The following is a 288,358-nucleotide window of genomic DNA, read 5'->3' as shown; positions in this document are numbered from 1 at the left end:
TTCTTACAGAATCCTTGGCCTGGCTAAACAAGATGACTGGAGGGAACTCCAAAGAGCCATTCCCAAACCGCGTCTTTTAGAGCTCTATATACCAAGCCATCACATGCATATATTAAATATTTTATATATGCTGCAATAGCTTAGGTATACCAAGCTTAAATCCATAAACAACAACTTGTTTGCATGCACATGATTTCCATATTAAAAAGGTAATTAGTGTTCTAAAAATTATATCCATATCCAAATGTTTTAGGATCAAACAGCGTGCAAGTCTCACAAGTATCATATCAGAATGTGACTAACCAGCTTAAACATGCTTCAGCCACAAAGACTAACACATAAAAATGCTTTAGTGGCTCGTTAACCTTTTTGTTTTTGAAAAATCATTCTGTGGCAGAGACGCATCATTCCCATTACCGCTACCCTTATGTCAACTAACAAAGGTTCCTAATGAGCCAAGTCTCTGGGAGGCTCAACTACTAACATGATTAACATTACCAAAGACCTGTGCATGACTAACAGCTGTGTCCTAAGGAAACTGAACTCATACCTTCCATTTCCAAATAAACTGCCCTGAAGTTAAAAGAGTATCCCAGGAAGAAAAGAAGGGAGGAGACTATGGGTAGAGAGGAAAGAAGGAAGATGTTGTCATTGCTGATTCTGGCACATCCTGTATGGAACAAATATATAATCAGGTCTGACAGAGGAAGCCAGGAAGGGTGAGCAGGACCATAATCCAGCAGTTATAAAGACATACTAATTAGATTAAGGGCTTGAACGTAGTTCTCATTAAAAAGTGAATGCCATATCCATGAGTATTTGTAATCATTTTATCCATCCCTCTAGCCTGACGTACACTCCATTAAAAAATAATGGAACTGCTTCAAGAGAGAAGATTTAAAATGCCTCTGTCCAGAATAACCTAGAACTTGGTAGGCACAGAAATGGGCTACAGCATTCCAGCTCCTGCTACAGGGAGGGGAAGTGAGCATGTCTGCCCCACATCCTCTGCAAGTATTGCCATGACCAGGCAATGCTTCAAAGGGAAACTGTCTCTCTCCTGTCATTTTATGGGCACCTGTGGATATGTTCCTAAAATACACTCTGGGGCACGTCATGCTGCAGGGCTTTAGACATCAGAAGCATATTACTGAGCAGCATTAAGACAAAAGCTTTAGTTGTGTTTGAATTATCCGTACAGTTAGCCTCTCTGAACTGCTACAGTCTGACTACTATCTGCTAAACACAAAGGAAATTCTTAAAATGGTACTGGTGTCACTTATATTCCTTGACAGCTAGTAACTAAAAACCCCAGCATGCCCCAAACCAGCAAAAGCTGAATCTCCCTCCCCCAAATGGTGTGTAATGATGGCAGCTAATTCACACAGAAAAGATCTTTTGGGGCGGATACTTCTCCCATAGTGATTTTGTCATTCAACTTCCACTAACAACTGTTGAGTTTACACCATGATGCCAAAGAGGTGTATTAGATCCTTCAACTTCAAGCTATCCAGAGCTTACTTGGCCCATTTGGCACCTCTGTGTTGCTGACACATGCAGAACTTTAACAGATGGTCTTACAATACTGGCAGTTGTTTTGTACCTAGCTAGCAGTGAGGGGAAATACCCTACACAAATTGTCTGCAATTCTGGAAAATAAATGAACTACAAATCCATATCAACCTCAAAAGCCAAACTATAAAAAGTCAGATTAGTCATTTAATTATGTATGTGCTCTGGGTTAAATGTTCAGTTGTTGCAAAATGGCAATATTTCCCTGCAGTCAGGAGAACTATGCTTTGCTTTTGTTTCTTCCAGAAATATCCAGAAAAACTGTACCATTAGAAAGGTATCAAGATGCATTAGGAACAAGTCTGGAGACTCTTTCTCATCTGATCAACCTTGACTATCAGCAAAGTACCTCCATAAACTGGGTGTTTTCACACACATAGTGAAGTAGCAGGGTACAACTCAAGTTAACCAAATATCTCTTTTTTCCTGTGCCAAACAGAATTCAAGAAATAAGACATCAGCTAGTGTGCAAATGTTGAAATAACAGAGGTGACCAAGTAAACAGCAATTTTACATTTTTCCTCACCCATTTAAAAAGAGCTGTATGTACCACAAGCTGAATTGTACACTCACTAATTTCACTGGCTGCAATGGAACCTGCGCTGTATATAAAGACCAGAATAGCTCTTCCTTCTTTCTGTGCAGCTAATTTTTTCTCTTTTATTGTTGCAAATTATCAGATATATCAACAGGGCTGAACTAGTAAACCTTGTATACAGAATAGTGCTTTTCAAAAGTAAATGCAATAATTTCCTTCATCAGTATATAAGCTCCATGACATGTATGTTCACACATACGTATTACGATCTACTAGTGCAAACATTAGAACGGGCTTTTAGAAAAAATCACAGACGTTTTGGTCCAGTGCTCACCTCTTCTACTTGCTTTAAATGAAACGTAGTTCGAAAGGTATCTCAAACTGAGATTTCAGAAGCTCGGTCATTCGGTTCCCATCCATTTCAATATATTTTGTTAGATAATACATCAGTCCCCTTGTATGTTATTTTCACAATTAGTTACATTGAAGTACAGTTCCCTTAGGTGGCTTCAAAGGCCTAGAAGGAAGTAGAACCCTGGAAGCCTTATCATAAATGTCCTTCAACTGCAAGAGGTACATTCCAGGCTTCTGCTGGGACCCAATCAAAGCTGTATCCATTTAAAAGAAAATAATATTTTATCCACTAAGTTTGCTTAAAAAACATAGTTGTTGGAACTCACTGATGTTATACATTTGTGACTTTGATACAAGTGAAAGGATCTCTATCAGTTTTATGTCTAATTTTACACTGAAAGATCAAACAACTCCTAAGTATGAAGCTGTTAACAAAAAAAATATTAAACCAACTGAATTTCAGATAGGTTTCATGTTTTCGTTTCCTCCCTCAGGACTTTTGCCAGACTAAAATGACACAACATACTTCCAGAAAGTACTTATACAAATGCAACATAATCCGTCTCTGAAGGCATAAATTATTTGTTCTCATGAGAAAAAGAAAAATCAAAAGAAATGTTAAACAGACACAGTCAAAATGTCAGAACATCAATCCCTCTGCTTCTCTTTCCAAGATTAAATATTTTGTCAAATATTTGAAGCTATGATCCTCAATGTAGCACTTTGCTGTGAAATTCCCAGGAGAGAAGGAGCTGGTGTACATATTTTAGTACCAATAATGCAAGCATGTCCTATTCTGGGAAGAGGTCCTCCCTTACAGATGCAGAATATTAAATAACATGATGGGAAAACTTTGTGATCATTATTCCACTTACTGAGAGAAGACCCTTCCCAGCTTGTACAACAACTGGTCATGGCTACCCCCTTTCCTGAGCCCATCCTCTGCAGAGCTCACCACAGGTCCACGGTGAACATTTCCTGCTGTTGGGACATCTAGAAACCTTTCTGGCAAGAGGGGTGGGAAATGAAAGGAGTCTCTTGGGGAAACAAAAGGCAAAGGGAAGGGGATAGGAGCACAGGATTTATCTTATCCATTCTAACAATAACCAGCATCCTGCCAGATGCCTTCTAGGGAAGGTTCAAATAGTCTTCAATTAAACAATACTGGAACAATCTCACTACAGATGCAAGAGAAGGTCTTTCTTAATGATTTGGAATGTTACATTTGGTAAAACAGTAGAGATTCAGAGGATTTATAAACCTAAAAGGGAAAAAAAAAAAGGCAACATTTCCACAAAGAGAATACATCTGTCAGTGAATACAGATCTTTGTGCTGCAGTTCATGTCCCAACCTGGGCATTACTCAATTTGGATATGACAAAATCCCACGGAATCAAAATGCAGTTTGTCTTTGTGATTTATCTCCTTGCCCTTTGTATGTAATATTTTCTGAAATAATACCCAAAATCTTCTTAAATACCTTTATAGTTTCAGTAGGCACTCCAGGCTCTGGAACTTTATCCAAGTAAGTAGTCAAGTCTTGATCCACGTGTTCAAACACTAACGTTAACTTGGTCTCTCTGTCTGTTCGTGACACGGTGCACACATCAAACAATCTGAGAGGAGGAAAAGAGGAGGTAAGTATACAGGAACCACTACAGACATATGTACCTTGCAGCTCCTACACGTCTATTTAAATTTCTTACAGTATATAGAACGGAAAAAAGAGCTTTCCAAGGGTAGAGCAATCTTTGAGCTCCTGATTCATCAGATAACTACTGATACATCGATAATATCATATCTCTCTGTCATGTGTGCATTCTGAAATAGGATGAAGTATTAAGAATCCATCAGCTGTTCAAAGTAAAATAATTACATGGAAAGAAAATATTTTTTGGTCAGAACAACTAGACTTAATACAGAAAATGACATGTATCCACATTCTATGCTGCATCTACTGTAACCACTAAAAAAAAAAAGAGTAACATTTTTGAGATAAAAAATACCAGGTGTTCGCATGCACATGCAGTGTGTACCTACATAACTCCCATGTTCACCATCACATGGCTTTAGAATTAAATCTCCCTCAGCGGAAGCAGAACTTTTGTGCTGATTACTCTTGCAAGTTCCTGAACACAAGGAATCCCGTCATTGTCAGGACACAGTCTGGAAAAAACTTCGCGCGCAAGATGCCGCAATTAAGAAAACCCACTTCTCTCATCCATTTCTGTCATTCTTTTACTTAAATTTCTTTATTGTTTCACCTTGTTGCACAACATCATATTCACACTAATTTGCAAAGCTCTTCTTACTGTCACATTCCTATCTGACTACTCTATTTCTTTATATTTTTAATTAGGATTTTCACAAACATCTACCCATGCTTCTATGCTTCACATCTCTGCTCATACCAGTGACTTTCACTATTTTTTCTCCAGTCCCACTTCTACAAAATCACAATAGGAAACAGTCTTACAGATGGAAGGATGCTTGTTCCCTGCTCACATACTTTACTTGTGTGTTCATTCATTTAGTTTTAAATTTTACATGTTGGATTGCCTTTCTCTCTGAAGCAAGACAGCATCACTACTTTTATTAGTTGATAGTAGATTTTAAAAAATGTATGAATACAATTATTGAGAAAAATTCTATAAAGTGAAGAACCTACCATCGATAAACCAAAAGTAGCGTTGATGCTACTGCTTATTTGGTCAACATCACAGCAGTTATATGGTTTTACTACATGTGCCTTTTATCTTCTTCAAATAACTGCTTCCTTACTTCGCAAAGTGCAGGATTTCTGATAACATTATCAAATAGTATTTTTCTTCTTTGTCCTGGGACTAAAGGCTTTATATGCTGGATCTGTAGACAACAGGTCACGCACAAAGCCTTGGGGGTCACTGCTTTTCAAAGAAGCCACTTGACAAACAGAATTGGAAAACACTTTGTACTGAGTTTTTACTTTTTACCTTAAAACTCAGAATACTTCACAAGAGAAAGGAAGAATTGGCACAACTATCTGTGAAGACTGTAATCCAGGTTTAAGACAGCAGTATGCTTCACTTGAAATGATATAGACTTAACATGTTAAGGGGCTGGTCCCACTTTAACAGCATTCCTAAATAATCCTTGGCCAGACACCTAAAAATTGCTTATTAGCCACCATGTTTTGGAAATGGATACATGCACATTTCTTTTAGCTTAAAGAAGCTCTGCAGTGAGTAATAATTCGGGAACCAAAGTTACAGAATATGGACAGACAGTCACCCTATGTCTTCTAAAAGGATGCAATCTGTACTCAATCTGTAATTGTGATATGAACAAATCTTAATTAAATGACTGTAGCAGCAAATGTCTCAGCACGTTTCTCATAAAGACGAATACCGCTGTCTTTACGATTCCATTAATGGGGTGCACATGGAAGATAGATACCCTCTACGCAGTAAATCAGTTTTATGAAAAGTTGCAAACCTCCTGGAAAAGTGAAATTTGCTGGTATTTGGCTGGAGGTTAATAATCTGCAATATATTTATATAAATCAATGTGGAATGTAGCTGGACTGCCTATAACCCCAACACATGCAAATAGAGAGGAGCCAGACAGGTCTGAACATCTGAACATAAACACTGGAAAATATTTCCAACTGTATGATTCCTTTGTGTTGACCTACATTTACCTAAAAATGTTCTAAAACACCTTTTTTTGCCAGGTATTTAATACACTGGCAAAATTATCTTTTCAATTATAGCAGAGTTATAATTCAAGGGAAAAAAAAAAAAAGGAAAAAATATTTCAGTGTATAGAATACAGAAGCAACACATAATTTCCAGCTCACTGTGGAGGGAAATGTGGATTCTATGTTTAAGTCTTCTGCATGTGGCTTGTTTTGATTTGGGCATTTTCTGGCACAGCAAAATAAGGAATTCAGAGCAATGCAGTTCTAGTCACCTATTACCACGTAATAATATTATCACCGAGTAATAATATTATCTTTCCCTTTTATACACCCCTTATGTAAAACAGTAAATGCTTTACTGTTAATAATAAAAACTCCAGATCCTGAACCAGGCTGGGTGGGAGCACATTGTGTTTACTCACAGAAAATACAGCTGCTGCCTTAGAAAGATAATAAATTAAAGCACAGCTTATATGAATCCACAATATTATGAAAAAACAACATCTGGCATTGCCTGTTCTAACCATTTTGGAAATAGATTGAGAAAGACACAGCTTCGTTACTTGACAGTTTCGATAGAGATAAAACTACTTTTTCTAAATTACATTATTTTGCATCCACTGTGAAAAAATAATCCATTGAGTTGTCTGCCTTAGCAAGGAACATCTCTGCTGTCTGCACTGCACGTTTCTCATGATCTGTACGTGACGGGTTAGTTCTGCATGTGATTGCCTCTCTGCAATAGGGAACAGTAAAAGGCCTTTTATTTAAAGAGCTACTCTGTGGACACTGTCTTAAATGAAGTAAAGTATCTCAATCAATACAGGATTTCCATACTGAATACTTTGTAAACACAAGCCCTGCCCTTCTATTGTACTTAAAAAAGAAACGTTTGAATTATTTGATTGAAGTAAGATCCGCTATGGGAAATCCTGCAAGTATTTAACAAGATGTTTGGCTTGGAGTCACACAGCACCTGACGTGTTGATCTGAACTGGAACAGTGTTGAACAGACACTTACGGAGGACCTGTGTTATAGTGCAGACATTTTTTCGAGTTAATTGCACTTAAAATAGAAAAAAAAAAGAGCTTATAAGCTACAAATCTATGTCTCTGTTTTATTTTATGAGTCTACTGCCCAGTGGATCTTACTAAAACCTAGCAGAATACCTGCCTTCCTGCAAAAATACCTAAGGTTTGTTGAATGCAGAAAACTAGATGATGCTTCTTGAAGTGTCCATAGTTTCTTACAACATGTAGTCTGACAAGTGCACATCAGTTCATCTTCATTTTACTATATACAGTCTGAATGCTTAATGCTTTTATGAGAAAAGACACAGTTATGCCAAGTAATTTGAAAACTATTGCATCTACTGACTGGCCATTACCCATTTTCAAGTGGAATAAGCGTTTTTTTCCTGAGCAAACTGAGACAACAGCAATGCAGATCAAAGCCACCAGCTCAAGCCACCTGCAAGAAATACCAAAAATCAGATCTGACCATAAGACCTGAAAAACTGTAGGACATCCATTCTCTTGGCTATTGTCAAACAGATGAGTAAGTACACTGGAAAATGACGCAAAGCATAGTCAAAGGGAAGATCAAAGAATTAGATACTTGTTGCCAGAGCATCCAAAGACTTATTGTTGTTTGAACTGCAGTAGGACTAATGCAAGACGAACACAGATTCATTTACTTTGCTGGTCACTCACATCACTAACCAAAAAAACACAAGTTTTTCAAGAACATGAACTTACTTTAACTTTTTGGGAAGTGTCGTCCTAGGAAGAGTTACTTCCTAGCTTATGCATGACAGAGAAAGAGAACTGGAGCCGTTAATTTATGAGTTGGAGAAATGTTAAAGAAGACTTTGGTGTGGTAGCCAGTGGCACAGTAATGTGGCTACAGTTTTAAGGTTTCATAAGTCTGGACAAAGACTCAGATGGAAAGAGTTTGGCAGTCTCTACTATAGCTCTGGAAGGCATTTATCCACATGACAGAAAACCAGCACAGAATTTATGTATGATTGACAGTGTTTATGCAAACACCACAAGATTAGGATACCAAGACTGTTACAGGTCATGATTGAGCTTTATTGACAAATACGTGACAGGGAGCTTGAATAGCTTCTGCTTTCACTGCCTTTGGCTCCAGTTAATCCTATGAGTCCATAATTTTTAAGCACACATAAAATTGGGCTTCTCATAGCTAAAAGCATTGAAGAATAGTAGTCAGGCATCATTTGAGTCCAAATTTCAGCAGCGGTCCTAGACTTTTCTGTTCTCTGGAAGCAACTCAGCAGCAAGCCCTTCGTTTACCCCAACTTCTTAAACTACGCACTCCTTGGAAAAAACAGTTTTCCACATACTTTAAATATTAGATACGTTCTCCTTTCTTGCTTTTGAAGAGAAAAAAGTCTCTGCTAACAAAAAGCAATCTCTACTTGGCATCACATATACCCAATGTACTGTAACGAACGGGTCATATTTCAGAAGAAGACGACAATAGCTGGGCACGTGTAGTGGAACATGTATGTTAGGAGAATCATGTCCCATGTAGCAAAACAGGAAATGGAGCTTCACACTCTGAAATGTATGACAGAACTCCTCCCCTTTGTTCAGGACATGCTGCTTTGTCTCATCTTGATCAGTAATCACCTACTCCTCCATGCCTCTGAAAGCTGGTATTTCAGATGTAGATTCTTCTCAGTGGAAGGAGCTTCAGTGAAGTACTTTTAGATTAAAAAAGAACATGTGCAGATAAACAGACCTGTAAATTCAAATTATCTCATATTTTAGGTGCATTTTTTTTCTGGGATAACATCTGTAAAAGCACGTAGCAATGCAAGACCTAAGTTCCATTTTCAAAAGCATATGGGACTTCAGGAGCTTCCCAATGTGCTTCTCACACCTGCTGCAGCTGCACTGATGTGCATCGATACTTCAGACATGCCTCCACGGCAGACTGCAACACAACGCAAAGACACGTAGACCACACTCAACTGACCCACCTCGGTACTGAATCCCCACAGCACAGCTCTGCCCGCAGCACCCCAAACTAGCCCACCGGGAGCTTCATCCACTGGCAGTCAGATGCTGAGTCAAACTCAATTAATTAAAACAAGCCTGCATATCTCTATGCTGCTGATGAGAACTTTACGTTTCAAATCCTTATCGTCTAAGTTTCTACAGGGTTCTTGGAGTCTCTGAATATTTTCCTTGCCCTGCTACCCTCCCAGGAAAGAGTAACAGGATCTCTTCTTGCCTTCAGAAGAAACCTCTTTCAGGCAAATAGCAGAACAGGGCAGAACATAAAATCGGATAAAATAAATCAATTTATCTAGGACAGGCAGATGTTCTGCAGATAGATGTTTTCAACTCTGAAGCCACTCATTCATTATCTGTTGTGCACAGTGCAGAAAGAGCTACCGCGAAGAAGTAATTGCATGGTGAAAGCAAGGCAGCAGAAAGTCCTGTCCTGGAGACCTGCTCCAGCAGAGCCCAGCCAATATTCTCACTTAGAGCCCACTCACCAGTGAGGATTAAGGGAAGGAAGGGGGATATTAGGATGACAAGGCAATCGTTCATCTGCAAGCTGAGCTTTGTGCTGTAATTTTTTCCAGTCTCTCTCCCTTTCTGATTTGGAAAAATTATTTAAAATGCTTAGCTCTATAAAAGATGTTTTTGTTCTTGAAGTGTGTGTGAGGAAGAGAGACACAGAAAGTGACAGAGAGAAATAGATGCTCTTGAAAGTGAAGTAAATAGCACTGGCTAAAGTCCGATAGTGTGGGCTGACTGGGCAAGCTTTCAACGCTCAGCACTGCCTGCAGCCCTGACCTGCAACACCCCGGCTCTCCTGCGCTGGGCCCCACTTGAGCAACGCCGGGCCCTGGTGCCAGACTGAATGGTTTTGTGATGCAGACAAATGTCTGCTCTGATGAAACCACCAAAAGTAATTTTTGTTTTCAACAGAAGCCAAGATTCATGCCTAAAAGATGAAAAGACCAAGTACATTTACTCCCTGTGCCACCCAAGTCACTAAAAGATGCAGTTGTTAAAGAGTTTTGCTTCAAGGAAAAATACACTTGACAAGACATTTTCTGCACCTCTCTTTGTTTATAGCAGCATGCTGTCTTTTTTAGCTCTCACGCTACCATTTCTTGTTCACCTTCTTTGTGAAAGGAGATTATTTTTAATAGGCAAGGACCAGAAATGGATCTGGTAAGGCTCAGTAATTCAAACAACATCCTTCCTTGCAGAACTTCACTTTCGGGACTCGTCCTAAAGTTCACCAGTTTTTGAAATACTTAACTCCTCACCAGTCTATTAACAGCTTGTTGCAATTGATTTTAAATCCAAACTGGCCACACACTGAGCAGTTGCCATTATTGAGGGAAAATACCAGCCTGCTGGCACCTACATTTACTCCTGTGTGCTGCTGTATCAAACAGACTGTCAGATTCTCCTTGCAAGGGACAGGCCAAGTCACCCCCAAACCAGAAAAATAACATGGCCTGTTACGAAGACAGTCGCTGACAGATTGTTTAGGATCAGCAATAGCTGTCTGACCTATTCATAGTGCTCTCATGTGATCCTCGAGCAAGCAAATGTACACTGCCTTTCAAAGTCACGTACACTGCTGTTGTACAGTACTGAGAGCTCCCAGTAAGCTCCCACAAGATTCCAGTTCAGAGTACAATTTCAAGATGCTCTGATTCTTTGGTAGGGGATGTGCATCCTTCATTAAGTGTTTCAGATTTTCTGTAGAACACCTACCTCAGGAAAAGCTGCATTTCTTTTAACATTCCCTAACTTGCTCAACATGCAACTAAAGCTTATGTCTGATTATTGATTTTGTTTAATGCAAATGAAAGGAGCACAGAAGTTATTCTGGACTCCCAGCTGTACTTGGTGCAAGATGGGATAAACAAAATACAATCTTTATTCACGTGTAGCTCACAGTCAAACTGATTGGTACAGACTCCACATTTCAGTTCCGGTTTGAATTCTTGATTGTGCCAAACCTACAGGATCTAAATGTAACTTGATGATCATTTTCCTAGATTTAAATAAAATCAGCAACTCATCTTCAGAAGATTTTACAACACTATAAATTGTTCTTCATTCTTTAGCAGCTTAGTAATCTAATCTATCTACACTTGAGACTTAACGATGCAAAAACATCAGAAATAACAAAGGAAATAACAAGCCTCCACTCCATATAAAAAGTATTCACAGCAAAATATCAAATGGCCTGTTTGATACTCTGTATCATCTCATATAGTTTTTAAAATCCTTACAATATGACAGCAGTTCCCGAGGTGTTTAATTCAGCATTTTTAAGTGGTATTTCCAATGCAAATTTGATTCCAAGCTCTTGCTTTTTAGAGACACATGAGGAAACCTAAAAAAACAAGAAGCAGGTACTACAGAAGATGACAGAAGAGGTCTACTGTTTTGATGCTTACCATCAACTGAGTCACAATAATACCAGGGGATGGCGGCTGTACGCAAAACACGGGTTCTGTTGGAATCTGAACAAACCTTCCAGCATACACTAAGCCCCCACGAATACAAGTATCTACAGCCTGACTGATAGCACTTCTGAGGAGCAAATCTAGTGGTCAGAGACGCTGATCAAGCAAGGTAAGGGGGCTTGCTAAATGGTGCAAAACCACCCCAGCCCTGAGGATGCTGCAGCCACTTTGTAGGAAGAAGGGCCAGTGCTGGCAGCAGCTGAATGAAACTCAAAGCTACTACAGTGATGAGGGGAGTAAAGAGAGCACCAGGTGCAAAATGTCTTGCTGTGGTACTTTTACTGGCATTAACAACAGCTTTGATTAAGACCCTCAGAAAAAGTATTGTAGTGATTTGTGAGACACTGACACATTAAAGCCTTGAAAGAAAATACATTTCTGCAACGCTTCATAGGAAGAGAAGGGACCAAATGGTCTGTATTTCTCAAAGAAGGATCGAGAGCTGACTTTTGAAAAGGGAAAACTTCCATGTTTCAACAATACTGTGAACTCCACAGCAAAAGCAAAATAGGAAAACAGAAGAAAAAACAATCTAAAGAAAAATAAGAGGCTAAATTCACTAAAGTTGACAATACTTATACGCACGAAATAAATAAATTGCACATATATTAGTAAAGACAGCTGTTAATTTGAAAACCAAATTAGTTCTTTTTAGTCCTTTGAATTGTGTTGTTCTAATGTATTCAAGGAATTATTAAGGAAATCTGTAGGCTTTTTAACACAACATGCTTCATATCCATGCATTAAACAGAAAGCAATCAGTATACATAGGAGTAAAACACAGTAAAACATTGCATGGTTCACCGGCATGCCTATTTTTTTCTATTTGGGTTTATTATTATGTATACTTTCTTAAATACAATGTTCTTGGCTCTCTGTGTGACAATATAGAAAAGAAAATCCTTGGTAAGAGAATGAAACAAGCACCGCTCTGGGAAATCAGGTGCAAACTTCTTACAGAGTCTGTTTGTTTATTGCTATGACAGCACGGTCAGTTGACATAACACAAGCTTTCAGCAATTTTGGAGTTAGGGCAGTAGAGTGCAGAGAAAAGGAAGAGTACCTGTCATAGATCTCCATCTTGCATGAGCCATTAGCCCTGCACTACCAAAGAACTTACGGCTGAGCTTAACTTCCAGCATGCAAGTAACCTAAGTGACTTCTAAGGAAGGAGACATAATCTAAAGCTTTGTTACATGTCTGCTATCTTTGAGAAATAAAAGCAGAGAAGAAAAAAAAAATAATTCATTGTCTGTGCACATGGGATGAAAAACAAAAGGCCAAAAAAGGTAATTTTGGTTATCCTTATAGTCAGCCAGTCATTACCTGGGCAGAGAAATGTAACTCCCTATATGCCGTGTAAACCTGTATCTACTATGACAGATGATGTTTGTGGTTCCTGGTCTGGCTTCTCTTACCTACCCAGTGACAACTCTGCAACTTGGGGCCCTGTGTGTGAGCTCCCCTTTTATACCTCAGTGTCCTCACCTGTACCACAGTCTCTCCTTCCTAACTTTTTAATTAATTTCAGACTCAAGTTAATTCTTGAACATGGTCATACAGCTCTGAAATCCATGTTCATGATTTATTCCAAAGAGCAGTTCATCGCAATATTTTTTCTCCTTAAATTCTGAAATAAACAAAACTGTGAACTGTTGCTTTCCTGGTCATTTCCTGAGAGTCTAGAAAATAGCAATGGAGCAGTTCTTGTTATCTTACAAATGGAAACAGCAGCTTAACACTGGATATTTAAACCACATGAAAACAACTTTCAAAAGTGTCTCAGTCTGTTGAAAGAATCTGTTTATTGATTCACTGGAACAAATTTCCTGAAAATGGACCAGACATGTCCACCCACTTCCAATGCAAGCACAGTGGTTGGGTGGTAAACACAGTTGCCACATTCAGCAACAGATCAAGTGAAAATCCAAAAAGTCTATCACATTTTGTGTGATTTTCACATATGCTTGTCCTGCATGAGGTTAAAAGACATAAAAATAGAGACACAGTTCACAGTGCTTTTTGGCTACACTTGATTTGGGGAATGACCGTGATCAGGCTTGGATGTCAGATGTAGTCCCAAGAAGCACAGGTGCTGTCATGCCAAGGGCACCATTAACTCAAGAGAAAAGGAATTCCTCCATTCACTTCAGCAAAACCTGGAAGGGAGCATAGTGAACTCAACCAACCACCCAGCAGCGCTGTGCCATGTCCTATCACCATCACTCAAAGTGCTACGAGTCACATCTCACCTGCCCAAAAGTAAATAGCACCCTGTGATTTCCAAAAATCAAAAGGCAAAGGCAATTGTTCACATGGGTAAGAAAAACACACAGGATTTGGCCAGGTTCTGGGAAGTGGTCAGATTTATGCATCTCAACATTGCATTCCTCTTCAGAAATTGCATTCCAAAAGAAAAACGGAGTGGCAGAGAGTAATATATAACTTATAAATTAAAGAAAACACAGTGAGGGGATATTTGTTCTAAAACCAAAGCATAAAACCCAAGGGAATACAAAGTTAAGGTAACACTTAATTTCAGCACATACAGAAGGCAGATTTAAGGCTTGCATGAAAAATGCCAACTCCATTGAACATCGTTGCATCATCAGACAGATGAAATGCCATCCATCTACACAACAGCCTGGCAGAGCTTGTGGAGCGCAAAGTTCTCCTCAGCTGCCGTGGAAGAGATATCACTCGTGTAACGGAGCTGCTTTGGGGTTTGGTGGCTGGTCTGAACGCGCAAGGTAGGTCTCCATACATTCAAGGGAAAGAAGTAGGTTAGTTGATTCACTCTGGGGGCAGGGGTTGTCTCTCCCTGCGTGCTATGGAAGATGCTTGAATTTAACTGAATTTATGAAGGATGACTCTTTCCCAGGAAGACTAAAATCGAGTAATTTTACTTGGTGAGATTCCAGATTATGTTCAATTGATTCTTGAAGATATTTAAAAATATTTCTTCTCATGAGGAACTTCAAACAAAATGAGAAGTTGAAAGAAAAAAAAAAGACACCAAAACCACCTCTGCCCTATTGACTTAACCCCCACAGACCAGGATCAATCCTAAAAAGCTCTGCACACAGAAGCCTTTACCTAAGCCTCACAAAGTCAGTACATGTATTTAACGGGCTTTGGCTCAGATCCAGAATTTCCTTTAATTTGAAAGGGAGTTTCACCTGTGACAAACTTGCAGGATTGAGTTTAATATTAATGTTGTACAGAACAGAAACAAATGGGACTAATAAATCTTCAACAGAAATTTACAAGATTTTTCTGGCTTAATAAATTTAGCCAGGGGGCAATTGCCCTTAAGCACTCGATACATAAAAAGGGATCCTCGTTTCCATTAGTATGCAAATTCCTTACACATTTCATCAGAATTTGAAGCATTACATCTTACAAGTTTTTAAAAATGTGGACTTCATGGCTGCTCTGTTTCCAGTTCACAGTCATTCACATGGGGCCACACAAGCTCCTTGGCTGTCATGTCATTTCTTCTACTAATTTCTTCTACTATTTTTTTTTTACATTAATTCATGGCACATGTAAAGAAAACAAAAACCGTCTATTTATGCAAGATTCTCAGGTGCTTTCATCCTCCAGTTCTTCAGGTAGATGTCTAATACACGTTACCTCCTTTTCCAGCCCATTTACATGGCACTGCGAGCCAGCCATTTAAAGATTAATGCACACAGAGTGAAGTATTCTACAGGCTGTACAGCTCCTTAAGTATTTCCTTTAAGCTCTTGCACACATATGTAAAAGAAAACAAATTAAAGATTATTTGCAGAGTTTGGCAATGAAAATGAGGTGTTAGTAGCATTTTGTGCTGGCAATAAATTTTATTCGACTGTTTTATTGCTTCAGAGCAAAGGCAACTATTTCTTTTGGGGCATCTTTTAGCAGCGTGAGATTAGGGTTTGCATTTTAATGCATGGATAGTTTTGAAATAAATTCAGTATTTTGTAAATGATAGTGTATGCCAGATGTAAATACATGACCAAACGGTATTTTGTTTGTTTTGTGACAATGTCTTTCACACTTCTGAAAGAAAGGAGCAAACTACAACAAATCTTGCAAAACAAGGCCTGGTTCCTGGAACGCTAAAACTTGTTTACGTCCAGGCAAATGAAACCAAAGTACATCTACCCAAGCTCTGGAAGCACAGACGAGCACGCTCTGCGCCGTCCATGCAGACGGTGTCGGCTCAGGCTGAGCACGGGAAGATCTATGGCCAGCGGAGGGGATGGCGGAGCCTCGGCAGAGCTGACACCACCAGCGGGCTCCGAGCACCAGCCCAGCGAGGGGGCATATGCCTGGGGATGCGGCTGCGCTGGCGCACGTCTGCCTGGAAATGCTGCATGGACTTTCAAGGCAGCTGATAAAGATTAATTAAGATCATACAGTAAGTCAACATCAAAACTGTCCAGGGTCTTAATTTGCCAGGAATTATCACTTCAAGTCTGTCCTGCTCTTACACCACTCCCTAAGCTATCTGCTCTTGTTTTGCTTCAGAAAAACCCTGGGTGAGATGGAAAACATTCTAACCCTTTCTAAGCCATATATGAATTGCTTTATTAATGTAATTATTTTTATTTCAAGAATAAGTCAAGAGACATTGAGGGCCGAAGGAGCTGCTCCTCATTATTTTCTCTAATCCATCCCCAACCCCTGCAATCAGGCTATTTACTTCTGTTCAGAGAAATAGCACATAAACTTATACCACAGCTGATGATCTCAAGCATTTGTACAGTTGTCTAAACAGGCAACACTACACACCACGCAGGGCCCACAGAATCAGCACAGTCTAACAAAACCTTTTCTAGCAGTGGTCAGCTTGCCTGTTCCACTGGCACACTACTAAATTTTTGTTTGTTTGTTTTGTTTCCACCTTTTTTCCATCTAACAGCAACAATTACCCCTTTTAGTTCTTCTTTAGAGCTTCCATTTGTCTTTTATTTAAATACATACTCAGGGAAAAGCCAAATTTCCACACTGTGAAATGTATCTAATGATACTGGACATCTTTATTTATGTACCATTTCATATGAATTTTCATGCTTATTGCACCACAGGTTTTAATTAAGCTGTCACTGGACTACCAATTACATAAATTGCTACGTTGTGTAACTTTAGCATGCATGTGCGAACACTTACCAGTGGCACTGGCCTACAAATACATTTTTTTTTTTTAACACATGGTCAATACATAATGGAATAACAGGAGTAGTTAGAAATAAAAATAAGATTCCAAACTCAAGGAGCCAAGAGTAATTAAATTGAATAAATACAGGGAACACATTAAGGAAATGTATGACCTTAAATAGTAAAGATATGGCTGCATTAATTGCAAGGGGAAAAAAAGACATCATAAAACTGTCAAGATAAGCGATTACAAAATAACCTAGGTATTTAGGGTCATCAGTACATTTGAGAATCGCTTGCTGTCCAAAGTGTCACTTCGCCGTGATTTCCAAATCATAAGAATATAGGATTGGAAGAAAAAAATGAGGCCAGTTGCCTGCATTAATAAGCACCCACGCAACAGACATTTAGGAGGATGTGCATGCAGATACCTCAGGCCACAAGATGCTTCCTACCATCCCACACCAAATGCAGAGCTACAACGAGAGCTACAGGCCTGGAACTTTCCCTTATGGCCCGTTGTAGTTCCAGAGCCTCTCCATCACCCCAGGTCCCTGCAGCAGTAGGATATTCGTGAAATAAAACTCCCAAGTTATTCCAGGAAGCTGACCTCTACCATTTTACACAGGATATTAAATAGACCCCAGCTGTCTCCACTTAGAAGTGACTTAGTTCATATGTTTTATAAAGGTCCATTCAGCTGCTTTCTGAGTTATCACTGAATTGAAGTGACTTACGGTGACGAAAAAGTCAAACTTTCTGGTGATTTCCCTTACCTACTTTTCATGCAGGCATGTTTTGGTTTTCAACATCACAACTGGTATCTATATGTTCTGAAATAAGAGTCTATGTCTGGATTAAGAAAATATTTGACTGAGAAATAACTGTCTCAAATCCGTTTGGAAGAAACAGGCACAGTAGAGGCTTTTTTTTGGCTAAATCTAGGAAGATATAGTCGTCTTCATTTCCATGAAAGCCTCTGTATGCAAGTCCCCTACAGTATAGGACTATTGATCTAAGTGCGGTACAGTCCACGTGATTTCACTCAAGAAGCAGAGAAGTGACATGGATTTAGATTTTCCAAAGCACAAGAATACTTTTTCAGGCTTGTGAAAATGATAGCAATCAATATATTAGAAACGCCATGATAGCCATGTCCATTCAGAAAATTTTAGGTAAATTATTTGAAGAATTCAACAGTCTTTTTAAGACTCCATTTAAAAGCTGAAAAGAGGATATGGAGATATTTTTGTATAAAGGAAGTGCTCTGGGATGAATGAGTTCTGGAACTGAGGGAATAATGCACTTTAAAGATGGTAATTTCATGTTTGAAATAAAAGAATTGAAAGTGACCTTAAATTTACAAGATTTTAAAAGATTTTTAAAAAGGGTCAATATTAAAAAAGGGCTGATATTAAAAGGCGACACATAATCCCATCATCTAAATATTCCCTAAAGCCTTTAAAAATATGTATTTCTACTCCACACAGGAGGAAAAAAAGCCACGTGTTTCAAAAATCAGTTTTGGTACTTTTAAACATTGACATCTCCTGTCCAATTGCCTGCTCCAGTGGACTGTGCCCCAGTTAGGTTAAGCCATTAGAAGTTTACTCTTCTGGATATTGCCTGGGCTCTTTGCCACTCACATCAGACTTTATAATTTTAATTTACTCTTTCCAGAATACATTTAATAAAATTTACTATTTTACTATACTTAGGAGTGAGACAGTATTTCAATTCCAACTTCCAATTTTCAATGTCATGTAACTTTTTAAAAACAATTGGCTTTTTTTTTTTTCCCCCTGGCTTGTCCTCATTCCCTTTCAATTTTTACTTTTAACTTTAAAAAAGAAATCTGTTCAAAGATTTTAAAGGCACAGACTTTAAACTAATTACAGTCCTACGTGTCTAACAATCTTCATCCATGTTATAAAATACTAGTTCTGAACTTCCTGGTATAAAAGCAGTCAAATTTTGAAATTTCCATGCTTTTCCACATATACACGCATGAGTAATATGCATATCCAAACAGCTCAATAGAGCAGATCATTTGTTCTACTACAATTATATTGTCTTAGTTGTTGCATAATAAAAAACCTGTTTTCGAGCTTGTAAATCAAGCTATACAAAAACTAACTCAAACATACATCAACATAAGAAATGATGGAGCAGAATCTGTTAGCATTAGTGACTGATCTGAATTTTGCAGGCCATTACTGAGCAATGTGGGCTGACATGTTTTGAGATTACGGAAAAATAAAACTTGAAATTTGAAAAAAAAAATATCCAAGAGATAAAGGTACAGTACCACTGTTTTCCAAGCACTCAGATAATTAGAGTAGAATACAAGTCAGACATCAGAATTTTCCAACTATTTGCCACTGTGCAATCAAGTAATTTGCTCAAAAGGAATTTGAGGCAATGAAACTAAGTGTAACATCAGAATTTTATCAATAATAAGAATCCAACTTAGTGATAAATCCTGTATGAGACCAGGATGGCAGAATGGAAGGAAATGAGAAAAATACACAAGAGACATTACATCTGAGAAAGCTTTGGAAGGTGCCTCAAACTACTGGTAGGCTGCAAGACTGGCCATCTCCAACACACGTCTTCAGCTACTCTTCCTCTTGTAAAAGATCAACAAGTTTTGATCAAATGCCTTCTTAAAATTGGGTAGAGGGTAACCAGGCAGTGCCCACCAGTCCAGCTACATCCTGTTCCCTTAGGATTTCAATGCCAAGTGCAAACTAGGAGAGGATTGTCTGAAGTCAGTAGCTTTCACAGAAAACCACACTTTATTGGGAAAAATACATCATTTTTGGTAGCTGATGAAAAAAAAAGTGCCTCGTATAAGCCCTTACCAACAACCCCTATACTACAGACTTTGTAAAAAAAATAAGTTCCCCTACAATACTGATTTGTTATTTGATTACCTCCTCTAATTTCTCATACTTCAAGTGCCTCCTTATTTCAAGACTAGCTTTTTGTTTCCCTGCCCTCAAAACAGTTTCCTATTTGCTTTTGTAATTTCTCTTATTTGCTGTCCGATCTCCTTACTAATGTTTCCACTTTCTGCCTTGAAGCTTGAAGCAGAGCGACGGGCATTCACCCCCCGCAGCTGCAGGAGGCTCCAGTTGGGTGTCCACTCTGCACCAACCACCTGGGCTCTCTCTGCAGGAGCTTCCAGAGGACAATTCCTTCTGCTCCTTGGTGGGTATGGAGGATGTGTGGGTTGAATTATTCTCACAAAGCGCATCCTCTCTCTGCACTCACTATGGGGAGACTCTAAATGACTAGGATGGAGTATACTTTTAACATGCAGTTGGTTACAGTTAGTTGTCTGCTCACAACTAGCTTACATTCCTGCTTTATGTTTTTATCCACGGCTATGTGTACCTTCTGTGCGTCCATCATGATACACTGGAGCAGAGCCATAACAGGGGTAGAGAAAGTTTGTTGTCTCTCTTTGACATTCCTCACCCCTCCGGAGAGTTCGGGGAACCAACACGTAAATTGTCCTGCTATAAACAGCACCCAGGAAGAGGCTACAGATCCAAAGCACAGCCAGGACTTCCAGTGACCAGAAAAAGCATCACTCCAGGGAAAGGTGTATGGCCCAAGAGACAAAATGTGCTGCTGCAAATCTCTATTTAAGTACTTGCCATGTTAAACCTAAGCATTTTCCCATCCTTCCTTTTGACTGTTGATTTTTTATTACCTCCTGTTTCTTAATCTTTCTTTTCTAAAGCCTATTGTTACTGCATTGAGTTTGGGAACCACTCCTTTCCCAAATATATCAAATTTAATTATTGTGGCCACTATGACTGTGTGTCTTGACTGTAAGAATTTCTTAAACTATGGCAATTTACTTCAGGCTATGCAGAGGGTGATATCTTTTCCTTGTGCTGCAGGAACAGCTGCTTCATTGACGGTGTCTTTAACTTTTGTCTTTAAACTTTTCTCATTTGTCCACTTCATTATGGACAGTGGCTTAAATTGTCCTTTATTACCATTTTAGTAAACTTTCCTACTTCTTCCAGAATTATGGGCTCAACATCCTTTCTCTGATCTAGAGGATGGCAGAAGATTTAAATCTGCTTTTTACGACTTCCACTTTGTTTCTGCAGAACGGATTTGTCCACTCTCAGCTTTGGGTTACTGGAAAACAAGCAGTCTTTGAAATATATTTTCTTACAGACATGACAATATCCTATTGATTTGGGACATTCCAATATACTTCAAATGTCTTCTAAAAAGACTTCCTCATCAGTGTTATTCACCTATCTGGGTTTTATCTATAGCCACAAATACCTTTCATTTTTAGTCAGATGGGTTACTTGACTCTTCTGTGCAACTCCTAACTATTCTTGCTGTAGTACTGCCGTGGTCTTCAGTTCCAGTCTCATTTCTGTTTGTATTTTTTCACTACTGCATAAAGATTTGCTTTTGAAATAAATGACATCTCCAAATGATGGTTTTTAATCTAACCAAATAAAATTAAAAAGTAATAAAACCTTATTGATCTCTTAAGAAGAGAGACAAGATGAATAATAAGCAGCATAGGATTAAGTAATGCCAGGTAACTCTCCTTTTTTCTTTTTCTTTTACATGATGTTACAAATGTAAAGGCAATGTGATAAACAGGATCCCGTGCAATGAAAAGATACAGGCTGCCAAATCTTTTAAGTTTAATGAGACATTTAATTTCGATTTTCAGAATCTAGTCTTTGATTCAAGCCTGTCTAGATATGGGTATTATTGCTTTGATCAAAACTTGTTGCTCAGCATTTCTTAAAAAGCAGAGGTGAACATTAAGGCAGCAAATTGATTAGAGATGTCTGCAGCGAAACCACAAAAATCAGTGGGTAGGCCTATCTCCATTAACAATCTAGAAGGTCATCTAAGGATAAACAGCACACTAATTAAAAGTGCAGATGCTGCTCAATCTCTGTGTCATAAAGATCACCAATACAAACAAAGTATGCTGTTAGATAAAATTAGCAAAACTAGATTCACCTTATAACCTACTTCCTAGCAGAGAAAAATAATGCAGGTCATGAGCTTTCACTGTTCAGGAGAAACCTGGAAATCAATAACACAGGTTCTAGTGCTGTGCTAGTGAATAACAAGTTAGACATAAACTTTCAGTACTGTACAGCAATCAGAAAGTCTCTACTTGTAGCCACAGAAGCATTTTCTCTTGAAGTAGGGAGCTGTACATAGGACCGAAATGACTGTGCCTGTGACCCAACCTGGAGTTTGGGGGTTGCACAGCACTGTATAAATTGACCAGGTGACAACACAGAGGTAGACAGTAAATAGTTCAGATGGTATATACTAAGGTAGAGAAGAATTATTTGTGGTGCTAAAAGGGAATGTAATTGGGAGGAGTGAAACAGGTCAACAGAAGCTCTGAGTTCATTATCAGTGAAAAACCTCCAAATGAAAGAGTTATATTTATACCCAGTTTGGTAAACTCAATAGCTGCGGCATCTAAAATCTGAATGGAAAAGTCTCAAATGTGCAGGCTTGATGAGACACCTCTTGCACAGACTGCCTGACCTAATGCATTTTTGTTCATCTTAGCATTAGTAATTTATGAGTTGAACAACCAGAGCTGTTTGATCAGTGTAGCTCTACAGACTTCAACTACACCAGCAGAAACTAAAGCCTTAAATTTACAATTGCATTCCTGGATTAGCTGGCAGACATGGATGCAATTCCCAAATTAGTTGCAAATGTTAGGCTGCTCACATAGATGAACAAATAACTGTGCATATTGTTTTCCAGAGCTTAATACAAGAATAACCAGAAGATCTTCCTTCAACTGTAATCTTCTGGTTAAAATACTGTATATGTGATGATCCACTAGTGCAAAGTCAGAGCACTTAAAGATCAGAACCATCTTTTCTGGAGCCATCCAGCTATAATTTATTGAAGGGCTGTCATCTATTAAGAGACACATTGATATTCTAGACAGCCACAAGACTTTTTCTAGGAAAATTATTTGATCACCAGTGAAGGCAACTGAAAAGCAAAAATCACATATAATACATAGTACGGTAAATCTGAAGAATCTAATTTCATCTTTAATATGCAACATAAAAAACCATCACAAGATATTTATATAATGAGGAAAGGGGTAGAAAGTCAAAGCTGGGAGAATGACAATCTCACTGAGACTTACTAAAAGGGATACAATTTAAACATTGATAGAATATATCCATGAGAAACTCACCATATGTCTATTTATATGCTGGATTTTATTATAACTTTATTCAAAATGGCTGTTGCTAGGGATGTTTAGTTTGTTGTAAATAAAAGACTGTCATTTCCTATGTCTGTTTTTAATATCATGAGGGTTTTTAAAAACCTATGATTATGTATTTCTATGCATTAGAAGTTTCCAATTTTTTTGTAGAAACACTCCCAAGGAGGCCAATTCCTTGTTGTAATGAGCAAAAGTTAAATGTGACATTCAATGGCTTCGCAGCCATCCCTCTTTATGGGGAAGGAGAAGAGTGAGCTAAGTCCTCTAAGGTTGTTCCACTTTGGCGGTAGCTCTGTGTCCCAACGAGTCCTCCCCCAAACATCTAAGCACAGTCAGGACATTCCCGACTCCGACTGCCAAGTTAAAATGAAAACGGTCTTAGTTCAGAAATGACTGAGGTGGTTTGCTCTAATCAAATTAAACCAGCCAAATGTTCTTTTCAAAGGTAACTGTCTACTCTGCAGCTGTATGCAAAATACCACATCAAATGTGAAAAAAGAAACAAAAATACTGACAGAATTCTATCCTTACAGTAGAGCCCCAGCTCCACAGATGAAGAGAAACAAAAGCACCAATGCAACAGGAATTACGTTCACAGAAAGCTCCTACAAATATGCTAACTTAAGGAACAGTGAACAAAGTACTGGAATTTCAAGTTTATAATTAATTTATTTAATGGAGCAGGGAATTCTCTGACATCGTTAAACAGAAACAGACACCTTAAGTTATTTATTATAGTGACTGTATTTCGAATAGATATTAAGAGACCAGCCAGAGCTTCACATAAAAGAGACAAAAAAAATCACACAGGCTTTTCCATTCTATTTCTCACTTCCTTTCTCTGTTGCTATCAAAACACCTAACATTTTGCACTGGCTAATGCTACAAAAGTCCAAACTCAACAGGTTTCATCTGAACTCTGTATGATTCATCTGCACCAGAACTGACTTTTCAGTCATTAAATATGGGAAATTCCTGCAAAGATGAATTCACATGCGAGTTGTTTTTTTTTAATTTTCTTTTACTAAGGAAAGATCAGAGACCTGTTAATGATAATCCAGAGTGATAACCAGCCAGTGTTTTTATGAATGCTTTAAAACAGTATGCAACTTTTTGCTAAGTTTGGAAATTGTTGGCTGGGTATGTCATGGGAAATCTACCCCAGGGCAACTCTACCAATATCTGCAAATTGGCACAGGACACTACACTCCCTGTTTAGGTATCTGAAATCAACACGTGGTCCTAAAATCATGTGCGATGCTTCTTAGGCTAGAGACCAACCTTCTTCTAAAACCCCAGAAAGACACCTAAAGCATCATATTGAGGAGTTTCTTATTACCCATATAAAAAATTATTTGTTCTGCCTAAAGAAAACACAATTGTGTTATTAGAATTTCAAGGCCTGATTTTAAATTTATTATTTAGCAGAAAATTTCCTTGTGAACATTTTCTAAGGATGGGGCGCATTTTCAAAGGCTAAGTGTAAATAAATAAATAGGAAAATCAATGCAATAATTTGGACGTAATGAGGTATTTTAAAAGAGTTTGGAAATCGTCACGTTTCCACTCTTTGATGATCATCTCATCAAAAGCTTCCCAAATGGAGGTTTCCCAAATGGAAAATGTCAAAGTAGATGATGGAAAAAGACACTCCCTGGAAAATTCTAAAGTAGTTTGTTTATTAAATGCAAACACTTTATAGTTTAAAGGTACAGCTGTTAAATAATCATGCATGCGTAATTTAAAATATTTTGGGGCATATAGGAAAACTATATGAAGACCTGATATAGGAGGAGAAATTTCCTCTCTTTTGAATGAAAAAACACAGCTTAGTTATGTATGTCTATAGGCATAGTTATCTTTCGATAATTCTTTAGATAATCAAGAATCAATCTGTTCAGCAAAACTAGAAAACAACTAGATTTCATACAGAGTAAAAACCAAATGCTCTATATACAGCTACAAAGTTTTAGAATGAATGGCAACTTCTATTTTATTGAGTGTTATGAAACTTTACAAAATAATTTTAAAACTTCAGAACTAAATTAAGTCAACTAAGAATTACTACAAAGACAAATAACCACTCTTGATGCTAAATTCACATTACTGTTATATCAGGATAGTGATATTATTTATTCTGCATGATTTATTTTAACTTTTAATAGAAAAAGTCTCTAGAAATAAGGCTTCAGTTAATGCAATACATGAATAAGAATCAATATCTGTGATTCATATTCTTAGGTATATTGTCCCTGAACTCTATTCAGAAAAGCATTTTAAAATTCAGTGCGCACTTAATATAATAACTATTTATATTTGATAATGCACTTATATCTGTGCTAAACCTCAAACAACGACTTAAATCCAACTGAGTGTACCTGAGGGACTCACTTGGGGTTTTGCTAAGTCACAGCCTCCAACCTGCTCTCTTCCAAACACCTGTGAAGTCACAACTTTCCTTCTCCTGCTTTGCTCCACACTTGGATGGCAGTGGGTACCATGAAGCAAACTGGAAAGTCCCAAAGAATCTGCCCTGGTCCCTGTTTGCTGGGAGGGAGCATCCACTCTCCTTTTCAAGGCTCAGTTCTGAATCCTGGACCCTAGTCCCTTAACCCAGGAGCTGCTGACGCTTTGCCTGGCAGTCATAGGCTGTCACCAGAAATGGTTGTGGCAAAATGAGTTGGTTTTCCATTGTGGGCAGGACCCAGCAACACTAGATCTCTCCAAGAACAGCACAGAGACAACCACCCACACACATAAAGAAGGAAGGGAGCACTGGACAGAATCTAAAATTACTAACATCTATGCACACACTTTTTTTTTTTTTGTAAAAAGCTTAGATTCATAATAAGATAAAATACTTTCTGAAGAAAGCTTGTACTCACTCCAGAAACTGAATTTCCTAAAGCTCAGAAGGCTATTCCATATTCAGCCCTTCCTTCCTGACATGCTCTTATCTTGTCCTGTTTTTGGCAAACCATGTATTCAAACTAAATCATCGCATCCATTACTAATAAACATTCATAAGGACAAGAAGGATATCACTTATTTTCCCTGTATGTGCTTATTCTGTGTGCTGTAGGATTGCAGGTGGATGACAACAGGCCAGAAATTCATGTGCAGTCACTTCACAACATCCTCTGCAAACCTAACAAACTTCTCCAAATCCCACCTACTGCCAAACCCTGTTCAGCCACATCATTCTCCTTTGTCCTCTTGCCATCAGAGAAGTCATAATCCAGGTAGACAGCCTCTCTCTCCGTTCCCCAAGACCTTTGCACTGTTCCTCCTCACAGTAGCTGGTCAGAGCAGGGACCATCTCCCTCCCACTCCAACCACCACTGCTCCCCAGCCTGGAAATGCCTCTCCTGCCAAGGCACTTCCTGTCTTCACATCTGCCTTGAAGACCATCCTGTTTGTGTTAGACTCAAACCAACTCTGAAGTTCATTCAGTTTTTCCTTCCCGTTACTCATCCACCTCTTCTGCCTCAGCTGAGACCCATCTGCCACAGTAATCCCTTTAACCTTGGCAAGTTTCAAGTTCAGTTTCTTCTGAGTCACTCCACCTCTGCATCTGGTTTTACTCTTTCCACGTACAAGACAGTCCCCGTACCTGGCAAAGCAGAGGTAACCATTTCTTTTTCTCCAGGGACCTGAAAGATGTGAGTGGGGCTAAACAAAAATAAATTGTCTCGCACAATACAGCACACTGCTGATCTGTAAGGATAACGTCACACTAGAAGTTTAACATGAGCTTGGCAGAAAAGGGAAGTGAGAAAGGAAGCAGAATTCACTGGAGAAAAACACCCCCTAAAATAGAAATATTTCACTTGACGGGATGGAACATCTTAGTGCTTTAGAGAAGATTATCCTTTAAACTTATTAACAGTGCAGCAATAAAGCCACCAGCGTCACCACAAACTGTAAAGAGAAGCAAAATTAGCTACTGCATTTTGAAATTATTTTCCCTCTGTATGTTCCCCTATCATTTCAGTTTATCAAACAGAACAAAGCAAAACAACCTCAAGTTCAAATTGACTTGCAAAAGGTTAGCTGTGTATTGACAAACTGCTACAGATACGTTCTGAGTGCTCTCTACCAGGTTAAAGGGGGAATTTTAAGGCCCTTATAAAAAGACATCTTGTATCTTAGTATAACGCAATTTTAAGCACCAAGCCATTATACACTTCTGGGACGTTTGAGCAGAGTCAAGCACTGGTCATTATGTCGGAGCATGATGGGATGGGAGAGTCACTTCCCCCACACGCAGGTGGCCGTGCCAAGGGAACCAGTTGATGGGCTCCATCAAGTTCTCAAGTGCAAACCACGAGACAAGAGCATGGCCCACTGGACTGCAAAAGCAGGGAAAAAGCAACATGACAGTACTGCTCTACCACAGAGGACAGTTTACAGCATAATTTATATTTCATTGGATATAAAATAAAATAAAACCTTGAACGTGGCATAACGGTGCAAATACTCATAATTACTGGGTTTCCCCTGCACTGATCCATATACCAAAAAGACTGAGGCACACAGCGACACTTCCAGCTACGTGGATTGTTCTGTTGAACCTCAGTCAATCAGCTGGGGCACCTATTCTGCACGTGAACAGGAAGGGGAGAACTAAGACTTTGAATTTCTTATGGTAATGATGACCTTGAATGGCAAGATTTCTGACACGTATCTTTGGAAAAATAACCCAGACGAGGTTATGTTGTAATAGATTATATTCAATATAATTTTGGTTAAAGTTGAAGACTTACTAACCCATGAAAATACCAAAAAAGCTGTATTTATCGAAAAAGTACAGGTCAGGAAGCAAAAACAACCAGCTTTGCAGGTTTTCTCTTTTTGCTTAAGGTTTAACACTATTAAAACTGTTAAATATATATGTTAGAAAGCAAGCACAGCAAGAACTACAGTACTCTATCTTGTACCTCACCTTCCCCAAGTGCAAATTCACAGTTTGATGGATGATTAACATTAGGGGAAAATTATTCATCTGATTACCAGCAGGAGAGAGATAAAATTAACACAATATATTACTGAATTTAGCATTATAATCATAAGAAGAATTTTTACAGATATATCGCAGCAGGGAATACTCTCAGTTTTACACACAGGAATTTCCTGAATCTAATATTTCATTTATTCCTGGCAAAGTCTGTCTTTTGTCTACATATATTTTATTTTTCCCAAATAGAACAGCACTAAGTCACATAAGTGCCGGACCAACTTTGCCGAATTTAACTACTGTATATAATAAAGCTCTAGTAAATCACTACATCTTAGTGTCTGAAAAGTGAGCTAGAGGAGCACCTTGATCACACTAGCTAAAAAAGACATTCCAAAGCCTACAACGTAGCTAATTTTCGAGCAATTAATAGTAAGACTTACTCCTGAAGATTCTACTTTTCGCTTTGTTTTGTGAAGATAAGTAGAATAGAGTAAGGTGTCCTGATGGAGAGAAACACTATATAAGAGCAAATGTGAACAGGATAATATTTTAAGGACATAGCAATCATGGTTTAAACTGTATTTTTTCCATGCCTTTCTGTATACTACTTTTGACAGCCTTACAAAATTTTACATCAGTCCTACAGGCCTTATTTCCATTGTAATCAATAGTTCAGAGACTTCCACTTTTCTGATGAAGATTAGACTTCCTTTTACTTCTTATCTTGCACCTCAGTTTGCTTTATCCTGCAGTGAAGTCTTGTTTAACTTCATTATCTATCATTGTAGAAGCAACTGTGCTGTGAAAAATGAATCCCTTCATTGTACGAATATGGAACCCATAGACTTGGACAGAGGAAATGCGAAACAAAGCTCTCACAACTAGGAGGCAGTAGCATGAAAAAATATGATAAATATTTTGTTTAACATTACTCTATGCTATTTAGACATTTCCATTTTATGGAGAAAATCATCTTCCATCTCCAATGCCAAGCACTGGCAACCAGTTTTGGCTTTAAGTGTCTCTCAGGATTGGAGAGGAAGGGAATCTACAACCGCTCTGACACCCCTGGGCTGCAGTAGCAATGCTGGTCCTGCACCATGGCTCCGTGGCCAACAAAGCCATGGAGCTCTACCTACCTAGCAAGTACTGGGTCTTTTCCTTACGCAACTGTATGTTCCTACTCTGGCAGGGGGATTGGACTAAATGATCTTTCAGGGTTCCTTCCAATCCCTAACATTCTGTGATTCTATGATTCCTGTGTTCAGCATCACTTCTAGGAGACAGAGAAGCCCTGGCCTGCTGAGCTCCTTACTGAACCCTCTGGAGAGGCCCAGATCCACCATTTGAGTCCAGCACGATGAGGTGTGGCCTGTGACTTCTGCTCCTGCCGCCAGCTGCCGTGAGAGTGCCACAGCCCAGCGCAGGGCGTGCGCTGCTCCTCTCTCTGAAGTCTGTCTAAGTTTTGACTCACAGACTGACTGTCGGTTTGCATTGAGCAACTCATGGATCACACACACCATTACTCAGAGGTAACAGATTCAGCATTATGTCTGCAGTTCTCATTATTTCTCTCAAGGTAGTTGCCTGTTTTATTCACAGAAAAAGCTAGATGTCCCCTCAAAATAAAAACACATTGATTTCAAATATTTGTGTTGTTATCCCAGTGCTCTCAAAATGATGTACATTTCAATCCGATATGCAGACAATGCATTTGTCATTAACTTTATTCACTGGCCTGGCCATATAATACCAGTTTCCAGAATGCATGTCCAAACAATGAACATATAAGTGAGCATCATACGTTCAATAATGAAGAACAGCTAGATCAGTTGCTTAAAATTGCAGATCTTCTGTTACGGTATTTCCTTTTCTGTGTATATTTACATAACACAAAAATAGACCTTCAATTTCAATAAATTACAAACTCTTCTACGGTATTTTGTAACGGAACTGGGGCATTTAAATATTTTCAAGTAATCTTTCATTATAAGGGTATGATTTCAGTCACTCCAAAGTGCTACTTATAGCTTTATCTGCTCAACAGATTAAAAACATGCAAAACAGAGCTGAGCTTTTAAATACCATTCCTCACATTTCAGAAAATATAGTGTTTGAAATTGGTCTTATATTCCCCTGCCTGCTTATGGAGAAAGATGTGCAGCTGCAGTCCCGAGCATCCTGAGAGATCACAGTCCAATCCCTCACATCTGAAATGCTGCCTATGGCAAAAGGTACAGGCTTCACAACACCACTATGAGGACCTGGAACACACTTTCAAATATTTTTATGTTGAAACTACATTCTCATGTTGCTGATTGACACACTTACTGCTTGCAGACAATGAATTTTCATTCAAACTTTAAAAAAATATTTTAAGCTTCAATATATTTATGCAACACTATGTCAAGATTGTACTGCACTTAAAACCAAGCAAAACAAGCCTGCAGGTACATAGTCAGATCATAAAATAGCTCTTCGGAAGACAAGAATTTTGTTTTTCATGATTTTGCTGAATTCAGGATTAGAAAGCTCTTAAACAAATCTTTTACCTCACTGGGAAAGATCTAAATGGCAGAAAAAAAAATAATAAGTACCGTTATGCTGAATTATTCCCAAACAAGGATCACAATTCTCAAATACATAAATATCTAAACCCGGACACCTAAATTCTTATTTACTGTCATAAATTATTGGGCTGGATTTCAGAGATTTTGAAAACTCTCAGTTATCTCTACTGCCAAAGAAGAATCTTGTGTGTGCTCCTCTGTAAACCAAGGCACTTAATTCAGTGATCAAACGAAGATGTTGTCCACACTAAGATGCCCCACTTCTTAAATTTATAGACTAAACCTCTGGCACTACTAGGTGCCAGTCAAAATAATGGTTATTAACCAAACTGTGGATTTGCTTGATCTGCAATGGAAAAGTGTGAGCTTCAGCCTGCACCCCATTGCTGACTGCGGAGAGACTGATGACATTCTACCAACATGGACTCCATTATCAGTATTACAGAATACACATGCTTCACCTGTTCAGTTGAAGCAGAAATGACACTGTTGTATTACACTGCCTTGAGATGAAGAAAAACTAATTTCTCTCTAGCTATTCACTTTTGTATTTTAAATATTATTCCCTGTCTCAGCTTTCCTCTTGCACCTGCTATACACCACTCATCTCAGACCCTAAAGCAGAAGGATCACAGCTACAAGCCATTCTGAAGGTCACCTCTGCCTTCAGAGTGTCTATTTCTCAAAGACTGAATGGGGCTTGGTGTTAGCAAAGTATTAAATATTTTCTTTCTGCTATGCAATATGTGTGTACAAGAACAGAAATAACAGGAAATATTCTTATTATTACAGCACCATCAGCAAGATGCTGACCCATTTCAAATTGTTGCCTACCTGGGTGTCTGCAAAGTGAGGCTGACTTCTTCAAGTTCATGGTATTAATAAAAGACACTCACAGACTGCTGGAGGTTTCCAGCTTCAGAAAAATGTAAGAGGTCGCAGTAGGGCCAGCCTTACCATTGAGAGAATGTTCAAGAACACAGGTCATTTATCTAGGGTTTACGCTGCTGACACGACAGAAAGGACATCCTGCGGCCATTGCCAGCATTTTGCAAGCAAGGCCTGATGTCTGTACTGCTGCACTCTTGGCAGCACAACTATCAGCAAGCAGAGAAGTTAGTACCAGTCAAACAGTATTCAACCATGAGGCCGCCTGCAAAACTTAAAGCCGTAAGCTGTTACTTCTCTTTAACACAATAATCTATAACTATGTAGAAAAGCATGTAAAAAGGTAGATCGCACATTCTACTACTGCTTTCATAATCTTTGCCATTCTAATAATGAATAGAGCTGCTAAAAATCAGCTGCAGCTGGTAAAACTAATACCAGAGACAAAACCAGGGAGTTGTTAGTTTTTTTTCATTCTCTCTCATGCCTGAGGAAAGTGTATATATGGCTCCCTGCCCATCCACTCAAACACTTAAATCACACACCTATGCCTCTGGAGATGGGTGTTTGTGTGTGTGGGAGGCAATGCACAGGGATGAGGTGAGGTGAGGTCTGGCAGGCAGCACTATGGCCTGCTGAAACCTCAAACCACACTTCATGTACACAGTTTAGTGCTCACTTCATCCACAAACCCAGACTGGTGTCCAGTCCATTTCAGTTCCCAAACTCTTGCTAGCCCAATTCATGTACTAAAATCGGGACCCCAGTGATTGGAATGCCTGCCCCACTTCCTCACCTGACCACGTTGGGGTGCTCGAACGTCTCCAGGTGCCTCAAAACTGCCACCTCTCGGATGGTGGACAGCGGCATCCCCTCCTCGCTGGTCTGCACCCGCACCCGCTTCAGTGCAACAAAGCGACCTCCGTTCTTCAAGTCTCGGGCTTTGAACACCTTCCCATAGGCTCCTTCCCCAATCTCAGCCACACATTCATACTGCTGGTCAGCCAGGTTTGTGCTGTCCTTATCCATGCTGGCACCACTCCTCGTACTCCAAGTGCCTCGGGGCAGCTCTCAGTCTTGCTCGCTTTCTGAAAACTAGTAGTTTGCCTGCGTTGCAGATACACGGCAAAGTTGGCACCTCTGCCAGAGGGCCAGTAGGAAGCTCTCGCCCTCCTGTTCCCGTTCTTCTTCTGTATGGGCCCCAATGTGCCTCCTCTCTCGGCCACCAGGAATTATCATACAGTCTTTGGGAGCATTGTCTGTATAAAGCCAATTAGATCTGGAGGACAAACCAAGCAAGAAAAGTAAGTTTAGTTTACTGTGTTACTTTGCATCATTTGAAAACTGAGAAAATTAGGCTAATATAGTAGAGAACTACATGCAAGGCAAAAACCTGGTGCAAAGAAAGACATGAACGACCAGGGTGACAGATGTATCAACGACCCTGCGTGGCTGATACAACACTATGTAGTTATCATGGTCTGCACAGAAGGCTACAATACACAGCTATAGGGCAACTGCGTGCTGTGGGATTTTACCAAGCAATGGGCTGAACACGACAGCCCTGTGAGATGTTGGGGGTGGTAGAGCTAACTATGCATGTGTGAGAGGAAGTTATGTCCAGGAGCTTGTGTCAGAATTACAGGACTCAAAGGTTGTCTTGGAAATATGTCCCATGCTTTACTAGTGTTACTTATTTGCAAATGACAGCATTTGGAGGTTTCAGCCTTGGTCTGCTCTCCTCTGTACTAAGCCCTGCATGAATGCATTGCGAGAGACAAGATCCTGCCTCAAAGCACCTGTGGGGAGGAGAAATATATGTCTTTAAATGACAATAATAGTGTTACCGAGCATTGCGTGCTAGAGGTAGATTCAGAAATGCAGACTTTAGCAAACTTATGAACATGCACGGGTTTTTGGCTGCAGGCACTGCTACCACTGGATGTGTGACTGGCAGTTCCTTGCAGAGCTGCATGAGGAAAGATCGTCTTCAAGGAACAACATGCTCTGCTGTGTAGTGCATGAGGCCAGAGAGCAAAAGTGCTATGTTCTGCATCCAGTTTCATCCACACTTTCTGCAGGACTGTGGATACCCTTCCCCTCCCTCACAAAACTCCACATGAATCCTCTCCTTTCCCCTTGCCCCTTTTTACTGCAATGATATTGTGACCTCCAGGGCTGTAACCCTCTTCCACACCATATTTTTACCATGCTAGGATTAAATTCCCCCAGACAGCTCAGTCGGGGGCCCCCAACTCCAACCCACGCATAAAGCCAGAGGTAGTTCTTTACATTTATGCTGATCTTACATTACGGCTGCAGATGAAAAGCAGCCTGAAGGAAAGCTGTACCCGCTGCTCATCACTTTTCCCCGGCTTCAGCCGGAGGCACCACCCTGCCCCACCGCTTTCAGCTGCCACCTCCAGAGCTGCCACCGCCCCGCCCCATCCAGCGGGGGACCCCGCGCCCCCCGCCGCGCCCGCAGCATCACCGGGCGGCCGCGCCTCGCCCGCCGCCGCGGGGGCACCTGCCCCGGAGCCCCGGCCGCCCCGCTCCGCCCCGGCCCGGCCCGCACCGCCCCACGCCGCTGCGGAGGGCGCCCCCCGGCGGCGGGCAGCGGCGAGGCGGCTGTGCGTGGCCGCGGGGGTGGCGGGCCTGGCTCGGCGCGGCAGCTGCGCCGGGCGGAAAGTTACCGCTCGCCCTCCCCAGGCACGGCAGGATAGCGGAGGCAGACCCCGGCCCCCACCCCCCGCCTCGGCACCGACATCCCCTCCGCGGGCGCCTCGCACGCGGCGTGGGGTGGCGGCGGGGGACACGCGGGGAACCGCGTTCCCCCGCTTCCCCTTCAGGGTACGGGGTGGGGGGGACCCGGCTCGGCTGCTCCGGTAGGGCGCTGAGGGGATCCCCGCGGCGGCTCCCCGGGAGGGCAGCCCCCTCCCTGCGGCCACCGGCACGGGGGGCGCCCCCACGCCGACACCGAGGGGGGTGCGGCGGCACCGCGGGGCGATCTGCCCCGGCCCCGGCCTCCGGAGGGACGCGTCCGCGGTGCCGTCCTCCGGGGGGTGCGCGGCGTGGGCTCCCCGGGCCGGGCGGGGAGCGGCGTATGGGCCACGCCGCTGGGCCGGGTGCGCGGAGCACATGGGCGCCCCGCGTTACCTGGTGTGCGCCACGGCCGCCTCCACCGCCACCAGATCCCCAAATAATCCTCAGCCCCGGGGGGGTGGGGGGGGTTGGGAAAGGAGGGGGTGAGTCCTCCCTAAAACAAACCTCCCATTGAGCAAGGCGGGGTGGAGAGCCGGCCCGGGGTCTGCCCCTTCACATGGCGATGTCTCCGGCAGGTCCCGGCAGCGGCCGCCCGGGCCACACAGGTAGCTGCTCCGCGGCTCGGCCGCTCTCGGCTCGCATCCTCCTGCCGCCGCCGGGCTGCACCTTGGCGCAGAAGGCAGCTCGCTCTCGTCTCCCAGCCCGTTCCTCCCGCCCCCACCCTGTCCGGGGAAAATGAAAACGCGAAATAAAAATCGCGGCCGGCGGCCCCTGGGGAGCAGCAGCGCCGCGACCGCAGCCCCGCCGGCTGCAGCCTGCCGGTGCGGGGCTCGGGCACCGGCCCTCGGCGCTGCCGCTGCTCCGCCGCCGCCCCCGGCGCTGCGCTGCCTCTCCTCGCTCTCTCCCTCGGCCTCTGTTCAGCCTGGGAGCAGCAGCAGCTTGCTGCCTTTTTTTTTTTTTTCCCTCTCCTCAACTTTTTTTTTCCCCTTGCTTTCCCACGCTGGCTGAATGTGACTTGACCCCGTTTCAAAAAAGTTTGACATAGTGCTTCAACATTTCCGCATTCCTCCCCGACTACAAAGGCTGCAGCCGCCTCCTTCTGCTTTCTGTCTCTGCTCTCTGTCTTCACACTCAATGAAATCCTTCATGTGCCTCTGCCAAAGGCAGCCGCATACCGCAAGGGTCGCCGCGAGCGCCGCGGCCAGGCACGGCCCGGGGCGAGGCGCCCCGGGGGGTCCCGGCAGGGCCCGGCCCCGGCCCCGGCCCCGCCGCCCTGCTCGGCGCTGCACGGCCGCGGGCTCAGCCGGCTGCGGCAGCACTGAGAAGCCTGACTCATTCCTAGGGCTTAGTGTGCACGGCGCTGGGAAATAACCCCCTCTTTTCTTTTTATTTTGGGGGGGGGGGGGGAGCTGGTGTGATTTTTTTTTTTTTTTTCCCTTCCAGGGAAATAATGATTTTTTTTTTTTTCCTCCAAGAAAACGCGGATTCTTCTGTGCCTTTTTTTTTTTTTTTTTTTTTTTTCAACTTTCCATTCACAGGGCGCAGAGCTCCGGCAGGAAGTAAGCGCCCATGAATGCTTTCGGGAAGCCTCAAGAAACTTCGTTGCTGAAGAACCCCCCTCCCCCCCCCGGGAAGTCTTTGCCCCGACAGGCTTGCAGCTGGAGGTGCCTGGGGCACGGGGGCCAGGAGGGCAGGGTGTGCGGGGAAGCTGGGCACGTCGTCTGCCCGTTCTGTGGCGTGGACAACATTTTGTATGGACCCGATTCCTACAAAAATGAAATTCACCGCAGAAAAGACAAAAAATAAATCACAAGACAGTTGCCAATCTGCTCATGGGGGAAAACACACCTGGAGTGCCTAATTCCCAGTTCTCCTAGCTGGGACCCTCCAGCATGTGCTTTCCAGGACCTCAAGGGTGATTACAGTCAAGCTCCAGAAAGAGCTCTTATGGTGGTTTAACTGTCAGAGAGTGGACCCAGATCCCCTCTTACAATGGAAAGTGTAGTATAACTATGGATTTATAACTCAAAAAGTGTGTGTCAAGAACTTGGTATCATATGCTGGTTTGGAATAACTAAAAAAAAGGCTATAATACTGTACAAATTAAAAGAATTAATATCAGAAAGCAGGATATAATGTAAATGCTTTATCTGGACTCGCAGTGCTAGCAAGCATAGATGAAATCCTATAGCTTAAATAAAATTTCTTTTCCTTCCTTCAAAATCGACCCCAGCAATTCCGCATGTCCTTCACCTTGTGGGCTGGTGATGGGACAGTGGCTGAGAGCAGAGAGAGACATCTCATTTCTCTTGGAGAGAGATGGTACCATTCACTCCTTCAAGGAAATGGCCACTGGCATGCGAGTGTTTGCAGGAGACCATGCATACTTTGTAAGAACTTAATGTATGCTCATAATACATTTTAGTTTAAATCGCAGAAATTCCTCAACAACCCCTGAAGCCCACGATTTATCAGAAAAAAGATGCTGAAGTGAATGGCAAACCCCATAAACCTCTCAATATGAAAGTATCAAAGATTCCAATATACAGATTTAAATAAATAAATAAATAAATAAAAGGATGTGAAAAAATCACATCATGTTATTAGTTTCACATGTACATACACTACCTCCTTCTGTTTGTGTAACATTTCTTATTTTCTTAAATGTGTCCGTTTTCTTTCTTTCTTTCTTTCTTTCTTTCTTTCTTTCTTTCTTTCTTTCTTTCTTTCTTTCTTTCTTTCTTTCTTTCTTTCTTTCTTTCTTTCTTTCTTTCTTTTTCTTTCTTTCTTTCTCCTTCCTTCCTTCCTTCCTTCCTTCCTTCCTTCCTTCCTTCCTTCCTTCCTTCCTTCCTTCCTTCCTTCCTTCCTTCCTTCCTTCCTTCCTTCCTTCCTTCCTTCCTTCCTTCCTTCCTTCCTTCCTTCCTTCCTTCCTTCCTCCCTTTCCTGCTTTCCTTCCCTTTCCTGCTTTCCTTCCTGCTTTTCCACTTTCCTTCTTGCTTTCCTTGCTTTCTTTTCTAACCTAAAATTTAGGCAGCTGTATCAAGCTTGATACAGAAAACCCTCCTCAGGTTCCAGGATCATTAGGTGTCTCACTTGACATGCAAAAGTCTTCAATTTTGCTGTCTCCCCCTGAAGATTTCTGGACCTTTAAATTCCAGTTGGGCTCTGTTTGCAAGAAAGGACAGAGGGGCACCATGTCCTTTGGCCGGGTAAATGTGCAGCTTCACATTCAGGATGAACATGGAAGGAAGATTCCTGCAGTCCCCTGGCATCTAGCTCTGTGCTCAAATGTGCTGATTTTTCATTCTACTAATAAACAGTCTTCAACACAATCTCACCCTTTCATCCCATATTTTCCTAATATTTGGAAGGGAATAGATGTAGTGGTTCTGTCCTTCAGAAGTGTTTAATCTGCCTTTCTGTGTGGTGATGTCAGTAGGGATTGCCATGGGAGATGATAATGCTCATGTTATCAAACAATGAATTTAAACCATAGAAGTACCACACAGTTAATATGGCTTTATATGATCCTCAATTTTTTTTTCGGAGACTTTTTCCAAAAAATCATGTGACTATTTTTTTCTTTCTCTCCACCTCAAGATCAGGTAATCAACCTAGTTTGTCTCCCAGAGTACAAAGTTCAAAGAAGATGTACAAACCTCTAAAATGACCTAAACCAATTTTCTCAATTTATTTAAAAGTTAAGTGATTTCAGGAAGAAATTTCCACACATGATTAAATATAAACATCAGCTAAAGTGGATGATATTATAAATAATTTGTTGTAGAGGCTGAAATTAGTTACCTGAATTGTCAGAGTTATTTGGAAATACGATCTACTACATTTGTTTTAAAGTTCAGAAGATGTTTCAGATAATATACACTTAAAGATAGTTATAAATCATCAAAAATACATTTTAAAGAAAGGTTTTTTTGTAACAACCTTAAAAACATGTAATCTTTTGTTTTCATGAAAGCAATATGGTACTTTTAACCTTTCTGATTTAGGGTAGGAAAGTATGCATTTATTTTTTGTCAATGGAGGTTTCTCCACAGAGAAGGTAGTAAATCCCTTATTTATTTTAAAATCGAAAATATCTTAATTTTTAGAAATTCAAAGCTATTTTGAGAAATTAGTATTTTAAGAAGCTTATTAAATATTGTTATGAAATTAATTCTGAATACTATTTGTTGCTAATTTTAAACCTATTTAATTCTAAAGTATTTTTTGTTTTGGTAAAACAAACATTTGAGAATATGTATCGAAATATGAAGAAAAGAAACTTCTCTCTACATTGCTTTTTCCTGGTTTTCCATCAGCTTTTCTTCATGAAAATATGTTTTTCAATATTTCTTCACTCCAGTATTTTTAATACTAGTATTTTTTTTTAACCACAGTGAAAAAGTGGAACAACTTATGCTGAAATGCATTTAAAAGGAAAAATTCTAATGTATTATTTGAATTTGAATTAAATTGCAATCAAACTCATTTGACACTGAAAAGAAATTATGTTATATGCTGTATAGAAATCATTTTCATAAAATGAGGTCTGTAACATATTGCTGGAAATAATGAATAAGCCAGTGGCATGGAAATAGATAACAAGCAGTTACCAGAATGAGTATAAAGCAGTTGATTAAAATAAGCTGGTAGTGGTGGGCAGTACCAAGAAGTGTGATGAATAGACCGGTACTTTCAGAAAGGATGAGACACAGGGTATTGTTTTGCTTTGTGTATTTTATCTGTGTTTTGGGAACAGCTGAGTTTCTGCTGGGGATTCACAGTTTGATCTTACAAGAAGCGTTCTGCTAAACAGCATGAAACTTCCTTTTCAAAGTACAGATTTTCATAAAGCTTTTGGAAAATAGTTTGCTTTGATTAGGGTGTCATTGCCAGGCTTTCGTTGTGAACTTGCATCTTCAGCCTCAGTTAATATGGTTTTTAACCAATTTTTCTGGGGACTTATCCTCAAGAAAACACCTGAACTGCTCAGAGACCAACTATTGTTGTAGTAGAGACATTAGTCAACTCTTGTGAATATGAATATTTAGAACTTGCAGCAGCCAGAATTCGTTTTAAAATGGTAGCATAAATCATGGCTTTTTAGAAGTTCCTTTTAGCAAGCCAAGAGAGGTTTTATAAACAAAACAATTAATATTTACACTGCCTAGGAAATTATTCCTGAAAACATATTTCAGATACTACATCTCATACCGAACTTGAGAAAGAATTATTTTCACCTGTCATTAGCTGTGTTGTATGTGTGTGAAAATGGACGATAAATATATACCAAATATTTTAAAGCTACTTTTAATGAAGCATGGGTATTATGAGAAATGTCATGTAGCTGAACATTAAGAATTAATTCCAATGTGACATATCAAAATATTTTCCACATGTACCTTCTTGGATAGTGGAACGAGAACACAAAAGAAATCTAAATCATGTTTAGAGAAAAATAATTCATTAACATTCACATAATGATTTAACTAATTCAAGTGAGAGAAAATACTGTCTAATTCATGTAAAATATATGCAGCCACTGTGTAATTGGCAGTGTTTAAGGCATCTAAGCCAATTATAGTATGATTGTTTAGCTTATTTTTCTTTCAATCAGAGCCTTTGTTTATATCAGATAATTTTGTTTTACAAGTTGCACCTTTCTGTTATTACAGTAATAAACTATACTGTGGGGCTGTTGTTCCTTAGTACAAAGAACCATAACATAACGTTAGGCATTTAAGCATACACATTTTTCCCCGTATTTGTTTGTGTATGCTTTAGTAATTACCAGTCACAGGAGTGGCCAAGAACCGTGCCATGTGAGAAGCGTGCCTGCACCCAAGGCAAGCCTGTCTGCTTCAGCCGTCTCTGGGCACTCCAAGGAACACACTTCAGTGAATCCACCAGCCCTATTTTCTTACCCAGCTCTTAGGGCAAGAGCCAGCAAACTGCAGTGGCTTTCTTCAGAAAGTTGACTTTTGGGGATTATTATGCAATGGAAGATCAAGGGCAAAATGTGTACCTGCTGTCAAGAAAACAGCTCGCTGTTTGTATTTGCATCGTTCCTTCAAAGCTTTAGTAAGGAACCAGGTCCACTCTTGCACTCCATGCCATGCAGCATCTCACTGAATAGCAGTTTGCACCAAATTGCTTGCAGCCAGAGCCAGGGAAATGGAAAGACAGAGAAGGGGAAAGATTTGCTGAAAATCACACCGTGGATCAGTAGGGGAAAACTAGAACAAGAAGATGGAAATTTCTGGAGCTCTGATCCTGCTATCTAGCGGAGGGGTAGATGAACTGTGGCACACCTGCTGCAGGCAGGCACTGCCAGCTCCTCCCAGGACCCCACGGCATGCAGCACGAGCGGGGCTCCCGAGGAGCTGGTGCCATCTCCCATCTGCGGTCTCTTGCTGGCACTCTCCCGCTCAGCTCAGTGCTGAGCCCAGGGGTGTCTGTCTTGGTCTCAAGATTAAGTTTTTTTTTGAATGGGGCTCATAGGGGCAGAAATATCTGCCACCCTGAAGTTGGCAATAGCCAGTGATTGAGGAACACAGTAAAGAGCAGTCTGTTTTGTTTTCTTCCAAGTGTTTTCCTTAATTTGTAGTAATTGCTCATTGGTGTTATATTCTACACTTTTTAAGCAATATTTAGCATGGGTAACATTCTTCCCTCTTCCTTTCTGCTCTCTTTACTTGTTTCTGTGGCTTTTACATCTGCTTCAGATAAGTGTATTTACATCTGTGCATATATATTCAGTGCATGGCTGTATCTTTTTTTTTCTTCACATCTTTTGTAGAACGCTTATTCTTAATCTCTGTTTTCCATTCAGTGTAGGAGAGAAGCAGAGACAGATCTTTAGCTGTGAAAACGGGTGTTGTTTGTGGAAGCTTTCAAAGAAAACGCTGTTTACGTCGTACACCATAATCCTAAACTTTTTGTGTCAGTCAGGTCTTAAAAAATGACTCACAATATGACTTATTTTAGAGTGTAGCTGTGATCAGGAAAGTTTGCCACAGAAAACAGGACTTTACTTAGCTGATCTGAACCCAAGAAAATATAGACATATCTGTTGGTAACAGTGACTAATACAAAATTTTATAATTTTTTCTTCTGTTAGTTAGTGGTTCACAGAAAGGGCTCAGACTTTGAATGCAGGTAATGCATGGACCAAGTTCCAGTTGTGGGTTTCCTTCTGTAATGCAGAAAGAACCTACCTTATCCCAGAGCCCACCGAGCATTTATCTGGTGGGTGGCCAGTAAGCCTTTTTTTATGCTGCACTTGAGAACTAAGTAAATTTGATCAGGAAATTGCCAGTTCACCCAGAACCCCAGCGTGCCATAGGTATAGTCACATTTTGGAGAGAAATTGCATATTTGTTCCTGCTCAATGACAAAGGCAGTAACGTTTGTCATTGCATGCTAGAAAAACTGGTGTATGAGATAGGAACATACCCAAAGTATGATATCACTGTAAGTTAATGAACATTTAGCCAGTAAATTACATAGAAATAGGACCACATACAGTCTCTGGTGTGGCTGAGTAAAAATAAATGTAATGAAAATTAAATTGAAATTATGCAGAATTTGATTGCAGAAAAAAATATGAATAGTGTAAAACTGCTGGGAGCTGGTAAGAAACTGCTGCTGCAAAGCACCAAAGTGGCATTGAACCGTATCAGTCAAGTGATGGAGGGGATTAGAAATGGCTGACATTCAGCAGCTGTAATAGGGAGCTATGCTCTGTTATGCAGAAATAACTCAGCGTTACATTGTATCATCAATGAACTTATATGGGTCTATCAGATCTAGGCTGTTTGTTGACCTATAGCAAGAAACAATTGGCTTAATTTACAGCACAGATCTATTTTAGGCATTAAGAACATTTTCTGAAGACAAGCATATAGTTAAGTACAAGTATTCAAGCACAGGGTCAGGCACCCACAAGAGACAAACATCTTTTGGGAATGATCTAATTCTGGTCCAGAGAACTAGGATGGACTGGGTCATTCTGAGATCATCTCTCATCCAGCCATATGCATTTCTGATTATGTACCATTCCTGAGGACAAAGACAGTAATGGTGTATAAGGATCAACAACAGCTGTCACAGAATGAATAACATTTTGGATAAGAAAGTCCTTTCATATATTATGGAAAAGCACTGGAAATATGGAAACTCTGTAGCTAACTGCTCTCTGGAATTTAATATCAAGTGTTTGATACTGATCACTCTTTCTACAGTGTCTGATCAGTGCACCCATCCGTTTCTTCCCAGTTAGCTGGTAAATACATAGCAATGATTTGGAAAGGGAAAAACTTGGTCTGCTTTATCCAATTCCATGGATTAGAAAGCTGGGATAAGAAGGAAGGCAAACTTTAAGAGCAAATCAAATTAGTAGTAATGACAACAAACTACCAGCCAGTATAATTTACCTGTATTTGGCATTCAGTGATGCCACTTACGTGTAAACTGTTATAAATGACAAGCACAATGCTGCAAATCTTGGTAAATGATGTCAATAAACTTACCTATCACATCATCTAAAATACTAATGCAATTTAAGTTAGAAATTCTATTAAAGAGATACATTTTATGTTATATATATTGCACTGCCTACAAAATTGGCTATGTTATTCTTATCTCTATGAAGTTACATCCATGTAATCTTGAAGGAATAGTAGCCTTTTCGAGTGATGTGGACGCTGTTGTGGATCTTTCATTTCACCATAGTGCCATAGGGTAGGGACTGATGGCTTCTGGTAAACAATTCTTTAACATTGCCCATGACATAGGCTTAGAAACACAGTGCTATTGAATCCAAATTGTCACTGTTATTGATTTTATTATGCTACACATTTGTGTAGACCTCAATATTTCTACAGCAGGCACAAAATGCATTGTATGCTGGAGTCACGTAGATAACACCAACTATAAAATGTTGCTGTCCACCATTTTAAAAGAAAATGAGACCTTGCAAATAGTGAGCAGGTATGTTTTCAGGTTAAAGCATTTCTGCCAGTATTCTGTAGAAGATAATGTGATCTCATTGCACACAGATTTACATGCATAACTTCTATTAAAATTAATCAATGTTACTTGCATAAATGCCCTTGCTTGTCCACAGGAATAATGTATCCCTTAAGGCTGCAATCTAGCTTAATCTGTTTGTAAATGTAATGTAATACTAGAGTATGAGGAAGGCTTGGGAAACTGATGTAGAGCATGTACTAACTCATTTTAGGCACATTCCAGATTCATAAGTACATGACCTGGTTACTATCCACACATACCAGAAAGCTTCTCTGAAATATAATTATGTAGTAGGTTATGTACAAGGGATGCCTGCCAATATTCCCCACTTGTACAACCACTATTATAGGATGGTCAGTTCTGAGTATGCAGTCTGGCCTTCATCAAGAGATACTCTCCTTAAGCTGCTTTAGAAAATTAATTTATTGTTTTCATGCCTGGTGCAAGCAATGTGTAGTAGTTATTAAAAGCCAATATTTAGGTCAGGATGTCACACGTATAATTTCTACACCAAGCAGAGGAGGTAAACATTGGATTTCAGGTTCCAGATAATAGCAACCACCAATTGAAATATATATATATATATGAACAGCTACAGTGGGTCAGAACAAAGATGTCTGTAGGGCAGTCTCTGACAGAGCTTAATAATGTGTGCCTAGGAGAAGAGTTGAAGTGTAGTACTGTTGGTTCCCTGCTCTACTATTACTTTTTCAAGATAAAGGAAATTGTCTGATACCTAGAACTAGGGATTAAACCCCTAAAGTTCAGGTTCCTAGCTTTGCCTCTGCTATTAGTACATAAAGCTGAGCAAATAAGAAATAGTGTGTGCACCAGCCCAGCCATTGCTAACGTGATTCCCTTATCCCTGTTTCACAGGGTGAAGACTGTGAAGGTTCCTACACAAGGGAGCATTGTCATTATTTACAACAGTGAAGTAAAACCTTTATTTATCTCTTCCTAGCTAAGAATATCCCAAACTTTAATGGGAAATTGCATCACCTTTAAGCGTGGGTGTACATAGGCACACATGCATGTACACACACAGCTCAAATATTCTGCACTGAACAAGATCTAACGTTGCTACAAAACCCTCACCAGGTATTAAAAAGAGATGACATGAAATAGCAAAATAATTACCTGAGAGTTAAACTGTATAATTGCATATTTTGTGATAATGTAAATATGTTGAAATCAGATTTAATAAATAATAAAATTACAAACAAAATTTTCTTGAATACTTGAGTTCTTTCTAAGCTGTGAGACCTGGGAGTGCTGCAGTACTCCATGTCAGGGCAAGACCAGGGTGTGTACAACTCCCTCTTCCTCCTCCTTTCCCCATTGTCTATGCCCCACTTTCCACAGAAAGTAAACCCAGATTTCTGGGCTGGACGGGACCTGCGGCACCTTCCCACCAGGACGGAGAAACAGAACCAGGGACTTAGCGCAGTTCCTCACTGCAGATCAGCTTAGATGTACTTCTGAGATTTCGAACAGCTGACTAACATAGCTATTTTATTACTTTTTTATTTCTTAAAATCTTTGCCATGTTCAAAATTTACTACGCATATTTTCTAAGTACTCGTGTAAAAACAACACCAAAAAAACCCAACAAACAACCCCCCCAATCAAACAAAAAAATAAAACCAACCCCCCAAAAAACCCAACCAACAAAACAAAAAACAACAACAACAAAACAAACCAGAAGGAAGAACAGAAACCAATAAAGGAGATAGGTGTATACAGTCGGCTTCATCCAGCCTGTCCATTATTGGTGTAAGAGAAGCTCTTACTGGACTCTTTCTCTCTGCTTCACTGGTTAAACTTCCCTGATCTGTTTTTATGTCACAACTGAAAACATCGACCAGATCTCTCCTTTGGCACAGTTCAGAAGTGAACCTCTCCATACTAATTCTATGTCTGAATGTTTCAGTTTATTCCTATATACAGCTCGATTCCAGGAAAGACTAGTGCATTAAAATGTAACTTGCGAGGAATTTGGATGTGCAGATTTATAATCACAGTCCCCAAAACTCCCACTCTCCTACTGCCTAAACTGAAGTCCACCCAATTCAGTAACTCATGTTTCTGCATTTGAGGATACAGCTATTTCCAGAATGTCCAAGAGTAATGTAGTACAAAAGCCAGTAAGACTGTAATTTTAAAAAACTGCGAAGAACAATAGGCTTCTCATAAGTCTATCTGAAGTCAGAAGTTCGACTGGTTTCTTTCCAAGTATACGTTTACATATTGTTTCCACAGTCCTTGAAAGCTCTTAACGGTTATGAGTAACAGCTTTGCTGTAACACCTGCCATTCAGAGAAAACCAGATTGTTGCAGTTAAAAACTAAAGGTGTTCTCACATTTATTGTTTAGTTAGAGTACTTTTTAATACTTAAACCACTGTTTTTTAGAGACTAATTATCCAAAGGATTTTATTGCAAGATAAGAATCTTATTGCAGTTTTCACTTTTTTATTGCATGGCTAAAATACAAACACACTACATAGGTCTGCCTTTTCTCTTGAAACCATGCCTAAAGGAAAAATAGTAATGTGGCATCACAGAAAATACTGCTTCTGTCAAGGTTCCTTCTATCAGCTTCGGTCTCCTTAGGAAAATGTGATTTTTTTTCTCTTTGTTGTTCTAAAAACAGTATGAAAAGTTTGGATTGCATGACAGGTGTTTTTCTTACTGTGCTTTGCATCACCAAAGAATGCATCCCCTGGCCTCTTCTTTTGGCCATACTTCACTGGAGAAAACGGTAGGAGATAAATGTTCCCCTGCAGTGTTAATAAAAAAATTGAGATAGACCCCTGAATTAGAGAAAACTAAGAAACACCTGAAAACTATTAATTTGGGGTTTTAGGTAGACATGCAGTGAGTTTTGAGGGCCAGGCAATGATCATTCATACCTAACCTCAATGTACTCCTGTAAAGACACTGTGAAGCCCTGCAAAACTCAGTAAAGATAATGCATGAAATTAATGGATAGGAAAATGGAGTAAAGAAAGACTAGTGCAAGGCAGAGACAGCGGAGGAAAAACTGAATTTTGCCACCTTAGTCTGTGAGCGGGCTGTGAGCAGCAGGGCTGAGGGACGAGCTGGGACAGGAGCCTGCAGAGCTGAGCTGGATCCAGCTGCTGCTGTGGGATGGGAGAGAAAGACTTGCAGGACTTGCGGACCAGCTTGCCCAGCACGGCTACCAGCCATCGCACCCCTTCCTGCCAGTGGTTGTCCCCATCTTCTGGCACAGGCAAAGCAAGCAGCGGGAGCACAGACATTTTCCTGCACCCTTCTTCCCCTTGTGCCCCCCTTTTTCCCATTTTGCTGTACACTCAGCTCCTTGAATCGAAGTATTTATTGAAACAGCCATGCCTTCCTTCCTTATTGTCTTAGTGATCCCTTGCTACTGTTTTAGCATTTCTCTAGCATATATACATGCTTTCCAAGACATGAGGCATATTCCCATCCCCCAAACCACAAATTATTCCTAAGTATCAGAAACTACAGTATAGTGACAAGCAGAGCTGCTTTCTGAGTGATGGAGAGAAAGGGAAAGAGTACTTGTGTGTGTCAAAGCCTCTTTCACCTTACACAGCAACCAGCATTGATGCACTAGAGGAAAAGGAATCATTCTTGAAGAGTTTGGGTTCAGGCTGCCACAAAATTGTGCTCAGGGGACTGCAAGGAGGAGCTGAACTCCCATTCACTGAAAGCAAAGCAAAGAAAGTTTAAGGCTCTTGCGCCTCCAAAAGAAGCTCAGTGCACAGTTAATTAATGGGGCAATTTGCATTTATAGTTATGATTTTTTAAATGTTTCTCTTTTTTTTTTCCTTTTTTTTTTTTTTAAATAGGAACCGCCGTAACAAGGGAAGAAGGCACAGAAGGCACAGGGCTAGCTGGAAATCTACAGACACTGGGATGCATCAAAAGCGACAGCTTTTTGTATCGGATGTGACAGCTCCTCTAAAAAAACTATTTAAAGTTTGAGGGAGAAAAGCATGCAAATGGGATGCCTGGTTTTCAAAAGTCCATCCAGCAGCTTGCAAGAGCTTCCAGGGGAGCTGCTGGGAACTCAGAGGCTTTCAAGGACTCTAAAGATTTAAAAAACCAGGTCTATTATTTAGATGTCTAACTTGAGGCTCCTGCTTCCAAAGTCATGTTTTATATCTCCATAATGGGTTGGGGACTTATTCATGCAGCAAAAGAAAGAGGTCTTAGGATAAAGATTATGGACTAATTTCACTTATCCATCAATGAAACTTTTGGTGCTCATCATCCAAAAGAACAAATTTAAGACTGCGGCAACAGACTCGTTGTTCAGCGGTGTTATATCAACTCTTAATGATTCAGCACAGAAAAACATAGGAATGAAACCAGTAACTGTGGTTATCGCTTATCAGCTACACAAGAAATTTGACTCAGCAAAGTAAGCTGTCTGTGTCACACACATCAGATTAATCATATAACTGCCTTTTATTGCAGGGTAATAACCAATGTACAAACTTAAAATGAAACTGCAAAGTTTCGTTATTGATGTGAAGTGCCTCTGTCTTCCCGTGCACTGGACTTTGGCTATTTGGAAACTGATTTTTATTTAGTTGTTCAATCTTTTAGCAGAAAGGGAAATATACATTATTCTGGAAAAAGATGGAGTTCATGTGAGTTGTTGCTAAGTTTACACATTGCAATATGTCTGTAAAATTATACTTTTAAAGTAAATGAACAAAGTTACCGTGAATTCAACATTTGGCTTGGCAGCTGAAGAAGCCTAAAAAAGACACCTGCAGTATATCCATACCAGTTCAGACACTCAGAATATAGAAGCTAATTACTATCTATCTTCCAATTGGAAACATCATCACTGGAGATCTGTATCGTACTGTTTAAAAGCCTGTAACTGCCAGAGCTGAATCCATGGGTAAACATATGAGAAAAAAATGGATCTGGATAGTCAAGGTCCCACGAGGTAAACAGGTCTGTTGGAGTCTGCTGAAGTGAAAGGCTAGACCTTTCTTGTTGCCTCAGAAATATATGGCAGTCCTAATTAATCAAAATAGGTATGGGGAGTGCATAAAAATAACTGAAATTGAGGAAAAAGTGTGAACTTATTTTCATTAAACCTCAGTTTCCCCATTTGTGTTTTAAGATCCCTGGATTGAAAACACTATATAAGTAAATATTATTATTAAATAAATAAGCATTTTGGCATATAAAGGGTAAAAACAGATCTCCAAGATGTATTCTAGCACAGCAGATACACAAGTTAACAAGGAATTTGCCATGGTTCTGCAAAGGTACCAGCTCCCTGCCACACTACCAAAGACTGTTTTCATCAGAAAGAAGCACCTTCGAAGTGTCATTCCTGTAGCTGCAGACCTTTTTCTGATAGGAGTTGTCTGCTTATGTAGCTATTCTGAAAAGCATGCAATAGTCAGATATGACAATGAGGTCCATTTTCCCAAAATCTAGCTATCTGAAATTCAGGCAGCTACTCTAAACAAATTAGCTTGTTTCCCTCCGTAGTTACCAGAGGCTGGGCACTTCCAGAGAATTATTCATACTACTGCTGTTCACTATCTATTTTAAGGCAAGATGACTCATGCTAGGAGTATCTATCTCTTTCTAAACTGAACACCTATCTTTGAGATCACCACATGTAGGTGAGATGAATGCCCCCTTTGTTGTAGGGGAATGTGCCTTTCCTTAAAGGAACTGCACCAACCCCAAAAATACGACATATGCTCTGTCCCCTCCAAGTCAGGGGGGTGAAAACTGACTGGTCATTTTTTTTGGGCGTCGGTAAACTGTAGCATTTAAGAGGGGGAAACTAACCTGAGCAGTTCAGCTTTAGAAACTTACCCTCAAATGCTGGACTCTAAAGCTCTAATACCTGAGGTATTGGTAATAAGACTGTGCTTAGGAGTTTTAAGGGAAAATTGAACCTCTGGGAATTTTTAAAGATCAAAAAATTAAAAGAGACTTATCCTTATTCCAGTGCAAACAGAAAGTTACTAATGGCTTCAGTCTGAAAATCTTTCAGTTGCTTGAAATAATGGTTCCTGATCATAACTCCAAAAACCAAATAGATTTTTTGAAATGCCTAAAATTAAGTTATTCAGAGTAGCCTCTAGGAACCTGTGCCCACAGCTTTCCATAGTGTTCTGTTCCCTTGCCCTTTCAGGCATCTCTCAATTCTGGGCTGTTTCTGATTTTAATTAAAGGGAAATAATTATACAAGATATCTTCTTTCATGAACCCCAGAAGGGAGAATGAGAACTATAAAATGTAAAGGAGTACTTCAGACTCAAGGAAGTAGGGATTACAAATTCTGGGAAATATTAATCATTATTTTAAATCAGCATGGTTTGTTTCTTATCAAAGGCTTGCTTTTAGCTCCTAGTTCCGCTAACTACCTTTTGCAATGGATGCCAGGACTCTTTGATCTTCTTGAATTTGTTTGGTTTGTCCAAGGATGAGAGATTAATGTTAGAAAATGGGAAAAAATACTTTGCCTCAAAGTGTTCCAAAAAAGGTAGCTGAATACTAGCACTCTATGGGCAAACATCTGTACTGACTACATTTTAGGTAGACCCACTGGCTGCAATAAGAGGTGGAAGGAGTACAACTCAAAAGTTGACTCCATTTAATATTAGAAGGGAACCTCTTGTGATTTATACCTATTTCCATGAAAACTGTGAATTACAATAACCTATGTCAATTAGGTTTAGCATAATTTAGCCTTTAAACAACAGGACCCTACAGTTCAAGCCTTTTGTCAGCTGTATAGAAACCAGATTTTCATAAATGTGATTCCTTCAATCAGGTTTGTTCTTTTTTCTTTTTGGTGAACTTACAGGGTTATGGTGGGTCATGAGAGACAGCCTTACAAAATTTGATGATATTTCAAAGCACTGTAGTAATTTAAAACACACAGCTTAGGAAATGTAAAAAAAAAAAAATTGTATTAAACCATGTGGACAGTTTCTTCAGGCATCTGAATTACTGTTGAAGTTGGTATCACATTCTGTGATCAGCTTGGGAAAGAAGCGATTTTCCAGGTGAGTCTTGCTTTATAGTTGGGCCAGACTCCTTCTCAGCCCCTTTGATCTAGAAATCCCCCTGCAATGTGGAAAAAAAAGAGATTTCTAGATGTTTTACATTTTCAGTTGGGTCAGAAATACCATCAGAGAATTGTTCCTGTGGCATTTCGAGATCTCATATCTAAGGCAACTAAGAAGCAGAGAAGCTAAAACTAAAGAAAAGGAGAAGGTTGAACACATTTTTCAAGATAGTGAAAACCATAAACCAACCTAAGTTGAGAATAACAAGAATTGCCTTTCAATTTCAAGTAAATTTAAATTTTATGTACAAACTGAAGTTGATTCTTATTATATCCACAGAATCACAGAATGGTTGAGGTTGGAAGGTACCTTTGGAGGTCACCTGTTCCAACCCCCCTGCTCAAGCATGGTCATGTAGAGCTAGCTGCCCAGGATCATGTCCAGATGACTTGTGAATATCTCCACGGATGGAAACTCCACGACCTCTTCAGGCAACCTGTAGCATTTGCTAATGAAAAGAAATGAACAAAAAGAAACACACTGTTCTTGGTTTCTGCCAAGACTTACAACAGTACACCTCACTTTTGTGAATCAAGGATTCAGGATGGATTTAATCAGCTGCTTCTTTCCCTCTGCTGCTTTTTCACGCTTGATTGATATTGATGACCTGATGGTCCCAAAACACAGGGAAAACTGGTTTTAGTGAACTTCACATCCAGTCTAAAGATATTTGTTTCTTAAGAGGGAGCATTGTCTTCCATCACACAAAATAATACTGAGTCTGTGGCTCTGGAGCTGCAATTACGGCTTCAGGCCATTGTGTGTGGCTCTGATGGAATCTAGAGGAGCTGGGGGAATTAATCTCTGTGGTTGGGGACTGCAGGAGAACTATGCTTGTTACAAGCGTGAGTCCTGTGACCCATATAAAACAGGACAGGGACAGCTGAGCAAATGTGGCACCAGGGAGGACCCTTCCTCATTTATTTAAGTGGCCAAAATAAGGAAAAGGACAATGAAGGAGAAAAAAAACCCCAACAAACACACTCCAATAAGAATTTGAAGGTGAGACTGGGGAAAATGAAGATTATGGATAGAAATTCTTTTTATTCCCTGCCAACATCTGCAAAAGAAGGTGGGAGTATGGTGAGTGGAGCAGTTGAGATCCAAAATAGAAGGCTGAGCTTCACGCTGTGGTATCTGTGTTTCTTCTCCAAATCTGATGATCAAAAGTCAATGCATTCTAGTGTTGGATGGTATTTTGCATAACAGTGAAACTTGAGGAGGACAATTCTTATTATTCCCATTTATATGCCACCATGGAGATCTACCGGGGAACAATTATTAGAAAACAACAACAACAAAAACCCCTCAACCTTGAAGTTGGTGGCAAACAAATCATAACAATGTTTTGCTCTCTAGGCTCCCTCTTCTGGCTCTGGACTAGAGTTTTCAAATTAGTACTGCTCCTGGAACCATATTCATTTCTGTTAACTGAATGATGGCTTCAGTGCACAAAGAAATAAAGGGGAAATATTGGGGAAATAGGAGAGGCTCCACTCTTGTCCAAGGGAAGAACTGAATCAGTACGCCCTGAAAAGTTTAGCATTTTTAAGGTGCGGTTACAAAGGGAACTTAAAAAGCACAAAAGTACTCTACTAGTTATTAGTAAATGTACAATACGCTGTATGTTAGATATGATGAATATTTTAGTTGTAATGCATTAGATCCAGTAAATGAACAAACCAATATCCCTCTACAGCTTCTGTGACTCATTTGTCAATAACAGTTGTACTGGGACTGAAATATTTCTGTAGCTTAAACACAGCTTTTTCCAGAGTGTCTTCAGTAGACCATAACAAACTGTCTTGAAGCCTAGAGGATGTAAGTCTGCTCTTTTAGTTCAGGAATAAATGTATTTTCCTTGACAAATATAATCCCAACTAAAGACCTAGTTATATCAATGAGGTAATGGCACAGAGCTGCAGCAAATCACAGGTGCATGTCTAGCTCAGGCCATACCAATACATTTTCATGAAAAACAGAGAACGGGCAGTTGCTTGAGGAAAAATTAAGTTTTGAATCTGGTGTTTCCACCCCACAAAAAAAAAGTACTTGATATGTGTACAGAAAGAGCTAGAGACTTCAGGAATAGTATACTGGTTTGGTTTTCTGTTCAATTTTTCCAGTTAACACAGCAATTAAATGAACAAGCATGCAGCTCCCCCCCTCCCCAAAAGTCCTTTCCAGATTTGATACATCTTAAAGAATTCAAAAAAGTGCCTTAGAAGGCATTTTAGAAGTCATCTTATACTGTGGGAAAATTTACAGCTAATCACTGGCCAGGTTTTTAGGAGGGCTGAATGATTAGCGCTCCTGCAAAAGTCGGCAGGAGGCGTGGGTACCTCTGAAATTAGGTCAGAATTCTCTTGAGACAGAACTGCCAGACATCAGGTACCAGATTCAAGAAATCGGTTATACCAAGGGCTTAATTTGGCCAAAGTTTTGCAGTTTGTTTTGGCCCTATAGTTGTTGCATCCATCTTCTAACCTGCTGGAGGACTTTTGTCCTGATTGGAATTGTCAAGCAGTTACAAAGATATCCCACTACTTGGCTTCCAGGCTGCTGGTCTCCCACTGGGATGAACTGAAACCCATCCTGTCGTTGCAGTGGGGGGGGACAGGGAGCACAATGACTGCTGTAAAAGACATTGATTTAAAAATGAAAGAAAAGAGGGTACCCCTCCTTAAAGGGAACCATGAAATATAGACTGAAAGGGATCCTTTTCATTGCAAATTCCCTCTGCATTGCCTGATTTGCTTGCTATTAGCTATCTGAGAGCAAAGTGTTCTTGACTTAAATGAGTTTCATCCCTGGGCTTTAAACAGTACAAGTATCCATCTTTTTACCTGTCCCTTCAACCTGTACTTTCTACTGCTCCACACAGCTATACATGAACAAGTCTATCATAACATGTAACAGGGATGTAATAATAAATTTTTTATTTCTGGATTACAGCAGCTCTGAAAAAAAAAGTTATACAATGCCTATGAAGAGGAAGGCTAACTTTGCTCTCTAAGGATCTCTGCTGTGTTGTTTTATAAATGGTTCAACTATATCACAGGGACAGTGTGAGTTTCTCTTATCTGTAGGATGCCTGATGCTTTCAGCTACATTAAAATATCATTACTTTTGTTTGAAAAGTTTCCATATCTCCATGGTTTTCAAATAGGTTTTGAATTTGGCAGTGGTAAAGTCTTGAGTCAAGAAAATGCTGTTTGTGGGAACTATGCAGATCTGTTCAAAACTAGGCAAATTGTAAGATGTCAAAAATCCTGACCTTTTCTGTCTTTCAGATGGCACAGCTTAGTTTTGGCTCTGCACCAGAGTTCCCTGAGATCTGCTAATGCTGAATGTGCACTTGGCCAACCTCTTAGCACCCAGAACAAATATTCAAGATGGGACATGCTAAACAAATCCTTCTCCTTCTCTTCTCCTTCTCTTCTCCTTCTCTTCTCCTTCTCTTCTCCTCTTTTCCTCGTCAAAGTGACCCGAGGCACCATTAATTCTGGATCTTTTTTCACTTTACTGAATGAATTTTCACTGCATTTTCATGCTGATGGCTTGTTAACCTAGGACTGGAGAACCTGCAGAAGTATTCTCATTCCCTTGGGTTGCCAACACCGTCTTGACGCTTGCTGTAGTGTCTCAACAAATCTGAGAAATGTGTACTGGCATACCTGGTCAAAGGGGCTGCTCCTAGAGATAAAGCCTGCTGTGGTTTGTTTAAGGGACAGAGCTCCTGTCAGCCAACAGTCGCCTTGCTAAAACATGCCAGCGCTATATTTAACTGCACTTTGTTTAAATTGAGTATATTGTGATGATTTTCTTCTCTCTCTCTCAAAGTCGTGGTGCAGCCCACAGCACGGTGCTGTTGCTGGAAACACCTCCGGGATGATCCAGTACAACTGTATTCAACAGCAGAGTTTATTCTGTAAGGTTGTATATGAACTACTCACCTAAATTCCACAATGTGTCCCAGAGAAATGCATAGAAATTTCTGGGAATATAACATTATAGTAAATTAGTTCAACAAATACATCCACTAAGCAGGAGCAAGAAAAGATATTTTGGCTTTGTTCTGCAATTGTTTGTTGTATCTCCACTTACATGCAGGCAGAACATGCATGTAATGTAGTATTTTCACATTTTTTGATGCAACTGTGATATTATGCACTTCCAGACTTGTGGAATCCCACAGAACACAAACTATTAACAATATTAGCTTTGTTTACATACAACTTTGCCACGAAATCTTTTCCTCAAACTTACAGTTTCATGCAAGCTTTAGGACATTTAAAGAGCACAGATCCTAGAGACAACTTTTACCTGGGCATGAGCTACTCTGCTCTGCCAGTTTTGTCCCTACTACCTCTCTGTTCATGTACATCTCCAGATGCTATTGGGGACATAATCATTTATGGAATGCCATAAGTTAACACAAATCCTGCTATGAAAGGCTTAAAATGTACAGGACACACAGAGGTAAACTATTATACAGAACAATTGCAAAGCAGTTCGGTTCTTACAGAAGGCTCTAAACTGATATCAATATTTTGTGACTAATCAGAGATTTGAATGTGGCTGGGGCTGCCCAGTGTGATCAAGTTTCACTTGATTCTTCTCAGCTGCTTTTCTGAGCCACAAACTATTTTTTTTTCTGGATGGGGGTGTTTGCTTTATTAGTATGGGCATCTCTAAAGTGAGGGGTTAACATATGGATGCTTTGCCCTGTGCTCAGCACTCCATGTTGTTCACAGGAAATAAAAAATCCAAAACCAGTTTATGTCTTCTGTGCATTTTAACATGATTTAAATGTTGGAAATTAGGAGGAGCTAGAAGAATATAACAGGTGAATACTGATCTCGAGCAACACTCCTTGAATTATTCCCAATAGGCACAGTATCAAAATAAATGCAATTAAGTTCATGGTAGGAAGTGTAAACCTATAGATGTAGAACTGATTGAAAGGCAAAAAGATGCCTGGACAACTTCTTGTCTAGGCAATAAACCAAGTGTCACATCTTTTTCTGAGCTATTAGAAGATGATGGAGTGTAAGAAGTACTCTAGAAAACTAGGTCTTTGGTATAATTTCCCACACCAGGTATACACATTTTCATGCCCAGGAATGAGGCAAGCTGAACAGAGAAAGTGGGAAAAGTCCTTTGATGGTGATGTTTAAGATTATGAAGAAAATAGCCTGAAGAGAGCTTGTGTGGGGAATGAAGAGGATGTGAACAGGAAACAAAGCACAGGAAATAGGGAGGTGATAACTGATGAACAGTTAGTACCTGGAGGAACAGCTCAGATTGGACAACTGAAAGAGAGAGAAGAGGTAAAAGTATATTATGGTGATTTTAGGAGCCTTTGTATGTTGAAGCAGCTGATAGCAACCCTAGCAGACATCACACTGTTTATTAGATCTTCCTCTCCCACCTCCACTGAATATCCATTTACAGAGACATTCCCTTCTCTTTGGTATTGCTCTGAGAACTGAACTTTAAGCTGTGTTGGTGTCTCAGGTCAGACTCACAGTGAGTCCAGCTCTGGGAACCCTGAAAACTGCTGCTGCAACTATTCACACAGGTGGTCTGCCCTCAAGAGCAGGTTCAAAGGTTGTATAGCATCAGATTTGAAAGCTGCCACTAAATTTAGTAGCTTAAGAATCTTTCCAACGAGGCATTGCTTGCTTTTGTATGCAGGAAGGTTTAGTCTTGATTTCCTATGCCCTCAGGTGGGAAGTTTGCACACTCTTATCACAGGGTTGGCTTGTGTAGCTGCAAACTTTAACTAACTAACAACTAATGCACAATCCTGCCATAAAAATCCAACTGCAGCAGTCTTGCTGCAGTGTTGAATTCCAGTCTGACTGAATGCCTCTGAAAAAAGATTTCCTTTTCTTTGCCACTCCCCGTAATACGCATTTTTATCTTGTTCTAATGAAAAAATGTCTTAGAAAACCAGCTTATTTTCTTTCGTTTTTCAGGTTTTATAAAATCCTTTTCAAAGCCAACAGGCTTTCAAAATAGCCAACTATATCTCCCATTCCTCCAGCTGTTGTTTAACTTTGATTGCAATACCTTTTTAAAATGAAAATTTACTTCCCCTTTCATGGTATGAGTTCTAAGCGTATCAAATAACACCATCACCCACAGAAGCAACTGGCATACCTCGCTCTTATTTTTTAGCACTCTGAAGAGCACTGGTTCATTACTGCTTTGATTTTATCATTTAACAAATTTTTAATCCAGACAAGCTGTTTGTCCAACGATCCATGATTATTTGACTTCCTTATTAATTTCTTATCAAAACTTTTTGAAATTCATGTAAATTACATCTCCCAGGTTGTTTTTGTCTACAGATTTATAACCTAACCGAATTCTGTCAGGTTATATCATGTTTACTTGCACTTTGCAGTTTCCATAGGACTGTGCAGAGGCTGAGTAGCCCTGTTGTTCCAAAATCCTTCTTAGATATTTTTTTTAACATGCATACTGATACAATAACATTAAAACAGCAGCTTTTCAGATTCTAGATATGACTTCTACTCTGAAGAGTATAATTTATAATGTTAAAATCTCAGCTTTTTCACAACTTAATTTCTTAAGATTGCCAATGCTTGCCTGCCCTATTGAGTAATATCACCTAAATTTAGGTTGCTTCAGAATATCTTCCAGAATGAAATGCACTCAGATTATTAGTCTATGTGTTTTTGCAATAGTAATAATCTAGAAGTTTCTGCTCTGATATTCATACAAAATATTTTAACTGACTTACCAGTTTGGTTAATTTATACCTGTTGACATCTTCTAGGTCTAGAGTTAAGCTAGGATAACACTGGGATGTGAGACGGCAAGCGACGGTGCTAAAGGACAGATATTTCAGTGGGAGGTTTCTCTACTCTCTTGGTTTATGCTTGGGATAATACTAAGGGAAACATGCTGCATCTTTTGAATAAGAGGTAAGTAGACATCTTGCCCATTAATCTTATGACATCTTGTAAAAGTCAGGTTACAACAACCTCATTTTTTTAGCCAAGCTCTGACTGGGACCACTGTCCTATATTCTGACTGTTCTCTATTTCCAGACAAATTTTAAGGACTGGAGGAGGCAGAGAGATTTTGTTTGACCTCTGATATAGCACAAGTCATATATTTTTATTCTCTCTACCTTCATCACAGTCTGTGTCACTCAGCCTGTGCCAAACTTAATACCTTGGTTTTGACTGTATGGTAATTTTCATTAAAACTTCTAATCTTTATTTTGATACCTCAATTATTTCTTTTGCACAAGGTTAACCCATGATCTCACAGACAGTGCCATGAAGTAGTTAAGCGAACAGGCTGTCCTAAAGCTTTCTACCTGCATTCATGAACTGAAGTTTTTGCTCATCTATGTTGCGCATCACTTCTTGGCTTGCTTTTTTTTTTCTCTTTTCTCTATTGCCTTTCAAGACTGTCTGACTAAGATCAACCAGCTGGATAAATCCCAACACTGCACAACAAATTATGATCCACTTTCAAAAAAAATCAGTAAAATGTCACTTAGAGAAAAAACAACAAATGACAATTCTGACGTAGGGAGGGAAAGGGAGGGAAAGGGAGGGAAAGGGAGGGAAAGGGAGGGAAAGGGAGGGAAAGGGAGGGAAAGGGAGGGAAAGGGAGGGAAAGGGAGGGAAAGGGAGGGAAAGGGAGGGAAAGGGAGGGAAAGGGAGGGAAAGGGAGGGAAAGGGAGGGAAAGGGAGGGAAAGGGAAGTAACCGCCTAATTTCTAGATTTAGGCATCTACCATTGAGTCAGATAGATACCCGGATGACATCAGCTGCATCTGTGATTTATTGCAGATAGATGTGGGAACAAACGAGAAGCCTTCTTCCAAGAACTTTGAACATAAAGATAACATTATGTTTGCTGAATAAACAGTAAGGAAATAATATTAAACTGGTCTGTAAAAGAACTTCAGCAAGGTCATTTTATGGCACTCAATAATAACTTAATCCTTTGTGAACGGAATGTCAATTGAAATAGATAAAGGATGAACTGGACTCATTAAATAAAATTGTTGAAAAAGTGAGGTTTATCATATCAGCTACCTTAACAATTGCATGCCATAGTACTTTTCTTTTTCTCTTTTTTTTTTTTCCTTCCTTTATTTTTCTCTTTCTCTCTCCCCCTCCCCCCCCCAATATTAATATTAAGCTAGAGGCCTGAAAACTGTAAAATCTCATTCACTGTAAGAAATAAACAGAAAAAAAAGAAGAAAAAATAATAGAGGGTGTACAAACAGAGGTGGGATCCACAGAAGATTTTATGAATACTCTAGGGAAATTTTCTTTTTTTTTTTTTTTGTAGATTAAAAATTTACTTGGAAGTTCTCCATTGGATGATTTAGCTAACTGTATGAGTCTTAAAATTCGGCTTCTAAAATTTGTCTGGAAAAGTTGATGCAATGTGTGGTATGGTTACAGTAAAGCAAGGCTAACATCTGAATTCCACAGTTACTCTCCCAGCTTTTTGATGGGGAAGTTAATTAACAAATATCCTGGCCTATTTGACTTACTTTCAAACATCTGAGCATTTAAAGCACTTCCTGCTATTCACCCAAAGATCCTTCTGATAGGATACTTTTTTTTTTTTTTTTTTAAACAAAAAGAAAAAACATAACCATTATGTACTCAGAAAGTCAACATATGTTTCTAAAAGCAATCTTATCCATACATTTTATAGATCCCTATGAAAGTGTGCATTGTGACCAGAAGCATTAGAAATGTCAGGCTTTATAGACTTAAAACAAACTTAATGGAAAACTGCCTGTAAGAGAGACCTATGTTCCAAAATGTAGGTTTAAATATGGATATAATTATTTGTGACCAATCACAGAGACTTTCTGAGAGTGAATGCAATAGTTAAAATATTGTTTTAGGTTATTAAACAAGTACATGGGTGTAGATTTCAAACACAGTATATTATATTCCATCATACCTTTGAAGGGGATACCACACACTAATTCGAAATAATACAGGAGCTTGGTAAAGTTGTAAGTGACCTTCCGACTTAATGATTGCAGTCCAGATGTCTGCAGAGCGTTGCTCCTACCAAGGTCTCAGAAGAAAAAGAGCTTTCATAGGATTTCCCTGTTGAACATTTGGGCTGAAGTAGAAAGAATACTGCCTGTCATGCCAACAGCTTGGGAGATTAGCTCACTTATTAGCAATCAACAATCCTATTTTTTGGCTTTCTTCAAATAAGTGACTAAACCGTATAATCCAAATGATGAGTCTCCTCTTTAATCATGATGTTCTTTTGAGAAATAAATAATAATAAATGACCTAACTGGGGATTAAATGAAGGTCTTTTGGCTGCTGTTATTCTGCTACTCTGTCAACCAAACCATTAAAGCATCTGTCTGATCTAATGTTTGTTTTTTTGATATCATTCACCATTCTATAACTTCAGATGTGGTCTGTAAGAGACAGCCTGGTGACTCAGCATAGCCTGCTTGGGTAAGTTAGAAAACACCAACAACATAAATAAAGCACTTTAAGAGAGTTTAGGCCTCTCCTCCTAACTCTTTTTTTTAAAGTGCAATTATTCAATAGAATAAGAATATTAGTCAAATGTTCTCAAGGTTGTCCACAGTTGAACATTACTTTGGATTAAAGTAGGATGTGAATTAAGGACAAAGTCATTTTCCCTCATATTCTTGCCATTTGAACAGAAGTTTAACCAGAACAACTCTTTGTACGCCCATAATTAAACTTATGATTGAACACAATAAAGTTAAGAAAATACAGTAAGTCATATTTTACTCTCTATACAGGATAGGCAAAGAATATTCATGTGGATTGTGTAGCAGTTTAGCTGATCAGTAATACCTTTATATCCATGATATCTTAGTTACATGATTGTACTACACAAGGGTCGTCATACAGTGATTTCGGCACAGCAGAGCTCTGTGTAAAAAAAAAACAACTGATCAAACTAAGAGCAGCCTTCTTCAAAAACCGCTTTTGAATGGGCCCTATCTGAAGATCTGGGCTAGAAAAACAAAGGAACTAAAACTGCCAGTCAGCTGCTGACTTCCATCTCCTTAAATAATGGCCACCATGAGACATGCCATTCATGTGCCTGTAAGACTGGGATTTCCACTATGCACTGTGAGGCTGGAGTTGGTTTTACCATTATAGTATGCCTTGATACAAGCAGGTTCAGCCATGGCAATTTCATGCGACACTGGAGGTACAGTTACCTGCTGACCAGTCACATGCAGTAGAAAAGAAAGGAGCTCAGACTTCCTTAGCTCTCTCTGAGACAGCTGTGTCTGACATGACCACTCACAACCCAAGCAATTTGAGAGGCAAACATCAGCATCTCATTGATGCTGCACTCCTTTATACTCTACTGGTATCAGAAGATCTCAAATACAAATGGGAATCAGCCTCGCTATTTCTTTTGCACCCCGCAGCACAACTAGCCCTGGTTCCTATTTAGATCTTATTTGTCCTACTCCTTTTCTGCTACTTTTTTCCTTCTGTCTCACAGGAGTCTTGGTTAGTCAGCCAGGACAAATCTAATCTTGCGACACTTTGCTGTGATTAGTTTGGCAAGCTACAAACCATTCCTGAGCAGTGCAATCTTGGTTAATAAAACCCTCTCTGTTTTCCACAGACTAGCCAAAGGAAAGTAAGAGCCAGCCAGCCTGGAGAGCCAGCAGAGGAAAGTTGGTGTCCAAGAATGTCGAAGGGCTTTGTGTGCCATGTGCTATACCTGCAGCCTTCCAGCAACTGAAATGCGTGATCACGGTTCGAAATTATTTTTATTTACCTGCAGCTCTTCTGTTTGCTTGACCTGCATATATACCTTCTAGTTAAAAACAGAGATGGAAGAATCCCACCTATACTTTCTGATAACACACCAATATATTTTATTGGGGTAGAAAAAAATCCCCCTAATTTTACTACTAGGATAGGTTCAACTGATTTTGTCCCTCACAGAAGTATTTATGGGAGGAGGAAGAGGACAGCAACACATGGAATAAATCACAGTTAAGTCAAAACCCTGTTTTTTTCAAAACATTTCTGTATGCATGAGAATATTTATCAGGCTATATAAAGCAACCCTTTTCCTCTGTTCTCTTCCCCTTAAGGGTTAAGTCATTTCCTCAAGAATTGACAGGAAGATGCTTCCTTCCCTTTACAGCTGAACACGCTATCAAGGGTAGCCTTGTTCTGGGAGAGTGTTGCTACAAGTTTACCCAGTCAGCATCTTACACCCCTTCCTGACCTACCTAGACTTGGTTCTCTTTCACTGACCTCATGAAAACAGTCCTATAAGAAAACAATGTCCTGTTACAGAAGGGTCAGCACTGGGCATCTGCACAGCAGTAAAATCAGTCTGAGATACAGTGTTCAATACAATATTCAACAATTTTCTGCTAAACAGGAACAGACGAGAAAGCTCAAGGCACACATTGACTAGACAACCTTAATAGCAAGAACCATTGACTAAACGAACAAATTCACTCTAACCACCAGATACTTGCAAGATCTTCTGAATTTCAGAGACCCCAGACCCAACCATCAGGAACCCACTTCCTTCCGCTTCAAAACTGAACTAAGTTCACAAGAAGAATTTCCTTTCCTTCTAGTGTGACTCCTTATCCTCTAAGGCAAAGCTTTTTTTATAGCAGCAGCTGCAATTGCACACAGCTGGTCGGCTTCCTGCCCCTCCTCAGGCTGCAGTTAACTCCTGCTCTGCCTTGGGCTGCCTGGACTCTGCTCATCTCCTCCTGCTCCTCAGCCCTACCTGCTTGTGATGGCTACCTGAGCCTGCACGGCCTCCCACTGCACCACCACTTCACCATTTCGTAGCTAAAGACTACAAGTGTATGTCCCCATAATTTAACTCGCTCGGTTAAACAAGCACCTTTTCTGATTGAATGTACTCCTTGCTTTTTAAAGACTGAACTGGGGAAAAAAGGCATTGATGACAGAGGCTTTGACTATGTAATGATGCTTTCCAGAAAGGCGCTGGCACCTGGTTGCAATGTGTTGATACCTCCCAGAATGTTTCTGGGAGGCCGTGACTCCAGAGGTACCCAACAGGGTCAGCTCAGTTCAGTCAAATCACTGACATGCATATGCATGCTCATGTATACATCTGGGACATTATTCTTCAATATATCATTCAAGGAACAGAATATCTTCAAATGTGTTATTAGGGGTCATTAAAAACCAAGCTGTGGAAAGACTGACATTTTCAGAGGAAACTGTTTATAAATTTGCTAGACTATATATCTGAGAAATGTCTCCTCTTGTAAAAAGAAGTGCCCCACCCCTATTTTATCATGCTCTGATTCTGCTTAAATGTTCAAAGCCACCAATTCACTTTTGGGCGGAAAATGCTGGGCATTTCAATCTGGTGATCAATTTAGTTTTAAAGGCATAACTAACTGAATAAAGAGTAGGAAATGTTCTGGTTTTTTGTTTTTGTTTTTTTGGGTTTTTTTTGTGATAAAGCTATCAGTAAGAAAACATCCAATGACTGTCATAACCTCACACTCATCCATCTGATCCCAAAACGGCAAACAGTCTCACATCTGATAACTCCCATGAATGTCAATAGTGCAAACTCCCCCACACAGTGCCCTTGGTGCATAGGCAATTCCGGGAAGCCTGAGCTAATCTCTCACCCTAAAATCTCCAAAAATCTGGCCCTGAGTGTCAGCAAAATGGGTGAGAATATTGAAATATATAACTTATAAAAAATTATTGTTCGAAGACACAAACTCTTAGAAGGACCTATTAAATTTTCACAAGTACATAATAAAGCCAAATATAAATTTGTTATTAGACGTTGAAATCTATACTTTATTGCACCTAAAAGGAAAACAAAAAGGCTAAAAATAACACTTAATTATCTGCTGGTTATTTCCAGACACACAAAGTGCTGAGGTTTTGTCCTTGTTAAGAAGATTATCTTCGCTTTTTCCTCTGGAATGCATGTAAAACAGCTCTTGCTTTGCTGCAAGCTTTAGGAAAAAGTTCACTGCTAAATTACCTGTTGTCTGGGGACTTACATTTTGCAATAAGCTGCTGAAATTGCATTTTAATAAGGAGTCTTGACCTGTGCTGTGTATTTCCCTTCAAGGGTCTACAAGCCATTTTTCTTATGGAGGTCCTGACCTGAGACGCTCAACCTGGATAACCACAGCCAGAGGGGGATAAAATGCAACACCTAGGAGATTTCAGTAAACAGTAAAACCATTCCAACTTAATCTGTGCTAAAATGCTTGGAATGTTAGAGCCACCGATGATGCCCCTTGTCTGTGTGTCTGACTGAATCCTTTCTTTTCTTGCAGGAAAGCAGACCCTGGGAACTAGGCCAAATGTCTGCCACTTACCTTAAATTGATCAGCCACTTTAAGATTAAAAACACTGAAAACTGCAACACCACGAAAACAAGGCTTCCTTCACGTTAAACGCGAAATGCAACATTGGGCTTGCTGTGATCTTTTTTCCGTTTTACTCAGTGTACACTTTTTTTCCATTTCTGCTTAAAGGTACAAGCCAATAGTTACAGCATCTTGTCCAAGTATTCATTAAGGTTTATAAAAAAGAAATTTATGGTTATTTAGGAGTTGGCACAAAAGCACGTTGTTGCTGGAGAAGAAATATAGTTTTGAAACAGCCTGAAACATTGGATGTCTTATTTCAAGTAAAAGCTATATTCTATCTTAGCCTCTTGTATTTAGAGACTATTGAAGTATGTGCGTTGGGTAATCAGTAGGTAAATTTCTCAGTGGTTTTATGTACCGTAAGTGCATTGTCATTTAATAATTTACTTTGTTCTCCAATAATTTTTTCTTTGTTGCAATAAAGATAAGTGTAGAGATAAAATAATGGAACAAAGTCATCATTCATTTAAGTAGGTGCATCTATATGAAACAAGCTTTTTTTCTGTGTCTGTTTTTTCTGGAAGAACTGATTAAAAGTACAATACCAAAGGCCTATTCGACAGATCCACACTGAAATGTGGACATACCTAGACCATGATACTGGCAAAATCTTCTAGTAAAAATGGTACTTTGACTTGCAGATTTAATATCACTTCCTCGACTTAAACAAATCAATCAAAGACAACACATTTAAGTCAGAAGTACTGTGGCTATATTTGGAGATTTCTTCATATGGAGGTAGCTGGAAATGCTTTCTCTCGAACACATGCTGGCAGAAGTGCCAATAGGAAACCTGGTGTCCTGTAATTTCAGCTGTTCTCAGTGCTGCATGGCTTAATTAAATTATTTGAACTATTTCTCTTGACAGTCATAAAAATCATGATCACGTAACATAGCAGCTATTCATGTAGCATCATGAGGCTGTTGCTGTGCGTCTGCAGTCAGTCCTGTGAGATGGACTGTGGTGTCCATGCAAGCTCCCCAGGGACCACCCTGAGTGTTCACTCGGGGGCCCAGGACGAGGGGGAGAGCGCTCCTGCTCTGCTGCTGCTCCGTGCCTGCCAGCAGCTGGATTTTCTCCCTTCTCTCTTAGGAGAGTCATTTGCTTGTTTTTAATCCTTTTCTTCTCATTTTAAGGTCATATCAAGCAGAAAAGACACATGACTTTCTGGCCGTGCATGTCTTAGGAGCTGTAAGATGCTGGCCCTCCAATGGGTTGGCTTAATTAGGGGGAGGTCAGCCAGCGAAAGAAGGCCAAAAGTAAAACAGAGTAATATACTCCCTTGGAGGCAGATTAGATTGGTTAAAAGAAGAAAAGCTCATGTCAGATTTACAAAACCTAATGCTCAACAGTGTTTGATTTTAGATTTGTTGCTACGTATTTCTGAATCTGTGGCAACATCTGGAGTCACTGAGCAGTATGGCCACGGCACAGGAAGACAGACAGTTCTGATCTAAGGCCTGGACATCTGTACTTGTAACTGCAGAGCTATTTGGGAGCTGGAGGATCAGAGACATCTCCCTCTGAACTTTGAGATATTACGTTGATGCCTTCGCCTTTCTCAAAATTAGGTCCCCTACATGAAGGAAATAGAAAGCAGCAGAAAGTGACCTTTGCTCCAAAGATCTTACGTGACCAACTTATAATGGAAGCATTTATTTCATTTGGAAAATGCAGCCAGCAGCTTCAGAGACTTTTTCTTGTCTTCCACCAAGATAACATGTAAACCCACTTGTGGATTTATAGGCTGCATAAAGAGTCACTAGTGAGAAAGTGTCACCTGAAAGACATAAGGCAATGAAGAATATTCCACCTTGGCTCTGGTGTGTGGAGATCCCCCAGAAAAATCATAAGGACACTGGGTTAATCAATGGTCTCACTAAACCCGTGGCCAAAGGTAAATGACTGTGGAAAATAGTAGAACAAGAGGTGAATATGGGAAGATACCGTTCCTTGGAGTGTTGCATTTGGAAATCTGTGCTTTGGGAAATTGCTGAACTACATGGTGCCTTTTCATCAGACTGTCTGTAAATGCTTTTTGAAGGCATTTATACTTTTGGTACTTAAATTGTCCTTGGACAATGAGCTGTGTGATGAAATGGTGTGCTTTGTATTCCTCTTGTTTGTTTTAAATCTGCTGTGTGAGAACTTTATCTGGTCATTACTTATTCTTGAGATAGGTGTAAATGAGCAAATTACTCCTTCTAGTAATTCTCTTCTTTCACCACCCTTTGAATGTCTATTCTGTCTTCCTTAAATTGTTCTTCTCTAGTTCTAAAAGTCCTAACCTGTGCCATTTCTCTGTTCATTGAAGTATTTCTCTACCACTGATTATCAATATTGTATCCCTGTGCCTCTTCTAGTTCTTTCATAAATGTTTAGAAAAGGCTTCCCAGAACAGTAAACAATGCTCAGTTTTCTTGGCAGAAGATGATAATAAAGTCGCATAAAGTTGTTTTCCACTCTATTCTTGCTTTCTTTCCCAATATGTATTTTCTCTTTTTGAGCAGTCTTAGGCATGGAACCAATGTCTTCAGGGAAGTAACCAAAATGAGCCCAAGATTTCTCTTTTCAGTGCCATTTTTAGTGCATATGTACTTTATCAAGTGGTATCATGAAAGCCTTCTCTTTTCCTCTTTGCAGTACAAATCCCTAGAGTCTCTGCAGTTTGTGAAGACCAACTATTTACTCATACCTTTGTCCCTCATCGCTAACTACATTTTTGATTCATGGAATTATCTTCCTCCAATGGCATTTATATAATTTCTGTTGAGGAGCATTGTGAAAGTCTTTTTGGAAATCCATTGAAACAGTATAAACCATCAGTGCTTTTCTAAAATGTAGTCCTGCAAAAATCTTCAATGGCCTGAAGGTTTTTTCTACAATTTTTTTTTCTATAAAAGGTGTGTTGAAGTCTCTTGTAGTGTCTTCTAATATCTTTTAATTCAACATTTTTATATTTTTATAGCATTTTTCCAGTACAGAAAGAACAGTTCTTCAAATCTTTTATTGAAATCCCTTTAAAACTTGAAGTATATTGAGCAGCTTTAGTTCCTTTAATTTAGTTTGATATTGGTTGAACTTAAATGATGACATTGCTAAATAGCACATCTGAGAGTTCAGCAACTTTAAATCTGAGTTCCTTGAGAACATCTGGTTCTAGTGATTTCTTCCTGTTTATTGGATAGATTTGTTTGAAACCTCTTCTGCTGACATGTCAATTTGATACAGTGTCTCAAACTCTTCACTTCTGAAGAAAGCCTGTGTGGATTCTCCCTCAGGCTCTTTGTGATGAATACCAATACAATAACACATTTACTAACTTTGTTATGGCTATATCTTTCTCAAGAGCTTCTTTTAAATTGTGATCACCTATTTAGAAGAGTCTGACAACCTTCCTGCTTCTGAGACGTCTGAAAAAGTTTTTATTAGTAGTGATTATCCTATCTGCTAGTTATTCCTCAGAATATTATCAGGCCTGTTTTATTATGGCTTTACAGCTAACTTGCTGAATCTTATGTACTCCAAGATTTTCCCTACCTAAATGCAACTTCTACTTTATGAAGGACCAACTACTCTCTTTAAATTTCTAATAGTCTCCTGTACTGTTTAAATACATTGAATTTTTGGGTCAATTAGGATTTTTTGTGTTACTGTTTAAATATCTCTTTGGATTGGTATTGTTCATTCATCCTGAGATTATAATGTGATGCCAGTAAACAATGTCCATCCCACATGCAGACCTTTTACCCTTTTAGATTAAGTTTTAGTTTTATTTTTAAAATTGCTCTCAGTTTAATGATATGAAATGTTACTGAAGAGCGTAGCATACTTTGACTCTTGCTGTTGCAAGGATACTGAACTAAAAACGTTGTTGTCTCTCCTACCCTGTGGCTTCTTCATCACTCCCCCCTTGCTCTGCTTGGGACTACATCTAGAGTTGCCTTTTCTCTTACGATTTACTAACTAGCTGGTCTAGGAGGGCAGTAAAAATTTGTTCTCTGCACTGTAACCTTCCAAGATATTTATTCAGTTTACACGGGGATAAACAAACCCTCCAGTTACTGCTGTATTTTTTGCCCAGTTGGCTCTCTTGTCTCCCTTGGCCTGTCACAGCCATTGTCACTCTCCGAGCTGGGTGGCTGGTGGGATAGCCCTGATGTTACAACCTCAGTATTTCACTGGCTCATCACTTTTGCAATGTCTGCCTACTAACTGCCATTTTAATATCTTAATTTATTATCTAGTATTCCAGTTCATCCAGCTATTCTTAGACTAGTATCATATATGTTGAAATACATATAAGTTTCTTGTCAGCCTGCTTGTCTGTTTTTTGTCAGATTAAACAAGTGTCCTGGCTTTGTTAAAAACAAGCTTCTCTTTTAGTGAATTTGCCTGTCAGCTAAAGCTTTCATATTAGCTGCATTTTCCTGGAAAACCAGATACATGTTTTGGTAAACATAGCAATGGAATGCGAGGTCGCTGAACTGATAAGTCTGGATGTACATCTCGCAAGAGGGGCAACGAGAAACAGGTGACCAAAAACTGACCAACTGAAATATTCCATCCCATTCACATGATACTTCAAATAAAAGCGGGAGATCATGAGGATCTCATCCCTTTTCCTTATGGCCGACATTAGGAGAGCACCTTGCTAGTCGTCCCTGAGAACTGAGGCCTAGTGAGAGACTGAATCCAGTTCCGATTGGCTGTAGAGTCCAGTCCAGGACTTTGGGTGCCAGCCCCGCAGTTGCTAGGAATTTCAAGATTGGTTTCGTATATTTTGTATTATTTTCTCTATTTAATTGGTAGCATTAGTAAAACATTTTTAATTTTTCCAACTCTCTTCTCTCTGTCCTCCTTTCCCTCCCAATCACCTGTCCTGAGTGGGAAGGGGGGAGAGGAAGGGGCTGAAGGGGGAGAGCAGGGGGAGAGGGGGCTAACAATACATCTGCCATGGCTGTATTGTCACCCTGCAATCAAGCCTCGACAACAAGACTTTACTTGAACCTATTCTTCACTGTTTCCTTCTTCAGTTGTATAAACTCATGATGTATCTTTTATTCAAGGATACAGGATTTTATAACTTCATATCTAGAGGATGCAGCATCCCAAAATCTTCCTCACCTGCCAGATTTCCTTCAAACTTAAAAAAATTCCATATGACCTTTTCTATTTTTAGTGTCAGCAGCTTGATTCAATTTTGGTTTACACGAAATTCATCCTTCCTGCTCTGTTTATTCAAAAATTTTCCCTCATAAATCAATCCCTTCTTTCCTTTATTACATTCACTGTCATGCACTGAAACTTAGCTTTCTTTTTTTGTTTTTCTCCCTCCTCCGCAATTGCATTGATGGTGACATAGATCTGCTGCCACAATGTCCAGCACCTCAGCAGGAAGCATGAGTTACTTTCCAGATACTGAAACGTTTGAAATTAGTTAAGACCTGTATTTGAAATCTGTGGATTTCTTTTTGTCTACGCTGTTCAACTGCTAGGGTTCAATATCTACTAAAACCTAACAGACTAGAGTTCAAACTATAATTTTTTCTTTCACAAAGTTAAATTGTACAAACTTAGCATATGTCAAAATCTGACCCAACTTGGAGCCTGCAAACTTTCCCTGAAAATAAAGGTTAGAACGTAAATGTTTCTGAAGAGTGGCTAAGATGCAGAATTAAAATTTATTTTTGCAGGTTTTAAAATTTGTTAAACTCAAAAATCGATTTTAGTCTAAGCAATTTCCTAAGTCAGAGATTAAAATTTTGGAAGCAGAAGTCACCAAAAGGTTTAGCTGCAAAATTCTAGATTCTGAGTAGCTAAACTATCAGTACAAGTTTACCCAGAGTCCCTCAGGAAGTTGAAACTGAAAATACTTGCGACCATGAACAGAGAACACTGTGTAGGTGAATATACAAACATAATGTTCCAGCAGGCTTTTACCTTTGCCCCTTGCACTATTAAAGATGGGACTAATATAGTATTTTTGAAGGCACATATGTTAGTTATGTACCTGTTGACCACTGAAAACTAATGAGAATTATTTACCACGTTTCGTGAGCCTGACATCCTTGCTTTTAGGCTCCAAAGTGAATGACATGCTTTTGAAAATGTTGCCCAGAGGTTATTTTTTGCTTAAATAAGGTTATCTTTGAAAAAGTAACAATCTGTTCTCAGGTTTATAATCCTGAGATGTAAGCAGGAATAAAAGGATCCAAGGGCTCAGGAAAAGCAAAGGATCTGGAGATCCCAGGAAAATGAAGAAACAGCTCTTTCATCTTCTGACCACATCAGTTTTCTATCAGTAACTTCAATTTTTAGTGACTGACAAGGACCCCATGAATGGTTTTTGCAATTGGGTCTATCTCCAGGAAGTTACCTTCAAAGAAGCAATCATAAAAATGATTGGAAAAATGTTCTTTGCTCAAATAAGGAACACACACCTGCTAAAACAAAACTCCAAAAGAAATAAAGCATGGCTTTAGTTTACATACCAGAAAGATAAGCAGGAATTGTTCAGGATTCATTGTGGTGTTTCATATCCTAAGTGCCCTGAGTATGTTAACTGCTGCACAGCACAGTTTGTCTGCCCTTTGTGGTATACACAGGACAAATTACTGTCAAATGTTTTAAACTTTTTACTTAACAAAGCAAGCACTATGAGTGAAAAAAGGTCACATTTTAAAACGAAGTTTGAAAGGAGAGAAACAAAAGGAGAGAAAAAGAAGAACAAACTTTGTGTCTATAGCTCTTGGTATATAGTACAACAGCAAATGATCTGTAATTTCTGCATTATTTTCCATGGGTAAAAGTGAATCTCTGTGGGTTCTGACTGGACTTTCCAGACCTAACCTTAGAATTAAGCTAAGGGAAGAGACAAAACTCCTTTTCCCAGAAAGACTTAGAAATTTCTAGAGGGCAATTTAGATGTTAGATGAACAGAATTGCCTCCAGAGGTGAGAACCAAGATTAAACAAGAATAATTAAGCTTGTAATTCAGTTGTTTCAGTTATGTGTCAAAAGTTGGATAGTTTGAATGCAGGCTAAATATCTTACATAAATGTTGGTCCACCTGGCCTGTGTTAAGAAAAGAGAGCCCTTTGTCAGGGTCCTGGCCCCTCACAGTGCACAGCCCTTCCTCTGCCAGCTGGATGCCCTTCAGAAGTGGCAAAGCCCCATATGTCCTCACTTGTGAGTGCTGTTGCATCCCCTGGGTAGGAAATAAAGGGCCTGGACCAGACTCTTTCTCTCTCTTCTGCTGAAGTTCTTGCTGCTTCTAGAAGTCAGAGAACTTTTCTTTCACAATTGTTGAAGTATCCTGGGCACGCTTAATGCACTGCATCGTTAGACCATGGGATAGTTTTATCTTGAAAGTTGTGGTTGATAGCCTAGCCTGAGGTCAACGAGTATTCTTCTTGGTTTTTTGGTTTTTTGTTTTTTGTTGTTTTTTTTTTTTTTATGATAGCATTTCCATTTTCCGTTTTCTCTCCCATTTCTCTCTTCCTCTGCACCCCTATGCATTACTGCACACATTTTATAAAGAGACAACGGCAAGATGTAATAGATATATTTGTTTCAGCCAAGGCCGTGTGAGAAGCTGGTCATGAGAAGTACGGAAAGACTTTTGTTGCCATAATACTAAATAGAAATTTTAGTCTTTGGGAAGACTAAAGAACAGAAGGGTAATGACATCTCAGCTTTGAGGTTCATGCCTTTCAAAATATCATGGCAAGAAGCTTTAGCTGAGATTCTGAAAGGATTTCATACGCTAAATTCTCATTTTAATTTTATAGCTAATGGATACTTTTAAGACTTCTAATGTTTTTTTTTGTATGTCCAGGATAGTTCTTTATTTTAAGTGTGATTCAACCAATGGAGATATGGAACAAAAAAATCTACCCATTTTTCTCTTTTATTCTGAAGATAAAATTGTCTGAAGCTTCATTGTTTTATTTCATTAAGAACTTTAAGAACTAGTTAGGTAGTCTCCCTTTTATGTTACTTCAAATAACCTCACACAGGACTTTTTTTTTTTTTTTCTCCCTCATATATTCATAGGTTTCTCCCTTGTCTCTTTTGTTTTTGTAAATGCTTACCATTACTGTTAACATACCAACTTTTTTTCCTCTTTAAAAAATAGAAAAATACATCTAAGGGGGTAGGAGAAAGATTCAGAGTAACTCCTGATGACTTGATATTCTTCTCATGAGTAAAGTCTGCACTTTACTCATCTTTTCTCTCAGAAACAAATGCTCAGCCCTTGTGTTTAGTTGTGCTGGATGTCTACCATAGACAGAGGCCAACAGGACACAGTTCATAATAAAAACATGTGTCCAAAAATAAATATTTTCCCTTGCACTGTAAAAAAAAAAAAAAAAGAAGCCACCATTATCTTTTGAATCCTGAATTTTGGAACAAAGTGGTCATTTTCTAGCTTGGAAATGAAAGAAATGGTACTTTCTTACAAATATTTAATTACAAAATTCCAGTAGCTGTCACTTTTGACATCTTCCCTGGGTGAGCTGTGCACAAGAAGGAAAGGTGAATGTGGAAAAAGAGTCTATCAGGCTGCTGAGATCTCTTTGCTTTTATCCTTGTCCAATGTTTGCTTTAAGAAAAGGAGTACCCCGTACCTCCCTTAAGAAGAAGGTAAAGACAGCTAAAAGCGAATTTGCTGTATGCAAGAAACCACTATTTTTCATTAAAGTCATCACTATGGAGAGAATCTAATTTTCTTCCTATTTTGGGGAAAGAGGACCAGGAAACTAGTCAAGGTAGGAAAGCTCCCTCAGGCCCCTTCAAAAACAAAGTCACCAAAACAGGCTAACGCTGGGGCTGTCCTGTGTTTTTCACAAATGTTGTTTTGCTGACATATGTCTAGCCTGGTGTGATTATGCCATGTTTCACTAAATTAATCAGTTAGAATGGCCTGAATCATAATAAGAATTGACAGCCTACTCTGTTGTCTTTGTACAGGCTTCAAAATTCAGCAATGAGCACCACTGAGAAGCGGTGGGTTGAAATCACACGCAGATTTTGGACAGTCATGAACAAGCGCAATCGAACACACAGAATGAACTTTCAGAATGAATCTGAACACTGAACCAATTCTTCCCATTTTCCCAACACTGAACAGAGTTCTAGACACTCATGACGTGAATGCCATTCTCTAGGTAGTGGAAAAACAAAGCAATACCAAAAAAGGGTCAGAAAAATATTCTGCCTGCTTTCTGCTATGCCTCTCCCAAAGCAGTATGAAGGTAGGTCAGAGCAGATTCAGAGGTGGATACGACCAGCGGTTTGGACACAGTACAAATTTTTGCTTAAGGGTGGGCAGCCTCTTGGATTGCCTGCGTTTGTGAATCTCCAAAATGATCTTATTTATATATGAACTCTTAAAATTAAACCTGGACAGCTCTAGGGTAAGAAATATATTTACATTAAATACAACAAAAACTTTCATTGACTTCTTCCATTACAAAGACAGGACTGAGATGGATCCAGGCTAAAACCAGTCCCACATCCAGACCACTTTGTCATTGTGAAGTATTTAGCAAAGAATCATAAAAAGAATCATTCCTCAAAGCAGTATCAGATAGACTTGTCTCGTCACTACCAGATGTTTTCTAACCTGTTATTTCCTTCCACAACAGTGATTTCACACTTCCCAGGATGATCTACATTGGCGCTTCCGTAAGTTCAGATTTTTTAACTTCCCTTAAGTTAGATTTTTTTAATTCCCTTAAATCAGATTTTTTTTCCAGATTTCTGTCTGAAAACTATTATTTAATCCTTCTCTTTAATTTTTGTCTTTAGACATCCTTCTATAAAGCCACGTTCTCCATGCTTGAACCTTTCTCAAAACATAGCCTTAGCAGAGGTCTTCTCCATGCCAGCCTGCGTGTTCTCCAGACAGACTTGTTAACAACCAGTGAGACAAAACAGTTAACTGTAACAAAGTAAAGTTAAAGACCGCAGAATTAATGAGCTGTGCCATTTAATTCTCCCTCTTTTGGTGATTCAACGTTCATGTAATTTGCTTGCCTGTAATCTCCAGCATATACAAACACCTACTCCAGACTGCTGACTACTCTGGACAAGGACCTGATTTTCTTCTCTGTAAATCCCTCAGTTATTGTTGGCACTTTCCAGTGACAGGATTAATGAAAAATACATATTTCATTTATATTGTGATGGGCTCCTTCTCCCTTCTCTGAAGTGCTGGGGAATGTGACTTGAAACTGCAGAGAAGAAGCCTAGATAGCTGTGCTGGAGGGGAAGCTGCATGACCTGTGCTTTGGGGGTTTCTGACTGCTCTCAGGCTGGTTGGACTTTTCTTTCAGATATTCCAACAGTTCCAAATTTTAGAGAAAAAACCCCACACTTTTATTGTTGTCATGCTTACAATAGAAACTCTGCAATATAACAGTCAAATCACAGGGGCAAGCAAAAACAGAATGTCCACTGCTGCCTGGAACCTTCTGCAAAAGCCCATGATGACCTACCTGTAATATGATACGGTGGCTCTGAGAGACCTACACTGGAAAAGGCTGTCAACAAGAAACACATAAAAGCAAGGAAGATGTCTCTGTCGAGTAGATTTACTATGTCTAATAAAGCAAATAGGCAATTCATGCTTTTAAATTTGTTGATCCATGCAAGTAAGATTTACTTGTATGGCTTATTGCTAATCTGAGATAGAAAAGAACCATCAATAAGGAAGAACTGCATAGCAACAAAATGTTTTGTTAATAATATATCACTAGCAATACAATTACATGCATTGTTTCAGTACTTGATTGAATAAGTGCACAATTATAACCATTTTGATCTGGCAAATTTTCTTGGTCACCAGCATCCCTTCAAAGGAACTCTGGCTGATAAAATGGCAATAAAGTGCTGCTGTTCAGGCATATCAGATTGCACTTGATTATTTAAAAAAAAATATTTGCAGTTGAGGTTTGACATACAGTAAAATGAAGTTACAAAGGAGACCGGTTTTCTGTTCGTTAGCAGCTGCTCCAAGAAGAGCAAAGCTCAGAGAGCAATTCAGAACAGCTCATTCTTCTCCACCCAACTGTCTGAACCAACTAATTTAAAACTTTTGAGGTTTTTCCACGGATAGAGAGGGCAAGGAATGAGGTGAAATGCAAAACAGATCTGGGACCATCAAGGTTCAGAAAAACAAACCATTCTAAGAAAGTCTCAAATTAATAACAATGTCATGGTTTTTGGGCCTTGGTCATCTTCCTTTTCTCTTTTGGAAAACAATAGTTTCTCCACCAACCCAAACTGAACTACAGTGTATTTTGTAAGTGACAAAGCACATTTATTCCGGTTAATCTGGAGATGGAGATTAAAGCTGTCAGAGTCTCATTTTTATGTGGTTTGCATCTTCCATCCATTTGTGACAAAAATACAGATGGCTGGCTAGGCAAAGATTAGTAATTTGATTTGATGCCAAAGCAGTAGTAGTGCAATTAAGTGAAAACACACAATCTTGCAAATAAACACATGCAGTTTTTTAGTTTCTTTTTCTTAAGATCCATTCTGTGCCCAGATCAACCCTTTTAATGACAAGTGATCACGGACAGGAAGATGGCAACACTCTGGCAGTCAGTGAAGACTGTAAAGACTTCCTGGTCCAGGTCACAGATTTGTGTGTAGAACAGTGTAATACCAATGGAAAGTTATTGCTATCTAAGGAGCATACAGCATCAAAGTGAAATACGTGTGTCAGTCCAAGTGTCCACATCACAAAAACCACAACCACCACACATTTGCTGGCAATCCTCTCTGTGTCAAAAACCAAGAAACAGGCATGGAAATTTAGCTGGTTTTACTCAGAGATAGCCCAACCTTTCAGGCTTGAGGGATGTGAACAACATAATATGGAAAAGTTTACTGGTTCATGAAGTCAGTTTATATATACATAGACATCAGTGGAGCCAAGTAAATACTGCAAGGAGTATTTGTGCAGAGCCCTTTACATTCTGAATACCTCTTTATTTGTACTGCTATGCAGGAACTTTTGAGGGTTTTGTCTGTTTGTTTCTCTTCTGGGTAGGAGGAGTAGGGTCAAAATGGCTAATTGTCATAAAATAAAATTGCAAAACATGAGGTGAGCCTCCTCCCACTGAGCAGCAGTCATGAATTTGAGCTCTCATGCAGAGATTGATGCAGAGATTGATTCAGCCATTACAGAGTTGTACCTGACTGTAGCCAGGCATCTAGAGTCCTTCCACAGTTAATGCAAGTACATGGCTAACTCCAGAATGTGGTTCATCCTACCTACCTTACACAACTATCTTAGAATCATAGAATCATGTCAGTTGGAAAAGACCCTCAGGATCATTGAGTCCAACCATAACCTAACTCTAGCAATAAACCATGTCCCTAAGAACCTCATCTAAACACCTTTTAAACACCTCCAGGGATGGTGACTCCTCACTTCCCTGGGCAGCCTGTTCCAATGTCTGACAACCCTTTCTATGAAGAATTTTTTCCTAATACCCAATCTAAACCTCTGTGATGCAACTTGAGGCCATTTCCTCTTGTTTTATCACTTTCTACTTGGGAGAATAGACCAACACCCTCCATGCTACACCCTCCTTTCAGGCAGTTGTAGACAGTGATAAGGTCTCCCCTCAGCCTCGTTTTCTCCAGGCTAAACTGCCCCAGTTTCCTCAACTGCTCCTCATCAGACTTGTGCTCCAGGGGTCTTAGGGTTCTTCTTTTCCTCCACTCACTGTAGAGAAAGTGTTGAGGATGAACTTAGACTAGACAATTAACTTTTAGGTGGCTAAATTTAGATGTGATGAATCCTAACCACACAGACAAATGTAATCAAACAAGATCATTCCACTTACTATCATTCTGATTAAAAAAGTTTGATGCAAACCAAACCTAAACCAGTTTTCTGGGGTTAAGGTGATCATTTGGTAGTTCCACAAAGAGTCAATAAGGACAATTCATAAATACGGCTACTATTATCCCCTGTTTTGTGGGGAGTGACAGCAAGTTTGTCGTTTGGTGATTCATGACCACATGCACACACAAAAGGATACCTTCTTTATCTAAATCAATATCCCAAACAATCCCAGTGTCTGAGAGTTTTAATACATAGGATCATCAGGATATGATCCATTGTCTTATTCAAACAAATGTTCTTAGAGCTTGGACTTTACTTGTCTCTATCATTTTTTGTAATGTTACTGTGTAATCCTCACATCCTACAAGAGGGAGGGATACTGGGAGGATGAAGAGGTACTCCAGGAACCAAAAGGTCCTGCTACAGAGGTGCTGTTACTCATACACAGTATTTTCACCAACCTTTCCTTCTCTATTTTGCATCAATATCAGGGACAGATTTTGTAGCTTCATCATGAAAAAACTGAATTGTTATTCAGTTGTGGAGGGTATAGGGTCCCTCCTGCATGAGGCTAAAAGATTTTCAATCCACAGACTGGATTTTCAGTGATTAGCTCTAAAAAGTTTCTTTTTAACATATCAGTGGGGTAAATGTAGAAGTCACTTGGAACAATCATTTGCACCTCCCTGTTCAAATTGCTGAATAGAAGCTCCAAATAAAGAATGGAATAATCTCTTCTATTTCTCTCCCTAGAATAAATGAGTAGAAGGACAGGAATCTTTTCAATTGTACACAACATAAACTTGTATCCCATATCTCCTAGGAAGGAATGTAGAGTTGTAGAGTTCCAAGAGTGAATGAACACTCTATAACCTTTAAAGATAATTGTTTTTTTAGCATACTACCACACTTTAAAGCTCTGACCTGTACTTCCTCCAGATTTTAATTCTAAACAAAATACAATTCTAGTTTTCATTTGGCTTCTTATGCTTCAGTGCTAGATTCTCTTCTAGCACAAACAAGTGGTAGGGGGCCCTAATGGGAAGCATGAAAGGAGAAATCCAAGCTGAAGATAATCCTTGAAGAAGACAGAAAAAAGTTTGTAGCCATTTCATGCATGGGCTAATGGAGGTCATTAAAAAAGAGGGCTGAAGCTAATGAAGAATGTGGATCTAGACCAGAGAAAAGAAGGATGTTTTTTATGTTTCTTGGAGAGTGCAACCAATCCAAGTGGCAGGCACAGAACTGGGATTTCTCAGCATGAATCCAATACAAACCATTAGGAAACAGAGTTTATTTCAGTTTCTTTTAACGAGCCAGGAGATGTTGGACAAGCCAGCAGGAGTCTTAGGGGAGACCTGAAGCTGAGTCCTGAGCTCACTTCCTTGCTACTGGGCAAGAGAATGAGAAAACATGGTAGATGCTGCAAACTCAGCTCTTCTCTGTGGCCCTGGGAGCTCTGTTAATGTACTGGAGAGACATGCAGCCTGCTCTGACTGAGCAAGGTGGGGATTACCGGGTGGAAAAGGAAAAGGCTCGGGAAGGTCCTGTCTCCAAACAGCGTATATTTTAAGTAACAATAAATCAGTGTGTCTTGGATTTTATTTTATTACTTTCCATGCTTTCCCTTAATACTGATCATATAAGGTATAACCCCCTGTCAGCACTGGAATGGTATATATTATGTGAATTACTAACAACTGTACACATCCTAGATCACCTTCGTGTTGCACTAATTCAGTACCTTCACATTTCTGTCTAGTTGAATCTGAGAGCTCATAAAGCAATAGTAACAGAATCCTACAGAAGTGTTTAAAATCTGACATTCCGTGTACAGGCAATTGCTTTCATAGCAGTTTATTTGTAAGCAGAAGGCGAGTCCAATTTGGTCCACGAAAATCTCAACTTACTAATAAATGCTGTCTTGGCATCTTCAAAAGACTCTTTTTTCCCTAGAATAAATACAGATTCTCCATTTGTATGATGTCAGTGTAATCACTCTCCACCTCCCCCCCAGAAAATTGCAGAACTAATCAAGGTACATAAATACCTACATGAGGAGGGGAAAAGGGGAGAAGGAGGAAGCAGAGGAAAGATCTGATTTTTCAGGAAAAAATCTGAATTCTTTGAAGTCCGCATTTGGGTTGAGGGGGCCATTGACAGACACAAGTAATTACAGACAGAAAACTGATAGATGTGTGATTATAGACAGATGGTTAGCTCAGCAGGAGTTTCTGACAGCTGGGCTGCAGCACTTCTTGTAAGTCTTTATGACCTGATCTTTCTTCAGCACATAAATATTCATGTACTTACATTTTATGTATGATTTAGGTGTAAAACAAGTAACGGTTCTGCAAAGTGCTGAACAGCCTTGCCTTTAAAATTAACTATGAAAACTTATGTCAGATGATTAAATTTAAGCAGTCCTGCTGACTTTATTAGTTTTCATGAATCTTTCTTTTGGATTCACTGGTTTGTGTCTCAACTGTCATGGGTAGGTTTTATTTAACCTGATTTTGGCTATCTGAAGTGAGGTGTCTATTTTCAGAGAACCTTCAAAGCACCCTTTGACTCCCTGGAGAGGAGTGACAGCCTACAGAAGGAAATTCCTTCCACCTCAGTAGGATGTCTCAAGCATGTGGCAACAATCATGCATGATAACTAGTTTGGATGAATTTTTACTTTGGTTAATATTAAATAAAATGAACATTTGCCTAAATTGCACGCTCAGGGACATTATTTAAAAGAAATAGAAAAAATGAAAATTTTCTTGTTTCCAACAAACTTTTCCACTTCTCCAAACCAAAAATACTATGATGGCTATGTCCAGCAGAGTCTCTTAGAGCACTTCTGTGTTGTTCAGTTTGGGTGTCTGATGTAATTGTGCACAAAATCTGTATTAGGACAAGGTGTAGACAGGCACCAGTCTGTCCTTTCTAGGCGAAGGAAACTAATATGTGGGTAGGAGGGAAGGGTCAGTTTGCTCTGATCAGGTTCCTAAACCACATAATCTATGGTGATAGATTCAGGGGCAAGCAAAAAAAATCCTGTGAGACTGCAGTCAGCTCTTCCCTTTCCATCGGACTTTATTTTTTTCCACCCCTCTTTTCGTTCTTTCACTCTTCACAACAATTTTCTCAGCACAGGCAAGGAGATGGACTTCTTGGATTCATTCTATAAGAACTGCAAAAGCTGAAGTACCCTAGACAGAGATATACCAGATAGAGGATTCTGTCATTGTTATTTCAACTTTCTGCAAGAAGAGCAAACACTATTACACTTTTCATCTCAGCAGTCTGAGTCCCTTGACAGGTGTAAATGAGCTAGTCTGTCCATGTAGCTATGAGGTCTTTGGGTGTTGTTACTACGTCAGTTGTCCAGCGTTTTAGCTTAAAAAACCCTGCTTCTGAATTTCCCTCTGTCTTACCATTTCCAGGTTACTCTTCCTGAAAAATGTTTTGTCATAAGGGAACTACATATTTGTTAGAGAAACATACAATAAAGGCATCAAACATTTCAAGTCAAATGTCTGTAGCTGGTCACCTACTTTCGGACCTTGTCTCACAAGCTTTTAGCAATTAGCCCATTGAGTTCAGCTACCAGTCGAGTCATGCAGCGTTACATCACGCTGCAGTTTCTACATGGAGCTCAATAGCAAATTTACCAGTGTGAATTTTGAAGTGGTAGCCACTTCTGCAGAGCTGTCAAAACCACACAGCCAACAAATATTTCCATACCTTCTATTAAAACGCGTATCACTCTTTTCTGCACTCATTAAATGCTATATCTCCTTCATCACTTGTCTTGCAAGCTCTGCTGAATGTAGTTATTGTGGTTTTGGGACAAGAGACATTTTCCATGCAGAACTAAGCTGGGGTATCTCACACCACTGGATCTCTGCAGTTTGACCATGGGCTCACTTTTGAAATGAAGAGGTGGCTAGCCAGACATGACAGTTATTATTTGCTCTCTTGTAATTATGACAAGCTACCTTTGTTGCCATTGGTTCTGAAGATCTGACATTAAGCTAAATATATCATACGATAAGGCCCAGAAAGAGTAATACAACTTCTATCTTCCTAGTTGATATATATATAGTTGCGATATCTTGCTAGTTGTATACAAACATTTTTAGTTCTAGCTCACAGGTCTAGAGCAAAATCCATGTAATTTATAAATGTAACTACTCCTACTACTCCTACATTTATACAGTCCTAAAATTATATTCAGCCATTTAAAGGCAACCGCAAGGCTGATGTTGCCCTCTGTGAAAATGAGTTTGATGCCCCTGTTTTAGATGTAGAAAACTGTTACTCTAGTGGAGACAGTGAAGTTCTTTCTTGCAAGAATCTGTAGTTGTATTTCACACTGTATTCTGAAAGCATCCAAAAAGACTCTTCGATAGTTGTATACTACTTTCTCCATTTAGGCTCACTGATGATGACCCTCTGAAACTGTACTGTATGTTACCTGCCACAGCAGGCTCCAAATGCAGTCTGTGGAAATCTTTACTCACCAGCCAGGTAAATATGTGTCTGTTGGACTGAAGCAAGGGTGAGGAATCTGTGGCCTAGTCACCAGAGTTTTATATGGCTCCCAATCATGTGATCCTTTTTATTCCTTATTCCTAGGTAACATTACACTGTATAGTATAGATATGCAGTTTGCTAAGTGTGTCTAAAGGCATCAGAGAAGAAAGAGTTCTTCATCCATGCATGAATCAAAAGCAGCTACCACCCTATCATGCCTGATGTGTTTCATCATGGATTAAGATGAAACACTGTGCAAAAGAACAGTGGTATTTAAAATTAGCAAAGTCTATGACGAAAAAAATAAGATTGTATGTAAAGTGTTTATGTGAGAAGGCCAGTTGAAAAGAAAAGGCTCCTTGTGTGCAATTCCTATCTTCATATATGAAACTGTGTTGATACTTCTTAACCACACTCATTGTGGCATGCTAGGAAAGCAAATCATGACTGAACCTGGCTGGTAGTTTTTCTGATGCAACGTAGTTCTAGATTTCAGGAGTGCTGCTTTCTCCGAAGAATGTAATGATCTTAAACCTCTGTTATACTGATTGTGTTTGCTGAAAAAAAAGTCCACTTCTGTCAGTTATTGAGCATTTCTTCTGAAATCACAACAGAAAGCTACCAGAAAATAACCTCACCACATCATAAATCTCGCCAAAGAGTAGACTTTTTACATCGAAGCTGCAAGTACAAGTACTATATTCATTTGCAGCTGCTTAATTCTAAGGCTGGTTTTGCTCTGGTCCTGGTGTTCCTCAAAGACGAGTCCTCCCTGAGCCTGGCTGCCAATTCAAGAATGGCTGCGAATTTGTAGTGCAGGACATCCAACCGACATCTGGCTCACTTTTTTCCAAATCATGAGAAATTTTAGTAGAAAAAAAGAAGTCTGTTCATCCAAGGATAATTTAAGGACTCCTGAGTCGCCAGAAGACTTTCTGGAAGTATTGCTAGTTTCTGTGAAGTTATTTCCTAGGAACCCTTCAAGTAAACATATGAAAGGTGCTGATTGTCCACCTTCATTTCCTAACCATTTGCAAGCACAGTACTACCGTAAAATTAGTGTGCGATCCTTTTATAATCACCCTACGTATGGAGGACCTGCCACATTCAATGCTTCTGGTTAATTTTTCTCCAGAGGAACCTTCCCCATATAATGCTGCAGAACTTGTAAAGAGGTGTGAAAGGAGGTTGGATTTCAGCTTATTCAGGATAATATAAATTAGCCAGGCATGGATTTCGTGAAAAATGGGACTCAGTCCAACAAAACATAAAGAGAATTCACCTCTACAGGAAGTATTTGCCTCATGATATCTTTGCCTTAACAGATACTATTATTTTTATTGCAATCCCCTAAAAATAACTTAGTTTATAAAATATTTATCATTTTTGATAAAGCAGATACCTTAAACTACTTCACGCTGAGCTGAAATCCATATCTTTTAAGTACTGGAGACTGCTAAAATGTCTAATACAGCGCAATTAATTTGTAACCAGTGAGTGCTGTGGGAAACATTTGTTCTACTTTCTTAAGTGTCATTAGTCTGTGTTCACCCTTTATATTAACATTTATTTTTTTATATCAAAGCCATAAGTGTATTGCTAATTTCCTGTAGTCAATAATTTTATGCATGTGTAAAAGATGGCTATATAAAATAAGATAATGAGGAAGTGATATTTTTGGCATGTTCGTCCATATGGACTGAAGGGTTCAGTGTTATTCCCTTTGCAGATACACATGAATATGCTTGTTATAGAGAAGTCCAGTCCTATGAAAGAAGCTCTTGTGAGAAACTAGTCACCATAAGATGCTGGATCCACTGTAAAATATAGAAGACAAAGTTTAAGCTGACTAATTCAAATGCCTCTTCGGGATCAAGAGACATCAGTTGTGGGTTATGCCTTCCTTTTTTTTTTTTTTTTTACATCTGTTTCACAGTACTACGGAACAATCTACTATTATTTAATTCTGCTTGGTTGAGATGAACAAAGTTCCTGGGGACCATTTCAAAACTGTGAGATTATCTGTCAGTAGGTTGGAGTCTGCATTTATTAATGGCATTGGATATTTTCTTAAGCAAATATCTCTCATATATCTCCAGTATTCAGTATTTAGAATTATTTTAAGAAGTTATTTCTTATTTAACTCATAAAGATACATCATCCAAGACTGATTTGCTTATTTGTCTAACAACAGCCATTAGCACCAGTTTGTAAGCCTGATAATTTTTTTTCTGAGATCTCATATAGTTTGAAGTTTTCTTGGATTTAATTCCATCCCTTATTTTTTCTGCTATGCTCTAGTTCGCAATGTATTTTTTATCTCTTTTTAGACATAAACATTCTACTAAATTAAAATAAATAAACTGTAGTTTTCTGCACTTTAGCAATATTCTTCTGTAGATTCCACAGATAATGTCTTAAATATTTTTAAAATTAAATATTGTTTTCTTATATGTGATCAACTCAGTCTTATTAGGGGTGCATCTATATTCCAGTAACTCACATAATATTTCTTTTTGACAAAATCTAAAAAGAGTCCAATTCTGCTAACACAATTACAATATTTGGGCTTTGATTGTACGGTTTGTACGGACTCAGATGTATTTTATTGAAAGTTTATGTTTTCCCATTAATATTTATTTTCCTTCCACTAATTTACACTATCAATAGAAAAATAAATTACTCTGAATTTAAATTGGCTTTCTCTTATCCAGTATAAATAACATATTAGAATGCCCCCTTGAGGAACACTGCAATTACTATTTCAGCCATCATCTTTTCAGGGAGGGATCTGAAAAATCTCAAATTTTAGTTTATTTCACAACTGACTGCAGTATTAGTTGGTTAGAACACAACAGCCTGTTCAGAAGAGGGAAAACACAAGGAGGTAGGATTCAGATACATAGGTCCCTGTTTTAAAAGAAGACCATACTGGTTTTCTTTTTGAGGCAGATACGAAAAAATACCCTGCATGTATCTACAAGCAGAGATCAAATGTGTTCATGGCTTGTGCAAATTCCCAGCTTTACACCCCAGACTTCAGACTCTCAGTTCTCACAGATGTTATTAAGATCAGTATTTCATTGTTAGTGTGCAATTTAGATAAGAAGCTCTCTCCTCTCCACACATATTTTTTGTTGGCTATATGGATGGTGCTGGACTCCACATGTTTCTCACTGTAATGGAATGGGAGAATTGAAGCAAATATGGTAGGGGTTGGCACTTACATAGAGTAAAATGGGAATCAGGAAGGTCTGGGCAGATGGAGAGAAGATGGCCACAAGTTTTACATGTTATTCCTACTAATGGGACAGTTTCAGGAAAATGTACAGCCCAGTTGGAGTCACCGGAAGATGAGAAAAAAAATGAAAATAAGGCTAAAAACTAACGAGACAATTCACTATTTTTTTAAAGCAAGGCTGTAGAAGATAACAACCAAAAACCAGCCTCACCTCAACCCAGTATCTCTTAATTGACCAGGACACTTTTTCCTCTCCAGGTGCAGCAGAATTTAATCCTATGCATTGCTCAGCAAGGACAGGATTTTCTTTGGAGGAGCAACTATGGATCATAGAAATTTTTTATGAAGGCATCTTCACATTTCATAAACAGAGAATAAAGAGAGGGTAGAAGAGTGCTGAAACTGGAGGTTTTGCCTTTCCTTTATTGCATCTGTAGGCATTAAAGTGTCTTATTCCCTGTGAGGCAGGAGAACGGCATCTCAGACTGAAGCCTACATTCTAGGCAGTTACCACCTGCTAGCAGAGATAACAACTCCCTGTCTGTGTTCTTCTTCTGATATTTGGCATGATTGATAATGATAAGAAGGGAGAAGGTACTACAGCAGTAGATGACTTGGCCCAGTGCTCCTTACCTAGGGAGACACCATGAGATACTTGCCTCCTTGTTGAAAACAAAATAATTTAATTCCCTGAATATTCTACTAACATGTCATTCAGGATGACATAGCTGGATGAGATAACCAAATTCCTAAAATGGATCAGCCTAACCCAGCTGTCTCGTTTAAGGATGATTTAAAGCTAATGAAAAATGAAAATGGCTTTAAAAAAAACCCCTTAAACAACAACAAAAAACAAACAAGAAATTCTGAAGATTTGAATTGACTTAATAAATATGCACAAGACTTTTTAGGAAACCAGTTGAATTTGCTGATCTGAAACCATCTGAATGAACACTTAGTTCAGAGTTCATCACCTCTAACATAACTCGAGCTCTTAATTCTCTGGAATTACAGTGGCCTAAATACAGCTAAGAGTGGTTAGACAAACAAAGGCCACACATTTAATGAACTCATAAGTCAAACTGGAGGAAATACACCTCGTATCTCCCACTAAAAAGCTGAATAGGTAAAAAATGATTAAATAACACTGTACTCTCTTCTAAACAAGTCAGACAGAAATTTACCCTGGCCACCATGGATTTTATACTTGCTTGAGCACTGTAGCTTTTCATTTTATCTGTTTGCAGAAGAGAAAATAGCAGAAGATTGAATTCTTCATATATTTCTCAACATATGGGACTTTTACTGTTTAAATTCTAAAGAGAGTGAGAAAGAGATGGTCAATGTAACCCTGAAACACGCATTTGAAAAAACAAAACAAAACAAAACCCACCTCAAAAACAAAGCACCTGTGTTTTCTGGCTGGATAACAGTGTATCAGCCAAAATAGCTGTTTTAACAATTCTGGCTGTGGTGCACTAGCGCCCCATAATTCATTTCATAATTGGGAAAAAATGTAGTATTTTCTGACATCATCTCAGTGCAGTTTTGGACACATTGTACTGCAGAGAATCCAACAATAACCACTTATTTTTCCTCTCCATGATTTAGGAAGAATCCAGTGACCAGGATGGTAGCAATACATGTTCACTTGGGCTTTTTGGTTCAAAATCTAGATACAAATAATAAATGTGTATTCAATTATAAATTAAATTGTATTTATGAACTTGTATGCTTTCTCTTTGCCTGCTATTAAATCAAATCAAAGAATCAGACCCAGAAGTTTTGGAAGCCAGAATCTGAAAACTAGATGTTGAGCTCTATGGAAGAGAAGAAAGGTGTCAGCTCTCCATTTTGTGATTTGTCGTTATATTACAGTGTTGTCACTCAGTGTTTTTTTTCTCTCCAGTCCCTATCTCAGTGGTAACTGATTCGTGTCCTATTATTTGCTTATTACTAATTTTAAAGCACAGGACCAATCACACAACTGCGCTCAGAATTCCTCTGTGTCACATATGAGTAAAATCTGTGAACTTTGGCTGGCAGATCTCCCCCCACAGCTGGGTGGGTTGCTGCAGAAGAAACTGGTTTTGGAGAAGAAGCCATCTTCCCGCCGGAAACTGCCTGCCATTCTAGGACTAGAATTACTATGAAGATGGCAGCAAAAACCTCATTCTGACATTGGCCATCCTGATGCAAATCCTGAATATGACTCCCTTGAGTTACTCTGAATGTATAGATTGGGTAATATAATTTGACTTTTTCTTCGGCAGGGAAATAGGAACCTATTCTGAGAATAGCCTGGTGTTTTTCACCATGTGAGAGCTTTCTGCTGATAAACTAGCATGTGGCGGTCAGCCTGCCATTTCTGGTTATTCTGCTTTACCTGACCTGATTGATTTAAGACAGATCAGAGAAAGTGATGCAGATGGACACAGGCCTATGAAGGGGACACAAGAGGATACATCAAATGGAAAGGGGACAAGGATGGTAATTTTGTAGAAGACCAGTGTGTTTTTGTGTATGAGAGAAGTGGTACAAGGTTATGCAGAGCTGAGTGATGTTTGTTTTTTTAAAATAATTTGGGTTTACATCCAATTGCACAGCAAAAAAACTAAAGACACAAAGCAGTGCCAGGTAGTGACTATTGTCAATGATGACTGTGAACGTGAATGACCCTGAAGATCATCCACAGAAGTAGGATGGACATGCTTAATGTCTCAGTGGTTGATCTGTGAATAGTTGTTTAAAATACCCGTCTGTGTGATAAGGTTTTGATCATGTGCTTCTTTATCATGTATAATCATGCTGACATTTGAAGCCAAAAACGTGACAAAAGGTTGTATCACAGCTTCTGTGGTTCAGCTCACTGTTTGACAATGTGCTTCAAGTTCAGTTTACCATAATATGGACCAGCGCTACCTAAAAATGGCCTGAAAAAGGTGCAAACACCTGTGCAGCATGTGCAGACTGAGAAACCTGTATCAGTGTACTAAGCTCAAAGTGCTGCTAAACTGAATGGTCCCTAAACATGATGCTGTATCTGTGCTGAGTTTCTACTGCTAAATTCTTTGCTAGGAGATTCCTGTGTTAACAGACATGTTGGCTGAATGTTTGTTCAAAAACAAATTAAAAAGCTACATTTTAAAGAAACTGGCTAGCACAGAAGAAACTGATGTAGTTCATTGTGTCTTTGAAACCATACTACCCTACCTGGAAAAGTCAGGGTTATCTGCTTCTGAACTGCACATTGAAGAATGAAGTTCTTGTGAATGAATGCAAATAACTAAAAAATAATCCCAACACAATTCTAATGTGTACAATTTCACAGCAACCACAAAAGACACATATTCACTTTCAGATCAATATTGACGTGAGAATAAAATAGAGAATATTTTCATTTATTTGTCTATGACTAGAACAATGTCCACAGAACTTTAGAGAAATGGGTTTCACTAGAGTCGGTTAACGGATGGTTCCTTAAATTCAGCTGCTAACTATCATGGCATCAGATTTTTAAGGACAGTTTTCTCAACTGCATTTGCATTGTCAAATAAAAGATCAATTAACACTGTTGGAGAGAGCTGGCTACAGCCATATTTCTCAGCTTCTTTCCTAAATTGCAATGTAAGATACTTTTTTTTTTCTTTTTTAATTTAAACTGTAGTTGATTTTTGTGTTAAAAAATCAAGTATGAAAAACTAGCATTACATCTCAGACAAATTATTGGTTCTATGACAGCAAATGAAAGCTCTTTAGGGGGTATGGAGAAAGACAGAAAATGTGCACATTTTCAAATGCAATTATATGCAAAAATATTCAAATTTACTGCTAATAATGTCAACAATTGGCAACAAATAACATATGGAGTAAGTCACCTGGTAATATAGGTATCTCAAAGAAATTTTGGTACGATGGAGTGTTTATTATAACTTCGCAGTAATAGTTACTGTGATGATTTTTAAAATCATGTCATTTATAGAATTCAACAGAATTAACAAGCATAAAATCCACAAAATCCTTACACTGTGCCTATATTTGGAAGGAATAAATGTTAACAGTGATTTCAGTTATTTGTTATTTCAGACAAATAACTGCCTCTTGATGCTTTTGAACATGTCTAGGACAAGTCCAAGACCTTTAAACAGAAATTGTTATGGTGTCTAACTTTTGTTCCAGGCAGGCTAGGACTACAGACACAGAGCCAACTCTGTATCTGGCCTAACTCCACTCACAAAATTGGCCAGAGATAAATTTGTCACATTGATTTCAAGTAAAATTCAGACCCAGTGTGGTGCTCAGGGCTCTTCCAGAACAAATTGTAATACAGGAAGTCTGTAAAACCACATTTGGAATTGAATGCTTTGAATTACTATTCTTTCTATGACTTCCATAGAAATGACTGAGCTTGCATTTTTCTAGGGTTATTACAGTTGAGTATTTCTCCATTTTTCATAGCTATTTACTAAAACAAGTCATCATTTGTTTTCATGGATACTATACAAACACTGGAGAATTTGTCCTATTGTAAAGACTGCCTGGGTAGACTGAAGGAGAAAAAAACAAAGTACAAGTAAAGTTGCCATATAGTAACCAAATATAGTGTAAATTTTGAGAATATTTTTCTAAAATGAAAAGTGACTTCAAAACTGTCTCTCAGGTTTGCTGTTTTCAATCGTTTAGTTTATTGCAGATATAGAATATTTTTCTGAAAACAGGTCTTGAGAAGGTACAGTGCAAAAAATAAAAGTCCTGTGACCCAGCTGAGGACAAAGCTTATGAAGATTACGCATAGGAAACACCAGGGAGGAAAGCATGCAAAACAGATTTGAGCAAGCAGATAAATGGAAAACAAAGGCTGGCATCTTTGATGCACCATATGGAGTGATGAGGTGACATAAAAAGAGGCAAAATAGTCCGAAGACTGTGGACTTGACAAGCAAGACCAACAAGTTTGTTCGCAGCAGTTATTCCAGAGATTCGGATTGGAAGGACGATAAATATTTATGAGGAAGTTTTAAAATTGCCATGGTGAAAGAACATGGTCAGTCTGTTAAAGGAATCACTGTTTGGTGTCAGTATTGAACATAAGATACCTTGATTAGCGTGTATTTTTTGCCAGATGGTACAAACTGTTCTCTAATTGGAGTAAGGAAGCAGTGACCTCTGTACAGTTACAAGTTCTCAGTTTTTTATTAAATTTTCTAAGAATCTGATATTTCCTCACACCTAACGAAGATCTAAGTAAGGTGCACAACTATGCAAAAGCCCATGCAAAAGCCTTTTATTTCTTGTTGCTTAAATGCTTCTGCAAATCCAAAATAAAAAACTTTCAACCCAGTGCACAGAAGGTACCAGCTGTGGTAAACCACCCCTGCAGAACTTCAATTTAAGTTTTTGCATTTTACTTTTACAGCTCTAATAACATCATGTATGAGAATCTGAATGCTTAACTGGTTTCTGTAGGAGTAAACTGGAAGGCACAGGTGGAGACTTTTGTTGTTTGGGACTGACCAAAAGGAATGCAAGCATAGATTTTGGCAAACTCTGCAGCTCTGGGTGATTTTTGAACACCCCATCTGAGACAGTGGCTCATGAGTTACCCAAGCTGCATGAGTACAACTTAGGTATCAGTTTCTCTTTACAGGCACAAGTAAGACAAAAAAGTGTGAGAATTCATGCAGCATACCTCAGTACAGAGCAGAAGGGAGGTAGTTTTCATAGTTTGTTCAAGAGTCATGGTGCCAGGCTGCAGCTGGGAGAAGTACTTTTCAGTGCACACTCTTAGCTCTAGACAGTCCATCTTCTTGCACCAGGTCAATGCTGTAATCATGGGATCCTCACTCTTTTAATGCATGATTTGTTTCTCTGCTCCCCAAATACTGCACTTTGAACCCCAAATCTCTCTTCAGCAGAAGGTTGTAGGCAGAATGACTATCAGTAGACTAAAAATACAATTAACTTACCTGTTCACCAACTTGGGATCACTGCTGATCACACGTGATCACATCTAGCAGAAAAATATCAAAAATGCAAAAAAAAAAGGTAAGGAAAAAGAGTCTCCAGTGGCCAGCAGAGTGCAAGCTTCTTTTATTAAAGCGAGGGTGATGTCTGAGTGCAGTGTGTTATCTTGCCCTGTTGTCCATTCAGAATACTGATGACAAATATACATGGGAAAATATCCAATACTCACATCCAATGAGGACCAGGAAATATGTCTTTCTCCTCAACAGCAGAGACATATTTGGTATTCTTTTATTGTGTGCAAGTTATTCAAGGCCTGTCAGATTGAGGATATATTTTGTTTTACCAGCTGGGTTACAAAACTTTAGTCATTGCTATGGGCACATGGGTATGCATTTGTTTAGACATTTTACTTTCCAGTGAACACAGGCAAACTGGTCTTTGGATCTGACAAAAACATTGGTTACCTCTTTTTGCTGAAGTGTCATCTGGTGCTTTAAACTCAAAACTGTTTCAGTGAAAAAAATCTAAATTCACCTTACTAGCAAGTATTTTAAATGAATATTTCCCCTTCTTCATAGCTTCTTTTACCCTACTGCCACATAAAGGCTTGGAGTGGACTGATTTTTCCACAGTAATCCGTTTGTGCCAGGACTATATGGCAGAGTGTCCTGGCCACGGTGTGAGGCTCCAGTCCTACTTGTGATTGCTCTTGGTACCTTTTCTTCAGACCTGCTTCTTCCTCATCTTCTGCCTGATTGGTTCTTATTTAAGCATATAGTTTGTTATTCTAGCTCATGCCTTGTTCATTCAATATCGACACTGGTTTGGGCTCTGTCAAGTGCTTTTTTGCACATTTGCTGTCACTGCACCCATTCAGTGCAGGAGGCTGTGCCTTCAGGGTTCTGTGAAATTGTTAAGCATCTGCCTGAGACAATAAAATGTACTTTCCACCTGCTGCCATACCATATCTTTTCAGATTGTTTCCAAGATTTTCTCACATGCTCATATGTAGTTAAGTCCCTTGATCTACAGTGTCCTGGTTTATCTTTTCAAGCTTTGGAAGCATGTATTGATAAAAATAATGTAGTTTCCAGGAACTTGTCCTGATTCCAGTGATTTTTCACATTTTTCATTTTAGACTTTCATGTCTTTCCATGCCAGTTCCCCTTCAGTAATTTTCCTGCCATAGTCAAAAGTACAAGTCTTCCCTGATAATTTCATTTAAAATATTTAGATAGACATTATTTGTCCTTAATGTTTTTTCTTTCTTTAGGGCCTATAATCTTCTGGTTTGCACATTCCACCACTTTCCAGACTCACGCCCACTATATCTAAAACTGCCTCTTCTCAACAGATATCGATCTGCTTCCTAAAAATACTGAGTTCAGTCATTGTATTTTTACCATCATAAATAATTTCCACTTATGAGTGTTTTTCTTTTTTGTTTTACTGACTTTACACTGATTTAGATGTATCTTTCTGATCTTCCAGTTTTTCCTCTAACCTGGTGATTTGTATTCTATTATCATCTCTTTAGTGTTTTCTTTTGTGTCTTCACTTTCTTCCTTCAGTATTTTTCTGAAACTAGAAAAGTAATTTTCAAAATGTATTCTTCCCAAGTTCTCTAATAATTTAAAAGTACCCTACTATTTTTCCTCATTTGCTCTGATGTGGCGTGGTGGTTTCCATTGTATATGACTGGATTCAGAGTTCGTATAATCCCCACCTGTGCTGATTCAGTTACCAACCATGGAATTCCTGTGCATTACTGAAATCCAACAAATTTCCTTTACCTTCTCAATACCATTCCAGAATCTGTTTACAAATATCGATGTCTTTTACGATATACAATCTATATAAATCTCAATCAAGTTCTTCAAGCCTAAGTGCTTTCCTCTTAGGTCAGATTCTGGTTTAACACATGTAGGCTTTGCATTTGTCATTTCAATGATATTAGTGGATTCTCCTCTGACTCACAGGGGTGTAAAGCGAGGTGAGGCTCCTCTGGCTCACAGTAGGCAACAAAGACTGCTGCACAGAATGTAACAAACTGCCCAGTTTGTTGTGCTTGCCTCATTTCCAACTATTAGGTATAGCATTGTTTCACCTCTAGTTGGCTCTTGCGTAGTACATTTAAATTTGTCTTCAGATTGTTGGACTTCCCCCAACTAACAAACACATTGTATTCAAAAACTAAAGCTAATATCAAAAGTGAAAAGAACAGTTAAAGACATTTCTTTGGCCTGACTCAGATGAGTAATGAGTATACAGATTTCCCCCCAGACAGATTTGTTAGCTTAATGTTACCCTTGTGAATTGTACTTCAGAAATAAATACATGAACTACTTATATCAGCTGAACAAAACAGTGAGACAATTTAAGCAAGAAGGACCATGTTTTTTTAAGCTGTGCATCCCTAAATTAGTATCAATTTTGCTTAACTTTGTTCCCAACAAGTTTCTCAGTTTACCACTCTTCCTCCTTGCCCTCAGTGCTCGAACCCTTCTCAGGGTATTCTCAAGTGTCCAGTCTTAGAAACTGTAAAAATATGAATAGTGTTGAGCACTGGTGTTCACGCTACATTGGTTCACTTTCGTCATCAGCTAATGCTCCAATCTTCCACTTTTACAAATGGCCTGCTCAATATTTCATCCTGTTATTAGAGAAGCTAAAAAAAAAAAAGACATGCAGAGACTGACAGATAAAAGGTAAGACAGGCCTGAAGTATTATCTGTATGTTAAGTAAGAAAAAGAAGAAATACTTGAGCTCACTACCAATCAGCATATTTTATACTTTTACTGTTTTTCTCCTAAGGATCTTGATACTGTGTCAACCTGACAAGCTGGTTTATGTCACCACAACCTAGTGGCTTTAATGCTCTATTTCAAACGTGACGGTAATAAGCAATATAGGTATTTCTAATGACTGAAAAAAAGATGATTTATAGGCCAGTCAGCTTCCCCTCTGATACCAGAAAGACTATGAAACAAATCCTCCTGAATGCCATTTCTGGGCACATGAAAGACAAGAGGGTGACTGGAAGCAGCCAGCATAGGCAAAATAAGTCTGATCAATCTGATTGCTTTCTATGATGAGATTACTGACTTTGTGGACAGAGGGACAGTAGTGGATGATGTTCACCTTGACTTCAGCAAGGCTTTCAGTGTGGCCTCCTAAAATCAAATCAGTGAGATATTGTTTGGTTAGGTGGACAAAAGATATTTGTAACACTGATTAGATTGCTAGGCTCAAAGCATTGTGATCAAAGTTCAACCAGTGGCTGGTTACTAGTGATAATCTTCAGAGAACAATCTGATTATGAAGGCAATATTATTTAGTGTCTAATAAAGACTTGCAAGTTGGCATGCAATGCACCTCTAGGTGCTTCATCGGGCACAGACTGAAGCACAGAAGATTCCATCTGAATATGAGGAGAAACTTCTTTACTTTGAGGGTGCCAGAGCACTGGAACAGGCTGCCCAGAGAGGTTGTGGACTCTCCTCCTCTGGAGACATTCAAGACCCTCCTGGACACATTCCTGTGCTATCTGCTCCAGGTGTACCTGCTTTAGCAGGTGGGTTGGACTAGATGATCTCCAGAGGTCCATTCCAACCCCAGCCATTCTGTGATTCTGTGATCCATAGATTGAGGGAAGTGAGGTGAGATACACTGAAAGGCAGGTGTGCTATTTAGAGCATCTGGAGAAATGCACTGACAGGAATCTCATGCTTAAGGGCAGAGTCCTGCACCTTCAATGGAGGCAGTCACACAGCAGGACAGGATGAGTGACAACAGGCTGGAAAGCAGCTCTGCAGAAAGCTTTGGTGCCCTAGGAACCCTAGTACACAAGCTGAGTGTCAACACTTGGGTTGATCTTCTGGTGAGGAAAGTCACCTGCCCATTGCCTGTGCAGGAGCGCAGCTGGCAAGTTGAGGGAAGTTGTTCTCTTCTGTTCAGCACTTGTGAGACCACATTTGTAGAACTGTGATCAGTTTGAGGGCTCCCCAGTACAAGAAAGTCAGTGATGTACTAACATGGATCTGGTGGTGGGTCGTGAAGCTGTTCGGAGGCTGAAACACACCATTTCAAGAGAAAGCTGAGAGAACTGTTTTGTTTTCACATTAAGAATAGAAATCTAAGGGGGATTTTATTGTCATCTTCACCTACCTAATGGAAGGGTTTAGAGAAAATGCAGGAGTAGAGATACTACTAGGAGACAACAGAAATCGGCTGGAGCATGGAAACTCTGACAAGATAGAAGGGGAGAAAAAAAAATCTTATGACAGTGGTTAAATACTGGAATAGGGGTGATGTGGAATCTCCAGCATTCAAGATATTCAAAACTCAACTAGACAAGATCTAAGCAACCTGACCTAAGTGCCTGAGCACTGGAGGACATCTAAATCTACAAGGTGTGATTCAGTTGTCCCTTCCAATCTGAATTCTTCTGTGGCTCTGTGATCCTTTCCTCCCAAATCCAGGCACTGGTTTAGAGCTTTAGAAACGGACAGGCAAAAAGACTATTCTGACACTTTTAAAAACCAACCAAACAAACCCCCAGAAAAACTCTAGCCAAAAAGTTAACAGAGTTAAAAAAAAAAAAATACTATTGCAAGAGCCGGGTTACCAGTATTTGTCCTATAAAAAACAATTTTAAAAGACTTTTCTGTCTTTAATGAAGGCCAAATGTTGGAAGCAGTAATTATAATGTTTACAGTGAAGTACAGTTTTAGATCTGTAGCATATCCATGCCTGACTGGTTTTAATTAATAATGGCAAGCCACAGAATTGTCTGTTCTTTCAGTAACATACTGTAATACCCAAGATATCCACCAGGCATAGTGTGGCTGCTTCTCCATCTCCCCTCCTGACTTTATGGGCTGGTGAGTATCTTGCAGTGAAGAACCAATTCAAAGCGACCACTGTTGTCCTGAGCAGTCTCTGCTTGAGCAAGGTGAATATGAAAATGCAATCAGGTTGCATAGGGTTTTTTAAGATAAGTTTTGCATATCTCCAAGGTTGAAGATTTTGCAGCCTCTCCGGACAACCCGCTCCAGTGCTTCATAGCCCTCAACAGTTTTGTCTTCAGAAATAGTGCTGGTTGGTTCTGTCTACATACAGTCTGCTATTGGTACTTTTAGCTCTGCCTATAGTAATCTAAGCAGAGGCAGGATCCCTAATTTTCCATACTGTAACATCGGTTTTGGTTTGTGCTAGTCAGCAACTCCCCAGCCAGTGCCTGGGAAAGGCATTTGATATGCACTGTGATTCACTGTAATAGTGACTGTCTGTAGCAGACAGTTCAGATGTGCCCACACTGTGCTGGACAAAGGAGAAATAAGGTGCATGAACAAATAGCTAACTCTGTTTGCTTAAATGATGCACATTTAACCTTGTGGCTTAAATATGCATCAGAACAAGATAATAATCCCAATCCTGTTCTCTTCAGTAGTAGAGCCGTGACTCCCCCTCACAAATCCCCAGTGCTTCTTCCCTCTTATGAAGCACTAACTTAGACATCTGTTACTGAATTGTGAGAGGTGAAGTTATTAAATAGAAACAGTACATTTCTTCCGACACAGAAGAAAAAAAACATTCTGATCTCATGATGAGGTCTGAGTTGGTGAGCAGGGTACAAGGGTAGCTGTCCTAGTGGGATATGTGGGAGTCACCAAGACGTATCTGCCAGCTCAGTTCTACATTCCAGTTTAACAAACATTTTTTTCTCTTTATCCCTGCGTTACAGTCCGCCACACATATACCTGTCTCCTTTTACTGCACCCATCCTACTGATTCCTTGTTTTAATCTTGTTTCATATACACTGCTCATGTACAAATAAAATGGTGTATTGCTACTCTTGTAGAAGTGCTGGTATTACACCTGTAATGGAAAGGCACAGCAAAATATAATACAACCTCTGTGTATGTTTTCTAATCCTTATAGGTGTAGTGAATCATATACAGATGTAAGACATCATAAAACTAGAATTTTTCTACTGATGTGCTGCAGTTTTATAGGAAAACTTTTGCCTTGACTTTGACTGTCCAGATGGAACTGCTTGAAGATGCATGGAAAGAGAAGAAGGCACAAAGATTTCAAAAAAATTAAGGAATTGGAAATGCTGAAGTGTATAGTATTTGATGGTGAATTGCAGCCCTTAGAAGTCCCGTGTGTTGTGCTCTTCCAATAATATCAAAAGAAGGAAGTTTTAAGGGACTGACAAAGTTTCAGTCAGAATAAGGTTGTGTCCTGATTTTGTTAAAAACAGGTTTCTCTTTTAGTGAATTTGCCTGTCAGCTAAAGCCTTCATATTAGCTGCATTTTCCTGGAAAACCAGATACAAGTTTTGGTAAACATAGCAACGGAATGTGAGGTTATGATAAGGATTGATGTACATCTCGCAAGAGGGGCAACGAGAAACAGGTGACCAAGAAACTGACCAACAGAGTATAACATCCCGTTCACATGAATACTTAATATAAAAGTGGGAGATCATGAGGATCTCATCCCTTTTCCTTATGGCCGACATTAGGAGAGGACCTTGCTAGTCGTCCCTGCGAACTGAGGCCTAGTGAGAGACTGAATCGAGCTCCGATTGGCTGCAGAGTCCAATCCAGGACTTCGGGTGCTGGCTCTGCAGTTGCTGGGACTTTCAAGATTGGTTTTGTATATTTTGTATTATTTTCTCTATTCTCATTAGTAGTATTGGTAAAACATTTTTTTAATTTTTCCAACTCTATTCTCTCTGTCCTTCTTACCCTCCCAATCACCTGTCCTTAGTGGGAAGGGGGGAGAGGGAGAAGCTGAAGGCGGAAGTGGGGGAGAGGAGGTTAACAATACATCTGCCAGAGTTTTATTGTCACCCAACAATCTAAACCTCAACATGTTGAAAACTCCTGAATTAAACTATTAATAATGCTGAAGTCCCCATGCCACACTGGACCAGAAAGACAGCTTTCTCTTTCATTGCCTAGATACACAACATCTTCCAAACTTTGAAATCTCAGTTAGTATATAAATAGGATAATGTAATTTTGCCTTTTGATTTCACTGTGGTGCAGGATTATCTTGTTCGGTGCTCCTTTTCAGGCCCGTAGTAATGCACAGTAGTGTACTGTAGCAAATTACAGTTTATACAACTGAATAGAATGAAAGTCATCACAACACCTACAGTCTAAGAGTGAAAGACACATCTGTGTTATGAGTCCATCCACATGCCATGCAACATATATTTCATGAAAAGTCAGAATAATAGTGATAATTAGGTTTGTGTAGAAGTTATGAGGCAGAGGCAGAACAAGGTAGTATGTTGCTGCAACCACATGAGAGCTGAAATAAGTTTATGGTTTTCACTTTGAGCAAGTCTTAGGACTGCTGCAGAGAAACGATTCCAGTAACACAAGCGTCTACTGGCAGAAGAAGTGGGAAGTTTAGCTTGTTAACAGAGCATCTGGCTTGCTACTTCTGTTCTTCCAGCATGCACTAGTGGAAGGACTTTGGCAGCACTGTGTGTCAGCGTAGAACAGCACAGTAGCTAATGCTACACATTTACACCAACATTTTCCAGGTGCTCCTTCCTTACCACTCCTGGTCACACCACTTTGGGCCTCAGATATATGTATGGAGAGAAACACAGTAACTTTGTCACTGAATACGCTCTGCCAAAGGAAAAAAAATGTGCCAGAAGTAGAGAGTGAGCGCAAGCTGGTAGTGGCCAAGTCTCTACACAACCTGTAACAGCTGAAAATCAGACCTTTGCATGGTACTGCTGCTGCTGCTCTTATCTGGGCAAAGGTAAGTTTTTTCTGGCAAAATGTTTTGATCCTTCGATCGACATAAAACTAGTAGCAGAGAAAGGGAAATAAACAGTGACAAGAAAGAGAGAAAAGAAAGAAAATAACTAAGAGAAGAATAAAAGGAAATAAGATACAACAATAAACGGAGAAAGATAACAGCTTCAGAAAAAAATTAGTCAGAAAACAGGGAAGGGGATACTGAGAAAAGGGAAGAGAGAAGAAAGGAACAGAACAGAATCTAATATAACATTTGTGAAATTTAAAATTGCATTTAAATCCAAGATTTATTTCAAGCTTAGTTGTGCTATTGCTGTGTACACCCGCAGTCCTTGGATCCCAAATGCAAATCCAGTGCCATAAACTAATGTTATCCCATTCCAGTTCTACAGGAGCAGAAAGAGCATCATGAAGGCAGTTCAGCTAGTGAGAGAAAGGCAGACATAGCATTTTCTTCCGCTGAAAGCATTAAGTTCATTAGAAGAAAAACCGCAACATCTGTAACATGCACAAAGTACATATCACTTAAAAAGTGTGACTAAAAGTGAACTGATATAAATTAGCTGCTTGTCCTTCTTCTTTGAACATAAACCCACTCTATCACTTTATGTTCCCCAGGCTAATAAAATCATCTATGCAAAGCTCTTAAACAAAGCAGCTTACTGATCAAATAATTGCCAGATCTAGAAACACTGTGGAGAGAAGTGCATCTTTATAAAAACAATCTGCACTCTGAAAATTTTTCTGAACAATGTGAAGTAGAATTTATGAACAAAGAGTACAGAGGTAACAGACCTTTCAAAAGCATCTTTTTCCCTGATTGCAGTTGTCAAAGAAGCACCCAGCACTTTATATGAAAAGATCTATTTCTTGTTCTCTTAATCTTTTAATACTGCATTTTTTAAAAACTGCAATTGGGGAAATAAAGAAGCTTGATGGAAACAATTCAGAAATTACTAATACTGGGAAATGGACAAATTCAATTAAGCTAAAATCAAAGTACCAGTATGACTGGAGAGTTTCAAGTATTTTAAATATCAATATTATGTCTTAGTATTATCATTTCAGATAAGTCCTGTTTTTGACCTTCGCTTGTTCATATGTGCCAAAAGCTAGCCAAGATGTTTCTTGTACATCTGAAAGGCATCTGCAACAGTGAGGGGAGCCTAAGAAACAGAATAAAACAGAATTCACTTCAGAGTCAATATCTTCTTTTGTTCTGACAAACATAGTCCTCAAGTGAGAGGAAAAAAAAGAATGGGCCTTTTATGGCTGATCGGTGAAGATACTCTCCTAAGGGGCCTGCTCTGAATTACTCTGTAAGTTGCTGTTGACTATAAAGACAGTTTAACCTGCCAACTTATTAAAATAGGCAAATCACCCAAACAGAAATCTCTGTGCAACATACTGACCACAAAGGTCATCAGGATGCCTCCTGGAATTGCCTGTGCTCAGCGCCAGATATTGCAAGGTGCTTAGGTCAGCTTTTCCTAAAGTCAGCACTAGTTGTGGATGCACAACACCTCAGAAAGTTAGATCTTAAAAGATCATATAGGCTACTTGAGCAAATATCACTGAAAACATCTGCTACACTCTTAGGAAAGTGGATGGTGGAGGTACTTTTACATTTAGAATATAACTTACATGGATCTGTTTCCATATACCAAGGTAACACCTAAGAGCCAATGGTGGACAAGTATATGCTTTTATACAGACACAGTACAAAATGATGGACCCTGGCTGAGGAAACCTAACATCTGAGAATGGTGTTTGTGTGAGTTATGTGTGAACTTTTTTTATCTACTAGTTCCATGGTGCAGTGAATTCATTAGCTATTCAGCTAGCAACAGATAACTGGGTAGTTGCTCTAGGTCAACCAAACACAAAGTAGCTCTGATCCTGTAAAAATTACTGTGATGCTGAGATCCTGTTAAATGAGGTCTGATTCAAAGGCCTCTGGATCAGAACTGCCTTTTCCTGAGGCAGTTCAGAGCAAAGGGGAAATGACCATGCAGTTGGCTGTATTCCTCTAGGTAGATATGTTCTGCAGACGCTTGTTTAAAGTTTCAAATGCTTTTTTAAAAATTTCCTTTGGAGAACAGGTTAAGGTAACCTAGAAATCCCTAGAGCTTGGAAAAATATTGAGTGGGTGGGAACCTTGCTAAGTGTGATAAAATGGTATGTTTCTTCAGTTGACTAAAAATGTATTCACAGAATCACAGAATGTTAGGGATTGGAAGGGACCTTGAAAGATCATCCAGTCCAATCCCCCTGCCGGAGCAGGAACACCTAGATGAGGTTACACAGGAATGTGTCCAGGCAGGTTTTGAATGTCTCCAGGGAAGGAGACTACACAGCCTTCCTGGGCAGCCTGTTCCAGTGTTCTGTCACCCTCACTGAGAAGTTGTTTCTTCTCATATTTAAGTGGAACCTTCTGTGTTCCACTTTGTATCCATTGCCCCTTGTCCTATCATGGGTTGTCACCAAGAAGAGCCTGGCTCCATCCTTGTGACACTCACCCTTTACATATTTATAAACGTTAATGAGGTCACCCCTCAGTCTCCTCCAAGCTGAAGAGACCCAGCTCCCTCAGTCTTTCCTCCTATGGGAGATGCTCCACTCCCTTAATCATCTTTGTTGCCCTGCGCTGGACCCTCTCCAGCAGTTCTCTGTCCTTCTTGAACTGAAGGGCCCAGAACTGAACACAATATTCCAGGTGTGGTCTCACCAGGGCAGAGTAGAGGGGGAGGAGAACCTCTCTCGACCTACTGATCACCCCCCTTCTAATACACCCCAGGATGCCATTGGCCTTCTTGGCCACAAGGGCACAGTGCTGGCTCATGGTCATCCTGCTGTCCACCAGAACCCCCAGGTCCCTTTCACCTACGCTGCGCTCTCTCTTAAGTCAATGTAAAAAGATCTGTAAAGAAAATGTAACCTTGACACTGATTTCATGCTATCTAGCACCTACTATTTGCAAATGGGTGTAAAGCTCATGGTGCAGAATTGGCACTGATCATTACTATGTACAGTAGATGACATGATGCATTGCAGGGTAGTACCTCTACAGTGAGTCTGCAAGGTAAGGGCTTGATCCTGTGCCTTGCACTATCGAGGTTAAGGTTTTCAATGCCTTCAGTCTTTTAGGATCCAGATGCTAGAATGACATCTAGACAAAGCCAGTCTGATTATATGAATCTAGGATCCCAAAGTGATTATTTACCAGTTCCTTAGAAATCCCATTCCCTAAACACTACACTATAGCACCTTTTATCTCAACACTGTTTGGATGCATGCTTCACATCATTCAGAAACACACAGCCTTTTAATACATACTGTTTTCAGGGCAATCACACTGGCACAGAAGGAAAAGGAACCACTCAAAACATGGTTTTGACATTGAGCTAATCAGCACTGTCTGAGATTTATTATTCTTCATACAAAAACAAACTGAAAGGCAAAAGTATTGTGAACATGACTTGACAAGCATTTTGCAGGTAGAATTCCCTTTGACAAACACCCTTTTGGTGGACAAAGGGCTCATCTTGCCCCTTCGCACATTCACTGGTGAAACATGCCAAAGACTGTGACACTCAATTAGAAATGAGTTACAAGACCACCTTAAAATTAAACTAATTTAAAGTTGCCTTCATGTGAAAAGAGTGGCCTTGCTTTCTACAAACATCAACTGTAAAATTGTATCAAACGATCCGATATTTCCTACAGCCAGAAATTAAGTGGACGTTGTGTGCAAGCTGTGTAAGTGAACCTGTAAGATTTCAGCGAGAAAGAAAAGAACTCCCTGTGTTTGTGGAGGATCTCATGTAACAACAGTCAAAATCTGCCTTTCTCTCAAAAGGAGGACATCCAAAAGTTAAACCATCTGCTGGGGCCTATATTCAAGATTAAGCCCTCAGCCAAGAGGCATGATTGATACTTAGTTTTAGGACACAAAAATGTTAATGTGGTATATATATTTTCTTATGCTCTTTGTGAACATTTCCTTTTTTAACCTGAGCCCTCTTAGGACTAATGAGATCAGCATGGTTTGTTATACTGAAGTTCTTGTTCTACCTGCAGACATCTGAGACTATTTTCCCTCTATATAAACTTTTTTTAGAAAGGAAAAATGGTGGGAAAAAATGTTTGCACAGAAGATGGAACTGTCAAAGAACATGCAAATCTGTATTAGCTTCTTTTCAGGTGCAAACAGGTCCTTCTAGTGCAGCCTGACTAACATTTACACATCTGGGCTACTACATACCTCTCAAAGATTGCCACAGTAAACTGTTCAATTTTAGGACTACTAAAAAAAAAATCTGCTTCTTAATTGGGCATAATTTTAACCTTGTTTGTTTGGAAAAAAAATGTATCTCACCCTTTTGTTGAACAGTCAACACCCCGTTCTAGGAACAAGTGATTCTGAAATAACAAAGGCTTTCTGGCTCTCCAGAGGTTCTTAGGTCCTTGTTATTGCTTTTGGATGATGGTTACCTTCTCTTTAGATTTGATGAATGCATTTATCCTGGCTGACAGGCCTTCTGATACCTGTAGAGTTGACTGCAGAGTTATGTGTGTGTGTGCAAGTGTGCATGGATTCTAACAAAACACATTGTTTACATGGTCTGTACCTAATCAGGGATGTGCTATTTTCTTTCATTTAAATAATCACCAAAATAACCTGTTAGACTAAACAACCTTATACTGCTGAAAACAAACCTCCCGAAGGAGTACTGGCCACAAATACCGACTCTGATTTTTGTCATTTTCTCTTTCTGGAGCTTTCCAGAGGACAGTCCATTCCCAGCTACACAAGTATCAGATCTGCCCTGATGTGACAGTGTGGAGCTGTGACTGCTTCACCTGCAGGACAATGACAACCTTGTCAAAGCCCGTGCTCAGGCTTCTCACCACAGATCTGTGTTTTTCTTGTCATAAGCAAGAACTAGATGAGAGGAGAGGATTTAGAAGCTGATCACAACAGGACACTGACTGAAATATATGCTTTGACTTCTCTGAGGGAGCCAGTGTCTCTTCACAATTGACCAGGGTGTCCTGGGAGACCAGCCAGGTACCCAAATGACTAACACTGGACAATTTAAAATCCAACCTCCCCATCATGTGTGAGGTGAAGTACTGGGGCCTCCATGCTGTCAGCTGACTTCTGTGGGTGAACTCCTGAAAAATTACTATTTGTTACAGTGTGTGGTGATCTTGTGTGATTAAGTTTTATATTAAAATCATTTTAAGGGTGTTTTGTGCAGTTAGAGCTATCACTGCTTACACATTACTAAAACAGCACTATAGTGATGTAGCTCTTCCTATAGGCATAGAAACTGAAGAAACTGCTCCAGGCTGACTGCCATGAGGAAGCAGTGATGGAGCATTTTGCGTGGGAGGATAAGGCAGCGTGTGTGTTTGTGCACGTGTGTTTTGTTTTTTTCCCAAGGGAAGATATAAAATTAGATATCTAACATGTATATACGAAGGCTTGTTTCACATTTATGACTCTAAACACAGTATTTGATATAGGATATTTACAAATATGGTGCAAATTTACTTTCACCATTTGCTTACACATGAACCCAAAACCAGACATAAGGATAGCTTCTAAGATATTTGATGTGAATACCACTATAGATAGCTACTAAAAGAATGCATGGCCTCTGTAGCTGTCATTTTAGAGAGTTCAGTTACACCACATATACACATTTATAAATATATATAAAGAAATGCTATGTTAAAAAAGTGGCGATAAGGAGCTATTGAAAATTCAGAACTCTTTGAGCAGTTCAATTCTATGATTCAGTTCTAAAAGACGAGCAAAATTATTAATGCACATAGGGCAAAGTGCAGAAATACTCAACAAAAATTTCTGTCCTGTATCTGGAAAGAAGCAAGATTACACATTTCACGTGCATTGATGACTGAGTAGTTTGCAGCCCATTAGTAACTATGGAGAATGCTAAATCAGCAAGCTAGATAACTAGCACACAAAATTCCCTTAAAGAGTTGGTTGAGGAATCGCCCAGTATGCCAATGTTGTCTTTAATAAATCCTAGAATAATGATAAAGGTCTAGAAGAATGGAAATGAGCTGACATTGGTCTAATATTAAAAAGGACACAAAGGAAGACCTAAGTGATTATGCTGCTGTGACATCAGGCCCAAACAGAATAATAGGAAGCAGGGCATGCAATTCAGTGAATAGAGTGAATAGAATTCATACTTTTCAGTAAAGCTCTATGTTCTTTAAATTAAGGATTTTAAACTGTTGCCATTTTAAAACAAAATTCCAAATTTGCTTCGTAAAGGTAACTGGGCAGTTTGAACAGTGTAATTCATAGGATGTTTTAGTCTTACCTGGCACTCTGCTGGGGACTGCTGCTGTTCAGTGCATCATGTGTTAAAACAGTTTATAGACAAGTTTAACAAGAGTTTTAAAAAGTAACTGACAAATCAGAACTATTTTTCCCTGGAGTTTCATTTTGTCATTATTATGCCTCATGCTGTTCAGCAGTTTTGTAAGTGATCTGGAGGTAAATATGAAACCACTTGTGCTAAAGATAGCAGACAAAGAAATGGTTGCTGAAATAATGCAGAGGAACCAGATTAAGTGATAAGATGACCCCATCCCAGCAAAATGCATTTTAATACAGCTAAATAGAGGACCTACATAGAAGAAGAAGGAATGACACCACCACCTTCTGACTGAGGAACAGCAAAGAAAATTTGTCATGGAAAAAGGTTAGTTCAGCTGTCCTAATAAAAAGACAATACTTGTCCTTGTTTCTTATCTTGCTCATATCCTTAACTAAATCAGGATTGCAAAGCTACAATGTCTATTCAAGCAGAAGCTTTCAGAAGTTACAGGTCTTGCTGGAGATAATGTCTCACATGAACACCTAGTGTGATATATACATGCTTGGATACATTTATTTGGAGTATTAAGCAGGACAAGAGTGATGATGGCACCTCTGTGAATCGTGTTGATGTGGCCAACATTATGATACTACAGAGAGTTCTGCGGTGGAATTTGTCTCTCTTAATCACAGGTGTTCACAACATCAACTTCTGCATGTGTTAATCTCTAGATGGCTTTCATAGTTAATGGAAATGAAACTGGAAAGCATACAAAGTTATTCCAGTTTGCCTCAGAATCACATAGAAGAAGAGGATTCCACAATTGTTTATGTTATCAGAAGAATGAAATATGACTTGCTTAGAATAAAGAGGAAACAGAGTAACAAAAATATTAATTGGTGGTAGCTGAACAGGGAGCAAACTACCACAGGGAAATGGAGAAACCTCTTGTCTGAAGAACAACAGTATATCTTCTTAGAACACATGATTTAGCTGAAGACAAGGTAGAATACAGCAGTGAATCAGTGAGAAGAGATGGCCCCGATGTACTGATTAGACTGGATGGTCTAATGATCTCTTGTGATCTTAACCTTGACGAGACAATGAGTTGCTCAGTTTTACTGCAGGAAAGATAAGGGTCTGATGTAGAAATGCTCTCAGTATAAGAATGGACACATATTTATTGGCAAATGGTCAAGACAAGCTGCAAATTTGTGACTTTTAAAATGTGATTGCAAGTTTATTACACATTAGTTAACACCATTTGGCTTTTTCCATAGAGTCAAATTTCACAGTTTTTTTGTGGGTCTGCAAGGTGCTAAAGCTATGGCACAAACAGGGTTTTATGATAGGGACCAAACAGAACAAAAAAATATTATATGAGTATTTTAGAATGCAGGTGGAAGACAAGTAATAATGAAAGGCTGATAACTCCCATGTTGGTCTGTCAAATAGTTATAACTAGTAATTCCTTGCATATATTATGGAAATGTTTGGCTAAAGATAAGCAGTCTTCTGTGTTGTTTATGCACCAAATAATACATTACCAAGGCACACCTCTGTCAAGTGTGCCTAGATTGCTGCAGCTGTACCTCTTGAGGCTCGCCTTATGGTTCAGGACAGTATGTGCATGTCCCTTCAGAGCTCCATATTGGGCTGAAGTTTGTTCCTGTTATTTCACCAACTGTAAAATGGGGCAATTCAATTCAGTTGGTTGCTTTACTGGTAGATGAACCTCCTAAGGAACAGCTCTTTCTAAGAGACTGCAGCAAGTGGTGTTCATATCCATAACACTCAATAAGATAGTAAGAAATATTATGGTAGATAGGAAAAAAAAGAGCAGAATGGTTTTGCAGTAGTATGTTTGCCTTTGTTAACTTCATTACATTACACATGGTCCTGTAAAATAGACAACAGATTAGGATCTGCACACAAAGTAGCATCGACATAGAGTTCGTCACTTGCCACTGCCACTTGCTAGAAAGATAAAGAGAACTCTGGCAATAGGGAACAAGCATTTCAGCAGTGAGTACAAAGAGCAGAAGAGAACATATCTGAATGTGATGTATACACTGATTTACCCTTAATTCACTGCTGTTCCTGATACATATCTAGTCCAGAATTCACAGCACAATTCACATTTTTTTTTTAAATTTCTATATTCATCAATCCCACTCTAAAATATAAAGTTGAATGAAAATAAAAGACATAGTCAGAAAATAAAAGTTTCCAAAAGCAAGTTGCACTGTCTTCAGATTCCACAATTTTTTCCCAGCCCTCAGTCTTGTATTCTTTATTTTCTTATATGGAATAAGTGTCAATCACTGTTTTACTAGCTTAAGTAACCCACCCTTTTTGCTTCATTCTGTTCCCCTTCAGGCCATGCTAATCCTTCTCTGCAGTCATGCAGCTTAGAGTTTTTCTTGTGTGTGAACGACTATGGCTCTACTCCGCATTCCTGATGTTAAGTAGTTGCCAAATGGAGACCTGATAATGGATGTAAAAGAGCTCACTAGCCAGGGTGGATGTTATATGCTGCATAGATACACTAAGGAAGAGAAGTTCTTCTTCAAAGAGATGGCAATAGACAATATAGCTGAAATGGACTAAAGGTGGGATGTGAGTTGGAAGGTCTTGCTTCACTAGGGTGAGGGAAGAAGCTGAGTGCTGATATTCAAAATACTTCAGAGTCTCAAGTAGATTTGTAGTAAGAGTTTAAAAAATGCTGTAGCTGACTAGGCACTTCTATCTTGGTGATTACACTAGAATCTGAGTTCCTCATCTGCCAGTTTCAGATCCACAGCTTCAGGTTAGCAGAAACCCAAGAAGTCTCTGAGGTAGCAGAATGAGAAGGTGTATTCTTCACAGTTTCTACAATTTTCACCAGTTGCCTTGTCCCACTAGTTTGGGAATGACAGAGCGTTAACAGCCATATGCATTATTAACCAGAAATAAGTATAATGCCAAATGAATTAATTCCTCAAAACATGAGCTCCTCCCTGTCAGGGAAACCTTCTCCTGAAAGCCACCATGCTGTGATGGTGTAAATAGGTGGCAAAGAGCCAGGTTCTAGGCTAGGCACAAACACAACACATTTTTTTAGAGAGAGATACTAATAACCCCTTCTATAGAACAGAATCATGAAATCATTTAGGTTGAAAAAGTCCTTTAAGATCAAGTCCCACCATTAACCCAATACTGCCAAGTCCACCACTAAACCATGTCCCTAAGCGATACATCTACATGCCTTCTAAACACCTCCAGGCATGGTGACTCAACTGCTCCCCTGGGCAGGCTGTTCCAATGCCTGACAACCCTTTCCAGGAAGAAATTTTTCCTAATATCCAATCTAAACCTTCCCCAGCACAACTTGAGGACAGTTCCTCTCACCCTATCACATGTTACTTGGCAGAAGAGACCAACACACACCTCACTACAGCTTCCTTTCAGGTAGTTGTAGACAGCGATAAGGTCTCCCCTCAGCCTCCTTTTCTCCAGGATAAACAGCCCCAGTTCCCTCAGCTGCTCCTCATCAGACTGTGCTCCAGACCCATCACCAGCTTCGTTGCCCTTCTCTGAACTCTTTCCAGCACCTCAATGTCTTTCCTTCAGTGAGGGACGCAAAACTGAACATAGGATTCAAGGTGGGGCCTCACCAGTGCTGAGCACAGGGGGACGATCACTTCCCTAGTCCTTCTGGACACTCTTGATTCACACCAGGATGCTCTCCAGGATCTGGCATTTCCAACTCATATTCAGTTGAACATACATGTAAAGTAGCTACAGTAGTTTGAAAGGGAGGAGGGGAAGGAAACTCCATCTTATTAATATTGGGCTAACAATGTTAAAAAAAGTGAGCATGGCAACTGTTAATGCAGCATTTATGAAAGCCTTTGCAGGTTTTATCCAAGCTGTATCCCTGTCCAGCTAGTGAAAATGCTGTAACCTCCCATCCAAACATGCCCCTCTAACCCTTACTAATTTCTACATTTTTCTCATTCCTTGCTATAATGTCAGTTTGCTTACTAAAGTGTGGGTACCTAACTTGAGGTCCAGCTGCTACTGTTTGTGAGCCAATCCATAGGACTGTGCATAGTTTTGAAACACTGAGGCTGCTGTTTCCCTCTAGAAAGTTCTGCCCTGACAATACACAACCAGTTGGCTAAACAGTTTTTGCATATGTACAGTCAAGGTCTATTGTCCTTCATTTCACAGAGTTCCGAAAGATTCACCACTGATTTGTGTCCTAAAAGAGAACTTACCATCTCACTCAGAATTCCCAGGCACATTTAAATTCTTCATGCTCATCAGACCTTAAAAGAAAACAAGAGTAAAAGAGGTATTACTGTCTCACCTAATGGGATTTATTAAAGATACTTTATGCGGGATTTAAATAGATGTTTATAATGTAAGATAAACTTTGAAAACAGTAAATTGGTATGTCACTACAGGTAACTATGGATAAATACATAAGGAAAAAGAAAAGTGATGAACTATGTTATAAAATAATCTAGCTTTTGTTTAAGCTGAGTTTTAATGTCTTAAAAAGACATTTATGTTGTGGTATGTTTCCTGGACTGAATATCTATGTTATATAAAGGCCACTGAAGTTCTCCCTTCCCCCTTCCACTTATAGGCTTTCAAGTTTAGGTCAATCATCATCCATCTGAACATGAAAAGCCACTTCTGATATTTCTCCTTCAGTGTTTTCTCTATCTGCAGCAATCAATAAATAAAATAAAATACAAAAAGAAGAAATCAATGAAATTTTATCAAGCATGAAATGGTGTTTTAACAAAACAGGGGGATTTGCTGAAGTAATGTTTCAGTAAGGAAGGAAATACCATTGACTTTATTACAGCTGCCTAATGTTTTCCACGAACTGCAGAAAATAATTCATTGTATCTTAGTGACCTACAATAACAGCTGACTGTTTGCACTTGATGGAAATGTGATTTGTGCCTACTAAAAATTAACTATTTAATTTCTCTGTATTCTCTCTGGTAACACATTAGTTTCTTTTGCATTTTGTTTTGAACTGCTTCCTGAAATGTGAACTCTAGCAAACACAAACCAATTGCTATGCAATATTCTCTCACAAAAGAAGAAAAATACAGGCAGACTGCATGTTTCTGTGAGCTGTAAAACCCATGGTGGCCTCTGAAAGACTGCGTGTAGATGAGACCCCTTCTTTTTAACATTCATTTTATCTCAAAGGTTCAATAACATAAAAAATATAAAAGACCATTTCCGATGGCTGTACATGTGCAGACCTATGTGTACACATGCACACTCAGCAGAAAGTTCCAGGGTTTAGAATGTTAGAGAAGATGGAAAACCAGTAAAGGTTCAGGGCTGGACTGGATGAAGTGACAATGTAAAGGGAAAAGTATTATAATAATTTGTAAAAGTAGTGTGAAGAAAAACCTGTTGCGATGAGGCAGGAAGAATGGGAACAGAATCTTTGTCTACTGAGACTTGTTAGAAGATTTTCTCACACCGTTGTTGCTGCCTCTGAGAAACAGGAGATGGATGCAAGCTGTCCTGCTGCAACTGGCTTTGCTGGAAGTCTGACAGATTTCATATTCACCATGCAATACCATCCCTTCATTACACAACTTACAAAATATGGTTTGTCCTTACTAATAGCACCAAGATATTGTACACACTTCTATGAAGATAATACTGTATGTACACACAGTATCTATCCACATAGTGTAAAATTGTATGCGTAGGTACATTGCATATACAATATCCATGAACATACGCATCTACATTGCACGTATATACAACTGCTAAGGGATAGCTGTGGTGTTTAATAGGGAAGGAGAATTTAGTCAGGGATTTTGAGCAAATTTTACTTTAATAGAAGGTGACCTGGGATCCTTCATGTCCATTCGGAATAAACAGAATGAACTTTCCACCTTCAAAGGTGACCGGTGGCGTATGTTCCCATAATTCATATGAAAAATAGATATGAAAAAGAGATTTACCTACTTTGAATTTTACTGTATGTGGCACATAAAGAGGACTGTTTCTTCACACTTGAAAAGCAGCTGTATATCTTTGAAGTATGCTGCCTGTTTTTTCTGATCTTACTAGTTCACATTAGGATATCCACGACTGCTTCCACCGAAGTAATGCAAACACACAGAGGTAAAACTAATGCAAGAAAAAATCCAATCCATTTATAGCCATTTATAGCACTCATTGAAAAGCAAGCAAGAAATTAAGTCATTCTTAGAACAACTGCACAAGCAGTTTGATTTCCTTGATTTATCTACACTGAATTCTATATGTCAACATGTTTCCACATTTTGTTATCTACTCTTGAAGATTTTTCACTAACCTCTTGCCATTTTGTTACACTTTTTCCCTCTTCTATCAAACTTCTATCAACACTTGTACGGATCTGTAAGGCTTTTCTCTTTTTCTTTTTCTTTTTCTTTCTCTTTTTCTTTTTCTTTTTCTTTTTCTTTTTCTTTTTCTTTTTCTTTTTCTTTTTCTTTTTCTTTTTCTTTTTCTTTTTCTTTTTCTTTTTCTTTTTCTTTTTCTTTTTCTTTTTCTTTTTCTTTTTTTTCCCCCTCCAGGTTAAACATCAGGAGAGGAACTCTCACCAAAAAAAAGTGCACTGAGAAATCTCCACAAAGATTACTTAGAATGCTGGTAGATAATGGTGTTCCCACTGGTATCAATGCCAGCACTGAAGTAAATATTGTTACTAGACATAGCTGGATCAGTGCTAAGGCAGAAAATAATAAGTTCCATAATCTTTGGTTATACTTTTCCATACTATTATTCAAAGAATATAACATAAATTGTTACTTTTTTTCCTAAAAGACACCTTCCAGATGAGCATGTAGTAATACATCGTACACTTTTTCATTCCCATGTGTGTATATGTTGTCCAAAAGTGTATGTGCTGGATGTGTTGTCTTCTATTGTGAACATAATTGTTCTTAAATACAGTCCAGAAGCTGAGATGGTTATCTAACTGTGCACTTTCTCAGGTTACAGCCATTCTTACAACCTGGGAAGTTGAGAGATTACCCTGCGATGGATTTACCCTTCTGCACACCTAAGCAAATAAAAGTAAAGGGTGTAAAATTAATACCTGCACTGTTGTGGACATTGAGAAGAATTTCAGGCAATGGCTGCAATTCAGTCTCAGCTTGGTGAGTGTTTCAGTATCTGATGGATCAACATTTTCTTACTGTAGCTTCTTAACAGAAGCTGGGTATGGTTCTCTAGCGGAGTTAGATGCATGTAACTGCAGCTATGTCAATTACTGTACTGTGGGCATGTAGCAAAACACACCTCCAGTGTTATGCTTGGCATCTCTTCAGTGAGCTGCCAGCTTTCCATGCAAATGTAAAAGTCTGGAGGGTACTGTAGCAGAGAAACCACAGTGGAATGCTACAATGAAAGGGTTAAAATCGGAAGCACTGCAAAATATAAAACATTAATAATTGTACTACAAACAGCTACCCAGTAAATAACATATGGTTATAAGCTGTATTTTTGCATGCTACACTAACTGGTCTTCTCTGGGAATATACTCTTCTCTCATACTTTTTAAATATATCCAGACAATGAGACAGCTTCCTTGCCAGGTGTCATTTTTTTTTTTTTTCATTTTCTTTCTTATTTTCTTTTTTTTTTTTTTTTTTTATCTTGTAGAATAGTAAAGATAAATCCATGCCTACATCACCACTCTAATTACTGAAGAGACTGGTACAAGCCCATATATGCAAAATATCTGGTGCTGAGCCAATATTGTTCTTTTCAGGGGCCTTAGCTGAAAGGAATTTGAAATAGACACTTGACAGAGCAACTGGAGTCTCTTGCAGGTTCTTCTCTCTTGGGACTTCTGTGGACAGTGGTTTCCATGTCTGACACCTAGAAGTACCTTTCAGTGGCAACTGTCAGGTTTCTCAGGGTGTTCTGCCATTTCAGACTCGTGTCAGTCCTCACACTCAGTCCTCCACAATGAATCCAGGCAAGCGGGAGATCACTTTTTCACATACTAAAAAGACTCAGTGTATGTATCTTGCTAGGAGCTGGTGCAGGCAAGCAGTTCCTGGAACGGTGAGACAGCTCATCTGTAAATTGCTTTTGCTTCAGTTCCACAGCTGCAAGAACAGCAACCGCTGGAGCCAGAGGAGTCCAGAGAAGAGACTTTGCTAAAGGCTGGCCAGGAAGCCAAGCCACAGGCAGAGACACTGGTACATGAAATGCATTCCAGTGGTTGGCATCTGGGCCCTGCAGCTGCCAAGCACACCCAGTGTGTGGCCATGGGTGTTGGCTTCAATACTAGAACATTTTGAGGGGGAGGCCAACAACCAGTAACCAGAGAAGACAGCGCCAAGTTACTACAGAAATTACATTCATGTGCCAATTAGCTTGCTGTTTCAAAAGACAAAATTTTATCTCATAAGTATTGTTTTGAACATACCCACATGACAGTTAACAGAAATATGCTGATATTTGTTGGTGGAGGGAGGGGTAAAATGCTTATATAAGTGAAACGATGCTCTTTGGGGCACTGGTTAACAAAACAAAACCATACCAATTATACTACTCCTTAATTAATGCACGAGTTTCCTTAGAGACCACAGCTCTGTTGGGGGACACAAGTCTGGTGTATATCTTTCCAAGAGACAGTGTGGGGAGAGTTATATAAAACAAAGATAGTGGTAAAATGAAAGACATGCAACAAGGCTGAGCAAGACTCAGCTCCAAAGACAGGCTTTGTGTACTACTAATGAGTTAGCAGGTCAGAGCATCACGTAAAAACAGAAAGATTTTATTGAACCTTTAGAATATAATAGAATTGAAAACCTGGCTTAGAGTATGGTATATATAACGGGATGCATTCTACACAGTTGCAGACTGCATCAGGCTGTATATCCAGCTCTCTTCGCTGAAGATTATGTCACAACAGATTATTACATTTAATAATGTGTGAAGAATATATGAGGTCAATGTATAAACAGAATCTTTGGCTCCCACTTGGGAGGGTTACCTTTAAAAAATAAAAGCCCTTAGGTACTGAAAATACTTGAGCTGTGCTAGCAAAATCTTCATACAGTGTAATTTACCAATCAGATCCCATGTTAATTAGCCAAAGGGATTTTTGTTTTAAACACAGCATTTGCTTTTCTTTGAATGAAGCTTGAGCATGTTGCTCCTGCATGATTCTGCATTCCCTGTCTCCCTAAGCCCAAAAGCAATGCTGGGGTGCAGTGCTTCTCTGAAGGAGAGCTCTCTAAAAATGTGATGGAAAGATCACATCTCAATGCCTCTTGCAGACCTCCCACCAAATCTTCTTCCTTTGCAGCATCTGCAGATTCAGTTAAGAATCTGAATGTCAATCAATGGTTTTCTCTGGCTCAGTAATCATTCACAATAATAATTTTGTTATTGAAACTTCAGCACCAGTTCTGCTGAAGATTTACAGACCAGTTCTCTGGCCGTTAATTATCCTAGCTCTATAGTGCTACAAAACCTCAGAAAAAAAAAATCAAAAGCCACTGAATTAGGCGGATATAACTTTATAAGCTCTTGGGACATATTAATTGAGAAAGACACATGGCCAACTGAAATAAAAAATCCCAAGTTTCTATCATATAGGGACTTGAGTAAATAAAAACAAAACAAGAAACCTCAAGTTGTACCAGAAACCTGTCAACAATCTGCTCTCATAGTTTTCTTCTGAGAGCTTGGCTTTTAAATGCCTATCACAGACTATAAATTAGTGGTGAACTATTCAGCAGTTAAAATGGCAAGATGTAATAGTCATCCTAGTTAACAGGAATGTTTTCTTAACTCAGTTAAAGAGTGCAAAGTGAGTAACTTTACATCCTAGTTTAACTCAATAATATATTTGCCTCTGAATATAGCTGTTGCATCTGAAGTGTTTGATTTTAATCCCTTTGTTATAACCAGGAATTTACTCACCAAATTACCATGTTCATGTCAATATAAAAAATACTGTATGTGTATCACAGGAGAGCTTGTGAATTCAAATGGTAATGAGATCTTTTCTGCTTCTATGTTACTGGGCTAGATTGTGCTGTACTGGGGCTTCTTAACAGTTTGATGTCTGTGGAACAGATGGCTGAACAGAATGAGTTACTGATGCAGATGCAAAGTTGACACAGGACCATCTCCTGGCAGTGATAATAGAGATGGATGGCTCTGGGAGGGTAAGTTCACACATCGATGTGTCTTATCAGGACACTGTAGACCCTAAATCCTTCTCAAGAATGAGAATCCTTGTCATTCTCAAGAAATATGATTTCTCTTTGCTATTATGCTGATTTTTTTTTCTTTTGCTACTTACCTTGTCGTGACAACTTCAGGCTGAAGAAGTTTAACCATAAAGATGAGTTGAATTATCTTGTTCTTTTGTAGAAACCCTACTTGCAGGATTGTTACAAACATCTTAATCAGGCAGGACCTTAAAAAGCCATTTTGTTTCTCCTTTTAACAAGACTCTTATTCCTGCTCCATATTTGCCTTCTATTTGGCCTTTTGGGAAACCACATCCATACACCACATGTAACTCCCAAGTTATTCCTGTGGTCACACTGATCATTGTTATACATCTATGATTCTATGATCTTGAAATCTCCCATGTGCTGATGCCAATGGGAGTTTTACAAAAGATCTGAATTGTTACATTTCTCTGCTGTGCAGTCCACTGATCAGTCTGTCATGAGGTAGTAACTCATGCAACATCGTATTCATAGTAATTGAGCATGTCTGAGGCATTTTGTGTGACTCTTCGTATGTTTAGTTTCATTGGAGCACACACATCCCATCATATGCATAAGCTGGATCCATCTTGACTGCTTGAACTAAAAAAGTCAGTTTGTGCTCTTTCACCATTTCCCTGAGCTACAAGACTTAACATACAGGATTTATCATTGAAGTAGGCAGGAAAGTAGCATGAGGACAGGCCTTTTTCTTCTTTTTCACTCCTTCTCATTACTTTCATTAGTAATTAATAACTGTTATTGTATTCTCTGCTATTGCAACTTTCTCCTTCAGTCCCACATCTGCTGTGAAGTCTCCCAATGCAGCCATCACTGCACTGAAGCTGGTGCTACAGTTTGTCTCAGTCTCTGTTTAGACACAGCACCTAAAGCACTGGCTCAGCAAGGAGTGATGGACGTGTAAGCTCCTCTCAGGGAACATAGATGCTGAGTAGTAAAGAGCATATTTTTCACTCTGAGCTTTTAAGCAACATCCAGGAACAAGCAAGTGCCTACAAAGAGGAAGTCAGAAGTTGTCTTGTGATGGGTTACATAAACTGAAGGTTTGTGGTTCCAATAGGCAAAAGGAAACTAGAAGAAACTTTCAGCAGCAAAATGTCCTCAAAGCAATACTGATTTGTCCCACCCAACACTGCCCTCACTGGAAGGTGGGTTGTGCTTCAAGCTGGGATCAACCCAAAGTAAGAAACTTCATGTGGTTCTGGCTCTCCTTGCTCCCCTTGAGCAAGGTTAAGTCCGTCCAGCTGAGCCCAGCCACCCTCCTCTCATCTTTTTCACTCAGGACGCACTTGTTCCTGCCACACAGCCACCTGGGTTGGACCCTGTGTGTAGCTCAGGTGTTTTGCGGTCAGACATAGTTCAGGTGGCTCATTGCAGCCCCTTCTGTCTCTGGTCCTTCTGCTCAGCATCTGCCAAAACCGCGGCACCGATGGAGGGGGACTGGCACTGCCCTGGCCCTGGGGACACCCTGGGACAGGCCCACACTCGGTTCCCTCACCACAGCGCCCAGGGTTCCCCTCGTGGGGGTTGTGAGGCAGGAGCGAGGTGTTGGGGAAAGGGAAGGCACTGCCTCACGTCAGGTGGGTTTTCCTTGTGATTGCGCTTGTGCAGCTCCTAAAGAAATTCCCCCACAGAGCTGTGGGACTTCCTCTGAGGTGCCCCCCCCCCCGCAACAAGTGGGCAATATATTCCTTATCCCTCTCACGCAGGACGAGCGGTTTCTTGCCGCGGAGACCCAACCTCTTCTGTTCCCTCGCTCCTCCCCCGTGGCCGCTGGCGGCTCGCGGGTACGCGCGTGCCCGTGGCGCGCGGCCCACGCGGACCTCGCGCGGGGAGGGCGGCCGCGCCGCGCGCGGAGCAACAGCGCCGCCTGCTGTCCGCGGCGGGGAGCCCGAGGCGCGCGCGGGCCGCAGCTCCCGCCGCTCCTGCCATTTTGTGTCCGGAGCCCGCACGGGCCGGTGTCTGACCCTGTTTCACTTCTGCGGCCGACAACTGAATATCCACGGCTTGCTCTGTTTGTTTGTGTTCAGCGGAAACACGGGTCTCTGCGCGTCCCAAAAGCCCCCATGTGCAGCTCTCGTCCAGCACCCGCAGGATAAAGCGTGGGGCGGCTGCTGGGGGAACAGCCGCTCCCCGGGCCGGGGCTGCGCCCGCCTGCCCAGCGCCAACCTCGTGGCCGCGTCTTTGTGTGAATCACCTTGGCTGGCTCCTGCCACGCAAGGCCGCATCATCACCTGCAGCATCGGCCGTGCAGAAATGCCTAGCGCTCGTTTGTGATAAATTCCTGCTGCCTTAATTTGCCATTCCACAGATACTTTAGTTTATTTCAGCCCTGAGTCTTTTAAGCCTCACGCATATTTGTGTGAGGAAAAAAAATCCCAACAACACGGAAATAAACAGAAGTGTATTTGTTCTGTAGAAAGCCCCGGGCCACACAGTTTCAGTTTGAAATAAAAGTGTGAAGCGTGAGTGATGGAAACACTGCTCCTTCCGTCCAACAGAGGCAGGAGGAGGACTGGACAGCGAGAGTTTGTTAAATTTTAACACACAAATATTAAGTTGTTCTTACACTGTTACTCTGAGTACATATTAATATGTTCTATTTTACAAATAGAACTACTGGCAAAAATGTGCTTACCTTATGTCACATGGAAAATAAACAACAGACTTGAGATTTCAGTTCAGACATTGCCAGATAACACACGTGGTGCATGTGTCTGCCCACCTCAAATTTATGAAAAAAGAGTTTTTTCCTATGGAGTAGATATTAATTATAAATAAATATAAACAAAAAGAGTGTGAATCATATTTTTTTACGTGTATCATATACTCTTACAGAGATATGCTCAAATCTCAAAGTGGATGGCTGGAGTTAAAGAGGTGCTGATGACAAGACTGGCATGGTCTGTCATCACAACGATCTCTAAAGAAGAAAGATATGCTCTTGCCACATACTTTGACACTGAATTACTTATAGACTGTGTACAGTGAAAAGAGGAAAATCTTTCATTTTGATAGACACATTCTTTGCATAGGCAAAGGAGAGGAGTGTGGCAATAGAGCTACTTAACCTTTGTCTTTGAATATTTAGGGATAGGACTATGACATCAGCAGGAGATGGCAGAACTGCAGAGAAGACAGGACCACCAAAGTAATCTTCATCTCTGTCTCTGAGAAGTGGCTGGAATCTCCTCTGATGTTGAGTATCTAGGAGATGTCCTCTGTGGTTGCTTTTCCCAGGAACACATTTGGGATGGCATGATGCTAAAGTTGTCTTAGCCCTGTGTCAAGGATCCAGGAAGCTCTATGACCAGCTGAGCATGGTCATTACTGTCAGGGGACCTCCAGGGATGCAACATGGCACAAATGATTTGGCACACTTGGTTTGCCAGCTCTCAGTCTCCTCTATACTGCATCTACTGTGAGTGGCATCCAGGCAGGAGATTTGCACAGATCCCAGATTTTGGAGGAATGAGTGGGAAGAAAGCATCTGGTTATTTCACAGTCAGAGATGCAACAGAAGAAAGCCAAGAAGAGAAGAGTAAGAGACAGAAGGTGAAGGCAGTCCTTGCTGAGCAGCTTTGGTACAGTCTGTGTGGTTTCCAGACCAAACTACCTCCTCCATGCCATAATCCCTCAAATGAGCATGATTCCTTTGTACTTGTCTATAGTGCAGGAGCAATGTCACATCTCGTGTGTCTGTGTAGGGTACAGTCACTTCACTTTTTGTTGCGTCTTTGGTTATGGATATGGTCATGTGGGGCTGGTCCCAAGTTCGAAAATTCCTTTGGAAAATATTTGCTTGCGGCGTTATATAAATACAGCTAAACTGTTCCCTATGGCTCAGATTCTTTTTTCACTTGAATCCTTCCTATGGTATGTTTTCACCCTCACTTCATGCCCACCTCAAGCTTAGAGAACATTTTACTACCTTCCTTTTTATCAGCTTCTTTGCAGCAGCCTTTTATCTATTAGAAGACAGCATGTCCACCTCCATATTAACTTTTCCAGACAATCTCTTTGGTCTGTCCAACAGTCCCTGAGCTGGTGGCACATTCTGAGAGTCTTCAGCCCAGGAAGTTTTCCTGTAGGAAGTATAGTCCCCTTCAGACACAGAGCTGAGGGACTTTGTACATTGTTACCGTGGCTCAATCAGCTATCATGATTGCTAGTCTGCATGCCAGTAGCTGACCTTGTTTTTCTCTGTCCTGCTCCACTCTGACTCCTTGCGTGTTTTTTTTATTCCATTGAGCTTCTTTCTCTTGAGCATCATGGCCCTCCATATCTGCCTCTTGTCTCATCACCTTCTGATATCTGTTTCTCAGTTCTTGTTCCCTTTTGCCTAGTCTAGACTCTGCCACTGTTCCTACCCCAAACCTTAGCAGCCATGCTCCACTCTGTTTCTCCTAAGGTCTTCTTAGCGGAAATTTTCCTGTCTGTTACCAGTTGTGAAGCCTCCTCCATGTTCTGTACTTGTCTATGATTCTGATTTTAGGCAGAGAAGGATGTGCAGTACTTCTAACTTCCACCCCCTAAGTAGGTTTTTACAAACCTTGCATTCCTCCAGTAGAGGGTTCCTCAGCTCCTGTTCCTACACGGGAGTTCACAGTCCACAACCGCTGCATGGGCACAGCAGGGACCCTGGTTGCTCCATCAGCTGCTGAGATAACATTGCAATGGTTCGTGAAAGTCAAACAGCCTCCTGGGCCTCCTCACCTCTCCTCCTTCTGCAGACCCAGCTTTGGGTCCTGTACAATCAAGTTGTATCAGGTTTCTAGGCTTGGCAGGGACAGTGCAGGGCTGAGCTCTTAGCTTTGACTTCGCCCATTGCAGCCCAGACCTGCAACATCTGGGGCTGTCTGTGTATAGACTCTGCTGTTATAACATGTTTGCATATGCCCATATATAAATGGCAGTCTTTTCAGGCCTTGAGACTTGATAAAATTAGGCTTGTGCAGACAAATGTGTCCTCACATCTACCTTTTTCCTCCTACCAGAGTAAGCCTTTTGTTAAACACCGCTCCAAAGAATTCCTGAGCATGCTGGAGAAAAGCTGGTAGAGTTGTTTAACATAGGCTATAAGACATCTTTTCTTTCTTGACATCACACTTGGAAGCTATTGAGCCCTTTGGCTTTAAATGGCACAAAATAGAGCTGAGGTAGATATTTGGCGTGGTAGAGCTTAATTTTCAAAAGACAAAGATTAACAAAGTTTGGAGCCATGAAAAAATGGTTTTAAAAAGTAAGATAAAATAGGAAATACTTGTAAGAAACAAGTATGTCAGCCTTTGTATGTGATATAGAACATCAAATACAGTTCCACACTGCACAATTATGGATGTTATCAACAATCTGAGTTACTGCTGATAAAAAAAAAACAACAAAAAAACAGCTTTACAACAAACAGCACGATATACACAAAAAATAAAATCTGTATTTCTATAAATTCACATAGGTATGTTGTGCAGTGTCTAGTGTATAATACACTGTGCCACATCCCAAGGGTTATTAGTACATGTAAACTTGTTACGCACAAAACAGTCTCAACTTGGGGAGTTTTAATTAATTTATTGCCAATGAACACTGATGTTTAGTTACTGATTGGGACATTAGGAAACTCAGAAGACAAACAACTAAACAAACACTTAAGGAGATGCCTTTCTTCTCCTTTTCCCATGTTCGGCTTCAGTCCAACTCCTTGCCTTATTTTCACCAATTCTCAGTCCTTGCCAATCCCCCTGCCAAGGTGACAGGACTGCAGCAGAGCAGGTTGATCTCAGTGTGTACTGGTATATTTTTGTTGCTCCTTGCTTCTGATTCTATTGAAGTACTAGAGAGAGTGCAGAGGAGGATGAAGAAGCTGGTGGGGACCTGGAGCACAAGTCTGATGAGGAGCAGCTGAGGGAGCTGGGACTGTTTAGCCTGGAGAAAAGGAGGCTGAGGGGAGACCTTATCACTGTCTACAACTACCTGAAAGGAGGTTGTAGAATGGAGGGTGTTGGTCTCTTCTCCCAAGTAGCAAGTGATAGGACAAGAGGAAATGGCCTCAAGTTGCACCAGGGGAGGTTTAGATTGGATAATAGGAGAAAAATTCTTCCTGGGAAGGTTTGTCAGGCATTGGAACAGGCTGCTCAGGGAAGTGGTGGAGTCACCATCCCTGGAGGTGTTTAAAAGGCATTTAGATGAGGCTCTTAGGGACACGGTTTAGTGCCAGAGTTAGGCTATGGTCGGACTCAATGATCCTGAGGCTCTCTTCCATCCAAAATGATTCTATGATTCTACTTCTCTGTTGCTCATTCCTTCTTCTTTCCTCTGCCTTGCTATGGGTTGCCCATGGCTGTCCCTGCCCTGGTGTAGGTTTCCCCTTGCCAGAAGTGTGTCTTCAGCCAAGCCTTAACAATGTCCCCTTCCACGTGTCTCCAACCACATCCTCTACCATTTCTCCTGCCCCTCACAGCTGCTGCTCTTTGTTAAATTTACCTGATTGCCATGGGCTCCCCTGAATGGTGGCGGTTTGGCAGGTGATGGGGTGCTGGAATTGGCTGCGACCAGCTCAGGGCGGCTCCTGGCTTCCTGCCATGGGGCACACCGCAGCCCCCGCCACCATACCCTGCCCCTCTGCCCAATGTGCCACCCCATACAGCTCTGCTGAGTTTGGGCACATTAAAATACTTGCCATTCTTAGATGTGACAAAGATGAAGACTGAAGGCTTCAGTTGCCATGAAGACATGGCAAGTTATTTGTTGTAAACAATTTTTTGGAAGGGTAGGTGCTTTAGTCATTGATAAATTGTATGGTGATATCCTGAGGACTAATCAGAACAAATAATGAATGATCATGAAAACTGATCCTACAGCACCCTATCTGAAATAAAAGTATAATGTTAGAAACAAATGGATACAGGTTAAAATGAAGTGTGCATTCTTTCCAAGAGAAATATATTTTGGCTAGAGTTAAAAAGCAGCCCAGATTATATAATAAAACTCCTTGTCTGTATTTACAACTAAAAGAAGAGCTGCACTAGAGCAGAATGGTCTGCTGCTTTGTTCTTTTCCTTTTTGCCAATTTTTTAAACTAATCTGTTGAGATGTCAGCTATTTTTGCCTGCCTCCTTGCCTGACGCAGAGAGCAAAGGGGACTTGTGGGGTGATGAGCCATCCTGCAGACAGTTAATTGCATTGAACTCCTCTGGCTTTCATGAATCGTATGCACATAGTGCAAAGTGCAACACTTCGCACCCTTTGGACAGTAGTTTCTGGTGCTTTGCACCAATGTATTTTCCCTTTTTGGAATATTACTTGTGTCTGAACATAGCAGTTTTATACACATGAGGAAGCTAATGGAATGAATGACCACTTTAAGAATTTAAATTGCCTATTTTTGCGAGGAAAAAAGTTGACAAGAAATCTAATAGAATTTATAAGGAAAGGAATGACAAAACTGGATCAATTTTATGTAAAGCACAAGCAGACACACCAGAAAAGAATAAAATCTATTTAATATGGACATAAAATATCAACTGGTGTGTGCTTTTACAGTACAGCAGAAAATAGTGGTATCTTTAATAATCACATATTTAGAAATGCCCTGGGAATCTGAAAGACCAGTGCTTCTGTCCTCCCAAAGAGTGTACAGCTTGGCTATTAATACAGGCCCATATACAAATGCATTACATTATTCAAGCATGTACAATAATAACAGAGGAAAAATGCTGCTTTGTAACTGAATGGCCTTTCATGTTACCCGTGTGCCAAGATGACACCAGATACAATGGAGTATCAGGAAACATTACATGATACATGTTTTCTAACATACAATCCTTGTTCATGCATTACTTATATAAGAGTAGGAAAATTGTGGTGAGACATCCATCATTATAAGCAATGGCAAAAGAGCAAGCAAGACAGTAGGGTTCTTAAAAGTGATGGCATTTAAAGATACATTTTCAAAATATTCTTTTTATAGTCATATATATTTTTTCTTTTTTTTTTTTCTTTTTTTTTTTTTTTTTTTTTTTAATTTCTCTTGTTGTTATCGACTGAAGAACTCTGAGTAGTAGTGACCAGTGTACAGGACTAACTGCACCAACATTTCAGTTTGCCTCACTGTCCAAACAATAGTTATGACAGTAGAGAGACAATTCTGTTTGGGAATGAAAGACTAACATAGTGAGGAAGGAAATAATATGAATGGCCTCAGGTTGTCATTTGCAATTGTTGACCAAAAAATCCCCAACACCAAACCAATAAAAGCCTCATAGCTGAGAAACTGCAATACCTATTGTTTTAATGACAGACTTTGTATGTTGTATGCCAGGAGACCAGCAATGGAAAATGCAAGGTAAAAAGACACTCTTTCTATGTTTGGGCCATTTTTCAATAGGCATAAGGAGTCAGGCTGCACTGGTATCCTAAAGGTTTCATTGCTGCCATAGTCTATGTAGATAACCTTACCCTCAGCTCTTCCATGCAAAGGAAGCAAAAGATTTTGAACAGCCTGTTCCTTCCAGATCTTACCATTCTGCCAGAGAGAATTAAATTTCTGTTCTGAAGGTGAACTAACAAGCTGATCTATTTTTCCTTTGTGAACAAATCTGTCCAGGCCATTACCTCTAGCCAGATAGAAAAGAGGCAGAGGCTGCCTGGAACGATGGAGGGTTCCATAGAGCTCTTTGAAAGACTCATTTAAGCGTCTAATAAAGGTTTCCATTTTCCTGGAATCTTCATTTAGTTGTTTTGTATTTTGGGGCCAGAACAACAGAGAGGCTAGGAAGAAAGGCTCTACACACTGTGAAGTTGGTTTCAGTTCTTCTAAAACACTTAGAAGCAGACTTCTCAGCTTCTTAGAACGATGTAAATGACTGGATTTGGGTTTAATGCAGTTCAGAACAATATTTGCCAAAATCAAATTCTGTTTGTCTTTCAGAGTTGCTTGTGCATTCTCCTCACACAAAAAAGTATACGCCTCTACTATGTCTTCTATTTCTCTGACAGCATTTCCATGATTTCTGTGAAGGTATTCCAAAATGCCAGAAAATGAGCCTGCTTTGGAAGCCTCCAAAGTGTCCCTGTATGCTTCTATATGCTGAGACATTGGCCAGTTTGAGACCTGTTTACTTTTCAGCTGCTCAAAACTGAAATCACAAAATATTTCTGTATATTTGGTAAAACGTTCTTGAAGCTTCTCATACAATTTTGCTTCTACAACTTCTTTTTCACTCATCTGTGTTTTGAAAAACACAAAATAGTCTTCAAAAAAGTCAAATGCCCTTTTCAACCGTAATCGTAAACTACATAAAAACTTGGAATAACATTTAACGGCCTCGAACATTTCACTCTCTGTGTTAAGGTTATCTACATTCAAAACACTATTTCCTGATAGATACTTTGTCATAATTTTTCTACAGCATAAGTCCTTTTTGCTGAAAAATGGAACACGCCAAAGGATATCAATAACATGAAGACCAGTTTCTATCTCTCCCCAATAACCAGCAGTATTGTATGTTTGAAACTTTCTTTTAAACTTCTGATGCTGCAAATATCGCTCATTGTCTGCATTTTCAGCTTGCTGCTGAGATTCTCTGAAAGCCTGTGCAGCATTCTCAGCAAGCTCTAGCAAAAATTTCAGTTGCTCAGCCGTCAGGTCTGCAGTCTTTCCTTTGTGCTCTATGTGGTATCTTAGCTCACTTTTGAAGACCTGACCAAGTGTATCTGATATGAATGAATTGTGTTGTGCTTTTTGTTTGGCTGCTTTGGCCCAGTATAATGCAGAGTCAAAATTCCTTTCTTTAATGTACAAGTATCTTGCTAAGGCTTGGCAAATGTAGCCATCTTGGTCAAATCTGGCAGATGCTTCTTTTAATACACATTCCACTTTACCACGTTTCTCTTCCTTATGAATGGCTTCAATTAAGGGGGAAAACAATGTGTCTGACTCATCGCCATGTTCCCTGTGCTGTCTAGTAATCAGCAGAGTTCGTATATCATGAATAAGCTTGTCTTGCTTTAATGAAGTCTTATAAAATAAATCTTCTTTCAGTAACTGCAATGTAAGTTCACTTTTAGGCAAGCCATAGGTTAGTTTCAGTTCTGTTAGGCAGTGAGATGCTATCAATCGGTGAATGATACGAAGACCTTTGTAACTCCTGTATTCATGGACCTGGTCATATATTAGAATATTGGAACAAATTCCCATATTTTCTATCAATTTATCTTTACCGTAGCCAATCGCTTGAGAATTAATTCCTAAGAATTCTTCACATAATGATATTGAAACTGTAGATGTTCCCACATATGAGTTCAACAGTGTTAGAAAGCAAAAAAGTTGTGCTGGTTTAGAGGTGGTATTCAAGTTATGCAAGGTATTTTTTACCACATTTTCTATGTACTGTGGATCAAAGTTTCTCTTCATAATCATAAATGAATAAAAATTGTCAGGATTTGAATGCTGCTCTTCAATTTGTTTTAGTTTCTGATCAAAGGCCCTTTGCTCTTTTATAGAAAGCATCTGTTTTAAGGAAATACTATTCAAGGGACTGATTGTTGAACTTTCATCAGGATTTTGAGATCTCATACAGTTTAGAATGATCACTAAAGGAGTAACATAGTGGATGCATTTTTCTGTTATAGCTGCCTGAATTTCTTTCTGCAGAAAATAGACATTTTCTTGCTCTTCAAAATCATCCACAAGAAGTAACACTGGTAAATATCCTGTGTTGTTGTCTGCTCCACAGGTGAGTAAGGTTGTCAGCTGTGTTCCAAAATCACCTGACTTGTTTTTCAGAACAGCACATCTGAATTTCTTCCGGAGATCCCAAAGGATATGCATAGCTAATGTTGTCCCACCACAGCCTGGGTGGTGGTAAAGGTTGATAATTTTTACCGGTGATTGATGAGGACTGTTAGATGAAGACACAATAAGGTTCTCAAGCTTTTCATAACTGTCCCTTCTGATAAAATCTGAAGTATAATTTTCAGAAGAAAAATAGAAATTCCACCATGATACTTTACCACCTCGATAAAAATCTTCTTCCCGCCTTTTCAGGAAATTTCTAAATTTATCTTCATCCTTCTCTATTCCTGTGTCTTTGCATTCATTTTCACAAAGTATTTCCAATGCTGCCATCGAGTCTTCTTGCTTCTTTAGAAGAACAGTAGAATGACCAATAGAGGGCAGAAGTCTTTTAGAAGACTGTGTCACTGATTTTAACTTTGTAATGGTACCGTTTACCATTTGCAGGGTTAAATTAGAAACACATTTGTTTGAAATTTCTTCCTCACTAATGCTTCTAGCATGCAGAAGATCTTTCCATCGCTGGTATGTACCTGCACCAATGCAAATGCTGACTATGTATTCTAGTCCCTTTAATTCTTGGTAAAATGTCACAAAAGTCTCAGCAAGGGGATCCCCTGGATTTTCCACTGTGGAAAGCAAAAGAAACACTATTAAAAACTTTCCATTCTGCTTGACATCTTTGTGTAAAAGAAATGAAATCATTTTTCTGACACCAGCAGCTCTGTCTCGTTGCCATGAAGTGGGATCTAATGGCGGTTCATTATTGCCTTTGAAGTCTGATCCACCATTGCAGAAAATCCAGTTGGTTTCTTGATGAAGTTTCAGCTTCTCAGCGTGTTCAGAAACTGAACCCACCTTGTTATCATAATGATCTGGGAAGTAAAGTTTGGCATTTCGATTTTCTTTGTAAGTCTTGAACACACCATTCGTTTCTGATTCAAAATCGAAGTCAAGCACAGCAAACCATTTTATTTCCTGTAAAAAGTCTAAGTGTGAAGTTTGACTTGGGTGGCACTTGTTTGTTACCAAAATGTAGTAGTCATAATAAGAGCTATCCAGTGAGTCCTTGTTACCTGTGAGCAGACTAACTAGCTTTAGACCTTCATTCATTGACCTCTTTCGCTTCAGTTTATATTCTTCCTCTGCTCTTTTACGAGAATCTGCTAAAGATGTCAAGTTACCTTTAAAAGTTTCAAAATCTTTTGTATTTAGAATATTTCTGGAACTAGCTCCATCCCGGATGAAGACAGCTTTTTTCTCACTCTTACTCATATATCCATATGTGTTTGTACAGAAATATTTTGTATCACAAAGGCAGTGTTTGGGAACCACATCTATTTCAATGACAAACCTATGTGATGGACTTCCATTTTGTAATAATACTTCCACAAATCTAGGTTCTCTAATGCAAGCTTTTGCGATGCTGGTGTATGGCTTAGGAAAGTACTTTTCGATGGAATTTTTAAAATGGTTGATGTATGCTTCTTTCTTGGTAACTTCTACCCCTTCAATTTCCCCATGTGGATTGTCACGTACTCCAAAATGAATAGTGCCATTTGTGCGGGAGTTCATGCAGGCTGCAGCAAATTTAAAGACTTCATTGCTAAATTTCATCATTATATCCTCTTCTTGCGCCTTGTCTGTGTTGGTAAATAATTTGAATTCATGTGCTGGATCAATGAGATTAAGTGGCCCTGTTTCAGGGACATTAAGAATATCGTGCTGTGTGTATCGACTACCATCACTGAAATTATCAAAAGGATATGGCATACACATTTTTCCAGTTGGGTGCTGGCTGCTCAGCAGTGGTGTGTCTGATCCATTCTCTTTGTCAGCTGACTCCATTGCTTTTTTGTCTTCTGTGGGCTCTGTTTTAGAATCCTGCAGTATACTGGAATTAAATGAGCCATGTTGCTTCTTGCACTCTGTCTTTGCAATGTCTCCATCTTCTCCTTCTCCATCCAGACTCTGCTCAGTGCCTTCTTGTTCCACAGCCTGGTTTGAACCTTTAGCTACAATGTCATGCTTTTCTCGGAAATGCATTATTTGAAGAGCAGGCCCATGAGGTATGTCCATATCCACAAAATCTGCTTTAGTCATCAGTTTCAAAGTGAAACCAGTCACTTCTTGGTTAAACAGGATTTCTGCATATTTCTGGTCAATCTTAACAACTTCAGTTGCCCAGTGTTTGACTTCCTCTTTTGTCCACTCTTCAATAGGCTGATATGAATGTGATTTCTCATTTTTTTCAGCGTTCGTATTTTCCATTCTTTAAGAAAAAACAAAACAATTACTAAACAAGTGATTTATAATAGCCTATTAATACATATTTCCTTGCTAAGCATTTATTTATTCAGTAGTGTGATCTGTCACATGAAATACAACAGTTCAATTAGAGGACATCATGGGAATGTGAAGTAAGATCATATTTAAGGCAGTAGCTACTTACAGGAGACAGTTTTATTACAGAATGATTTTATTTGGTTTAAAACCACTTCTGTAGTGGACACTACATGAAAATTGTGACTGATACCTATTTGTGGTCTTTTGGACACCTATTCGTGTTTGTATGGGCCATCCAATGATTAAAAAAATAGTCATAGAATCACAGAAGATCTTGAGTTGCAGGAGACACATGAGGATCATCAGGTCCAACTCCGGACTCCACATAGGACAACCTAAAAGTTAAACCATCTATCTAAGAGCGTTGTCCAAACACTTCTTGGACACTGTCAGGCTTGGAGCCATGACCGCTTCCCTGGGGAGCTGGTTCCGGTACTTGACCAACCTCTCAGTGAAGAACTTTTTCCTAATATTCAGTGTGAACTTCTCCAGATACAGCTTTAAGCCATTCCCTTGTGTCCTATTGCTGGACACTAGACAGAAGAGATCAGTACCTTCCTCTCTGCTCCCTCTCATGAGGAGTTTCCAGTCAGCAACAAGGTCACCTCTCAGTCTCCCCTTTTCTAAGCTCAAGAAACCTAGTATCCTCAGATGCTCCTCTTAAGTCAAGCCCTCTAGTCCTTTCACCATCTTTTTCCCCCTCCTTTGGATGCATTTTAATATTTTGTATTTTTATATTGTGGAGCCCAAAACTGCACGTGGTACTTGAGGTGAGGCCACATCACTGCTGACTACAGTGGGACAATCACTTCTTTTTGCCAGTTTGCTATACTGTGCCTGACACACTTGAGGATATGATTGGCCTTTTTGGCACAGTGTTGGCTCTTATTGCATTTATCATCAACCAAAACGCCCAGATCCCATTCTGCAGAGCTGCACTCCAGCCTCTTATCCTCCAATCTATATGTACATCCAGGATTACACTATCCCAGGTGCAGAATCTGACATTTGTCCTCATTAAATTTCATATAGTTGGTGACTGCACAGCACTCTAATCTATCAAGATCTCTCTGTAAAGCCGCTCAATCAATGGCTCCTCCTAATTTAGTATTATTGGAAGACTAGCTTAGTGTGTACTCAGTTCCTGTGTCCGGGTCTTTGATGAAAACACTGAAAAGAACGAACCCTAAAACTAAGCCCTGGAGTACACCACTAGTGACTGACCACCAGCCAGATATTACTCTGTGGAAAGCTGCCGGCAGAAAGGGACCTGAGGGTGTTGATTGACAGCTGGCTGAACATGAGCCAGCAGTGTGCCCAGGTGGCCAAAAAGGCCAACAGCATCTTGGCTTGTACCAGGAATAGTGTGGCCAGCAGGACTGGGGAAATGATCAAGCCCCTATACTCAGCAGTGGTGAGGCTACACCTTGAATCCTATGTTCAGTTTTGGGCCCCTCACTACAAGAACAACATTGAGGTGCTGGAGAGAGTTCCAAGAAGGACAACAAAGCTGGTGAGTGGTCTGGTGAACAAGTCTGATGAGGAGTGGCTGAAGGAACTGGGGCTGTTTATGCTGGAGAAAAGGAGGCTGAGGGGAGACCTTATCACTGTCTACAACTACCTGAAAGGAGGTTGTAGAATGGAGGGTGTTGGTCTCTTCTCCCAAGTAGCAAGTGATAGGACAAGAGGAAATGGCCTCAAGATGCACCAGAGGAGGTTTAGATTGGATATTAGGAAAAATTTCTTCCTGGAAAGGGCTGTCAGGCATTGGAACAGGCTGCCCAGGGAAGTGGTGGAGTCACCATCCCTAGAGAAGTTTAAAAGGTGTTTAGACAAGGTTCTTAGGGACATGGTTTAGAGGTGAACTTGGCAGTGTTAGGTTAACAGTTGGACTCAATGATATTATAGGTCTTTTCCAAGCAAAACAATTCTGTGATTCTACAATTTACAATAATGCTTTAAGTCCAATCCTTCAGCCAATTGTTCAGCCATTCTGTTGTGTACATGTCACAAATGGTTCTCATTAAGTTTCCAGTTTGAAGAAGCAAACCCAACTGCACACAGAAATCCAGTCTTTTTTTTTATCCCAGATGTGGTTAGGTACAGAATTTGCTTGAGTAACACTGCAAAGGGATGTTGGGGTGGAAAGATACTGCTGTGATTACTTCGGTGTTGCTATTGCAAAAGAAAGGAATTTTTTTTCCATATTACTTTTTCAGTACCTTCTGTCTTCACTAAGGTTTCTCAAATTAAAGTTCAGCAGCATTTGTGGAGATAAGTGACAAGAAGAAGAGCATCTTACAATCCACTTGGTCTTAGTAAATGTGGACTTTTTGCAAAAGCTTTAAAGAAAGAAACACAATAATATACTTCCCCTTAATAGTGTTTAATTTACTTTATCTTCTCATTCCCTTTGAGAGAATTACATTAATTCATCTGAAATTTTTACTTTATGGAATTGCACTCAGCTACAGTTGTTGCATTAGTGGGAACAGTCTCCTCCATGCACCTTTTCTTATTCAGAGCAGGTGTTCCTGAGACAAAATAAGTTCTTAGATTTTTCTTCAGTGAAATTTTGCTTTGTGAAGAAACACTTGGTTATCTAAGCTTTCATCAATCTGTTGTTTTATTTTCTAAACTGTAAACTGTAATGAGAAGCAACAGTAAAAATCTCTTATAGCTAATGCAGGAAAACCTTTGACCAAGCTGCCTCCGGACTTAACCAAGGAACAATGAGAGCAGAGAAAAAAGTGGAGCTGCAGTTGCATTTTCTCTTCACAGACCCTCCCTTCTAGTTTTTTAAAATGCCACTGTGGTAAGCACATATTGTGAAAAAATGGGAGTGCAGGGTGAAATAAGCTCAATATTCTTCTCTGTGATAGAAGTAGCTATGGTATTCACCAGTAATTCCGCCCAGATTATCTAAAAGCTGGGAAAAGAAACTGAAACTAAAGCACTTTGCTCGGAGACAATGTTCAACCCAGCAATGCAAAAGTACAGTTTTAATCACCACCAAACTTATACTTTTTAATAGATGCACAATTTACTCCTAATACAAAGGCAAACATGTTTAGGTCCTTAAAACATTTAGTCCATGTTTTAGTGTTTAGAACGCCCCTAATGAGATAAAGCTTCAGAATGGGATACTTTCATTTCCTAGGTTTGACATAGTGTTTCTCTGTTTCATCTTCCTGGCGAGTTAATGATTCTGGCTGACTGAAATATTCAAAGATGTCCTTTTCCAACATTAAACAACCCCATTGTATTATTTCTGCAGAATAATTTGAGGGCATATTCTTTCAGATTATTTCACTGCAAACTCATAACAACCACTTTTCATGTATGGACATTTAACAGATTTGAATTAATGTCTCAAAGGAAAAAAAAAAAGGTATGAGACTAAGCCATCATGTCTTCATAAAATATTCCATCCTAGAAGTAAATATGCAGGTACTTACTGTAATTGTTCTGTAGGTTTTTTCCCGTAGTTGCTCAAGACATGTATTTTGTTCAAGCAGGAAACCCAACAGCTAAAATTCAGCTGAATTGTTCTTCTAAAGTATGGGGAGGGAAAACCAACAAAACTAAAATGAGTTTATAAAGTTCTAACTGAAGTCTGGAGTCAGAAATAGTAGGAAGGAAAGAGCATCCATAGACATATGGTTAGTTTTTCCCTGTGGTGAATACACACCACTAGAGGAAATAAATGACAGTGCCTGTTAGAGAATATTGTTCCTTACCTCTTTCTTGCATGCTTCTAACTGATCGTTCCAAAACTGTGTCTAAATGCTGTGGACTGGGCAATTCAAAACCTGGGTGTTGCAGAGAAATAGGAGGAAATACTTGCAGGGTGTTTGGGAGGTTCTATCGCTCTCCTCCCCTTTCGCTGGCTCTTTAACCAATCAAAGTTGCTTCTGGTTTGCCTCTTCATGACGTTCTGCCTGGGAAACCATTTTTCTTTTAGGAAAATAATGAAAGAATTCTGTTCTAGGATACCTTTATTAAAATACTTTCACAGCACTGTGTTGAGCTGCTCTACAGAAGCTTGAGCAATTAGGAAGCACTACCTGAGCAATACTTGGCTAATAAAATGCAATTAATTAGACATGTGGTCTTAAACCAGCAGAACTTTTCTGGAATGAGGGGAGGAAAAGGAAAATAGTACAGAACATGCTTTTGAGAAGTGTGAGTATTCTTCAACATATGCACTTTTGAGTAGTCAGGCTTACTGACTTGCTCCTCATGCTTGCTTGATTTCCCACACTGCAAGTACGTTAGTTTATTCTCGGTCTCCATCCTTGCAGCAACCAGCTAGTTTGATTTGCAGTGTAGCTTAGGTATAGCTCTGTGGATAGTTTACTCCAGAAATGTTTTCCCTCAGGCAGTGTGCTCATCTTGCACTCTACCATCCTCCAGCATGCAGGGAACAAGCTTTATGTTGTAATACTCCGCTGTTGACTGCTGCTACTTCCAATGTTTCACAGTACCGACACTGATCTTACCATACCCTACTCCACTGACCATTGCCATTACCCTGTTCTTTCATCCTTTGTGCTTGACTGTCTTGACCACGATAAGCAGTAGGCATCTGAGGAAGATAATGATGACCATAAAAATACTTTTGTTTAGAAGGGTAGCAGCAAGAGTGCTCACACTAACAGTTGTGTGTCCAGTCCCACAGATGAAGAGATCGAAAATCCTTGTATTGGGTCTAAGGACCCACACTGGAGCAGTTCATGAAGGACTGCAGCCTGTGGGAAGGACTCAAGCTGGATCAGGGGAAAAGTGTGAGAGGGAAAGAGAGGCAGAGAGGAACAGCTATGGATTGACCCAACTTATGAACCAATGACAATCCCCCATTCCTCAGCCCCCTGCACCACTTTGGGTGTTGGAGCGAGGAAGTTGAAGAGTTGGGAAAGAAGGAGTGAAGTTGAGCCTGGGAAAATGGAGTAGGGTGGGGGGAAGTTGCAGTTTTTTTCTTTGTTTCTTACCATCCAACTCTATTCTAATTGGCAATTAATTAAATCATTTTTTTCCAAATCAAGTCTGTTTTGCCCATAATGGTAACTGCTAAGCTGTCTTTTTCTTGATGCAGGAGCTTTAGCATCTTATTTTCTTCCCTATCCTGATGAGGAGGGGGAGTGAGAGGGTGGCTGGGTGGGCATCTGGCAGCTGGCAAAGGTCAACTGACTACAATCCTTCAGAATGATATCTCTTCTGAGAACAGCTGGGTGATGTCACCAGGATACTGCAAGTTTTAGAGAGCAAACAGCATCTCCAGATGCCACAAAGTCAGCTGTGGAAAAGCCAGCATCTCGTCCAGTTGTTGATGCTGATCCTACAGGGCTTTCTATCATTATATGCTTTCCTGTGTACTTTAGCTCTGTGTATTTCTTATGTCCTGGCATACAACCGTCTGCTATTGCAAAAATACATTACTACCTGTTTAATCCCTAATTGCTGCACTTTTCAGTAGTGCATCCACAGCAGATAGAATAGTATGGCTGTATATGAAACACTCCTGTGTATTCTCATGTCAGGGCAAAGGGATAAGAGCTAATGCTTGATGCGATGCAATAAAAACATCTTTCCAGGCTATGGTGCAAGTCTGACATAATTTTAAGCATTCTGGTATGAAACATTATAAGAAATAATAATACTGTTTTTGACTCAGCACGTGGGACTTGGAGTAGGCCAAGTGCCGTGAAGTGCAGCATCTTCTTTAGATGCCACTGACTGTGAACATTGTGGATGTGAACCTCTGTGGCACCCTTCTGCCTGGGGTTTATAGAGGCATCGCCTGCTTCCCTGGAGAACACTGCAGTTTTCTCCCTGTAGCTGTGTGTGCTGGCTGAGACAGCTGGTTACTCCTCATCTGTAGGAATCCAAGCAATGCCAAAATTGAGCTGTTGCCTCAGAGGGGCTGTTGAGTTTTCCTGGCTTCATCCCAGTTTATAGGGTCACAGCTCTGCTGCCAGTTAGGGGGACTTGCCTGGTGTTGTAGGTTACCCACCCTATGTTTGAGGCTGCTGCCTTGGAGGCTGAGCAGGCAATATATCTTTCTATTAACCAGACCATTGTTGGTACACCTGGCTAGCTGTGTTTTCTCATCTGTCATTATCACTGGTCAGCTTCAGTCCTACCAGCCTTGTAAGGCAGGTTTCTCCTTAGATGCTCTACTCTCTGTGCTTTAACTAAGTTGTTCATCCATTGCTTTCACAAGGTTTTAGCTCTTTTTTTTTTTTTTTTTTTTTTTTTTTTTTTTTTTTTTTTTTTGTGTGTGTGTTAGCTATTTCCATTAACTGTTTTGGTATGGTATGCCTTACCTATTTGTCCATCAGCAGCATAGCTTTCTCACATGTTCTTTCCCTTCAGATGCAGACATTTAAGCATGAAGTATGTTGATGTGGTTCTCCAGTATAATATCAACTCTTCTAGGATGACTTCATTATTTATTAAAATAAAAGATTTTATTATACATCAGGTCTTTCCCTGTAGTCTCATTATTCAGCAAAACTGAGTCAAAAAGACTACCTTGTTTTTCAGTGACTGGTGTGGAAACTCACTACTGAAATCCTGAATCCCGTTCCCTGCTGTAACTCATAGGATTTGTTCTCTAATGTATATTAGAAATTCCCATAATGATACCATTACTTCTGCCTTTTTCTTGTCTATTGAACTTAAAAATCACTGTTCATATCTAGAGTGATCTGTAGATCAGACTGCCAGCCGTTCTCAAGTTTCAGCTATGCGAGTTTCTAGAATTATCTTGATTCCTACTATTTCCTTGAATTTCTTTATATTTGTCAAATCATTATGCATACAATATTATTCCGCCATTTCAACCTTTATCTTTTGACACCTATATTCCATGATTATTATCTCACTGCATTTCTTTTACTTTCATAATTCCTTCTGTCATATCGTGTACCAACACCTGAAAGAATCCAGTCAGCTCCTTGAGCTCTTCTTATTAGTGAAAAAAACATTTTCATGATCTTTTACAAAACTCACACCAGCCTTGCTTGATTGTGTGATCTGACGAGCTCACAGCCTGAAGGAACCTCCACAGGCATAAGCCTGTAACTACATAATCTTAATGCAGAGCAGCTGTAGTCCTTTGATTATTGCAGGCCAGTTATCTGTTGAGCCACGCTGTGGGTAGTGGTTTCATTTCCTTAAACTGCTGACTGTTTGCTAATTGTATGGTGTGGTACTGTGTTTCCCTGAGCTGTGTTGTATGGGTTGATGTGACAACTATTCTTTCCCTGCACCAATGTTCAATAGGTGGCTTTTAACCTGATACTCCCCAGCAGCTTGGGATCTCAGTGGGGTTTGAAGCAGCACCATCCTTCTCCAAGGTCTGGCCTCTTCTCTTGCACCGTGTGATTGTGTGGTGAGCCGGTCCAAGGATCTGAAGCACTGTGTTATATGTCAGCTTAGTTTGTGGACCGATCAGATCTGGTCAGCTTTCTGTGAGGTTGCTTGAGCTCCTTACTAGCATGGGCCAAACCATACCAGTAGGCAGAGGGGAATGTGCTGTAAAACCACATACTTATATGGATATGTGCATTTGCAGGTTACCAAAATCTACACAAACAGCTGAAACTGGTATGTGTGTTCTTTTGTGTTCTGCAATGTCAGTCAAAGTGCGGGAAGTCTCTAACAAGTAGTTGCGAAATGGCTCCAATTGCTCCTGACTTGCCTTGTTCTTTGCTGTTATCTTTTGTAAGGTAACTGCCTGCTTAAAAGTCCTGGGGCTTGTTATCTGAAACACTGCCGTTACCTGGTTAGCTGCCGCTCTAGGAAATACACAGCTTCCTTCCAACCCTCACAATTTCCCTCTTTGTTTATGTTTTTTGTTAGAAAATGATACCTCACAGCCTTTATTCATATTCCTTGTGGTGGAACTACTAAGTAGGGGATATCCGTGGCTGACGAAATTAGAACAAAACCATTTCCTGAGTACTCTCTTTTATTCTAGTTTCCTAAATAGGCATGGTTGACGACCAGCACTCCGTGTGCTCTGGCTGTGCTGGCAGGCAGATGGAGATGGGTGCTCAAGCTCAGCAGTATTTTTGTGGATATACATGCTGCCAGGACTGCAAGTTGTGCAAAGCTAGCTGAATTAACCAGCTTGAGTGCTGGCAGCAGTGCAGACAGGCAGCAAACACTCTTAAGGGGCTGGACCCCAATCTGTGCATTGTGATTTAACCTCACCCGGCAACTAAACACCACACAGCTGCTTGCTTATTCCTCCTTACCCATCAGTGAAAAAAAGTAAAACTCATGGTTGAGATAAAGACAGTTTAATAGGACAGCAAAGGAAGAGAGAATAATTAATAATAGTAATAAAAAAAAACACCAAAAAAACCCAAACAACAAAATGAGTGATGCACAGTGCAATTGCTCACTAACCATTGACCAATGAGTAGCCCATCCCTGAGAAGCAATCCCAGCCCACTGGCCAACTCACCTCAGTATATATACTGAGCATGACATCATATGGTATGGAATATCCCTTTGGCCAGCTTGGGTCACCTGTTCTGGCTTTGCTCCCTCCAAGCTTCTTCTGCACTTCCCTTCTGGCAGAGCACAGGAGGCTGAAAACTCCTTGATTTAGAGTAAGTACTACTTAGCAACAACTAAAATATCAGTGTGTTATCAACATTAACATCATATTAAATCCAAAACACAGCACTATACTGGCTACCAGGAAGAAAATTAACCCTATCCCAGCCAAAACCAGGACAGTATCCAGCCCTTATTCTATACGATCTACATCATGCCCAGGTCTTTCACTTTCCAATACTTTCCAATTAATCACCACCACTTTTCCAGTCTTTTGATATACACACACAGATATCATTCGCTTTTTCTATGGCTCATCCCTCTAAAATGTCTGTTGACTTCATTTAGTCTGTGACTTTGGGATCTGTCATGATGGTCTTTCAGGGCAGGAGATGGTGTGTGATGGTGGATAGTTTCATACTGCACCCGGAGCTTTTAGCTGGTGTATCTGGTGCAGCCCATTCCCCTGGCCTGTGGATTGAAGATGTCAAAAGGAAGTCGCTGGGTGCCAATTGCTGAAGCCAGCTCTGATCTCATCACCACTGCACTTTTCTTGGTTTCATCAAAGTTCATTCTTTATTAATCTGGGTGATTGTTATTGTAATACCATTGATATGGCATATAGCAACTATAGTAGTGATGATATACAGTGGCAGGGTTATACAGCAATCAACATCATACAATTTAATTAACTGGCTATTCTCACCCAAAGTCAAATCCTCTTGAGGTACACATTTGACTTCCCCATTCTTCTGCATTACCTACCAAGTACACCCAGGTCCTGGAAGAACCCCCTTTTGTAATTTATTTCCTTGCAGCTGGCATACCTGTTCATCTATGGTTGAAGTATGTTTTCCATGGCACTTCCTCATGTACTCTGCATGGTCACAAAGGTAACACCACAGAGTGCCCATGGTGTGTACTCACTATATCCTCTTTCTTGAGCCAGGGAACACTCACTCCTAATAGCTGAGATACTGGTCCATACAAGCAGGGAGCTCAACATATCCTCTTTGAGTTGCTGGACCTGCTGAGACAGTTTCTCCACAGCTGAGACACAGGCCTGTAGGGAGGGAGACTTCCTTGTGTTGCCAGAGTTGGCCAGCCAACCATCAGGCCATCCACCATTTTTTCCTGTCTTTCCAAATTGTCACTGCCGATGAGTTTCCATATGACGATCATGCGCACCATACGAACTTCTGCCACATGGACCAAGTGCACATGACTTCATCTGGATCTTTGGATAATCAGTCATTGTTCAGGTCATCATAAATTACCTCCAGCATGGCTAATTCCCTCAGGCACTGGATACCTCTCTCCATGGTGGTCCACTTGCCTGGGTGACATATAACTTCTTCCTTGTTGGCGTACCTTTCCTTCACACCTGACAGGAGTTGCTTCCAGAGGCTGAGGACTTGTGCCCCTTTTCCAATTGCTATGTCAGTGTCCCTTTCCCTGGAAAGGGATCCCAGCTGCTTGGCTTCCCTACCCCCTGATTCCAGGCTACTGGCCCTCTCACCCCAGCATCAGAGCAGCCAGACGTTCACTTGGACGATAGCTGAAATCCTTTCACATATCTTGTAGCTCACTCAGGGATAGAGATCAGATACTTATTACCTTGTTTATAAGTTCTTCCTCTCCCTCTGAGGAAGAGGAGGAGCCCTGCTGCCATTCTGAGGAAGAGGAGGAACCCTCCTCCTGAGTTTTTCTCCCCCTTCTTCTTCCTTCTCCTGTTCTTTTCCTACTTCAGAGTAGTCTGCCTTCTTGCTGGTGGTTTGATATGCTTCTTCCTCCTGTGCCCTCTTAGGAGAAACTTCTTTATCCTTTAATAGATGATCTTATTTTCATTTCCAAGATCTCTTCTATTGTATAGGGGTGACTGATACTGACATTGGTTGGTTCTCTGGTTCAGCTGTAGTGCCTGTCACAGGGGTCTGAGTAGCCACAGTGTCTGTCACAGGGGTTTGAGTAGTCGCAGTGCCTGTTGTGAGGCTTGGGGTAACTGCAGTGCCTGTCACCAGGACTGGAGAGATGCAGTACCTGTCATGTTGTTATCAGATCCAGAGACCCTCTCTTCCCTTTGAGGGTATTGAATAGTGTTGAAGAGGGGTTGGTAGGCATGGGCCAGGCCCCAGCACATTGCAGTGATTTGTGTCTCCCTGGAACTGCCAGGGTGACAGCATGCTTCCTCCAAATATTCTTCTAGTTAATCAGGATTTTGCACTTGTTTAGGAGTGAAATTCCAAAATACTGGAGGTGGGCACCATCCTAGACATTTGCCCGTGCTATTGCACACACCCTGTCACTCATACTATCCAGCCTCAGGGCAGATCTCTGGATTATATTCTTAAATTGCTTGCTAAGTATAGACAAAACCGAAACAATATTCCCAAGAAATACCAATAGAAGTATTTTAACTACCAAAAGATGTTTATGATACTAAAAAGTTATTGTAATGACATAGGAAACATTGCAGAAGAAGGTAGTGAAGGTACCCTTCTGTATTTCCTCCATAAAAAAATACCTCAGAGGAAGAAGTATAATTGCTAATTGTCTCCATGAGGTGGTACCCGAAGTACAGTAATGGCTTTGGTACAAAGCTCAAATACCAGATTAAGCTCAAGGTCAGTGTTATAATAAAAGATGTCCCAGGTAAAACATAATTAATCATTGCAGAGCACGCTAAACTGCAAAAGCCAACACCAATCTTTAACATGTACAACAAAAGCAAGAGCATGGTGCAGATCGGGTAAACTAATATCAAGAACAGATGAGTAAATATTGTGACCCACAACTGTTGACAGATATAAATCCCATTATATGCTCTAGTTTATCTGTTACAATCTCAAACGCTTCAAGCCCCACATAGGGTGCCAAAAAGAACTGTCATGGTTTAACCCCAGCTGGTGATCAAGCACCAAACTGCTGCTTTCTCACTCCCTCTTGCGCCAGTGGGATGGGGAGGAGAATAAAAAAAAAGTAAAATTAGTGGATTAAGATAGGGATAGTTTAATAAGGCATAAAATGAGAGATTATCATAATCATAGAATAGAACATACAAAACAAGTATTGCAGAGTGCCCATTGACTGATGCTCAGCCCTTTCCCAAGCAGTGATCCCAGTCCCCTAGCCAACTCCCCTCAGTTTATATACCAAGCAAGACATCATGTGGTATGGAATATCCCTTGGGCCAGCTTGGGTCAACTGTCCTGGCTTTGCTCCCAACAAGCTTCTTGTGCACCCCCCCACTGGCATAGCATGGGAGGCTGGAAAGTCCTTGATTTAGAATAAGCACTACTTAGCAACAACTAAAATATCAGTGTGTTACCAACATTAACGTCATATTAAATCCAAAACACAGCACTATACCAGCTACCAGGAAGAAAATTAACCCCATCCTAGCCAAAAGCAGGACAGTGTGTTACTCAGACTACTCCTGAAATGTGTGGCCAGCACTGAACACCTATGTTTGAGGCACTTGGGGAGTCAGAGAATTGGAGGAAGCCAGGCTACCAGGTGTCTCAAGGAAACAAACCTCTCAGAGGCAGGACCCAAGCTATTAGAATAGAATAGAATAGAATAGAATAGAATAGAATAGAATAGAATAGAATAGAATAGAATAGAATAGAATAATTTCAGCTGGAAGGGACCTACAACAATCACCTAGTTCAACTGCCTGACCAATTCAAGGCTGACCAAAAGCTAAAGCATGTTATTAAGGGCGTTGTCCAAAATGCCTCTTAAACACTGACAGGCTTGGGGCATTGACCACCTCTCTGGGAAGCCTGTTCCAGTGTTTGATCACCTTTTTGGTAAAGAAATGCTTTGTAATGTCCAGTCTAAACCTCTCCTGGTACAGCTTTGAACCATTGCCACGTGTCCGGTCACTGGATACCAGAAGAGCTCAGCACCTCCCTTCCCACATCCCATCCTCAGGAAGCTGCAGAGAACAATTAAGTCACCCCTCAGCCTCCTTTTCTCCAAACTAGACAAGCTCAAAGTCCTCAGCTGCTTCTTATGGGACTTTCCTTCCAGCCCTTTCACCAGCTTTGTTGCCCTCCTATGTATATTAAGTAGGTCTTTCATTTTCCTTGTCCTCTTAGAAATGGAGGAAAAGTGATCACGGTCTCTTCTTCTACATACAAGATGACTTGTTTCATCTTTCTTGGTATCATTTCCCACCAACATAAAACACTTTTTTAGGCCTTTTCTAAGCCCTTTTTTTTTCTCATTTATGTTGCTTCTCAAACGCTTCCACCTTTTGGCTGTATCTTTCAGACACATCTGAAAGGAATTTCAGATGGAACAGAGTTTTCTAACTGTCCTATCCTCCTGTTTAGAATAGTGATCTGGAATGTTGGAATGTATTTGGAATTTTCTGTTTTGAATTGAATATGTTTTGATAAATATAAAAAATCAGCAAGTTGCACTTAAAGAGGAAAGTGTAGCTCTAAGGAAAATGCATGAATGGTGTCGAACACAATTTTGGTTTTCTCCCAGGTAAGCTTTTATTTTGACTTAGCAAAACAACCTTTTTCATTTACTATTAAAATGGAAAAAAAATAGTTATATAGAAGCTAGCTTTTAGAACTACAGGAAATACGAAAGATGTACCTTGATGAAAACCTCAGTGATGACATTAGTTCTTTTCTAAATAAGAACATGTATTAATTTGTGGTCAGAATATGCTACTCTATAGAGAGGTTCTCGTTTGGAAAACCTGCCCTGATATTTCTACACTAAATTCTATCTGGGTTATGAGATCCACTGTGACCAGCAGCTTTGTACTTTGCCCTGGAATGCAGCACATAGCCTGAAGAGACACATACATGTTATCTTTTTAGGTGGAGCAGGATTTCCAACACACTGGTATTTGCATTGCACGTTTGACTGAACTGTGATGCAAATTTATACTTGAACAGACTCCTTAGATGCCTAACCTTTTATTTGTCTTCTATGCTCTTTGTCTATTGTTTATTTACCACAGATTCTAATGAAGAAATGATCCTTTGCTTTTTTCCTCATTATCTTGATGACACAGCACAACTGTCACTTTCCCTCTCAAGGATGCATCAGTTTCATTGCTTATAATGTCTTACTTTTTTATCTGCCTCTGAAGTGTTTGGAAACTTCTGCTGCAATTCTCTTGCTCTCTAGAAAAGCCTTATGGCTTCCATAGAAATGCAGTAAGGGAGCAGGGCTTCTGCTCCATAGGAGCTGGGCTCATTTCTTATGCTTAGGAGTCTTCATGAAGAACTACTTGTTGAGCAAACATTTCTGTATAGACTGACATGGACTGTTAAATTCTCAGCCGGTGATGAAGATTGGATCCTGCACTTTGATACGTGTAAGATATGGATATGAACAGCATTCTGCAGTTTTTCGTGTGTGAAGAGATAATACATTCAAAATACAGCATGACTTACTGTTCAACGGCATTCTAATACAATGGCATTAAAAAAAAAGTCTATAGTTGCTGCAAAAATGTTGTCAATGCAGCCACTTAGCGCCCTAGAAAGCAGCTGTTATACATGAGGAAGCCTCTTATAGGAGGCAGGATTGAGGAACCAGTCCCCTTTCAAATGTACAAGTCATTTGGGACATACTCAATACACAAGACAGTCAGAAAAAGTTACTGTTTTTTAGCATATAGCTCTTTTCCCTTTCTCCTTCTCCCTGTCCCAAGCACAGTGCCCCAGAACATCCTACCATCTCCTGTGAGAAGCCATTGCCCTCTAGCTCCCAGAAAGACGTATGATACAGATGCATTGATAGCCATGTGGTGACTGATTTCCAAAGGAGTTATGCTAGTACCGAAGAAAGCCCAGAGAAAATATGTGATCGTATTTTATCTAAGGCAAAAAGAAATTAAAAAATAATTAAGCTACTTAAAACAAAGAGGTTTTTTAACCTGAGATTATTAAACAATGAGCTCTTTCCTTTTCAAGAATCAGCTTTCTACAGGTAAAGCATGAAGGTACATTCACAGACCTGTGACTGATTTTGTCTTTGTATCTAGCTTAGTTGGCCATACATGTGGTTAATGGGGGTGGTTAATGGAAGCATACATTATCTTTACATTACCATGAACTCATTGTATTATAACGGCTAGTGTCATTTTTGCTGAGAACTACCTACTAATCATGTCCCTTCCCCTGTTTACAGAATCACAGCATGGCTGAGGCTGGAAAGCGTCTCTGGACATCATTTAGTCCAAATCCTGCTGAAAGCAGGGTGTTAGAAAAATCTCTTTCCCTAACTATTATACCAGTTAATCTTTATACTATAAAATTGCATTAACTTTCTTTAAAAAATATATGTATTTTACATTGTATACTGAATAGCCAAGCCTAAGCAAGCAAACTAGAAGACCCCAGCTTATCATAAAGGGAAGAACAGCCTAGCCCCCAAGATAAGGACTTTGCTTCTCAGAATATTAAAAGCTGTCCATGAAGGATAAAAGATAGGCCTGGACAACCAAGATAAGGCCAGCGTCCCAGCCCCTGTGAGACATCTTTGAAACCCTCCCAACACGGTCTGTCATCATAGATGAGTAATTATAGCAAGACTGACTCCAGGGCCATCTGATCAATAGAGAAGCAGGTGGATGATAACACCATAGAAATACAGTTGCTTTGCAAAGTTTTACTGTGATTTGTAAATGGTAGCGCGTGTTTGTTAAGTAGCCGTTAACCAAATCATGTTGCACCTGAATGCTTGAAACACTTGTAAAACTGCATTTGGGGTGCCCTAATTTGAATGGGACACTTCTCATGCATGAATAAAAGAATTACTCTTATAACTCTAAGCTTTGCATCCTAGCCTTTCTCTTTAGTCAGCACAGGCCAGTTGCAAATTTTCTTAACAAGGATCAGCTACAGCCAGTTGCCAGGACTGTGTCCAGTTGGGTTTACAATATCTCCAAGGATGGAGACTCCACAGCCTCTCTGGACAGCCAGTTCCAGTGTGTGACCACTTTGACAGTAAAAAAGCTTTTTCTTATATTTATATAGAATTTATTGTGTTTCAGTTTGTGCCCATTGTCTCTTGTCGTGTCGCTGGGCACCACTGAAAAGAGCCTTACTCTGTCCTCTTTTCACCCCCTTTTCATGTATTTATAAACATTAAGATCCCCCTGAGTCTTCGCTTCTTCAGGCTGAACAGTCCCAGCTCTCTCAGTTCACCCTTGTATGTCTGATGATCCTTCATCATCTTTGTGGGCCTTTGCTGGATTCACTCCAATGTGTCCATGTCTTGTACTGGGGAGCACAGCACTGGACCCAGCACCCAGATGTGTCTCACCAGTGCTGAGTAGAGGGCAGGGGTTACCTGCCTCAACCTGCTGACAATGCTTCTCCTAATGCCACCCAGGATACAATAGGCCCTCTTGGTCCTGCTGTAGTCTTAATAGGATTGTGGAATATTAGCCTGTTGCCCTGAAAGAAAGGGTTAATGTTGCAAAGCCATAACAAGCTGTAAGATGGAGTATTCTCATATAAGAAGTGGTGAATGCCCAAAGTGACATTCTTCAGTATTCTTACAAATTCCCTTTAAGCTACATAGTAGGAAAAGACCAACTAGTACACACCACCTTGTGACTTGGTACAAGTGCCCGGAGTTGCTCAGACCGCTGTTGCTCTTCCTACACTCTGCTTCCAGGTACAGTTCATCTTCCTTACCTTTGATCTCAAGTCCACAGCCTCAATTTATCAAAGAAAGCCATTCCTTACCCTCATTGGTGGAAGAATGAAGTGGCAAAAGCCTCCACAAAAGGGAATGAGAAGAAAATGTGACAGACCTTTTTCTATTTTCCTCCCCCTATTTCAAGTTTTGAAGAGATGCTACATTCTCATTATCCCCATCTCACATTTGAACAGCCTGATGTATATATCATCTAATTTAATGGATAAACTCTCCATTGGTTTTGGTAAGATTTGGAATAGATCTTACATCAATAGAGAAAAGCTTAGCAATATCTCTTTTGAATATCATAGCACAAGTGAGAAAAGGCCAAGATTCCAATATGAAAATGTTTTCTTTTTCACCTATTAAAATTCTCTGATGTTTCAGAGCTGTTTTTTTCACCACAGTTTATTATTTTTCTACCACCACCAAACAGATTTGTGCACCAAAAGCAGCTAAATGCACTGTGTAAATTTTGGAAAAATAGTGAAGAATGAGCATAGTTTGAATAGGAATTTAAACCACTAGTGTGTTTTTGTTTAACAGTCAGTAATATACAAGACGTGGCAAAACAAAAATAGATGAGAACAACATAATACAAGCGGAAGGCAACTTGCCTGTGTTTGATCTCTGTCCCTTGCAATAACATATTTCTATTTGCAGAGCTAGTTGTGTTGTTGTAGCTGGAATAATTATTTAAGCCAGACAATGAGCTTTTCTGCTTCCTACAGCAGAATAACTTTCCCTGTCAGCTGAGTTTTTTTCAGTAAATGTCACTTGTAAGTGGGGAGGAGGAATGTGGCTGCCATGACCTGCATACACATCCGCGTTTTACAGAGGGGTTGTAGCCAGATGCAGAGAGGAAGCCCAGGGGGGCGGTGGGGCTGGGGAGCAGAGGGGGCATCCAGGGGACCTTTTACTTCACCTTCCCAGAGCAATGGGCAGATATTTTCCTTATTTATAAATCTAATGATACACATCCTTTCTCGTAAAAAAGCACAACCATACCTGGACCCAAATAACTATTAGACATTACATGCTGCATAAATAAGACTGTTTTATTAAAATGTTGTACAGGTATTTTGCAGTTTAAAAGACTGTTAGGATGGACTTCCGTCTTAGATTGCTAAAGTAATCTTACATTATTGACAGATGGCTTCATTTGAAATGGCTTGCTGATCTATTATCAAGACTTGAGTACAGATTCAGAAACAAAATGTTTCAGGAGTCTTATAATGCACTTTGGCACAGGCAAAATGTGCCTACAGTGAGCATAAAAGAACAAAGAAAGGAACCGATACTGAGATGATTTATTTAAGTTTGTCATGAAAATACTTAGAACAATGTATACTACTGGCAGTTTTAAATACAGAGGCTCCAGAGGTGGAGAAACAATTATTTCTGTAAATTCATCTGCATTTTTTGCACTGTGGCCCTGCAGTGACATCAAATGTGGTAAGATGGAATGGTGTCAAGCACTTCAGAAATCTGCATGCTGATTTTAGAGCAATTAAAATATCCACTCCAGCCAAGAAGAGGAGGAGGAAAGAGGGCAAAAATCAGACTTTGCACATCCTAAAGGGCTGTTCCAATTTGAAACACACAAATGAAGTCAGCTTTGAATGAATGATGCAGGAATTTGTGGGGATGGTTCCTGAGCCTCTCAATCCACCAGGACAACTTCGGTACTTCAGAGTTCTGCCCAAATGTTTCTACTTACAACCCCTGCCTGACGCCTTCATTTCAGAGGGTTATTTACTAGGAGAAAATCTGGTGACTGCATTATTTTTCAGATCACCTCAGTACTTATACCAAATCTGGGCAGGACCAACTGCCTCTGTGAAGTGCCAAGTCCTCTTCTCACACACAACAGTGAAGTTGTCCTTCTCCATTTTTTACAGCATCAGAAGATCAGGATATTCACTGAAACCCACGTTATTTTTCCTTGTCTTTGAAAGAAGGAGGTGGGAAGAATGTTTAGTAAACAGATCAGGGAGGTATTTTAAATAAATGCAAATTATTTTTCATAATACAAAGTGCTTTAAATAATCCCAGACAGACTGTCTTAAAGGGTGGATGCACTATATACTTTCTCTTTAATCACCCTAATGATTTTCCACACAATTAGCTGTTAGTGAAGTATCCTTTTTTCTATTTACTTTATCCTAGCTCTAGTTCAACTCATTATTGCCTTTTTCCCCTGGCTGGAGCTAACTGATGCCATCTAGTAGCTGACCCTGTGGTAATAATAGTGAATTTTCCTTCAGGATTGAGACACCCGCTAACAGGAGCTTCTGGAAGAGGATTCCTCTATTTGTGAAGCGGCTTGTAGCACACTGTCTGTTTTAACAGAGTAAGATTGGCTTCATTTGCACTGGAGAATTGTAATGTAAAATAACCTTAACATTCTTCAGCTTGCAGAAATTACTTGAATATTACTTGTTCTTCTAGTCAATGAGAAACAGGCTCTTTGGCAGCAAATAAAAAACCAGTTCAAATACAAAGGAAACAGAATTTAATAAGAACACATTATTTTGAATAATACACATATGTACATTTTTAAACAGTTAACTGCCTGACAGATCAGTTTCTAGTTTGTAAATCAAAGGATATAACATTGAAAGAGTTAAAAGAATTACTTTATTTTAAACCCCAAATTTATTTTGCAGTCTGTCATACTGTATTTATTACTTTTCATGCCTAAACTGAGACATTCTCTTGTAAAAGTCAACCCAAATAAAAAATTCCCATAAACTTTTCTTTTGCCATTTTTTAGTAAAACAAGTGTGGGAGGCATCTAGGGCCTGATTATTCCCTGTGCCTCCCACCCATTTTATATGGCAATTTTTAAGCTGTCCCTTTGTCTTTTGTATTCACAAATAGGTAAAACAACATAAGGGATGGAAAAACTGCCATATTTTTCAAGAAACTATTAATAAAAAGAAGAAAAAAAAGGGCAAGTTGTAGCACCCAAAGGAAAGGGATTGTCAGTCTGAAGAGAAATTGCTATTTCAAGAAAAGCTGACATAAACCTTTGCCATTCTTGGAGTTGTTGGCTTTTCCTTTCAATATATAATAAAGAAAACCAAATCACATTGGTATTTTCAGATGCTTTGATTTCCTGTTCCTGTGTCTTCATACACATCTAGGAAAGAACATATATATATATATATATACATAGATATATGTATAGCAGTTGTCCACAATGCTGCTTTTCTTTTATTCAACGAACACCATTGCAAATATATAAAAACCTCAGCAATTCTAAATACAAAAGTAAAATAGTTCTTCAACCTGATTGACAGCTCTGGGGGCATGTTTGTAACACTTTGATATTTGACTGAATTTTTAGTATGAGTAAGATCTCTAGTTTTAAATATATAAGACAGGTTTGAGCCATAAAGAATATAATGTCTAATATAGCATGCCGCGTTGCTGCTTTTTCAGTACAAATATTTCAAGTTGTTCATACATTAGCAATGATAATGTATGGGAGCACCTGCTATAGGGTAGCAGTAAGGGAAGGCTGAGCCAGTGTAATCTGCAGCACAAACCCTGTGCTGATGTGCTGGGCGAGGGTTTGCATCCTCACTGCTCTACAGCAACTGGTGGAGCAGAAATGTGTGAAATGGTTAATGCTTGATCTGAGAGAAACTGTGTGTATGAGAGGAGAAGGAGATGATGTAATTTATCTTCATTTGGACTAAAAATGAAACCTAAGTTACAAACAGTGCTGCTCTCAGAAAAGCTGTGAGCTGTCAGTGCTTGCATATAAAAGCTGGCTAAACTTCTTGCTCGTTAGCTTTGCAGATATTTTTGGATTTCTTTCATATGTGGAAGAGCCTGTTGTCCAGTTTGTCACAGGATTTATATTTAGTTTTAAAACTGTGCAAGGATCATTAAAAAAACAAAAACAAAACAAAACACAAAAAAAAAACCAAAAAAACCCCAAACTAAAATGGTTTAAAATAATGTGTTTGATGAAATAGTTGAATATGTGATAATCATGTAACACCATGCGACTGTGAAGCCCAGTGATGGAGTAGGACAGTTTTCTCAAAAATTGATTTCATGTTTGCCTTTTGATTCTTTGGAGGAACAGGGGAGACAGATCTGCAAAAGACTATTGTGAACAGTGACTAATATCACCGTGCAAATGTAAAAGTGGGATGCCAGTCATCAGCCCAGCTCCTTTTTTGACTGCAGTATTTTATGTTATGTTATGTTATGTTATGTTATGTTATGTTATGTTATGTTATGTTATGTTATGTTATGTTATGTTATGTTATGTATGTTCTATTATGTTATATGTTATTTAAGAGTTTAATTAGTTTCCAGCAGTATTATCACTTTTCAAGAGCTGGGGCACATCTGCAATTTTGTAATTATCTAGAGCACCAGATGGATATGTGCACATGTGGATGAATGGACAAAAAGACTGATGGAAGCATAAAAAAAAGTGGAAGGAAAAAGCTATTCCCAGGGTGTTAAACATTGGCTAGGCCACAGATTTGCTGCTACTATCACTGGGATTTCTAATAGCAAGAGAGAGAACATCAGCTAACATTATAGAAGTTATATTAAAAAAGAGGATTTGAAAGATTCTCAGACTGTAAATCTGAGAAGGAAACAGTGGTTTTGACTTATTTTTCTTTGCATGTTAATTCTAATAATTAACAGTTATTAATAATTATATATATTAATAAATTAATAATTACAGTTCCAGTAAGAACCACTGGGAATAAGATTAAAACAATCACTTGACCAACAAACCTGTTTGGCTCCCAGAGCATCTGTTACTTTGTTCTGCACAAAGAGAAATTCCTGCCATAAACAGAGTGCAGGCAAGTTCTGTACCGTTTTCCCCATGAACATTGCTGATTACTGTACAGATGGCTGCATACCAAGTTTGTGGGATCCATCCACAAGTGATCATTACTTTGCACTACAGGAGTATGGAATTACTTTCCCAGCTATGTTCCCTGTTCTCTGGTGGTTTGTTTTTTTCCTTATACTGAATGTTGAAGCATCCTGCTGTGAGGACCAGTATCAACTGAGTTGTCCTTATTCATTTACCACTCAGAGTGCTCCTTCATGGCAGGTCAGAAATTGGAAAATTCATGAAAATGGTCTTTCTAACATGAGTAGTTTGCCCATTATCATGTTTACCAGATTTCATTAGTAAAATTTGGTTTTATATTTATTTTTAAAAATCTTGATCTATGAAAAGAGCAGCAAAATGGTTTTATGCAAATGAGTCCTTTACAAATACAGAATATGTTTTGTGAAGTTTGAATTGAAATCTGAACTGTAACAAATTTAAAGTTACTTTTGGTTTGAAGAGGAAGAATAAGATGTACTTTATGAATGCTGTTTTCCACATCTGGTTTAAAAAACCATCTTAAGGTTCAAAGTGAGTACCTCCAAGCAGAACAAAAATGTCATTAGTAATTCATTATTGCTTTCTCACTGATCAGCTTGCTTTTACAAGCATGTCTGTGTGCTTGCATACATAATTTGGACACACTGTTGAAGATGTAACCTGAATAAAATTTTTTACAGTGTAAGTAGTGAATGCTAATGCAGTCACATAAACACTGTGATTACTCAGTCAGCTGATTAGTATATTGCTAAGAGTGCATGTTTTCCTTTTCAACCATAAAAGAAACAGAACACATCATAAAAAGATGGAAAATGTGATATAATAGGCTTGTTACCAAATAAAGTCTTGTGTGCTGTTCTTAATTTGTAAGAAAGACCATTGGTATTCAGAACAGATTTATGTCAGCTATACCACAATTACAGAAACTTTACAGTATATTCACTCTTCTTATGCCAAGAAGTGCTATGAAGTAGGTAATTTGAACAAAACCAGGACTACCAGACACTAACTGCATAAGCACAATGTGCTGTGCTCTTTCTGGCATTCAACTCAGAAAAAGTGTTTCTGTGGAGTTCCCAGCCAGGGAACTGCAGAACAAGAATTCTTTTGCTCTAAATAATTAGTTAAGATACAAATTAAGAGATTGCTTACTCAGGTAACTAAGCATTATCTGTTAATATTTCAGTGACCATTTTAACAACCACTGGTCACTGATCAGTTGACCAGTTTCAACACTGAAAAAAACCCCAGCAAACAAACCCCTAACTCTACTTGGTACACGGCTGGCAGCCTGGAAGCCGTGCTGCCAATTAAACTGCTTTGATTGAAGATTTAACCTGCTCAGTGGGAAACGCGGATGTCTCAGTGCTGTGAAACTACAGCCACCCTCTTAAAACATCTGGGAATTTTCATTTGAAATAGCGTTTCAAGATCTTAACTTTTGTTTTTCACACTTAGACAAGACTGGCATGATGAAAAAACAGACTGGAGCCTTGAGGAAAAGTGAGGATAGGAAACGGTGGAGGAATCGATGTAGCTTATACCTGTTTTTCTTCCTTACCCCTCTTGCTGGAATCAAACACCTGCTACCAAAATGTAAATTTTTCTGGAAGCAAAAGTATTTGTCTTTGAGCTACAACATGATTCCGCACAGGCTTTAACTTACTGTTGATGGTCTTGTTGTGGCTGCTCAGGAATATGCTGAATAACTTCATAAACCGTACTAAGCATGTCCTGGCCTGGGACAAAGTCAGAGCCAGGAACAGATTGACTTGAAACCTAAAAGTAGCAAAGAGTATTCCTACTGTGAGTGCATGTGGGAAAAGATTCAACAGAAATTAAACTGATAATGTAATTTCTCATTTTTTAACTTTTCCCTAGAAATGGTTTGTGTGTGCATTGAACAGTTCATCTCTATCAGTTCATATTTCATTTTGAGTAAGTTTTCATCACATTTATAGTAAGGCAAGTAACAGTTTTAAATTCAACTAAGATCTTAGAAGATTTAGGATGCAGCACTTGCATTTACTATAGCAAGTGTTTTACATGAGTGTACCACAAGTGAAGGAAGGAAAATTTAGTAAAGAAAGAAGCAGGATAATAGATATTAAAAAAGGAGAAAATATTCAGGGAAAGGGTTCAGCTTAAAACTCCTACCAGCACAGGAAAGAGAGGGAACTGAAATGAATTTCCATAAATGAAGTAATAACTAAATTCTTCAGTATGTTAAGCATACAAATCAGCTCTTTTGTCAACCCAACACCTACACTCCCCATCTATAAGGAATTCTCAGTCTTTCTGCCTATACCCAACTGCCAGTTCTTCATTATCTCTGGTTTCTTATTTTTCCCTTTTTATGCTAACTAACTAAAATCAATCAGTGGATCAAATGCTGACTTTATCTGCAATGCCATACATCTCAGTAACTGAATATAAACCAGTGGAGTTTCTCCCTTTTCTTCAAATTGTACTGGAAATTAGAATAGATTTCATTGCTTGTACATGCATCCTCGTGTCCTTGTCACCTCTCTCTCCCTCCTGACCCACTGAGGCCCCAGTTCTGCAATAATGTGACTTTGTGATATGATCAGCCTAAGGGATATTGTAGTGTGCCTAAGACTGTGATGATTTAGAGCCCAACCTCCATACTTAAGAAGCCTCCTATGGTTATGAACATTCACAGATACAGTTCAGCTCCTCTGTTTTTTAAAAGCCTTTTATCTCTGCTGCTTTAAAAGTCTATCCTCTCCACTAACCTTTACAAAAGCACTCTAGAACTAGAAATGTTTATTTCAATCATCTAACCCCAGCAGAGAAAAGGTTTTTAAATATATGACTCTTTTTTGCTAATACGTCATGTATTATGAGAACTAATCACAGTAACAACAGGTGTGACTGTTGTTGTGACCCTGTGTGATCACGTCTTAAGAGCTCTCTCTTACCTGACCATACTGATGCTCTTCAAAGGTAAATTATATTCCCAGAAATTTTCCCTAGCAAAGAGAAAGTGCTTCTTCTCCTTCCTCTCAGTTTCAGTCCATTGTCCCTAAATTTTGTGGTCCTATTTCTCATTTTTCTTTGTGCTTTTACTCCACATCAGAATGATCTCCAGCTGCTACACAGTAATGGTAGCAAAGCCTCAATGCAGAGAAGTAGCATATGTAGTAGGATTTCTTCTGCTAGCAAAATTCCTGTGCTTAAGTCCTACCCCACTATACATGAAGCTAACAAAATAATTATTGTGAAATATAGCTGAGATTTCGTTTGCATATTTTTACAATGAAAACTTTAAATACCCCCCGAGGCTTTTCTGCACTTTAGAATTTGTATGTTGCACGAGCAGCAATATTAGGGCCAAGGGACAAAATGACATCAAAATAGTTAATTTGCTTGTGTGACGCAAGTGGTTGTGGTTCAGTGCTACCCATCACTAGTAATATTCTTTTAATACAGGGCAGCGGAACTGAGATTTTTGTCTTTAGAGCTTGGTTTGTTCCTTACTGCACCATGTTGATACAAGTACTGAAATAGTAACACAGCAAAGAAAGAGCAAGTACTGGGTAAACAATAGCCATGAATATGGTGACATGTAAACATCTGTAAAAAGCAACAGAAGCAAACTGACAGAAGGATTCTGGTACAGATATTTAGCACACCTTGAGAAATAGAAAACAACCCATCCATTTATGATGTGAAGTCACATACCCTAGAACCACTGGCAAGATCAGGAATAGCAACAAATTCATATATCCCGAAATCATCCAAAGCACTTTGATGTCCTAAAGTTAGAACAAACAAACATGAAAAAAGGTATTGAGATGTAATATGAACCTGGAAAATAATGCCTGGCAAAGTAATTTGGCCTAATTTTTAAAACATCAGAATATTGGTTGTTTGATCTGCTGTAAACCACTTCCCTGCCCAGCTCCTAAGCTGGCTCGGAGCAAAGCAGGGCAGGTGCACAGCCGTGTGCCCAGGGCTTGGCTGCCTCCAGCACCTCGGAGCAAGTGAGGAGCCTCTTGCTAACCTCAGCAGTGGTTTTGGTAGAGTAATTGGGGCTCTCTTAGCTAAAAGGCTAAACGGACTGATTTACTTCCATTTCTCATAGAAAAGAGATCCAGTCCGTAAGCTGAGCACATCTACACTGTAGTGAGACAGCAGCACCTGAATCTTTTATGATGCTGAGAGTAAAATAATGGAACACAACACTAATAGGTGCTGCATTATTCAATCAGTTGACAATTTGTATCTAGGACTTACTTCAGATACAAATTGTAGTTAGGCTGGGAGTCTCTTTCTCTACCCTCCCACTGTCTGGGAGATCTGAGACACTTGGTTGTCTCTTGGGCATCCCTCCATAGCAAAGGCTGCAACATTAAAGGCAGTGCTGAGATTCTCTCCTCCAGCACCACTTGCTGGGGTGAAGGACCCTCTGTGCTCAAGTGACTTTTTCTTACCTTCTCTGTCCTCTCACATCTCACAGCTTAATGGCCTGCTCTGATGTTTCGGCATAAATAGACAGGAAAAAAAGGGCTACCCTTCCAAAGGATAGCTTGTCTCCAGTCTCTCCTACTCAGGACAATGTGCGAAGGATTGTCAAGGGAAAAGAGTCAGTGACAAAAACACACGGGGTCCTCATGACATGAAGAAAGTTAGCACAGAGTGCAGTAGAGGCTAGAATATATACACTGTAATGTCATATTAGTATCTCATGATTTTGGCATCAGTTGGTGCCATGAACATTTAGAAGTGCGATCCTTCTATGGCATATTACCTCTCATTGCTATCCCATAATAACACTAATTTATTTCACATTGGTGAGAACAGCAGAATGTAGGTGATTAACAGCTAGAATTCAAGATAACGGAGTACATACTGTGTGAACTCCAGGCATGAGCTAAAGCCACATTGACCTGTTGTCATTTTGGTTTTATCTTAAGTAAGCTAACACACAGGTAGGTGTGCAACCCAGATTTAAAACCACATTTCCATTCCTTTCCTTCTTTCTTTTTGTATGTGGAGATGCTAATTTTTCTGAAGAACGGATTTTGACCTTCTGGTCATATTTGTTTTATTAGCATTACCTGAAAATGTCTGTGCCTTTCTGTAATCGGCTTCTGGCCTAGGAAACATAAAATGTTTTTCAGTTTGACGTTATAAGCCAAGTAAAGAAAATTAATATGATAGAATGTATTTCTCTCTTGATGGAAAGGACTTCAAGACCTAAGAATGATTTATTTTTGTACCTGCTCTGCAGCTTCCGTTGTATCACTGAAAAGAAGAGAAAAAAAGAAAAATAATTCTTTTTGCTCTGATACTCCAACAGAAGAGCTGGAGTGTGCTTAACTTTTACGTACCTTTATGTGGCTGGTATCTTTTCCATATGAACAAAAAAGTCATAGCTAGGATCAAAAATAGTGAAATTCCTGTTATTACTGCAAGAGATGACAAAGATTTTCCTTCCTGGGCCAGCTTTTCCAATCCTGTGACAGAGAAGATGAGTACTGTATTATTCTCTTGTTCTGTACAATAAACATAATCTATGAATTAGAGCCTCACAAAGAAGTAGAATAATAGTCTAATTTTAGGTGTAGAGACACCAGATTACTAAGAAATTAGGTGACAATTATGTGAGCAGTTTGTGCTAGATGGGAGGGAAACCATCCAAGCTGCAGGAGCTGTAGAGTAGGAGAGAATAAATGAACTATTGTATTTTTTCTGAATCTTTCAGGTCACTGACAGTCTGATTGTTTATCAGAGGCCAAAAAATTTTGTTTGTTTGCATTAATGTCTAAATATATCCAAAGTATTTCTTTCCTTTGCTCGGGTCTTTTGCTGAGATGTGCACTAGCAGCAGTTTTCCAACAGGATTTACTGATACAACACAAACACGGTATGTATATAATTACATACACAAAAGCACACAGAAAACATTTGCACAGAATTTGCAAAGACAGGGATGTGAAAGTTAGGGAATGTCAGACATAGTTTCTTGTGCACCCTTAGTTTCCTCCTTTTGCTCTGAATCGTGCTGAATTCCTGTAATGAAAGGTTAAGAAAGATTTAATTGAACCTATCTTGTTGAACATTATAGCATACATTGCTTATCTCAAAACACTTGTATTGATCCATATTAATAAGAGATATCAGACTTCCTCAATATCTTGTTTTTTGCTGTATGCTTCTGGAGATTTTCTGAACACCTGCTTTGTTGCTGTTTAATGCAATCTGATACAGGAATTGAGGTTATAAGGTGTGAGAAATAAAGGTGTGTGTTCAGTCAGTCCATAGATTCACAAATATGACAGTGAAAGCTTTTTTGTAAACAGATTCTAATAAAACCATGCAGCATCACATCTTACATTATTATTACATTGTCCAGTAAACTAAGGTTCTTAAAATTTCATTACATTTAATTTAAGGTTTCTTAAACCTTTCATTACATTTAATTTAAGGTTCTTAAAATTTCATTACATTAAAATTCACAACCCCTGCAGGTAAATTAATGCTTCATATTTGTCAGTGCCAACTTTATTGATACAATTCAAGTGTGTATTATTTAGCTGGATGTACTTCCAGTACTTTGATGAATTCCTGTGCAGAGAGTTAGCATTTCTTACATCTACTTACACCCCCATATAATTCACTGGCATTATGCTGGTTGCATGTGCAGCGGTTGTCACAAAGATTAAATACGTGGATTTCAAACCAGATGCATCCCGAATATATGAATTTCGAACCAGATGCATCCCAAAGATATGAGAAAATAAATCACTGCTATTTCATGAAAGTTCTTTCATGCTCCTTCAATATACTGCTTTCCTCGGAAAAAAACAACCAAACAAAAAAACTACAACACAAACCCAAATGCTGGAGAATCAGCTGAGTCCTTAAAAGTGTTCTTTAAAATGAATAATTTCAAATTTTGACTCACTGAATGTATTCTACATGGGCGTACCAGTGCAGAAAACAAATATATGCTCTATGTGCATTTAACGCACTCGCTGACTCGAGAACTGAGAAGTGACTTCTGTACATAAGGACATAAATCCTCTTCTTTTAAAATCTAACTAGTCTTGGCTAAAACTGGGTAGCAGCTTAGTGCAATTATTGATATAGTTGTAACTTATGATATAATGGTTTTCTTGATGATTTTTAGTATGAATTAGGTAGCTGTTTATAGCACCATACAAGTAAGTTTCAGTCCCTCGGGTGGTGAAGTTGTGTAAGGTCTTCCGAAACATCACAGTACCTGTCGGTGCTGAAAATGGGGTTTCCAGTATTTTGAAAGGCACAGCCCATGCTCTGTATCTAGGACTGTGGGGACAGGGAGAAGGGATAATAGTCTTTGCTTAGTATGCTTAATCCATTGCAACCAGAATTTAGTCTGAGCAGGATCTCAGAGGTTTAGCCTCGTGTGAACTCATATGTCTTACAGTCAGTGCTGCATCGCAAAGTGTCAGCTTGACATCTGGAATTAGTACTATCTAAATGAATACTCATCAAGAAGAACATGGCTACAGAGGGCAAAATGGATATTTTAATTTTTTTAAATAAACAGGATAAAATGTTTTAAAAAGCTTTATTTAGGTAAAAAATCTGTAATTAGGACATGTATGTTTTTAAGTGCAACTATGCATAAAGCTGTGCAGTTTTCCCTTCTTTTTGGCCTTTCAAAGGAAATCTCAGCTGAAGTTCTTAACACTTACTGATGAATATTCACACATATATCATATGAACTTCCTGGAGAAATGTCATGTTTATTTCTACCAACACATAGCTCTGATTGCATTTTCTTTCACCAGTAACCACAATGTTTATAAAGTGCAGTATTCTCATTTTAAAATTGCAACCCATCTTCATTCCAGCTCAAAGCCATGGATTTGCGATGAATCCATAAGTCAGCCTGAGCAATAGACATCTGCTCTGCTTGTTTATCCGACTAACAAATGGCTGAGCTCTTTGTACTGCACAAGTGAAATTGCTTTGTTAGATTTTCTAGAAGGCAATCTATTCTATCTTGTTGAACATTATAGCATACATTGCTTATCTCAAAACATTTGTATCGATCCGTGTTAATAAGAGATATCAGACTTCCTCAATATCTTGTTTTTTGCTGTATGCTTCTGGAGATTTTCTGAACACCTGCTTTGTTGCTGTTTAATGCAATCTGATACAGGAATTGAGGTTATAAGGTGTGAGAAATAAAGGTGTGCATTCACCAGAACCTAGCAGTCAGTCCATAGATTCACAAATATATCAGTGAAATCTTTTTTGTAAACAGATTCTAATAAAACCATGCATCATCACATCTTACATTATTATTACATTGTCCAGGAAACTAAGGTTCTTATAATACCTACCCACACTGGAAAAATATTAAAGACCTTCATTGCTGTGAATCTGTGCCTGGTTATTTTAGTCAGCAATGTATGCTCGAAACTATTCCATGAACTAGGTGCACTAGCCCCAGGGCTCACTGCTCCTGAAAGCTATGGGACAGTGAGCCTTGGACAAAATCTGCCCTTGGGAGGAAAGGTCCATCTTGGCATTCAGCAGATTTCTGCATAATTTTCTCCATTCATCTTTATCAGTTTTAAATGCAAAAAGTAAGAAACAGAGTAAGAGACATATAACTGTGCCCGGTTACTTGGTCATGATGAGGTTTGCCTACATAGGAAGTTTCTCTGCTCAAGGGATAAAGTTACAAATGGCCAAATATATTTTAGTGTAAAACTCCTACAAAACTTCAGCATCTTAGTGTGTCTTGTCCAAGGCTGTGTCACACTGTGAGTAAAACCCAGATCCCACTGAATGGCAAAAATCCCTTTACTACATTGTCAGCAAGACCTCACTTCTGATATATATTCTCTCTCTAAGAACTATTTCCTTTTTCTGGGGTTGACACTCTGCTCACATGTTAGAGTTACAGCAATGAATCAATGTTCTTACCTACAGAAGTAACAATGACTGTGAAGTGAGTTTCATCTCGTTTTCCAGTCACGTTGTTGAAAGCACGGCACATGTAATCTATTGTCTTCTGGGCCACTTTATCAGGTACAACTTCCAGATGGGGTCCGTATTTGATTACATGAGTGGTATTGTCAGCCCTTTGAATCCACGAGTAAGTATTTGGTGGATTTGAATCTGCTGAGCAGTCAAAGAGTATAACTTCCCCCATGTCAACTGTAAACACCGCCCCTACATTCAGACCTTTATCTGATTTAACTCGAAGTCCGTAAGGTCCATCTGCGTTGAAAAAAAAAAAAGACACCACAGTATAAAAATTAAAATCAAAGTACACAATTAAACTTTAAATAGAAGCTAAACTTGGAATTTTTAAGTTAGACTAGCCTTTTGAATGGTTGGCATTGGATTCAATAATTTCAATTAAAAGGCTTTCAGTTCCATAGCTTGATCGTACTAGATTTATCTCACACTACATCCACTTAATACTGATCTAATCACTGCTTAGGCAAAAAGTGTAGATCTGTGCATTGCTCAGTGTGAGAAAAAGAACAAAAACAGAAAACAGTTGGAGCTCATACTGACAGAAGCCAAAAGAGGAAAATATGCAGAATGAGCAGGACACATCTTTTTGGTAGGATCCCCAAAGTTCAGTAAAGCTGCTGACAAGTGCCTCACACGGAAGTCAGATAAGTCAATATTATGCCCATTGTAGACAGTGCAACCACATAATATTTCCACCTTCTTATAGTCGTCTGGAAGCAGTAAGATGATGTAGCTGGGTTTGAATGTGAAATTCCCTACTGTGTGCAGTGGCACACTGGCACACTCAGACTCTATTTCTCATCAGGAAGTTCAGGCTGATGTTAGACCTTCCTCCAACAGGCACACTTCTACTAATTGTCTGCCTTTTTAATGAGACTAATTTATTCTTCAAGAACACACAGGCAAGCAGCATGCAGCATGAAATAGGCCATTTTGTTTGTGCCTCTTTTTTTTTTTCTCTATTTGTGAAGGCTCAGACGAGAGAATGTAGACTATCACACCATGACTGCCAGTTTAGTCAACTTTTAAGTGAATGTCCACATTTCACAACGCAAACTTGTCAAACTTTTTATTTTCTCTACTTATTTCTTAGCAGTAAGTCTTTTTCAGTCTCATTTTAAGGAAGGCCCAACATCATGCACAATATTTACTTGGGAAATGCAACACAGTTTCACTTCAGCAAGAATTAGTGCTGCTCCCACTTACATGGCAGGGGCCACTGCGGAGAATAGAGGCATTTTTTTTAACTGTGGATGTTGAGCTGCTTCTTCACAGGCTCTGCAGCTCCCGAGTCAGTTGCTTTACTGTATCCAAGAGCCAGCTGACCTTGTGATGAGCATTTCTGGGAACTACAGACTTATCACCACCGCTTTGGCCTGGCCGACCTCACTTGGGCTACACACTCCTGTGGTCCAGGAGCCCTCCCAGAACACCAGCGTCTCATGGCGCTGTTATAGGTATTTACTTCTCTTTTTTTCAGATGGGAAAGGAGAGGGATGTACTGAACTTTTTTCAGAGATGAAAGTAAAACCCCTCACACACCATTTATAGGCAGGAACACACTTTTTTACTTTAAAGAGAAATCCGGTGGTTCTTCTCATCCAGTTCTTCTTTCTTAGAATAATTAGCTCTTATTTTGACGGATAATATAACCTTTGATGCATGGAAACAGAGATTAATGGTAAGAACAGCTGACTGGTCTCTGCGCCCCCTCACTATAGTGGGAGATTTGCCATAGTCTGCAAAATAATCAGAATTGAGTTCTGCTTTTTCTATCAGTATCATAACAGTGCAGCATAGACAGATAACACTAACAACATAACTACACTCTTGTATGGAAGTTGCAAATAAAAAATCCCCACACATTATAAAAACACTGACACACACTGACTGGGGAAGTATGTTTGAAAAAAAAAAAAAAAAGCTTTTCTTTAGAAATAACAGTCAAATATTGCAAGGTCTGAGAAGTGGCATTGATGAAGTCAACACAAGCACCGGGTAACCCTTCTGCTTCACCTGGATCAGTCTTTTGCCTCTCCTCGGCATTGTGTACATCACTGAGATCCCTAAACACTGGGTACACACACAGGGATAAGCACAGCTTACAGGATGATTCAGAAAAGCAGGTAATTAACCTTTTCCTCTCTAGGACAAAATACATCATAGCTTTGGGACGTCCCAAGGGAGAAAATCCCACTTGGTCTACTAAATTCAACTCCATCAGCACAGTACAGCAGTTTCTGCTGTAGTCTCTGTGACAGCAGCTTCTTCCAGTCTTGAAATAAATTGTTTCGAGGTCACACTAATGCAAGAGGCATATTCTGGGGTGCATTATCATCACAGCTAATGGAGAAACAGAATAATATTAATGAGGAATGAAGAAGAAACCACTTTCAATTCTCAGTGAAAAACCACAGTGACAGCCTTCATGGGTCCCTCAGCTATACTTCTTCTTTCCAGTATTGTTCCCAACCGAAATCTACCTCTTGTCTCAGTAAAGCCAGTTAACTAAATGACTTGTAAAATAATAAATCACCTGTTCTGAGTAACAATTTACTTCTCTGTGGGAATATTTCCAACTGCTCCTATTACCACGAGACTGTTGCAGTTTCCAAGCAGATGGCAGGTATTTACTGTGAGTGACTTTTTCTTTTTATCGCCCCCAGTAACTCCCCCGCAGCAATGACATATGGCACACAGAGATCCCGGGGGCTGTTCTACATTGGTATTGACAACCGGGAGCTGGGAGACAAACTACCTCTGCAGGCAGAGGCTGGACCAAATTATTTAACTTAGTGTAACTCAGGAAGGAAAACCCCAACTCTCATCACTAACTTGGATACGAATAGTAGTGTAAGTATTGTGGCCTTTCAGCATTGCATTATTTGCTCTTCATATTTCTTTTCATATTTTAAATTATGTGCAAAACAAAATCTCACTTCTCATGAAATAAAAAGTATGTTCTGAAAATGCAACTACTTACAACAGTATTTCCACGTGTGGAGAAAAATCGAATCTCAAATTTGTTGCCATACAAGTCTTTTGAGCTGTACATCAAAATCAAACAGCAAAAGGTTCCAGAAATGTGGACACTGAAGTAACTGAGATTTTAAAGTTCTGCTAAATAATGGGTCAAAACCAGGTTTTCAGTTCAGAACTTGGAAAGATTTTTCAGTTTTGCTGGAAAATATGTGTAGCTGAAAGAGAAGGGAGGAAGCAGTACCAGAACTGAGACTAAAGGACACACACCTTGACAGTTCAAGTGTCCCAACCACCCATCAGAGTCAGAAATGCTCTGGAGCCAGTTCTGTGTGCAATGGGTCAGAAATGCCAATGCCAAAGGGGCTGTGCCACAAACCAACAGAACAGTCCAACAGGTAGCAACAATGTCAGATATTTTTCTAGCCTGACCTGATCTTATTGAATTGTAAGAAGGTGATGTATACAGTGTCCCCAAATTTTTTGTAGGTATTCTTTGAAGAGAGAAGTGTGAAAAGCCCATTCGTAGCTCATGAAAGTGAGAAAAGCAGTAGAGGTAGGGCATTCACACACACAGCTCCTGTTCTTAGCACTTCAAGCACTTAAGTGAGCTGTGATTGTGACAGTACAAAAGCAGGCATTTAAAACTGTGCTACCTTGAGGAAATAATTTATTTTTGTTTATTATGGTAGTGATAAGGTATAACTCCATCAGTGCAAGTTATTTTCTTGTAGAGCATTTAATCATGATTCCTCTGTCTAATATGAACGGAAGCTCAAGTCACATCTGCCCTGTATAGGACTTTTTGCAGCAGCTCCTTCATGTCTGCATTGCTGTCAAGTTTATAAGAGCACCTAAGGAATCGGTTCTCATTTAAGAATGTCCTTGTTAGTCTTTGCTAATTTAGGCAGTATCAGAGATGTGTCTTAGATGCAAGACACCCCTCCATCTGATTCTTCCAAACTATAATTAAAAATAAATAAGTAGCAGACAGGATAATCAGAGATGAAAGGAGGAAGAGGAAAATATAATGTAATAAGAGGTGTAGCTGCTGCATATGCTAGTAGTGCAGTCAGACCAAGCCTAGGGCACGGGCTATCTGCAAGCTGCCAGAGCCTAGCAAAAGCAGGAGCGAGCACCAGCCCTTGGCTGGACAGGATTCCAGCTCCAGACCTTGCACTGTGCCATCCACACTGTGCCACTGGGTAAACTGGTCATATCTGAACAGGGCTGGTGGCAAAGTTGATCCTGACCTGTCTGATTTCAGCTCTTGTCTGAAAAGGGCACTTCAACCCCTGAAGACATGAGTGTTAGAGCCTGGCAAGGCTAGTATGTACTACTACAAGGTAGTATGTACTACTTGCAGATCTCGGAGGCACTGGAAGTTGATATTACAAGAGGAATAATGAACAAAATGAGAGTGCCCCAAGATTTAAAGTATAACTGTTGAATGTTGATTAAACCAATCTTCTGTCACCTCCAACTCCTTTAATTAATGAATTCAACTAATTCACTGGTTTTTCCTCTCTGCTATTGTTTCCAGTCAAAATATCTGGCTAGCTTACGGTCTGTTCTTCTGCCAGTGTTGGTCATTATGCAACTCTTCTTGCTCCCTCATGTTTCCCACTTGATGTGGAAAGCAAACACTTCTTGCAGCTCTGATTTTGCTAAATCAGACTCAGGTCTCTTCTCCTTTCTGTTCTGTTTCTTACAGTTTGAGATCATTGCTCTGATACGTGCAGGAACAGCATACGGTATTCTACATGTGCTCTCATTTTCTGTGTGCCATTAGTATTTTATTCCTCTTACTTCCTTGTTGGAAATACCTTACTTACATTATTTCCCACCTGTCCTGGTTTTGTTAAAAACAAGTTTCTCTTTTAGTGATTTTGCCTGTCAGCTAAAGCCTTCATATTAGCTGCATTTTCCTGGAGAACCAGACACATGTTTTGGTAAACCTAGCAATGGAATGCAAACTTATTGATAAGCACGGATGGACATCTCGCAAGAGGGGCGACGAGAAACCGGTGACCAAGAAACTGACCAACTGTGTATAACATTCCATTCACGTGAATACTTCATATAAAAGTGGGAGATCACGAGGATCTCGTCCCTTCTTTTTGCCTTTTCCTTCTGCTTATGGCCGACATTAGGCCCAGTGACATACTGAATCCAGCTCCGGTTGGCTGCAGAGTCTAATCCAGGACTTTGGTGGCCGGCTCTGCAGTTGCTGAGACTTTCAAGTTTGGTTTTGTATATTTTGTATTATTTTCTCTATTCTTATTAGTAGCATTAGTAAAACATCTTTAATTTTTCCAACTCTCTTCTCTCTGTCCTTCTTTCCCTCCCGATCGCCTGTCCTGAGTGGGAAGGGGGGAGAGGGAGGGGCAAAAGGGGGAAGTGGGGGGAGAGGGAGTTAACAATACATCTGCCAGGGTTTTATTGTCACCCCGCAATCTAAACCCTCGACACCACCCAATCTCCATCTTATCAGCAGAAGTTCATGTTTTTTATTCTCTAAAAGGGCATTCCATTTCTGTTGTACTAGTGAATTTCATACCAGTTCTATTATTCTGTCAAAGTCTTCGGTCCTCTTAGTTTAATGTCACAGGTGAAATTCATTGACATACTCCCAGTCTTTATGCTGATGTTGTTAATGAAATTATTAAACAGGACTGGACTCGAAATGATCTTGAGGAAAACCACTAATACTAGTCCTTCAGCCTGGTACTTCCTGTACTTAGCTTTTTGATAGTGTTTGCTGTCTTGATTTTTAGCAATATTTTCATGTATACTCATCTGGTTTTTTTTTCCTTTCAGTCCTATCTCCTCCAGATATGAAGATGTCTGTACTGTGCACTTCTTGAAGTTGCTATTTTAATTTTGCTGTTCAGACTTAGCTTCACAACTACATAACATTAAGTAACATTTTCTTAAACTGTTGTAAGCTAAAGCTGTTACAAACAAGCTCATTTTGAATGCAAGCTCACATATAATGTTGACTCAAATGTTTTCTGCCTGTTTCCATAGTTAGGGTCATTCTTTCCAACCAGATCATTTATACAAAGGTAATTATGAATACTTAATATACTCACAATATATGGTTGGTGCAATTATCTCACTTTCCATTGCACTGACAGGGTTAGACACCAGACAGCTGTAATTCCCAATGTCTTCTTTTACAACAGGAACCATTAGAAGTGTGGCATTGTTTGAGGAAAAGGTGTAATTAGGGCTGGCATGGAGAGGCTTCCCATTTTTCATCCATTGGTAAACTAGCCTTGTACCTTTGCCCACAGAACATTTTAGGGTAATATTTCCTACATACTCCACTACCCCTGAAGATGGTTCAGTATGTACAGTTGGCTTTGTGACAGGAACTGTAAAATAAAGAGATATGAAGAGTTGTAAAAGTGATGAGCCAGTATATTACAGCCTTCATTGTCAAGATGAAACAAATAGCAGTCATAAGCCTCAATGGAAAGTACTCAGACTTCAAATTTTACTTATTAAATGTGGTTAAAGGTTAAAAAATAATGCCATATTCTCAGCTGGTGACTGTAAGAATTGTTCTAGTACTTAAATGAAACATTGCCCACAGCACGTGGCTGCCTCAGCTTGGCTGACACTGGGCACCACTGAAATACACTGCTGATCCGGTCATGAGGATGGCTGCAAACTGGGATGGCTATGGGACTTAAATGGCAGCTACAACTTTGTCACATCAGGGTGTCATTATTCCCAGCCTAACAGTTACCAGGCTCCCTCTGTATAATCCAGAAATTACAGTAGCCTTTTGTCATTCTTTTAGATCATTCTTTCTACCTTTCCCCCCCCCCTGTCCCCACTACAAGGAGTAGAGTACAAAGAGAGAACTTCAGTATTTCAGGACTGCAGATCTGGGCTTCTTTTACAGACATGATCACTGGCAAAAGTCAATGACTCCTCTTTAATAGTTACAGAAGGTAAAGGCAAAGTTGTGCATGGAAAAGACTATCTGAAGGAATGATAGCACAGCAGAGCCTTATGAAACATTATTTTTTAGAAGTTTGTCTAATTTTATATTATTATTGGTTACTATACCTCTCCAATTTTTTACTTATGATGCAGAAACATTAGTAAGTACATTAATTTTGTTTAAAGATGACATATTTTAATATTCCCTCCTGCAGCACCAGAAAACAACACAACTTAATTGTTGGTATTTATTAATGTATGGTTGCATTAAATTATACACTATTGTAATTGGATACGAAGAACCAGTACTTCAAAACCATTGCAATTTTATTTACACAATGAAGATGCTATATTTTACTAACTTACCATCAACAGCTACTTGAATCTTTTGACTGGCAGCTATCGTCCCATTTCCACGGACATTGATTTTTACAATATAATTGCCCTCATCACTGATATGCAATGGATTGATCATCAAAGATGCATTTGGTGGTATAAGGGTAAACTTGTGCTGGTATTCCAAGTCGGGAACTACTGTTTGATTTACAGAGCCAAGCAAGTATTTTGGATTACTTTGGGGCCTCTCAAAAAGCCAAATTATCTGGATTTCAGAAGCTGTAGCATTGAAATCGTAGTCAACAGTAAGATGGAGCGGTTGCCCCTCAATGCCATGGATGGTATGAGACGGTACCGTCAACTTTAAGGCAGAACAAATACCTGTATAAAAAATAAAGAACAAATAAACACAAAGCACACTTGGAAACCTAGGAAAACTCAAATGAGAAATTCTCACAGAGAAAATCTCACAAGGTTGAAGTTTACACTTTTTTGTATGGTTATAACTCATATTTCAAGTAAGGAAGGGGCAAATACTCACTGACCCCAGCGAAAGTGCATATAGCTACAGAGCTCCAGCCTTAAAATATATGAAAAGTCAAGGGAAGGACTTTTGTGATTTCTGGGCAGAGGATCATTTACTGTTGAAAGTTTGACAAAAACGAGAAAATGTGTATTTACCTTAATGTTTAAAATATTTTCCCTTTTAAATATTCCAAATTTCTATGTCTTATACTGTCTAACAGCCTTGGATCGCAAACTCATTTTTTAGGATTTTTTTTCTGCATAGGTTTAGCTAGGGACAAATTTCTTAGTGTTATTTTGCCAGTTATACTGAAAAACTGACAGAGAATCTAACAAGCATCACGTCCATGAATTTGTCTGTTTAAAATGATATATAGTTCTTATTGCTGCCTACACTGTACATGTAAGACTAAATTCAAGAAACATTACTAAACTTGACAAAAGTCAAGTATTCCAGTTTTTGGAAAGAACAGAAATAAGGTTTGCTGTTGATATGCGGAAAAGCAAAATTTTCAGCCACATGATTAATCATGTTCTGCAAAAATCATGCCTCTGTTAGGGTGCAAAAAGACCACTCCTTAGTTAATCATCAGCTTTCCCATATATTATTTTTGAATAATTTATCATTGTGTTGGCGTGAGATAAGATTTATAGAGCATTATCAAAACTTTACTCTTAGGACTGAATGATCAATTTCCACGTGAACTTTTCCACAGCACAAACAAGAACAGCAATTGTGTAAAGCGCTGACATTAATCAATTGATTTCATAGCACCATTACAATTGATACAACTTTACAGATGAGGAATTTAAGCCCAGATAAAATTAACAGCAAAAACACCCACTCATTTTGGATGATCAACTTGAAGTATTAAGGACTGGATTTTTCAAAATACACATAAACAGATTTTAGTATGTTCAAGATGCAACTCCTATTGACTTCAGTTGCAGGTTTGATCGCTCAGCTTTGAGTGCTCAATATTGGTAAAAACCACTCTGTGAGTGCTAAGTCAAAACCCAAGGAAGAAAGCAACCTCTTATTAGTAAGGACATGTAAACCCCATGATTTAAGTAAACTGTCTACCATTGCATAAGAGCACACTGGAAACACAGAGAGGATGCACTGTCCAGGGCAGCCTGCAATGCTTCCACCATGCACCATCTGTTCCATCCCTGCTATGGAACATCTTTGGACCAGGTGATCCCTGAGGTCCCTTCCAACCTGGTATTCTATTATTCTGTGATTCTTGACACACTTCCCAGTACCTGTAACAAAAATTTAACTCTCCAGTTGAAGTACATATACCTTCTACCTAGAAAGGGGGCACAAAGGGAGCTGTATGTGAAAAGTATGACTGTGCTATTGAAGTTTAATACAAGGCAGAGATAACTTTGTTTCTTGAATTTCCTACCTTCATAGCATTTCTCTTTATGACATAAATAAATTGTTAAAGCTTCATTTGTGTCTCATTTCCTAGGTTATATAGCAGGAAAAGATAAAACTATCAATTGAGTAGCACAAGATGGTATCTGTATATGTCTTTTGGGTAAGAATCTTCAAGTTTCACTGCAGAGCTGTTTGCCACTTGAGCTAATCGCAAAAAAACCCTGTCGCTGGGGATCAGGGTAGGGACACAAAAATGGGGTGAGGGGAAGAGATGCATCATGGCAATCTGTAATGCCAGTAATTAATGTTAGAGGTACTCTGGAAGGGCATGAAAATTAGCAGAGCAGAGATGGTGCGGGAGGTGTCCGGCTGGTGGGTTGCCAGCAATCTTGTCCATGCTGCTGAAGGTCAAAGCCATTGGTGAGATACTAACTGTATTTCAGGAGAACCCTCTATTGCTAACAAATCTCTGGTTATATTCTATCCATTCAGGAACTAGTGAGTTTAATATTGAATACAAAACCAGCTTCAAAGTCTACCCCAAAAAAGTAATTTCGTGGCTGGCTTCACTTTTCATAAAACAGAGCAAGGTATCCTCAACTAGAGAAGACATCTGGCAGCGCTTCTGCAGGTGCAGCAGGGAAAGCAAAGGGAACCGTGGCAGAACACCAGAGGGGTGATGTGTATAAAGACAGGGAAATCATTTGACAGAAAGCCTGGCAAACCAACCTTATCAGGGGCAAAAGAGGACACAGGCAGAGGACTTCAGGTTGCATGGACACTGAGGTGGAGAGGACAGTCTGGGTCAGCTGAGACAGGAGAAGAATGGGACAAAAGAGGAGGAAGAGAGTAGAAAAAATATGAAGAGGCTTAAGTGGGGCATATGCAGGACAGAGAATTTTACATGTTTAGCTTTTTTGAGAAGAAAAAACCTGAAACGGCTGAAGCACATCAAATTCGAGCCTCCTCCCCAACCCCTTTTTCATAATACTTGTGGCCTGTTGGTCTTGCACTGTTTTCTAACTCTGCACAACTCCCAGGGACTCGCTAGACTCTGGTTAATGGGAGATTAGTTTTGCTGGTTGTCGTAACATTTCTCAGAGGTGAATTTCCTCCCTGTGAAGCTTAAAATAGAGATCAGGTTTAAACTGCTGTTGTCCATTTGAAAAAAAGCAAACAATTCCTCAGTAAAATCCTTCACAAAATATTTCATGTTGGAAATGTATTTCATATAGCCCTTCAAATTAATTTTGAAATTTCCTTGAATAAAGTAAAGAACATCTGTCAAATACTGGGAGATCTGTAAATGATCAATTAAAAGATCTGTCCATATCCTTCCTCATTCTTTAGGCATGACATTGTTCAATTTTTGAGTTTATTTAGCTGGCAGTAAGCAATTGTGCTGTAGGACAAGAAGCCAGTTAACAGCTGCAGTGAAATCATAAAATATGTATAACAAATAATATTTCGCACAGACCTGGTTGTGCACAAAATTAGCAAAAACCAAGCAGGTCTAGTGAGCATTAGGATAACCGGGACCACCAGTGCAGAAGGGACCACCATACAGTAAGAGAATTGTGGCTGGAAAATTTAATTTCTTCTCAGTTAAAAAATTGTGGGAATAGAAACTGTACGTTAACTTTGTTCCACTTGATTCACAGGGAAAAGCAGCTTCATGTGATAGCTTGGAAGGACATTTTGATCTGCAGTTCAGGAAAATCTTTTAGCAAAGACCAGAGATGGTAAGGGCAAAACCCTGTTTTCCTCTGGAATCTGTTCAGGAGTGACTTTGGGCGACTGCAGCTTTTTGCTGCTCCCTCTGGGTCTGCTGGGTGATTTTGTGGCACGAAATCATGCTCATCTCAGCACTCAGGAGCTCCTCAGTGGCCAGTAGGGCCAGGCCAAGGCAGGAGGCTCAAAGGTGTTAGATAATGGTGCTCTGCTGAAGGCAAGGGTCTTACAGGAGCAGTGCTGGGAGACTTCTGGCTTTAGCAGAGATCAAACCTTTTGCAGTCTGGAATATTCTTCACGAAAAGGGCTTTTTCTTCACCAAAAGGTTTATCAAGCATTGGAACAGGCTGCCCAGGGAAGCAGTTCAGTCACCATCCCTGGAGGTGTTTAAAAGACATGTACATGTGGCACTTAGGAACTTGTTTTAGTGGTGGGTTAGTTAGGTTAACAGTTGGACTCTATGCTCTTAAGGATTTTTTCCAACTTAAATGGTTCAATGATTCTATTCTATTATACTAATTTAATTTTTTTTTTTTAATTAAAACTGAAGACTGTTACAATTAATCCTTGAATTGTTAACAGTGAAATCAAGCTAATGTGCCAAATTCTTACTTCATTGTCATCAGGCAAAAATTCTATACAATTTAAGCCTATCTCTATAGCTTTCTAAATAAAATCCACATTTTTCCAAGACAATAGAATTCTGAAAACTAGTTTTTGTATAATGACTGTAAGAGTTGTACCAAAACGACCTCCATTTGGAGCTCAGTGATCTGTGCTTTGCTTCCATCTCATTTTGCTATCACCAGTATTAGCAAGGACAACAGAATCGTTGTTGACATAAAACAAGGGCTGCAGCTTTAGTTTAAATAAAAAACTATGACATAACTTTCGAGTTTATGGCATAAACTGAAACCTGCTTAGCGAGGTTTTATCATTCTCTGAATTTAACATGCACATCTCCTTGTCAAAGTGAGTTTGGATTCTCGACTGCCTTTCACGAGAGTGTTGCAAATATGTTCATTTCTGAAACAAACCAGATACAACAAACCAGATACAACAGACCAGGGAATCTGCAATCCCTACACCTCCATTTACATCACTGGAGACTCAGGCAGGCTCTTCCCTAGTTTGGGATTTTTGCCCAAGAACAAGTTCCATTGAGCTTTGTTATTGGACCTAATTTTAGTTTCTGAGGACAATGTCTTCAGTGGACTTTGTGTCGTGCCTCCAATGCGTCTGATTCCTGTCATGATATAAAGTATAAGCTGTACATGTCCCATGGTAGGAAATGTGTGTATCTCAGTAAGGGTATACAATGAGACTTCCTGGGGAACAAACACATACTCCAAAGCACTCTGCTGCCACACCAATATCTCTTGTAGGATTGTCATAAAAAGCACCCAGTAAAGTTGTGATGTAGATAAAGTGCATATTCACTGTGTTTTTTCTCAACCGGGGTTTTCATTTTTAAAGAAGAAATCCAATAAATTTCATATAAAACTGCAATTGTTATGAACCCAAAACTCTTGACAAAGTATTTAGCTCAAAATTAAGGAAACTAGGTGACCGTATATGAAGTTCACAAAGTAGATAAAAGAAAAATTGTCCTTACACATGAATGAGAAAGCACTACCTCTGTAATATCATATATTCCCTATATTGATTTTTACAAAAACGAATAAGTACAGAAAAAGCGAACTACTAGAGTTTGTAGAAATATAAGTTTATCTAACATTTGATTACAGGATATTCCTGTCAAAGTGCATAGAACCTCTACTTTTTATCAACTGCATGCATAACAAATATATACTTATGAAAACTGCACCCAGATAAACAAATGTACTATTAACGGGAAGATATTATTCAGGTGATTGAAAGCTTGATTAAGTTTTAATACCACGTACTTTTAAATTTTACATACAAATTTTCCCTATTAACTGTAAGGCATCATAATGAACTGAAAAATAATGTATCAGAAGTGTCTCAACACAATGCATTTTAAAAGAAATGTGTAACAGCTTCTGTATAGACTTTGGTTGAGAATCTGTCCAGGCTTACTTTTAAAAAGAATGCATAATGCATATATTAATATGACAATATATATGTCATCAATGCCCACATTTTATATACAGATTTTGATTAGCACATTTTTTGTCAGTTGCTAAAAGTTTATAGCTCCACTCATAAAACAAGGGGACACTATCTGATTAAAAACTTTTAGGTTGCTTTCTTGAAATAAAAACATCTGACAATAGAAGAGAAATATCTTGAAATGTAGGAGTATAAAACTAACCCACGTTTCCACAGTGACTATCAAATATAATTCATAGTTTCTTACCTACAAGCAGAAAATATATTTTGCACTGTAAGTCCCAAAAGAAGTTGGCTAAAGGGCTCCATGAAAGCATCCTGTACCATGCAAATCCCACCTTCTTCTCAGTGCTAAGCCAGAGCTTGGACCTGCAGCTGCTGGTTTATTTGCCAGGGAAATCAGCAGTGAGTTAACAGGCCCTGTCCTGTCCCCTGCCTTATGTGATTTGAATATGTGTATACAAAGAACAAAGGGAGTGGAGCACCTGTTAGATGAGCACCCATCTTCATTGCCTCTGACTTTATGGTAACCCTTCCCCGGCAATCATAGCAAATGTGACACAGAATATAACAAATGAGGCACAGAATACAAAGTTCATTGAATTAAAAAGTGAAAGCACCTAACGTACTATGACATTTAGGTATTAACATCCTTTAGTTACAGTTTCATAAAAAATACAGTGCTGTTACATGGTTCTGCTTATTTCAAAGTCATATTCAGAAGATTTTATCAGATCTTTTCCTTTGACAGCTTCTCCTTTTCTATTATAAAAAATACTCCACAGCTATTAAAGAGCCTTGCTTATCTTTTTTTTCTAGTACTTTCCTAGCTTGTAACTTTTCTGCGTTTTCCTGTATTTTTTCCTTAACATAACTTGGTGATTATTTTATTTCCTTTCTGTAAACAACATGAAATGTGAAGTATCTACCAGGCATCTCCTCACAAAGAATCCTGTGGCTAGAGTGGACAGCTTTCTACAGTTGTGGAGTTAGCTGCTCAATACTGTTTATTCTGCATTAACTTACATCAGTTGAATTAATATTAATATTATATTAAAGTAACATTTGGATTTTGTCCAAGGCTGCCACTCACGGTACAAATCTAATCAGCAGCCTCCCACTGTTGCATGTGCAGTAAGAGTTTGCAACAGCAAATATTTGCATCGACAGGGATGGTTTATCCATAGAAAAATACACTAAGATTTTGCTATACAGCCCTTAGGCAGACTATTATGGATTAACAAATATTAGACTAGACTGTATCCTGCCTTGTGCAGGTGAGACTGGTAGCAAGGAATTGCCTTCTTCTCACTGCAAGGGTCCTGCAAGGTGCTAAGCCCCCCGAGAAGGGCTGAACACTTCATTTTTGCTTAAGTTAAAAGGAGGTTAAAATACCCAGATCCTTCCAGAATTCTTGGCTGCTCTGTGTATCCAAAAGTAAGAAACATGAGGGTTATTTTAGGTTAACAAATATGTAAGTACAGTGGTCCCACCAGAAATAATGTTACCATCTGACATGAGCCAGTAGATGAAGAGGGATATTTTGCGTATTTCCAAAGGCTTCCCAGATCTACTGTCCTGTCCCTTCTGAACGCTGCTGTTTACAACCTGCTTAAAACACTTAATTGTAGGCTAGATATATCATATTGCAATGTTTTGTAAAAACTGAGTTAGAAACTATCTACTTGGTTTTAACATGTAATAAAATATTGGTCACAGGTTCCAATTAATTTCTAACTGAAATGATGGGAGGGTTCATATGGGGCTAAAGCCTGTGTTGCTACTTTAACTGCTGTATGTGGGCAAAGAAAATTAAAGCCAACCAACCAACAGATTATAATTTTTTTTTTTTCAAGTGTGTCCCCTTATGTCCAGTATTTGGATACTCCCCTGATGTCATTAACATGCTGCAAGTTTTTCCACTGAATAACTTACACAGATGAAGTAGATGCTAAAGATGCATATTATTTTTACTACAGAATTCTAGCTTGTGCTGGTTGTTAAATGGCAGACAAAACAAATCTAACCTCATTTTTAATAAAAGCAACTGCATTAAAGCAACTTTATTTGCAGCACATTCTGAACATTTTTGAGTATTTCTGCAAATTTTAGTTGTTTTATTAAGAAGTATCTTTGTTATGTGCTAAACTTGTTAGAGGTTTCCCATAGAAGTAATTACAGATGATATTCCCAATGGTAGGCAAAAGTAAAGAATTCTCGCTGAAGAATGCCGGAAAAGGGTCCAGTGGTTCTGATGTTCACTTTGTCACTGTGTCAGTTCAGAGAGCTGTACACCCACTTCTGCCTGCAGCAGGACACAGGATTGGGAAATACATGCTGAGCTGGTCTATGTGTGACTACAGTAACCCAGAAGGAAAGACAACCTTTTCTGCAGGTGTTACTATGCTGCAGTGGAGATGTTGGTGGCCTCATTACCAGACGTCATCTCCAGGTAAGGACTACAGGATAAATCATCCCTTTTCTTGGATTGATATAAAACAGATTAAAAAAGCTAGAAGCTTCTAGTTGACATATATACAGCCAAAGCATAGAGATACAAAAGCCTGTTCCAGTGATCCCACACTCTTGTGCATAATGCCTTAAAAAAAACAGAGACAAACAGAAAAAGGTCAATGTTCAAGTGTATTTTCTAGATATTCCACCTCTTTAGACAAAGCCTCATTTTGTCTTCTCCGCTAACTGCTTTCAAAGCCTAAACACTCAATGCCTAAACACATCCCCCAGACCACGGAGAAACCCTCGGCCTGCTGGGCTACCGGTGCCAGTCGGGACGCTCGGGGATACAAACGTAACCAAGAGCCCGAGGCCGCGCACGGTGGTCGGTGCCGTGAGCTCAGCAGCGCTGTCGGACAGCGGGCTGCACAACTACCGGCTCCTTCCACCGGCCCGGAGAGGGGCCAGGGCCGCCCCCGTGAGGTACCAGAGCCGCCGTCCCGCTGGCCGTGGCCTTCCCTCCTCCGCGGCCCACTTCCGCCTCCCGCAGCCACGGCGGCGGCTGCCGCCCCGCGTTCCCGCACGACATCCCCCGCCCGCGCCCCGCTTCCCCTCACAGCACCCCCACCCGGCCATCCCGCTCGCCGGAGCCTCAGCCCCGCCCGCCGCGGCGGAAGCAGCGGCCCGCCCCGCCCCGCTCCCTGCCCGGATGCCCGCCCTCCCGGTCGCGCTGACGGGGGTTGTAGTTGGGCGTCACCGCCCCTGGACTACCGGTCCCAGAGAGCATTGGGCGGGCTCTGTCAGGTGGCGTCCAACATGGCTTCCCCGTGATCGCCGGAGCCTGCGGCCGCACGGGGCTGCTGAGCGCTCTCGGGGCGGCGGCGGTGGTACCGGCACCGGTGCCGTCATGCAGAAGATCAAGTCGCTGATGACCCGCCAGGTGAGCGGCTCGGGTCGGGAGGGCAGCGGGGTCCCGCCGCGGCTGGGTCCCGAACTCTGTATCCCCGGGGCGCCGGGACAGGCGTGTGCGGCCGTGCCCGGGCACCCTGATGGGCCTCCGGGGCGCGGGCATCACCCTCAGTCCTGCCTGTGAGGAGAGGGGCGTCCTGGTGTGCATGAGCTCTTGGTACGTACGCACCCAGCTTTTTTTTCCTCTTTATATCAAGAAATGGAAGCGTGCACAGGTGCCAGCACGTACGTGTGCAGTGACAGGCAGATTGGCGTTACAGATGACACGAGCGGTCTGCGTCAGGCCCTTCTATCCCGCACAGTTCCAAGCGCTGGGCCGTGGCACTGAACGTGGCTTTGTCTGGGGGACACGCTTTGGATCGAAAAGGAGGCAAAGCTGGGGAAGGATTTGGGTGGACACCTACTGACTGTGTGCTAGAGCACCTCATGTGTTTCTGTCAGCCTGCTTCCTTGTGCCAGGTGTCTCTGGGGTTATGTAGATCTCTCCTAGTGTATGTTTGGACTAGTATTTCCAAGGTTCAGAGCCTTTTTTTAAGGAGTGTATTGGAGTATTCAGGTCATTCATGTATACTAAATATCTCTAAAATGAAGCCTGTTTGCCCTGAGAACATAAAAAAATCACCTGAGTCATCCACCACATCAGGTATTCTAGATAGTTATGGGAAATGATGGGAAAGTCAGAAACCAAACTTTTTATTTTTTTTTCCCCTAAACTGTGCCCTCAGAATTGTGATGCTTACATGGGAGGCAGGGCTCAAAAATGGGCACTGGCCTGAAAACTGAATTTCCAAAATAAGGTTCTGCTCCCATTCATTATAGGGGTAAATGATCAGTTTTCAGCTTGACTCAGAGGAGCTGTGGGAAGCCTGCCCAGTGTGGGAACGTTGTGGTCTGAAAATGATGTGACATGCAATTTTCAGCCTTTGGGAAGGATTAAGTTCCATTTAGCATTTGTTTAGTTAAAAAGTGAAACTTCTTGCTTCTTCTGAAGATAAGCTGCTGGTACTGTAGATTTTTGAGAGGACAGGTGAAAGATTTCACGTGCAGTATGAGAAGCTGAAGCAGTTGCTCTGGTTGTTTGTTACCTTGAATTTCCGATGCATAGAGGTGAGTCACCTGTGGGGGTGGCAAATGGAAAAGGCAGATGTTTTGAAGTGATGCACATGGAAATCTGAGAATCAAAACTGAAATGAAGAGGCTTTGCATCCTAGGAAGATGAAACAATTGTAAAATGTAGTAGTTACTGCGAAAGTGATGGACTTGTAAAACACTTTAGTAGTTTCAGAGGATACACACTTTTTTTTTTGTTGTTCATAAAATCATGTAGTAATTGCATAGATTCTTTGTGTGTACGTACCAGGGCCTGAAAAGGGCTTGGGAACAGTGCTGTTAGCATCAACTGCAAGAGGAGGAGGAAAGTCTGCCTGAAATTCACCACTCATGTGAACACCCTGCAGTCTCAAGGGAAGCTAGAGTCAGAACTGTATCTGAAACTTGAATGTTTAGATTCACTTCTGCCTAGGGAGCTGGTGGAAAAATTGCTAAGCAGCATGTTCTGTGGTATTGCTTCACCAAATTGTGAATGTGCTGGATATTCAGCAAACGCATATTCAGCTGGTTAATTGTTGCTTCCTGTACAAACCTTCAGTCAACTAGAACATATTCTGTTTATGTGGCTGTATGTCTTGAAGAGTAAGAATTACTGTCTGTAAAGCAGCTAATGTGGATTATGCATCTTTCTCAATTTAGTTATGCATAAGGAAAAACAGATCTAATGGTATTATGTGGTAAATAGACAAATATGCCATAAAGCAAAAATAATACAATTTTGCTACAGAGTAGGTAGCACCTGAATTTGATTATTTGTTTCCATTAGACCATTAAGTGAGTGAAGCAAAGTGTGTTATGTTTTTTGGACACATGCATTTTTAAACATAAAATAACACCTGGAATTAGAGAGGAGGGTATAAGTGAACTGTAGTGAGAAGGTTCGTATTGCAGCATAAAGTTGGAAATGCTGAGGTGTTCGAGGAACATAATTTGTATACCAGTGGTCTTGCTTAAATGTTTATGGAATAAAGCCCTAGCCTTCCAGCCTCATATCGCTGTAATTTATTAAAGGACTTGTAGATGTATATTCAACACCAGGTGAGACTTGTGCAGTTTAATTACAATATATATAAAGTAATCAGTCTTAACTGACTATTAAAATTCTTTTACAGGGTCTGAAAAGTCCTCAGGAGAGTGTTCATGACCTCAGTCCTATTGAAAGCTTTCGGATTCCTAGTAAGGTATGATACACACTCCCTACTCTTTCCCCCTTTATTTTATGTTTTTTATTTTATGGTTAGATTACACTTACGTTGTTGTTTTGTGTGATTTTTTTTTTTAAGTTTTATTAAACCAGGTTTGCTGTTGGTCTTTTTGACAGTTTTATTTCTTGCTGAAAATCTTTTAAAATAGTTTTATGAAAGAATTAAAAGCTGTGAAGCAAAACAGTTCACTGACTCAGAATGAACTTGCATTAAAAATTTCTTTCTTGGAACTTCTGAATTGTCACTGGATGCTGATCATAATATTGTAATAATGTCTAGGTTTCCTGCAGGAATGAAGGAGAAAAAAGAAGGAAAAAGAAAAGTGCCTTTTTTTTTTTTAATTTGGAAAGTAGATGCTATATGGGTAGCCTGTATAGTTCTAGTCTTCATATTTAGTCTCTTAATAGTCTTGGTGCTCCAAGTATATTTTGTACTTTCATGGTTTTACTCTTCAGCATACATAATTAACTTCATGTTCTCCTTTAAATGTTACAGCTTTGTAATACTAATAGGTTTTTTGGTTTTCTTGTGTCTCACTACTTAAATACTGTTGGCTCACTTTTGTCTCACAAATTATGCTGAATAATTTGGGTGTGAGGAAACATTTGTCACAATATTTCACTGCTTCTTATACACTGTTGATCTGAATGGACGATTCACAAGACTTGCTGTGGATGTTGTCTATTATTTAATCCTAATTTGGATTTTGCCATTAACCAATGAGATACATAAGTTCCTGACTAAAATTGGATGCCTTATTTTACAATAGTTAAAACCAAACCAAAATAAAAAAATCCTTATGTTCTTCTGTAATATGTTGCTTGTGCTGAGGCAGACCAGAAAATCAGCACTACTGTGTATTTGAAAAATCAAGTAACAATATCTGAATTGGTACATAATGCTGTTAAACAGTGGCCAACATATTGATTTCAAAGAGTGGAAGTATTCATTTGCAGCGATGTTGAAAGAATCGTCTCATCTGCACAGCTTAGATTTCAAAATTGCAGATTCCTGCCACCCACTGAGCATCCAGTTTCAAACTTTTTTGTCAAGTAAAAGTTGATGTAGCACATCTTGGCTGGATTTCTATTCTTTAATAGTTAGATGTTATGTGTCTGGTAAGCCTATACTTTGTATCAGTAACAATGGGAGAACAAATGCCTGTCAACCATTTGTAATTTTATGTCAAACATTTGCAATGTGAAGACATTATGTGTAACTGTTCTGCAAACAGAATCTCTTTGTAGTTATGAATTCTGTGCCTGAAAAGGCAAGCTTGCATCAACATTAGATCTTGTCAGCTGATTATTTTTTTAGAAGCTCATAAAATTAGAGTATTGTTCTCTTCTGTGCCCCAGAATAAGAGTTTTATATTTTTCAGTCTTCTAATATTTTTTTTCCTTCCAAAATGTTTTAGGTGAGTAGTTCTCAAAATTCTGAGTTGCTTAGATTAACTTTTTCCTTCTCAGCAAGCTGTATTGAGTGAAACTCTTATGAAGTTGCATGACCTGACTATGTGATTAAATGAAAGCATTAGATCACAAGAATCTTGAATAAAATTACTGTGTTTTGATCAGTTTAACTCTGGGCTACAGTCCCAAGCCATTTGCCGTGGTAATTTTACTTCCAGCCGTTTTCTTTTGGAGAAGGATTTTATATCGTCATGCCTCCTTAACTTTGCTGAAATCTTAATTGTAGGATTTTACTTTTCAAATGATGAGACATCAGATGAGGCACTGTAATATGCCTCCTGTCACTATGAGCATAGATTCAGATACCCGTTGTTGAAAACAGGAGTTTTTTGAGGTGAAGAGGGGGAGATATTGTCTGTGTTTGTGGTATGAGTAACTGTCACGGAGATTAGGTTTGAGCACTGCATGGAAGTTGAAAGTCATTAAGCTTTTGGATATTGGTATTTGTTTTGACCTGAAGCTATACTGAATGCCATGGCAACGTACTGATGTCACAAATCAGAATTTTGTTATAATCACAGGATCAAGCAGCTTAGCTGGATATAAGCTAATGCCCCTCAATAATTATTTTATAATAACGTGCGAGTTTGGTAAAGGGAATTCACTTTTGAGTGCAAAAGTAGACTACAGTAAAGGTGCAGATTTTTGAAGGCAATGAGTAAAAGCACAGCTTCATACTGTTGCGGGTCACTATTTGGAAGCATAGGTTGCTCTCTGCTGCCACATTTTAGAAACTGTTTTTGTTTATATCTTGAATAATAAAAGACTCAAGCTCACCAGGCAAATACTGTATTGATGATAGAGTGGTTATGATGCTACACTTGGTATCTCCAGATTGATCTAGGGCAAGTGTTACTGAAAGTTTCAAAAGCTGAGTTAAAGCTGTAGGGAGATACAGAATGCAAGGCTGCAGAGACAGCATGAATTACTGGAAAGATCACAAGCCATTGACAGATAATGCTAACTCTAGGAACAAAACCTTGTTTTTGAAGTGGGGGACTGTCACACTAGTTTGGTGGTCAAATGGGAACTATAGAGGTCAGGAAGAAGAATATGTTGACATTGCATCACATAAGGGGAAGACCAGCAAAATTATTTTGTGTCTTGATATCTGAAAGCTGTTGGTTTGCTGGCTGGTTGATTGCAGGCCATCACGTTGAAGTGATGACTGTCCTCCTAAATTTTTAGTTTTTAAACAATGAAATTATTTGGTACCTGGATATTTTATGGAATACTTCTATGTGCATGGAGTCACGTTAACTAGTACTCCGACAAGTTCTGTAAATATCCTCAAAAATTTCAATTTGCTTCTGTCATATGAAGGCAAGTTACCAGCAAACCTGGTTTACTTTTTTGTTGTATTACAGACTCATACTGCCGACCTGGTCATACAGAGAAATAAGTGCATAATAGTTAATTATATTGTCTGTAGATAAGGCAATTCTATACTGCAAAGCAGGATTTCTGGTAGAGAAAGCTGACTGCAGAAGGGTTTAATATCTTTTTTGATTGAGATACCTTACTTCATCTGTGTGCCCTGGTCACCCTGGGGAGCTGTAATTCATGGAATCATAGAATACCAGGTTGGAAGGGTCCTCAAGGTTCATCTGGTACAACCTTTCTTGGCAAATGCACTTATTTTTGAACCATTCTGTTACTGACAACTTGTTGTTTCCCATGCTGGTATCAGTTTTGTTCAGTAGATGCTGTCACAAAAGGGTGGGAGAGGTATTTGGTACACTTGAATTCAAGTGTGTAGGATTAACAATGAGTTGACTTTGAATTAGGTTATGCTTATCTTGAAGATAATCAGTTCATATGAAAATACAAACCTCAGTTGGCTTTGTGGCTTTGAGTGGTAAACAACACTGAAAGGGGTGTTTTTTTTTTTTTTTTTTGTTTTTTTGTTTTTTTTTAATGCTTTTCTTATAGCTATAGAAGTGTGGCTTTCTTGGTCTGCGTGGGTTTCTGTTTCCCCAACAGCAGCTGAGTGCTTTTCAGGAGTGCATTAAGTGGTGGTGTGACTAATATCTCTTCTATGGATCAGGCTTTCTTGTTCTCTCCACCAGGAGAATTGTTTTCACAGTGTAATGTTTGTTTTGGTAGAGTGAGGGCTTTTTAATGAGTACTCTGTATACATACTGAAGAAGGAGAGATCAAAAGAAGTTTCTGGGCATTTCCTGTGGCAGATAAGGGAAGACCACAAAGTTGGCTGTGGGATTGCCTTCCCTAGCTGGGCACTAGCTGTGATGGGAGAAAGAAAGAAGTTTTGAGGTGAGTTTATAGATACAGTTATACATATATTATGAGACATATATAATATGTAAATACATCTTTTTACATAGATAAAAAGATTGTGTGTGTATCTATATATAAAATACTTTTATATCTTATTTATTTCAAGGTGGTAGGATGTTGCAATGTACCTGCTGATTAAATCTGTTGAGCAGGGCCCTCATCCTGGTATTTAGGATTAACTTTTGACAGAGGTGTTGATCCATATTCAGAATGGAGGGATATAAATTGTCCGTGTGTTCAGTGGTGTGTTTTAGCGCATGAGGCTGTGCCCAAACAAGTACTGCGCAGACTTGGCCCCTGGCACTCTCTGTGTAGAGGTGCATAGGCTATTGCTGACCTTCAGCTTCTAATTATGCTGGAAGCTCTTTAATTTTTTTTTTTTTTTTTTTTTTTCTCTGAGTAGGACCAGTTAGCTTTTTTCAATGTTGTTGCTTCCCAAGTCTTTTGGTTGATCATGACTGGAATGCAGAAGGTGTTTGCTTCAACTCCCCACCAGTAATGCTTCATTCAACAGAGCAATATTGATTTAGGTGTTACAGGCAGTGAAGAATACAAGGAGGGTGGGAGTGTGATGTGCTGGGAAATAGCTGAGTAAGTCATCTAAAACTTGCTGAACTGCATTTCAGAGGGGTCTGCAATGAAGTGACTCTTCTGAAGTGTATTTCCAGGAATTGCCACAGGCTTCTGGACCTGTAAACTTCTATTTCCGTAGAACAGGAGGGCAAAATGATGTGAGGTGTGAGATGCAAACACTAACCACTGTTTTTTACTTAGCAGTGGCTTCTTCAAGTGTGTGAACCTGTCAGACAGCTTTTTTTTTTTTCTGTATCTCCCCAGAAACTGTCTTTCACTGGTCTATTTAGGTGTCTTTATGAAAGAGACACTTCCTATTTAGAGTTGCACTAACCATAACCTGAAAGGAAGTATGTTTGACAGGATAAATTGTCTTTCCATGAAAGTATGATCCAACCTACTGGCCAAAAAAAAAAAAAAAAGGTTTCACATTCATCACCACAAGTGATGCAGGTTTTATATAGGAGGTGAAATGTCTTGCTGAGCAAAACTTCGGAAACATAGATGGCTGTGCTGGCCCATTATTGCTTGGAGGGTTCCTACTGCTGAACCTGTGTAGTAACCTGGGCAGGTGGATTGAAATTAATACTATGGGGTCTGCCGTGCCAATCTGCTACTCTTCCTGATCTGTGTATTCCATTTTTTTATAGGTTTTTCTATTCAGAATAGCACTTGGAATTTCTGAATTTATGTAAAATTTCCATAAAATTTATGGACAAGTGTGCTTTAATATTGACTCTTTTTTTTTTGGGGGGGGGGGGGGAGGGGAAGAGGTAGAAAAGTACACTGAGGGGTTTAATAGAATTTCTCTCTCTACCTCTCCAAAGGGTTTGAGTATGAACTCCACAGTGCTAAATCTGACCTTCCCTGAAGCCCGTGGAACTATGGACTTCATATGTATATAGTAAAATTGTTTTGTATCTCTAACTGAAGGGATGACAAAAATTGAATAACAGCAAATAAACTTTTGCTAAGAATACTTGCTTCCTTCAGTGGTGAGTGAATAGATTGGCCTTGAGCATGTCAGTTATTTGAAACTAGTGGAGCATGATGGACTGGAAGCTGCAGTTTAGCATGGCATAAAGTCTGGTGGCAGATAGTATAATTTAAGATAGTAAACTTAAGTTTGTTATGGAGAGTTGTTCTCAGTAGATTGCTTTTTCTGGAAAGAATGAACAAGATAAGAACCAACCAACCAACCCAGCCTATTTAATAAATATTTTCCTAGGTAGTATTTTGGCAAGAAAAACTGAGATGAAGAGTCTTTGTGAGACAGGATAAAATAGTTTATAATTAATTTTCCTAGCCACATCAACATCAGATTTATTTCTGTGCTGAGAACTGTGGTCTTCTACAAAGGCAAAAATATCCTTGATTAGATTTCATTGGAATGCTGATATTAAAACCAACCCTCCCAACTTATTATCATGTGGCTCTAAATCCAGAATATGTGTCCATGATGGCTTTCTTAATACATCTTCAGGGTATATCAATTACCTATGGCATTGACATATCCTTTCACCAATATGACAAGGTATCAATAGTCTAGAAATTCAGATGGTCCTAGAGTTTTCTTCTTGGGTTTAGTTTTTCTTCTTTTCTTCTTTTAACAAACAACCATGGGGGAACTTGAAGCCAAACACCACATGACAAATTTGATGATTTCATTTGCAATGGTTCAGTGGGCAAATTAAGCTGAGGCTGTTGCCTGTCTTGCGTAGCTTTTGATTTTAGTTTCATATAGCTAAAACTCAATGTACTCTAAGATGCTAAGCTAATTTATAGAGAGATGTCATTTGTTAGGGAGTGCAGAGGGAAATAACTTTCTGTTTGTTTGTTTTAAAGGACAGGAATACATATGGTTAGATAACGGATTCATTGCTTTATAAATTAAACTATTGCAAGAGCAGTATGCCATTGAATCTGAAAGTGTGTGTCCTCTGCCAATCCGTGCACTCTCATGTGATGGAAACTTCAAAATCATAGATTAAAAAGTTGAAAAAGACTCTAAAGGGACTATTTCTAAAGAATCTTTTCATTCCTCATAACCTGCCCTCCTCTGTTTCTCATGCTTGTAGTAAAGGTGAGACGTGAGGTGGAATGGTGAGTGGTGTGGCTGGAGCTGAAGGGATGGTCTGCCAGCCTGGAGTCCTGCCTGGCCCTTTGGTGCCCATGTGGTTCTTCCCTCCTGACTCCTGCAACCTGGTACCATCTTCTGTCAGTGCCCCGTAGCCAACCCAGCCTTTGCCTTCCTCTGAGCAAGGTGCTGTTGTGGCTGGTGGCGTTGTGGACAGGTGCTTGCCGAGTGCGGGACTGTGCTCAAACCCGGTTTTAAGGGTTTGTCTAAAGAATAGCATCATTTTGCTTAGTTGTTGTTACGTGTTGTCATTATATCGTTATGTGTATTGTTTTCTTCTTTCCCTCACATACGTGGGTGCGCTCCCTTCGCCCCTGCCTTCCCTCGCACAGCCTCCCGCCGGGTGCCCGTGTGGTTGGAGGGGGGTCGCTGCCTTCGCCCCGTGGTGCCGGGCGGGTTTCTCCGTCTCGCTGCACGTCAGCCCGCCGGGCAGCGCAGCTGGCGGGACTGAGCAGGCGTTTTAGACACTCCCTTCCGTGGAGATCTGAGGCGCTGGGCGCCTGACGGTAGGGGAGGAGGGCGGTGGTTTTTCTCCGGGTTACCGCTGCTCCATCTCGGCTCGAAGCCGCCTGCCAGCTGCCGTTCCGCCCGCGCTCCAGCTGGTGGAGCCCGAGCACTGCCCGGCGCGGAGGCCGGCGCGGAGGCCGGGGCGGAGGCCGGGGCGGAGGCCGGGGCGGAGGCCGGGGCGGAGGCCGGGGCGGGGGCCGGGCCGGGGCGGGGGCCGGGGCAGCCTGTCCTGTCGCGAGCAGGTGTCCCGCCCGCCCGCTCTTTGGCCTCTGTTGTGCCTGCTTGTGTCACCGCGGGGTTCGCGCTGCTCGGGGGCGCGAAATCTGGTTTTCTCTGCGTCGGAGCTATTGCTTTTGGCTCTCCTCCTTTTATTATTTTATCTTTTCTCCTGCGAGAGATACTTTAGAGGAGCAGTGGCTCCATCTCATGCACTTCCAAACTGTTCACTTGCCATCCCTTGGCTGCCTCTAGTTGCATAAATTCCATACAAATATCCTTCTTTTCTTTTCTGTTCAAGTTGATTATTCACTTTTACGAGAAAATGTTGTAGTGTCTGGCTCTTTGATATATGTCCTCCCCTATTGACATTTCAACATTCTTCTGCTCTACTATTCTAATTTTTATGGGAAGTTACTAAATCCTGCTCTAGGCACATCACTTATGAGAGTTTAAATAAGGCCTTTGCATGATCTCCAAAACCAATTTTGGCTTTCCAAGTGCTAAGGTGACACAATCAATTAAAAATAGAATACTTGAAATTCAGAGTTAAGTGTTTCATCTGAGTCTGCGTTTTCCTATGTAGATCCTGCAGAGCTTTGCAGTTCAAATTAGAAAATCCAAGGATAAATCCAAACCAAGGACTTTGAATAAAGCAAAGCCAGGGTGACATGTTTCTAAGATGCTCCAAATGCCACAAAACATGTGGCAATGTCCTAGAGGGTGCTGGGATCCCTGCAGATGGGTGGGCAGGATTTCCATTCCTGTCCAGGGGGTGTTGGTTTTCATGTTAGTTCTGAGAAACTGGTGGCATCTCAGAGGCAGCCTTTCTATTTAAAGTGTTGGTTTACTTCATGTCATGTAGGCATTGACCTTATTTCAACTGATGTACAAAATAAGCAAGTTAGTGGTTGTTTGGTAAATTAGTCTAAAATCTGATGTCTGTAGCTGGTGAAATAAGCTCTTGAGCTCTTGGTGATGAAACACTGGCACCTTGTCCTCCTGTAACAACCCAGCATTGTTGTGAGGTGTGGGGTCTTTATGGGACACTTCATTCCACTACATCACTTTGGCGGAGCAATTGTTGAGCAATTTGATCCATTTTGTCTTGTATTCTGGTGTAATAATGTCCTGGCACTTCTCCCTTTTGAGTCTCTGATAAAGAATTTTCATTACTTCAGTGGGAACAGCATCCAGGGCAGGGCTGGTCTTAGTTGAAATGTCTGATATAGAAGGTGAAGAGGAGGCTCAGATTTGGTCCTTTGTTTGTTGCGACCAATGGAAGCAGCTGGGGTGTTGAGAAGACCTTCCGGGAGGGATCGTGACAGCAAGGAGGGGATTGCTCACCTCTTGAATATTAGCTTTCAGAAAGGCTAACAGCACATCTCTGTTTAGACCACCCTACTAGTCAGAGAAAAATCTGAAATCTCTCAGTTTTGTGCAAAGAAGGCAGATTTGTTCTGCTTTTACTTGTAAAAAATTCAAGTGTTTATTGGCATGACTTTTATTACAGTGAATTCTGACGGCTGAATTAAAAAGTTATATGTTTGTAGTGACACTGGCTACCTTACGTTTACAAAGATGTTTTTTTCTGGTTTAAGAAAAACTCAGTTTTTTTTGTGATTTTTTTTTTTTTTTATTCTGGTTATATAGCCTGCCAATATATTTTTAGTTTCTTATTAGAATTTCTAAACTTTAGAAGGAAAAATCTGTGGACTTTATATGCGGTTGTGCTATAAATGTGTTGATGAATCAGTGTTTAACTGATCTACAACATCAAAGTCTGCACTTTGTTCTTTGAAAAGTTTTAAATATCTTGCTCTTTTTAATGGGAAGAACAAGTTGCAGTGTATTGAACTTTTTGTTCTTTGCTATTGCTTCTTGTACTGATACTGTAAATGGGTTTTGAAAAATGCTTGTTTTGGTAAAACATTGTTCTTGTTAGGACGCAATATTATATCATGGAATCTCTTTTTGTTTTGTGAAGGAGGAGCTCAGAGAGGTATGTGAAGAACCAACTGACCCTCAAGCTCAGCAGGAAATAATTAATAGCATTGAAGAAGTATATTTTTCCAATGATTCCTTTGATATTGTGAAGTATGAGTTAGAGGTAAGTTGTCTTCTTAAAAGACAGTCATATAACAAAAAAGGAGGGTCAAAAGATTATGCTCGTTTCAATGAGCTATTTTTTGGTTCGTTTCTTAGATCTTGTATTAATGCAAAACTGTACCCTCCCAACTCGTCTTGGGGTTGTGTGGAGCTTCTAGCATACAGTATTGATGTGGAGTCTCTTCTTTTAATGTGTGCTAACAGCCACTTTGTAATTTAAACTATTGTGAAAAAGACAAAATATTTGAATGGGGGAAAAAAAAGTCTGTTCTATACTTTGGGTATTTGTTTTAGCAATTAATAGACTGGGACATAATAATTGCAATGATTAGGGGGTTGTATGTATACATATATGGCTTAGAACAATGTAACTTTGAAGTAATTATGATATCATATGATGTAATTATGATATATTGTTTATCTTAGCACTGATACATTTCAGTATCCATCATGTGAAATAATGGATTAATTCTGCAGATTAGGTTGCAGAAGCAATAAGAGTGTTTCTTTAGTGGAATTGATTGGTTAGTTAATACTACATGTGTATTTAGCATCCTTTAATTTCTCAATTTCATCTTCTGTGTACTTGCAGAGGCTTCCTCCAGTACTTAGTCTTCAAGAACTGGAAGAGTACAGAGACAAATTAAAACAACAGCAAGCTGCTGTAAGTAAAGTTGTTTCCTCTGTGACCTCATGTTAGATATTAAGTGTTTTTTCTTTTAATATTATGTTGTGTGCTTTTATAGTGAAAAATTGTATCAGCAAATCATATAATAATATACAACCATGGAAGTAAATCTTGGTGATGTGTTGTAACAAGGAGAAAATGTGCTAACTATTTCTTTAGAAACTCGATTTTCTGAATGTTCAGCTTTTCTTATATATTGCAATAAAAGTAATATGCAGCAGAGCACTGAATCATGTTTTAGTATCTTTTCTGAGGGATTTCTGGATATGTAAACCATAAAGTATTTTTAAAACTCTTTCCTTAGAGCTGGTATTTTATCTTATTTTTCATTTACCAATTTATTAATCATCCATGAAGGTTTCTAGTGAATACTGATACGGAGTTATTATGTAATAAAACAAATGAAATGCAATAGTGAGCAATAACTACAATTTACAGGGGAAATCGGAGTTGCAGCTTCTGAAAACTACTTGTTACATTTCAGCCTTTTAAAATTATGGATTCATTGCTCTTTTAAAGATTAATAATATGGTACAGGGAACTAATGTATTAACTGTGGCATTTGGAGAGTACCTGCAAGCAAAATAATAGTAATAATCCTAATTCATGGCTTTAAATTAATAAAATATACAGAAGGAGAATGTTAGTTCGTTAACAATACATGGGGAACAAATTCCTTCTGCCTAGGACTGCTTTCCCCAGAATAAATCTATGAAATTTTGTAAAGTGTTAGGGAGAAGTTGAGCAAATGAATATGCCATGTTTCTCATCAAGAGGTATAAGGAAAGAAGTTGAAAGTGGGTGGTGGGCTTGGGGTTTGTGTGTGTGGTGTGCTGTTTTTTTTTTAAGGCTGAGAGACAACTCCACTGAGATATGCATGATAATCCTAATATCTGTTATCAATATTTTGGCAATTTTACCTGCATGGTGGGAACCGTCTGCAGCTGGACGAGTTGGTTTCAGTGCATGGCTGCTGCTGAAACATGTGAACTGGAAGGTGCATGCAGCTAATGAATAGTAGGGGTGAGAACTGAGCACGAGGTTTCCAGGAAATATGCCTCAGATGTGTCTTTCTTTCAGAAAACAAACAAAATCTTTCAAAGCCAAAACTTTTGAAGAGAAATGTGCATCCAGTTCTTCCCCCAGCATCCCCCGAGGCAGGATTATGGTTTTCTTTTGTCTTCCTTAATCTAGTCAAAATATGACTCTGTTGTAGGAAGGAATTGTTGCTTGGATTTGTTTTCCTCCTTGGGCGTGTTCTGTGTTGCTAAAATTTATTGTATGCTGCATATCATGTCCTTGTGTTACATTTCCAGGGCTAGTGTGAGAGACTGTTGCATGTTTTCTTCTCCTGTCTCAATTATTGTCTGTTTATTTTGTGATATGTCGTTTAGATTACTGTCTGTCTTAAAGGACGTTAGAGCCCTTCATGGAAGATGGTACTGCAGAATGTTTTATGTTATTAGTTCAGTCCTAAAAATATATTGATGCTGATTCTGAATAGATTATTAGATGGAGGACTCATGATGTCTGTTGGCAGATCACACAATATCTCTGCTTTTGAAAAAGAATAGATACTGCATTTTTCATTTCCGTGCCTGTAGCTATAGCTGACATAGGATTTTACAATAGTCATTTAGAGATAATTCCAACTTCTAAATTTCTGAAACACAATTTACTCAAACGAGTGTGAATTACAGGTAATAGAGCTCTGACCTTCCACTTCCCACTGACTGCTGCCATCTGCTTTTGTGCAGCTGATCTTGGTCATGCCTTTGTTTTTGGGGTCACTATAGTCTCTGAATTTTCCCTAGATTTTCCATTCCAGGTTTCCATTCCACTGGATGGATTCCAACTCACTTAAAGCTTCTTTAATACGTATATCATGACAGCTTTAATTTGTCTAATCCTCTTGGTACAGACGATTTGAATTAGGAGGCTTTTTAGTTTTATGTATGTTTGTCTTCATTTTAGTTAGAAGACTGATATCCTCAGCTGTATATTTTTTTCTTTCTTCAGGAGATGAAATATTTTTTCCTGATGTGATAAGAAAGACTAAATTGTTCTGGAGAAAATTGTTTGGTCCCTTCAAAGAACATTGTTGTTTGCCTGCATTGATAACTGCAGCCACATTCATTGCTAGCAGTTGCAATTCTAGATTCCAAAAGTTGAGAATTAAACCCAAACAAAACTAACCCCAACAACATTGTATGGAAGATGCCAAAAGGAGTGAGACCATTTCAAAATGAATAACCTGTGATAATGTTGCTTATCCAAAATAAAGAGAATCACTTGGAAGCTCGGAAAAGTAATATCACTAAGTTCAGGGAAAGAAAAAAAAGATGGTATGACAGTGGCAGATGCTTGATAGTCTTGAGGTTGTTATTGGTCAAGTGTAACTGAGAACGTGAGAACAAAAAAAAGCAGATTAAAAACCGAAAATGAGACACGTCTTATGTTTATGCATACTGCTTCATGAATCCCTCTAACAGTGAAGAATTGAACTGTTAGAAACTATAGGGGAATGCATGACTAGCAGGTGTATCCCTGTCCTAAAGTTTTAACAGGTACAAGGCTTGTGGCAAGAACAGATTGGAAGAGGGAGGTGAAAATTCCGCCAGATGGAGACTGTGCAGAGAACAAACCTTCTTTAGAGGCCCAGGGTCATGTAGGCTTGTGTAGCTTTTGGACTGATAACATCCTTTCCTGCCCCCCAGTGCTCTGGAGTGGTTCTTTTTCTGTCCTGCAGAAGAAACCTTTGTTATTTATAGAACAACTAAGAGGTTTTAAAGTCATTTGGTGATTGTGGATGTTTTTTAATGTGCAAGGAGGAAAGCATAGCTACATACATGTCCTGTGTCCAGATTGCCACCTGATGATACTGGGGTACTTCGAACACCATTGGTGTGCAGGTGCTTTTCCAGAGGATGGGAACTGGCCTGGTGGAGCCACTGTCAGTTTGTTACAGGAATGCTGACTGAAGATCCCAACTTTGCTATGTTTGAATAAACAGTCAAATACATAAAATCTTCCTCATCTCTCTTTCCCAGTTGTGGGCTGGCTGACTGTCATAGCTAGTTTTTCCTTTTCTCCTTTTTTTTTTCCTTTTTCCTTTTTTTTCCTTTTTCCTTTTTTTTCTTTTTCCTTTTTTTTCTTTTTCCTTTTTTTTTTCCTTTTTCCTTTTTTTTTCCTTTTTCCTTTTTTTTCCTTTTTCCTTTTTTTTCCTTTTTCCTTTTTTTCCTTTTTCTCTCCTTCTCTCCTTCTCTCCTTCTCTCCTTCTCTCCTTCTCTCCTTCTCTCCTTCTCTCCTTCTCTCCTTCTCTCCTTCTCCCCTTCTCTCCTTCTCCCCTTCTCCCCTTCTCCCCTTCTCCCTCTTTCTCCTTCTCTCTCTTTCTCCTTCTCTCTCTTTCTCCTTCTCTCTCTTTCTCCTTCTCTCTCTTTCTCCTTCTTTCTCTCTTTCTCCTTCTTTCTCTCTTTCTCCTCTCTCTTTCTTTTCATTTCTGGGAGTATTGTTCCCAAAGAAGAATATAGAACAGTATCAATAATTTCTTTTTCATGTTTGAACTGTTTGTGATCCCTTCGGAAAAAAACAAAACAAACCACACTATTCTCAAGCCTGTGTTTATATGACTAGTACTGTTGGACATTTTTTTTTTAAGCTTGTGTGTTTGCACACAGGAGACTGATCTAGATGGCAGTGCCCATTTTTAAATTCAGTACAGACTGCAGCTCTCAGTAGCATTCCGCTTACGGTTAGTTCAGAACAATGGAGAAAATCTTAAAATATTAATGTTCTGTGTGCTAAAGAAAGGGTATAACATGCACAAGATAAATATTAATTTTGATATGGGTTTTATTTAATACAATATCAGTTTGTAAGGTAGATGTCCTTACAGCTTTCATAGATCTCCATGGTAGATGGTTAACTTAAATTTGTACTCTAGCAGTACCACAAGCAGAATGTAAGCAATTATAGTGTCCTATATTATTTTTACTTGCTATTCCAGTGTGTTCCTTAACAAGCTGGAAAGGGATTAATTTAGAAATGCCCACTGATTCCTAGATAGAACTGTAAACACTTTTCTTGTCTTAACTGGTTGTCATTTTTTACCTTGTGGCATATTAATGAATAAATTTGAATACTACAGAGCTGAATGATAAAGAATCACAAACTTGTAGAACTTTACTATAGGTATGGTCTACTTAATTGAGGTTGCTATGTATCACCTGTAATATACTTCTTTTTAAGGTATCTAAGAAAGTTGCAGACCTGATTCTTGAAAAACAGCCTGCATATGTTCAGGTAAGACAACTAACAGTCACTTTTTTAAGAGTAAACCACTCAATTATTTGCTGTTATAATGGTGCTCTTGTTTCATTGGGTATTAAATATATTAACCGTCATTTGTTAGTAGAGATGCTAATGCCTGCTTAGAACCAGCGGTCTCTGTATGCCAAACCTCTTACCTGTACAGTGAAAAGAACCAAGGGCATATTGTGCTGGAGGCCCTTAGAATGATAAAGGCTTTGGCATATGACCATTTTAAGAAGGCTTTCTGAAAACATGAATTCACAGGCTTGACTGTGGACTCGAACAGGAGATTCTTTAGTGCCTGTGTTTAGGAATGGTTTCAGCTCGATATTGGGACCATCGCTGTTTAACATCTTTGTTGGTGACATGGACAGCGGGACTGAGTGCACCCTCAGCAAGTTTACTGATGACACCACGCTGTGTGGTGTGGTTGGCACGCTGGAGGGAAGGGATGCCATCCACGGGCGCATTGACAGGATTGAGAGGTGAGCCCATGCGAACCTCATGAAGTTCAACAAGGGCAAGTGCAAGGTCCTGCACATGGGTCAGGACAATCCCAAGTGCAAATACAGGCTGGGTGGAGAATGGATTGAGTGCAGCCCTCAGATGAAAGTCTTTGGGGTGTTGGTTGGCGACCCAGCAATGTGTGCTTACAGCCCAGAAAGCCAACCGTATCCGGTGCTGCATCAAAAGAAGCTTGAGCAGCAGTCTTAGAGAGGTGATTGTCCACCTGTGCTCTTGTGAGACCCTGCCTGGAGTCCTGCGCCCAGCTCTGGGGTCCCCAACACAGGAAGGACATGGACCTGTTGGATCAAGTCCAGAATAGGCCACAAAGATGATCAGAGGGCTGGAGCACCTCTCCTGTGAAGTCAGGCTGCGAGAGTGTGGAGAAGTTGTGATTTGCACCTCATTTCTAGTATGAAGTACTGGTCTAACAGGCACTACTGTGGGCTGAGAGAGACATGGCACAGGCACAAGGCAAGGGATTTATAATTTTCCTTTCTCCTTGGAAGGAAAGGCATGCTTTAGGAACAACCAATGGATGGAAGAATAAGAAAAGAAAAATGTATTCAGCCTTAAATGCTGGAGGGAATACTCCGTCTCTGGGGACCATTAGGCTGTGCTCTCTCCACACTGCATCTCCACCTGGGCACGTTCAAAGGAGATACTGTAGAGAGTCTTTGCAAGAGGCAAAGCTGGCTTGGAGTTGCTCCTTATTGTATACATTTCCTCATGGAAAAGGAAATATTGACCTTTTCACTAGCTCTGACATTTGCAAAGTATGTTTTTAGTGAGAAGTCAGTACTGAGGAAAGTCATCCTTGAATTTGGTTTCTTAAGATATTATGCATATCAACAACTAAGCTGTCATTTTTTGCAAAAGCAGCATTGTTAACATAAAGGAGGAACTGTTTTTGGTGAAAGATGCAGTTCAGTGATTTGTCAGAATTACGTGTATCTTTGGAGAATGACCAGGAGCTTTTCTTAAACTGAACTAAACTTTAAACTTGGTTTTGCTTATCATATCTTTAGAATTAGGTTAGTTTTCGAGGTGAAAGTCTCTGTTCTCTTCATGGAAAGCCCTTGATATGTTTTGAAATTATAAGCAGTATTTAAAAAAAAAAAAAAAAGTTTTTTTTCTTTAGCATGGGGAGAGCATTCACTTTTCTGCAGTTCTGTTCCTAACAAAAGAAATCCTAATAGGTATGTTAAAAGTTTTATTCTTTTTAAAGGAGTTGAGATTATGTTAGGCACTTCACTAAGTCAAAATCAAGCTAAATGCAGGTCACCTGTGCTGAAGAGTTTTCAGCTGAAATTCAACAGGATACAATTAACGTTCATTATGAAGTGACATCTATTAATTTGGTAGAACACAAGTGCTTCTAAACCAGAAAATGCTGCTCTCTGGCATGTTAATGCAAATTAAACACTGTGCTTCTGTATCTGAAGCTTTGATCATTCTGCTGTAGGGCATCAATGGTATGGGGATTCTTAGGCTAAATGTACTGTATAAAAATGTAGAGCGTCCCACTGCAATGAAAATGGATTGCAAATATCTTTATTGAAAAGAGAATTGTATTTTAAAAGATAGCTTATATTAATGTTACATTCCCCTGCTTAGAATAAATAAAATGATGAAACAAATAATATTTAAAGTAACTCTGCAAAGTCACTGTAACATCTCAAGAGAAACCTACTAATGACTAGTCTTTGCTGGTGTGTAGCACAACTTCAACTTGTGTATTTATTTAACCTGTTGTCTCTCTGTAGGAACTTGAACGTATTACTTCATTGCAGACTGGCCTTCAGTTAGCAGCGGTTATTTGCACGAACGGAAGAAGGTATCTTGCTTAAATAAGGGCAAAGATTGAAAGAGGGGAAAAAGTGTTTAAGAAGAAATCTGTAAACCCAAGAATTTTGTTTGCTGGTGATATTTCCTATTTATGTGCTGAATGGAATTAGCAATAGTAGTTAAAGATACTGAAAGAAATACCAGATGCTTTCTCTCTTGCAGCTCTCACTTTTTCAGTTGGGAGTTCTCTTCAAACCATGAACCTTTTGTCACACACCATGATCCACAGAGAAGTTTTGCAGAAGGGAATACATACCTTCTTACTAGTCTGTTGGTATCATCTCAATTTCTGGGTTTCCCTAAAAATGCTGACAGTGGATTTTCTAGCATGTGTTTTGATGAAAACATTAGAATTTATTGGAAATAAGTTTTATTTTACATATTATCAAAGATTATGTTCATTTTTAACTTTGGCAGACACCTGAATATAGCAAAGGAAGGCTTCACACAAACTAGTTTGGGGCTTCTTGCAAATCAGAGGAAACGACAGTTGCTTATTGGACTGCTAAAGTCTCTGAGAACAATAAAGACACTGGTATGTACAGTTGTTTTTGTTTGATGGCAAAATAGTTTTCTTCATTTCTGTGTAGTTATCACAGTTGTTTTTTTTTTTTTTAATTTTTAGCAAAGAACTGATGTGCGTTTGAGTGAGATGCTGGAGGTAAGTCCCTGCCAGACTATTATAATTCGAAGCTATTCTAAGTCTACTTTTGTCAGTCATCTTAATTTTGTTCTTTCTTTCCTTCCTCTTGCAAACAGGCTATGAGTGTGTATGTGTGGTGATATTATATTTTTATGCTTTTTTAAAATGTTCTGAGGAAAACTTCATGTCAGATAGCCCTTGTGCCAGGGTGGGGGAAGTATTTTCTGTCAAAGACCAAATTGTAATGGTAAGAATGCTCTGGAGCCTCCCTACCCTCAACTTACGCTGCTCCTCTGGTCTTAGCTTGATATTTGGAAGAAAAGAAAAGGTGAGATCTAGCTGATTATTGATATGCTGGGTCTGGATAAAGTACTTGTACTGGTAGGGTACTGTACAAATTTATATATGGGCTCCTTACTATTTTATTTGTAAGTATGGTATCTTCTCTTGTTATTAATTGTGTTGTTTTTTTAAGAGCCAGTTGAGAAAACATTGCAGCATGCAGACCATGACACTGAAAATTCTACTGATGCAGTATATATATATTTACTGACTAAAGATCCATTAGATAGTTCTTGTCTTAAGCTGATTAAATTGTATGAAAGACAACTTCAGGATTTTGTTGACAACCACGCTTTAATGATGTAGTGTAACAATTTTGACTTGCTAGTTTACCAAATATCTACAGCTAATACTAGATGGAATGTCATTATGATAATCCCTAGTTACTAAATTTGGAAAGTGAGCCTTAATAATTGTAACTCTTGAGATTCTTTGAGTTTAATTCCATCTTGGGTAATACACCTTGTCTCAGCACACTTCCCTGTTCTTTACCATGCAAGAATGTATTAATTTACAGGCTGCATAAACATTGCCTTCTGCCTAGGAATCTCTGTACAATGATCATCTTTTAGTTTCTGTGCTGTATTGTGTTGCACAGGAAATCAGCTCTTCACTGTCTACTGGTGGGAGTTGTCTTGAGGCAGAAGTGTGCGTGTTGCATCCACTTGCAGACCCTGATGTCTGATTGTCAGTGATTTTTAAATGTTAAGGACTGGAACTGCCCTTTCTGGCTAAGTTTTAGAGCTGTGCTCAGTGTATACTCCCAATAAGGTATCTGAGATATTGGCCAATTTACTGTCTTTGTTCCAATAAGGAGTTAACAGCTTGGAATATGCATGAGAACTCTTAGTAGCCATTCACAGGGGCACTTTTAGATAGGATTCGCAATTGAAAAAAGACCAGACACAAAGCTGTAATAACTTCCAGGGGTGAGCTGTATGTGGAATATGTTGGAAAGCCTGCTTGCGTAACAAGGGAGGGAGCTGGGTCTCTTTAGCTTGGAGAAGAGGAGACTGAGGGGTGACCTCATTAACGTTCATAAATATGTGAAGGGTGAGTGTCATGAGGATGGAGCCAGGCTCTTCTTGGTGACAACCAATGATAAGACAAGGGGCAATGGGTACAAACTGGAACACAGGAGGTTCCACTTAAATATGAGAAGAAACTTCTTGACAGTAAGGGCGACAGAGCACTGGAACAGACTGCCCAGGGAGGTTGTGGCGTCTCCTTCTCTAGAGACATTCAAAACCCACCTGGACATATCATTGCTGTGTAACCTCATCTAGGTGTTCCTGCTCCAGTGGGGGGATCGGACTAGATGTTCTTTTGATATCCCTTCCAATCCCTGACATTCTGTGATATATTACTGATTTGAGCTCTGTTAGACTTAGAATCATAGGATCATTTCAGTTGGAAAAGACCCTCAGGATTATCTAGTCTAACCATAACCTAACTCTAGCACTAGACCATGCCCCTAAGAACCTCATCTAATCACCTTTTAAACACCTCCAGGGACGGTGACTCCACCAGTTTTCTGGGCAGCCTGTTCCAATGCTCGACAACCCTTTCTGTGAAGAATTTTTTTCTAATACCCAATGTAAACCTCCCCTGACACAACTTGAGGCCATTTCCTCTTGTCCTTTCACTTGCTACTTGGGAGAAGAGACCAACACCCTCCATGCTACAACATCCTTTCAGGTAGTTGTAGATGGCGATAAGGTCTCCCCTCAGCCTCCTTTTCTCCAGGCTAAACAGCCCCAGCTCTCTCAGCCGCTCCTAGTCAGATGTCTGCTCCAGGCCCCTCACCAGCTTCATTGCCCTCCTCTACACTCTCTCCAGCACCTCAACGTCTTTCTTATGATGAGGGGCCCAAAACTGAATACAAGATTCAAGATGGGGCCTCACCAGTGCCGAGTACAGTGGCACAATCACTTCTCTAGTCCTGCTGGCCACCCTATTCCTGATACAAGCCAGGATGCTGTTGGCCTTTTTGGCCCCCTGGGGACGCTGCTGGCTCATATTCATCCGATTGTCAATCAGCACCCACAGATCCCTCTCTGCCAGGCAGCTTTCCAGCCACTCTTCCCTGAGCCTGTAGCACTGTCCGGGGTTGTTATGACCCAAGTGCAGGACCCGGTACTTGGCCTTGTTAAATCTCATACAATTGGCCTCGGCCCAATGATCCAGCCAGTCCAGATCTCTCTGTATGGCCTTCTTACCCTCCAGCAGATCAATACTCCCACCCAATTTGGTGTCATCTGCAAATTTATTAAGGGTGCACTCAGTGCCCTCATCCAGATCATTGATAAAGAGATTAAACAAAACTGGCTCCCATACTGAGCCCTGGGGAACACCACTTGTGATTGGCCGCCAACTGGATTTGGTTCTGTTCACCACATCTCTTTGGGCCCGGCCCTCCTGCCAGTTCTTTATCCATCACAGAGTGCACCCATCCAGGCCATGAGCTGCCAGCTTCTCCAGGAGAATGCTGTGGCATACGGTGTCAAAGGCTTTACTGAATCTAAGTACACAACATCCACAGCCCTTCACTTGTCTACTAGGTGGATCACCTTGTTGTAGAAGGAGATCAGGTAGGTCAAACAGGACCTGCCTTTCATAAACCTATGTTGACTGGGCCTCATCATATGGTTCTCTTGTATGTGCCATATGACGTTACTCAAGATCATTTGCTCCATTATGTTCCCCAGCACTGAGGTTAGACTGACAGGCCTGTAGTTCCCCAGATTGTCCTTCCAGCCGTTTTTGTAGATGGGTGTCACATTAGCCAACTTAAAGGCAACTGGGACCTCCCCAGTGCTCCCTGGTACTTAGTGAAGCAAGTACCAGGTTTCCAATGGAGAAAGATGCAAAGAGCTGTAAATGCAGCAATCATTTTAGACTGATGTACTGTTCTTTTTTATTCTAATGGATAATATGTGGGTTGTTGTTTTTTGTGATTTTAGCTAAACTTGATCTGCATTAGAACTCTGCTGTTAAAACCAATTTAATTTCAGAAACTCCTTTCTGATAATAGCTCAACATAAATTACCCTTGCGTTTTTACTCTTCAATCGATGACTTTGAAATTCCAGTAACAGCTTTGCATTTATCTCTCTGAAGCATGTAATATAACTGATGTAATTAGGACAAAAAAGGGAAGCTATTAGCTATTAAAGAGGGTTTTCCTTCCTCCAAGAGCCTTTCTGACCTCATATCTAATAGAATACAAAACCAGTAGTTATACCCAAGGTGCTGCCCACGTTCTGTTGGCAAGGTCTGGGGGTTCTACATTTTTGTGTGTATGTTTTTATTTTGGTTTTGTCTTGGCATCTTCATGTACTTCCTGCTTTATCTGTCTACCTATTGGATATTCTTGTTATAATTTAGGAAAATATTTCTTTATTTTTTTTTTCTAAAGTATGTTCTTTTTGTCCTGGGGCCTTGTGTGTGCCAATTGTCTTTAATTTCTAATTAGCTAGACAATGTGTCAAATTAAGTAGTGTTTATTTGGGCATAACGTTGGAGTGTCTCCCTTGTCTGTTTTTAGGTTCTGTACACTATGGCTATAGCCTGCCAGTGCCTGAACGTCTTTCCTTTCTCATGAATTGATCACATTGTATTAAAAAAGGTTTGAAAGTTAACTGGGAAACTGTTAGTTGTTTTGTAATAAAGACTTTTTGATATGTTCTGTATGAATACATAAGTAAACAAAACAGCAATTATTTTGCATAAGGTAACGTAATACATAGTGTTTTCAGATGTTGCTTAAGTGTTTTCTGTTTCTAATTCTGAACTGCGTGCGCATTAAGTTGTGCAACAGACCCTAACTCATTTCCTTTACTATATAGACCTGAGGCAAAATATTTGTTCTTAATGTTTATGCATAAGCATGTAAGCAAAAATGGGTATTGCAGTGTTTGCTTCAAAAGCCAAATTAGCTTTCTGTTGTGTTTTATCCTAAGGAAGAGGACTATCCAGGAGCTATTCAGCTGTGCTTGGAATGCCAGAAAGCTGCCAGCACTTTCAAACACTACAGTTGTATAAGGTAAGATGACATTGTGCAGATTTCAGCTCCTTTGTGATTTATTTGTAATTCTCATTCTCTAAAGCAGATTCGATTGAAATTTAGTTTTCTGCTTAAAAAAGTAAAATTGAGGCATTTATAACAGCGTAAGCATCCTCACCAGTTCCCCCCCCCCATCCCTGTACCATTACTAACTGGTCCTCACAATGCTAACACTATGTAATCTATGTTTGGACTATGTCATTGTTTTGAAACTGTTGAAGTATGTTGACAGTTAAACTTTTAACTAAAACTAAATTATATGTAACTACTACAATCTGCAGCCTGGAGATACCAGAGCTGTATTTTTAAATAAGCAAGTTTACATTCTGGAATTAATTTACCTACAGCAAGATGGATTGTGGACGGTAACATACCCTGATTCTTAGCAATGAAATTAGCAAGTGCAGAGCTTCATGCTGTCATTTCAGAACCTGAAATAATTTGAGTATCTGCAGTTCCTAACTTAGAAAGACTTGGTTCCATTGCTTTTTAGAAAGAAAAAAAAATAAAGAATTGGGTAAACACGAAGTTCAAATTCATAATAGATATGACAATAAAGGAGTAAAATGAAGTGAATTTTGATGTTTCATCCACAAAGAAGATAATGGGATTAATTAGATATTATTTTTCTGATATTTTTAATTATAATTTTTAATTTGTGGGTAAAATTCTGACATTGATTGGTCTTCTGTCAGACTGGTGTCTGACTTTGAAGGACCAAGAATCTATGAAAACACATGCTTTGCCTTCCTCTGTCCTCTAAATATATGCTTTGTTGCAATTTCAGTTTATCTCCACTACGCTATGTCAAGTATAGCAAAATTTAAACAGTTCTCATTTTTGCCATTTGGAATATTTAACCGCAAAAGTCATGCTATTTTAAATTTGATAGCATACTGATAAGATACGTGACAAATAGCTGTGAGGATTTACTTTGTTATTGCACTCAGAAGGATATCCTTGCATTAAAAAAGACAGTGTCTTGAAAGGAAGGATGCTGACAGAAAAAAATCAGCATTTCTTCTTTATTCTAAGAGTTTTTTGAGCTTATTTTTGTTTGCATTATGAGAGCAGAAGGACATTTTAGCTGTAAATCCCAGCCCCAGTGCACACATTTCAGTCTCTGTGCACTGTTTTACTTTCAGAAGTCTGAGAGAATATGTGTCGTATGGAATAGTGTCTCACTAGCCTTGGATTGGGCTAAATGAATAAATGGATCTTTTGCATTTCATTTAGGACTGCAGTAAAAAACAGCCAGGCAAGAAAACAGATATGTGGTAGCATTTATAACACACTTACATGAGGCATCTCCTCAGTATCTTACCAAGACATTTTCACAGCATTCCTTTGATTGTCCTCTGTCCATGTAGTAAGAATCAGTGCCTTCCTTTGTACAATCATTCTTCATATTTTTCTTGTTGGACGGTGGTGGGAATTGGGTGTAGCTCTTAAACCCCAGGGGATTTAAACCTTTCTATGAACTGTATAATTTTTTTTTATTTTGGTGTATACATAATCTGAAGAGAGAAGCACTTCAGCTCCCTGCTAAGACTTCTGTGGTTTTAAGAGTGGCTGCTTGTTTTCCTTTGAAAATAATAGTCTGGATGTCTATTGTTTTTTGTTTTCCGTTGTCTTCTTCCTAGGGAATGCTTGCATTATGTGATTTTTGTTTAAAAATATAAATCAAAGGCTTTTGTCTTCTGCTTGTTGATCAGTTCTGATGTGAGTAGACTCCCTTGAAAAAACTGTAGGAAAAAGTAGTGTCAGATAATAGGATGACTCTGTTGCATTTGGGTTGAAATGTTACGTCCATTGTATTGCAGTAATGTGCCTTCTACAAATGGATTTGTTTGGATGGGGATGCAAAAAGAAGACTTCTAATAGGTTTTTTATGAATGGAATGAATGCCTTGAATTAAATTCTCAATTATGGTAAATGGGCTTTCTAATAATCATGTAGCTATTATGTCTGAGCACTACCTTTTTAATTCTGGCTTAGAAAATACAGATTTAGGTGGACACTGCATTTCTACATTTTAACTTCAATGTTTGATGAAAGTTACATTTCTTACAAAATTTTGTGATTCCATCTTCTCTTCCTAAGTTAGTATAAATGTTGGCTGTACTCTTGCAAACACCTACATGTGTCATAGCTTGGTTGAACTATGAATGTGGTGCTTGAGCCATCGCTGAATGGGAAGACAGTGCTGGAACAGGAGATGCACTGAAGAGTATGGATGAGAAACACGTGGCAGTTTTACCTTGCTTGTGTTTCATGTGAAAAAAGATCCTTTGAATTCTTACCCATCCTACTGTCCCCAGAGGAATGAAACGTATGCATTGCAGAATGGCTTTGATCTTGGGGCATTTGCTGGGAATTGTGACAGGAGGGCTCAGATCTCTGAGCTGCCCAAGATTAGAGGAAATGAGGAACTAGTGTTTGTGAGGATCTGTGCTGATGTACGCATGAAATTAGTCAAATCTGATCATCTGCAGTCATCAAGAAATGGTTTTTGAAGACCAGGAAGTTTTTCAGCCATTTGTTTGAAGGGAATCATAGTCTGGTGTTTATGTGGTACCTGCTGCCATTAGGGGCTTTGTGAACTTTCATAGGACTTAGAGCAGGAAAACTCATTCATTTTTTCAGTCTGTGCAGAGGTGACCTGTGTAGCAACTTCTGTATTTTAGACCAGTTAATTTCAACATGTAAACCAGCTCCATGTTTATTCACAGGGGGTGATGGTCTATGCTCTATCCTGTACCTAGTTCTAAAGGTGGAAAGAAGGAGAGATTCTGTGCTCAGAGCAAGGTTCTTACTCTTGTTCTAATGTCTTCTTGTTGGCTAAAAGAATTGAGGAACAGGAAATGCTCATAAACTCCAGCAGGAGATGTAGTAGCATGAAACTGGTGTGGAGGCTTTTCTGTTTGCAGGCTTTTGCATGTGGAGAAACAACAAAGAAATGTTGGTTACTCTATTTAGTGATTAATGCCAGCTCTTTCTGATATTCTTCAAAGAAAGGTTTAAATAGGAAAAAATGTTATGTATCCTGGTTATCTAGCAGAACTGAGAAGGGAGGGGTGATGGGCATATCATTTAAGTGGAGAGAACTAGGTAGGGGACCTAGAATGTGTCTTTTGATAGTTAATGTGGGCCCCTTAGGGGAAGTTTCAGAGCTCAGAAGTAAGTTGTCTAAAATCAGGTACAGTGATTATCCTGTCAAACCTCTGTGCTTTCCATACTGAAGAGAATATCCTACCTATTTCTTGGTTGCTTCAACCCTTCCAAATGAAAACACAGTATTCATATTTTGTGTTTTATTTTTCTGTCTGGTGTTCTGAAATTTTTAAAGCTGATCGTTGGAAAGTTATGGAGCAGTTGTGCCTTTCTTTGTCCTAAATATTTTATGGTAGCTATTCTTGTTAACCTTTCTATACCAAATCTGGCTCAGAGAATTGAAATTATGGTCTTAAAAAGGTTTTCTGGGTTGAGTAAGCTTAAGTTCTTTTTTCTCTAAGAGGTTCCCGAGCAACAAGTAAAACTTACTATATCATACTTTGCGAAGAGTTGATAGCCCTGATCTGTCTGGTTATGTTCTGCTCTAGGCCAGAGTGCCAAATCAGAACATTTAGAGCAAGAGTTTCTTAGGAGTTGGGAATGTCTTCGAATGCTTGGCTAAATGGGGTCTTGTCTGGACCTTCTTAACACTATTGCATTGTAAACCTAGGATAATGTGCTGCTGCAACAGGTTGTTTAATTTGAAGTGTTAGGAATACCATAAATTCCTGCAGTAAGTGCCTTTCAGTAGTAACATTAGTGTGGGGATGCTAGTCTGACAGAGAAACAGCAGGTTAATGATTTATGATAAATTACTATATTGTGGCTTGGTAGCAGGCAAATACATTTTTTGGAAACAAGAAACTTGGTGGGAAATGTTAATATGATCAGTAGTTTGATTTTAAACTTTTTCTTCTTTCATTAATAGTGAGTTAAATTCAAAACTGCAAGACACCTTGGAACAAATAGAGGTAAGAATTTAAATATTGGTGTTTAGTATGTTAGTATTTAACCTCTAGGTACTAGAGCTTTCTAATGCAACGTTACTAACAATTACAGAACATACACATTTCTTTCTAATACCTTATTTGAAGTACTATAGTCACTGCTATTCATGTAGCTTTTTGTGCTGCAGTCAAATCAAATGCTCTAGAATATGTTACCAAATGAATCAAGCTTACTACTTGTGCCCACTTTAAGTGGTAAAGCAGTCAAATAGGCACATAACATTTGAAGTACTGGAGCAGAGGTCTGCTCCCTGTATAGTGAAGGTGCACAGTGATTTTCAGTCCATGAACTGCTGCGAATTCTTTAGACCACTCCTAAAAAGTTGTGAAAAGTAAATTAGCAGCATGCCAATTGGTTTGTATAAGCTACACACAAGATGACAGTTTCACTGGAAATTTTAGAGGTCAGCAAAAAGACAACTGCTGGATGGGGCCAGTGCTAAGCCAGAGGAAGTAATATTTGAATAGCTATAGAAGATTGCGACTAAGACAGAAGATTAGTTTAAGTTAGTAAATAGTAAATCGCAAAAGCAAATTAATATAAAATAGTGTCTTGCTGGAAATTGGTGGCAAGAAACTATCCATGAACAACAGGAATTCTTTTAACTCCATTACTGGGTAATTTTGAGCTGGAACACGGCAAGCATTTTGTAAGAATTCTAGTGATATAGATATGTATAATGTATATGGAGTGTGCGTAGTGCCTGCACTTGTAATACACAGCAGGAAACTGAATTAGCTGTCCCAGCTGCTCTTTGGTCATGTGCTCTTTAGAAAGTCAGATTAGTGCATGTATTATTGCACCTTGTTATTTAATTCCCTGTACAGTTAGAACTTTGTTAAATTTCCTTCTTTTGCGCATTTGTACTTTAGCTTTCTTGCAAAGCTTTTTTTCGTTATTTTACTTTTTCACTGATATATGCTCTATTCAGAGCGTGACTGATTCAAAGGAGCTAATGAAATTACTTTTCTCCATAGGCCAGTCATTAAACTTCTTTTTTTTTTTTTTTAAGATCACTCAGCTTTCACTCCTATTGCTTTAATTTATGTGCCATTTATTCCTTGTGAGAAAACATCAAAGTTGCTTAAAAGGAGATGTGCATCTTTACTTCCAGTAACAGCTGGAAAAAGCAAAAGCAAATTCTGCTTGTACTAAAATCTGGTAAAATGTGCTATGTTGGTTGGTGATAGCAATTCACAGCTGGCCACATAATTGTATTCAAGATTTTTATTTATTAATTGTGAATTTATAGAAATACCTTATTTCCCCTCTTGTGAAAGCATCTTATTTGTTACTGGAATTATGTCTACATGTTGGGAGAATGTAAGTCATCCTGGGCTTCATAGAGCATTCCTGTGAAATACATACTCTAATTAATATAGGATCATGTACTAATTAATGTTTAATGAGTCTTCTCAATAGTTGAGTGCCTCTGCTTATGTCCATAAATTTTTTCTTTTTTTTTTTTGTCTTTAATTTAGATTTTAACATTGACCTTTTTTACTGTGTTACAAATAAAATGCAAGGTGGCTATCGTTGAAAGAACCATTGAAAAATGTAGCTGAAAAGATTAATATGCTCTGTGTTTAAGAACTGTGTTGATGGACAGTTTGATATCCCTGTTTCTCTGCTTGTACAGATGTTCTGCATGAAATAAGAAACCAAATTTTTTTAAAAATCAGTATATGGCTGAAATTCAAATTGCTGAGTAACCCTTTAAAGAAGTTCTGAATCTTTAGGTTACTTGTCCTTTTACCATTTTGCTTTGGAAAAAAATGCAGTGTTTGATTGTATTCTACTCTCATATTTTGTGCTTAAAGCAAATATTGATCTGCTTAAAAAACCCCAACAAAATGAAACACACACTCTCCCAAGCCCAACAGTAACAAAACCCCCCTACTAAATCTTTATATAATTAAAATTCATCAATGTTTTGTGACAAATAGAGTAATTCATGAAAATTTTGTATTGGAGTGAGTAAAAGTACATAGGGACACTAAACAACCATCTCTTGTGGTTTCTGTTTGCAAGAACAAGACTTCATTGCAAGATCCTTAAATTATAAGAATTGAAATGGCTTTAGTGAGTAGCAAGGAGAGAAAGTACCTGCTAACTGTGTGTGTGTGTTATCATGTTATTGATTCCTGTTTTCTTGCATTGTTAATTGAAAATAACTAGAGTTAGGCTGTGTATCTCTGAATATATTACAGCGTTGACATTAGAATTATGTTATTAAGCTGTGTGGTTGAATTTGTGGAAGTCATTAAGTACATGACCCTATTTTTTTTTTTTTTTTTAATTCAGTGCAAATAAAGATGAACTTCATTTATAGCGGAACTGTTGCAGTGTGCTAAGATATAGCCATGATAGCAGAACTAGTACTTGTGTGCGCACGTGCTTTCTTTTCTTCAAATGTGGTACTGAATATTGTGCTGGTATTGTACTCCATAGATGACTTATTTCACAATGAACTTTTAAGTCAGATATTGTTAATTCCATTTAATAGATAGCGGTCAGGTTAAGAAGTCTACAAATGAATTGCTTGAGCTGAAACACCGGTGGAACATTTTAAATTTTTTTGCCCAGATCTGGGGGTTTTTTGAGAGTGTGAGTAGACCAAGTTAGAAATCCCAGCTCTCCCATATTGTGGTGCTAGACCTGCTCAAAGTAAACATCACTTTGACTTCAACAAAGTAGTGTACTTTTAACTGTGCTTGTTCTTGGAAATGGGGGAACTGTTGGGCTGACAGAAGTCTCAGACTGAAGTACTGCAGTCTGCAAGAAGTACAGTCTCGGTTATTGTACAAGCGTAATTATGAGATCATTTAAATAAGCATCTTTTCCTCAGTTGCTATTGCTTAAGTAATGTATTACTTGGCCCGTTTTTATTAAGTGTTTAACACGTTTTTTCCTTCATTTATATAGGAACAATTGGATGTAGCGCTCTCCAAAATATGCAAGAACTTTGATATCAGTCATTATACAAAGGTTCAGCAGGCTTATAGGCTGCTTGGAAAAACACAGGTTAGTGCTCATCTTCTGAGAGCGGTGTAGCAGCATGAAGCTTTGAGTGCTGTGATGGAAGTTTATTTTCCTAATGCTGATTAATCTTGTTGAGTATACAAAGACTTTTATAATGCTCAGATAATTTTAACAGTAATTATTGAAGGTAAAATGTGTATTATGGTAACATGTAGCTTTTTGGACATTGTATAACTCTAACAGTTCCATATTTCAGCTCTATTTATGATGCTGTTTGCATTATTAATTGTGTTTGGGCAGGTGAGTACTACTTTTCATAGTTAGGTGGCTGTTGCTGAGTTGTGCACAACCCGTACCTTGCATGTGTGCATTCCCATTTTATATTGTACTCAAATGCCACAGGAATGAAGATGTGAGGAGATACTTTTTTGGCAACAAAATGTGACAAAAGGCATGTCAAATCTATACTGTGGACACGTCCTAAAAGTTGCATCTCTGTGTGCCTAGAGCCTTTTATATGTAGGACTAAACTCTCCGATAGGAGGTAGTTCTTTTCTGTTGGTGCACGGCCTCAAGGCTGAGGATGGTTTATGTGGGAAGGCAGTGAACTTGTTTCCTTTGGAAGCAGACATGAAGTGTGGGAGCTGGAACCAAGCTCCTGGGAAGTGAGGGCAGGTAAAGAGGGAAGAAAGTCCCAGAGGCATCTTTCATCATTGATCGGTGTTCATAACATAGTGCAGCTCAACATGGTGGTGCCAGCACAGCAATGATGTTTTGCTCAGAGAAGAGATTCCTTCAGGGAGCTTTAGTTGCTAAAGATCACACCAAAGTGTCTGTCCCCTGATGATGGCAGGACAAGAACCCCATTTGTTCTTTATTATGCTTGGCTTTTTAAAAATGTTTTTCCCAGTATTCAGAAGGATGGCTGACATTAGAATGCCTTATTTCTATTTGTTTTTAAGTTTTTGTTTGTTTTTTCTTTCTTTCTAATTAGAACCTTTCTAGCAAAATGGGTTCTTTTTTCCATGGCTTAAGTGTGATAACGGTATAACTGCAGTAGGACAGAAACAGATTTCTTTTCTCATACTTTGACAATGTACAGAATTATTTGAGTGCCTAAAGGCTGCAACTTGAAATCAGGCGAGAAGATTAATTAGACTTTTCCTTTGTTAGTGTTGTGTGGGCAATTCCTTTATTTCCTGAACAAAAGCAGAGATAATGCTTTCACTGCTCTGAAGTCTAGTGCATGATATGGTGAGAAAGGCAGAGACTTTTTGTTGGAGAGGAATGAAGTTTCTGAACAAAACAAAAGTGGTATTTGTTACTGCATGGTTTTGCCTGCTATGCTTTCATGATAGAATGACTTGTTTTCGACATTCTTTTTTATTACTATTAAAGTATGTATTTTGAACTTGTCCTGAAAAGAATTTAGTTGTGTCATTATTTAAATATCTCTCATTTTGACCTCTTCTCATTAGACAAAAATGCAAGAACCTTCAATGTCTTCAGTACTTTTCATGTCTTCATTTGTCATTCTGTTTTCTTTGACTAATTCAAGTTAGGACTAGCTGCAGAAGATTGGTTATTTGCAATAGGATTGAAGCAGAATTGCTTGCTCAGTTCTTATGGCGGTAATTGAGTTTTCAGCTCCTGTTAGTAGCTAAGAATGTTAAATAGCAGGTAGTGAAACTGAGCAGTTTCAAATCTGCAGGACCTGATAATTTCATTCTGGCATATCAAATAATTTTAAAAATAAATTCTTATGTACCATATATACCAATTATTGTTATATCTTGAAGCAGTGAGAAGAGTCAGTGTCTGAAATGGACTGATGTTACGTACAGTTTATTAGAAAGGATCAGGGAAACAGCCTGACCTGAAACTTGGGTGTGATTGTCGCAAAACCTATACTTTATATAGTTATAATTAGTTATATAGTTATATAATTCAGTGCATGTACTGATTTTTTTTTTCCTGGAAAAAGTAAGTTTAAACAAATGTCATATTTTGTTTCTATTGTCAAGAGAGTTTTTGTAAGAAATTTATTGATGTGATATGCATGCTTTTCTGTAACACTTAATCCTACTTTATATTCCTCAAGGAACGACTCTGGCAAGTGAATGGATTGCAGACTTTGTAATTCTGGGTTTAGTTTTATTAATTGCGAAGGAAATATTTTTATTTTAGTGTGAAGTGTTTCCAGTGGGAAAAATAGCACTGATCTCAACTAATTTCTTTTTGACACTTTCATCAGTGATTAGGAAAATAAATGAATGAATGAATGAATTCTATGTTTAAATATATATATAAAATTTATATTTGCTAGTGGTAATGTGAAATAACTGATGAGTCACAGAGAGAGAATGGCAGGGGAAGCCAATTTTACTGATAATACCCAACTCTTTTATGTTACCCTATTGTAATATTATCAAGTCTTCTGTTGGGTATTTTTGAAACAAAGATTGGAGGCTGTGCTTACAATCTTTAAGCATCGAGTATTGAAAAAGACTTACATTAAAGGACTGTGGCATATGACAAATTGAATTTTACTATTTGATTTTATGTTATTTCTTTCCTTTCAGACAGCGATGGACCAGTTACATATGCACTTCACCCAAGCCATTCACAACACTGTGTTTCAAGTAGTCCTTGGATATGTGGAGCTGTGTGCAGGAAACACAGACACCAAGTTTCAGAAGTTACAGTACAAAGACCTCTGTACAGTATGTAATTCTTGCAAATATGTATATGTTTTAATCTGAATTTTTCCACTGTTTTAAGTGTACCTTATTTAAGTAGGGACTCAGTTATTAAAATAACCCTACAGTTATTGTAGTTTCTTAATACAACTCATAGGCTAATTGAGAGATTGGTTATTGACAACTTAATGCTGATTTTGATTGCACTAAATCTTAGCACTTTGGAGTTAGTGTGCACACTTCTAAATGAAGTAGTACATCGTAGGATACAAAGAGGAGATCAAGATTTCAAGACTCCCATGTCTTCAATATTATATGCTAGTTACTGGAAGCACCATTAGCTTTGAACTTTATTCAGTGCTTATGGGCTATATTGGCAGTTTCTATAATACTGCATTTCAGTATTGATTATTGTAGAGATATGAACTTAACTGGAGTCTTCCCATTGCTCCTAACTTTGCATCGGATTTGCTGCACATTTTTATTAAGATAAGGGACAGCGGTAATACTGAGATGCAAAACCCTGATGACAGGCAGATCATGGACTGGGTATAACCATCTATTTTCTTCTAGTATAGATTTTAGATGCAGTTTCTTGCATATGTATATATTTTTTTAATTACTGTATTTTGAGTAGTATTTGTACTTCGCTCTTTAATTCTTTCACTTGTTATCTTACTGTTACACCATGAGAAATTTTCTTAAAATTTGGTGGTGGGTAGAGTGAATATGAGATATTTTAGGTGGTCCATTTAAAACCTGAAATTATGTTTCCATCTTCAGTGTACTTCAATCATTTCTTTCATTCACAGACTAAACCCTCATTGTACTTCATCTGCTCAAAGACCCACCCCATACATTGCAATTTATTAAATCAAAGTACAGTCACAAGGAGATTAAAGTTCATATTCTTACACACTTTCTACTCTTTGACTCTGCAAATCTCCTGGGGTTGTGTAGGTTCAACTAGTAAACAGCACATCTGCACTGAAAACCATTTCATTGTGAAGAGTTGCCGCTTTGACTTCCAAGGCTTACATAATCTAACAGCCTTTATATGAGTGGAAGTAGATTATGAAAAATTAATTTGTCAGGAGTAATTGACATAAGTATTAATGAAAAGAATGAATAAGGTTCCAGATAGGTTGTATTTGCACTTCACTGAGGTGAAACCTAATTGAAGAAAGCCAGCAAACCCTGAGCTCTGTTCTCTAAACGGCAGCCCTTTCATATTTCTGTTTGTCTTCAGAGGGTGTTTTTGTTTTCATTTCTTAGATTCTAATGCAGTTTTCTTCTTAGTTTTTTGCTTTACACTTCTATGTGCCCTTCAGTATTATTTCTCATTCTTTGCTAATATTTATGATATAAAGCCCAATTATTTCCATTTACAAACAGCCCTACTGAGTTCCTCCTGGCATCTTCTAAAATACAGATTGAGTGCTGCTGTTAATCCTTACCCTTTACAGTGCAGAAGGATCTGTGATTTTTACTATGTGGTTACAAAATTATTTCTCATTATTTCTATTTGGTTTTCCTTCTGCAGAACCCTCATGAGATGGTTCTTTAGTTATGTGAGCCTGTAATAGCGGAAATCTGTAAATCTGTAGCTACCCAAATGTTAGTACTAGAATGTACTCTGAATACTGCAGTAATTTCCTTGAAATTTATTTATTTATTTTCTAGTTTTTCATGACTCTCTTGGTAACAATTAAGTATTTAGGGACAGGCTACACAGGGGAAAGTTTAGTGACTGTTACAAATCGTGTTGTTCAGTGTTGGTTGTTACTGGTTGCAGGGTATTTGTGAAAATCAGAGCGCTAAGTAAGCTGGATTACCATAGCAATTCCATTCCTAACTACCTGTAGAAAAAATACTGGCAGTTTTTAATCTCTTGCATTTAGTTGTCAGGGAATAAATTGTTTAAGGCTAAAATATGAGCCTTCTTTCTCCATGTCTGGTTCCAGTGAGAACCCTCTTCAAGCTGTCTACACTGTTAGGACAGGATGTTCTTAACGTTTAAGTGGTTATGGCATGCTTACTCTAATTAAACAATGGAAGTCATACAAAATTGAAGTCCTTCTTTTTGGGAAGATGTCTTGTGTGTTTCTAAAAATCTTTCTAAATGAACTCATATAGCTCATTTCCATTTTACATGGGTAGTGGGAAACTACGGTGGGTTTTTTTCTTTGTTTAAATTTTTTTTGTATGTTTCCTTCTGGAAGTCAGATGCTGGATTTTATAACAATGTGGGCTTTTAAAAAAGAATAGTGTTTTCAGTAATTTTTAGCCATTCATGTAAGTTATGTGCCTGCGCATTCTGAGTCACTATTTCCTTGTTGAGCATTTCTTTTCCTAGTGATATGCCATGTTCTAAATTTTACATCCTTTCTCCTTTTGAATGCTATTGGAACAGGGTACAGTTTGGCAGCTTCATCTTCAAGTTTTGATTTTCTTAGTTATAGCATAAGTTCGAAGAAATTCAGTTGTGTATTTCCTTAGTCTAAATTGAATTATCTTCGTATTTACTAAGTGATCCTTTCTTCTCAGCTACCTGGAAGCCGTTATCTCTTCAAGTATAGTGATCTGTGCAGCCAAAGTTTATATTTTACAGCTACTAAAAGCCCTGAAATACAGTGAAAGTAATATTTCCTGATGAGTTGGCAGATAAAATTGCTGAAACAACTGTTGAAATGTCAGGGCAACTTATTGTTTAAATGATAAACTTAATACCCTATTTTATTTCATCATTAGCAAAGGTCTATACTATGTATGATTAGGCTGCCTCAATAATGCAGTCAGTAACTCTCCAATTAAAGGAGAATAAAAAGTAGTGTTCTCAATTGTTACTTTTTTATGCACCAAGAAATTGACTTTTTCTTTTATTGTTGGTGTGCCCAGAATACCTAATTTATATCCTTGAGGCAGCTCTGGTTTGATAGGGAACAGAACCAGAATAATAATTTGTTTAAAAAAATCCCAAACAAATGGAAAAGACATAATGATTAATATGAGGCCTCCACGTACTTTTGCTGATGTCATCTATTAATGCTAACAAACAGTTTTTGTGAGTCCTTATTCATAAACAGAGCATAGGAGGATATGGCTTGGGTGGTATATGCTGCTGCCAGGAGCATTATTGAAGCTTAGAAACCAAGAGAACACGGATTTTTTTTTTTCCCTGACAGCTGAAAAATAGGAGAACCATAAGTGACGCATTTGCTAAGAAATCTTTCTAGTCTAATGTTTATTATCCAACAAACGTAATATTCAAGGTTATCAAGGTTTTGTTACAATTCATGTATCAGGGAGGACACTGAGTGTTCTGAAAGCCACAGTTACGTCAGTGGATGAGGATGGAATTCAGAGGGAATTGATTACTTTGACTAAGGTTTTGCTCTCTATAGAATCCATGGTTGATTATTTTGGTGGTTATGTTGACATCACTATTGCAGAAGCTGTTACTGGTTTTGAAGAGTTTTGCTGTAGGTGTAACACCAAAGCTTTTATATCACCTAGGATGTGCATTTTTGGGTTGGCCTGCAGTATCCGCACGGTAAAAGCGAACTTGCCGTGTGGGAAGGCAACTGTGGACACTGAAGTAGCAATGAGAAAGTATGAACTGTTTTCTGTAACAGTGTTAGTTTGAAGTGTTGATTTCCACAGTTCTCTGAGAACCTTTAAACAATAATGAAATTGAAATCACATTTGTGCAGCTGGACCTTGCCCTTGTTTATAAGCTGTGAGATTGTGCTGGTTCACAGTAAGTGAGATGAGGGTCACATACCATTGTTGCCCAAATAAGCAGTATATTTTACAGTCTTTTCTGTAAGACCCAGCAAGACCCCTTCTCAAATTCATCCCTTGACCTGACAGTCTCATCTTAGATATTTCTACCATGTATCTATTTCTCTGATACTCTTCACCTAATGAACGTCTTAAAACACAATTGTCTGGATGGAGCAGGGTGGATCAGGGAGGTAGGACATCTGCCATCTGTGTTTGGTTTTGTTTTTAAAAGCCTTTTTTATACAGCATTCTATCCAATGGGGCACCAGCCAGAATGGCTTCTGTACTATTGAACTACAAGCATCTGTGTCATTGAACTGATGCAGGGTCCTTATGTCACAGGGGTGGCTGCATCCCTCTCTGATGGTTAGAGGTGCAGACCATTAGACTGTGTGACTTCTGTATCTACCTTTGTGTTCCATAAATGTAAGACGTGGTTAATTTATGGACCAACTGAAGAAAATTTTTAAAAGAAGGTGCTAACACGTGAACTTTGCACGTTTAGACAGCATTTGATTTGTTGACTACAATCAGGCATTCACTGGCTCTCAACAACTTTTGAAAAGAAAACTGACGTACATCAAACACTTCAGCTGTATGAATATGGAGGGTTTTATATGGTTTTGCCTCTGAAAAAAGTGAGCACAGTTGTTAAGTTTCACAATATTATTTTGTTTTTCTGTAGCATATTACATCAGACAGCTACATTCCATGCCTTGCTGATCTCTGCAAAGCTCTCTGGGAAGTCATGCTCAGTTACTACCGAACGATGCAGTGGCATGAGAATCATGACCAAGATGAGGCAGCAGCTGTGTCTTCTGGTAAGAAACTGTTATGGAAACAAAAGCTCTGATATTTGGAAATGACTTCTCTTATGCTCAAGTTGTTAATTTGTGTGTTGATACCTTTGCGGTCTTGACTCAGTGCCTTTAGCATTATTGCTTGTAGTGCCTGGATTTGTTGAAACTATTATTTCAGGTGAAATTTTTATAAACATTTCAGTTAAAATTAAGAGTTAGAATATTAAATTTTGACATGAACCAACTGAAGAAAGATCCTGAAATTTTGAGTGAATTGCCCATTCTCAATAGTATTTACTTTTAAATTTAAAATAACTTCAGATGATTACATTTCCTTCTCTTGTTTTCATTTTATTGTGGTCTTCGCATGCGTAAAATAAAGCAGATATCATAAAGAGTTTGTTGCATGGAAGCATTATCACAGTAGACTACTTACTGAGCTCCACATGTAGTTTTAAAAATAGTTCCCCTTAGTGTGGTTGCTTGTGATACCCTGAAGAAAGAAAATAATTTGTACTGCAAAACCTTTTAAAGGAACCATTAAGCTGAATAAAGTGGCATATTCAGTCGCATGGATAATTTTAAATGCACTGCTTTTTAAATGTGTGCCAGAGTATATTGGTATGTTTACTACTAATTCCCTAAATCTTCTGTCACTCATTTTTCAAGTTTCTGGAGATGTTGTGGCTTAACTGTAATGTACAACTAGAATATATTTGAGCAGCTAAATCACTTTTTCAAATACCTCAGCAATGATAAAGCACACAAAAGGGAATTTCACGAGTATAATTTAATTTCAGAGGGACTATAAGTATCTGCCAAATGTCTGTTTTTAATAAGTCATTGCTCATGCTGTAGTAATTATTAAACCTGTACATATAAGTCTCATTCCATATTTATTGATTTAATAGCTGCGATATGTGCTACAGCCAAAAAGTATCAGTCCTGTAGAGAGGGTGGGTATGTCGGAAGGAACCATGGAGACAGTTCTGGAAATTACGCTAAAATTGTTCCCTCAATTAAACTCCATAGACTGAACCAATAGAAGGAGCAACCTTAACTACTGTATGTGGATCTGGCTTTTATAATGTTAAGAACTCAAAAAGTTGTCCCAGTATTATTCTCTTGTTGTCCCACTTAATGTTAGCAGTCTTACAAAGTACCTTAAAGGGGTCAAGGCACTCTTGTTCTTAGGGCACAAACCCAGCTGTAGAAGTGAGAAGCTGGACTTAGAAGGCATGAATTACATATTTTAATAGGGAAGCTTATCCAAAAGAAGTCCTGCATGGATTATGGAAAGGAGGTTGCACTTCATGTAGATCGTATGTCACATATTTGTGATTATTAATGCCTGTTACAGATGTTAAAATGTACTTTGCATAACTTGTAAATAATTGACCTTCTGCATTTCTGGGGAAAGAGTTGTGTCTGCTTTATATTACTAAATGTTCTGCTTTATATTACTAAATGTTCTGCTTATTTGTGTTCTGAAAAATAGTCTAGGTTGAGACTGAAGAGCAAAATGGAATAGTAACTTTTACAACAGTATTTGTTTTGTTTGCAATATTTACAGGAGAGAGTCCTTGAGATTGAGGATTTTTACTTTTTTCCCTAGAATGGAATTAGGAATTTGCAGTTGTTCTTTCAGTTATAGTGTGGACTGGTCTTTGGGCATTACTTTTTTTTAGGGTCAATTAAAAAACCCTTTACTTGGAAAAAACTAAATGGAAACAGATAATTATCTCTAGATACAAATGCAATCCTAAAAATTTTTAAGGCATGAGACGTGTTTAGTACCTTTCACGAAACAGGACATAATAATGGAATTTATTTTGCCGAAGTGTTATAACAGAGTAGTAGCAAGTCATAGTGAAATGTATGGTGTTGATAGTTCTATGAATCATCAAATAACAACACAACTAATTGCTCTAATGTGCTCTAGGAAAGATAGAATTAAGTGTTCATATGTAGGGCTTGTTTGATCATACTGAAGATAAAATTAGTGAATTAAAAGTATTAACTCCGTAGCATGAAATGAGTTCTATGTCACATTTAATGAACTGCTACTTATTCTTTGATTTTGTTGTTCATACAGTAAACAGCAAACTGCTGTGATACAGTTTTTACCCCTGAAAATCAACTGCTTACTGGAAAATATTCCATTGCATGTTGGTCATGGTTGAAGCATTTTTTGTGTTTATAGTATAGAATCAAAGGAAAAATGAATTTTAAAAGGACCTGGGCAGGTCATTTTGTCTTCCCTGCTGAAAGCAAAGTGAACTTCAAAGTCGCATTGGTTTGTGCGAGGCCCTGTCTGGTTCAGTTGGATTTTCACATACTGTAAAATCTACTGTGACGTTGATGCAATTCACATGTGTTTCTGAGACACTAATTTAACAGAAGAACTGGAACTAAGCAGTAAAATGATCACTACAGCATTTAAACTCCTGATTTGACAAGTGTATACCTAGTGGTAAATTTGCTAACAACTAGAAGAGATTCCCTGAAAAGTAAGAAGAAAATGATGCAAGATATAAATTTAATTTCAACTATTTTAATTTCCAAAACATTCCATTTATAATACTGCACAAATTTTGTTCAAGTCCGGCTTGGTATTCGAAGAATGAAGCTAGAGGGCAGTGATTTGATTGATTTATTTTTTTTCTTTTTCCTCTGACTAGCAAGGATTAAACCAAACCCTTTTGTTATGACTGAAGGCTGCCTTTACAAATTTTGGAGAAATACTGAGAAACCTGAAAAATTACTGTATTTAACTCAGGCATCTAGAACAAAAACTCCTGGATGCTTCTGATTCTTATTTTTATGTGAAATTATGAATATTTATGTATTCTGCTCCCTGTTCCAAATTCTTCAAAGCAAAGAAGTGTAAATTCTTGTGGATCTTTGTCCAATCCTTGTTTTTCAAGAAAAATATCCTAAATTCATGTGTTAAATTAGCTGCATTAAAAGACTGGAAACAAGACCTCTTAGCATGACTGGCCATAATCCAGGAGCACGGGGAGAATGCCAGAGAGAATATTGCATGGTTTTTTACTGAACAGTATCATCTATATGATTCTATCCAACCATCCCTTCATAAATGTCAGTTTGTGAAGGCAAGGACTATGGTCTTAAATCATGAGAAGAGATTTGGCATAATTCTGCAGAAGTATAAAAGTGAGGAGCTTCCAGAAACTTCTAAAGAGTGTGCTGCGACTAAGACAGCTGGTTGTGTTTACTCATCTAGTCAGAGAAAGCATAAGTGTTTCTCTAGTTGTGTCATTTTTTCTGTTTATATTTTGTTTCATCTTCCATGATAAATCACTTTAGAAAATACATGTCAGAATTATTGCTTTCAGGAGAAGAGGAACCTATTTAGGCACAGCTACTAAATTGTAATTTACGTATACAGTGGCTAATATTTATTTTATTATTTTTCTTTCATAAGGAAAATTTTCTTTAAGTGCCCTGCAAGAGTAGATATAGTATGTTTGAATCTTTTTTTCACATCAAACAGCCTTTTATTTTCTCATTTTGAGTAAGTAGGGTAAATTCTTAGTCTACCTGCAAAACCAGTCTTAATGACTTTAAACGGGAAGGAGCTGAACACGGCTTTGTGGCCTTGGAAGAAATTAATAGCTATCTCTAATATAAACCCAAATTCCAGAATGTATTTTATTATGCTTTTAATTGTGAGGAGGAGTTACTCAACTGAAAGTACTGCAGGTCTGTTCTGCACACATCTGAGTACGTTGGTTAAAGTCGTGTATCCAGCTTCCCGTTCTTTACAGGGCTCATGAGGGATTTTGGTCAATGGCCTTCATCACTAGAATTCCTGTTGATGCTAGGAAGAATTTTTTTCTTTTTTTTTTTTCATCGGAATAATGTGTTCCACAAGTTAGGGCTGGCCAAGAGGCCAGTGCCAGTCATTGAGGAGCGGTGAAACGTTCTACTCTTTCCCTTCCTGTCTGCACTGTGGCATTGATATATCTACCTGGTCATGAAGTATAACAGTTTAAAAAGAGTCCATCTTTCAAGAATGTAATCTAAGGCAAGAACGTTACACATGCCCGAGTCTGTTAGACATGTCCTTTTTCTCTCTAGGTAGGCCCAAATGATAGATAGGGACTGTTTTTCCCACGATATCATAAGCGACTAATTTATTTATTTAGTTAGTTTTCTCCAGGTCCCCCTCTGGGCTCCTTTAGGATCTGCACTTTGTGCTGCCTGTTCCAGTGACTCATGGGCAGCAGGGAGGAGACTTCTGATGTGTGTGCAGAATGATCGCTTGGGCCTCGGGGGTGGTTTTTGAGAAGAAATGCTCAGACTGGGAGTAAGGGAAAGAACTGTCTTTGAGTTGGGAACCTGTGTGTGGAGGTAGAGATGAGACCAGCTGGGCCAGGAACAAGGGACTGAATAATCTTCTCAAGTACTGAAAACTAGCTGGAGATTGCACAAGAGATGGAAAGACAGGTTGGAGCTGCACAGCAGTGTTGGGGTACTACAGGAAATTTTATTAGAATAATTTTTCTGTGCTTGCAACCTCTTGAATGATGGTGTGGGAGGAGGGCTGTGTGCTTTGTAATATTGCAGTGTAATATTTTATGTGAATTTTTATATTTCATGTCAAATCACTAATACATATTTCCTCCATTGGGAGAAGAGAGGACCACATACAGGAGAAGATTACTGTGTGTTACAGTGCTTTTTTGAAAAGTGACCAGTGCTGTGGGAATGAGGTTTTAGAATTAGATAAAATAATTTGGAAGAATGAAAGACACCAGATTATATGATTGACATTACTTCATGCGTAAACACAGATTAGCATGAGAGAGGGGAAAAAAAGAAAAGAACATGCTATGTTATTCTCATAGTTCATGGAAAAAGTTTCAGTATTTTTCCCTCAGAGTTGCAGACAGAATTTACTGGGGCAGAAAGTTAAAAATCTTGCTTCTGAGATTTTTACTTTCATGATTCCTGCCTACAAAGGTAGAATATCTTAGAGAATCTTGTTGTAGATGATAAGCAGTGCTCACTGCAGCATTCAACTTTATCTTTTGTATTTAAAATATCAGTATCTGTTACTCTTTATCTTTTTTTAAAATTTTTATTGAATGGGGTATCTTGCTTACGTAAAAGTGATCAGAAGCTCTCCCAGTCTGCATTAGTATATAATATTTATACGTGTGTTATTTGCTTCCTTTCAAAAGTTTAGAGCAATGGAGCTCTCCTGAAGTTTGCATAATGGATAATATGATAATGGCCTAGGCAGAAGTTTCATTATGGCTAGACAACTAGGATGCATTTCAGGGCTTCTGGAAATATGTACAATATCTTTCATCTTCAGTTGCAGATGGCAGCAATGTGATTGGAACAGAAGAGAACAGTTTTGACCGCAGCTATGTAAAAAAGAAACTGGAGCATGGGCTTTCACGAATATGGCAGGTATGTTTTTTGATCTATTTTTTTTTTTTCCTAAATATTTATCTCCTGGCCAGTGCATCAGCCTCCCTCTGGTAGTAATTACAGTTAAATTTATACTGATCTTAAAAAATTCTCTCCAGGGATATTTTTTTCAAGTGATTTCTTTTGAGCTAAATATATGAAAACCATGGAAATATAATTTCCGTGACTCAAGCAGTACTTGGTTGCTATGATTACAAACTCAGTCAAGATCCCAAAACGTAGTAACATGACTTTCAGCCTGACTCCACTTCTCCCAACCTGTGTGCTGCCCCACAATCTATTTTCTTCTCATGTGCTTTTTCTCTGTTAGCACAGTCATACTGCTTTATGTTTCTGGTATAACCATAGCTGTGGAGAGCCTGACGTCTTGTGAACCTGCCTGGTTTCATAGTATTCCTGATCTGACTGCTGGATCAGTTTGATGTGCAGTGAGACCCCAAGTGTATGGTGGCAAAGCTGTAAAATTTTATCTGGCTGAATTGTCATTTGGAGGGTTTTTTTTTTTTAAGTGGCAATAAAGCATCTAGGATTGACCTGGTGTTATAGAATGTTAAAGAAAATGATTATAATAATATTTAGAAAGTCAATGAGAAATCAATCATGTTACAAAAAAATGAGTTCTACTCTAAATCTCAAAAATAAGGATAAGTGCAAACAAACCAAAAGAATCAATGAATGAGGCACTTGAGCCTTTACCTTTTTGTCTGTAGTGTAGTAAGTATGCAAAAACTTGTTTGTGTTTTGTAGGATGTTCAACTGAAAGTGAAAACATATCTTCTGGGAACAGATCTGTCTAACTTCAAATATGATGACTTCATATTTGTACTTGATGTCACCAGCAGGTACACCTTTGTGGTCATAACACCACTTAATACATGTACACAAACTTGAATTCTGGTAAGGCAGCACAGTTAATTAAGGCTGATATTTGCATTCTGATGCCAATTTTGTTCATATCTACTGATAGTCTGAAGAGCACTTCTTTATGTGGGAGTTTATGAGGATCTATTTGGGAGAGGTAGTATAAATTGTTTTGCTGCTCAAGTAGTGCATAAGTGTGATATGATGTCGGTATTGTCCACCTTTAAGACTTCAGATGTGCAGATCTGATGATTTTGATGTCTCTAAAAGCTTTTAAAGGGACTCTCACTCAAGAGCAGTAATACTGTTGTACTGCTAACCTGTACAGTATTATATCCTTCTGTTTTGGTAATAAAATGGTGGACTCAGACTGTGAGCTGTACAGTTTGCCCTGCGTAATAGGATCTCAAAACGACATTTGTTTTGCTTATGGTTCTTTGTTGCTATGTTTATGGGACTTTATGATAGGATTTGGAGGAAAATGAGACACAGACCTTTGTTGAACCAGTGAAGTGTTTGCAACTTAATATTCACGCTCTGCTTCTATTGAAATACATGTATGCTTGGTAATGGTTGGGGCTTGTAATTGAGGTTGGAACAGCAGTATTAATAAATCAATACATATTTCTAAACTTTGCTTTATTCTTCTAGACTGATGCAAGTTGGAGAAGAATTTTGTGGCAGTAAGTCTGAAGTTTTACAAGAATCTATCAGAAAACAAAGTGTTAACTATTTCAAAACATACCACAGGTGAGCTTACTATATGTACAGCGGATGAATCTTATGGTATTCATCTTTGTTGAGTTTAACTTTTAATGCTTTCCAAAGGTATTCCAATGAGTTTCTGAGCTGAGGTTGAGAGATAGTGGATTATGTCTCATGACGTGAATAGAGCTCTGAACCCTGGAGAAGGGGAGAGGGTGGAGAAAGTTGTGGAAAAGTCTAGTTCTGCAGCAGGCAAGCCAGATAAAGATGGAAATCTTTTTATATAGAATTTCAGTAGTTTTTTAGGCTGCCTCTTAAGCTGTCTCCTGGGATCCTGAGGATGAAGGCCTCTGAAATCCATACTTCCTAGCAAAATTGTTACTTTTTGCCATTTCATAAAAAGAGCTGATGAGGTGTGTCTATTAAATAATTTTTTCAATATGCAGTTTTGTCTTTTATCAAATAAGATGTTTAGAACTGAGTCATGTTTTCATAGTTTCTTTATTGGCAGTATCTAATTATGTTTCATTCAACTCTACTAATCATAGCTGGGGCCAGTTGTATGTGCTGTCATGTGCAGGTAGTCTCTGGCCTTGGATGTGATACATGGCTATGACAACTTCAAGACTTGGCTGTTTGTCTGTTTTGATTTATTGATTTCCCAAATGTTTTGTTTTGGATGTTTGACAAATCTTTCATTCTAATTGTCTAGTATTTATCTTCTTTCTGAGTGTAAAAAGCTAGGAAGATATGAGAAGAAATACAGCCTTCCTTGCTCTAAGGAACTCTTACTGTCCCAGTCTTGGTCTGTTTGTCCTCTGTTGTATGGGAGCTGCCATACAAGTAATATATCCAAACTCATTTGGTCTGAGACTTTCTGCCTAAAATCCATAAAGTATGAAAATGATGACAGAAGAACATGAGACAGTGTCTAAATTCAGAAGCTGAGAATGTGATTTGGAATTTCTTCAGCTTTTGTAGTTTATAGCTAGGATTTCTTTCTGGGCATTTGATGAGGATCTTGGTTCCAGTTGTCTGAAAAGCTTGAGCCTTCATCAGATGCACATTATGTCTTATCAGGAGATGAGTTGATTAAGAAGCCATGCCACCTATCTTTATTTCTTGAAAGCATTTCTGAACCTTGAACTGAATTTCATGAAGTAATTTGGAAACTGAGCTTGAAGCTCTAGGTTCATAAGAGCTATTTTGATGTACCTGTCTTTTACTACACTGACTTACCACATAGTGCCTGATTTGGTTAAGTAAATATAATTTTGACCATTATGATTTGCTTATGTTTAAAGGACCTATTTAAGAGCTTAGGGAATCAGAGACTAATTTTCTGAATTATCTTGGAGTAAAATAAATGTTAAGGAACATTGATGGAACAGGTATAGAAATGATATTTTTTTGAAATCACGTTTTTTATTAAGGTAATGTTTCTTGTAATTCTTGTGAAAATAAAAGGGAATACATATTGATATAACTCAAATTATGTGAACCTTTCAATACTTTTTACATATTTTATGCTGTGTGGGTAATGTGAAGATTAATTGACTGTTTTCATGCTCGGAAGGAAAAATATGTAAAGGCTTCTCTCCCAGCTATATCCCTCAAATTGATTTATATAAAAGCTTTAAACATTTGTCTTTTCAAGCTAATGTGGCTTTCAATCCTCTTGTGAATTTAATTGGAGGGAAAAAAAAAAAGCAAGCTAGTGCTTTTAAGGATTCATTGGTACCTAAAAGCTACATAGAACTGAAATGCCCGGAGTCCAGGAGTAATCAGTTCTTTGATTGTAATTTGACATATGTGGCCTCCTGGGCGGTGTGGTGTTTTAGAGGACTGCCAACACAGAGAAAGTAGCAAAGGGACTGGTCATGTCATTCAAAAAGAGCAATGTAATACTAGAGCATACATGAAGCCTTTTTTGGGTAAAATTTTATTATTTTGAAAAATTAGAATGAGCTTTTGGCAGAGAACATCAGTAAAGCAACTTTTGGAGTGCCACTTACTTTTTATTTTGATGAGTTTGTAAAAAAGTGTGTGTGATCACTAAAGCTTTTCAGGGAACGAATGCATCAGACCTTCCGTGTGTGCCATTTTCCAGACTTGTAAACTGGTGAAAATGAAGAATGTTTGTTCAAGGACTTTGTCAGTACCTTGATTTCGGCTCTGAAATGATAAAAAACCTGGTGCTTTCTGGCTTTTAAATGTTTGCTTTTGTATGGCTTTTTCTCCTTAGTTTTCCTCTCAAAGAATTTTAATCTGTAACACTGATTTTTTACAGCATCTCTATCTGTTGTTTCTATTGGCTTTACTGTGAGAAGATTTGCAAGCTCAATGCCTCAAAAATAGCATTTGAAATCTATTTGCATTTAACTGGTGAATTCAAATAGACACAGCAAACTGTAGCCATAATTCAACATATTGCCCATTTTGTTGAGGCAAGAAAGTTTTAATTGTAGTGGTGATTATAGTTTGTTATTTAAATAATGGTATTTCTTGAATATTTTCCTTCCTAATTAGAAACCTGGTACATAATTTACCAACTGCTACTTGTTAAACAAAACAATGTACCATATATTAAGAAGATACAGCAATGTGACCTCAATAAGCACTTATTGCTGACTAGTTCCTGATTATGTGACAAAAATATTTTCTTTAATAAAGGTTTTTCTGCTTATGACTGAACAGAGGCTTTTCTAATGATTAAAAACATAAGAAAAACAGTGCAGAGATATAATGGCTTGATTATGTTTCCCTAATAGATTTTCTGTATTACTACCAAGGTAAAGTTCTGCTATGCAGAAAAATATAGCTGAGGAGATTAATAGCCATTTAAGTATTTTCTCCTCTAAAAAGCTGAGATGTCTGTAGAACATTAGTTCTTTCCACTTCCCTTTGCTACCTGTCAGCTTCAGTGTGTTTGAAAGAAGCATCTGTCTTGTCTGGGCTCACAGAAGCTGTTGTACTGCTGAGTATTAGTATATGTTACATTTCTTTCTACACTTTACATGGAGGAAAAAAGGCCCAGTATTACTGTGTAATCACAGATGTTCCGCTGTACTTTCTAATAGTTTTGACAAAAAAATTTGTTTCCAAATTTTGCTGGTTGACATTCTTTGGGAGTTTCTCCAGAGGTGTCATAAAACATACACTGTGTTAGTAGCCACAGCTTTTAGGTGGTCTGTCAGTTGAAAGAATAATTTAAATATCTATTTTAGAGTGTGGCTTTTTATACAGTTTTGAAGGTGTTTTTTTCTGCATAAGTGAAATAATTGTCTACTTACTGATTTGCTGCCAATTAAGTATATTCATTTATTGTGTTTCAGAACTCGTCTTGAAGAATTAAGAATGTTTTTGGAGAATGAGACCTGGGAACTTTGTCCTGTTAAATCCAGCTTCAGTATTCTGCAGCTTCATGTACGTTCTATGAATAACACATACAAATGTATTAATATTTCAGTAGCTAAGAGTCCTGTTTTTTTGAGAAGTAGTTACATCCATGAACTCCTGTGCAAATGTTTTTAATGGCTGCTAAAAACCTCTAAATTTCACTCCATGATATTGGAAACTTAAGATTCAAATGGTTTTAGAGCAGTATTTCAGGCAAATAGAGGTTTGCAGAAGATGCTAGAATTGTAAGCATAATGTTATCCTTTATTTTGCATATTTTAATGTGCTATTAATATGTCAGTTTTGCATTTCTAAATTATTGATCTAATTTATTTATCTAATTATTTATTTAATTCTTCTCCACCTGAAAGGTGAACTCTACCTGAAAGCAAGTAATTTCATGTGCTCACCTGGTGTGAGTGATTTTTGTGATGTTTAGCATGCAGTGGCTGAATTTCACCTCTTTTGACAAATGAAATGTGGGTACCTATGATTAAAACTGTCACTCTAGTGCAAAAATGGATATAGCTGAGCAATCTCAAGAAAAAGATAATTTTGCAGCTTCTGTAGTGTTAACTGAAAGTAAGCAAGAGGCTACTGTGGGAGTAATGGCATGGGAGGAAGAGGAAAAAGGACCCTCGGTAGCATCCAATAGTAAAATAAGTAATATTTTTAATAGGGACATGGGATTATAAATCCATCCATACTGCTCAAGGGACTGGAGCAGCAGAAAATGGCAGAAAGTAACTAATTCATTTAAACAGAAATCTAACATTGCAGTCCTTTTAGCTGTTTTTGTTTTGATCTTTAAACCTTAAGATAAATGCTAATGTACATTTTGCCTTTAGTGAAGATGAATAGCTAAAGTTTAATAGATAAAAATGATATGTCAACTGAGATAAGTCAAGGTTAAGATTTTCAGAAAATAATGTCTAAAATAATATCTTATGCACCCTATTTAACCCATATGTTTGCAAAAGTCTGTGCAGTCACCCAGTTATCAGAAACTTTATGTGCAATTTAAAGTCGTACATTTTGAAAAGAACTTTTTAAAAATAAAATATTAAGAAAAAAAATTCAGCTTTAGTAAATTACCAGGTAACTTGTGTAAAGAATACTACCTTTTTTGATAGAATTTAGGTCTTGTGTTATCTCCTAATTGCTGTAAAATAAAAACCCCACTTAGTTTTCACCTAGTTTAAGACAGTGGATATTTTCAGAATGTAGGTGTATAACATGTCATAGCCAAAACCTGCTAAAATTCGAAAGACAAGCCATAGAAGATTGCCAATTTCAAGGTTAACTTGAGGCAGGATGAAAAACATCCTTAAATAAGCAGCAAGCTTTGGCTGAAAGTTTGCATATCAGGTTAATTGTCTACAAGTTTGTTGTTATGCTCTGTTTTTATGGAACTGGAGTTGTAACAATACTGAAACTGTCTTGTTGGTGATTAAAATTGTACTTCATTTCTATTAATAGGAATTTAAGTTCATGGAGCAGTCACGTTCCCCATCTGTGTCACCTAGTAAGCAGCCTGCTTCAGCAATTTCAACAACAGTAACGTTATTCGAGCAGTACTGTAATGGAGGAAACCCTTTTGAAATTCAGGCCGACAGCAAAGATGACGAGACAGAAGATGTGTTAGCTTCCAACGGGGTATGGAGTCTTTCAGAATAAAAAAAAAAAAGCAAATTTAGCTGTCAGTAAATGGTGTTTTATTTTGTGTAGCAATGATGGCAAAATGTCTTAGTTCAAGGAACAGTTAACTGCAGCCACTTTAGTCCTTTAATTCAGCAGATTGCTTTGCTTTTAACAGTGACAGGCATCCTCTTTTGAAGTTCAATTTGTTTTGCAGTGGATCAATATTTTTTTCTGCTGAAGACAAGCGTTCCTGTAGGCTAGCAAGATGTGTTCCACCTAAACTAGTATTTTTCCAGGGATTTAAGTTAGCTTTCTTTGTGGAAGTAATTTCGTCATTTTAGGACTGGCTTTCTGGCTTCTTAGGAAAGAATCATTGTGGATTGCTCCTTCTATTGTGTTTGTTCACACCTACGTGATTTACTGTGGATTATCTGATGTTTGTTAGGCAGTTTTTAGTTGTAATCTAAATGCTCAGGATCTGGCTTTACAGTGGGATCTACTATAACACTGAACAATCACTTTATGTATTTTTTTATTCAGAATTTTGTCAAAATCTAACAGTGGTCAAATATGTTTTAAGGTGAAACTTTACACCATTCTCTTAAATGCTACATTAGCATATTTTTATTAAAACTTTTGCTTTTGTTTATGAATAGTGTTTTTTGGGGCTTTTTTTCATGATAAGGGTGAGTTTAGGTTATGTTTTTTTTTTTTTTTTCTTTAAGTTAGTTAATCCAGCCATTACACTAATGGCTTATTGGTTTTCAGCTTTGTCTTTCGTGCTTTCCCTGTGGAACTTAAGTTGCAAAGCAGCTTGATCTGTATCTCATGCCCTGAGTGTGATGCTGCAGTGTCTTTCTTTCTGTGGGTGATGCTGCAGTCTCTTCTGCTGGATCATTTGAAGAGAAAATACAGTTTATTGGCAAAAAATATTGCCGCATTATACTTAAAGGAAGCTGCTGGAGATCCAGTTTCCTGGTGATACTACTACTCCTGTCAAGTAATACAGCAGAGCATCTGTCCTGTCTTTTCCTATCAGGAAACTGAGAAGAGTTGCAAGGTTATCAGCGATATGTAGACTGCAAAGGAGCATGTTAAGCAAAGATGAATGCGCTGCAGGGCATGCTGAAAACTGCAGGATTCCATGATACTTTGTAGAAATCCACTCTGAAACAAAGCTTTTGGGGAATTTGGGCAACCATTTGGTAGATACGTGCTAAAATAATCCACAGTGAAATAAGGATTAATGATAATACCAAGAGTACTTATGAGGTTTTCAAAATGAAAGCTCTCTTTACTGAAGAGTTCATGTCAGACTTTTCTGTATGTTTGTGAGTAGTTTTAGTTTTTAAAAGGTTTTTCTGAAGAAAAAAGACTAGAAAATTAACTTTTTTTTTCCAAAGACAGCTGTCTTCTGAAGGTTTGACTCTGTACCAAGCGTATAGAGCCATCATGGTCTGCACTGTGAGTGCACAAATACATCTCAAATATTGCAGGATATTTTTTGCCACCTGTTGCATGTAGAATAATAAGGAAGGTGTGAAGTTATTTTCCAAAGATGATAGTAACTGTAGCTACTGAGACTGGGTAACATCTCAATAACAAAAAAGAATAATTGTTGGAACATGATTTCAATCTCCTCTGATTCCTTGCAGGTCACTGCTAGCAAATAAGTTCATATGCTGTCCCCATAGTTTTGTGCAGTGACTTTTAAGCAGAAGTTGTAGAAGGCTACAATTGTCTTTATTTCTTGATTTTGGATATGTTGAGGAATTGTTCTTTTTGTTTGCACACTTGTATGAGATATGAAAACTTTCCCCACATGTTAGAGCGGACCCGTTTCATTCTTTCCAGATTTAATACTTTGCCGTTCAGAATCTGTTTCACCTAGCTAAAGTAAAATTTAGATGATATCAGTTTCCTGTGCACTAAGCTTTTGCTTCTATGATAATGAAATCGTTTGACTAAAAATGAGGTAGCAAATGCTGATGACTGTGTTGGACATACTGTTTTGTTGATGTTTGCCAGCTTGAAGCATGATACAGCAGCCAAGCGGACTGCTGTCGGTAATACCCTCTTCTGTCTTTAGTCACATATTATTTGTTTCTCCTTTTCTCCAGTGATTAACCTATTTGGAGAAGTAATAGAGTTAAAAGCAAAAAAAAAAAAAAAAAAGCTTTAGCTCTCTATACAAATGTAGTGTTTCAGGTACAAACTCTGTACTTGAATAATACAGTAATAGTTCCACAGGAATCGTCATATTATGTGAGACCAATGGTGGTTCTCTTACAGTATCCCACTTCTGGTAATGATTAGCACAGGCGCTGTGGGCTCGTGAGGGGTAATCAGTCTTGCAAGTCTCGCTGGGACACTTTGTGACCTGCATGGGTTACAAAATGTAAATGTGCAGGATAGTTTTCCTCTATTGAGAAAAAGGCAAAGAAGCCACGCCCACCCCAGAACCACATTCTTTACTGTAATGGAGTAATATTGTTATCCAGGAGGTTACCTGTTATCTTTGTTGCCTTGTTACCACAGGGAGCAATGAAATTGACCATCTCATCATCCTGGGTAAAAATGTCTTTTTATTTTGAGTTTGTCTCTAGCCATTGGAAAAAGAATCTGTATGTAAAGGTTACTGTGTTCATACTGGCTCTTCACCATTGTCTGATTTTTTGAAGGTATGTGAGGCTCCATCCCAGCCAGAGCTGAAGCATTAGTAAGCGTTAGTTCGTTAGTAAGGGATTTGCCTCCTGCTTTGGATGTTGGTGCTGCTGTCACTGAAAGCACCATGGTGGAGATGAGGTTCTGGTAAATCACTGTCCGGATGCTGTGTTGGCGTCTCTGGTGAGGCTGAGAGCGGCTGCCTAGGCAGTTCAGTCTTGTAACGGTCTACAGGGCATTATGATCCCATGAATTACCAGTAGGCTGATGTGTTACACCAGTAGCAAAGTCCATGTTGTGATTTCCTCATCTTTAATTTTGGACAATGTCCCATTTGGTAGGCTCGTGCATTGTCAGAAGCTTTCAAGGCTGGCTGCACTGTCCTCCTTTTTCAAAGCGGTGCACCAATTTAGTGTTCTTTATTATAATAGTGAAACTTTAGTATATTTTAAATTGATAAAATCTGTTCTTGTGCCTGTTGAAGAGCTATAATGAATTTTGGCTTTCTTTTGATGCCAGAGGGACAGAATGTTCTTTGTGGAAAAACTGAAAGACCAATGATATCATGACTTATGCGTTTTTCTTGTGAAATATAGGTTAGATTTACAGTCATCCAAATTATAAAATATATATTTTAAACTTAAATGTAGTGGTATTTAGACAACTTAGGAATAGTGTATAGAACTTTTTTTTAACTGAAATGTGATGTTAAATTTCAATTTGTTCAATGTAAATTGCTTATGGAGAAAGATGCTTATGATTGTTGTGGTGAATATTTCCTTTGACATGTTTCTAGCAACGCTGTATATAAACAAGTTTGTTCTGTGTGGTAGCTTGAGTTTAATCAATTGGAAAATGGAAACTAGCTGGTTTTAGTATTTAAAGATGTGAAGTAAATCTATAGAAACATACTGAGAGTGAAAACAAGGGTGTTCCACAATGCTAAGAAGCTGCTTGGTTTCCATCAGAGTATTTGGCTGTTAACACAGTCACTGGAAGGATAAAATCCTTTCCAAAAGCTTTGTGAGCCAGGGAAGTATTATGCACATTTACCAGGAGAATTGAGGCACAGAATAGGTTAATTAGCTTGTCAGTAGTTGTACAGGATGTGTAACCTGACTAATATTAGAACCAAGGTTTCTTGTGACCCCAGTGAGTATACTCTCCAGGTGACCATCCTAATTCCCTTTTCACATTTTTTGTCTTCCTTTTCCATTTTTTTCTTTTTTATTTTTAAATCAAAGTTACACATATTTGATAATCTTTTACATAGATACAGAAATAACTTGCTCAGGTACTGTGGGATAAAATGTCTACAAAAGTTTTCTGTTTCTTGACTGACCAGTTAAGGTGGAGGCACGTTTTAGCACTTAAAATTCAAATTATTTCAGATGGAGGTTGCAAAATTTTGTTTCCAGAGAATGCAGACATGTTCCCAGATATTTCAAGAAATAATGATGAGGACACAAGCAATTGATTTACTTGTCAAATGATCTGTAGGATGCTAAGAAGTGTCAGGATTTCTTTTGAGAATGTAAAGTCTTTTCAACAGCATAGCTGTTCTGGACAACTGAATAGAGGCTTCTGGATCCGGACACCTCAGCTCTATGTCTTGAGCTTCAGTGAGATGCCTTATGCCCCTTTTCTGTAGCTCCCTAAAATATTTTTGTTGCGATACAGTTAACTTACAGGTTTGTAACACTCTTCAACTTCAGTGTATCTGATCACTGTTCCGTGGATTCCTTTGGGCTGATTGCCTAAATGCTTGTGAACTGACTGTTGCTACAAGAGATCTGGATTCCTTTTAGCACTTTAAAATTTTACTGGAGACTCTGCATGTTCAAAATGGATTTATAACATCTCTTCGGGTTGAGGCCACTATTTAACCGTTGAGAATTACTTCATAATTTAAAGTGCAGATATTTTAATCTCTCTTTTAATTAAATAACTTTTCCAGCTCATTAACAGCATTAGGTTGAGGAGACTTAATAAAGTATTCTTCCATGTAAAAAAGAAAAAAATTCTCAAACTTATCTTAATCTATGATGTTAAGACATTTAAGATGTCAGCTGTCAGATTGATATATCAATATGAATTGCAGTTAACCATTTGTAGTCAGTTTATCGTTTTACTACCACTGGATTTTAATTGAATCAGCATGTCTTTTATTATATATTAATGCTTAATAACTGGTGGTAGTTCTCCATGCTAGTGTTCCAGCCAAGTTTGTTAAACTATGAGTCTCTTTGTCCTTAAGCAAGCCTGAACTCGGGTCATTTTTGAAATAAACTGAGCTGCTTTCATTATAGCTTTCCTTTGTCTGAAATGTTCACAAGGCAGAAATTTTGCCTGTTAATACTAATGATCAGAACATTTCTTTTTAGTCTGTGTCTCATACTACATTCTTTTTTTTTCTGTCTGAGCTTTTCTGTTTCTTTTGAATGTGTCTGTACTGTGGGCTTCCCGCTGTTATAATATACAGCTTTCATAGTGTGAGGCTTTAAAAGCCTGCACGGCTTGGGGCCGGGACCAGGCATTGCCATGCATGACTGAAAAAATGTATTTCTTAGTTAATTTAGGATGATTGAGAGACTGGCATTGCCTTAGTCTGTCTGTCTTGGTTTTCCCCTCTGGAGAGCGGTTGTATCCTTTAAATCCCTGCCATTTCTCAAGGATCCTGGAACCAGACTGTCTTTGTTGAATGTGTCATTGTTGACTTCTTGGATAAAATGACTTCAGAGCAGTGTACACGTTAAGGAAAAGTTAAAAGGAAAAGTATTGTGGTCTCTCTTCAAGTGCAAGTGCATTCTGGACCCTGATGGATATACTTAATGCTGTAATAGTTGTGTAGGTATTCAGGAAAAGGGGTTATGTCGCAGAGCATCAAGTATTTGTTTTAATCTTTTATGGATTGAGAAATTTACACTGTGAAAAAGTTTATTTCATTATTTATGAAGTGGCTAAAACACTTATACTACAGGACAATCTCAAACACTTGGAAAAGAGATTGACATTAAATGCTGCTTTTAATTGGACTAGAAAAAGATTGCAAATTTCAGGTGGGTTTTTTTGTTAATTAAAAATCCCAGCTGTACACTTTTAGTATGTATGTATGGCTTCATAATTATAAAGAAACCCCTCTATTATCTGTGCTTGTGAATAGTATTTCTTCACATAACTCACACTCTAGCAATAATAATGCATGTCTACCATGGAAATCGTATATGGTATTATTATATGCTGTGGTCTGTGTTGCTCATTTTTTTCAGACATCACTTGTTCAGCTCAAATCTTCCATCCTCGAATTGAAAATCGTTCTCTTACAATCTTTGAAATGCAATTCAACAATTGAACAGAGTGAAACAGTTTCAGAAAATTAAAAAAGCAGCTGGGTGTTTGGAGTCAGTAGTTGTCTGTAACTGCTTAAGCTTCTCATTTTCAATTAACTTCAAATGGTGTTCCTCAGTATAAAAAGGCATGTCTCAAGGCAGGTGTACATCGTTAATTTATCTATGCATTCATATTTTTCATAGCCTTATTCTGGAACAATTTGTGGCATTTGTGACAAATGAAACAAATGGTGCTTGAGGCTTTCTTCCCTCAAAGAGGAATTGTTTCACTGATCATTAGATAAATATTTCAAATATCTGGATTTTGTGCCTTTAACTAGATAAAGGGTGCTGCGTGTTTCAAAGCAAAACTAAGAACCAGCACACACAAAGAAATCCAAGCATGTCCTAGACACATAGTGAAGTTTTCTGAGAAAGCGAAGGAAACAAACAAAAAGAGAAAAATAAAATACTTTTTATCTAGCCCCCCCCATTTATTCCACTGATACAGTTGAGTTATACCTTTAGAATGTTTTGTAGAGTAATATGGTGTGGTATGTTTTTCGGGTTGTGTTTTAGTTTTTATTTTCCTTTAGGAGGAAAGGTATCTAATGTCACATTGCAGAATCCTATTCCTTGCTTGCTCTGCAGTTTCTGTTGGTTCCATGTCCAAAGTTTATGTGTCTAGAACATACAGGTATATATAAAGTTATGCTTCTTGCTGTTGATGTAGATAAAACAGCATACAGTTGAAGAAAATAAGTGCAGAAAAATCAGTAAGAAAAAAAAAATTACATGGTACTAGTAGTCATGACAAATATTTTTGGGGTTGTTGTGGTTTAACCCGGCAGGCAGCTAAACACTACACAGCCATTCACTCACACCCTGCCAAGTGGGATGAGGAAGAGAATCGGAAAAAAAAGTGAAACTCGAGGGTTAAGGTAAGGACAGTTTAATAGGACAGAAAAGAGTATAATAATAAAATAATAGTAATAATAATAAAAAGAACATACAAAACAAGTGATGCACAACGCAATTGCTCACCACCCTCTGACTGATGCTCAGCCTGTCCCTGAGCAGGGATCACCACCCCAGCCAGCTACCCCGAGTTTATATACTGAACTTGACATCATATGATAGGGAATATCCCTTTGGCCAGTCTGGGTCAGCCGTCCCACCTGTGCCCCCTCCCAGCTTCTTGTGCATCTCCAGCCTCCTCACTGGAAAGTTCTTGACTTGGTATAAACATTGCTTGGCAACAACCAAAACATCAGTGTATTACCAACATTCTTCTCATACCAAATCCAAAACACAGCGCTATACCAGCTGTTAGGAAGAAAATTAACTCTGTCCCAGCCAAAACCAGGACAGTGGGTGAAAGACTGTCTGGTAGGAATGTCTTCGGAGTGTATTAAAAATGAATTTTACAAACAACTGGAAGTTGGCAGTGGCTTTTTTGTTTTGTGTTTTTTTGTTTGTTTTGGTTTGGTTTTGTGTATGTGTATGACATAAATGAGCATTTTTGTGAAGCAATAGTTTAGTCCTTCCTGCATTAATAATTAAGGTTTTTGTGGTGCCAGGTTTTTTGGTTTATTGTCACCATATGGATACATTTTGAGGCTTTATTACAGTTTTGTCAGATTGTAAAGCAAATGATAAGCCCAGATATGTGGGTATTTGATACAGCAACAAGAAAGAAAAAAAAAGTTATCGGTAGCTGGAAGAAATAGGATGATGCAAATATTTACTCTTAATCAACATCTCAGAGTTTGTTTAGGAATGTACTTACAAATGGCTTTGTATAATTCGCTTGCTGCATTTTAGTGAACATTATCAGCAGCCTTTCAGCCAGCAAAGTTTTTTATATCCCGATTTGAGGTAAAAGCCAAGAAGTGACCAAAATGCTACATTAAATGAGGGACAATATTGTAAGGAAAATAATGACTTTTTTTTTAACAGTATGAATCAGATGAACAAGAAAAAAGTGCATATCAGGAGTATGATAGTGACAGTGATGTTCCTGAAGAGCTGAAAAGAGATTATGTGGATGAGCAGACAGGAGATGCCCCTGTGAAAAGGTAAGTAGACCGTGTCAGTCCCTGGTCTCATTTACAGGCTTTTTATCTCAGTACTCTAATTAGTTCATTTTCTGTTTAATCTATACTCTACAACAGTAGAATAATAATCAAATAATCTTTATGCTACCTGCACAGTTAGAAAGGCTCAGCACTTAGATCTTCGGAAGGGGGAGGAACATTAGACTGCTCATCATTATTGCAGAAAGAAACTTTGGAAAGCAAGATTTTGAAGGAGGATAAACGCTCTCTGAAGCAGGTAGTGGAAAACTGATTATTGAGCATTAGATGTTAACTGCAGGTTCTTCTACAACTGCTGTTGTGCATACATATAATTTCTGTTGTGTCAAAAGCAGTTGTTGGCAGACAAGTGGCTTGAGGTTGGGCTTTTACTTTTGCAGAACAAAAGTAAACTTTTGCAGATTTAAAAAAAAAAAAATTGAATTCTTCCGTAGCTTGAATGTCGTAATTTGGAATTTTACATTCTCTCTTTCTTTAAGAATATATATACACACACCTACAGATATATATACACACGCATGAATATGCATATTATGTTTTGATGAAAAAGTATGTATAAATACTTTATTAATATAAACAAAATCCAAGTCTGTAACCTTTAAAAGGATCTGAAATATGAATTTCTGTCTACTTGGATGTCCATTCAGACTTTGTGAAGCAGGCTAACACTACATGTATGCAGAGGATTGCAGGAGAACTAGAAAGCCATCACTTGGGTCGAAGCAGAGGAATATATGTATATATATCTTCTCTTTTTTTTTTTAAATAAGTCTTTAAGATAAAATATTGTTAGCATGGTTTGTTAGCATGGTTTCATAAGATATGTCACATAAGCTACTTCATTTCAAAGAAGCGGTGGGGATATTGATAAAAATTACTTAATTGAAACAAACCACAGTCACTGTCCATAGCTTCGTGCTGTGAAATTGAAGCTTTCTGAGTTTTTGGAAGAATATAATTTTGAGGTATGGCAGCTGGCAGAAGGTTTCTCTTAGAGAATCATAGAATATCTCGAGTTGGAAGGGATCCATTAGGATGAACGAGTCAGACTCCCTGATTCTTGTAGGACTGCAATTTATGAAAAATCTAATGTTATCTTAGTTTTACGTTCTTCAAAATTGTTTCCATTTCCAGATAGTCATTTTCAGCTGTAGCTTACTAGTCTGCCCCTGTTTTGTTGTTCTTTTTTTCTTCACCTCATAAACTATGAACTTGAGTCAGAGTGGTTAAAATGATGGCTGAGGGCCAGAGAGAGGCCTGCAAAACTCCAACCGTGGACCACAACTCAGAAACTCCTTTCTCTAGCACAGTGTTATGTAAATTAGGCCAAGCTCCTCTCTTTAAGTGTTAAAATCTTAAACCAGTTATGCTTTGGCATAAATAAAATACTGGAAGGCGTACTGTTATGTGAAAGAAGGGGGGAGGAAGGATTTATTTTCTACTAAATTTTATGTGTATGTCCTTGAATATAATAAGCAGTCATATTTGGTGTATTTTGTTTTGTTTTCTTTAAAGTGTTTCTCGAGAAACTCTGAGGAGCAGAAAGAGATCAGATTATAACCTCAATAAAGTGAATGCACCTATCCTAACAAACACTACGCTGAATGTAATAAGGCTTGTTGGTATGTAGAAAATTGAAGTATTTTATATGTGTTTTTTGTTTTAATGCAAACCTATGGATTATATTAAATATGTTAAATTAATTTTAAGGCTTTTAAAAACGTACCTCGTTGGGCTCTATTTGCACTCTTAGAAAATCTTTATGAAATAGAAATAAAGCACTAGACCAAAACATTTTGTAATTAAATGAACAAATTTGGTTATATCCTGTGAGTTATTTTTACTTTGAAAATAATTCTGCATGCATATATTGATTTTAACCAATAATGGAGGATTATTTCTCTAAAATATTGAATGTGTCAAAACAGTGGAGAAGTGATGAAGATGCTACTGGTCAAGTGCCTGAGCAACCTCATTTCCTTAGACCTGCTCTGAGCAGGAGATTGCACTAAGTGACCTCTGGACGTCCTTTCTGGACAAGAGTTTTCTATGAAAACCCTCCCTTCCAGTTCTAGTTGTAATGGGATTGGTTTTTTTATGATCATGATTTCCATTTGTTTATCTAGGTAATTGTACTATAGCAGTTTTCTGGTACTGACTTTAATGTTATTTATAGAGAAGGGGAAGCAACTACCTAAATTTACCAGGTTAGGCAGAAGAGGGAAGAATTCTGTATGTGTTATATTAATAAGTTTGGTATATTAATTAAGTTTGTTTTCAATGTTTATGTGCTTGGAAAGATTATGGTACTTCAGAGTAAGCTGGTTTTAAAAGTGACTACTCTGACATCTGGTTAGTACCTTTTGCTGTCTTAAAAGGCAGCATATGAATCAGAAATTGATTTTTAAAACCTTTTTTGCAGTTTTTTTTTCCTCTTGGAGCATGTACAATACAAACCTGAAATAAGAATTGAGATTATTCTGTTGTAACTTTTCTGGTGTTGATCTGTGAGTTAGGTTGGAGAGATTTGTTTGCTACCTTCGAAAATAAGGCTTTGCTCTAAGTAAAGTTAGGATTGAATTTAGAAATGACACATGACACTTTCATGCAGACCACTTGGTCTTCCCCCAGCCGCTGCCTCTGCCCCTCTGCCCTAACACAGGGTGAGAGCAGCTCACCTGCTGCTGAAGATGTAGTTCTAGTTTTCCAGTTTTACATAAAGAGTTATTTTATTTGTGGATTATGGCCATAACCCCAAACTTAACGTTATTTGCAAATCTCGTACATATGCTTTTCCCCCCTTCTGGAATGACATTTAATTTTCAATATTTCTGCTATTGGCAGTGGTTTATATTGATTCTGTAATGACTGATAATAGCGGTATTTGGAACATGAAATTAGGAAGGGACCTCCTGCAGCCCCTGCTACTGGAAGACATGTCATTTAGTACTGCCTGTGAATATGCTTGTTTTGAGCTCTGACTTAGAGAATACTTCTGTTTCGTTCCCACCACTATCTAATAAGAGTTCTATTCGAGAAGCCTTATCAAATTCGTGGTTAAAAAAAAAAATTTAAAAAAATTATCCACCTATTTTTCTGCTCACTTGATTTTATGCCAAAATAAACTTTTAAGTTCAACAGATCATCTTGTTCTTTGATACATACTGCCCCGCTGTTCTTACAGAAAGCAATCTTGTTTCTTCTCAGTCTTTGATTTACTAAACTAAATGTACCAAGCTTTATTGTGTCCTATGTATTTACCCACCAGAAGCTTATATCCCCTACTTTCTTACTATTTTTAATTTCTGCTTGTGTTGTAGTCTTGTCAAAATCATGTGCAATACTTTGCATGAGGTCTCCCTGCATTGGGCCACTCTTGTATGGCAGCATCTTGGTCAGCAGTTGCCTCTGTTTTGCACCTCTTTAGATTTCTCACAGCTTCCTTGTACTGGCAGTTCAGTCCATCTGTAATGAGCATGTACAGCCAGGTCCTTCACTTTCCCAGTTTTTACCAAGGGATAAGCTGCTAGTTTCTATTAGAAAGATGCATGTTTTTAATTAATTGGTCCCCAAGTGCATGGCTTTTACATTCTGTACTATTGAATTTCATCCAATTTCTGTTACAGGAGTCATCAAGGTCCTCTAGTTCTTCCTGTACATTATGTCAATCCTTTTCAGTTCTGATGGTGCCTCCTTATTTTTTTCCATTATCATGCTTTTAGTTTTGTGCCAGAGTCATTAATGAAAACACTAAAGAAGAGGCCAGTTGCTGGGAACTCCACTAGTAGCTTTTCCAGATATTTCCCTTTTCAACACACTCCATTCTGACTTCTCTTTCATTAAACCCTTGTTTATTTAAAAAACCCTAACTTCACTTGTTTCCTGTGCAACATTGTTAAATTAATACTTTGAATAAATCTTAATTTTGCTTCCATTTTTCTGCTTCTGTCACTTCCATACTTTCTTCAAAACTTGATTTGAAGTCCTGCATCCTGCAAATGATGCACTGGATCAATAGTTGCTTGGATGACTATAGATCTTCTTGAATGTGCTCTAATTTGCAGTTTTTTCAATTGTAGCTGTACAACCCATGCCATCACTGCTTATTGCACATACAGGTTATTATACTGATTGCCAGACTGGTGATTTCACAGCCGTTTTTTATTATGACTTGATTCCTTTGCTACTGTAGCTTGACTGTTTTTAAAGTCTTTTCCGGCTCATTCTCATTCTGGCTGAAAGTGGTCAGTTCAGTTCTATTAGTCACCCTGTTCTCCTAATTTTTCTCGCTGTCAGTATCATTGTTCCCAATTAAAACCAAGGCAAAGTATTCTTGCCTTTGAGCTGTCTTGTTTGTCTACAATTTTTGTCCTGTCATGCCCCCCCAGTTTGGTTGCTTTTGTTAGTCTTCTGTAATTGGACAACTCCTGATTTTTATCATCTTTGGGAAGTTTAGTTTTGGCAAGACTTGTGGTACTTCTAACTCTTAATGTAACTTCCTGAGGGAATAGGTCTGTTTTTTTCCCTTTGAGTTTGTCCTAGTCAGGTTCTAGGAGATCCAGGTATGATCCAGTCTTCTGGATTTTCCCCCAGCAGACAGGACTGCCGTGGAACGTGCCCTTCGTTTAATGTCAGTCTCTGCTTGTGCCATGGAAGGCACCAGTTTGTCTCACACTGTCTCAGATTTTTGGCTGGGAAAATGCCATGGTACTTAACGCTAATTTCAGGGAGAATATTTTAGGATCCCTTCATTATCAACGGAGAATGGCAGGTAATTCCAGAAGATGATAGTTTGTTGGCTACTTTGCCTGTGTGTCATTGCACAGATACCTTAGCGTTTGTCTTTTGGAGCTGCTTGCCCCCTGCACAGGAGATCTAGGCTGCCAGTGTGGCCTAAGGGTCTATTTTCTTAATTAAGTTGGACTATGGGACTTGCGTATGCAAGACCAGTGATATGGTGCCTCAGAAAATAAACATGGGCCTAGCATAGTACAGGGGACACTATAGATACGTCCTATCTACAGAAAGCCTGTACTCTCTTAAAGTTCTGTTACTTGAAAATAAGGCTCTATTTTAAGAGAGATTTGTTCTGGTGACAAGGATGTGAGTACTTAAGCCATTTTTGTCCCTGCTGCATGTTGTCTCTGATGTCCCTGCCTCCTATATGTTGCATCAGCATGATGTATGGTAGATCTAGATCAGCACCATGATCTTAGTTAACAACAGATCATAAAGGAAGCTAGGCTTAAAAAGAGAAATCTGGAGTGAGTTGAAGATGCGGATTTAAGTTGCCCAATAAAGCAACAGAAATTGTTGCCTCACTTTTTAGGAAAGGATGTTATGCAAATAGCAGTACTCACTGAATGAGTCTAACAGTGCTCACAACCCATTTTGAACTATTTCTCTATGTTGTATGCTGTGTATGGAGGCTAGATGAATAAAACAAAGTGTAGCTTAATATTTATAAACTACCAAAATGAGTTGCTATGTATAATTGAAGTGGGAGCTGCTATAACTTTGTTTAATTTGAATTTCAAGTGAACAGTTCAATTTATTTGGTTTTCCCTCAAGTTAACAAACCAGGTAATTATTTCTTTTTTTGCCATAAAGTAACCATGAGATTAATTTATAAGGTTAATTTTTTTCTATCAAGCCATTGTGTATTGACTTAAAATGTGATGGAAGAATGAACCTGTATTAAATTTGTATTGAATATTTTGATCTAGGTTCTATACATCCACAAGAATAATTAATGGCCATGCGTCTTTATGTATTGATTGGGTGATTTCTTAATTAATATCAATCTGACTTAAGAAATACCCATTAAACTATTTGTTAGGTTGGGGTTTTTTAATACCTTTTCTTGCCTCATTTTTGCTTTTGTTGTGAACATTTCTTGGGAAGAAACTCTTAGATTTTGCTTGCTTTAACACACATTAACTTTTAAGAAAATAATAGTGGTGATGACAAATCTCACAGCAGAAACCTTGTAACTGAGGGAAGTGATTGGTTACATAGCATAGAATCTCATTTGGCTTAAAAACCCCCAAATCATACAGTCTTTCAAAATCACATAAATAGAACAGGCTTTTACTTTTTCCTTCAAAGTGCCGTTTTAGCTCCTAATGTATGTCGTTGTAAGCTGCGTGTTTGGAACTGTGAGACTCCCTGGAAAATTATTTTACTAATGACCACAGATATACTAAAACTCAAATATATATTTTTCAGGAGATCATGTTTTTGTTTACCTTTTTGTTTTTACTGATAATTTTTGTATAGATTAGTCTGATAGACAACACTCTCTACCTACTGCTGTCTTTAAGGACAAAAGAAGGGTTGGAGATAATACTTCAAAAGAAACCTGCAAATCTTCAGCAGTTTTAGCTACAATCAGAGAGCCTCTAGAAAGTCAAGCTGCTTTGAATTGTTGAAACTCTAAGTGGTGTGTTTCCATGTATTTCTGGAGGTTTCCAGCACGGCGTGGGTTTGGGCTGTTAGTGCTGTTTGGAAATGTTCTCATACACCCCTTCTCACTCAAAATAGGAACTTCAGTGCAACTGGGTAACAATGTACAGAAGTTAAAAGTTGGTGTCCTGTTAGAGCAATTAGGAGGAAATGTTCTTGGAACACTTGTGTCAAGATGCTGAGTGATGTAATAATAGAGAAATGTTCTTGGCTTCAGGAGATTTTTGTAGGGACAATATGGGAGCTGTGTACAATATGTAGCCCTTTGGAAAAGCATAAGACGCTGCCTCAGAGATTACCTTAAAATATTCAGGCCAACAGCACAGATATTTGGAAATCTAACTGTCCAGAATATAATATATTGCCCTTATATAGTGTATGGTTGCAGGCAAATTTAAATATGTGTTTATCACATAGTAAGTGGGAAAAATCAGGCTGTGGCAATACAGAATATTCACATATCACATGTGGAGGTGACAGCTGCTTTGAGTGGGGTACCATCCTTTCCCAAACATCTGAAAATTTCTATATTGGGCTGTGCTAGAATTAGCTTCATTTGGGTTTCCCTTTTGGAAGACAAATAGAATTTTTTTAAGTCTCCAATTTGTTCGTAATGCTGTAGATCAAAACACTGATAGTTACACATAGAATTAACAGTTGGGCTAAACTGCCAAATATTAAGTATTGCAATCTCTGTCAAATCTCCAAAAATAACATAATACATGCTTGTGTGTGTTAGCAAGCTGAGACACAGATGCATGCTATTCAGGCAGGGAGTCTAAGCTTGGTGGAAACCGGGAAAGTAGTGATGTCAGGTTATTGCTTGATTCTTACCATACTGCTATGTCATCTTACCATGTGTGTATATATATCATGTATTTGTCAGATTAATGTTATCTTTACTGACCTACATAAGTAAATGCTTAAAAATTTCACATAACTCCCCTGATACAAACAACTAATTTTATCTCTTTGTTACTCAGTTTCTCTGCATAAAACAGTATTTTCTGTGTTGATGAGTAAGTTAGTTTGCTGGGCACAGCATTAACTTGCAAAACAGTGTTGCTGACTACAGGAAAAAGAAATTATTTTAGTAATTGTAATTTTTTTCCAACCTATCACATCAAAACACGTCTGGAATGTGACAATTTGTTAAATGATCTGCTGGGTGGACTGCATTTACATTTTGGTTCAAAAATTGATGTCACTGCAATAACCCAAAACTTATTATATATTCTTTATGTTTTTAAGATGCTTATAGGGCAAACATAATTTTTGAGCTAGTCAGCAGGAAACATAAGGTAGCTGCTATATTGAGGTTTTCATTAAGTGCGATTTTGTATGACTCGATGAAAAGAGCCATGCCCAGTGCTGGAAAACAAAAGAACTAAAAACTATAGGCCCTGTTAGGGAAAAATTTCTTTCTGCATCCAAATCCTATGATCAGTTTGACTTAACTAACACATAGATAGAGGTCCTGAAATATATATTAAAAAAAAAAAATTAAAAAATTCATTTTCTCTAAACCGCGTGTGCAGCAACAGAGAACAAGAAGAAAGAGAAGGAATTATTCTTCTTTGTGGATGTGCCAGGGTCCCAGCATCTTCTTTTTCTGTCAGTCTGTCCCTCTAGAAACATTTCAAACATACATCTTAAAACTATTTGGTTTTCTTATCCAAAGATAAAAAGGGAAGAGAGCAGTGAATGCTATGTTGCTGATGTGAAACACATTATTCCTAGTGTTGTTGGATGAAATCCATTCTTGGGCTTATAATTTTTACACTGTTCTTTTCTGTTGCTTGAAAAATATCCATATGTGCACATATAAATGCACACTAATGCATAAAATCTTCAGTGGTTCTAGATAACATTTGAATTTGGTACCAAAAGGTCAAGAATCATTCAAGACATTTTGATATGAATTAACATCCATATTTGGAGAAATCTTGAGGCATTTCAGGTGCCTTCATCATTATATTTGGCTTTGTTTTTAAACACCCCAATCTCTAAAATATTACTGAGTTGTACTTAATCAATATTCAAGGCTAAATAATAAACTTTGTAAAGCTGGTTTTGAGTTTGTCAAACTCAGCGCTGTCTTTGTAACATGCTGAGGAAAGTGATCTTCTGTGTTTAATTTTTAAGGGAAATACATGCAGATGATGAATATTCTGAAACCAATTGCATTTGATGTGATCCACTTCATGTCCCAGCTCTTCGATTACTATCTGTATGCAGTCTATACATTCTTTGGCCGAAATGACATGGTACGTAGAAACTTTTTATTTATTTCCAAGTATCACTGTACACACAGAATGAGAATGCAGAGCAGTTCTCTTTACTTAAAATACTACCTAATATGTAATCCCCAGAAAAAATTAGTGGCAACAGAGTGGATTTCAGTGCAGGAGTAAGAAAAGGCTGATTACATCAGCAACAAGGGGAATAAGAACTGGGAGCATCATTATCACTGGGGCATGAATCCTGTTATGTTTTGAATAGATTCTGTACTTTTGTTCCAGCAGTGTTGTGAAAGAGGGGAAAGTCAACATAAAACACCTAGAAGTAGTAGGAGAAAGTGAGGAGCAAAAGAGCAATCTGTGGAAGGAGGATAGTGGTTTGGAGCCTAGAGGGTAGGACTTGATTTAATTTTCCTATATGTATGTATCTAACTTAGATAAGAATAGCAAAAGGAAGAGGCCAAGGGGGCCATGAAGGTTAAGTAGTAACTCAGGTTTAAGAGGTTTGAAATACATGTTTTCCTGTCTAACATTCTTCTGTCGAACTAATTGCATTAAGGAAAACAGGTTTTCTTTCAGTGATCATGTAGTTGAAATAAATACTTGTTGGCAATGTCTGTGCATAACATAGATTGAATTTCAACAGAATTGTTTTAAAGCATTTATGAAAAGCTATGTGTAAAAATAAATTTCTTGGCCCCTAAATTACTTCACTAGTAATAATATTGTGGGGTTCCAAATTCATCATCATCTGCTGGCAAATTGTAATGGATTTTCAGGCTCAACATATAGCTCTAAATGGTTTTGAGCTGTTCTATTTGGCAGAACAAATGTAATTGCAGTTTGTTTGTGTTTAGAAGATGGGTGGGTGTTTTTTGTTTTGTTTTTTTTGTTAAGATAATTGATTTCCATTAGCTTAGTCGGCTGCTCTGGTATTCACATTGTGTTGCACTTATTTTTATTTTTTTGCTCCTCCCATTTTTTGTTTCTAAAGCTCACACTGAGTTCCTCACTCTGTACTTGTGACAGAGAACAGCCCAGTGCTAGGCAGGTAAACATTATTGCAGATGGGTGGTAAAATTGTGATGTTCTTGTAGTGTGCCTAATTTTTGTTTTGACAGATGATTTTCCATGGGAAACATAATGCTTACAAAGGGTCTATGAATGTAATAAACCCTCTTGTAATGCTGCTTAAATGTCCTCGCTCCCCACAGTGTTTGTAAACCTTTAGAAAGTAGAGATGAGTGATGGTATGTGATTTAGACCACTGAGAGTGTTCCTGTTTTATTTTTATTTACAAAATAACATCAAATGGGATTCTTAAAAGTATGCCGGTAATTTAACTTCTTTAAGTGGTTGAAATTATTTGTGAATATTGTACTTCTGTTGCATGTGTGAGTTAGTACACACATAAGGAGAGTGATTAATTGTATAGAGTTCCTTGCCAGTTCAGAGAAAACCAAGGATTTAAAATATATGTGTTGAGTTCTAAGTCCAGTCACGATGCTAAGTCCTTGCTCTTTCCAGACCTCTTCAGAATGATTAGCCTATGTAGTCAGCATTTGGCATTCTTCACTGCCAAAAGTTGCACATCATTGTAACCAGAATTGCTCTTTCAAAACCTTTTTAATTCATGGGATGGAAGTTAGGGCTTCCTTTCCTTCTTTTCTCAAATTATGGAGCAACCTAACATGAAATTAACTGGAATTGCCTATATTTAATATCTGTTCATTAATGTGTAAGACATTTGTGAACATGCCGCAGAATGGTCTTCTTTAGCAGAATAAATTTGAGGCAAGTTATAATTTTTTTTTGACAAGACATAGTAATTTGTAAACCACTGGTTATTCTAATGGAAAACATTTTATTTTATCTTTTAATCATGACCAGTTGTGTAGAATTGGCGAGGAGTAAAATTATTCTGTAAATTGCCTAATGCTCTGCTTACTTAACCTTACTAAGTCATCAATTTGTGGAATTTAAATATCTACCATTTTGTATATAGAAACAGCAAAAAGTTTCATGAAACAAAGCAGTTATACTTATGAGTGGCATGTTCTGTGTGAACTCATCAGGTTCTGTTCCTCTGGAAAAATGTTGAGCAACAATATTTTTGGGTTTTCTGTTTATCCTCATACACATGGATGCACAATTCTGACTTCAGGCTGTAACTGGTTGTCTGATAAATCTGGAGTTCTTGATATCTAATGTTTTACAGACATTTAAGTTTGTTCTTATATTCCTTTTCATTCAGATATGTTTCAAATGTGAAATTGCCATTTTTTAGAAAAAATACACTATTATAGAATAAGTAAGTGAAAGTTACTGATAGCTATTGAAAGTTAGTAGTTAAAAGGCAGAAAGAGAAAAAATTAGTGGCAGATTGTGTGATGTGTAGTTTTGGTGGTGCAGGTGCACCTTCCTTAAAATGAAATTTAACAGCTGAAACTTGCAAATACATTTTTTAATATATATTTGTGCTTTGTACTTTAAGCAGAGTATTTTTTCTATTTGTTCTTACCTTAACAGGGAGAATAGCCAGTCTTGAATTTGTAGTCCTTGTGGCCATGTCTTGAAAAACTACTGTATGGTGTTAAGGAGGGAAAAAAAAGGAGAATCAAGAGTGTGTTTCTTAAAGGGAAAAAAGTTCTTTTATTTTTCACCGATATACCTGCAAAATCAAACTCAGTTCAGAACTGATATTTCTACAGTAAAAATGTGAAGAAAAAAACAAATTATTTTTGTAAAAAAACCCAAAACTTCATGTGTGGAAAAACAAAGGCATGAACACGTATTTTTATCAAACATGGACATTAGGATAGTGATTTGTATCTCCTAGATCAGGTTCTAGATTTCAGCAGAGTGTACTTCCAGTGGGAATTCAGCTCAGGAGTAAATTTTCATTGAATATACATGAGGATTGGGGCAGATGGACATCATAAGTCAGAAACGTTAGATGCAGTAAATGGGGACCTAAATTATACCTTTTGTATTTTCTAGAGGAGTGGATGGGATGACATGAACTTTCCTCCCTTATGTAGCACATTGAAAGGAAGTCTAATAATGCAGTGTACCACAGTGCTCCAGATATTGTTCAGTAAATCGCCTTTTGGTGTGAATCACATACCAGAATGGGATTCAGATACTTCCAGATACTTGATGTAAATTTGTATTTCTTAGCCATCCCATTTCTACTTTTGTTGTTGTGTTAGTTTGTTCTTTGATTTTTCAATTGGAAGTAGAAGATAAGTAGCTACATTAATTGCACATGTTGAATTGGACCCTTAGCTGGTATAATTCCTTGCATTTACCAGGAAATCAGTGTAGCTATATTGATTTTTCCCACATCTGCCCCATAATACTTCTGAGATGTGAACATGAAGATGGCACATTTCTCAGGTAGATCTTTACAACCATTAAGTAATAATGACTGCTTTATAAGATCAATGGATATAATTTTGCATAGGAAGTTAGAAATTTAATAAGGAATTACAAGAAATTTTATAGCTTGAGAGAGAAGTCAAGATGATGCATGCAGGTCTCAGTGGGGACACGGTGGTTCACCATTCTGGGCTCATCGTCCAAATGGGAAAATCTAGAGCCCTGCACCCAAAAACAGTATTATAGCAATAAAGGATACTGTTTTTTTATTGGTATGAATGGTAAGCTGTCATCTTCATGAAAGGTACTCGGGTCTTCACATCAGTGCAGTGTTGAGTGCTCTTACCTCTGTTGATTTTCTTTTCATTTTCTGTGGTTCTGATTTTGTGCTAAGACTTCAATCTAAGTATGCCATAGGTGGTGTTTACAAACTGAAGTTTTGTAAAGTTTAAACCAATGGGTTTTCCTTTCCCAACTTAACGAGAGTGTATTTCTTCCAGTATGAATCAACAGGGCTCAGCAGCAGCAGACTGCGCACCACACTGAACAGAATCCAGGAGAGTCTGATTGATCTGGTAAGTACCTGGATTTATTGATGCTCAATGAAATAGTGGTCTGTGTAGGAAATGCAGGAATTGTATTTCATCGTGAGTTTCTGATTTTCATCTCTCTTCATATCCAGTGTCTGTAATTACAAAGGTTTAGTTTCATGGCATATAATGAAGTAGGTATCTTTATTGTATGAAAACACTTGTTTCTAACGTACAACAGAACTAGTTTAATAGCTTTTGCTATATGTAACAATGAAATTATGTATTTAAATCTTATAATGCATTACAGTTTGTGTAATATAGACATTCTAGTAATATCCTTATTAAACATGACTTTTTATAAAAACAAAAAACCACAAAACCACAATAGGTGGGTCACTTCAGTAAAAGAATAGCAAATCAGTAAGCCATCCTGAAGTTAATTCATCTTATAAGAAAACAGAAGTAATATACTAAGTCCTTTGTTAAGTAATTTCTGAATTGTGGGGAAGTTTTGCTGACATATTTTATAGATTATATCCTGTTGACCACTTAATGAGTTATTTTCAAAATGTGAAAAATAAATATGTTGCTTGTGTCACACTAGTAGTAAATTACTGTCCTTCACATCACATTACAAAGGGAAAACAGGAGACTCCAGGTAGGTTTTGTGGATTCAACCAAGCAGCAGAGTTGTAAAGAAATATTGCTAAGAGCTAGACAAAAATGGAAATTTTTAGTTCTTCTTTTCCACCTAAATGTAAAACCCTTGAAACATTATGAAGAAATTCCATAAGGGTATTGTAAATAGCTTGTATAGGAATTAATACCATGGATGCTGCAGAAAGGATTTGTTTTCTAAGGCTTCTGCCTTACAAGGAAGTAGAAGACAGATGCTTTTCTCTGACTTTCACAAGGATTTGGCACTCCACAGAATTGTACTTTATGCCTTTTAAATTCCTTGAAGTATTATATCAAATCCTAAACCATTAATTCAGAGAAGCTTCTTACAGGGTTTTTGGGACATTTCTTATAGAGTCAGTAGAGGGAGCATAAGATAACTAATAACACCAGGCCTCTATAAAACAGAAAAAGGTTCATCATATTCATCATTCATCTCAACAGCAGTGTATTCAGAAATCTGTTTGAGGAAGATCTTGCAAACAGATCAGTTAAAGATTATGGAAAAATGGCAGGTTATGGAATTAAGTTTCTAAACTTCGTCTATAGTCACCGTTTCTGACAGTGCTTTACAGCCTTGAATTTTTTTAATCAGTCAAAATAATTAAAAAAAAATCTAGGAGTAAACTGGAAAGTAGCAGCACTTCTTTTTCTACCTCAGTCATTTAACAGTGCTGGTACAGATAATGTTAGTGTAAATTGAAATTAATAGCTATGTTCCAGGAAAGATGTGAAAGGAGGAAGAAATCTTAGCTAACTGCTATTAACTTAAAGGCATTCCATGAAGTTTATTAATATCTTATGTACTTATGCTGGTCTTAGCTATAAATGGAAATTTTTCACTTTTTGATTAATGAGGAAGAAAGTCTTCTGTATAATTGTATTGTTTGCTTATTTTTAAGATCTGTGGAAGTCGTGCTCAGTCTTTACTGTGTCATGAAATGGGTATTTCTCATTATTGTGTGGGCTGTTCTGGACCACTCTCAAGATTCTCCTCTCTTAGTTTATTATAAACCGCTTTCTGAAAATATTCATATCTGTGTTGTGGTGTTCAGTCTCATGGCCTGTTTGGAATTTTGTTTTATTTGCATTGTTTTCTATTCATGGTAACTTTATTGAGTTATTTACTCGATATATGTTGTTGGGTTAGAGGAATAATTGGAGGGTTTAGAGACCATCTCCCCCAGCTTTTTGTAGTCTTTCTGTCGTTTCTGTGCGGGATTGAATTAATGTGATCTGATCTGTATCAGATGCCTTTTTAGGATACTACTTTTATTATTATTCAGCTGCATTTGAGCTTCCTTTGTGAAGGAAAAAGCAAAGTGGAAGGGGGGTTCCACTTCTGGCAAGGTAAAGACAAGCTGCGCTTACTGTTCTTTCTTGTGTCTTTGCAGCATATTCAGTATGAAGAGTACAGAGGTCAATTTGAGCCATTCCCTGTAGCTCCTTATGTAGCTGCTCTATTCTAAGTTTATACTTCTCTTATTACAGTGCAAGAAGTGTCTGTCCTTTTAATGTATATGGTACTTACTGTAGACAAGCCATACTTGAGAAATAAGTATTCCTGATTTTCAACTGGACCATCATGAGACAGAGAGCTGGGCTTCTGACTCAGGGCCACTGAGCAAAAGGCTGCAGAAATTTAAGTGCTTCCAGTGCTCTTGCCTGCACCCCTCCTCAGGCACCACACACCCTCTGCTGCTGCTGGAGGGTCCATGTCCCCTCTAAGCAGTACTCAATGACAGCTGAATCACTTCTCCAGTGTTTCACAATCTTCTTAGCAAAGTGCTTTATAAGCTGCTACAAGTCCACCTGCAGTTTCCATTAATGTTTTAGGCTGTGAACAGAAAATAGCTGAGATATGAACACGTGTTCAGACATGTTAACTTCACCACAGGGCAATGATGTGATACCTCAGCTGTGATTATTCACTGTCCTTATGCTGTCCCTACACTGATACAATAATACAGTAAACCAAAAACCCAAAACAGTAACAACCAAACCTAACCACTTCTTTTGGAAGTGAAAGTTCCCCTCCTCCTTGTATTTATGATACAAAAACATGTTGGTAATTTGGATTTTTTTTTAATTTGGATGTTTTGTATGATATCTTCAGAATGACAACAATGAAGGGAGTTTATGATGACAATGATGAAAGGACCTAACTCTTCACAAGATAGAACAAGCATGTTCTTTAGGCATTACTGCTTTAAATATGATTCCTATTTAAAACTGTTGTAAACATACCAACAATGAGGTTTTGTCCTGCTATGGCTTCTACTAAAATCTGCACTGCTAATAGTGATACTGGTTTAAGGATAGTATGAAATTTCTTTCAATATATTCTTGAAATAGGTTTAGTTTCAAAAAAATAAATAAAAGGAGCCTACCAATTAGCAAAACTGTCTTTATTTGTTTTCTTATAGTAAGTTATATGGAAGTGTACTGGGAGCTTACAGTCACTAACCAGTTTTCTGTGTCTAAGCTACTTATATTTGCTTTAAGGAAATACCTGCAGGCTAACGCAAAAGTATAAAAGATACAAGCACTTTGAGTATTTGTTTTAAAGTAGATTAGGGTGAACTTTCATTTCTGAAACGTAAGAGAGTAATATGACTTTCAAAAATCTGTTTGGTTATGTTGTACTGAACTTCATATTTGTATCTGAACTTCATATTCAGACCTTTTCATGGCTAGTACAAAATAGCTTCAGCACAGATTTCTGCCTTGCAGCTGCTTCAGAGCTAATAATTTGGAAACAGGGAAAGAGAAGAGTGAAAAGGGGAGGAAGAAGCGCTCGCTTATAATGTTAAAGTGCGGATTTGATTAGGCCAAACACATCGAAACAGGCGCCTACGTTCTGAGCTGATGGCGTCTCCTCACTGACAGTTCCTCCTGAGTGGGATGTGCAGAGATGCCCACACACATTGGGTCCCTCTGTTCATCATTTCTAACAGGAATGCATTTTTACAACAGTAATGATGTTCATGTTAGTTCACTGAGACCATTAGCCCCCAAGTAGGTGCAAGGCACCAATTGGATTAAAGTGATCAATAGTAACTGGTGATTCAGAAGGAAAATTTCTACTTCTGATTCCTTGCTTTATCTGTCTTTAAGCAACTTCCTTATCTTTACAGAATGTAACTTAGTCATGGTACAGCCATTACTGAGATGTTGTTTCGGACTGTCCTGTGTATGCAGATAGCTGCTTTGAGTGATGCTTCCAACACTGAGATTTTGGCAGCAAATAACCATGGAATACTCATATGTATTTCATTGGAAACTGGCTTGCTCAAGAAAAACTGGGATTTAGAATGGAGTTTGTTAGAGTTACTGTGCCTTACAGCAGTAGAAAACAAACCACTGCGGTAAAGTGTATAAGCATTGTAATACCATGTATAGAAGACTCGATGGAAGGAATTACTGGTATAAAGAAGTATTCGTTAATGTATTTTAGATTCTGTCTTGTCTTTAGCTTTTGGGCTCTTGCCCCATAAAGTGTATATCTTTTGACAGAGATAGTAGGTTACAGATTGATGGTGCAGAGATGGAAAATGTAGATTTTTCAGCTGTACAAGTAAGATAAGGAATAATGGGAAGAACACTTTTTTTCTTCATGCCTGACTTTCCAGCCCATTTTGGCTTTGACCCTTTGATGCTGTGCAGTTCAGTTCTAGTCCCAGTTCTGGGAAGAAATGATTCAGTTTTTCTTAATGTCACAGCACAGTCCTACATTTGCTATTGCTGACATGTTCTCTGTTATGTCCTGGTTCGGCACACCAAGGACAAGCTCGGGAGGGTCCAGGCTGTGGAATTTGTTACCTGACACAGCAGTGCCTAAGCACAAGATGCTGCTCCTAGAAGACACAGCAAAGTTCTGAAGATAATTTCTGCAACTTTTACAATCCTTACTTGGTCTCCTGCTCCTTCAAAGAAAAAGAATAAAGCCAAAAAGACAATTTGTGGGGTTCTTTCCTTCCTCTCTTTGAAAAGATTTGTACAACATACATAATAACGATGTTTAAGGTGTTGTGTGACTTGCTTGTCAAGAGAAGAGAACTCCGTGTCTACAGAAGAAAGTTCTGACCTGACAAGCACTTTGAAAATATATGAGGACTTGTGCAGGTGGTTTGCTCCCTCACATTATTCAGTAGAGCTATTCCACAACTTTTTGTTTGTTTGTTTGACCGTTTACCCAAGCAGACTGGAATGATTTACTGAAGTTTTCTAGCTTATTTCTTTTCTTCTGGGTTTTGGCAATTGCTTTGTCTCTCTTTGGTCAGTCACTGAGACATCTCATTTTAGTCACTTCAGACTCTTCTTGCTGGGCACCCAAAACTTGGGCTGATTCCTGGTCACAGAGGAGTGCTGGTGTTCACAGAGTAGCAGCTGAGCAGCTGGGATCCAGTAGCAGCTCCTTCTCAAAATCTTTATTTGGATAAGAAAAATGTGTGTGACCAGAGCAGATTGGCTTATGTGTTTTTTAAGGTGGTGGTTCAGGTTCCCAAAGGTGTGTGTGACAGTGCTTGTCTGCGGAGGCTCATTTGATATTTGTTTTTTAAAGCATAGTTAATGACTCATTTTCTCAGTTGTCTATCAGCACACATGGATTCCTGATAGAGACCTTGTTGTGTTAGGTTAAACAAGGTAGTAGATAAAGTTTTGGTAAGTTTTTTTTTAATGCAAAAAGTCTGCCATTTAACTTTGAACACTAAGAAATAAATGAAATCGAAAGATCCCAGAAGTTTCTGTGCAGACTTGCTTGAAGTCTGTTACTGAAGTCAACTCAACTGAGGTTTGGGACATGCTTATTTTGTGACGAAGAGCATGGAGGATCCACACTCTTGAAATGGCGACTGCCTACCTCAGGGCAGTGGTGATAACTCAGCACTGGGGCCAGGGTGAAGTGCATGCAGTGGAAGTGTTGGCACATTGGGAATCCCTTGCATGGCATTTTGTAATGCTGTCAAAGTATCACTTGCTTGCAAAGGATTGTAAATAAATAGAAAATTAAAAGCATCATTCCTCAAGATGGTTTGTTGCTTGGCTTGTAATGATCTGCCCTCTTCAAGTGTGTTGAGTGGTGATTGTAGTAGTAGCTGACACTGTTTGCATTTGATTTAGTTTCCTAAGGGCTGAGTCAAGATTATCTGTTTTATAAGCTTTGTGCCCCTCAGCAAGAAAATATTAATCTTTCCACTTAAAACATAGTAGGGGTATTGAAAAGTACCATTTACCATTTTTAAGCCTTAAGGCATTCACATCATATTCAAAAAACACAATTACCTTTGAGTGCAATGTGATTGTACAGTTGGCTTTACCTGTCATTTTCAGCATTGAGTTTCAAGGATGTGTAAGTTTAAGGGGGAGGGAAAAACTCTGACTTGTTGCTTTGAGCACATCTCTTCTAATAAAAAATTCTTGTATGCAAAGTAACTACTTGGAGTTAGTTAAACTATTTTCAGACAGCCTTTGAATATAATAAGGGGTTATACTTTCTTTGATCAGTGTTTATCTTCTTGTACCCTACGCTCATGATATTACAGGAACTATCAATTACTGTTTCATAAACAGAGATGATAGAGCTGTCCTATCTTAGATAAATATATGGGGTCAGACTGCTTTTCCTTCCCCATCAGTACACATCAAGTTCTTGGTGGCAGTGTTGGTACATCGGAGCTGGTGTCAACTGTTTGAATGCCAGAACCTTTCCAGATAGTCTCATTTTTTCCCATGTCTTTGAAACACCACTTACTCTTTTAAGATAGGATTTCTTCAGTACTGTTTACAGGTGTCACCATTTGGTCATAGCAGAATTAAAATTAAAATTGTACCTATTGTGTATGTATATTAATTCTAAACGGTTCTGAAGCTAAAGTCATACAAAAGGTACTAGGTCAGGAGAAGCTCAGTTTTGAAAGATTATTGGTTATTAGTGTGATTTGCAGAGCGTTTGTGTGCTGGGGACAGGTTGTGGCGTTTACTGTTTTTTATTTGAAGCCAGCGAAAGGAGATGATTATAATTAACTGTCAACTTATCTCCACCAGAGATGGCAGATGATCAGCTATTTTGGTCATAGGTTCTGTTGGATAACTGAAATAAATACGTGCTCCTGAGCTCACAATGAGATCAGGCCCCTTAAAAATGTCTCTTTTGCAAATTGCGCAGCAAACTTCTGACTTAGGCAATTAGCTTAGGTAGCTTTTACCTCTAATTTAGGTAATTAGTTTCTCGTCTCATCTTCCCACTAAGATGGAAGGCTTAACAGAGATTTGCCACTGGGTTCAGCCAAACTATTGAAATGAAAAGTTTCTGTTGTTACAAAAGAAGATGGTTTTTTGGAGGAAGTGATTGAAGGAGAGGTTTATTCCTCACACAGATAGATTTATTTGTTTTTTTTTTCCTGGTCACTAAATATTTTTCTTCTTGGGAGTAAACAATTAAATGCTAAAGTAAAATGTCCAACAATTAATCAAACAATATCAGTCTCATAGAATGTCCTGAGTTGGAAGGGACCCACAAGTATCATCGAGTCCAACTCCTGTCCCTGCATATGACAACCCCACAGCTCACACCATGTGTCTGAGGGTGTTGTCCAGTCTCTTCTTGAACACTGTCAGGCTTGGAGCTGTGACACCTCCCTGGGGAGCCTGTTCCAGTGCTCCACCACCCTCTGGGGGAAGAACCTTTTCCTCATGTCCAACCTAAAACTCCACTGGCACATCTTCTTGCCACGGGAAGGTTTCCTTCCTTCCCTTGGGTTCTGTCATTGGTCACCAGAGAGAAGAGACTGGCACCGGCCCTTCCTCCTTGTGAGGAAGCTGTAGACCACGATGAGGTCTCCTCTTAGTCTCCTCTTCTTCAGGCTGAACAAACCGAGTGACTTCAGCTGCTCCTCATGTGGCTTCCTCTCCAACCCCTTCACCAACTTTGTAGCCCTCTTCTGGACACACTGTATCAGCTTTATGTCCTTTTTATCCTGTGGCACCCAGAACTGCACAGAGTGCTCCAGGTGAGGCCACACCAGTGCAGAGCAGAGCGGGACAATCACCTCCCTCGTGCAGCCCGCAATGCTGTGCTGGATGCCCCCAGGACACAGTTGGCCCTCTTGGCTGCCAGAGACACTGTTGGCTCATGTTCAACTTGCCATTGACCAGAACCCCCAGATCCCACTCTGCAGAGCTGCTTTCCAGCATCTCGTTCCCCAGTCTGTATGTGCAGCCAGGGTTGCCATGTCCCAGGTGCAAAATGCAGCACTTGCCCTTGTTGAACTTCATGCTGTTGGCGATTGCTCAGTTCTCCATTTGTCCAGATCCCTCTGCAGGGCCTCTCTGCCCTCAAGAGTGTCGACAGCTCCTCCCAGTTTTGTGTCATTGGCGAATTTACTTAGTATTCCAAGTCCTGTGTCCAAGTCATTTATGAAGACATTGAAGAGTACTGGCAATAGTTATTATGGTTATTATTCAGATAAGTTTGGTGCTTTTGATGAAATTAAACAAAACCCAAACTAAACAAAAATCCAAACAAATAAAAAACAAACCAAAGCAAAACAAAACACCAAACCAACAAACCAACCAAAAAAACAACCAAAGCACAAAAAACTGTGAGATCACTGTCGCTTATTTCTTGTTTGGCAAGGAAGGAGAAACACATCATGTAGTTTGCATCAGTTCCATGTTTACCTTGAAATTATTTTATCAAATCTGTATTTTTTCCCAGTTTGCTTACAAGGACATTGTGTAGGCTGTAATATGTCTTAGATATATCACATTTCTGCTCTATCAGCAAGACCTGCCACTCATGCAGAGAAAAGCTGAGCAGGTTTGTTCTGCTTTGCTGCTGCTGTCTGCATGCTCGATGCTGGGTGCCGCAGTATGTTCTCAGTGTAACTTGCCATTTCTTGTCATTAAAGTTGGGCTGGCTGCTTTTAATTTCCTGGCTTCTGCTCTGCTCATCCTCTTCTTCCTCTTGAGAGCGGCGTCATTTTTCCCATTATCATTTTTACATGACCTTACCTTACCTTACCTTACATGACCGTACTCAAAGGCAACCTCGGACAACAGAAATTATCTTGCAGTTTTTCTTAAATCACTGGAAGGGTTAACTTTAACAAGTCCAGTTAATTGCAAAACACGTTATTTCTTTAAATAGTCTGTAGCCTTTTTTTGTGTTCCAGTCTGAATGTTTTGCCCCTTTATTTCTGCTTTCAATCATTTGATCATTTCTGTTAATGAAGGGTGGAAGAAAAACCACATGCATCACTGAAACCCTTTCAGAATGGTCTTGTGCTTTTCTGGGGAATCAGTGCACCAGCAGTTCCCTTGGGCTTCCTTTTTGCTCTCAACGTGCTTCTGCAATCCCTGCTTTTTAGAAAAAGCAAGAGAATGAAATGCTCATAGTGTTTTTAGCCAGTATATTTGAACCAGAGTCCGACCTCCTGGTTGAATCCAAGCGTGTCTTTGATTTAGCCAGTTGTCTCATGTACATTTTGTGTCTTCAGGTGCAACACATTTTCAGCTTTTAAAAGATTCACAAGGAATTTACCTTAGTGGGAAGAAGGCAGGTAAAAAAAAAGTGTTTAAAATGTATCATAATACCAAAGAGACAGGCACCTTTCAAGTGAGATAAATACAACATTAAATACTTACAGTGTTTGGGGTTTTTTATATAATTTGTAATTAGTCTTTCAAAGAAGCAGATGCTTAAATCTTTACCACTGATACTCTTCTCCCGCTCTGTGGCTCACTGTCTCTCCTAAGAATAAAGATTTGGTTGGTAGGCTGTGGGTTTGGATTTTTATCATGTGTAAACATTTCAAAGCTTGTTGTTGCTGTTGTTGTTGTTGTGGCTTTTTTGAGAATGACATTAAGTGAAAAAGAAAAAGAGAAGGTAAATAAAGAGTGGATTTTGGTAGTTAATCAATGGTGTCTTTGGCTCAGGTAATATTTTTTAAAGAATTGGCCGTTACGCCTGGGTGATTTGATGTTATTGCCTATGTGCACTATACTTGTGGATGTGCTAGGTAGGCGTCTTCAGAGCTGCATGAAAGAGGTTATATGAGTTTTAGCAAGTATCTAGGCCTTTTGGTTTGCTTATCCATTCTGACATACTCAGCAGAATGCAAACTTCATGGTATTGTGAAATGTCTGGCCAGTTTAATTGCAAATTTATCAAGCTGCTTGTGAACACGCATCAGATCAAAGTAAATTCATTTTTCAAATAACATAGCAGTGTGGCTAGCCTTTATGAATGTTCCCATGCTTGATGCAACTGTATCTGATAGCTTTTACCATAAGCTTCCTTTAGAAGTTTTATCTTTTGCTCATTGATCCATTTCTATGAGATCTTTTAGCGCTACAAATGATGTGTTGATGGTATTGCTAAGTCAGCAGTCTTTGGTTTTAATGCCAGAATTTCTATGGGGATCCTTTAAAGCTCCCTGCTTTATCCACTTGCTGCTACTGTAACCTCTTACAGTTTTTTTTTTACAAGTCTGAAGGTATTTTCCTCACCCTTGATGGTGAGAACTCCGATTTGCCAGTCTGCTCTTTGTTTCAACTGCTGTAGCCCATTTTTATGTTTGTGTTTGATGTCTTTGGGAGAACTGGAAGAGCATTTCTCATTTAGCAAATCCAGTTCCCTGTTGCCTTGGGCTGTCACATCCAGGAGGCAACTATTAGCTAAAATCCAGGATGGTTAAAGTGGAACTTGTGATCTTTTTATTCCTCCACAACTCAAACCATTTGAACACCTTGGACATGATTATCTTCCTGGTCGTCTACTATTCTTAATGTCACTTTTGGCTTGGCTTTCATCTGAGCAGTAAACACATTCTGGTGTTGCTTTGCCTATAGCAGCAAAGTTTTCATCTTTCTGCTCATTGTAAACTTAAATTCTCACCAAATCTTTATGCATTTTGACATAATCAATTTTTGCCTATCCTGCCTCTAATTGCTGCAGTATAACCACTACAGGTCTGACAGGTATTTTGCTCCCAGAACAATCTCCCTGTGGTTTTTCCCTTTTTTCACCTGATCATCTGTGCAGCACCTTTTCTGTTGTTTTTTCGAGATCTACAGTGCATAACCTTCTTGCCACAATCCTGATATTTAGAATGAGTTAGACCACCACTTAGTTCTATCAGTGTTTCTAGTGCTCACTGCTTTCTTCTTCTTCTTAGCCAAAACTGTCTGAAAAGTCTGTACATAGCCATTATTCTATTTGGTGTCACTAATCACAGTTATTCTCTGCTGTGAAGCCTAGAAGAAGCTCCTGGTGACTCCTTCTGCTTCTGATTCTTTAGTTAGTTCACTGCAATTTCCTCTCAGTTTGTTTCTGTCTCCAGCTGGGAAAAACAAAACATACAAAACTGCAAAGCTGCTTTATTTATTATCATGGTTTTGCCTTCATCTTTGTTCAGTTTTCCAGCAATCTGAGAATTATGCTAGTTTTTGAGTCCAGCTATAAATGTCACATTTGTGTGTTATTGTTGTCATATGGGCTTTATGTTCATACATTGCTTTACAGTAGACGTGTTGTGCACCTGATCTTGCTTTTGAAGAAATTATTTGTACCAGTACTTTGTCACTGTGTTATTGCTCACATTTATTTTCATTCCATACAAACAGGTTGATTTATTGTAGCACCTGTCTGGCCACAGAGATTCTATCCCCGGTCACAGAAAGCTCTTACTTAAGCAATCAGTGCTGTGTCATGCCTGTCTTCTTTATCTGGTTGGGGTTCTGTATCACCTTTACTTGGTAGCGTTTCTCATATTTTTGTAGGCTGTGTCTAAGCATTAAGTGTGGTATGAGTAATTAATCTAAAGCCAGAAGTACATTTATGTTTTTGTGTCCTGCTATGGTTTTGGCAAATAGCTAAGCCGCAGAGTGTGTCCGTTTATATACCCGCTTAGGCCAATGTGAGAGTTCTGGGAATTTCTTCCTTCTGTGATTCCTCTTCTAGCTGTAACTTGTACTTACATTCCTCAAATGTAGAGGTGGGGAGTTTCCCTCTCCCTTTCTCACACTCTTTCCCCCTCCTGTTCCCCTCTTTTTCCCTCTTTATGGTTGTCTTTTGATTCAGGCTTGATTTAAGTTGCACCTTAGAATTAGAAGCGTTCCTTCATCTTATCTGCCAACTGAAACTGCTCAGCTGGAGCCGTTCTTGCTGTTTTTGTGGTTTTTCAGTTGCTTAATTCTTTGTTTTAGGAGGTCTCTGCTGATCCTGCAGGAACTCTCACAGCTGCTGAAGAGAGAAAGGAGAAGGTGCCAAGCCCACATCTCAGTCATCTCGTAGTTTTGACATCTGGCAATTCGCTCTACGGTTTGGCAGAGAGAGTGGTGGCCACAGAATCCTTGTAGGTTATTTACTGTACACTGCATTTGGTGGTCACTGAGGACTATGGAGTGTTTAAGAGATTGTGATTACAAGCCAAAACCTTCTTGAGAGTTCAAAAATTCTTACTTCTCAATATGATTTTAAATGAGTGATAGAGGTAATTTCTTAATTAAAGGTAGCAGGACTTAACCATCTGGTCTAACCACCTGCAAGCACATGCAATGAAATTTTGCTGCAGCTGGTCCAGTAATTTGTGACAGTACAAGGCCAAATCTAACATGAAAAAAGCTTAAAGAGGCTAATGGCAAGTATTTAATCTGTGTGCTTCATTTAAACCTTATATTAAGTTCCAAAATGGTGGTGGCTGAGACTCAAAACTGCTTAGTTCATATTGGTTTGGCTTGTATGGCAATGTTGTTGGCAATGGGTGGAAGTTTACCGGTGAAAAAGAGATTATAACAAGCAATTAACACAAAATTAGCAAAGTAGTTTTTATTTGGTCAGAATAATAGTAGGAGTCAGATAGGAATTATTTTTTCCCACAAACAAGATGACAGTTAAAGATTAGAAGTTCATTTTAAAACGAATTAAAAAATATGTTTTCAAATGAGCTTATTTTATTTTGCATTCATTTGTGCTTGTTTAGAAATGTATTTCTTTGTTATTATTAACAAATCTTACCCTTGAGAAAGAATTTGATCTCATATTCTATCTTTTAAAGATGCACCAGTATATAAGTAATTAGGAATGTTATTTTGGAATGCTGACTTGCATTTAATATTAATGTGGACCGCAGTATGGAAATTATGGGACACTTGTCCACTGATTTTACTAGACTTTGGATCAGACTTTTGCAGTCTATCCTTAGTAAACAGAAGTATGAATTGTTGATATTCAAGCCTTAGTCTCTCTCTTCAAGCATTGTCTTGTTTGCAATCATATTTTAGAATTGTCAGAATTGAGAACACTTTGCTGATATGCTGGTATGAAACAGATACAGTTCTTCTCAGGACTGAATTTTCCAGGGTTACATATTGTTATTGCCAAATACGTCAACTGCAGAGTAAATGTTGTACAGAGACAAGCCAAATCATGCATTTAGCTCACAGTAAATTTTCTTTGCTTTCAAAGGGTATTTCTGGCTGAGCAGTTTGAGTTTCTTCAGCCTCATCTTGATGCAGTGATGCCAGCTGCCAAGAAGCCTTTTCTTCAGCAATTCTATTCTCAGGTCAGAATAGTGTAATTCACAGCTGATTTTTAAACGAAATATTTGAAACTTGTACAATATGGTGCAAATAGTTGTACATCATAGTTATATATTGCTCTTATTAGCCAGAAATTTACCGAATTTAATTTTATTTATATTCTGTTTCAGACAGTGTCAACTGCCAGTGAACTACGTAAACCAGTTTATTGGATTGTTGCTGCTAAAGCCATTGATTATGAACAAATGCTGCTTCTCATGGCTAATGTGAAATGGGATGTGAAGGAAATCATGTCACAACACAATATATATGTAGATGCTCTTTTAAAGGTGAATACTTTCTGGGAAATGGTGTGCTAGAGTTTATATAAACATTAAATTACTGTAATAATTCTGGGAAATGGTGTGCTAGAGTTTATATAAACATTAAATTACTGTAATACTTCTCTAAAACCATTAAAGTAGCATTGTTTGAACAATACAGCATCCTGACAAATGGTAAGTTATTATAAGGAGGTCTGTCCAGAATTTTCATTTTTCTTGATGCCAGCAGACTGTTTTTAGTGATGATTTTTTACTATGTGGTGGGTGAAAGTGACCACAAAAGTTTAATGAGTTTCGTGTCTGTCTTGAATGGTAGATAAATGTGTAGTAAACAGAGTAATATTGGGGAAAATCCAGTGGCCTTAGATAGTGGATTTTTTTTACAAAGCCTGTTTGCTGTTCTGCATAATTTTAGCTGTTGTCTTTGAGATGTATCATAGGGGCTGTAGGTCAAACCAACACCAGTAATGATCATGCACTATCTAATTGAGGTTGCTGTATTTAGAAGTTAGCATGAGAAAAGGAAGGTAGAAGGAAAGTTATTTGCCCAGCTGTCAATTATTCACCCAACTTCTCAATTGCATTCAGTAGAAGTGGTTATACAATTGCTGTGTCTTATGGCATAAAAACCCAGTTCTTGGGACAATCTCTCTCTCCTTTTATGTATGCCTAACGGATGTTTATAAAGGTCTTTAGAAGTTCTGGCAGCAGTATAATTATACTAATTCTTACAGAGAAACTGAAAATTTTATTTTAAAGATATGTGAAGTATGTATCACAGGAAAAGTTATTTGTCTGTATTGAGCAGCAGTTTTGATTATGTCTTTGTACTTTGTAGCTGTTCTCTGCTTAAACAAACAAACAAACAAAACCCCGAAAAAACACAAAGAAGGGAGAATCTAGCAGATGATGTGTCATTGCACTGAATTTCACTGAATCTTTGTGATTTCCCTTTTTTATTCTGCCGTGGCTTCTTGAAATCAGTTTGTACCCACAGCATTTGATCTCTGCAGTAGAACTTTTTCCTGTTGTGAATGTACAACTGCTAATGAATTTGCTTCAGGACAATCAGGGCTAATACCATTTAAAACCACTTCTGGCCTCTACATTATATAGCTAATGATAGTTGCTACAGAAGCTTTTAAGTTACTGATAAACAATTAGTGATGTGCTGTGTACCCTGGGATTCCAGGAGTGTCAGATGTAAGCCCAGTCTTTAATGTTAAAACCAATTATTTTAGCTGTGTGCACATGTGCAAAATTCTGTACTTGGTCATAGTATGTATGGAAGCAGATAATATGGGGGAAGAAGATTGTTCAAGAAATTCATTAACTCGGAGTGTTTGGCATCTTCATCTTCAGAAGAGTGAGTTGTACGCCGATCAGAGCATGGTGTTGTGGTACCCTGTTTCCTCTTGCCAAATTCCCCTTTAAGAAAATTTGTGTTAAACTCCAGTTATTTGGTCAGATACTAGATTAAATTGGTTATTGAGATTCCCTTCTGATTTTTTTCACTTAGTGAATTTTTGATAGGGAGAAATAAAAAAAAAAGGAGGAAAAAAACCCAGATTAACAGCCTTGGAATGAAAGCACTTTGTTGACAAATATGGTCTTAATAGGCTGCAGTACAAACTGGTCTTGCTGATTACACGGAACAGTTCATTATCAGTCTGCTTTATATTTAAGTCATGTCATACTCTTTTTTAAATGACAGAGGCATTAGTCGCTGATGACAGATTTCTACTTCACATTATGTAAATGATAAAATCATGGTAACAGTAATTACATTTGGTTATGACCAGGCCACTGATGTTTCAGGTGGAACCAGATGCCTTCCCTCAACCTGAATTATTAGCCAGTGTTGCAGTATGCTCCTAAACTGTTAGATTTGGGCTGTTTTCAGTGGGTGCTCTCAGCTCCCTTTAAAGCACTGGGGAGCTGTCTAATGTGAAAGGCTGAAGAATGAAAAGTGGTTATAATATTTCTGAGCTTCTCTTTGAAAGCTGATGGGGCAGGTATTTAGAGGGGTAAAGAGATCATCAGTGGATTTTCTTCAGTAGCTGTATATTGAGTTTTAAGAAGTTAGTGACTAGTTTGGGGAGAGAGGCAATGAAAATGGCATTTGAAGGATTAGCTAAGGGGTTAATTTTCAGAGGTGTCAGTCACGGAGAGCTGCACCTCTGGGAAACAGGAGTATTTCCTTTTTTAAAAAAATACTGAGGTAATGTCGTGAATAATGTACTAGAAGTTGTATGCTTTCTACTTTACACATTAAGCTTGTCTCTACAGTCTGTGCCTTTTTGAGCTTTTCTGATTTGCTCTTATTTTCAGTGTTCTCTTTCATGTGCATTTCTGATTGTTTTTGTTGTTGCTAGGGATGTATAGCGTATGATACCTTTCATGCTAAAGGAATAATGATCTTCCATGTTTCATCAGGAATTTGAAGAATTTAACAGAAGGTTGAATGAAGTGTCTAAGCGAGTCCGTATTCCACTGCCAGTCTCCAACATCCTTTGGGAGCACTGCATACGCTTGGCCAATAGAACTCTTGTGGAAGGGTAAGTAGTTCATGAAAAGTCTTGCTTTTCAGTAAATATGTCTATATTTTCTGGAATGAAAATTTCTAATTTTGTAGTGCACTGGTAAGCCCTTGCACTTTTGGGGAGTCTAAAAAATATCAGGGCTTACCATAGTCCTTAGTAGGTGTTTCACAGAGTATGGTACAGCATTAAGCCTAGAGGGGATGGCCTTGTATCTAGATGCTGCTGAAGAATTACACTGTCTGAGTGTTTTATTGAAGCATTTAAAACAACCTTGTTCTCTTTTAAAGAAACTTCGATCTGAAAGTTATTGTTTCCTGAGAGCAAAGAAGAAAGATAAAGTGTAATTGTCAGCATCTCTATGGTGATGCCATTTGTCTTTTCCAGGAAGAAAGATGGAGTTGTCAACCCTAGCAGTTATCTTAGAATAGTGATGGAGCAGGATTTTTCCACATTTATCAGGAACAGAGAGGTGTCTTAGTTGGCTTGGTAAATAGAGGCTCAAGCACCTTAGCCAGGAACTGCTCCGCCTTGCGCATCCCTCCCTCCTAATCAATGTCCAGTCTTTTCAGAGTTAATATTGTGACCTGAGTATTGCAGTGTTTTCATCTACTGCATTAATTTTTGTGTTCTTGTCCCCTTGCTACATATGTCTGGGCTCTGATCATACCTTCTTCATCATAGAATATGTACCATCTTCCACTCTTTCTGCATATTTTTCCCTATTTCCTTCTTGGATATCTTTACCCTATGCACTCCCTAGTACCTGTTTTACTTCTTTTCCTTCCACTCTCCTGCTGTCTACTCTAAGTTAGAACCTCAACAGCATTCTTCTTTTCCAAGTGTTAGCTGACTGACAAGGATCATCAGCTTCCACTGCTTCCATCAGGCCATCATTTTTAAACTCATGCCTGTTTCTTTTCATGCCATCCTTCCATCCTTTTGCAGTCTCTTGAGAGATCCATTTCATCTTCAGGGAGACTGAATCCAGCCATAATCCAGACCTATACAATTATCTTTACTTTTTGAAATTTTATTTCCACTTATCATGCCTCAAATTAAAAGAAGCAAAGATATGGAACAAAAGCCTGTCTTCTCCTCTCCCCATCTCCCTTTCCTTTCAAGTGGATAAAACTGTCAGTCGCTACCACACTTCTCTGCTTTAGCCCTTTTACCTGTTTTGGGCTCGTTTCTTTCCCTTACTTCACAATCGTACTCACCTTTTGTGACTTCAATGTTCACAAACCACTTAATTCTTAGCTGTGAAGGTCATCGCTCATATGTCTTGTTCCATGCTGCAGTTTTAGTTCACACTTGGGACTTACCATGAAACTTTCACCTTTACTTTCATCTAAGCATTTCACTGACTGGTAAAAGCGGAATGCGAATACCTTACTGATATGATTTGTCCTATGTCCTTTCTTAGAGTATAAAGAGCACTTATCAATCTCCTCACAAATATCTGCCTGTAATTTCCTTCTTGCTCTGTTCCTTATTTTTTTCCTCACCTGTCTTGTAAGTTGTTTTTTTTTTCCATTGGGGAAAGGGAATGAAGATATTCTGAACAGCTGATTCTCTGAATACCTTCATAACTTCTTTCAGCTCAGAGTTCCATGAAGGTATGGAATTAAAAGCCATAAAGGAGATGTTTCTCCTCCAGTCAGCCAGACAGCTTTGAAATTGCTCTCATCAGGCTCTTTGCTGAGCTGTATCTCCAGTACAGTCAGCCGTACCCTTCTTTCAGTCTTACCCTGCCCTGTCTCCTATTTCTATGTTCTCTCCTATTTCCCATCTGGCTTCTTGAAGTGCTTCACTATGTCCTGTTGAGAATCATCATCCAGTCCTCTTCAGAGCTCCAAAAGCCTTGTGCCTTGCTCCCCTTCTCTTTTTGCCTCTGTTATTTCTGCATTCTGCAAATTCTTTCTGCGTACCAGCTGCAGTTTCTTCCTGATCTTGCTGTGTATCCAGTTTCCAGCTGCATTTTTCTGCTGCCTCCTTTGCATCAGGCCGAATAATTTAGGGACTGTGTAATAATTGCATCAGCTTCGTGAACCAATGGAAAACTAAGCTTGCTTGAAATTTGGTAGGAAGGAAGAATAGAAATGGTGGGACTGGACTGTTGTTTGTGGCAGCAGCCCGTGGGTGGGCTGCATTAAATCTATGAAGACACTGTGCCTCAGAGCAAAACTTTTTTGTTCCCTGAACACAGCTGAAATTGGCACTGTTAAGGGCATCGCAATGTCATTTCCTTTGATCTTGACAAATGCAATTTTTTACCCATTTGAAGAACTGCAAAGATCGTTATCTTCATTTGTTGCCTATCACCCCACTGTAACCCTTCCTGATAATAGCCTGCCCTGAAATCACCTACTGTCTCTTCTTTGACCTTAAACCTATCACTAGTTTTCTGTCAACCTACTCTCGTTAAAACATTAACCTCTCGCAGAGGTTAGCCAGTGCTGCCACCCCTTATCCTCTGGTTACTGTGGGTGGTTTAAAACAAGCAGCTCTGTGCCGTTCTCTGATGCTGCCACCACAGGTCCGCCAAGCTCCCAGGGACCATTCCTAAAGCTGCCGCATTACCTTGCAGATTTCAGTGGTCATGATCACTTGCCTGAAGCCACTGTCTAGCATGCTGGCAGCATTGATTTCATTTCCTTTAACCCACTTCTAGTAAGTTGTTCAACGTAGGGTTTTTAGTGGCTTTTATGGGAAGGGTGTTGTGTTTTTTTAAGTAGCACTAGGTATAGTGACATTCTGCTCTGTGAGTGGGGCTAAAATGTATTATACTAATGCAAATAAAGCTCTGCATCACATATCCTAAGAGGAGTTCTCGTCTGCTTTCAACTTAAAACCATAATTATGTTAATTTTTATTTCCTTCTAATTTTCACTTTCCGCCATGTTTCTCTTTTCAGTTATGCCAATGTAAAGAAGTGCAGCAATGAAGGACGTGCCTTGATGCAACTGGACTTTCAACAATTCTTAATGAAACTAGAAAAGTTAACAGACATTAGGCCTATTCCAGATAAAGAATTTGTGGAGACCTACATTAAAGCATACTACCTAACAGAAAATGACATGGAAAGCTGGATAAAAGAACATAGGGTAAGAGTGAAATTTCCATTCTTTTACTGTCTATCGGGAAAATTTACCATGATGACAGAATCATGCTAACAACTCTAAGTGATCAATGCTTCTGCGTGTTTTAAAAATGAATATATGCATATATATGTATATATTAATTTATTATAATAAAATCTGTACAGGAAGCTATATTAATATAAATGTGTGTGTGCATGTTTACATTCATTATATTAATATATCAATATGTTAATTATATTCACACATCATATGAACTTTGTATGTGTTTGTACTGATCCAGCATCTGATGACTGGGAAGAATGAATAAGCCAGTCTCATTTACCCACCGTGTCAAAAAACATGGGGAACTAGAGCAAAGTGAAGTTTGTGTGCTTTTCAGAATATGCCAAAGTGCACAACTTGATCGTCAAGAAATAGAGTTTGAAATCACCCCATGAATTTTACTTTGCTTTTAGGAGTAGATTGCTTAAACTTAGTTCTAAGGCACAATGGATGAGAGTCATTGCTTTTTCTTCCATAATTTTATAATACTGAGTCAGGATCAACATTTCTCTCTAAGTCTTCATTTGTGTTTGGAAAGCATTTAGCATGCTTTCGTGACAGCATAACCTAACTATTATAACAGGACTATGTAAGTAATAATTACATGCTGTTGGTGCTGCTCATTGCTAAAGTGAAAGGTCTTTTGAAACGGAGCATTTTGAAATCCTAATTTTGGGATTACTTTAAATCCCACTAGTAATGGATGGAAGAAATATGTCTTTAATGCTGTTTTCCTTGTTATACCTGGAGCCACAAGAGAAATTGTGAGCTGTTGTTCGGTGACCTATGTGGAAAAACTCTTGTGTAAATGTACTGGTGGAAGCCGTATTTTGGGTTGTGTTAAGCATAAAGGTAGTACTGGCAAATGTGGTGTTTTGACGGGTGTTAAGAGTTCTTGTCTTAACATTTTTTCCTCCTTTATCATGTACTGAAATTAATATTGTTTGGAGGCCTGGTAGACAGAAGTATTTAGAAACTTATTGGAAGTGAGAAGTCAAAATAAAAAAGATCAACTTCTGTCACAGTTTGTTGAGAAAAACATTTTTGCATTAAAAGCTTATCCCATTTATATATATATTTCTACCACACCTCACAAAGAGTGGAAAATAGATTAAAAGTTGATTTAGATCTATATGTATTCACAGAAGTACTTTCTGTGAACTCAGTCCAACATGACTAAAGTTGTAAGCATTTTCCTTTATAATCTGCCATGTAGCAAAATACTGGTTTGTCCTCTGCCTCAACTATGTAAAGTGTCCAGACCTGACTTAACTGCCACTTTAAATCTCCCTTGTGTACTGACTGCTTCTATCAGTTGAAAAGTCCACAGTGTGTATGTCTGCATTTTGTAATTTTCTATCTTTGTCCAGTGTTTCATTCTTCCATAACATGATCTGCTTTTATTTGCCAGGAATATTCCACTAAGCAGTTGACCAACCTGGTGAATGTTTGTCTGGGCTCCCACATCAATAAAAAGGCGAGACAGAAGTTGCTGGCTGCTATTGACGAAATAGACAGGCCTAAAAGATAACTGGAGAAACCTGCTTTCCATGTGACTTGTACATTTTCTGTTCATGTGAAGCATGCAGACAAACCTGTCATGGACTAATGACAGCATTCTCTTAAAAAACATTGTGCATGACCTTTCTTACCAGCATTGGAGACACTCTGAAGTGGCATAATGTTCCAAAATATGACTTTTCTAATCTGTAAAATTATTTTCTGTTGTATTTCTTCTTTTTTTGTTACTTGCCCTTGGTAAAGGGCCACTGTCTGTGTATCATTGGTGAGCTGTGTATTTTGCAAATCTGTATACTGTGAGTAAAATCAAAATCAGAGAAACACATTGGCTTAATATATAATTGATGCTCTTTTCTAATAAAAGGGCTACTTGAAAATATTATTTCTTTCCTCCCTGCTTTCACCCTCAGAATTTGTGCTTTATTATGGGCCAGTGTAAAATGAAAGGAAATGTACAATATTCGATTGATGTATCTTGCATGTGGATTAAGAGTACAGATCAATTAAATACTCTCATGTTAAAGCTTCTCATCTTCATACGTATTTAAAAATGTCTGTTTATTTGAGAATTAATTGTCATATCAAAATGATCGACTTCAGATTAATAGAAGGTAATAAATACTGAATACTGATAAGATTTCTTTGTGATATTTTATTTTCCTAATTCAACAATGCAAAATGTCATTTACAATAGAAATTAGTACTGTTCCTTTCGTATCATTTCCCTCTTGTCCCTCTGCCAGTCTTCCCTGTCCCGAAGCAATAATGCCTGTGCATAGGAATAATGTTTTTGGGGTGAAGTTTTGGATTGATACTAAGATAATCATACTATTTCTTGCTCTGCTGTAGACACCCTGAGTGATCCTGAGGGAAAAAAAATTGCTTGGCTGAGTATTTGTCCTAGAAATCAATTTCTCAGATTATCACTGATGCCACTGAGGTTTTCCGGTTTGACTTTGGTTTTTAGTATGTAAAGTTTTAGATATTTTTTTATTACATAGTAAACTTTTTGCAATGCTCTCAAACCTTTTAAAAGGAAATATGCTAGCGTTGAGCTAATAGGTGAAGTAATTTACATAAACTACAATCCACCATGTATACACCATGGTGCATTCTCAGTTTTGGATTCACACTTGCCATTGTACTTTTAATTCAAACACGGGAGAATCAGGACTTACTGAATGACAGCAGTACCTGGTGACAGAAAATTACCCTGTGGAATCATTATAATTGCTCTTCTTTATAGTTTAATTTCCTCTTCAGAAGTGGACTGAGCGTCATTGGGTGAGTTCAGTAAAAGCTGGTACACAGTTTTAGAAGAAAGATAGAATTTACATTTTAAATGTTGACTGTGTAGTATTCAGCTCCCTTGTTCATCTGCATTTTAAAGGAAATAATATTTAAAACAAATGTAACTCCTTTATTGACCATGCTGTCGTGCTGACTTCTACTTCTGCTTCTTTAGCAGTGTGTCAATGTGCATGTTGAGGCTGAATTGCTTTTGCCCTCACTGCGAAGGTGGTGCAAAAAAAGGAAAGTGTGGTTCATTTTGGAAGTGTGGACTTCTGCGTCAGTTTATCTGCCCTGGAGTCAGGTCCTGAACTGGAGCTCTCGGAAGAAATAGAAATGTGTCAGAGACAATTAGTGTAAAATCTCTTTCACTTTTCTTCTTGTGGGTTTAATAAGAAACATAAATATCTTTACCAGAGCTTTAGTGAGATGAACACATGCTTAATTTCTCCTGACCTGTTTAGGTCGCTGTAATTTGATTGCCTACCAAAAGGTAGGAGAATAAGCGCTGATTGGAATGTAGGCTCAAGGAAGGAGGTGAGCAATTGCATGAATCATAGTCAGGAATGATTTTTTTTGTAGCATATCTATTGTTTGACTTGTTATTTATAAGAAAGCCCCCAAATAAAAGAATGTGTAAGAGACAGTGTTAAACCTATGGAACAATTGTTTGATCTTCATTCATCTTATACTTGTTGAGACAATCCCAAGCACAAATACAGGCTGGGCAATGCATCTGTCAGTCCTTTAGCCTAATGAAGAATTTAAATCCTCTTCCCCAGACAATGAGTAATCCGATATTTGCCAAACTGAGCTGGAGCACAGATGACCAGCTTTCAAGATTCTGGGTAGGTGAAGGCTCTTCCTGCCCTGATCAGATCCAACTGTCTTTTCTGCAGTCAGGTTGCATCTAATGGTGATGCTGTTCTCCAAAGAAGTAGCTACTGGGATGAAAATTGGGGGAATCCAATTGATCGGTTGCTGTGACGCTGATGTAAGATTCAAGGCCTTGCTTCAGCGCAGATTTAACTATTCAAAGCAGAATGGCATTGATGGGTAAGAGTATCTTGGATCAGCAGGGCTTCAGCTGATGGGATAGTGCACAGAGCAGCCCCCAGAGGTGTAAATTCCTGTGCCTGATCTGGGTAGGGAGTTGAATGCTCGATGATTTCACAGGAGTAGCTGAATTTCCAGGTATCTCACTCTCCTGGGGTCCTTGTTCCCCCGTGGGAGGCTTTCCATGTGTACAACAAAATCTTGGTTTGCTTCTGATCTGCAAGGGGAAAAACTAGTCCTTGGCCAGACCTGCTTAGCAAACCCTGAATGTGCGGTGTAGATTACAGCTTGTGAGCGCTGCTGAAGGAACAGTCTTCCTTCTTTTGCCCCTGTCCCCTAAGGGAGAAAAAGGGACAAGTGATCAGTGGCTGTCTCAAAGCTATCTGTGAAAGGTTTGCATCCCCTTCTAATTTTCACAGATGTGAGTGGCAAAGGCACGTCTCGTGATACCGAAGATGGAGCTTATTTCATGCAAAGCTGTGGATGTGGGTTGTGCTCTTGACTTGTCCTGCTACCACGGAACACACAAAATTATAGATCCTCCTGTTCTTCCCGTCTGAGTGATATATGTGGGGTCTTTACCCTTTGAGACCTTGTTTATGGTTAATGCTTATGAAATTTCTGTATTGCAAGCTGTACTTCGGTGACTTGAACTTTGGATAAAGCCAGTGTTTAAACAAACAAACAAAACAACAAAGCAAAACCACACACACAAAAAACCCCTCCACCATGATTGAATTGATAAATAGTGCTGTCTCTTAGCAAAATCCTCAAAAAGCCAAATGTTAGCAGGCACCTACTATATCATAAAGGATGCAAGCAGAGATGGATAAAAAATGCTGATTTATTGCATGTGGGTGATGGTATCTATTTTATTTATAACCAGTGCTTGAAAGGGCATAGTGTGAAGACTAAACACTGCACCAGACACTAGAATTATGGTACAAGTATGGAAATAACACAGTTTGCAAACAGCAAAGTTTCCATGCTTGTTGGCTATTTAAGGATATCTGTGAATGTTGTGTATGCAGTGCCAGAGCTGTTTTTCATCACAGTGGGGACTTGGTTTTTAAAGATCTCCTGTTTTTCCATGAGATCCTGAAGTGTGCTGTGGAGCAGCATCTTCAAACTATACTAAAGACTTCATAAATCTGTGTGCTTTTTGTTTGCTTGTTTCTTTCTTTTTTAAAGAGGCATTTGTGGGGTCCCATTCTGATTTTGGACTCAGGAAGGTTCAAAAATGATTCCAAGAGTGAGATTAGGACACAAACGTGGTCATATGCCGCTAAACAAGCTTATTTTATTTTTATGCCTAAAGTCAGAGTAAGTCTATTTCATTTTCACACCTAAAGCTATAGCAACAGAGAGAAAGCGGGGGAGAAATTAGGAGGAAAGTTAAGTAAGCATGCAAGAAGAAAAGCAAGAGATAGTCACCACCAAGGATCCAAATGTCATCTTCTGTGGGACAGCTCTCAGGTTCCAGGCCTCGGTAGCACTGGCAGTTTGCAGGTCTTGGGTCCATGCGGTATCAGAGTTCGGGTCGCAGAAGGTGTTGGCAGCACTTGGGCCTCAGATCTGCCGGTCCTGGGTGACAGGTTTTGGTCCTGGTGGTGGATGGCCACGCTTGCAAATCGTAACTTGGTCACTTTTTAGCAGTTGGTGGCGGGTGTTGCCTGAGCGCACTGCAGGCCTGGTCGCAGATGTTGGTGGCTGATATCGCTGGAACTTCACTTGAGCTTCCATAAGCTTCAAGCATTTTTGAGTTTTAGCAATTCACAGTGATCATGCATTTTGCACTTTAATTCACTGTATTTAGGCCTTTACAGTGACCCCAATTAAGCAAGCAGTGTGAGCAAGCATTCTTCTGTAACAAGCAAGCCTTAAGCATATTATTTTAGCAAGCAAGCTTTGAGACAAATAATTCACAGAATCACAGAATGTTAGGGATTGGAAGGGACCTCAAAAGATCATCTAGTCCAATCCCCCTGCTGGAGTGGGAACACTTAATTCACAATATCTCAGCCTTCCACATTTACGCCATGCGTTAAGGACCACTGTGTCCCACGCACACTCAAACCGTATGCTGAGAGCCATCGTCTCTTACACCATTGAGTCAATAATATGCCATATGAAGAGTACATGCCTGAGAAACTAATGAAGAGATGAGTAACCTCTTTGGGTTTTTTTTGTGGTGGATCCATTGATAAATTTTAGTTTGGTGGAATACTCTGTCCCGTTGCAGAGGATTTACATGTGTAAACTAAACTAAAAATAGTGTGGATGTGTCCTAAACTTGAATCTACTTGGCTGTCCTGTTAAAGAAAGTTCCCCCAGTACCCCTCAGCTCTGCTGGATTGGTCTGAAACTTTTGATCTGGATATATGCGTAAAAGGAAAGCAACTTTCAGAGTGGAGATATATAGATCTATGTGTTAAATTTGTAGATTATCTTGCATATAATTCAATATTGTTGGATTTAAAACTGGCAAAGAAGTGTCTAAATGTTTGTTGATCTTTGAAAAACAAAATACATGAGGAAGCTCAAGATGTAGAAGAGATGCAGTGAAGTGCCTCTTTTCACTAAGCACAAAATTAATGAATGTGCAAAAGGATTGAAGACATTTCTGAAGATTTTTTTACAAGTAAATCCAAGGTTCATACTTGTATGTTTTTCCTGCCCTATATCTCTAGTAATTTTTATTCATAAGTACCACTATTCATAAACAAAAAGTCAATCCTTTCATTGTATTTTGATAAAGAATAAAATAGAAGTGTCACCTCAGCCTTAAAATAAAATGGATCCTTGTACAGGACAGATATTGTCAGGATTATACTGTGGCTGCTGTCTGTGAGCTCAGGGATTTCACATAGAATATGCACCATAGACCTGTTCCTTTTGAAATTCATATATCATAGTGTAAATACAAACAGGCACACAGAGTTTTATGTGTAATGTAATTCAACACTGGGGATCGTGAAAAAGAACGGCAAAATTCAACAACAAGCAACACATTATTGGTTTCTCTGCCATCACTTACATTAATATTAATAGCTGACCCTGAAGACCGGGTAGGCAGGGCAGAGATGTTTCCTTTTGTGAGTAACTGGTGTCCACTGAGGACAGGGTCATAGTCTAGGTCTGAATTCAGAGCTTTGAGTACATCTGAGTTAGCGTGCTGCTCGCACTGCCGCTGATGTGTGCTGTGTAGGAAGCATTGTGCAGAGCCTGCTGCAGAGGAGCTCCAACCCAGCCCAAAGCACTGTGAGCATCAGGTTGGACACTGCTGGTGGAACGTGATGCTCCTGCACCTAAGCAGAGACTATTGATAGCTGTCCTTGTGGTCCTGGCTGCCTGGGGGGATACCTGCCCCAAAGTCATGAAACTTGGGGTTGGAGGATGGGCAGAATTGGGCTGAAAGGTGGAAGTATAATATGTCAGTGTGGGGAACATTCAGCTGGTTCCAGGACAGCTCTCTGTTCTCTTTAAACCTGAAACCTCAATAAATGTGGGAATTCTCATTGCCTGATGTAGTCATTAGCACAGTACTAAGCACATGTGAGTTTTCAGGACCATTTATTTCTTGAAAATGTCATCAATGTAAATGAGTTTGACCAGGGGCTCCTTCCTGGCCCTGAGCTGCCGACATCTGTCTCCTCCAGAGCAGTTTGAATATTTAAGCAGCCAAATGCTCCAACCAGCTGAGCATTCATAGGCAGTTTATCACATACTACATTTCAACTAGAAAAAGTTGTTGCCATGAATAGTAATGCCTCAAAGCTATAATCCCATTAGCCCTTCCTTCTCCCCTGGCACACACAGCCCGGCGTTGTGCTGCTGTCTCTGCCGTTTGACAGGGCATTCCTTCTGAGAGCGTGCAGAGCCTTTGTGCAGGGAAGGAGAGATCTGTTTGTTTTTGCTGAGATGTTTACTGCAGCTTTCTAATGCTCAACATTTCTGCAGTGGGATGCAGGGCTTGGGTGCTGCACGTGTTTTTGCCTGTACGCACTAAGAAAGCCCTTGCTGTTCGTGGCTGCCCTGGCCCGGGGTGAAGCAGCTCCCTATGGGTGGTACATTCTGTAAGAGTTCGGAGATGCTGCACACTGCAGCGGCCAGGTCAGGGACCTGTCCTGGGCTCTGGTTTAGGTTCTGCTCTGTCTTGGTGCCTGGTGTAGGGAATTCTGGTTTATTTTCCTGGACTTTCTCTCATAGCTATAAAAGGAATGATGTTATCTGCCATGTGTTATGAAGTACTATCAGGCCATGGTTGTGTAGGCATGAGCTGTACTTTCTAGAGAGTGACTTAACCCTAGGGAAGCTGAAACATCAAATCTTCATGGAGAAGAAAACACATAAGGAAGCTGCCTTCCCTGTGTCTCGGGGATTTTAGGTGCTGTTTCCTTTCCAGCAGGAGAGAAGCCAGCAATCTCACGTATGTTCCTTCTTTTGATGCTAGGCTTCAAACAGCACTGTTGGCTGTGTTGCTGGGGGCACTCCTATGGACCAGAAAACAGACTGAGCTATGGACTGGACTCTTCTAAGAGATGTCAATGCATTACAATAATCTGCTCCCACCAGAAATAATAACCAGGCACATCAGATAGTCAAGACTGGACAAAATTAAGGTGGGATTTAACTTTTTATAATTAAAGTATGAAAGGATACTAAAAATATGTACATACACACATGCATCCTGATGGCTGTTCTGTATACCATCAATAAAAAGCTCTCATGCTCTGTGTGAATCATGGGAATAATTAGACAGTAAGAAGATAAGTACCATGGAGATACCGTAAAGATGCAGACTGAGAGACAGTGTACTGGGAGAGACTTCCAAAGAAACACGAAGTGTAAGGAGGCAAGACATTTGCAAATAAGATCTCATCTTTATTGTGATGTTCAGCATGACTTCTAGGTAAAGGAAAACAAATTTTGGAGAGCTAATCAAGGCATTTTTCGTTTAGGGTTCAAGTCTTTATCCTCCTCTTCTACATAACAAGGCTTCATTGTATCAGTTTTTCTCCTTTTCCATTCATTTGTACCCATAGCCTGTATTTTCTTCTGTACACATCTGCACACCTGATTCGGGCAGGGACCCTTTCCAGAGCAGGCTGACTTGGGGAAGGTCTGCCCGGAGGAGTCCACAGCAGTGCTGCTGGCAAAACTGTTCATGGGAGAGGAGCCAAGGCTGCCACAAAGGCATCAGGCTCCATGTGAGACATCTCAGGCCAGTCAGAGGTATCTGCTGGCTTTATGAACCAAACATCTGCTCTTCTGGCTGCGGAACCTCTTACCTCACTGAAGGAAGCACAGGAAACTCCAGGGGCCACCTTGATTTTCTTTTCCTTGAAGGATAATTTATTTTTTTTAAGGCACTGAGTTATGATCGAAATGCCAGAATTAATACACAATGGAGCTAGATGCGGAGAGGCAAGAACTGGGCAGAAAAGACTTAAGATCTCATTTGTCCACAAAACCCAGGAAAAAAATAAAAAAGGCAAAAAAACCCCTCTTGAGCATGTGTTTTCTTTTGTGAAGTCCAAATCTCAGACTGTTCCAAATAAAATATTCAGGTAAAGATATCAGGAAAGAGTTCTGTCCAATGCCCATCCATACTTTTTCAAATCTGTCCATTGAATAATGAGAAATGATGAGATAATATCTCTAGAGGTTTTTTTTATAGGCACTAAATTGTTTGCTTAGCTTCATTTGCCTGGGTGAATGTTCAGACTCTAAGCTGGTAGGCTCAGTTTAAGATTCTGGGTGATTATTTCCCATGAATTTGTGTGCTCTTATTTCATGCTTTTAGGCTGAGGCTTATTTTTCTATTTAATTTCAGTTTGCTTTATTTTAAATTACTCAATTGTATGAATAATTAAAACTCATATATTAACATCTAATGAATGATCTGTAAGGCTGGGAATTGGACTGAATGATGTGTGTGGGAAGTGAAGCTTCAAGTTAAGTGAAATTTGCTGGAGATCAGTATGTGGCTGGTTCACAACCTGAAAGTAAAATGAACACAATCTTATCTGGGGTCATCTGGTACTTCATGATAAATCTTTCTGGTCTCACTATTTCATAAAGTCAGCGAAGGATTTGGAGTCTGAACTCTTCTGCATTACATCCTTATATTCTTTCTTGAAAATGGGCTACTGTTCATACATGCTCTGTTTAGAAACATTATTTTTTTAAGGAAAAATAAATTTTAAAAAATGAAGAAGACTGTGGGATTCTTTAAGTATTTTACTAATATGTTCACCTTGCTTTACTTCTACAGTGTGGAGTAAAAGCAGCAGAAGACAGATTAAAGCATTATCAGCTTCCACATAAAGCTGGCAGGTTAATTTTTGACATTTTATTTATTTTACAGTGCCCTGCATAAAAGAAGATACTAATGGTCAGATGCAGCTTATGAGGGGAACACTAGTCATTGGTGTTCCAATTTATGACTATTGTAACAGCACTGGGGTGCTCCAGTCATGGAAAACATCATCGCCATGCTGGGCTTTCAGTAAAAAATATGGAATCAATGGGTTATGTTGCTTCAATGGGGCCTAAATCTAAGAATAACATAGGTGGAGGGCCATGTTCGGCTGATCTCCATTCCCCTCATTCCTCCCCTCCTGCCTCCCTTTCTGGCTCAATTCAGGAGCCTGACTTTGGGGTGCCGAGTCGGCTGGTGGAGCAGCCTCTCTCCATGTTCCCTGCATGAGTCTGAAGAGCAGCCTCCGATCCTGCGCTGCCTGGCATGAGCACCTTCTGCCAACACACCCGGGCCCGGCTTTGGTGTCAGTGAGGGTGGAGGTATCAGCTCCTGGAGCCAAGAGCAGAATCCAGCCCCGTGACTGCCAGGGTGACAAGTGGTGCCTCCCTCTGTGGGATCTTTTTTGACCTTCTGTATTGTGTCACCTGTTAAAAAATCAAATTATTATACCCTGAAGAGGAAGGAGGGCTCATCATTAAGTCTAATGCCTTCCAATGAGAGCAAAGGCAGCCACCCAGGCTGAGGAGAACAGGACTGGGGAGGGCAGGACATGCCGCTGGCACCTCTTTGCTCTGCTGAGGAAGGCATAGAGCTTCCAGCTTTCTTCCCAGACCTTGTGGTGATTGGGCAATCAGGCTGTCACCTCCTCTTACCCATCACGCTGGTGGGAGCAGAGCTGTGGTTGCAGAGGGCTTCTAAGGAGAGGGGTGGAAGATGATGCTAGTCCAAATAATTAGGTGTAACGGAGAGGGAGTAGATAGATGGTACAAAGTGCTGCAAAAAGGCTGAATTTGGTTAGAAAGAAGACTTAAGATTTCATTACTCCCATTGCAGTTTCTAAGAGCAAGGTAACCTGAAAAGGAAAGAGACTACTTCGACAAATCACCTTTATTTTCCTTCCTACAATAACTCATGGACAAAAGATAGATTGGTTTTTTTGATGCACTGTGTCAGATAATTCGCTCCTCTGACTCAACCACCCTCCTCAAACCTTAACTTGAGTGAAATGGCAATTTGATTGTACTCGTGTACGTCCCGCTGTCTGTGTAAGTGGACACAGCTGTGTGCCTCAAGGTTTACTACAACACCATAGTCTATGTTTTCTCTATGAAATGTGAAGGTTCCAAACAGTTCCGTGTGCAAAGGAGGAGAGGTGGGATAGGACTGGTGCCATTGCCCTTCCAACCAGCAGCAATCAGGCCATTGCCAGTGTCCCCTCATGATTTGATCTTGTGCCCTTAACTGGAGGAAGCAAGGAAGAAACCTAAGCAAGGTCTAAAAGGTCTAAAACCAGGACATTTTTCTGAACATATTGGGGCATTTAGTCCAGTACAGAGATGCACAGTGCTGGCCAGGAGCTAAAGCCAGTCAGCTGTCTGTGAAGATAAATTCCCAATGTGGAGGAGATCAGAGGAAATGGTGAGAGTCCTTGTTTCCTACAATCTTGCAAACAAGGTCATCGAGTTTTCTTAAAGAGCTTTCTTGTAACCTTAACTGTCTGCCTTGGTGTGATGTAGCTTCAGTGTCACTGTGCTGTTTTGGGTCAGAAAGGAATATGACTGAAACTTTCACAGTTTTTCAAAGTTAACTTTGAAGGTATAAATAAATCCCAAAATATAGAGGAGACCCTCACAACTGAGATAAAGAGAACTGAAGTAGTTTAAGTCCAGAGCACTTTCTCAAAAACATCGATGGAGCACAGAAGGAGTTGGAAGGTGGCCAAGCCCAGCTTCAGCTGACACAAAGGCAGTCAGGAAACTGCAGGGAAGGATTTGGAGAAGAAAACCTGGGCAAAATATTGCCTTCCAACCTTTCATCAAAATATGGCCTGAAAAAGTAAATCCGGTGACTGAATTCCAATTACATACAAAAGATTCTGAAATAAGTCTTTGAGACAAAAACCATTAGTAAGGTGAGAAGGAAATGTTTTCCTCCAAAGAAAGTCAAATATACTTCTTATTACACAGAGATATACACGCATTCAGGGCCAGTGCTATATGTGAACTCTGTCAGACATTGTTTCTCCATACTAATTCTACTTATTCTATTTATTATCTTTAGGAGACCCCTCCAGTGGCTTGCTAGCTGCTCATGACTTACACTATGAGAAGCTTCACTAGGCAGCTCCTGAGGACAGTCGAACATAGACTCTGATGACCTAGGACCTGCCCTGGAATGAATCCCTCTGCTTTTCTTATCAGCTATTTTAAAAGCCCAAGTGTTTAAATCTTAAAAATTAACCACACCAAAAGTAGTGAGAAAACTAAAAACCCAAACTATCCCCTGAAAGAGATAAATTGAACAATTTAGTTCTGAAATTTTACCTGTATGCAATTTAGTGATATAAATCATCAAGGAAATTACATCTCATTTCATCAAACAATGTTATGGGAATCAAAACATACCATGTCTTGGTAGGTAGAGGTTAAAATGATTAAATGTTTTGACAGAGTGAAAAAAAAGAATCCATGGTGCTTTTTCCCAAACCAAACACCACCAGTGACTTGTTGAAGTGTGTCAGTGACACTCGGCAGAAGAGTTATCCAGACATAAATTGACCAGGTGCATCTATTCATCATCTGTCCCTCAGGCTACATGCAGCACAAACTGACACAGTATTTATTTTCCAGCGAGAGTATTGCAAGTCAGTGAATTGTGATACCTGCTTCATTTTGGTTCCTGGCTCCTAATAGTCCCCTGCTCTGGGCTGCTGGTGGAGACCATGAGCTGCAGAGAGGCGTCTGGCTGCAGTGGGTACACTGAGGTCTGCTGCCCAGCCAGAGGAACAGGTGAGTAGGTGTCCAGCAGAAGTCAGCGACCACGTCAGTAATCTAACAAGGTGCCTGTCTTGTTTCTACTTGTAAAGTGACTACACCAACTGCTTAGTTGGAGGTTTCAGGTTTCTTGAAGGTGCTGGACTTTGCATGCATGAGATTTCTAATACATACATGTCTGCATGGGATCACTGGGAACCTTGTGTAAATCGAAAGACTCGTTGTGAGTTAAACTACCTGTTCAACGAATCTTCCATGACTGTGAAAGCAGGCTGGCTAAGACCAGTCATCCTTCCACACACAGTTTCTGAAACCATCTGTGAAACTTCTGGATGACCAAGAATGTGAAGTTGTTCCTAAATTGATTTATGCTACTTCAAAGAACATGTGGAATGGATCTGCCATTTGATTTAGGAGCTTGCAATGTCATTTCTCAGAAACATATCTTTCTCAGAACCTGTAATGTCTTTGTACCTGGGACAGGAAGGATTTCTACTGGCAATATTTCATGGAAATACAGCTTGTATAATTCCAAACGTACATGAAGAGCTGCAGCATGTTGTCTCTGTCAAAAACTATTAGGACAGTCCTGAATAAAATTAGTCTGTTAATTCTTTGAAATAAACTGTATTTAAAAAACAAAACAAAACACAACAAAATTCCCAAGCCCAAAATCCAACCAACCACAAAAAGCTTCATTTATGCTTATTTCTGTACTTCCTTTTTATAATTCAAACCACTAACTTTTATGTTATTTTTTTTTGCATTTTTATTAATATTAATTCTTATTATTAAGTTTACAGTTGTTTGCTAACTGTTGACAGGCTTCTGCTTGTCATATCCATAAAGAATACAGGAGAACATACAACAAAAGCGTGAGTTGGTTGTACTGCTGTCCACACAAAATGTGCTATCCAGGGAAATTCCTCAGGCTGCTCGAGTTTGCTTCCCTGTTTTATTTTATCCTGTGCCCTTTTCTGGAATTTTCTTGCATGTTTCTGCTCCTCTGCTCTTTCTCCCTCACTCTCCACTGCTTTCTTCACCAGGAAAAAAAAAACCTCCTGAAATTTCCAGGCCTTTCTATTGTGCTCAGGTCTTATATGCATAGTGACTAATTCTTAACTCTGAATTTATTCCAATGTGTCAAAAGCTCCACTTGCTCTGTGACTGCCAATGAGCACCTTTGGCTTTCCTTAGACATTTACTATGCAACACAATGAATCATTCACTGCAATACAGTGGTGTCTGAGAGCCTGAGACAACACAAAATTGATCTGATCTAATAACAGAGTAACTATTCATAAGAGATACTGTATAATTGATCTGGATGAGAGATCAGCTGCGTAAGCTGGTGGGTGGCCAGGAGGGAAGCATTTAGGAGGACTTTACTCTTACATTCAAATTCTTTTTACAGGCAAATGGGAGAACAAAACTTTGTATGTGAACACAGGAATTTGTTTTTTGCCTAAGGAGAAGTTTTTAGATTATAATAATAATATAGATTATCAGTCCAGTTACAATACTATATATTCATATTGCATATATTTAATTCAAATTAATACTGGAAATCCTTGATAATAGAGTTAAAAATGTTATAAAAGAAGATCTCCTTCCTATATATATTTCTTATGCTCAACCTTGCAATGCTCCTCTGGGCGCCAGGCCAACAATTTCAGTGTATGCACCTGTGCAGGGGTTATGAGGAGCTGCCAGTGCCCTGCAGAATTCACTGGGAAGAGAATTGTGTTCTGTCTCCCTCGTCTTTGTCAGGAGATATGTAGTGCTAAGTTTTCTTACTCTACTGTCTTGGGATCCACTTGTTTGTTTGTTTGTTTATTATTTGTTTGGTTTTTTAGCACAATTTGTTTCCGTGCTCTATTCCCAGTTATTAAGTTTTTCTATTCTCTTTGTTACCGCTAGAGCTGGTTTTAGCAGAGCAATGCACATTTACACCCCTGTAGGGATGGTTGACTTGATCAGCATGACTTTTTAAAAAAATCTATGAGCTCTGGTGTCATCCTGCATCTGCCATCTTCCACACCAATTTCATTCCAGGCAGTTCATAGGCACTTTGGTCCACACGTTACAGATAGTCATTAAATGATAAACTGTAGCTCAACCAAAACAAGCTGAGGCAACAATTACCAGATGTTAGACAGCTAAAAGCTAAAATCAGGTCCATCCAAGGCAGCACCTCAGATTATGCAGTTTCAGGCCAATATAAACTCTGTAACTATTAATGGCAAAAATCACATTTACTGGCCTATATTATCTGGACTCTTTTGTTCAGTCTTAGTGTAGGACCCTGGCTTTGTTGAAAGCTATGTTGGAAGGGTTAGACAGACCCAACTGTGACCTTCAGGCAGACCACAATAAATAGGCTGACTAGTTTTTATAGATGTCAAGGTTTTCTTAACTGTGCATGATGCATCGAAGGATGATTATTTGTCAGATGTCTCTGTGCCACCACCTCCATACTCACATCAGACATGTCAAGCAGTCTCTTTTAGCACAGAAACACATTCAGTTCCAGACACATGAATTCCAAATGCTTGCAATTTTGCTTTTTACTTTCAAAATGGACTGTAAAAATCGTGTTGCATTTTTGCTAGCTTTTACCATCATCTAGATGAATGATGTGTGCTATATATGTTTACTATCCCAAATGCTTTCTGACAGAAATAACAATATTTTTGTATTTAGGCCATGCTTTTCACATCAACATCAGGTTTTAATAAAGAAAGGGCTCTGAATTTTGAAGTGACCATGGCTGGTTGAAGAAAGGAGTCTCAAAGTATCTCAGTTTTCACATCTTGGTTGATTTCTCAACATTGGTGGGAATTCAGAGGAGAAAATCTGTTGATGCAAAAAGTTGTTGCCAGTGCCACTAGGAATTCAGACATTGCCACGGCAAGTTCATCAAGTTCCCATTTGACTTTCAGCAGGGACCATTCAGGTTTGGAGTAGGTTGGTATGAAGCAATTTTCTAGGAATGATGTTCAGTAGAGTGTGACCTCTGCGCTGAGGTGATTTTGCTCATATCACATGCAGAGTTTTTCCTGTTTCAGGCACAGGTTGATAGTATCCAGCCTCTTGTAATTTAATTCCAAATTGGTCTGGAATTTGAGAGTAAATTTGTATGTGTATAGTAGATTGCGTTATACTACTGCTGTATTTCTTTCAAAGATTATTATGTGTGTAAATTGAATGTCAAGTATTTAAACAGCTCCAATCCTGTGAGTACCTCAGATGATTAATTCTTTGTGTCCATTGCTAAGTGCTTGATCCAAAATACATTGAGTCAATGGAGAGATCAACATCAAATCTTAAATCCTTAAATCCTCAAAGTCTTTGACTGTAGGAGCTGGGTTCTGCTCACTGTTTCACTAAGGTAACACAGAGTTCATACAACACAAGAGCAACAGGCCTAGATCAAGCTCTTGTGAATACTGCTGCCTTACAACTAATGCCTGTTTCCCTCTCTGCCATCCCGATTGCTGCTGTAAAGCAGACAGATTGATTCATTTTCTGCATGTAATGGGATGCTTACCCTCTGGTTCCATTTCCCTGATAAGTTGTTTGAGTGGTTTGTGTATGTTGACTGAGAATAAATAAGTTGGGAGCACATAGATCATAGGATGGCTTATGTTTTTACTAGCGAGGTGGCTCTTGTTGGGTTTTAGACTGCAAACTCCCATGGAACCCTGGAGGGAGAAACCAACCCTGGCAGCTCAGATACAGCAAAGGCATCAAATGAAAAAACCCGAAAGCAACAGATTTGTGGGAACATAATGCCCCTGGAAACCCTCCTTATATTAAAGTCTAACATAGCTTCATACTGTGCATTTCTCAAATAAAAGTATGGTTCCTCATAAAACAAATATTCAAAAGTTTTAAATATTTCAAAACAGTTTTTTTGATGTGTTGTACAAACGTGCTCCCAGTACATAAGTTTGTATAAAATTTAAATGTTTCGTATCCTGCTCTTTCCCTCATTAGATTATTGCAGGAGTATATTTTCACTCTGTTTCCATTTTATGAAAAAAGTGTTGGATGTGAAAAGAAGTAGCTCTGACATCCACCAGCAGAGAAGCAGCACTTGTGAAATTCATTTGCACATAACCACAAAATGCTGAAGGGTATGCTTCACATCACTTGACTTTGTTCTGAAAGAAGTGAGACCATTCAAACAAGTAACTTCAGATGTTTGTTTAGGTACTTTGTCAAATCAGAGTATAGTTTAAGTGAGAAAATGTTATCTAGTGATTGATCTTCAGAACTCTTCACTGGAAAATACGTTGGCAATATTAGACTCCTATATAAAATACAGATAAACCAGTGAATTAGCATGAGTCAGGAGGCAAAACTGAGCAATAGAAGAGGCAGCAACCCAGGCCTTAGGCACTGCTGGGCAGAGTGGCTTCCCTAGTCCCATATTGTGGGTTTTATCTGTATAATGCCACATAGCACATATAGGACTCCAAAGACCCCCACAGGGCAAAGCCAGGCAGGAGTGAAATGTCCTGGAAAAGGGCTGGAGTCAGATGGCAGACCCTGGGGCCAGCCCATGCTGACCTCTGCTTCATACTACTGCAGGCCTCACCTGGAGTTAGGTACTTAATCCCAGTTTTCCCATTCATGAAGGACAAATGGAAGAATATTTCTCATGTATTGAAGTATAAATATGCATTTTATACAGAGGCATACAGTCATTTATCAGAGACCACACCTGCAGCACAGAGAGCAGCTCCCTGGCCAGGTGAGAGCTAGTCCCAGTTTAACCTGCTTCAAACCAAGGACTCAAAGGTGCACATGCTGCTGCTGGCACCCGCCTGTCAGGCAGGGCTCCTAATGCAGCAGCAGGAGGTAGAATACAGGGAAAGACCTGAAGTCATTGTGGGTAAAAACTGGGTGTAAATAGATCCTATGAAGCCACAAGAGCAACTAGCATCAGCGTCCTCTAATAGCAGTTTCCATTCAAGTGCTCACCACGGGGAATGGACTCATATGCTGCATTTTGATTAAAATTTTTCAAGGTCATTTCCCAGATACAGAAACGTAACCTTTTTCAATTTAGCTGGAAGTAAGCAAGATAATTTCTGCATAACATGGCCATTTTTCATCTCATCCCGCTTATCCAGTGCATCCTTCCCCTTATGTTGCTCATTGTCATTCACAGTCTGATGTTCACGGACACTGTTAAAAGCTTTTCATTTCACATCTGGAAGCTGAAGCTGTCTTAAAACTTCCCTCATCTGTTTCATCAGTCAACAAGAAGAATGAGGCCCTGGGACCACAGAGTGTAATTATAGGTGAGATTAGTCCAGGAAATGAAACACCTGCATGTCCCTTCTGTAAACATGCGCTGCTATTCTGCAGCAGCTTGGACTGTGATTTCAATAATGAACCTACATTGTTTAACTGGAGTTTAGTTTGCTGCATGGTGCATTGCATCTCTTTATTTTCAATGAGATTTTGGAGTGCTGATTTGTGGGTGTCTCTAATACCATGTTGAACATTTTTAACTCGGTTTTGCTCAAATAGCTGCTATCAAATTACAGACTGTTAGGGAATAGACTACCTTAGCTTATTAAATTATTTGGTATACTGCTTTGTGCAGAACTTGTTTAAAAACTGCTTATACAGAATGCACTTAGCATAAGTAAGTTTGCTTAGTGTAATTTGTGAAAGCTGTGAATCTTTGAACTTTCTACTTTGTTAAGTAAAAAAGGCCACAGAATCTTCAAGCTAGAAGATAAGGGGAGCTGCGTCCCTGGAGACAAATAAAGGAACAGAATTATGCCTAAGAAAACAGAAGAATATTTTGACTATTACCAAGAACTTATTTTCTCCAGCTGCAGGTGCAAAATAATAACTGAAGATCAGGACTTTGACTGACAGCCTGCCTAAAGTAAATGAAGAGATCCAACGAAGAACAGAGGGACCCCAAACTCTGATTTTGCAGTTTTCTCAGAGTGATACATTGGGGGGGAGGGATAGATTGTGAGGATATAATTGTCCAAGTTTATTTGTTTATTTGTTTGTTTTGTTTGTGGGTTTTTTTGTGGTTTGTTTGTTTGTTTGGTGGTTGTTGTTGTTGTTGCTGTTGTTGGTGGTGGTGGTGTGTTGTTTGTTTTTTTTTCTCCCCCTGAGGGCGCATCTTCAGGAGGCACACAACCTGAGCTGCTCTACACTGTACCTTGTGAAGAAATTATTTATTTTAGAAGAATTTCTGGAATCCATGCCTGAGTCTCCGCTATGGGAAACCTAGGAACTTCTCTAACACAATGAAAACAAAGGGACTTTAACTACATTTAACATAAAACTGAAGGTTAATGACATCACTCTGAACAATCTAAACATAGTAAAAGACATTTAGTTCTGAAGTACTAACTATAGACTCAGCACAAAAGCAAAGCATATTTGTCCAAAACGGTCAGACACAGCCCACAATCCGTGTTCAGGAATTAGTGAAGGCAAACAAATAAGGACCAGATCCAAATCTTGAATAAGTCAACAGGAGTTTTTCCTTTGGTTTTGGTGGGCTTTGAGTCCAAAATTCTTGGTTTGCCTCTGTCCTTGCTAAAATCAACATCAGAAACTCTACTGATGTCAGTGACACAGAAACTGGTGGCAGAGGTCTTATTTCATAATTAAACACAAAACGGATGTCATTTCAATTGGAATAAAATATCCAGATGAGGTTGTAAGGTCATGACCACAGTCTTTAACTCTGAGAAGTCCTGCTCTGTGTAATTCAGAACCCTGAAGCACAGGGAAAGTTTGCTGTTCTAGCTATTGAGTTACTGTGCACACAGTTGCTTGAAGAAATTTAAATCCTTTAAGTAATTTACTACCAGAAATATCTCAGTCATGACGCATCTTCAGGACTAGATGGGTTTTCAGGTTCTGCACTTTGAACTCCGGTGATTACAGTGGAACTCAAAGAAATGTAGCATGTTTTGTATTTGATGCTTTAGTTTTCTTTTTCTTTTCTTACTCATAGTAATAATATTAATATTCTTAACTTATCTCGTATTTTATTATGCCTAAAGACATGCAATTGTGTTGTCATTTAAAGAATTACAAGATGTGTTTACTCAGAACACTACATTGCTCATAGTTTTGCAGATACTGGGACTCATACTTTAAACAGAAATACTTCTGTCATTGTATTGAAGCTATTTAATTCTACACCTATTGCAATAAAAAAAAATCGACAGGTTTTTATGAATCATCACTTTCATAGTTGCTATAAATGTTAATGAAAAAACTGAGTGAAGAAACTGCATGAGTGATAAAAGTCATAACTTACACCAGACTTAATTTGTATATCCACTATAAACTCAGTCTTCTACGGATCCACAGGTTTTTGTCTGGTGTGCTTTTTCAAGTGTTAGCAATATTGCAGCAGTGCTACTCCACACACCACTACTGTCATTGTGGGGCCATTCTCTGTGTACATAAATGATTTTTTTTCAGACCTGAAGCCATTAGCAATGGATTAACAAAATTAGAAATCTAAGGGCTTGTGCTATTGGAGCTGATGCTTTCCTTGTGACGAAACCTGCATGGAGATTTGGGTTGAGTTTGCAGATTTCTGGTTCTTTGAAGACTGTCTTGTGCCATCATTATGAAACATGAACCAGTGGGGGCTGGAAGAATGAACATCTTAATAACGCAGCCAAATTTTGACTCAAACCGCTGTTAAAAGCTCCTTGAAAGCACTAACAGAGACGGATCTTCCTCATTGTGGAGATGAGAAGGATGGAGAAAATGAATGAGGTCTCTGGATAAGCCAACCAAAGGTGTATTTGCTGTTTTCTGGAATACTTCCAGAGAAACTTTGCAGTTGCTTTCCATGTCCAGGAGTTGTTAAAAGAAAGTGTCCTCAGATCAGCAAAAAATGTCATGGTGCCTAAAGTGAAATGGAAAATAGGTATTACTTTCCTGATATGCAATGAAGGGCATTCATACAGACTCATATGCTACAATTCACACATACTCTGTTTCTGAGAGGAGTGAGTGATTCTCACATCCTCACATGGAGGAAGAGAGGTTTCCCAATTTGAATGTGAATAACATTCACAGATTTAGGCTTTCTTTGAAAATTGTTTAACATTAACAACTGAAACTCCGATATTGTATTATCTCTAAATGCACAATTATTTTTTTGCTAATTTTTGGCCTCAGAATGGCAAGGAATCCCAAAGTTTGTCCTAAATAAATATGAAAAGCTATTATTTCAAATGGGTTTGGATATGCTGCCTTTTGATGCTCTTTCATCTTCAGATGGGAAGAATAGAAGCCCTGATTAGATTTTTCTGTTGCTCAACATCTTAAATATTTTCATCAGGCATCTTTTTAAGGATTCCCTTTCCAAAACAAGGATTTCCAGACTATCTATCTTTCTCAGAAGGGGAAGTTAATTCTTATTCTATATAATTCCAGTAAGAAAGCTCAGGTCTTTAGGGTATTTCTTGCAAAAGGCAAAGCCAGGCTCAGCTTCAGGACAGCCAGCCTACTCAGGTCGGGTCTACCTTCAGAAGAGATCCCAGATGGGCAGTGTTGCATGGTGAAAGGGATGAAGTGTCTGGAAAGGGTGGTTGCTCAGACAGGACTGTGCCAAGCGCTGCCAAGTACCCAATGTTACTTTCCTGTATGTCCTTTTAGAGACTTCTCCTTTCTCTGCTGGTGTTATCTACACTTTGAATCACTTTGTAAGCACCATGTGTGTTCGTTTAAGACTGATTGATACCTACATTTAGTCACTAATATGGATTTTAAGTCTCTACTGAATACTTTGGCTCCTTCAGAGTTCTTGGCAATGTACTAATCCCTCTGAGGAACACAGGAAAGGAGAGGAGCAGGCCCAGTGGTAATACATCTCTGATAGAACATCATCTGCCCTCTGAAAAGTATTCCCTGAAACCCCTCATTACCACACAGATCAACAGATTCTTCCATCATTCTGCATCCAACAGATTTGCATCATTTCTTCAATGTTCATACTTGCTGTAGTTTTCTCTGCAAAATCTATTTTAGCTGTCCCAATTTCCCTTTAAAATACTGTTTGTCACAATTTATGTCTCTTTTTCAGCGGAATTTGTATGCCTAGTTGACAGAGAAGTAATTACATTAACGGATGTGCCACGTTTTCTCACTGGAAGGCTCTACAGCAAGATTGTTTGCCTTTCCAAAAACATTTTTTTTAGCTCTGTCTCAGAAGTTGTTGTCCTGATGAAGCAAAAATTGAATATAATTCTCTGGTCTGTGTTATTTTAAAAAATCATAGTAACACCCTTGACTCTAAAATTGATTTTCTGGTTGTATTTGGTTGTATTTGGTTGTATTTTGTAAACGTACTTCAAACACTCACATTCAGTCCACAAACCATGTACATCTTGCATCCCTGAAATGCAGCTACTAAATTTTTCTATGATGTTATTCTGGGGTATTCTCCTAACTGGTTTCAGCTTGGTTTGTATGGTGGTATACAGAGTCTGTTGCCTACCTAGTAATTTTTTTCTTCCAAGAAAACCTCAACCACCATCTTCTGCTTACTTCTGTCTCTCCAATCAGTACTAAAACCATTTTACAAGGGCATGTGCCAAGGAAGTATCAGATGAAGGACTTGTAACTTCAGAGGAAGGTCTAATTTTTGTGATTTTGATATTTTAAGATGTTTTTCTCTCAACTTACAGGACTGCATGCTGAAAAGTAAGGCTAGTAAGGGACTACCTGGGTTGAAAGTGAATCACTCCTGGAATATTTGTAGGTTTTACTGACATAAATTGATGTGAGCAGAAGTGACTAGACATTATAGTTAACTGTTAAGTCACACCATGAGCTGAAGAATATCCAGGGCATTGCATGTTGAAGTAAGCTTATGAGTAGCACTAAGAACTACCAATTATACACAGCTCTGACAAAACTGCCCTTGAGGTGTTAGATTATAAACAGTCTGATAGGTATTTAGCTGCTCTAAGTGAAAATATCCAAAGAGGGGAAGTACCTTTTTCCAAGAGTTTTGAATGCTTTTGAAACCTCAGGGCTACCTTATAAATAAATATCAGGGAAAAATACTTTTAGAAAACTTCTACATAAATCACTGTGCTATGAGAGCTGGCAAGAGCTGCTGGCTCTCAGACACTCTGTTAACTCATGGCTCCTCACTGAACCCACTTAAGTGTTGGATTTACTCCCAT

At 38.9% G+C, this 288,358-nt stretch overlaps 4 protein-coding genes across 7 annotated transcripts in view; 1 reads left to right on the top strand and 3 right to left on the bottom strand.

Annotated features, from left to right (window-relative positions):
• The window catches only part of CDK6 (cyclin dependent kinase 6), a 145,528-nt gene extending 109,978 nt beyond the window's left edge, over positions 1-35,550 (bottom strand). For 3 of the 4 annotated variants that reach the window (XR_014183343.1, XR_014183344.1, XM_082045631.1), the window contains exons 1-3: positions 34,788-35,550; positions 32,317-32,799; positions 3,945-4,080 (exon numbers count right to left, since the gene is read on the bottom strand). Coding sequence is in view for 2 of the 4 variants with exons in the window: in XM_082045631.1 (XP_081901757.1) it covers positions 3,945-4,080; positions 32,317-32,549 (369 nt within the window). In the remaining 2 variants the exon portion in view is untranslated. Of the gene's footprint in view, positions 1-3,944; positions 4,081-32,316; positions 32,800-34,676; positions 34,717-34,787 lie in introns of those variants that run through there. The other variant, XM_082045632.1, reaches the window with a different exon arrangement.
• An 86,868-nt stretch (positions 35,551-122,418) lies between these two features.
• SAMD9 (sterile alpha motif domain containing 9) lies at positions 122,419-131,936 on the bottom strand. Its single transcript, XM_082044642.1, has 3 exons — positions 131,816-131,936; positions 131,534-131,629; positions 122,419-128,001 (listed from the first exon to the last, which is right to left on the bottom strand). Exon 3 carries the CDS (start codon positions 127,998-128,000, stop codon positions 123,216-123,218), a length of 4,785 nt encoding a protein of 1,594 aa, XP_081900768.1. The 5' UTR covers position 128,001; positions 131,534-131,629; positions 131,816-131,936; the 3' UTR covers positions 122,419-123,215.
• Positions 131,937-147,430: 15,494 nt separating this feature from the next.
• On the bottom strand, positions 147,431-171,559 carry HEPACAM2 (HEPACAM family member 2; the record flags this gene model as incomplete). The annotated part of the gene is given in 11 exon segments (XM_082045710.1): positions 147,431-147,474; positions 150,878-150,990; positions 152,917-152,990; positions 154,296-154,333; positions 154,458-154,482; positions 154,569-154,694; positions 158,164-158,460; positions 164,298-164,582; positions 165,526-165,876; positions 171,480-171,525; positions 171,527-171,559. Coding segments are annotated over 11 exon segments (1,398 nt in total). The 3' UTR covers positions 147,431-147,464.
• Positions 171,560-174,456: 2,897 nt separating this feature from the next.
• Positions 174,457-267,183, top strand: VPS50 (VPS50 subunit of EARP/GARPII complex). Its single transcript, XM_082045709.1, has 28 exons — positions 174,457-174,626; positions 176,878-176,946; positions 186,161-186,283; positions 186,875-186,946; positions 191,219-191,272; positions 193,552-193,622; positions 194,051-194,168; positions 194,259-194,294; positions 198,580-198,662; positions 202,666-202,708; positions 205,671-205,769; positions 208,310-208,450; positions 212,898-213,033; positions 218,360-218,457; positions 219,226-219,320; positions 219,991-220,089; positions 223,380-223,470; positions 224,923-225,099; positions 233,037-233,155; positions 234,689-234,795; positions 241,784-241,905; positions 245,760-245,834; positions 257,682-257,830; positions 258,943-259,039; positions 259,187-259,345; positions 261,776-261,897; positions 264,797-264,986; positions 266,437-267,183. Exons 1-28 carry the CDS (start codon positions 174,594-174,596, stop codon positions 266,554-266,556), a joined length of 2,898 nt encoding a protein of 965 aa, XP_081901835.1. The 5' UTR covers positions 174,457-174,593; the 3' UTR covers positions 266,557-267,183.
• Positions 267,184-288,358: the final 21,175 nt, after the last annotated feature.

The sequence above is a fragment of the Streptopelia decaocto genome, assembly GCF_964273445.1.
Source record: "Streptopelia decaocto genome assembly, chromosome: 2".
Lineage (NCBI taxonomy): Eukaryota > Metazoa > Chordata > Aves > Columbiformes > Columbidae > Streptopelia > Streptopelia decaocto.
The sequence above is the reverse complement of the archived record's forward strand: the minus strand, read 5'-3'. Positions and strand labels throughout refer to the sequence as shown.

Coding starts and splice junctions, on each gene's coding strand:
- SAMD9 (XM_082044642.1), bottom strand. CDS start 128,000: ATGGAAAATACGAACGCTGAAAAAAATGAGAAATCACATTCATATCAG.
- VPS50 (XM_082045709.1), top strand. CDS start 174,594: ATGCAGAAGATCAAGTCGCTGATGACCCGCCAG. Junction 186,947..191,218: donor TAAAACAACAGCAAGCTGCT/GTAAGTAAAGTT, acceptor CTTCTTTTTAAG/GTATCTAAGAAAGTTGCAGA. Junction 223,471..224,922: donor TCAGTATTCTGCAGCTTCAT/GTACGTTCTATG, acceptor TTCTATTAATAG/GAATTTAAGTTCATGGAGCA.